The following is a 243,793-nucleotide window of genomic DNA, read 5'->3' on the forward strand; positions in this document are numbered from 1 at the left end:
AGCCCCCAGGACCCCAACAGAGCCCCCAGCACAACAACAGAGTCCCCAGGACCACAACAGAGCCCCTAGGACCCGAACAGAGACCCCAGGACCCGAACAGAGCCCCCAGGAACACAACAGAGTCCCTAGGACAACAACAGAGACCCCAGAACAACAACAGAGCCCCCATTACCCGAACTGAGCCCCCAGGACAACAACAGAGCCCCCAAGACAACAACAGAGCCCCCAGGACACGAACAGAGCCCCCAGGACTCCAACAGAGCCCCCGGACCCCAACAGAGCCCCCGGGACAACAACAGAGCTTTTAGGACCCGAACATAGCCCCCAGGACAACAACAGAGTCTCCAGGAACACAACAGAGCCCCTGGGACCCGAACAGAGCCCCCCGGACCACAATAGAGCACCCAGGACAACAACAGAGACCCCAGGACCCGAACAGAGCCCCCAGGCCCCGAAAATAGCACCCAGGACCACAACAGAGCCCCCAGGACCCGAACAGAGCCCCCAGGAACACTACAGAGCCCCCAGGACCACAACAGAGCCCCCAGAACCACAGCAGAGGCCTTAGGACCCGAATAGAGGCCCCAGGACTCGAACAGAGCCCCCAGGACACGGACAGAGCCCCCAGGACCCCAACAGAGCCTCCAGGATACGAACAGAGCCCACACTACAATAACAGATCACCCAGGACCACAACAGAGCCCCCAGGGACACAAGAAAGCCCCCAGGACACGAATAGAGCCCCCAGGACCCCAACAGAGCCCCCAGGAGCACAACGTAGCCCCCAGGACCCGTACAGTGCCCCCAGAAGCGGAACAGAGTCCCCAGGACCAGAAGAGAGCCCAAAGGACCACAACAGAGCCCTTAGGAGCCAAACAGAGCCCCCAGGACATCCACAGAGCCCCCAGGAAATGGACGGAGCCCCCAGGACCCGGCCAGAGCAACCAGCACCCGAACAGAAACCCCAGGACCTCAACAGAGCCCCCGGAACACGAACAGAGCTTACAGGACCACAACAGAGCCCCGAGGACCACAACAGAGCCCCCAGGACCCCAAAAGAGCCCCCAGGACAACAACATAGACCTTAGGACCCAAACAGAGCCTTAAGGACATCCACAGAGTCCCCAGGACACGGGCAGAGCCCCCAGGACACCAACAGAGCCCCCAGGACCCGAACAGAGCACCCAGGACCCTAACAGAGCCCCCAGGACACGAACAGAGCCCCCACTACAATAACAGAGCCCCCAGGAACACAACATAGCCCCCAGAACCACAACAGAGCCCCCAGGACCCGAATAGAGGCCCCAGGACCCCAACAGAGCCCCCAGGACCACAAGAGAGACGCCAGAACCCGAACAGTGCCCCCAGGACCTGAACAGAGTCCCCAGGACCCGAACAGAGCCCCCAGGACAATAACAGAGCCTTCAAGACCACAACAGAGCCCCCAGGACCACAACAGAGCCCCCAGGACACGAACAGAGTGCCCAGGACCCCAACAGAGCCCCAGGGCCACAACAAAGCCCCCAGGACCCGAACAGAGCCCAGAGGTCATCCACAGAGCCCCCAGGATACAGACAGATCTACCAGGACCCAGACAGTGCCACTAGGACACGAACAGAGCCCCCAGGACACGAACAGAGCCCCCAGGACCCAAACAGAGCCTCCAGGAGCACAACAAAGACCCCAGGAGCCAAACAGAGCCCCCAGGACAACAACAGAGACCCCAGGACCTGAACAGTGCCCCCAGGACATCCACAGAGCCCCCAGGACCCGGACAGAGCCCCCAGGACCCGAACAGAGCCCACAAGACCCCAACAGAGCCCCCAGGACACTAACAGAGCCCCTAAAACAACAGCAAAGCACGCAGGAACCCAACAGAGCCCCCAGGACCCCAACAGAGTCCCCAGGACACCAACAGAGCTCCCAGGGCCACAACAAAGCCCCCAGGACACGAATAGAGTCACCAGGACCACAACAGAGCCCTCAGGACCACAACAGAGCCCCAGGACGCGAACAAAGTCCCCAGGACCACAACAGAGCCCCCAGGAAAACAACAGAGCCCCCAGGACCACAACAGAGCCCCCAGAACCCGAACATAGTCCCCCAGCACCACAACAGAGCCCCCAGGACACGAACAGAGCCCCCAAGACCCCAACAGAGCCCCCAGGACACTAACAGAGCCCCTAAAACAACAACAGAGCCCTCAAGAATCCAACAGAGCCCACAGGACACTAACAGAGCCCCTAAAACAACAGCAAAGCACCCAGGAAAACAACAGAGGCCCCAATACATCTACAGAGCCCCCAGGACCACAACAGAGCCCCCAGGACAACAACAGAGCACTCAGGACCCCAACAGAGCCCCCAGGACAACAACAGATCCCCCAGGAACCGAACGGAGCACCCAGGACCCCAACAGAGACCCCAGGCCACCAAGAAAGCCTCCAGGACAATAACAGAGCCCCCAGGACCCGAACATAGCCCCCCAGGACAACAACAGAGTCCCCAGGACCACAACAGAGCCCCTAGGACCCGAACAGAGCCCCCAGGACCCGAACAGAGCCCCCAGGACAACAACAGAGTCCCCAGGACAACAACAGAGACTCCAGAACAACAACAGAGCCTGCAGGACCACAACAGAGCCCCCAGGACCACAACACAGCCCCCAGAAACCCAACAGAGCCCCCAAAACAACAACAGAGCCCCCAGGACCCCAACGGAGCCCTCAAGAAAACAACAGAGCCCCCAGGACCCGAACAGATTTCCCAGGACCACAACAGAGCCCCCAGGACCACAACAGAGCCTCCAGGACCACAACAACACAGCACTCAGGACCCCAACAGAGCCCCCAGGACAACACCAGAGCCCCCATGATCCGAACAGTGCCTCCAGGACATCCACAGAGCCCCCAGGACCCGGACAGAGCCCCAGGACCCGAACAGAGCCCCTAAAACAACAACAGATCCCCCAGGACCCGAACAGTGCCCCGAGGACATCCACAGAGCCCCCAGGACCCGGACAGAGCCCCCAGGAACCGAACAGAGCCCCCAAGAAACCAACAAAGCCCCCAGGACACTATCAGAGCCCCTAAAACAACAACAGAGCCCCCAAGAATCCAACAGAGCCCCCAGGACACTAACAGAGACCCTAAAACAACAACAGAGCACCCAGGAACCTAACAGAGCCCCCAGGACATCTACAGAGCCCCCAGGACCACAACAGAGCGCCCACGACAACAACAGAGCCCCCAGGACCCCAACAGAGCCCCCAGCACAACAACAGAGTCCCCAGGACCACAACAGAGCCCCTAGGACCCGAACAGAGACCCCAGGACCCGAACAGAGCCCCCAGGAACACAACAGAGTCCCTAGGACAACAACAGAGACCCCAGAACAACAACAGAGCCCCCATTACCCGAACTGAGCCCCCAGGACAACAACAGAGCCCCCAAGACAACAACAGAGCCCCCAGGACACGAACAGAGCCCCCAGGACTCCAACAGAGCCCCCGGACCCCAACAGAGCCCCCGGGACAACAACAGAGCTTTTAGGACCCGAACATAGCCCCCAGGACAACAACAGAGTCTCCAGGAACACAACAGAGCCCCTGGGACCCGAACAGAGCCCCCCGGACCACAATAGAGCACCCAGGACAACAACAGAGACCCCAGGACCCGAACAGAGCCCCCAGGCCCCGAAAATAGCACCCAGGACCACAACAGAGCCCCCAGGACCCGAACAGAGCCCCCAGGAACACTACAGAGCCCCCAGGACCACAACAGAGCCCCCAGAACCACAGCAGAGGCCTTAGGACCCGAATAGAGGCCCCAGGACTCGAACAGAGCCCCCAGGACACGGACAGAGCCCCCAGGACCCCAACAGAGCCTCCAGGATACGAACAGAGCCCACACTACAATAACAGATCCCCCAGGACCACAACAGAGCCCCCAGGGACACAAGAAAGCCCCCAGGACACGAATAGAGCCCCCAGGACCCCAACAGAGCCCCCAGGAGCACAACGTAGCCCCCAGGACCCGTACAGTGCCCCCAGAAGCGGAACAGAGTCCCCAGGACCAGAAGAGAGCCCAAAGGACCACAACAGAGCCCTTAGGAGCCAAACAGAGCCCCCAGGACATCCACAGAGCCCCCAGGAAATGGACGGAGCCCCCAGGACCCGGCCAGAGCAACCAGCACCCGAACAGAAACCCCAGGACCTCAACAGAGCCCCCGGAACACGAACAGAGCTTACAGGACCACAACAGAGCCCCGAGGACAACAACAGAGCCCCCAGGACCCCAAAAGAGCCCCCAGGACAACAACATAGACCTTAGGACCCAAACAGAGCCTTAAGGACATCCACAGAGTCCCCAGGACACGGGCAGAGCCCCCAGGACACCAACAGAGCCCCCAGGACCCGAACAGAGCACCCAGGACCCTAACAGAGCCCCCAGGACACGAACAGAGCCCCCACTACAATAACAGAGCCCCCAGGAACACAACATAGCCCCCAGAACCACAACAGAGCCCCCAGGACCCGAATAGAGGCCCCAGAACCACAACAGAGCCCCCAGGACCACAAGAGAGACGCCAGAACCCGAACAGTGCCCCCAGGACCTGAACAGAGTCCCCAGGACCCGAACAGAGCCCCCAGGACAATAACAGAGCCTTCAAGACCACAACAGAGCCCCCAGGACCACAACAGAGCCCCCAGGACACGAACAGAGTGCCCAGGACCCCAACAGAGCCCCAGGGCCACAACAAAGCCCCCAGGACCCGAACAGAGCCCAGAGGTCATCCACAGAGCCCCCAGGATACAGACAGATCTACCAGGACCCGGACAGTGCCACTAGGACACGAACAGAGCCCCCAGGACACGAACAGAGCCCCCAGGACCCAAACAGAGCCTCCAGGAGCACAACAAAGACCCCAGGAGCCAAACAGAGCCCCCAGGACAACAACAGAGACCCCAGGACCTGAACAGTGCCCCCAGGACATCCACAGAGCCCCCAGGACCCGGACAGAGCCCCCAGGACCCGAACAGAGCCCACAAGACCCCAACAGAGCCCCCAGGACACTAACAGAGCCCCTAAAACAACAGCAAAGCACGCAGGAACCCAACAGAGCCCCCAGGACCCCAACAGAGTCCCCAGGACACCAACAGAGCTCCCAGGGCCACAACAAAGCCCCCAGGACACGAATAGAGTCACCAGGACCACAACAGAGCCCTCAGGACCACAACAGAGCCCCAGGACGCGAACAAAGTCCCCAGGACCACAACAGAGCCCCCAGGAACACAACAGAGCCCCCAGGACCACAACAGAGCCCCCAGAACCCGAACAGAGCCCCCAGCACCACAACAGAGCCCCCAGGACACGAACAGAGCCCCCAAGACCCCAACAGAGCCCCCAGGACACTAACAGAGCCCCTAAAACAACAACAGAGCCCTCAAGAATCCAACAGAGCCCACAGGACACTAACAGAGCCCCTAAAACAACAGCAAAGCACCCAGGAAAACAACAGAGGCCCCAATACATCTACAGAGACCCCAGGACCACAACAGAGCCCCCAGGACAACAACAGAGCACTCAGGACCCCAACAGAGCCCCCAGGACAACAACAGATCCCCCAGGAACCGAACGGAGCACCCAGGACCCCAACAGAGACCCCAGGCCACCAAGAAAGCCTCCAGGACAATAACAGAGCCCCCAGGACCCGAACATAGCCCCCCAGGACAACAACAGAGTCCCCAGGACCACAACAGAGCCCCTAGGACCCGAACAGAGCCCCCAGGACCCGAACAGAGCCCCCAGGACAACAACAGAGCCCCCAGGACAACAACAGAGACTCCAGAACAACAACAGAGCCTGCAGGACCACAACAGAGCCCCCAGGACCACAACACAGCCCCCAGGAACACAACAGAGCCGCCAGGACCACAAGAGAGCCCCCAGGACCCCAACAGAACCCCAAATACACCAACAGAGCCCCCAGGACAAAAACAGAGCTTTTAGGACCCGAACATAGCCCCCAGGACAACAACAGAGTCCCCAGGAATACAACAGAGCCCATGGGACCCTAACAGACCCCCCAGGACTCGAACAGAGCCCCGAGGACCTGAACAGAGCCCCCAGGACCACAACACAGCGCCCAGGACAACAACAGAGACCCCAGAACAACAACAGAGCCCCCAGGCCTTGAACATAGCACCCAGGACCACAACAGAGCCCCCAGGACCCGAACAGAGCCCCCAGGAACACAACAGAGCCCCCAGGACCGCAACAGAGCCGCCAGGACCTGAACAGAGCCCCCAGGACAACAGCAGAGCCCTTAGGACCCGAACAGAGACCCTAGGACAACCACAGTGCCCCCAGGACACCAACAAAGTCCCCAGGACACCAATCGAGCCCCCAGGACCACAACAGAGACCCCAGGACCCGAACAGAGCCCCCAGGACAATAACAGAGCCTCCAAAACCACAACAGAGCTCCCAGGACCACAACAGAGCCCCCAGGAAACCAACAGAGACCCCAGGGTCACAACAAAGACCCCAGGAACCGAACAGAGCCCCCAGGAACACAACAGAGCCCTCAGGACCACAACAGAGCCCCCAGGACGCGAACAGAGCCCCCAGGAGCACAACAGAGCCCCCAGGAACCCAACAGAGCCCACAGGACAACAACAGAGCCCCCAGGACCCCAACGGAGCCCTCAAGAAAACAACAGAGCCCCCAGGACCCGAACAGAGTTCCCAGGACCAGAACAGAGCCCCCAGGACCCACAACAGAGCCTCCAGGACCACAACAGAGCCCCCAGGACCCAAACAGAGCCCCTAAAACAACAACAGATCCCCCAGGACCCGAACAGTGCCCCGAGGACATCCACAGAGCCCCCAGGACCCGGACAGAGCCCCCAGGAACCGAACAGAGCCCCCAAGAAACCAACAAAGCCCCCAGGACACTATCAGAGCCCCTAAAACAACAACAGAGCACCCAGGAACCTAACAGAGCCCCCAGGACACTAACAGAGACCCTAAAACAACAACAGAGCACCCAGGAACCTAACAGAGCCCCCAGGACATCTACAGAGCCCCCAGGACCACAACAGAGTGCCCACGACAACAACAGAGCCCCCAGGACTCCAACAGAGCCCCCAGCACAACAACAGATTCCCCAGGACCACAGCAGAGCCCCTAGGACCCGAACAGAGACCCCAGGACCCGAACAGAGCCCCCAGGAACACAACAGAGCCCCCAGGACAACAACAGAGACCCCAGAACAACAACAGAGCCCCCAGGACACGAACAGAGCCCCCAGGACTCCAACAGAGCCCCCGGACCCCAACAGAGCCCCCGGGACAACAACAGAGCTTTTAGGACCCAAACATAGCCCCCAGGACAACAACAGAGTCTCCAGGAACACAACAGAGCCCCCGGGACCCGAACAGAGTCCCCCGGACCACAATAGAGCACCCAGAACAACAACAGAGACCCCAGGACCCGAACAGAGCCCCCAGGCCCCGAAAATAGCACCCAGGACCACAACAGAGCCCCCAGGACCCGAACAGAGCCCCCAGGAACACAACAGAGCCCCCAGGAACACAACAGAGCCCCCAGGACCACAGCAGAGGCCTTAGGACCCGAATAGAGGCCCCAGGACTCGAACAGAGCCCCCAGGACACGGACAGAGCCCCCAGGACCCCAACAGAGCCTCCAGGATACGAACAGAGCCCACACTACAATAACAGATCCCCCAGGACCACAACAGAGCCCCCAGGGACACAAGAAAGCCCCCAGGACACGAATAGAGCCCCCAGGACCCCAACAGAGCCCCCAGGAGCACAACATAGCCCCCAGGACCCGTACAGTGCCCCCAGAAGCGGAACAGAGTCCCCAGGACCAGAAGAGAGCCCAAAGGACCACAACAGAGCCCTTAGGAGCCAAACAGAGCCCCCAGGACATCCACAGAGCCCCCAGGAAATGGACGGAGCCCCCAGGACCCGGCCAGAGCAACCAGCACCCGAACAGAAACCCCAGAACCTCAACAGAGCCCCCGGAACACGAACAGAGCTTACAGAACCACAACAGAGCCCCGAGGACCACAACAGAGCCCCCAGGACCCCAAAAGAGCCCCCAGGACAACAACATAGCCCTTAGGACCCAAACAGAGCCTTAAGGACATCCACAGAGCCCCCAGGACACCAACAGAGCCCCCAGGACACCAACAGAGCCCCCAGGACCCGAACAGAGCACCCAGGACCACAACAGAGCCCCCAGGACACGAACAGAGCCCCCACTACAATAACAGAGCCCCCAGGAACACAACATAGCCCCCAGAACCACAACAGAGCCCCCAGGACCCGAATAGAGGCCCCAGGACCCCAACAGAGCCCCCAGGACCACAAGAGAGCCGCCAGGACCCGAACAGTGCCCCCAGGACCTGAACAGAGTCCCCAGGACCCGAACAGAGCCCAAAGGACAACAACAGAGCCCTTAGGACCCGAACAGAGCCACAAGGACATTCACAGAGACCCCAGGAAACGGACAGAGCCCCCAGGACCCAGCCAGAGCCCTTAGGACCCGAACGGAGCCCCCAGGACCTCTACAGAGCCCCCGGGACACAAACAGAGCCCACAGGAACAAAACAGAGCCCCCAGGACCACAACAGAGCCCTTAGGACACGAATAGAGGCCCCAGGACTCGAACAGAGCCCCCAGGACCCGAACAGAGCCCCCAGGACCCCAACAGAGTCTCCAGGACACGAACAGAGTCCCCACTACAATAACCAAGCCCCCAGGAACACAACAGAGCCAAAAGAAACACAACAGAGCCTCCAGGACCCAGACAGAGCCCCCAGGACACGAACAGAGCCCCCAAAACAACAACAGAGCCCCCAGGACCACAACAGAGCCCCCAGGACCCGAACTGATGCCCCAGGACGCCAACAGAGCCCCCAGGACACAAACAGAGCCCCAAGGAACACAACAGAGCCCCCAGGACCACAACAGATACTCCGGAACAACAACACAGGACTCCAACAGAGCCCCAAGGACATCAACAGAGCACCCAGAAACCCAGCGAAGCTTCCAGGACACCAAGAGAGCCCCCAAGACACCAGCGAAGCCCCTAGGACCCCAGCGAAACCCCCAGGACACCAACAGGTCCCCCAGGACCACAACAGAGCCCCCAGGAACCCAACAGAGCCCCCAGGACCCCAACAGGTCCCCCAGGACCCCAACAGAGTCCCCAGGAACCCAACAGAGCCCCCAGGACCCCAACGAAGACCCCAGGACCCCAACAGAGCATCCAGGACCACAGCAAATCCCCCAGGAACCCAAGAGAGCCCCAGGACCACAACAGAGCCCACAGGACCACAGAGAAGCCCCCAAGGAACCCAATACAGCCCCTAGGATCCCAGCGAAGACCCCAGGACCCTAACAGTGCACCAGGACACCAACAGAGCCCCCAGGACACCAGCACAGCCCCCAGGCCTCCAAAGAAGCCCCCAGGACCCCAACAGAGCCGCCAGAACACCAACAGAGCCCACAAGACTCCAGCGAATCCCCCAGGACCCCAACAGAGCCCCCAGGACACCAAAGGAGTCTTCATAATCTCAGCAAAGCCCCCATGACCCGAACAGAACCTTAAGGACCCCAGCGGATCCCCCAGGACCCCAACAGAGAACACAGGACTCCAACAGAGCCCCGGGGACACCAACAGAGCACCCAGAAACCCAGCAAAGTTTCCAGGACCCCAAAAGAGCCCCCAAGACACCAGCGAAGCCTCCTAGACCCCAGCGAAACCCCCAGGACCCCAACAGGTCTCCCAGGACACCAACAGAACCCCCAGGACCCCAATAAATCTCCCAGGACCCCAACGAATATCCCAGGACCCCAACAGAGCCCCCAGGACTCCAACAAATTTCCAAGGACCCCAACGAAGACCCCCGGACCCCATCAGAGCCCCCAGGACCACAGAGAAGCCCCCAGGGAAGCCAATAGAGCCCTCAGGACCCCAGCGAAGACCTCAGGACACCAGCAGAGCCCCAGGACCCCAAAAGAGTCCCCAGCACACCAACGGAGCCCCCAGGCCTCCAAGGAAGCCCCCAGGACGCCAACAGAGCCCCCAGGACACCAATACAGCCCACAAGACTCCAGCAAATCCCCCAGGACCCCAATAGAGCCCCCAGGACACCACCAGAGCCCCCAGGACCCCAGTGAATTAACCAGGAACCCAACAGAGCCCCCAGGACCCCAACGGAGCCCCCAAGACCCCAGCAAAACCCCCAAAACCCCAGCGGAGCCCCCAGGACCTCAGCACAAATCCCAGGACCCCAACAGAGCCCCCAGAACCCCAGCAAAGCCCCCAAGACACCAACAGAGCTCCCAGGCCACCAGCGAAGCCCCCAGTACACCAAAACAACCCCCAGGACCCCAGCGAAGACCCCAGGACACCAACAGAACCCCCAAAACCCCAACGGAGCCCTAGGACCCCAGCGAAGCCCCCAGGACACCAACAGAGCCCCCAGGACACCAATGGAGCCCTCAGGACACGAGCGAAGACCCCAGGAGAACATCAGAGCCCCCGAGACCCCAAAGGAGCCCCCAGGACCCCAGCAAAGTCCCCAGGACCCGAACAGAGCCCCCAGGACTCCAGCGGAACCCCCAGGAACCCAGCGAAGCCTGCAGGGCTCAACAGAGTCCCCACGACACCAGCGAAGACCCCAGGACCCCACCAGAGAACCCAGGACGCCAACAAAGCCACCAGGACACCAGCAGAGCCCCGAAGAGCCCAGCAAAATCCCCAGGACCCCACCAGAGAACCCAGGACACCAACGGAGCCCCCAGGATCCCAGCGAAGACCCCAGGACCCCAACAGAATCCCCAAGACACAACGAAGCCCCCAGGACTCCAGCGGAACCACCAGGACCACAGCGAAGGAACCAGGAAGCCAACAGAGCCCCCAGGACTGCAACAGAGCCCCCAGGACCCCAGAAAAAACCCAGGACCCCAACAGAGCCTCCAGGACCCCAACAAATCTCCCAGGACCCCAACGAAGCCCTCAGGACCCCATCAGAGCCCCCAGGACCACAGAGAAGCCCCCAGGGACGCCAATAGAGCCCCCAGGACCCCAGCAAAGACGCCAGGACCCCAACAGAGTCCCAGGACCCCAAAAGAGCCCCCAGCACACCAATGGAGCCCCCACACCTCCAATGAAGCCCCCACGACCCCAACAGAGCGCCCAGGACATCAACAGAGCCCACAAGACTCCAGCAAATCCCCCAGGACCCAAATAGAGCCCCCAGGACCCCAACAGAGCCCCAGGACCCCAGAAAAGGCCCCAGGAACCCAACAGAGCGCTGAGGACACCAACAGAGCCCCCAGGACCCCCACAGTGTCCCCAGGACCCCAGCGAAACCCCCAGAACACCAACAGAGCCCCCAGGACCCCAACAGAACCCCCAGGACCCCAGCGATGCCCCCAAGACCCCAGCGAAGCCCCCAGGACCACAACAGAGCCCCCAGTACCCCAGTAAATCCCCCCGGACCCCAACAGAGCCCCCAGGACTCCAGCGATGCCCCCAGGACCCCAACAGAGCCCCTAGGACCCCAACAGAGCCCCCAGGACCCCGGCGAAGCCCGCAGGACCCCAACAAACCTTAGAAAATCACCCAGCATGTCGCTTACTCCGGGGAAAGCAGCGCTTTAACCCGCGAGAGCTTTGTGCAGCACCCTCCAAACCCGCCCGGCGGGCACGGATCGCCACGCGTGGGGTTTCGGTCATGATCGGATTCGCCCACTGCAGCCGGACAGGACCCACAGGGAGAGGTGAGGCTCCAGCAGATCTCCCCAGCCTTCCCGCCAACAAATTCCTGTTCTCAAGGCGTTCTGGCTGCCAGGAGTAACAATTTTTCTTTCCAGTTCTCCGAAGGGTTCCCGGAGTGGCGCGGGCACAAGCTGTGCTGCTGCGCAGTGGCAACGTGCAGGAGGGTTTCTCCCGCCACGCTTCGCCGCGGAGTTTCAGCTGCCTTCGAGGCAAGGAGAGGCTTTTTTAAAGCAGATTCATTTATTTACTACTCATATTACTAATATTTACATGCTTATTACAGGTCCTAAAACGCCATTGTGTATTTCTGATATAGAAACAAATATTTCTATTGATATATTTGTATTTATAAATGTATTTTTTGATGTTTACGTGCTGTTTGCGTGTTTATATTCGCCTCTTTATGCCGGGGATGCAGCGCCCACCGCGCACAGCCCTGCAGCTCCGCTGCCCACCAGCATCACCTCCCCGGCCACGCCCCCCGACGTGGCCACGCCCCCACATGTTTCGCCACGCCCCTCGCTTGCAGCCACGCCTCCTCCCACCCGTAGCCACGCCTCCCCACGCGTGGCCACGCCCCCGAGGGGGAATCCCTTCCCAGCCCACCACCGCACGCCGCGCTGCTGCGTGTGTGCGCGCGCGCGTCACGTCCGGCGGCGGGACCCGGAAGTCGCGCGGTGGCCGGTTGCTACGCGGCGGACCGGCGGCGGTGCGGGAGGTGAGCGCGGCGCCGGCTGCCCGGGCCCCGGCTGAGGGAGCGGGGCCGGGAGCGGAGGGGGGAGCGCCTCCGGGCTGCCGGGACGGGCCTTGGCCTCCGGGGGTGCCGCCGCGGTTCTGGGGAGCGGGGCGGGGGGATGAGACCGGGCCGGGCCCCGAGGCCTGCCCGGTGCTGCCGGGGCCTGCGCCACTGCCCGCTGCCCTCCCCGCCTCCGCCAGGTGCGAGTTGATGAGTTATGAGGAGAGGCTGAGGGAGCTGGGAATGTTCAGCCTGGAGCAGAGAAGGCTGAGAGGGGACCTTAGAAATGCCCATAAGTATCTGCAGGGTGGGGGTCAGGAGGACGGGGCCAGACTCTTTCCAGTGGTGCGCAGCGACAGGACGAGGGGCAATGGGCACAAACTGGAGCAGAGGAAGCTCCAGCTGAACCCGAGGAAGAACTTCTTCCCTCTGAGGGTGATGGAGCCCTGGCCCAGGCTGCCCAGGGAGGTTGTGGAGTCTCCTTCTCTGGAGATATTCCAGCCCCGCCTGGACGCGGTGCTGTGCAGCCTGCTCTGGGTGACCCTGCTTGGGCAGGGGGTTGGGCTGGGTGACCCACAGAGGTCCCTTCCAACCCCTGCCATGCTGGGATTCTGGGATTCTGTGAATGGGCAGGAAGCTTTCGACGTACCAGTGACTGCTCTGCAGTGTATGAGGCCTCTGGGGTTTTTTTTTGCCTTCGACTCTTTTCTCCTCCAGGTTGTTAGCAGTATTGTCCGGCTTTTTCTAGTGGTTTAGGTCAGGATGGGCAGAATAAAGATGACCCAATACGCAATTTCCTCCTGTAATGGTAAAAAGCCTGCTCTAGGTGACCCTGCTTTGGCAGGGCGTTGGACTGAGTGACCCACAGAGGGCCCTTCCAACCCCTGCCATGCTGTGATTCTGCAGGGCACGTACTGTCATGAGGCTGGGCCGTGTGTGGAGGGGCTGCGAGATCAGCTGGGGGTGGGTGGAGAGCCGTGGTCCAGACCTGCACTGAGGTGTCAGCAGGTTGTTTTTTTTAAAAAACATACCTTGCTGATGTTTTATGGTGTCTGGAGACTGGCTTTGGAGGTGGCAGCAGAGCTGCGGAGGCTCTGTTTGTGAAGAACTTGTGGAGCAGATGTGCTGCTGTCTACGCCCACCTTCTTTCTGTCTCCCTGATCAGGGCTGTGCTCCAGGCAGGGAGGGACTGTGTCCGGTCAGGCTTTGAATGTCTCTGAGGATGGAGACGGCGCGGTCTCTCCGAGCAGCCTGCTCAGTGTCCCACCACCCTCACGTTTTTTTTCCTGTGTTCAGATGGAATTTCCTGTATTTTGGTGTGTGCCTGTTGCCTCTTGTCCCATCACTGGGCACCACGAGAAGAGTCTGCTTCCTTCTTTACATTCTGTAGTCAGATAGTTCTGTGCGTTGATGAGAGCCATCTCCTCTCCAGTCAAAACAGGCCCAGCATTCTCAGTCTCTCATCAAGTGAGAGATGCTTCAGTACCTTCATCATCTTTGTGGCCCTACACTCAACTTGCTCTTTGTATTTGTTTGCCCCAAACTTGATCCAGTGCTCCAAACGTGGCCTCACCAGTGCCGAGTAGAGGGGAGGGATCACCTCCCTCAACCTGCTGGCAGAGCTCTTCGTAAGGCTGCCCGGAAGGTCATCTGTGTTTTCTTTTTAATTCAGGAAGAGCGATGGCTTTGAGAACGGTTGGTGTGCCTTGTCAGTCTGAGGTGACCGGCTGATGTTTGAACACCAGCTGGTCTTTCTCTCTGCTGGTCGTATCCCAAAATGGGGAGGTAAGAATCCCAAAGGAACTGTCAAATAAATTGTGATGCCTTTTGAGTGAAGGACAGGGATCTTAATCATTAATTCATAGTTGATCATGAATTCAGCGGTGGGAGTAGTGTCTTGACTATGCTTGAGCCAGAGCATGAGCAAAGCAAAGTGAAAAGTTTCATGAAGAATCTGTTTGTCCTTAGCTTGTTTCAGAATGTGTTGGGCTTCTTTTTGGTAATAAAAAGCCAATTATCCTCTTTGAATTTCAGAATCAGCATCTCATGTTTGCTTCCTGCATCTTGGCACTTCAGCATCTCTCCGGTGGGGTGTCCGCGTATCCTCAACACCACTTTGCGCCAGATCGTTGTGATAGGAATACTCGCTGCTGCTGTCTCTCTGCTTTACTACTCTCTGGTGGTCATCCGCAATAAGTATGGGCGTGCGTACAGGGACAAAAGACTCCACAGGTGAGAGCTGAAAAGACTTGTGTGGAAAGGAATGAAATGTAGTGTTGGTGTGAAAGAGAAAACACTGGCAGGCTGTGTCTGTAAAATACATGAATACTTTTGGTATTTATTCTGGGAATTTGATTCTTATGGGCAGCGCTTTGCTTTTTTCTTCAACAACAGTACAATAGTGAAAACGGTGTCATTCCTACCGTGGAAACTGTTGTGCTGTCTTGAGTCTGGTGTTGAGAAAAACTTCCATGTGGAACTTAAATGCCGTGTAGTAATGCCTGGTTTTCTTCTAGATATCTTGCCCGAGTAACTGACACTGAAGCTACAGATACAAACAACCCCAATCTGAACTACGGAATCGTTGTGGACTGTGGCAGCAGTGGCTCGAGGATTTTTGTGTATTGTTGGCCAAGGCACAATGGTAATCCGCATGATCTGTTGGACATCAAACAGATGAGGGACAAAAACAGAAAGCCAGTGGTTATGAAAATTAAACCAGGTACTGGAAAGAAATTAAATTTAGATGTGATTTTCTAGATAGTTCCCTATTCTAACTGTGCTTTTTCAAACCCCGTATTTAAAATGTCTGGGCAAAGGACACTTGCAAGTTGTCAGCATGGCGCTCCTCCAGATTTCATTTGGTTTGGTGTGCAGAGCATTGTTCAGCTTTAAAGCTTGAAACGTGACACTGACGGGCAGGAGGAAGAGGTTTGACAAAGACAGTTGCTGGTTCAGTTGTCAGTTAACTTGGTTCTGTTTATTTAGTGAATAAATAATTGGCTTTCTGTAAAGCTATTTGAACCAAATTGTATGAATAGGTAATAGATCCAATAGAGGTTTCCCTTTAATGTTTGAAGGATGAAGTGTTAGATTCATTCTTACTTTCTTATTGCTGTAGTTGACTTCCTGGGTTTGGCTTTGGGTTGTTTGTTTCTCCTTTGTGTGTTGGGTATTTCCTGCGAAATCTTGATAACCAAAGCTGGAGTTGCTTCACGTTCGTATTTATTTGTTTCTCTAGGCATTTCAGAGTTTGCCAGCTCTCCCGAGAAGGTCAGTGATTATATTTCTCCACTTCTGAGCTTTGCTGCTGAACATGTGCCACGGGCAAAACACAAAGAGACTCCTCTTTATATTCTGTGTACTGCAGGAATGAGGATTCTGCCAGAAAGGTTGTTGGCTGTCTTATTTTTAGCGTTTAGAATAGCGATCCTGGTGTGCCTGACTATTTTTAACTGTTCAAAATGTAATTTTGCAGCCAGCAGAAGGCAATACTTGAAGATCTGCTCACCGATATTCCTGTGCATTTTGATTTTCTGTTTTCGGACTCGCATGCAGAGGTGATTTCAGGGAAACAGGAAGGTAGGTGAACATTGGGAAAATAGTATTTCAAATGTCCATTACTTTCATGGTGTGACTTGGATAATTGGGTTTTGTTGCTTTTTAAAATTCTGGTTTGATTGAGAGACCATATTCCTCAGTGGCAACATATGGAGTGTGGAGATGATCATCTGCTGTGATCTTCTAACTTGTCTAAATGTTTTCTGATTAGCAGTGAAAATAACTGATCTGTGTTTAGCGGGAATTTTAGTCCATTTTCTCTGGCTTTGGGAAGGGAGGGGTAAGGGTAAGGCACAACCTTCTTGATGGAAGAAACTTTGTAGGGAAAAATGGTTTCTGAAGGAGGGACGTTTTGATGTGGTTAGCTCACGAGAGGCTTCAAATCATCTTAAAAGCGAACGTGCTTACTTTTTCTGAAGTCTACGCATCAGACTGTCTTTAATACATTGAATTAGGATTATTTTCACAGGCTTGACTTGGGAGTAGTGAAAATAACTTGTCAGGAATGTTTAACTTCTAAGTATTTTATGTGATAAAATATGAGCAGTGATATATCTTAACTCATATGCAAAAACTCCCTCTTTATTTTTAAGAGGATACGTGCCAGATATGCCTGAAATATGTTTTCTTATGTGTGTAGGAGTGTATGCATGGATTGGCATCAATTTTGTGCTCGGAAGATTTGAACATACAGATGACGGTAAGTGTCTTAACTGTGAGTTGCGTTTTAGGAAGGACTTCAAGTACATTCCTGTGCTTTGACTGTTGATCGTACGTTTTTAGACAGAGATGTTAGTGAATAGTGCATGTGCAGATGCTGATGTTGGTTTAATTTGTGTGTGAAATTTCAACGATCTGCATTGCTACAAAAAAATAAGTCAACTAGAAGTAGTGTAATGCCGCTTTAGGCCCACCCTAGTTGTATTTCTCAATGCCTTTTCGTTGTTTTATCCAGAGGATGAAGCAATTGTGGAGGTTCATGTCCCAGGCAGTGAAAACAAAGAGGCCATCTTTCGTAAGAGGACAGTGGGTATTCTTGACATGGGCGGAGTGTCGACTCAGATAGCATACGAAGTCCCTAAAACTGTAAGCTTTGCCTCTTCGCAGCAGGTTATTATCTGTGCAATTTTCTTCTTTTCCTTTTGGTTTATTTTAATGCATATTTGTTGGTTTTGTTTTCTTTGTTCTGAGTCCTATTGTTCGTTATATCACATTCCAAAACCAAGGCATGAGCAGATGGCAAATGAAAGTCCTTCATCAGCTAAGCAGTTCATTTGTATTTTGTTCATTCAAACGTTTATTTCAATTAGTATAATTTGCCACTAATTTTTAAGTGTAAGTGGACATGCGGACGTGCATTCTTGGAGTGTGTGTATGTATGTATATACAATTTTTAAATTTGTTATACTTAAGAGACTATGCTGCAGTTTAGAAACCAAAAGTTGTGTGGTGATTCTTATGTAAGAACTGACGCAAGATATGGTTTTTTCCTTTGAGCTGGGTTGCTAGAAACTGAACTAATAGGACATGGGAGTAACAGTACAGTTTGTTTAAATATCACCTATGTCTTCAGCACAGTTCATCTGTGGTAGGAAGCAAATTTCTTTGTTACAAGTCTTAAATGGAACATAAATTGCTCTTGACTTGAACCCACTGAGTTCTAGAGTAATTCTTTAATTTTTGAGGTTGGGTAACCTCCCATTAACTTCATTGAGAAATTATCTCAAGTAAGAATAGCATAAAAGCCCTATGTTTTGACTCTGGATGCTCTGTTACAATGTATGTATTTATTTTTGAAATCTTCCTGTCAAAGGATGTCAAAGGATGGGCTGTCATTATTACAGGTTTTAGTAACTACGCTGCCTTTCAGACAGATGGTGCAACAAATAGTTTGGGCTCTTCAACAAAAGCATGAGTGTTTAGATTCAGAGCCGATTACCCCAGTCGGATATGAGTTGGAAGAGTAGCAGACAATTGATGATGGCTGTTGCATGGCTCTATTTGAACATAAGCTGATCTAAAACAGGTATTCGGGTTGTGGAACCTGTCCTGATTCCCAGACAGAGAATGACAAGACAGTCAAACAACTGACTGTGATGCTTACAGTGCTGTGTTTCATTTACAACATCAGCCATGTAACATGCTGCATTTCTGAGCACATTCAACGTGAAGTGCTGCCGCTACACATCCCTTAAATATCTGAAAAGCTACTGCAAGTGGCTGATGTGTGGTATGTGAGGAGAGCCGAGTGACTGACAGATCTCCTGAAGAGCCTGAGAACTCCAGATGGGAACGTGAAGAACAGCTCTGCTGGACAGACCATAAATCTACCCAGCCTAGTAGTCAGTAGTAGGGGCACTCGCTCGCAGTGGTAGCACGGAGACGAATAGCCACAGCACATAGTTTTTAACAGGAGAAGATACTTCAGGATCCGTAGTCGCAGTTCCTGGCCTTGACAGTTCATTGAGTATCAGTAGTGATAATGCAGTTCTCTGCAGTCGATATGCTTTGTTCTCCCTATGAAGTAGAAGGCAACGTGGACCTGTGAAAAGCGAAACAGATGGGTAAAGAGTGAAGTTTAAAGATGGCAAGGGTGCCCTGTTGTCCAAAGAACTCGCCTTTAGGTTCTGGTTCATATTGTTTATACCTGGTCTTGGTGCTTGTGTTCCTACAGGAGGAAGTAGCGAAAAATTTACTTGCAGAATTCAACTTGGGCTGTGATGCTCATCAGACTGAGCACGTGTATAGAGTCTATGTTGCAACGTTCCTTGGCTTTGGAGGAAATGCAGCACGCCAGAGATATGAAGACAGCCTGTTTACCAGTACAGTGCTTAAAAACAGGTAGCTGGCTGCAGTTGCTTGGGGACACGGGTCCTGTGCATCGCTAGGCTCAGTAACCCCTTAACTTGACTATAATAATATATAATAGTAATATATAATAAAGTATCCTGACATAAAACTTTACTAGAGCGTGCTGCATGCAATGCTGAAGTTGCTTTAAATGAGGATGCTTTGTTTTGATGTTGTATTTCAGAGCTTGATGTTTCTGACGGGCAGCTGTTACTGTGCTTGCTCTCTTACACAGGCTGCTGGGCAAGCAGACTGGCGTAACTTCTGATTCGCCCTACCTGGATCCTTGCCTGCCCCTGGATGCTCAAGATGAGATCCAGCAGAAGGGACAGATCATGTATTTGCGGGGAACAGGAGATTTTAATCTGTGTCGTGAAATGATTCAGCCGTTCATGAATAAGACTAATGAAACGCAGACATCTCTTAATGGTGTCTATCAGCCTGCTGTGCACTTTCAGAACAGTGAATTCTATGGTTTCTCAGAGTTCTACTACTGCACCGAGGATGTCTTACGCATGGGAGGGGATTACAATGCTGCTAAATTTACTAAAGCTGCAAAGGTAAAGTGTGCTCAAGAAACTACTTCTAATTCAGACCAGCTTCTCTCAAGAAGCATTTTGTTCTGAAAGTCTTGCAACAAAACTCTTCCTTTTAAAGATCCAAAATCCTTTTACCCTGCAATCAACTTTTACAGGACATCTCTTTTCCTCATTGGGTTTTCTTTTAGAATACTTGTTTTAAGGCACAATAGTAAAAAGGAGTCTAGAGGGAACAGGACTCCTGGTAAAGTAAGGCTACAGCATAAAGTAGAGGAATGTGACCTGCTTTGTCAATGCCCTAAAAATGGGTTGTCTAGTTTTCATCTCCAAGTACATGACTAAAGAGTTTAAGTGCTACCGAATACTAATTTAACCACAAATGCCAAGTGTGGATCAAAATGTTATTGAAAATACCATGAAATTTATGGTCTGACTTAATAGCAGTGTAAGGGAAGCCATTATTTTTGTTTTCTAGCTTTCAGTATTTACAGAACATCTTATCTGGTGGCATTTTTTTTTCTTCTCAAGGCAGAAGCAATGTTGAAGTCTTTCCCTTTTTTTTAATTTTTTTTCTTGAAGGATTATTGTGCCACTAAGTGGTCTGTCCTGCGGGAACGTTTTGACCGTGGTCTTTATGCATCACATGCTGATCTCCACAGACTGAAGTAAGTATTTGTGTTTGTACAGCAAACTCGTTCATGCAGAGTTGCCAGGGAGAGGTCATGTCCAAATGATCCATTTAATGAAGTCGTTGAAAGTGTGAATATAACCTTAAATATTGCATCAGCCATAAAAAAGTACTGATAATTATGTGTCTAAGTGTGCTCCCCAATCCTCTGGGACTCTGTGACTGCTGTCCTGACCTTATGCCACTCTTTCTTACAGGTACCAGTGTTTTAAGTCTGCCTGGATGTATGAAGTGTTTCACAGTGGCTTCTCTTTTCCTGTGAGTTACAGCAGTTTGAAAACAGCTCTGCAGGTTTATGATAAAGAGGTGCAATGGACCTTGGGAGCCATTCTTTACCGAACACGGTTTTTACCTTTAAGGTACCAGTTGTTTTCTCAGATATCCGCAAAGAGGGTTTGGGTGGAAGGTGGGGGGATTTTTGTGAAGGGGAGAAGTAGGTGATAGCAAAGCAGCGACAGGCAGGGGGAGACAAGGTGGTGTTTCTAGTGCATTGTATATAACCTCAGTGTGTATTTCGGGTAGCTCAAGTGACGCTTTACAAAGACTATTCTACTAAAATGGGCTCTGTTTCCTGTGGTAGAGAGAGTTTGGCAGCAAAGTTTGATTTGCAGCTGATGTCTGTTATCCCTTTGATCCTTTTCAGAGACATCCAGCAAGAAAACTTCCGTGGAAGTCACTCCCACTGGAGGAGCTTCTCCTTTGTTTACAATCACTATTTGTTTTTTGTCTGTTTTCTGATTGTGCTGCTCTCCATCCTGCTTTACCTTCTGAGGCTCCGACGGATCCACAGGCGAATGTTGCGTAACAGCTCATCTACTTCCCTATGGATTGAGGAAGGCCTCCCGCCACAGAAGATCGCAGGACCCTTATGAGATGCTGCGATGGAGAGCTTTTCTTGGACTTGCTACACAAAAAGCCATTTTTGCCTCAGGGTTCCTCCTTTTTGTCCCTTTAAACCATTGAAGAAGCAGATTGCCTAGAGTGTGTAATGCAGCTGGGCTTTGGAAACATGGGAAAATGGGGTCGACTTGGCTTAGTCTCATTAGACAATATTTGCCAAAAATTACTTTTTTTTAATATTGCACTTTTGTGTGTAATGGGACGAGCAAAGACTCGCCAGTAAATGAGTAGCAGCAGCTGAAGCTGTGTATGGTAAGAGAATGAGTGTGGATTCTCATCCTGTGGGTGAGTGTCAAATACTGTGAGCTAGGATCAATGAGGACCGGTTTTCTTTTCTTTTCCAGATTCCAGGATGGATATCGTTTGACTTGTTAATTCTGAGTCTCCTCAGTCAAATAAAAGGAAGTGCAGATTTTTCAAAAGCAGTAAGGAAACAACCTTTTAGAACAGCTTATCTGATTTTTATGTTCTGGAATAAGTACTGTGACGGAGAAGAAAAGTCTGTTGCACCCAATGTTGTGCTTCCACAAAACTGCTTCAATCGGTTTTGTTTATTTGTGACAGTTTCCCCTTTTGACTCGGAAGCGATGTCCTCACAGTGGCAAAAGCTGCTACTTTTTAATCCTTTATTTCGCAGAGATCTCCCTGAAACTCCGTTGAGGGGAAGAGAACTGGAATATGCCTAGGCTTTAGTTTCTGCTAGAGTAGACATGCACAGTGTCTCTTGTTTGGTTTTCAGTACTCTGATTTGTTAATTTATATTTTATTTAAAACTGTTAATTTTACTTGAAAGTAAATTTGTCAATGATTAAAAGTGGGATTTGTATGAACTTTTGGTGTACGGATGTTTTATTGCAGTGTATCACTCGTTCTCACCGTTTGCATCCAACTGGCAAAACTTTCTTCTCTTCTGCTAGGTGTGAAGGTGCTGGCAGATTGGATGCTGGATTCAGGGCTGGAGAACGAGACGGGTTGACACCGTTTCTGTCAGGCTTAAGGTGCAGTTTATTCATCTGAAAAATCAAGTTACTAGGACCTGTTTTACTGTCTCCTTTCAACATACTTGCTCTTGCCTTTGACTGTAGAGGGAACTTAGGCTCAAGCTGCTGAACCGCAGCTAAATCTGTGTGCTAAAGGTCCTGCTCCTTCCACCCCGCGCCTGGTGGAGGGCTGGGTTGCAGTCATAAGAACTGACTGGATGGGTGGTGGAATATTGAAAGGATGACAGAATCTTTAACTGAATGTTCAGAGATAACAAATTGAGTCTTCCTACTTACAGAGGACTTCTTTTGTACGTGATGACTCTGAGCACTTCACCGGCAGAGGGTCTGGCTTCCGTTTTGCTATTTCGTGAGCACCATGTGAGTGAATGCTCAGATAATATAATACATCTCTCGCTTCTGGTGGCTGGAACCGTGGCACAGCTTCTTGCACTGGGAGGGGGATAACAATTAATGGTAGACTGACACAGTTGTTTGGATCAGTGGTGGGGTAGAGGCCAGAAAAAAAAAGGCCGGAGAGGGGTGGGAGGCTGTCGAGGGGTGGGAGGCCGTCGAGCGGTGGGAGGCCAGAGGGTGGGTACAGGCCAGGAAAAAGGCCGGAGAGGGGTGGGAGGCTGGAAGGAGGGTAGAGACCAGAAAAAAGGAGGCCGGAGAGGGGTGGGAGGCTGTCGAGGGGTGGGAGGCTGGAAGGCGGGTAGAGACCAGAAAAAAGGAGGCCGGAGAGGGGTGGGAGGCTGTCGAGGAGTGGGAGGCCGGAGGGCGGGTAGAGGCCAGAAAAAAGGAGGCCGTCGAGGGGTGGGAGGCCAGAGGGCGGGTAGAGGCCAGGAAAAAGGAGGCCGGGGAGGGGTGGGAGGCTGTCGAGGGGTGGGAGGCCGGAGGGTGGGTATAGGCCAGGAAAAAGCAGGCCGGAAAGGGGTGGGAGGCCAGAAGGAGGGTAGAGGCCAGAAAAAAGGAGGATCGGGAGGAGTGGGAGGCTGTCGAGTGGTGGGACGCCAGAGGGCGGGTAGAGGCCAGAAAAAAGGGGACCGGAGAGGTGTGGGAGACTGGAACGAGGATAGAGGCCAGAAAAACTGAGGCCAGAGAGGGGTGGGAGGCTGTCGAGGGGTGGGAGGCCAGAAAAAAGGAGGCCGGAGAGGGGTGGTAGGCTGTCGAGGGGTTGGAGGCCGGAAGGAGGGTAGAGGCCAGAAAAAAGGAGGCCGTCGAGGGGTGGGAGGCTGTCGACGGGTGGGAGGCCGGAAGGAGGGTAGAGGCCAGGAAAAAGGAGGCCGTCGAGGGGTGGGAGGCTGGAAGGAGGGTAGAGGCCAGAAAAATTGAGGCCAGAGAGGGGTGGGAGGCTGTCGAGGGGTGGGAGGCTGGAAGGAGGGTAGAGGCCAGGAAAAAGGAGGCCGGAGAGGAGTGGGAGGCTGTCGAGGGGTGGGAGGCCGGAGGGTGGGTAGAGGCCAGAAAAAAAGAGGCCGGAGAGGGGTGGGAGGCTGTCGAGGGGTGGGAGGCCAGAGGGTGGGTAGAGGCCAGAAAAAAGGAGGCCGGAGAGGGGTGGGAGGCTGTCGAGGGGTGGGAGGCCGGAGGGTGGGTAGAGGCCAGAAAAAAGGAGGCCGGAGAGGGGTGGGAGGCTGTCGAGGGGTGGGAGGCCGGAAGGAGGGTAGAGGCAGAAAAAAGGAGGCCGGAGAGGGGTGGGAGGCTGTCGAGGGGTGGGAGGCCAGAAAAAAGGAGGCCGGAGAGGGGTGGTAGGCTGTCGAGGGGTTGGAGGCCGGAAGGAGGGTAGAGGCCAGAAAAAAGGAGGCCGTCGAGGGGTGGGAGGCTGTCGACGGGTGGGAGGCCGGAAGGAGGGTAGAGGCCAGGAAAAAGGAGGCCGTCGAGGGGTGGGAGGCTGGAAGGAGGGTAGAGGCCAGAAAAATTGAGGCCAGAGAGGGGTGGGAGGCTGTCGAGGGGTGGGAGGCTGGAAGGAGGGTAGAGGCCAGGAAAAAGGAGGCCGGAGAGGAGTGGGAGGCTGTCGAGGGGTGGGAGGCCGGAGGGTGGGTAGAGGCCAGAAAAAAAGAGGCCGGAGAGGGGTGGGAGGCTGTCGAGGGGTGGGAGGCCGGAAGAAGGGTAGAGGCTAGGAAAAAGGAGGCCGGAGAGGGGTGGGAGGCTGTCGAGGGGTGGGAGGCCAGAGGGTGGGTAGAGGCCAGAAAAAAGGAGGCCGGAGAGGGGTGGGAGGCTGTCGAGGGGTGGGAGGCCGGAGGGTGGGTAGAGGCCAGAAAAAAGGAGGCCGGAGAGGGGTGGGAGGCTGTCGAGGGGTGGGAGGCCGGAAGGAGGGTAGAGGCAGAAAAAAGGAGGCCGGAGAGGGGTGGGAGGCTGTCGAGGGGTGGGAGGACGGAAGGAGGGTAGAGGCCAGAAAAAAGGAGGCCGTAGAGGGGTGGGAGGCTGTCGAGGGGTGGGAGGCCGGAAGGTGGGTAGAGGCCAGAAAAAAGGAGGCCGTCGAGGGGTGGGAGGCTGGAAGGAGGGTAGAGGACAGAAAAATTGAGGCCGGAGAGGGGTGGGAGGCTGTCGAGGGGTGGGAGGCCGGAGGGTGGGTAGAGGCCAGAAAAAAAGAGACCGGAGAGGGGTGGGAGGCTGTCAAGGGGTGGGAGGCCGGAAAAAGGGTAGAGGCCAGGAAAAAGGAGGCCGGAGAGGGGTGGGAGGCTGTCGAGGGGTGGGAGGCCAGAAGGAGGGCAGAGGCCAGAAAAAAGGAGGCCAGAGAGGAGTGGGAGGCTGTCGAGGGGTGGGAGGCCGGAGGGTGGGTAGAGGCCAGAAAAAAGGAGGCCGGAGAGGGGTGGGAGGCTGTCGAGGGGTGGGAGGCCGGAGGGTGGGTAGAGGCCAGAAAAAAGGAGGCCGGAGAGGGGTGGGAGGCTGTCGAGGGGTGGGAGGCCGGAAAAAGGGTAGAGGCAGAAAAAAGGAGGCCGGAGAGGGGTGGGAGGCTGTCGAGGGGTGGGAGGCCAGAAGGAGGGTAGAGGCCAGAAAAAAGGAGGCCGTCGAGGGGTGGGAGGCTGTCGAGGGGTGGGAGGCCGGAGGGCGGGTAGAGGCCAGAAAAAAGGAGGCCGGAGAGGGGTGGGAGGCTGTCGAGGGGTGGGAGGCCGGAAGGAGGGTAGAGGCCAGAAAAAGGAGGCCGTCGAGGGGTGGGAGGCTGTCGAGGGGTGGGAGGCCGGAAGGAGGGTAGAGGCCAGAAAAAAGGAGGCCGGAGAGGGGTGGGAGGCCGGAAGGAGGGTAGAGACCAGAAAAAAGGAGGCCGTCGAGGGGTGGGAGGCTGTCGAGGGGTGGGAGGCCGGAAGGTGGGTAGAGGCCAGAAAAAAGGAGGCCGTCGAGGGGTGGGAGGCTGTCGACGGGTGGGAGGCCGTCGAGGGGTGGGAGGCCAGAGGGCAGGTAGAGGCCACGAAAAACGAGGCCGTCGAGGGGTGGGAGGCTGTCGAGGGGTGGGAGGCCGGAAGGAGGGTAGAGGCCAGGAAAAAGGAGGCCGGAGAGGGGTGGGAGGCTGTGGAGGGGTGGGAGGCCGGAGGGTGGGTAGAGGCCAGAAAAAAAGAGGCCGGAGAGGGGTGGGAGGATGTCGAGGGGTGGGAGGCCGGAAGAAGGGTAGAGGCCGAAAAAAGGAGGCCGGAGAGGGGTGGGAGGCTGTCGAGGGGTGGGAGGCCAGAGGGTGGGTAGAGACCAGAAAAAAGGAGGCCGGAGAGGGGTGGGAGGCTGTCGAGGGGTGGGAGGCCAGAGGGTGGGTAGAGGCCAGAAAAAAGGAGGCCAGAGAGGGGTGGGAGGCTGTCGAGGGGTGGGAGGCTGGAGGGCCGGTAGAGGCCAGGAAAAAGGAGGCCGGAGAGGAGTGGGAGGCTGTCGAGGGGTGGGAGGCCGGAAGGAGGGTAGAGGCAGAAAAAAGGAGGCCGGAGAGGGGTGGGAGGCTGTCGAGGGGTGGGAGGCCGGAAGGAGGGTAGAGGCCAGTAAAAAGGAGGCCGGAGAGGGGTGGGAGGCTGTCGAGGGGTGGGAGACCGTCGAGGGGTGGGAGGCTGGAGGGTGGGTAGAGGCCAGAAAAAAGGAGGCCGTCGAGGGGTGGGAGGCTGTCGAGGGGTGGGCGGCCGGAAGGAGGGTAGAGGCCAGGAAAAAGGAGGCCGGGGAGGGGTGGGAGGCTGTCGAGGGGTGGGAGACTGTCGAGGGGTGGGAGGCCGGAGGGTGGGTAGAGGCCAGAAAAAAGGAGGCCGGAGAGGGGTGGGAGGCTGTCGAGGGGTGGGAGGCCGGAAGGAGGGTAGAGGCCAGGAAAAAGGAGGCCGGAGAGGGGTGGGAGGCTGTCGAGGGGTGGGAGGCCAGAGGGTGGGTACAGGCCAGAAAAAAGGAGGCCGGAGAGGGGTGGGAGGCTGTCGAGGGGTGGGAGGCCGGAGGGTGGGTAGAGGCCAGAAAAAAGGAGGCCGGAGAGGGGTGGGAGGCTGTCGAGGGGTGGGAGGCCGGAGGGTGGGTAGAGGCCAGAAAAAAGGAGGCCGGAGAGGGGTGGGAGGCCGGAAAAAGGGTAGAGGCAGAAAAAAGGAGGCCGGAGAGGGGTGGGAGGCTGTCGAGGGGTGGGAGGCCAGAAGGAGGGTAGAGGCCAGAAAAAAGGAGGCTGTCGAGGGGTGGGAGGCTGTCGAGGGGTGGGAGGCCGGAGGGCGGGTAGAGGCCAGAAAAAAGGAGGCCGGAGAGGGGTGGGAGGCTGTCGAGGGGTGGGAGGCCGGAAGGAGGGTAGAGGCCAGAAAAAGGAGGCCGTCGAGGGGTGGGAGGCTGTCGAGGGGTGGGAGGCCGGAAGGAGGGTAGAGGCCAGAAAAAAGGAGGCCGGAGAGGGGTGGGAGGCCGGAAGGAGGGTAGAGACCAGAAAAAAGGAGGCCGTCGAGGGGTGGGAGGCTGTCGAGGGGTGGGAGGCCGGAAGGTGGGTAGAGGCCAGAAAAAAGGAGGCCGTCGAGGGGTGGGAGGCCGTCGACGGGTGGGAGGCCGTCGAGGGGTGGGAGGCCAGAGGGCAGGTAGAGGCCACGAAAAACGAGGCCGTCGAGGGGTGGGAGGCTGTCGAGGGGTGGGAGGCCGGAAGGAGGGTAGAGGCCAGGAAAAAGGAGGCCGGAGAGGGGTGGGAGGCTGTGGAGGGGTGGGAGGCCGGAGGGTGGGTAGAGGCCAGAAAAAAAGAGGCCGGAGAGGGGTGGGAGGCTGTCGAGGGGTGGGAGGCCGGAGGGTGGGTAGAGGCCAGAAAAAAGGAGGCCGGAGAGGGGTGGGAGGCTGTCGAGGGGTGGGAGGCCGGAGGGTGGGTAGAGGCCAGAAAAAAGGAGGCCGGAGAGGGGTGGGAGGCCGGAAAAAGGGTAGAGGCAGAAAAAAGGAGGCCGGAGAGGGGTGGGAGGCTGTCGAGGGGTGGGAGGCCAGAAGGAGGGTAGAGGCCAGAAAAAAGGAGGCTGTCGAGGGGTGGGAGGCTGTCGAGGGGTGGGAGGCCGGAGGGCGGGTAGAGGCCAGAAAAAAGGAGGCCGGAGAGGGGTGGGAGGCTGTCGAGGGGTGGGAGGCCGGAAGGAGGGTAGAGGCCAGAAAAAGGAGGCCGTCGAGGGGTGGGAGGCTGTCGAGGGGTGGGAGGCCGGAAGGAGGGTAGAGGCCAGAAAAAAGGAGGCCGGAGAGGGGTGGGAGGCCGGAAGGAGGGTAGAGACCAGAAAAAAGGAGGCCGTCGAGGGGTGGGAGGCTGTCGAGGGGTGGGAGGCCGGAAGGTGGGTAGAGGCCAGAAAAAAGGAGGCCGTCGAGGGGTGGGAGGCCGTCGACGGGTGGGAGGCCGTCGAGGGGTGGGAGGCCAGAGGGCAGGTAGAGGCCACGAAAAACGAGGCCGTCGAGGGGTGGGAGGCTGTCGAGGGGTGGGAGGCCGGAAGGAGGGTAGAGGCCAGGAAAAAGGAGGCCGGAGAGGGGTGGGAGGCTGTGGAGGGGTGGGAGGCCGGAGGGTGGGTAGAGGCCAGAAAAAAAGAGGCCGGAGAGGGGTGGGAGGATGTCGAGGGGTGGGAGGCCGGAAGAAGGGTAGAGGCCGAAAAAAGGAGGCCGGAGAGGGGTGGGAGGCTGTCGAGGGGTGGGAGGCCAGAGGGTGGGTAGAGACCAGAAAAAAGGAGGCCGGAGAGGGGTGGGAGGCTGTCGAGGGGTGGGAGGCCGGTGGGTGGGTAGAGGCCAGAAAAAAGGAGGCCAGAGAGGGGTGGGAGGCTGTCGAGGGGTGGGAGGCTGGAGGGCCGGTAGAGGCCAGGAAAAAGGAGGCCGGAGAGGAGTGGGAGGCTGTCGAGGGGTGGGAGGCCGGAAGGAGGGTAGAGGCAGAAAAAAGGAGGCCGTCGAGGGGTGGGAGGCTGTCGAGGGGTGGGAGGCCGGAAGGAGGGTAGAGGCCAGTAAAAAGGAGGCCGGAGAGGGGTGGGAGGCTGTCGAGGGGTGGGAGACCGTCGAGGGGTGGGAGGCTGGAGGGTGGGTAGAGGCCAGAAAAAAGGAGGCCGTCGAGGGGTGGGAGGCTGTCGAGGGGTGGGAGGCCGGAAGGAGGGTAGAGGCCAGGAAAAAGGAGGCCGGGGAGGGGTGGGAGGCTGTCGAGGGGTGGGAGGCCGGAGGGTGGGTAGAGGCCAGAAAAAAGGAGGCCGGAGAGGAGTGGGAGGCTGTCGAGGGGTGGGAGGCCGGGGGAGGGTAGAGGCCAGAAAAAGGAGGCCGGAGAGGGGTGGGAGGCTGTCGAGGGGTGGGAGGCCGGAAGGAGGGTAGAGGCCAGAAATAGGAGGCCGGAGTGGGGTGGGAGGCCAGAAGGAAGGTAGAGGCCAGAAAAAAGGAGGCCGTCGAGGGGTGGGAGGCTGTCGAGGGGTGGGAGGCCGGAAGGAGGGTAGAGGCCAGGAAAAAGGAGGCCGGAGAGGGGTGGGAGGCTGTCGACGGGTGGGAGGCTGGAAGGAGGGTAGAGGCCAGAAAAAAGGAGGCCGGAGAGGGGTGGGAGGCTGTCGAGGGGTGGGAGGCCTGACGGAAGGTAGAGGCCAGAAAAAAGGAGGCTGGAGAGGGGTGGGAGGCTGTCAAGGGGTGGGAGGCCGAAAGGAGGGTAGAGGCCAGAAAAAAGGAGGCCGGAGAGGGGTGGGAGGCTGTCGAGGGGTGGGAGGCCGGAAGGAGGGTAGAGGCCAGAAAAAGGAGGCCGTCGAGGGGTGGGAGGCTGTCGAGGGGTGGGAGGCCGGAAGGAGGGTAGAGGCCAGAAAAAAGGAGGCCGGAGAGGGGTGGGAGGCCGGAAGGAGGGTAGAGGCCGAAAAAAGGAGGCCGGAGAGGGGTGGGAGGCTGTCGAGGGGTGGGAGGCCAGAGGGTGGGTAGAGACCAGAAAAAAGGAGGCCGGAGAGGGGTGGGAGGCTGTCGAGGGGTGGGAGGCCGGTGGGTGGGTAGAGGCCAGAAAAAAGGAGGCCGGAGAGGGGTGGGAGGCTGTCGAGGGGTGGGAGGCTGGAGGGCCGGTAGAGGCCAGGAAAAAGGAGGCCGGAGAGGAGTGGGAGGCTGTCGAGGGTGGGAGGCCGGAAGGAGGGTAGAGGCCAGTAAAAAGGAGGCCGGAGAGGGGTGGGAGGCTGTCGAGGGGTGGGAGACCGTCGAGGGGTGGGAGGCTGGAGGGTGGGTAGAGGCCAGAAAAAAGGAGGCCGTCGAGGGGTGGGAGGCTGTCGAGGGGTGGGAGGCCGGAAGGAGGGTAGAGGCCAGGAAAAAGGAGGCCGGGGAGGGGTGGGAGGCTGTCGAGGGGTGGGAGGCCAGAGGGTGGGTAGAGGCCAGAAAAAAGGAGGCCGGAGAGGAGTGGGAGGCTGTCGAGGGGTGGGAGGCCGGGGGAGGGTAGAGGCCAGAAAAAGGAGGCCGGAGAGGGGTGGGAGGCTGTCGAGGGGTGGGAGGCCGGAAGGAGGGTAGAGGCCAGAAAATAGGAGGCCGGAGTGGGGTGGGAGGCCAGAAGGAAGGTAGAGGCCAGAAAAAAGGAGGCCGTCGAGGGGTGGGAGGCTGTCGAGGGGTGGGAGGCCGGAAGGAGGGTAGAGGCCAGGAAAAAGGAGGCCATCGAGGGGTGGGAGGCTGTCGACGGGTGGGAGGCTGGAAGGAGGGTAGAGGCCAGAAAAAAGGAGGCCGGAGAGGGGTGGGAGGCTGTCGAGGGGTGGGAGGCCGGAAGGAGGGTAGAGGCAGAAAAAAGGAGGCCGGAGAGGGGTGGGAGGCTGTCGAGGGGTGGGAGGCCAGAAGGAGGGTAGAGGCCAGAAAAAAGGAGGCCGGAGAGGGGTGGGAGGCTGTCGAGGGGTGGGAGGCCGGAAGGCGGGTAGAGGCCAGGAAAAAGGAGGCCGGAGAGGAGTGGGAGGCTGTCGAGGGGTGGGAGGCCTGACGGAAGGTAGAGGCCAGAAAAAAGGAGGCTGGAGAGGGGTGGGAGGCTGTCAAGGGGTGGGAGGCCGAAAGGAGGGTAGAGGCCAGAAAAAAGGAGGCCGGAGAGGGGTGGGAGGCTGTCGAGGGGTGGGAGGCCGGAAGGAGGGTAGAGGCCAGAAAAAGGAGGCCGTCGAGGGGTGGGAGGCTGTCGAGGGGTGGGAGGCCGGAAGGAGGGTAGAGGCCAGAAAAAAGGAGGCCGGAGAGGGGTGGGAGGCCGGAAGGAGGGTAGAGGCCAGGAAAAAGGAGGCCGTCGAGGGGTGGGAGGCTGTCGAGGGGTGGGAGGCCGGAAGGTGGGTAGAGGCCAGAAAAAAGGAGGCCGTCGAGGGGTGGGAGGCTGTCGACGGGTGGGAGGCCGTCGAGGGGTGGGAGGCCAGAGGGCGTGTAGAGGCCAGGAAAAAGAAGGCCGGAGAGGGGTGGGAGGCTGTCGAGGGGTGGGAGGCTGGAAGGATGGTAGAGGCCAGAAAAAAGGAGGCCAGAGAGGGGTGGGAGGCTGTCGAGGGGTGGGAGGCCGGAGGGTGGGTAGAGGCCAGAAAAAAAGAGGCCGGAGAGGGGTGGGAGGCTGTCGAGGGGTGGGAGGCCGGAAGAAGGGTAGAGGCTAGGAAAAAGGAGGCCGGGGAGGGGTGGGAGGCTGTCGAGGGGTGGGAGGCCAGAGGGTGGGTAGAGGCCAGAAAAAAGGAGGCCGGAGAGGGGTGGGAGGCTGTCGAGGGGTGGGAGGCCGGAGGGTGGGTAGAGGCCAGAAAAAAGGAGGCCGGAGAGGGGTGGGAGGCTGTCGAGGGGTGGGAGGCCTGACGGACGGTAGAGGCCAGAAAAAAGGAGGCCGGAGAGGGGTGGGAGGCTGTCAAGGGGTGGGAGGCCGGAAGGAGGGTAGAGGCCAGAAAAAAGGAGGCCGGAGAGGGGTGGGAGGCTGTCGAGGTGTGGGAGGCCGGAAGGAGGGTAGAGGCCAGAAAAAGGAGGCCGTCGAGGGGTGGGAGGCTGTTGAGGGGTAGAGGCCGGAAGGAGGGTAGAGGCCAGAAAAAAGGAGGCCGGAGAGGGGTGGGAGGCCGGAAGGAGGGTAGAGACCAGAAAAAAGGAGGCCGGAGAGGGGTGGGAGGCTGTTGAGGGGTGGGAGGCCGGAAGGAGGGTAGAGGCCAGGAAAAAGGAGGCCGTCGAGGGGTGGGAGGCTGTCAAGGGGTGGGAGGCCGGAAGGACGGTAGAGGCCAGAAAAAAGGAGGCCGGAGAGGGGTGGGAGGCTGTCGAGGGGTGGGAGGCCGGAAGGAGGGTAGAGGCCAGAAAAAAGGAGGCCGGAGAGGGGTGGGAGGCTGTCGAGGGGTGGGAGACTGTCGAGGGGTGGGAGGCCGGAGGGTGGGTAGAGGCCAGAAAAAAGGAGGCCGGAGAGGGGTGGGAGGCTGTCGAGGGGTGGGAGGCCGGAAGGAGGGTAGAGGCCAGGAAAAAGGAGGCCGGGGAGGGGTGGGAGGCTGTCGAGGGGTGGGAGGCCGGAGGGTGGGTAGAGGCCAGAAAAAAGGAGGCCGGACAGGGGTGGGAGGCTGTCGAGGGGTGGGAGGCCGGAGGGCGTGTAGAGGCCAGGAAAAAGAAGGCCGGAGAGGGGTGGGAGGCTGTCGAGGGGTGGGAGGCTGGAAGGAGGGTAGAGGCCAGGAAAAAGGAGGCCGGAGAGGGGTGGGAGGCTGTCGAGGGGTGGGAGGCCGGAAGAAGGGTAGAGGCCGGAAAAAGGAGGCCGGAGAGGGGTGGGAGGCTGTCGAGGGGTGGGAGGTTAGAGGGTGGGTAGAGGCCAGGAAAAAGGAGGCCAGAGAGGGGTGGGAGGCTGTCGAGGGGGGGGAGGCCGGAGCGTGGGTAGAGGCCAGAAAAAAGGAGTCCGGAAAGGGGTGGGAGGCTGTCGAGGGGTGGGAGGCCGGAAGGAGGGTAGAGGCCAGGAAAAAGGAGGCCGTCGACGGGTGGGAGGCTGTCGGCGGGTGGGAGGCCGGAAGGAGGGTAGAGGCCAGGAAAAAGGAGGCCGTCGAGGGGTGGGAGGCTGTCGAGGGGTGGGAGGCCGGAAGGAGGGTAGAGGCCAGAAAAAGGAGGCCGGAGAGGGGTGGGAGGCTGTCGAGGGGTGGGAGGCCGGAGGGTGGGTCTATAGGCCAGAAAAAAGGAGGCCGTCGAGGGGTGGGAGGCTGTCGAGGGGTGGGAGGCCGGAAGGAGGGTAGAGGCCAGAAAAAAGGAGGCCGGGGAGTGGTGGGAGGCTGTCGAGGGGTGGGAGACCGGAGGGTGGGTAGAGGCCAGAGAGGGGTGTGAGGCTGTCGAGGGGTGGGAGGCCGGAGGGTGGGTAGAGGCCAGAGAGGGGTGTGAGGCTGTCGAGGGGTGGGAGGCCGGAGGGTGGGTAGAGGCCAGGAAAAAGGAGGCCGGAGAGGGGTGGGAGGCTGTCGAGGGGTGGGAGGCCGGAAGGAGGGTAGAGGCCAGGAAAAAGGAGGCCGGAGAGGGGTGGGAGGCTGTCGAGGGGGGGGAGGCCGGAAGGAGGGTAGAGGCCAGGAAAAAGGATGCCGGAGAGGTTTGGGAGGCTGTCGAGGGGTGGGAGGCCGGAGGGTGGGTAGAGGCCAGAAAAAAGGAGGCCAGAGAGGGGTGGGAGGCTGTCGAGGGGTGGGAGGCCGGAGGGTGGGTATAGGCCAGAAAAAAGGAGGCCGTCAAGTGGTGGGAGGCTGTCGAGGGGTGGGAGGCCGGAAGGAGGGTAGAGGCCAGGAAAAAGGAGGCCGGAGAGGGCTGGGAGGCTGTCGAGGGGTGGGAGGCCGGAGGGTGGGTAGAGGCCAGAAAAAAGGAGGCCAGAGAGGGGTGGGAGGCTGTCGAGGGGTGGGAGGCCGGAAGGAGGGTAGAGGCCAGGAAAAAGGAGGCCGGAGAGGGGTGGGAGGCTGTCGAGGGGTGGGAGGCCGGAAGGAGGGTAGAGGCCAGAAAAAAGGAGGCCGGAGAGGGGTGGGAGGCTGTCGAGGGGTGGGAGGCCGGAAGGAGGGTAGAGGCCAGAAAAAAGGAGGCCGGAAAGGGGTGGGAGGCTGTCGAGGGGTGGGAGGCCGGAGGGCGGGTAGAGGCCAGAAAAAAGGAGGCCGGAGAGGGGTGGGAGGCTGTTGAGGGGTGGGAGGCCGGAAGGAGGGTAGAGGCCAGAAAAAAGGAGGCCGGAAAGGGGTGGGAGTTTTGAGGCCCCAGGCTGCCTGCAGAGCCTCTCAGCAGCGGCTCAGCTAACGCCACCTGTGCGTACAAGGGCTGATATTCATGGTAAAGTGGAGAGTAAGTGTCCGTGTGTGACTTCGCAAACTCCAGGCAGATGCCCAGCACCTCTTGGCAGAATAGATCGTGTCTCAAATGTAGTAAGGAAAAAAAACCCCACCAGAACACCAAACCACCCCAAAAAGGGCAATGAGCAACTTACGACAATCACAGAAACATGAAAAGGTTGAAGGAAGAATGTTTCGGACTTAAAATAGCATTTCCTTTTAGATGCTGCAGGATTTTCTTTTCAGTGATGTTCTTAACACTTAAGAGAACACAAGAAAAAAAGATCAAATCATCTTAATGTATAACTTTAAAATTGTTTCTGTAATAGAATCGGGAGCTGATTTTTATTAAATAATGAACAGTCATGGGGGAAAAAAAACTACTCTGGCCTTTACTAAGGCAGTATAAAAGGAAAACCAATTGTCTAAAGTTACGTAGTGTGTCATGGTTGAATCAAGTGCAGGATTTCGACCTTGCTTTCTTATCTTGTAGGGTGGACACACCGTGGCTCTGCAGAATGAAATGTTTTTGAGATTTTGGTAGAGCAAGCTGCAGCTGGCAAGCTTGGTGGACGCAGTCGGGACAGGTACAGCATCGGGATAAGGGAGACAGATTGGTCTTGGGCTCACACAAAGCGTCCTGTGCCCACTTTAGGGTTTCCACACTTGTTTTTGAAAGCACCGCACTGGGGAAGGAAGATGGGAAGCAGGAGTTTTGGGAACACGAAGAGAGATGCGGCCTGAAGAAGAGAAGGCTGAGAGGGGGCCTTATAAATGCCCATAAATATCTGCAGGGTGGGTGTCAGGATGATGGGGCCAGACTCTTTCCAGCGGTGCCCAGCGACAGGACAAGGGGCAACGGGCACAAACTGGAGCAGAGGAAGCTCCAGCTGAACATGAGGAAGAACTTCTTCCCTCTGAGGGTGCCGGAGCCCTGGCCCAGGCTGCCCAGGGAGGTTGTGGAGTCTCCTTCTCTGGAGACATTCCAGCCCCACCTGGACGCGGTGCTGTGCAGCCTGCTCTGGGTGACCCTGCTTGGGCAGGGGGTTGGGCTGGGTGACCCACAGAGGTCCCTGCCAACCCCTGCCATGCTGGGATTCTGGGATTCTGTGAATGGGCAGGAAGCTTTTGACATACCAGTGACTGCTCTGCAGTGTATGAGGTCTCTTTTTTTTTTTGCCTTTGACTCTTTTCTCCTCCAGGATGCTAGCAGTATTGTCCGGCTTTTTCTAGTTATTTAGGTCAGGAAGGGCAGAATAAAGATGACCCAATACGCAGTTTCCTCCTGTGATGGTAAAAAGATACTGTCAGAAGAGGTTGGTTGTAGGAGAAGCTACTGTTCACTTAAAACCGAAGCACTGCATGAAAAAACAGATTTGCACAAGTGTAAGGCCTGGAAACTTCAACAAGCTTTCTTCATTCATGCAAGGCAGCACGCAGAGCCCTGTTCTCTCTCTGTGTTTTCCCCCTCATTCAGTTATCAGGTGGAAAACTGCTGGATAAGGTGAGCAGGTGTCAAGGCGCTTCCCAGCGAGGTGGGGGTGAGCAAGCTTCAAAACTAAAACCAGCTGGCTCTTACCTGCTTGGGGACTTGCTGTCTGAAATTCCTAATTAAGAAATCTCATTAGATGCTCAACTGCCCCTCCCTGTGCATGGGAAGGGTCAGTTTGTCACGGTGCTACTAGTCAGTGATCCTCACTTTCGCTATTCTTTTTTTTTTCTTCTTCTTCTTCCAATAAACTCTGCTTCCTTCAGTTGCTTCTTGGATTTGTTGTCCTTTGTGGAGTTATCTACTGCCCTGTGTCTCTACTGTTGTAATGCTGGCTGAAAGATTAGAGGGGAATGGGCTGAGTTTCTTTAAAGCCTGACTGTCAGCCGCTGCACCCATGACCACGCAGCCTCACACCCTAACAGGAGCCCAGTGAGTTTCGGGGGGTGTTGGGTACACTGGGAAAGCAGCACTGGGACCCTATTTCCTGCTGGCAAGCTGGGAGTTATGCCCTTCGTCTCCCACAGGGATGGGGGGCACAGGGAGAGGCAGCTGAGTTAATTAAGTTTCCTAAAGGTGCACAGGAGAAAGCCATTATACTCATTAGAAGCAAGAGCCTATAAGGGCTGGGAGAAGGTAGGGCTGAGGCAGAATGGATGGTGCTGTGCTCTGGTCTGGTCCTGCTTGGATGCATTGCTGCTTTTCTGAGGTATTTTACTTTCAAAGTGAAGGTTTCTAGCCCTGCTGGGGAAGGGCTGGGATTGTGTTTTCGTGGCTGGGATTGCCTTTTCATTGCTGTGGAGCTGTGGGGAAGGTGTAGTAGAAGCGTGGCGGGAGCAAAGTGTTGCTGCGTGGAACTGAAGTGGAAAACCAAGCCTAAAACTGACTGGTGGCTTTGGATTGATTTAGCAGCAGCCCTGGGGTAGATTGCTGTGGCTTGGATAGGAGTGAGTGTGTTGAGAGGATTTTCAGCAGATTTAGGCTGTGAATGTAAAAATGCTTGTTGTGCTTGGTCTGTACCTGTGGAAAGAGCAGAGTCCCAATGACTTGGAGCCTCTATCTTTTGCTTCTTTCAGGAGGTAGTTTTAATGCTGTAACTATAAAGTGATTGGATTTTAGGTAGGAAGAGAGTAGGGCTTTGTCCTGGAAGAGCGTATCTTAAGAGAAAGAGCATAAGAAACCAGCTTTGAATACCAGCTTGACTATCAGGGCAGTGCAGGGCAACAAAATGGTGCTGTGTTGGCCTGATTATAGACATGTACACGGGTTGGTAGTGGGCTCGGAGAGTGTGTCTGTGCCAGGAAGTGGCTGGAGCACCCTGCACCCCTCCCTGCTCCCATAGCCTTGCTGCTGGTGTGTCTGGAGGCTGAGGGGATGGTCTGTGGGCTAGGGCTGGGGAACGGTCAGCCCCTCATGGGCACCTCCTCTGGGGTGTTCCAAGTGCTGCTGATTAATGGCTAATGAGGCTTTGGCTGTCCAGCCCCCTGGGCATGGCATCCTTCTGTGGAAGGCAGCGCAAGGTCTCGGCGCAGGGACTGCGTGAGGCCCTTCCTATGAGGGCTTTGAGGGAGTTCATGGCACGATGGTTTTAGCTATATCAAGGCTGACAGATGTGCGGGTGCCTTTAATTGCTTTAAGAGCTTAAAGCCCACGAGGCGTGGGGAGGAGGCACAGATTTTCAACAGCAATCAGCCAAGTGCCAAACCTAAATACCTGGACTTACAAGACAGCTGTGCATTTTAGTGCTTGAACTATCCTGTGGCAAAAATTTGCAGATCCAGCTCTTAGCTTCCTCAAAAATCTGGCTGTAATGTCTTAATAATTAGTGTTACAGCATGTGTATGGTATGATTTTGTTTAATTTTTTTTCTTTCCCTTTCCCCTCCGGGGTTTGCAGGATGGGGTAGGGGCTCTGGAAGAGGAGGAAGATACTAAAACCATAATATTCTTGCAGCTCTTTTTGCAGCTCCAGATGAAGGAGGGGAAAAAAAAGAAGCCTTTCCATCCCACCCCTGGACAAGCCTGCTCCAAAGAGACTACATTAAGCAACAACACCAAGGAAATGTGATTCTGTTGAAAGACTTGGCAATACCTGTTTTCACTCAGCGCCTGTTCCTGGGCTCGGATTCCCAAGTCACAATGGTAATGTTTATCTGTTTGTGTCTGTTTCTGCATTAACATGCTTCATTTTCTTTCTTCTGCTTCTCCTGTTCACTTTGTCCTTTCTCCAGGTCCATTAAGGACAGGTAAGGCGTGCAGAAAAGCACAGAGGCACTGCAAGGGCACTGCTCTTTGACCTGTCCCAGCGACCTGGAACGGACAGGCGAATGATACAGAAGCTTTTGGCTTCATGGCCTCTTGAACATATCACTCTTCTTTTTGTTGTTTTGTTTTTGTATGTGTAAAATCTCCAAAGCAAGCAATGCCAAATGTGGCCCCTAATGGGAGAAGTGTTTGGGAGACAAAGGTCTGCCCATGAGAAAGGTGGGCTGTGATGGAGAGGGTGGGGAAGGGAGGAAGCACAGGGCTCCTCCAGGAACACCAGCCCTATCGAGGCAGCCCTGCAGAAACCGAAGGGTTTTCTGACTCTGCAGCGCTGGGCGAGGGGGACAGTCAACAGCAGTGACTTGATGGTCTGCCTGATCGGGGCACCTTGTTCTTTCTTGTCCCATTGTTTCTGCCATTGTTGCTACTAAATAACGCATGAAGCTCATTGAAAGCCCAAATGAGCCTCGTGAAGGCTTGCTGTGTCCCTATCCCTGGGCACCAGCCTCTGTGCGTGTAGTGTTCAAGGGACCTGGTCCTGGCAGTTGTTTTTCAGGTCACCCTCCCTGTGTTTAAAGAACAGGAGGATGACAATGACTTTCTCACCTGCTTGTGCTCGAAGGTCTTTGGGCTGGTAGGAACTGGTGCTGGGAAATTGCTTGGGACTGAGTTAGCGGTGTCTTCCTAGATAATGAGTGGTTTGTGTTGCTGAAGATACTTTTTAGAGCCCTGATCTTCAAAAGCCAGCAACATACAAATGCTCTGAAGACACAAATGGGATGTCCAGGTTTCCCTGAACTTCACATGCTTTCCAGAGTCCTGGAAGTTACCTGTTCTGCATTCCCTGCTACAAAAATGGGCAGGACAGGATTTGAACCTACGTATGGCAGATGTTTTCTGTTCCTAGGTCTCCTGTGTATGACACTTCACTAGCACTTCTCTTCTGCTGCTAACTTCAGTGCTGACTTGCAAACAAGATTGCACCAGTGCTGGGCTTTATCCCCGTTAGGTGGGCTCTCTAGATTGCCATGGCCAAGTTTTGGCAGATGGTAACCTTGGGTAACTCATAGGGCATGGCCTGCCATGAAAGCTGAGAATCCTTAGCTCTGAGCTGATTGCGTAGAGATGAAGGGCCTTAATGTAACGGTGGGATCAGATGCGAGGGTGCGTAATGCATCTCCTACATAGCTGTTCCCTTCTGCCTCCCGTGTCCTGGCCTTGCAGTGAGCCCTCTTGCAAATTCAGCAACTGGCGTCTCTGTCCTTGAGCTAATTGTTCAAGTCTGTGCACAAGAACAGAAGCGCTAGCAGAGACTGTCCTTGTTAGGACATGTTCTTTGGCCTGTCACAGTGAATCAGCACAAAAGGCATTCAGACAGATGCTTCCATAATGCCTTTTAAGGATGAGGAGGGATTTGCTGAGTTTGCCTGGGAGTAATGGAGACTGGTATGCTGTCTTCTTGAGCATCCTCCCCCTTTTACAAGCAAATGGCCTTACACTGTTCAGTTCCTCCCCTCTTCTCCTTTCTCCTGGACGTAGCCTTCCAATCACAGCAAAATAAATCCTGACAGACTGAACTGGAGGCCAGTTCTGTCTGCTCAGCTCTCTCCAGGGTCAGAAGTCCCAGAGCTCTTGACCCCTGGACACAAATGCTGTGCGTGTGGAGGCTCTGCTGTTTGGAGGGGGACTCTTGCCATCTAGTGGGAGGGGACGGGAAGCCTCCAGGACCTCTGCCATCCCTCGGGATAAGGAGACAAAAAGCAGTCCTCCTTCCTGGACATCCAGTGTGCGAGTCATCTCACTGCACATGTGGGATTAGCTCCCACTGCTTTCCCACAGCGTTGCCACTGCCTCGAATTGGTGACGCTGGATTTCTCAAACTCTCTTCCTTTCTAGAAATCTCACACTTTTCACGTTTTTTAGGAGCAAAACTTTATTTACACCCTTCTGCACTTATCTCCTGGATGGTGGAGTTGCACAGAGGTAATCTGTCAGGAACCTGTATGCATGGGGAAGGATGTTGGTGTGTGCTGGTCGGATACCGTGAGCCTCCTGCATTTTGTCAGGAGATTGCTTGGGGGAAGCTGCCTTTCAACAGCTGACTCCTTGAATTGGTGCTCAAGGACAGTTAGGAGCTCTGAGTAATTGCTCTTGCAGATAGAGAATGAAAAGTACTTGCAAAGTGCCTGGCACTCGAGTCTTCCTTGGCCTAGGAAAACCAGAAGCTCACATTTCAGTTGGGAGATTTCGGTACTAACAGGCATCTCCCCTTCTCCTTTCTTCAAAGGTTAAGATCAGAAATGGAAGGAAGATGGATGTGCTGGTCTATTGTTCAAGTTGCCAGGGACTGAGCAAGACCAGCTGCTGTCCTGCCCAAGAACAGACATCACCTCTGAGCCCCTGTGCCTGCTACAGAAATGTCTGCTGTGAGCATTTGCTGGGGTTTCAGGTTTTCACCCACCTTGGTGCGTGAGCCTTTCATTCGCTCGGAGACAGGTGTAGTTAAAGGATCTGCTGTCTAGACGGTGCATCGAACTGAGAGCCGGAAGACATCAGTCTACCACAGATCTCATTTGAGGCTGATCCTGCACTTCTGTTCAGACGGATCATGTGCTAAGAGTCTGGACTTGGGCAGAGATGTTGTTTTGAAATGGTTTTTGCAGAGTGTTGAGGTTAGCGATGCCTTAGTGAGCTACTATGCATAGCAAGACAGAGAAGTTATAAGGCCTGCAGATTTGAGGGGGTGGCTCGGCAAAGCATGGAAAAATCAAGTGGGTGATGGAAAGTAAGCACGGTGTGGTCACTGTCTGTGTTGCATTGACTGTTCAACTAGAACACATGCAGAAGAGGAGATGGATCTCAAAGGATCGAAGGTATTTCTTATAGAAAATTAATCTCATTTTCCCAGCTTTTCCTGCAAAAGAGCTGTGTTATGCATGGGTCCCTCCCTGAACAGAAGCAAGGCAGGTTTGCAGTCCTTTCAACATTAACGAGCAGTAACCAAAGAGCAGGGGACAGGAGTTTGGGAAGTCAGTTCAGTCACTACTAAGGTCCTGACGTGGAAACTGTAGAAATTCCTGTAGGGATTAAACATAGTATATAAATTGATTGATGCCTTTTGTGAGGGATGCATAGACCTATGTCTTCAGAGTCCCTGGTGATTGTTAGCCATCCTATGAGCTCAAAAGCAGGGATCTAGCTCTCTAATTACATGTTGCAGGAACTTTTCACTAGGGCCAATTGGTGTTGAAAATTGCCACGTGTCGTTAACACTCTTATAGAGCAGTCAGGTCCTTCAGTTCTTTAGGTATCGCCTAGATCATCTCTGTGCAGGGCAATCTTTTATGGAGCTTCGTGTATCTGCTCTGTAAATTTGAAAGGTCAGGTCGACCTGCGGCTCCAGAGAGTCTACAGTGTGAAAACACAAGATTTGGGGAGGCAATGAGCCTTCCCTTTTAAAAAGAACTGAAAATTGGAGAAGAGAAATTATAGAACCTAATAGTGTGTACCTAATTTGTGGGAGCACGGACCATGACTGTGACTACTTGGTCAAAACCAGTCTTGGCCATATGGCAAGATGTTTCCTTCAGGCAGATGCAGAAGAAACATGAAGGCTAGGGATGTGGACCCGAAATAGTGGCTGTGTGCATGGTGGGAGAGAGATTTGGCTGTAGCTGGTACTTGTGCAAGTATTTTGTGTGAAAATATCCATTCTGCGTGGAGTCACAGAATGCAGAATATCGGTGCCTGCTGTTAGCTATGGTATTGCTGCCCACAAGGGTGCATCTCTGCCCCTTTGTTGGAAAAAGCTGACAAGTTACTGCTGGGGAGAGGGTAAGATATGGGGTGGTAGAGCTGTGCTTTTCTCCTGGGGAAGGGCAGCAAACTTCACAGAGCCCAAAGAGCGATGAGGTGACAGTTAAACAGGTTGAGAGGTGCTAGGATGGCTGGTGGGCATGGCAAGTGGCTTCCCTGTTCTCCTGTTCGCATGATCAGATGATGCAAATCCAGTTTGAGCACCATTTATTTCTGTAGACAATATGACTTTGAGAGTTGTTTTTTTTTTCCTCCGTGCGTTTCTTCTGGTCGTAACCAGCTGCAATACGAAGGGGGCAGCAAACTCCCTGAATCCAGCAGGTTACCTTGAAGAGCTTTGCTGAATTCCTGCTGAATGTTTCATTTTATGCAACCAGCCAGCTCCTCCATCAGCTGGAAGCCTGCATGGCATTTGCTTCTTGTATCCTTACCCGACCTGGGCATTCGGCAAACATTCCTCCGGCAGGCTGTCATGTTTCTCCATGCCCTGATCAGCAGACGCTCACACATTCCTTCCTCTGGCCAAACTGCCTTCAGCTTCCTGCCAGTCTGAAATAGCTCTGCTCTGTGGAGCTGCTGCTGTGACACGTTGTTCTCCTGATGTCCCTGAGACGGGGCGAGGTGAGTCTGGCCAGGCTTGACCCACCAGGCAGTGCTCTGCCCATAGCTGGGATGCTAATTGCAGTTTGCAGCATTTCACTTCTTTCAGGAGCGTTCCCGGTCCAGGGGAATTAGGACGCGGTGGACCAGCACACAAAACCTGCTGCTGCTGCCCACTCCTGCTGGCTTTCCTGAGAGGAGCAGCCAAGCTCCATTTCAGTGGCATCCTGGGTTGAAGTCCTGACATCTTGATACTCTCTGTATCACACCAAGAAACAATTGTCAGCTGTAAATTTTTTTTTCTCCTTTAACAACACGATTGGCACTGGGGGACAGCCCTGCAGGAGGCTTTGCCAGCTCACAGGAATGTGGTTGTCATCGCTCTCCCGATATTGTCAGCTGGTAGAGTCCACTCTGGGTGGGTGTCCTCTCGGAAGCCTGCTGTGCCAGTAAGTGACGGTGCCGTTCTCATGTTGGGCCTCGACAACAAGAACTCCTCAGCTCTGGACCAGACCACTTCACGTAAAGAGTCTGTGAAATATAGAGCAAGAGAGACTTTGTGCTAAACCCCTTGCAGCCTCTTGTGAGTGAGGTTGAGCTGCTCTGCTATTGTCAGTTCATTCAGCGAAGAGCTATGGCCTTGCTGAAATTATTCAGGGCTGCGTTACACTTGCAGACTGGCTTCCTTGAGGCTTCCAGCGTGTTAGCGGTTTCTTCTCGTGTTGGTGCCCAGTTCAGCGCAATATCCCTTACCAATAAAAGGTGGCATCAGAGCGTGGGGAAGCTCTGCACATCAGTGCCAGAGCAGCTGGGGCTGAGAACAAATGCTGCTTTTCCTGTGGTCGGGGTTGAGAAGATGGAGTTGTGCTCCGAGCAGGAAGCAGGCACGCTTGGTGTGGGTAAACTGTGTTTAGGAAGTGATGAGAAGCCTGGGAAAAGGGAGAAGTCCGATGACAGACATGTTCTTGTAGGGTTTGGCACTACATTGCTGGAAATGTATGCAGAGCTGTGCATTAAGCACTTGAACTTTTCAGAATAATTAGTAGAATTTATTTGAGAATTCATGTGAAACCAGGTGGGACTAACCTGGAAGAGTAGTGCTAGAGGCAGCAGTCCTGTGCTAGGGAAGGGCTTGCTAGAAAGTCCTTTACAAATATGAACACACTGAAATAAATGGGGGTATTCCTTCGCAAGTTCACCTTTGGGAATACCTGCTGGTGTTTCTGTGCCCATCAACTTTCTGCTGACTTGTTTGAAAAACCCATTGAACATATTTAAATACCCGAGGTCGAAGCTGGTGCGAAAATAAATTTCCATTCTTTGGAAAGTGCTGACACTTCAGAATGTGTTGCTGTCTAAAATTGGGTCAGAAGGCAAAATTTCAAGGTCTTCTCTGCAATAGAGATTTGAAAGCCACTGTTTTCTTCTTGTTTTCATGGCTATGGAAAATAGAAGTGAATAGAATTGTTATGATGCATTAAAAGCCTAAATGGGGGGGGGGGGGGAAAGGATGGTTTTAAAAATGCTGTTGAAAAGATTGCAGAAGTTTATAGTTGCTGCAGAATAATGTCTAATTGATTTAGCTGCTACTGGTTGATGGAAGAACTGTTTCAACTCCCTCAGACCAGTGGTACTATTGACAGATGCTCTGAGTTTCCTGATGCAGCAGAGGTGAGGATTTTTGACTGGTCTGTTGTTTTTTTAGGAAGAGTTGGGTTTAGTATCTGGTTAGTCCTCGGGATGTCAAGGAGCACGGAGTAATTCTTGCTGCAGATCTAGATGGTTTCTAAGTATGTGCCTTGGTCTGAGCTGCTGTGGTTTCGAGCTTTAAGAAGGTTGAGCAGCTGGAAAAGCAGTTGCTGGCTGCTGAAGGGTTAAGGTGGGCGATACCTGAGCAGCCGGGGTGCTGCAAACTCTCCATGCTGTAGAGAGGGGTGTAAGCTGGAAGATGCCGCGCTGTAAGACCCTGCGCTCCTCTGTGCGTGTAGAGTGCTGGGTGCTGTGAGGCTCGGAATCGAATTGGGGTGCTGAAAAACTGCCGTGACCGCGCTGCATTATCTAGCACCGGTACCAATATGGTTCTCGGTATTTGTTCTCTAGGAACGTCGAGAGAAAGCATTTGCATTCCTAATCCACCTTCTTCCTTACAGCTCTGGCTAGGTTTCCCCCCATTTCTTTTCTGTTCGCAGCACTTCTGCTCGGGTTACAAGACAAGCCCATGATCTCACCCGCTAGGAGCCGAGGCCGAAGGGGCTGGCTCTGGGGAGGGGTTTGCTTGCCTAAATTTGCCAGGAAGCAGCAGCCTCTTGCAGCAGATTTCTCTGCCTGCAGGATATTTTCCAGCGCAGAGGGGACCACTCGGACGGCGCGCTCAGCCCAGAAGAAAGAACTTCATGAAGCGCGACGAGACGGAGGTGACCCCCGGCACAGCCCACCACTAACTCCCAGGTAAACCAGTCCCGCCGAGGCTGCATGCCAAGCGGTGGCATTGCTGCCAGCCATCAAGGAGCTGAGGGATTAATTTAAACACTTCTAACCTTCTCTTGCTTCGGGGCTGAAAGTTTGATTTCACTTCTTCCTTTTTCTCTTTGAACGTATTTTCTTCCTCTCCCATCAGTTTGTTGATACAGTAGATGTTTAGTCATAACAGGCTGGGAAGAAGATAGATGTTTCTTCTAATGCTTGTCCCCTGAGACTTCATTTGGCAGGGGAGGGACAACACAGATATTCAGTGACACTTTGCAAAGATATTGCAACAAAGTTTACAGATTTTCTCTCCTTGCTTGCTGGCGGGCACGCACAGATGAAATAAAGACATGCTGCAAACTGTCTACAAGTTCAGGCAACGCATATTCTGTGATATTATTAAAATATGTTTGATTTAGACTAGAAAGCTACAGTACATGCCATCAACATTGTGTAAATGTTACCAGATAAACTTCAGAAGCTGTTTAAATTTTCCTCTCTCAGTAACTGTGCTCTTTAAGAGGAAAAGGCTTCAGTGCAGATGTTTCCCATCAGCAGAAGGTGCAAACAGTTCTGTCCCCAGTTAAGAAACTTTTCTGCTGTCATTGCTTGGGATTCGCAGCCCCTTGGAAAGCAGCCCTCAGCTTACCAGCAGCTTTCTCCAGGCTGTTGTATCACGCAGCGATCGCAGAAGTTTTCGGGATGACTCCAGGGTATGGTGTGGTATCCACCTGAAAGGTTGCGGCACAGAAACATGGGATGTTTCTGTCTGGAATTAGCACAGCCCAGGCTGAGCTCCGATTCTTCAGCATGCACACAAACAGCTCTGCCTTCTTTTAAATTATTTTTGTTGTTTATTTTAAACAGCTGTTCCTGTGTATGGGTAAGAAAAGATGTAAAGACCAAAATAGTTTAGAAGACTATAGAGAAAGATCCTAGTTTGGCTACTGGGAGCTTAGTAGGAAAACTAGCATCTCTATTATCAACTTGTAAAGAAGACATTGCAGTGCTTTTAGATTTGTTCTGAATAAGGGCTGAAAACCATTGCTTTAGGGTTCCTACCTGCCAGTTTCATTTCATCTGTATTGAACCACCCACAGTGGTGGAATTTCCTTGGTTGGAAGCTAGAGAGCAGTTAGCAAACATAAAATGAAATATTGGCGTGAACTACTGTAATAGCAAAGCTTATAGGGAGCAACCACATCTTCAATGTAGTGTGCTGGGTGCCTGTTCCTGCAGGAATGAGTTCAAGTGGTCTTAGTTCAAAGTGCAGGATGAGGTTGGAAAGCACCCTCAAAAATGTGTTACTAATATGAAGATGAACACCTCAGTCGGGTGGTGATGAGCTCAAGATAAGCTGAATGTTGTCTGCTCTCCAGTCAAATCCGGTGCGGTGCTTTGTGAGTGCCGAGATGAGGTCTTTACAAAAACCTTCAGGAAAGCTTTAGCAGCTTGGAAAAGCATCGAGACTCTCTTGGGTCTTGGTGGATGTAGTAGAGGACCATGCCTTTGTCTTCAGCAGGGTGATTTGCTAGAGAAGCCATGCGTTCCGCTGAAAGCGCTATCCTTTGGCAAGTTATGCGGAGACCCCAAAATGCATTCCTAGTAACGTTCTCTGGGCTTTTCCCAATAGTTTGACTCTCAAGTTCATTGTCTTCACCTTACTTTACCGCTAACTTCCCTTCTGTTTTTTCTGTTTCTTGCTTTTGTTTGTTTTAATCTTTTATTCTTTTTCCTCCTGAACTGTTTCATACTGTTCTTGGTGCTGTTTAAAATCAGAGTGAGGGCTTTTCTTGGAGACCACAGCTCCAGTGGATGGAATGATTCAGCAGACCAACCAGTGAGTGGGCTTGCAAAGTGCTTTCTGTGAAATGCTCTGGGAGCGTGCACGCAGATAGATATTCACTGTGAATGTCTGCAAATATACACACTGATGAGGAAGGGTCCTGCTCCTAGTCTGTTGTAATGCTGAGGGAAGCTTGTTATTTCAAGGAATATTTCATAGAAAAAACAACGTGCTGTTCTGAAGTCAACCTGTCCTGCATCTGCACTGCTGATGGGTTACACTGCGTTAATTAAGACAGCATTACCCAGCGGTATGAGGGGTACCTCCTTCTCTGAGGATACCTACTATTTGCTAATGCTCTCCACACTTAGGTCATGCACATATGTGTTTGGGTTCTGCGAGTGTGTGCGTCAGCTGTGGGTTTGAATGCGGTACCCTTTTGTAGGGTCTGTCTTCATGAACTACTGTTATACGTCATGAACTAACTGTGTAGGTTTCATGAGGAGTATCCTATAGCTCTAGCTGCCACTGCTGCTTTTGCTAAGTACAAACAGATTTCTTCATCATTGTGATCCATTCTACTAGTTGCAAATTAAAGAATTTATACTACTAGGCTCAAAAAAAATCACTTTTTCTGTTTAATCATCTTGGAAATAGATTTGGGAAGAAGCTCTCTTTCCTATTAAGAGTACGGCAGAAGGTCTGTGGAGCTGGCTAGGAGCCTGAGAGTTGTCATGATTCACATCTCTATGCGTCTTCATTCTCTGACACCAGGCAAAGGGAAGAGAGAAGGAAAATCAAGAACTTCCCAAAATGAAGCCTGTTTGAATAGCAGCTGTGACATGGAGAGAAGATGCTGCGTGTGTCCACGTGATCCTCAGCAAAGGTTTTTTTTTTGCCTTCTAGGGTAAATAAATGCATCAAGGGGCTAAAACTGAAAGCAAATGTGAATTGCTTCAGCTGAAGAAGCAGGCCTGAGAAGAGAGTGCAGCCTGGAACTGGAAGCTGTAAGAAGTGTTCGGCTGAGCCCTCTCACAAACGTGACAACCAAGGACCTGGGTGTTTGGCCCTGCAAAAGTTGCTGTGTCCGTGCAACTTTGGAGTGCAGCACACTTCTAAACATGAGGGTCTCCTACATCTAATCAAATAATGATGCAAAGGGCTTTGGTCAGGGAACTTCCACAAACACTGATTTTTCTGTTAGACTCATAGCTGTCTTTAAAGAAAACATGAGTACAAGTGCCTTTTCTTTCCTGCCCTCCCAACTAGTGTGTTTGTCTGTCAGAGCTTCTCTTCTTGTGTCTAGCTCCAGTGGCAAGTGATGGCAAGCAACACACATTCCTGGGCTATCTGCATCTTTTTTTGCTGTCTGTTCTAGTTTCTCCTTGTCAGCTGGCAAGCACTCCAAACTGTTTTCTGTTCCAGGTAGCACACACTTGAGTTAAGCTTTTTAGGAGGGGAAAAAACAAGTGGGCATGTATGTAGGTATGTTTGAATAGGAAGCAGAGGCCAGAAGATTCCTTATTAATCATTAAATAATATTGTTTCTCTCCTGAGTGAGAGCTTGTGGGTCTAAAGTCGTGGCATGTCTATAGCTTTGGATGGTGGGAGCTTTACCTCTGGTGTGAGAGGGCCTACTGGGACTTTACCCTCTCTTCCCCTGCAGCATCCCAACAGACTGCAAGCAGGAAATTGCATTTGGTAGCTTCCCTGACGTAGACAACTGCTGAATTTGCTACTGGTTGCCCTTGGCCAGGTTGCAATAATGTGCGATTCTGTGATTCTTAAGGTAGCTCTTAGCTCCCTGGTAGCAGGTTTCAGTTTCTGAGCAGTGACAGCTCTCTCAAATGATTTATGAAAGCCCTACGCTAATCGGAGAGCCTCAGGGAGCCCGAGTGAAAGGGCTGAGCAAATGGCAACGGCTCAGTGGTATTGGCTAACGGGCATCGGTTCTTTTCTCTGCAACTGCGAAGAGAATTCCAGAGGAAATGTCTTCCTCGGAGTGATCACTAGCAGATGACGTTGCCATCCTTCTGGCTTGTGGAGTCTCTGGATTTATAACATAACAAAAGGTTGTCTTGAAATTATTTCTGCTGCCCTGCTTGTTCTGGGCTCTGCTTTGAATTCCATACAGCATTGTACTGAAAAAAAAACGCTTTAGTTTTTGGTTCGGATGTCTCCAGCAGCATTTCAGCTTTCTTCAGTCATTCAGCTTCCCCCTTCTGTACGCTCTTTGGATTGCCTTAGCCGCCTCTCCCGAGAGCGGCTGTGTGCTGGCCACAGCAGGGGCTGGCCTGGCCCGCTGGGTGTAGCAGGATGGTATCTCATCCCCGAGGAAGCTGTCCCGGTGACAGAGCACTCTACGCAAGTTTTGTTGTCGAGTCCATGCCATTCTTCTGTGCTCCAAGGCAGGTTCAGTGACGCTGCAGTCAGTCTGAAGGATGCCTGGGGGTTTCTAGGAAGAGGGTTAGGAGTGGTGGTGGCTTTTCTGATCACCACTGTCAGTCTATCTGCTTAACTGTGTCCGCTCCTTAACCACTCGGTAAGTGCTGGTCTTGCATTGCTCCTCTAGCTGATGGGTCTTTTCTGTAGGTTTGGGTTTATTGCCATTGCTTGGTATATCTGGCACTGCCAGTGACTTCTGTGTCTTAGTGTGACACTTCACTTTGTCAGAGTGTGGATGAGAGGGCTCTCATTCGCAGCTTTCAACGGGAATTTAATCTACAAAAGCGTTAGCCCTAGTGCCTGCGGCAGGGCTGAGTCTCTTGGAACAGAGGGAGAATGTATCTGAGCTCTCGCCCAAGCGAGCGGTAGCGTTTGTATTCCCTTTAATAGTGCTGGAGAGGGGCCCAATGCCAGCTGCCCTTGCGTTGGCTGGAGAGCTGCTTCTGTGGTAGTGGGAAGCCCTGTCCCTGCCCCATGGCTGTGCCTGCTGCGGGGCGTGTGAGCACGCCCGAGGAATGCACTGTGGGCAACGGGGCGCGGAATTGGCAACACAGGGCGTGCGATTCATGCAGGACTGTTTCAAGTGGCTGGATACCAATTGTTTGGTGCTCCTGGCCAAGACCCAGGCGTGCCAGCGGTGGTCAGAGCACTAATTGTCGCTTCCTCCTGATGGATGCCAAGCCAAACAGAGCATTGCTGGATCTCCGGTCACAAAGGACTCCAGTCAACCACTCAAGACTTTCCTTTTGCTGTCTGGATAAGGATGGGAGCAGGAAAGCTGGTGCTTCTGGTTTTCTCTGAGCTGATCTACTGTCTGGATGACTTGGTGAAATTATAAAAGGGGTCCTTGCTGGCAGGAGCAAGCTTTTGATTTGGGAGATGAATAGCTGATTAGTTTCACCTGACGAATTCTCTGAAGAAGTAAAAGCTCAGTATTACTTTGAAATGAAACTATACGGCCTCAAGTAGTGTCAGAGGAGGTTTAGATTGGATATTGGGAAAGATTTCTTTACTGAAAGAGTTGTGAAGCCTTGGACCAGGCTGCCCAGGGCGGTGGTGGAGTCCCCATCCATGGAGGGGTTCAAAAAACGTGTAGATATTGCACTTCGGGACATGGTTTAGCAGGCATGGGGGTGATGGGTTGATGGTTGGACTTTATGATCTTAGAGGTCTTTTCCAATCTTAATGATTCTGTGATTCTATTGCACGTTTCCCTGTAGGCCTGTGTCCATCTGTTCCCTTCAAGACTTTAGGCTGGAGTCCTGAAAAGGGCTGAGTCAGCAGGTAGCGGGAGCATGCCTTAAAGCCTTAAATTACATGTTAATGTGCTGATGGAGAATCATCTTATGGCCTGAAGTACAGGATGGGGAGCCAGGAGACCTGGAGTATTTTCCTGGCTTCTCCACTGACTTTCTTCAATAGTTTTTTAATGCTTTGTCTTGGATTCTTTTGAATGGGGAGACCAGAATATATACTTTTAGGATTACGTCATTAATGAATCTGGAGGCTGTTAAAGAGAGGGTGTAAGGGGAGGAATGAGCCCTACAATAAAGGGAATAGCCAGCACAAACCAAACATCCTGCAAATGCAAGCCCAGATTTGTTGTTAGGCAACTGTTGTTGCAGTTTTCTTTGAGACTTGGGGAAAAAATGTGTCCAAATCTTGGTCACAGCAGCAGAGGAGTGGGTTTACTTTAAACTTTTCCGTATTAAATTTTTTTGTGGCTTGTAATGATGCTGCAATAAATCTGTGTGTGTGTGTGTGCATTTGGCTCCTATCTGATACTGTGTTTTCTTCTTTAAATGCTCTCGAGTGAGCCTGTTGCTGAACCATCAGTGCTGTCATTGGAGAGCAGTGATAGTTTTCTTGGATACTGATACAGTAAAACTAAAGTCTTGGAGCTAAGGAGAGAGATTTCAGGAGAAGCCAGGAAAGAATAAATGAGGGACTCGTGTGGCTGTTGTGCTGTGGCATGAAAGAGGGGGTGTAAAACTTTCTGTGCTGCTTTATCAGTCCTCTAGACCAGTCCAGTGCTACTGCTTGTCTGGTCTCACAAGAACTGACCCACGTGGTGTGGACGGATGCCTCTGCCAGATGATGCCCAAACCTCTCTGGTGCTGTAGCTCCCTGTTGTCCCCCCTGACCCATCTCGATAGGAGACAGAAAGCTGAGAGCCCTTTTCTGTACTGGGTGGCTTCCTGGGACACTGCTGGGCACACTGGGCTCCTGAAGTTTCCCCATCGTACCTGGGCTGCTGCTTCTTGTGGAAGTACTAAAATATGCCGGTGTTCAAATTCCACTGGCTTCTGCTTTTCCTGACATCGTGACTTCGTCTGAATAGTTTCTCTTAAGGACCTCAATAAACAAGACCTCTGGGTATGGAAGGTTTTATTTCTGGGGCGATGCAAACACTGTGAAAGCTTTGCTGTCTGAATGTGTAACTATTTTGCCGTGGGTGGTAATATGACCTGCAGGAAAAGTGGACTGTGGTTGCTAGTACACACTGCAGCGTTGTCTCCTGAAGCCCGTAGGATTGCTGCTGTTCTGATCTTATGGAGAATTCCTCCAGGATTTGCTTCCACAGGTGGAATGAGACTAGCAGGAGATTTCTGAATGAAATTTCTATGCCCTGAGCACAAAAACGTGCGCGCCCTGAGTCGTTTTCCTTGGCAAAAGTGTGGGGTTGTGTTCGTACAGGCTTGTTAAAATGCCTTTTTGCTAGTCAAACCTGCCTCTGCGGAGCAAGGGGCTCTTAGGCGACCTTATCCTCCCTCACCAAGTTTTCTTTGGTTCTGTAGTGAATGGTGGGCTGGTTTCTGTGGTTTTTTCATTAGTTTTGCCTGACTCCAAAAGTCTCTAAGCTTTTGGGGAACGAAAGCAAACCTGCTTGCAGTTGCCTGTTGGAGTCTTGGGGCTCCTGGGTAGTCTGACTCAGCAAGGCTTTGCCAAGAGTGAAAGTTACGCCTAGTGTATTTACTACAACCTAAATTAGTACCTCCCTGACTAATCTTGGTATCAGTTAAGGTAACCTGGAAGTCTGTTGTGAACCACCTCCTCCTCCCCTACAGCTGCTCACGAACCAGGAGGTCTCCCAGTGCTGTGACTCTCTGAAAGGCTCTGGCATCTTGCGGTGCTCCATCTGCTTTATTAATTAACACCTCGGGGAGCACCGCTCTTGGCTGGTAACTATTACATCCTGCCTGTGAATGGCTTCCCAAACTGTTGTGTCTTTTGGCTGAAGTCCTTCAGTAAAATGACTTGAGAGCTTTGGTTTGAATAGAAAGCAGCCCTGGAAACGGGCGTTGCACAGCTTTTAGCTATTCCTTGGCCTCTGGTCATGAAAGACCCCTCTTCACCCGAGCGCAGAGCTGACCGCTGGCCGTTGTTTGCTTTGGCACAAGAGGGATGAGCGAAACATGCTGACCTGCTGGTTACGCGCTCTTTGTTGATCCTTTGCTCTTGTAAAACATTCTTATTTAGTTTACTGTTGAGCTTTCTGGAGTATCGTAAGCCAAAACTGTAACCTAGAGGGGAATTTGGCGTATTCTGTTAATCACACTGACATGTGCTCTGAGCTCTTGAGAGCTCGAGATCTTTCAGCCGTGACTGTAAGGCTACTCACTGCACGTTATCTGCCTTTGCCTTCTCGGATCTCCTTCCTGTGGCTGTGTGCCGCGCAGCAAGACCATCCCGACGCTTCAGGCGGTCCCAGCAGCGTGTGAACAGAGCACTGCGTTCTTGCGCGCCATGGGAAAGCTGCAGTGACTTCTTTTGAAACCTGACTGTGTAGCTTTCAGCTAAGTCAGGGCCCTGCTACCCCTCATCGTAGTTTTTGGAGAGAGATTGTTTCAGTCCAGCTTAGTTTTTGATGAATATTTGCTGAGGCTTTTAAAGTCCAATTTATGCAGTAGCAAGAAATAATAGCTGTGTAAAATGAAGTAGGTCAAAACGGGTGCTTAAAGATGATTAAAACTGAAAAAGCAGTTTTTTTCTGAAAACTACTAGGCATGTGGTTCTGCTAGACTTGAAGTCTGACACCCCTCCTCTGGTATTCTTGCTGATAACTAACACATGTTATTCTCCTCTGTTATGATCTGACTAAGGGGGATACTCTCATTTTTGCATACTGTTCGTGGCAATTGCTCTGCCCGTGTGTTTATACTCTGGGCTAAAAACCATCTTGTATCCATGAAAAACGTTGTGAGAGGTTTCTTTTGAAATCAGCGCTGGTAGGTATTGAAGTCAGGCATGTCAGACTAGTATGAATGTGTCTTGACTCGGGCAGCTTTTATTTTTAAAGAACCCATGTGTCCTGCCCCGTTGACTGCATTTGCTTTGGGAAATCCCCTTTGTTTGCTGCGAGGGGAGCAGCCTTGTGACAGCAGTGGTACTTCCTTCCTTCCTCCCTTCCCCTCCGACTCTCTCTGACGTGGGGCAGGACTTTATTTCTTTCTCAGCCTCACCTCCTGACCTGCGAAGAATTGAAAAATACGTTATTTCCATAGCAGTATTTCTCCGAATGCCTGATGAAAATTTACAGATCTCAGTCTTGTGAAACCAATCTGAAAGTACGTGGCTTCTTGAAACCAAATGTTTCTTTTCCAAGAATTTTTTGCCATATATTCCCACCCCACAGTCCGATTTAGTTGGACCTGTTGTAAAGACTCCCCTTACTTTTCCCATTTCCTCCCCTGATGTCCAATGCTAGACTTTTAATCCCTATGCTTTCTATTTCATTTGTCTATTCCTTAGGCAAATGCCTTTCATCCCCAGGTCTCAAAGCGCTTCAGCAGGAAGCTCTTGATCACCAGCCCTGTTTAACACAAGGGGAAACTGAGGTACAGCCCTGGAAGTGACCTGCCTAAGGTCACACAGGAGGTCAGTGTCAGAGCTGAGGTTTTAACCGATGTCTCTTGAATTTCAGGCTCATTGCCTGGGATTTCTGATACATTTCCTCATGAAGCAGCTTGAAAGGCTGGTTAATGTGTTTTTGCTCTGTCTGCATACGAGTATGTGATCTTCTGGTCGTTTTTTAGGGATAGCCAAGACCTAGCAAAAATACTGGAGGATTTTAGCTTCTGGATATCTGGATTTGGAGCCAAGTCCTTCCCCCTTCTCCCTCGCCTTTGGTGGTTGCCAGGAAATGATGGAGCTTTAAAGGGCTGGGGAGCTTTTTCCCACTGCGCTTTGGCATTGCTTCATTTGGAAACTATTGAACCCTCAACCCCCACGTGTGCTGCTGGACCACTCCGTGTGCCGGGTGCCTGAGTGAAGGCTGGGGAGTACGTGAGCGGGAAGTGGGCAGAAAAGGGCTGGGATTTAACCTCTGCACAGCATCTGGATGAGTCAAAAAGTTGCTGGCTCATACCTTATATGAGTTGTTTTTTTAAGGATGTAGCACTTGTATGACAAGTCAGTCCCTATGCAGACTTGGCAACCAAAAACTGGAGACTATTAGCCACTACCCCATTGAACAGCCAAGGTTGGCCAAGACTACTTCTGCAAAGTGTCTGTGTACAGTGACATGTTGATGCTCTACAGATGAAACCAGATGCGCAGTGACAGAAAGAAGTCTTCTGCCATCATATTGGGAAAACAGACTTCAATATAAATACCTCACTTCTGATCCTACTGTCATACATTTCATTACCTTTCTGGTTTTTCACTGTTTAAGTGATGGGTTTGGCTCCTTTATGGAAGGAGGTAAGGGAGAAAAATGGTTCACTTCTGTCCTGGTAGGATTTGAACCAAGGTTTGCTGGAGCTTGCTGGAGCCACTGAACTACTGGATATGCGAAGAAATAGGGAAATCAATTGCTAGCACTTGTAACCAGTATAATTTTGTCCTGGAAAAAAGTATTTTCTAGATGAAACTATTCAGCAAGTTAACCTAAACTTACAAATTATTTTAATGGTTTGGGGTTTTTTCAGTTCATCCACCCCACAAGAAATAATTTACTTGACTTTGGTTTTTACAGGCGGCATTGGACATAGTCTCTTCCATAGCTTTATTCCCTGCTGAAGCAAGAGATATAAAGACTGTGTCGTTACTAAGCTTTATTCAAACTTTTCTTTCATTTCAGGACAGCCACACGGTACCTACCTGCACTGGCTGGCAGCTGCTAGCAGAGGACTTGGCTCTGAGAACTGTGAGCACTGAAAATGGAAAGATTCCTGGGTTTTACCCATAACCACTGTTTCATCATGCTGTTCTTCATCTCCCTGAGCCCGCTGGGCTTTGCTCAGTATGAACACTGGCCCTACGTCCCTGGTTACCCTGAGCCACCCCCACAAGTGTACCAGCCCCCCCAGAGACCGGCAAACGTTCCCAAGATCCAGCTGCGGCTTGCAGGGCAGAAGAGAAAACACAACGAAGGCAGAGTGGAGGTGTTTTACAGCGGCGAGTGGGGCACGGTGTGCGACGATGACTTCTCCATCCATGCTGCGCACGTGGTCTGCAGGGAGCTGGGCTACGTGGAGGCAGTGTCTTGGCTACCGAGCTCAAAGTATGGAAAAGGAGAAGGTAAGGTAACTCCAGAGCAGTGGTGTTGTGCTAGCTGTCTCTCCGACCCCCAGTAATTCTTGATCTGTCAGTCAAATTTAAGATGTAGTGATATTTAGTACAATGTAACTGAAATAACTTTCAGGTGAAGCAGTGTCTCTTTAAATCAGGGTCCCATTAGATTAAACAGTTTGAGATGTTTGCTTGTTTTGACTGAAATAAGTTAAGGAATGACAAGATGAAGAGCTGAAGGACAAGATCATGGTGTGTGAGCTCTGGCAAGGGATGCTTGGGAGCAGCTGGTGGTGGATGAGAGCAGGAGGCTCTTCAGCAGCCAGTGCAGTGAGTCGAAAGGGCAGCTGTGCCCACAAGTGTAAGGTGTAGGTGGTCCATTTCCCTGTTCAAGCTTTCATTGCCTTGCGGCGAGTCAGATAGGACCTCTGAACCCTCCTTCCCCCGTTCTTTTTTTTTCCTCTGAGTTCTAAACAGACTGCCTATGCGATGCTACACAAATCTATCTTTGCCCTGTTAGCGTCTCTAGAAACACGTCTCATGTTCTGCAATGCAGACTAGCCTATGAAACCCCAAAGCAGTGTGCACGCTTCGTGTCCTATATAGGACTATATTTATAACAATCCTTTTGGACACTCAGGCTGTTTCTGGTGGGGAAAAACCATTCACCCCAAACTGTACATCCTTTCTGCTCTTTGAAATTGTACGTGATGGATGCGTGGCCAACGGCAGATTGCACCTCGTGCCCGAATACGTGCTGAACCAAGACTTTGAAAGGTGAATGTTCGTGTTATAGCAATGAATTCTTAGAATCGTAATGCTTGAGAGAGAATAGCTCTGTAATAGTATATAACTCAACAATAGTATATAACTCAACAGCTTTACTTGTTGTCTTTTGATAGGCTGTTAGTTAAATGTTGACCTACAGAGAATTTTTTATGCAAACATCGAAGCCTGGCACGCTGTTGCTGTAACCCGCAGACAGATTATTTCCCCTGCAGCAGGGATAAACGTGCTGTGTGTCTCTGACTTAGCACCACTCGTTAGTGCTCACACCTATAAACTTCCCCAGAAAAGAGCAAGCAGGCCTGAACAGTGACTTGACTGAAACGCGAAACCTTGAATGTTGTCCCAAGCTGTGGATTTTGGCTCTTGGGGCAGAGTAGGAGATTTCCGCGTGAGAAAGAGGCCGTGACATTTGAAAACAAACCAGAGCGATTGCCACGTGGTTTCACAGTAGTGAGCGTTCTCTGGATGCCAGAGTAGAGCTGGGTAAATCCTGACGCGGAGAGCCCGTGCAGGACGCGTTGTGCTTTCCTCAAGCCATGGAGCCAGGCTTTGCAGGAGCTCTTTCACTCTTTTTGCTCTCCTGTTTGGGGAGCATGGCAAGGGCTGGCAGATCCATCGTCTGGTGATGAACCAACTGAACTCGCTGGGGCTGCTGGAACAAAGCTGGGACAGCCGAGGGAAATGGCTACAGGATCTCCTAGGGGCTCTGAAGGTCGGACAGTCCTTTCTGCCCAAAGGATGTGTTATCCTTCAGACAAGCAAAGTGTCTGGGATCCTAAAATATGCAAATTGCTTGTTGGCCCTTGTTCCCTGCAATTTAGGGGGCAAATCACAGGCAGCAGTGTGTGCCCAGCACGTTTCCAAAGGGCAAATGGGCACTTCGTAAAGGTGAATCTCTGAGATGCTGTTGGGTCCTTTGCTCTCAGCTGCTGCTAGGAAAACATGACCTCAAGTTTGGAGGTGACACCTATTGATTTTTGTTGTCTTGTCATCTTAAAAGTGAGCTGTGAGGGACCTGAATTGTTAAAATATAATATGTATATATGCATGTACATGCTCATGTGCATATGCACACATGGTTTGCTGGAGGGACAGCAGTAATTACAGTCTGGAAACTGGATCTGGCAACTGGTTTTCAAAGAGCACCCAAATAACAGGAGGTTCCAATCAACAGTGGTTTGTTAAAGCTTTTGAGAAAGCCTGCTTTTGAAAAACTTAGGGCATGTAATCAAAACTTGGAGCTGTCTCCTACAAAAGAGTTAATGAGGATTCGATAAAGGAGAAATTATGTAAAGAGAAACCTTAAATACAGAAGGGATGATTTGGTGAGTATGATTAGAGGGCAAGGTCTAATCAGCCAAAGCGGGGGCACCCGGTGACACCGCTGCTCTGAAGTGGCTGTCATCAGAGGAGGTCAGTTATCACTGAGCGGGGCTGCAGTGGAGATCTGCCTCAGGCTGGTGGTATTATTTTATTACCATGCAGAGAAGGGAAAGGGAAAGCTGTGGGGCGGACCTGTTTGCAGTTGGATCGTTGATGTTCCTTAGCTTTTGATTCCAGCTTGTTTTAGTGGTAATCTCTTCCCCTAACATAGTAAGAGCACAGCAGCCTTACTTGCTTTCCTATCAGCACAATCTAGATTTACCCTCTTCGTGAGTCTCAGTTCTATTTTCTTTCCCCTTCAGGGAAAATTTGGATGGACAATGTCCACTGTAATGGCAAGGAGACCACCCTGGCAGCATGCACTTCAAATGGCTGGGGAGTAACTGACTGCAAACACACCGAAGACGTGGGAGTGGTCTGCAGTGAAAAGAGAATCCCTGGCTTCAAGTTTGACAACTCATTGCTTAACCAAATAGAGGTAAATGTGCTTAAAACTACCAGCTGCTGATCACAAGAGCCTTCTGCAGACAGGGGTGCCTGCTACTACATGTTGTAGGTTATCCCAGCTGCACACTATGGTTAAAGCAAACTCCTGACAGTGCTTCTAGATGCTGGCTAAAGATACAACTTTCAGATTTGAATTTCAGCTGTTCAGAGCATTGTATGTATAATAAGGAGAAAATATGCAATCAATTTTCAGGATTGAAAGCTGGTGTATTGTATTTCTAAAAATGTATTAGAGACACAGGATATGTGCTGTACTCATAGATCTTACACTTGGGTGACTTTGTTCTAGTACTAAATTACTGAGTTTGCTTTCCCCTGGTGCCTCCCTTTTGGTACTGGGAGCAATCTGGAGGTCTCTGGTGTAGCAGTGGGGGTCATCTGGTAGGGCTGGATTTGGAGGCGAATAGAGCTTACAACCATGGCTTGAAATGGGTTGATTTATAAGGAAAGATATAGCGAGATTTTTGCATAGTTTGACTAAGCAATGATGAGGCAACCACGATAACTGTATGGAGATGTTTGCGGGAATGCGGGATTAGTACTGGAAGTGATGAAAGGAATTGAAGAGCGGAAAACATGGGCTGGTCGCTGGGGGAAAGGCTCTGGGCTGAGAATAGGTTAGGCTGCTAGGCTGAGGCTGAGACTCCTGGGGAAATAAGCAAAATGCTTGAATCGCCTTCCAGGGAACTTCTTCGATTTCTGCAGAATAAAGAGCTGGGGGAATGCTGGGCTGGAAAGAAGCGGAGCTGAGCTCTTCAAAGAGAAAAGAATATGGCCTTTTTTCCTTCAGCTTTTCAGGTTGGCAAGTGCTTGTGGTGACTCGGCTAACAGCCCCTTTGTTTCAGATGCTCTGATGTTTCAGTATGTGAATTCAGTGGTTGCCCTCGGTAAAAATTCATCAAAAGAGCCTATCCAGTAACCACAGTCAAATCATAGATTAAGCAAACGGGGAATCCAGGATGTATCGCATACCACAGTGCAGTTTCCATGGCTGAATCTTGGCTTTGTTCATGATCTGCAGCCTTCTTTATCACTTTAAAACAAAATTATTCTAGCAGTTACTTCACAGGCCCTGAGTTAGAAAGGGTCTCCCAGCATTTTCTTCTACCAGATTTTTCCATTGGAGGTTCACGCGGTGCAGCCTATTTGGTAGGGGAAGACGACGCTCGGTCCAACCTTTTGTTGCCCCGCTGAGGCTTTCGGAAGCACGTGGCATGGGGGGGCAGGCAGCATTCGGCTCCCGCGCAAGGGTGCAGGTACGGGATACGAGAGCTGAAATTCTCTCCCTTGCCCTGACCTTGCTTCGCTTGGCTAAGGAGGGAAAGCAGGCATTCCGGAGGGATCCCGAGCTGCCTCCATCAGTGGCACTGTTGTTGCTCGGGGAATGAGGCGAGATCATGGAACATCAGTGCTGGCTTTGGCAGACGTGTGCTGCCACAAAGTGAATCCTCAAAACGGAGGCCTGGAAGAAAAGATGCTTTAGTCTAGACGGAGGTCACTTCACTCTGAGATGCTTCAGATATTAATCATAAAAGCTTGGGAGGGCTCTGCTTTTCCATTAGCTAAGCACTGGAGTTTGACTAATGAGATGAACACACTGGGTAGTTGAGGGCTAGCTTGTGCTGATGCTGTGTGGGTGTTTAAGCTTCACGCAGGATAAGTAAAATGAATCATGAGACTGAAGCAGTTCATGTAGCAGAAGCCTAACACATCAACAGGATCACTCGGGAGAAATAGGTGTAAGAGAGGTCGTATTCCCCATGTTCTGGCAGCTCTTGGGAGCTGTGTATGGATGAAGGCGTCCACTGATGTGACAAGTAACAGCATTCACAGCAATTGCTAACAGGCACTGGTGACTAGGGACACTGAACTGGGGGGGGGAGGGAGTGGGGGTGTTTAGTAAAATAGAAAAATAGCTTTGTTTTGAAGTACCTGCACTAAGCTGGGAGCTGTCAGCCTGGTTGTCCTTGCGATTTGTCCTGGTGGTAGAAAATAGTGTTGCGTTTTCTGGGCAGTGGCTGCTGTCAGACCCGTGTCCGTGTGTGCGTGCTGCTCCCCTCCCTATTGCTGCCTGTATTTTTTGAACAACTTAGTACTGTACTGTTGCTTCTACTCTGGAAAACCAAGCTGATTTTTCTTATGGTTCCTAGAAGATCACTGGCAGCTGAAGGGTTCTTTTTCTGCTGGTTTCATTGCAGCAGGATTAAGGCTAAAGATGATGTGCTATAAATTGTTAAGATGCCATTGTGGAAGTACTTTTAAGTCACAGCTAGCTGTCAAATGTTTAAACTCTCTCCCCCTCTCTCAGCTTTCCTACTCTTCTTAATCTTTGCTTTATCTCATGAGCAGCTGCTGTGACATAGTTTGAGTCAAAGATGATGAGCAGGGTTACTCATAGGGTCATAAACCCCAAAACAGGGAGGTCAAAAGGCTTGTGTGAGAGCAAGTTGAAAGTCTTTGCCCTCTCTAACGTGCCTGGGAATTCTGCACATCATACCTCGCATTCATCAGAGGAAACATCATTGTTTGGTAAGCTGCTGGGTGCTTTAGTCTGTAGCCCAAAGCTTCCCCAAGTGATGTTTTCTCTTTGGAATGAGATCAGGGCTTGAGGGGCTGGGAATTTTCTGCTGAGCAGCAATGCTGTGGTCAAGTCTCTCTGCCAGTCCTGCTGGCTTTGGCTATTACACTGACGGAGCTCAACCAGTACTTGTTTCCCACTGAGATGTCTGGTGGAAGATATTTCAGTTTACCCTTAAGCTGCTCTTAAAACCAAGCTTGACTCCAAATAGGCCTGGTGTAAGAAGATGCACAGAGCTGAAGTATTCAACGGCACCTTCCAGTGCTGCTTTCCCACACTAGCTAGCAACGACCATAATGATCCCCACGTGGATCTGACCGTTTGCAAACCGATGTTCTTACAGCCAGCAGATGAACAGGAGCCGGCGCTGATGTCGGTGGACGTTCATCTGTCGGGGTGTGAGCTGCGGCAGGCAGGAGCAGCAGTTTTATTCTGCTTTCCTGATGCAAGCATTGGGGGGGAAAGATGTGCTTTGTGCAGCCTGGTTAACCCATGGCCAAACGTGTGCCATCACACTTGGATTTCCTTTGCCTGTAACAGGGAGCTCTGTGTGTGCACTGCCAGGGACAGACAAGACCATCTTAAATTCATCATTTAGAAAGCGTCTTAAAGCCCCTGTAGTGCTAAGCTCTCTGGGTCTGCCAAGTGCTGTGAAGGTTTAGTGTGGAAAGCCAGCAGGTATAAGACAACATCTGACTTCATTCTGACAGGGCTCCAGCTCGGAGGGGCTGTGCAAACTGACGTTTGCTCAGATCTGGCCTTCCTTCCTCAAATCCGACAGGCAGAGAGTTCACACTCTTTTAAAAGCAACGTGATAGCCCTTGAGCTGAGTTTATTTTCATTGGACAACATACATACCTCTATTTCCCAGTTTGGAAATGCTGCAGATAAGTAGCATAGGATGAATTTTTCCATCACCATAAACCACTTGGCTTATAGACATACGCTCAGACAGGCCTTTTCCCGTCACAGCTCATGCTTGGAGGGTGATGTCATATCTCTTCCTGTCCCCGAGCCTTTCCATTCCCTGCCTCTTGGGAAGGGGCAGTCCCTGACCCTCACTTCTTTAAGACGAGTTGTCTGTCACAGGCCAGAGTGAAACGCTTCAGTCTAGGGTGAGTGATGGAAGATCTGTGATAAGAAGGTGGGAGACAGGCGGGAAGAGGTTAATTCCTCCAACAAGACCAAGGCAGGTCTGAAATCTATCAGTCTCTTGCTAAAGGGCAGAGGAACAGCCATCATTCTTGCTCGCTATTTTCCGCTGCCGCTGCAGCTTTTAGCCTTGGGATTTGTTCAAAGGATTATTTCTTGGAGGGTGATGAATGTGCAGAGCAAGACAGCCCTTCCGTGGGCTGCTGGCTGGTCAGAATTAGCCCGATACCCCTTTAGCTCAGCGGCTGCGTGAACACTGGAAGCTGCTCACCTTTTCAAAGCCAGGAGAGCAGCGTTTGTTCAATGCTGGCATGAGTGCAACGACATCGAGTGCATCTTACAGAGGTGCTTTTTCTCCCTCCTCTTTAAAGTCTGCAGGCTAAATAGACAGTTTCTCATTAATGGAGAGAGCAGGGCTTGTGGTTTGACTTAGTTATTGGCTCTTTGCCTCTGGGAGAATTAGTAGGGGAAAAGCAGGTATATATTCTGCTGGTCTTGCATCTTCTCTCTATTCCTACAGACCCGAGCTCTGGGAGAGTAAGCCACACAGCTTGAAAGGGTTAAAAAAGAACCCCAGCAGCTGTGCTTGGAAGTGCTGCAAGTGTGTGGCTGAGCATGGCTGAGCCCAGTAATTGTATGTGGATGTAAAGGCTGCCCACAGCGGCGTGGATGGTTGGGAAATCGAAATTGCTGCTGGATTTGCTTCGTCGCTCCTCTATGGAGGCGGCTGCGCATCCAGCACGATGGGGCCAAAGCTGCTGTTAAAGTAACACCATCGTTTAACTTGGAGTTTGATTTTTTTGCTTGTATTCCTTCCGTTTTAGCCACAGCCTGGAGTAAAAGCTCTGTTTTGTGTACTCTAATTCACATTGGTGGCTTGGTGTACAACTTGGGTCTAACCATGATGGCAGAGCACAATACCCTTATGCTTTATTCACAATGATGACTCTGGTAGGCATTACAGCGTGGCAGGCACATTGTGGGCGGTGTCTTGGGAGCTCCAAGGAAAAGAAAAGATTAATCATGTTGGCTTCAAGTGCTCAAAGCATATCCGAGAACACAGAAACAGCTCGTGGACTCTCCAATGGAGTTTGGGAGGGACAGACAGTAAGTGCTATAAATACATACGCTGAACCGCAACACTTCAAGCTTTGTAAAATATAACGAGTGGACTCTGCTGCTTTACCCAAAGCCCTCCGAGCGCGCGGGGCCGTGTGTTGTCTCTCTGCCCCAGGTAAGCAGTATATCTGTTGTGCAGATGGGGCAGGGGGAGCCCGGAAGGGCCAGCTCCAGGAGCGCAGCAACTCGCCTGAAAGCACAGTTAAGCAGAGGGAAAGAGCTGGGAGCTGACTCTGTGCATCTGGGCTGCCCCGAGCTGCCCTCCTCCTTCTGCTCAGCTGTCATGGCAAAAGGTACAAAGATCAGGGTGAAATCGATGTAGAAGTGTGTGGTACAACTGTTGTTTCTTGTCTTGCAGTTTGCAAGTGTCTGAAAGTGGTCGGGTGGGTAGCATGGACCTGCTTTAAGGTTCCTTTATACGGTGCCAAAACCCGCAGTTTAAATGTGTGCACAGTCTCAAATGTTTTCCTAAGTCTTTACAGGATGCCAGAAGCTCTGAAATCAAAATGATTTAATGTGTGTTCACGAAACCATGAGCAGGGAATGCTGTCCCTGCTTTTTTGAACAGTACCTGTAGCCACTTCATGTTGTCCAAACACAGCACAGGCTCACCTGCAACTGCCTGACTGGGTTGACCAGCAATTTTAAGACCACAGTAACTAACTCCTACCCTTAATATATTTTCTTAAATAAATGCAGGATAGGTATATTTTTTCAACCTATCCCTCAAAACATTCTTAACAAAATATTTGTTGTCCACCTTCTTCCTCTGCGTGCACGCACACGGGCTTCAAACAGGACATACTCTAAATATAAATTGCCGCAGCCGTTACAAGTTCACAAATAGACCTGGTACCTGAGACTAGCTCGTAGCTTTGGCCAGACGGTGGGCAGACGAGGTCTAGCTAAACATACCAGGCTGTGCTGCTATTTCTATCCTCCTTTTCCCTTCTGCGTGTATGTGAGGTATAAAAATCTCACTTCAGAGCCCTGTGGCTCCAAGGCTTTGGTTATAAGTGGGTTGAACAGTATTGTCCGAGTTTCTTAACCAATGGGAAAGTGCTTTGCTATGTCCTGCTTGGGAGCTTTCAGTCGAATTGGGCTCTGTGGATGAGGCCATATAAAATGCTCCTGTATGCTGAGCTGCTGCTGACTGGAAGGTGTAAGGAGGGGAGGAGGACAGGGACACTGTTTGTGGCTTGCCACACAGGTAAATCTTCCTCTTACCGAGCTTTCTGCTGTGCAAATCAGTGGAGACTCTCTCAGTACCGTGGGGAGTTGCAAATTAGCTCACCACCATCCGAGACTTCAGCTGTCCGTCTCGACCATCCAGCTCTCAAGAATGTTTGTCAATGAAAGGTTTATTTCCCTGTTTGTTATGACAACACTGTTTTACCTTCTTTCCCCTTGGTGTAAATGTTTACTTCTCTAAACATAAGCCCATGTGTAACATAAACGCTGCTGCTTTGTGGATCTCAGCATCTCTCCTGGAGCTAACTCCAGACAAATATTAAGCTGCTGTTGGGGTAAGCTATTGCGTTTCTTTAGTGCTATAATTTTAAAGTGTGTGTGGTAGTTTGTAGCCGTTGCCTCAATGGTTTCTTTCTGATGGCTTGTGGCATGTCAGGGTGCTGGCTTGGCTGGGCAGAGAGCTGGCGCTTGCTGGCGAGCTGTGGGGCTGGGAAAGCAGCAAGGCTGGCGCTGGCTTGCTGCAGCTCCTCAGGGGCCAGAGCTGACCTGTTCGGCTCCTTGCACTGCCTGTACCCAGGGCCTGAGTAGCTGACGGCTGTTGTGCTGGATGCAGTACCACTTCTCTGTTACCCAAGACAATAAACTATCTAACCAGCCCTGAGAACAGACTCTGAGCTTGTTCTGTTTTGCAGTGTGGAGGTCAGGTAATAAATTTGGCTAGCTTGCAGCATCTGATCCAGATTTTCTTTCTACCAAGCTACTTCAAAGCAGACAGACTGAAAGCTTTGCTTGCCATGAGACCCTTGGACCATGATGCACACAGAACAGCGCAGCTTCCTACTCTAAGCTAAGCCTCCCCCCATGCCAAAGTATCTCCAGGGTTCAGTGCTCCTGCCTTCTCTCACTCGCTTTGGTCACCAGCGTTTCTTTTCCCCCGTGCTTTTCATTAGCCTGCTTTGCATTGGCAATCATGAGGCTGCTGCTGGAGCGTTTCATGGCTTAGCAAAGGCCTCGGCTTTTGTGATTTATAATCTGCACTGCATTTGCCCCTGGACCCTAATCCCGAGTTGCCCTCTCATCCCTTACCCTTTTGTACTGCACAAACCCAGGACAAAAAGTGCTTGCTGTCCAATACTGCATGATGTTCCCAGGGGACGGCTGTGCCCCATAGGCAACCCCTCTTTGTCTTGCAGCATCTATTTTGCTGTGTTTATTTAACAGCTGGGACCTTGTTAGTGACTCAGAGGCACAGCTCCAGATGTTTAAATCAAAACAGATTCCACCCATTCCTATGTATGTGAAGAGATGGCTTTCTAAAAAGTCGTCTTCAGGGAGAAGACTTGGTAGCTGAGACTTCAGTGGAAGTGAGTGAAGGGTTTAAATGCAGGAGAGAAGATGCCTCTGGGATGAACAAAGTCTACGTGGAAAGATTTTGTGTTGTGTTCTTAAATGAACTGATTATTTTCAATTCTTGTCCAAATTGCAGCCTTAATGTCTTGGTGTTTGGGAAGGCAAGAAATCCTGGAGCTCTGTTGTAAATGAAAAATGATATGGATAGGTTTCTGCATCTCATGAGCAGTGGGATAGGAAAGGAAAGAGTTTGAGTGGATCACGGGAATCTTACAGCAGAAGAGCAATGAATATGGACTAGCCAGTGACAGAGCACACAGGCTCCTTACGTTTGTTAAATTAAGGATCTGTGGTAAGAAGTGCAGCTTGGCTGAAGCCGTGTGTTTGTACAATCACCTGGCGACCAGCTAGCTGCCAGAGCCCCTACTGAATACCTCCGCTCTCCTGCCCCACCATCCTTAGCATCAGTCATGGCGATGGCTTTTAAGGAAAATAACGAAGTAAAACACACAGAAGCAAAATTCCATTCCGGTTCCCTTTCTGCCCGCATCCGAGTGGTTTCTGCGGCGGCAGGGGAGCGACGCGCAGCCCTAGCCGTGCAGAGCCGCGGGCCCCGCGCAGTTCTCTAGCTGGTTTCCCAGCCTCGTCGCTCAGCGCGTGGGCGTGCGTTTAAAGTGAGTGGTGAGATGCTCTTCCTAAGGAGCCCCTCTGAAAGCCCAGCTGCTGCGGTTTGCTTTCGGCCAGGAGCCGGTGATTCAGAGCCAGGGTAGCGTCGGCAGGCTGCGGAGTAGCAGCCGGGTTTCTAGGAACAGGATCTCCTCCCCGTATTGATTACTGTGCATCCTCGGGGCTGTCGCAAGAGGAAGGGGTACTGCTGAGCATGGGCGGTGGAGGAGGACAGAAGCGTGCTGTCCTGGGCACAATTGTTCTGCCAACGCAAAACAGATGGCAGAAGGGGAAAGAAAACGTTGTGAAAGTTGTGTCAGTTTTTGCAATCAGATTTGAAGCCATGGGGAAGCATTTGGTTCAGAGAGTGGAAACAAAAGCGGCCGAGGCTCATGTGAAAACTTTCCAAGCCAGGAATTCTTTTGTGAAAGCTCAAAAACCAAACCCCTTTCTTTTCACTGTCTCCGGGCAGGCCCTGGCTTTCTGAAGCTGAGATTCACTGGTGTTGTAATGGAGCGCGGCGCGTTGGCTGGTGGTGGGCTTTTGTGTGCAGGACTGAGGAGCAGCAGCAGCGCGGGTCTTGGACATGGCTCTTGGCGAAGAAAGGAGTGGGGCGGAGGGGAATACGGCCCAACCCAGAATAGTTTGATGGGGTTTTTTTCCCCCATCATTTTTATACTGATTTGTATTGTAGTAATGTTGGATGTCCCAGCCAAAATCACATTTTTGCTTTGGGCAAATACAGATGCGAAGCCCTTGCTGTGGCGGCTTTGTGATTCCGGGCAGGGGAGGTGGGCTTAGCTTTGTCCTCCCTTTCCAGAAGGGGTGAGGAAGCGTGAGCGAGAGGCCGTAGGTAGCAGCAAGGAGGTGGGGAAGTGAGTTTGTGTGACTGAAATCACACAGGAGATCTGTGGCAGGGCTGAGCAGCATCTCTTCAGCCCTAGACCACGGAGTTATTTTAGCTTCAGTCTAATTTTTATATCACTAGACGCAGTCGAGTGGCTGCAGTGAAGAGCAGGTTGATGTGGAAGCCAGTGTTGAATCTAGGAATAGATGTTCTACGCTTCCTTCCCCTGCCCTCCACACCTAGCTTTATCTGGCTTTGTTTCTCACACCTTTCAAGGCTAAAGAAGCTTAACAGAAGCAGGAGTAAAATGCCTTAGGATTTCTTATTGCTGGTGTTCTTACTCCCTTACTGGAGTTTGCCTGTGCCAGAATGGATGTCTGATGAAAGCAAAGCTTCAGCTTGATGAATGAGGCCAGGAGCGATGGAGCAGACCCGCAAACTCCCTGCACGGGGTCAGCAATGCAAGATGCGTCCTCTGAATGAGCAGCCTTCTGGAGAGCAGAAAGCAAAGGCAAGGGCTGATTCACCCTCAAGTATGTGGGTGGGATTTTCATAAGTGAAGGAGAGGTTGGAGATCCGGGTCTGAATGTTGCTAGTAGTAGCTGAATTGCAAGAGTCAGAGTTTAGGGGGGAAGGAGAAGGGCTGGCAGATACATCTCCACAGCTGTTGGCCTAAATAGGTGGAAATTGCGCAAGGCTAGCTGAGAAGGGGAGGACCATCATGTATGTTAACTCCTCCTGAGTTTGGTCTCTTGTGGGTAGAAAACCCCAGCAGCCTTTTCCCCTTGTATCAAGGGAGCTGAGCTGTGGGTTTGTGCGTGGTTTTCTCCCTGCTTTGTGCTCCTCAACCTCAGACTGAGCAAAACCATGTCCTGAGGGCTTTGGGGCTTGGGCCTCTATTTCCCTACCTGTGATCTGGGGTGCAGTCAACCCAGCTGTGTTTCCTAGAGGTAGTATTGCTCTGGTGAATGGCTGCCTGGCTCCTGAAATATTGGTGAATGCTCTGCTTTATGGTTGATACCGGAGGGTGGGAGCTTGGCAGACGTGCGTTTGCTTTCCAAATCGGTTGCAGATACTTGCTCTGTGATCCTCAGATGTCCTTCAGAGGGTTTCCCAGGTCTACCCTGCAGCTTCAGTGTATGGCCACAACCTGAGCACAAGCAAAGCTTTCAGAGACGAGGCTTCCCTGTTGATATGACAGCGTGTTGTAGGCGTTTGTCTCCATGTGTACATAAAGTAAGCAGAGGATTATATTAAAAAAGTCTGTTCTAGTTATTAAGTATTGTTTGCTTCTGATTTTTGTGGAGTCTGTTTTTGCCATTAGCCCAGCTGCTCTACACGTTGCTGTTGGAAGATAAAATAGAAGTTTGCCTGTATTTGCGTTGTTGGATACTCCCCGTGTAACAAAAACGCTGCACTGAAAGGAAACCATTTAAATCTGCAGAGTTATGAGGAGAAAGCTCTCCACAGTCCTTTCTCCTAGAGAAAACTACAGTATGCTTATTTTGATCCTTTGTTCTTTAATCTTCCGATATAAAGCTGAGCTCTGCAGGATGTGGAATTGTTCTCAGACGTTTTGCTGTTTGTTCAGACTCAGTGCAAACCCTTGAGCTGCTGTCTCAAGAATTCTCTGCTCTAGACCTACTCTCTGTGAGCAGAAAGGGGACTGGATGGGGATTGGTTTTGCTCTCAGACAGATCATGAAAATGTCACTGCCTGCCGGTCTGCTACAGCTATCTGAGGATTGAAATACCCTCGAGGGAATTAAATGATGGCTTATTCCTTCCTAGTTTGCTCCCTTTTTTTCCCTTTTCTTGGCAAATACAGGCAAAAACACGTGACAAAAGAGTTGGCTTCAGTAAAACACAATCCCAAGTCAGAGCAGGATATCTTTTTGTGTGTATGTCAGCATCTCTGAGGGAGGTGGGATGCCAGGATCCTTCACAGGGACCCCAGCCCTCCCACCCCTGCACTGGTCAGAGCTCTGCTGGAAACAGCTGTAGCAACTTGTTTTTATTTGCTAAGGTGCTGAACTAATTGCAAAAATAACAGGCAAATCATAAGGTACCTAACAGCAGCCACAGGCTTTCCTTTTTTCAAGAGGTGGGGTGGTTGTTTTTTTTTTTTGTAGCTTTGTGACTTCTCTCTCCCCTTCCCTCACTCGGTGAACTGGTTTGTTTCTGTCTTTGGCTGTTGCTTTGATGTCATAAATCCTGGTAAGGGCTTCTCAAATCCACCCAGGCTTTTTGAACATTAAAATATACCCCCTGCCTTGGAAAGTCTGTGACATACAGATGCTCAGAAGCTGCGGGGAATACGGCAGGGAAGAGCTGCCACACGTTGCCCTGCGCGGATGCCCTTCGCACTCTCTGCACCTTGTTTCTCCATCCGCGAAAGGAGGCTGCGGATTGCTGCTTCCTCTGCTCACCTCGGAGGCTTCGCAGGTTTGTCACCACCCTCCATCGCTGGGCAGACCTCGGATGGTGCAGCGGTGAGAACAGCGATGTACGAACAATGACTAACCGGTGCAACGTGGGAATGGTGGTTCCGCTGCTTTGCGGTGGAAGCATCAGGCAGATGTTGAACATCTGGAGCGGCACTCTGCATGATTCCAGTGGGGCTAGCAGCTGCTGTCATGCAGCTTCCTCACAAAACACAGGCGTCTTCAACACCATTCCCGAATGTGAAATCACGCTTGGTTCCGAGCGCTGCTCCTCTCCGTCGCACCGAGGACCGGCTGCGCCCTCCGGCTGATCTAGATTCAAGCAGAATGGAAGCGGCTGTCAAGTGAAAACCACGGGTGGATTTAACACGTTGCTGATGTCAGGTCTAGTCAGGGAAAATGTTCCATTTCAGTTATTTTAATATGCAGTAGGGCTGACACTGACGTAACTGCATGTAGCAAACATACTTAGGGCTTTATATAGGGTGGATATATCCCGCAGTCACAGATGGAAAAACTCACTTAGGCTGTCTCACCCGCTTTCTCAGCTGTCAATGCAAATTTCTTCCTTAGTTGCTATCTTTTCTTTTGCTTTTCCAGTGCAATTTTAAGCTTTGCCTCTGTCCTTTGGGTTAATGCTTTTAACAGGCTTTTATTAAAAACACTTTTAGATCTTCAGCAGTCAAAGCTATTTCCATATGGAGTTAAGGCTTTGATTACCTCTTGTTTCCCGGTGAAGGAACTCGGCAAGGTAGAGGGAGCAGAGAAACCAGGTGCTCTCTTGGGCAGCAGCGTGCTGTAGCTCCAGGTAAACATGCTTTGTCGGTGAAGTGAAGAGCTGGAAAAATTTCATAAACTGCGCCAGGGGAAGTGTGAGTTACAGGCTTTGGAAACCAGCCTGGGGCGGCCTTCAGCGCGCAGAGGCTCTGCTCCCGACAGCACGTAGTCAAAAGCTGTGCGATATTTCGAGAGCAACTCTTTGTACTGCAAATAGACTTCCCTGACTGCATAGTAGGTGTACAAGTCTGCTCTTGCATTGGACCCTTTGACCCTGAAAGTGTCTCAGATGTAATAAACGTGGATAGTGTTGTGGTTATTTTTTCTTCTTGAGGGCTACAAGAGCTTTTAAAACCGAAGTCCAAACTCTGACCCCTGTATGAGCAGCACTGTCCTACCGGGTAAATCACCAGGTCCTGTTTTCCAGGGTCACTGGGGGTGTCCCGTGGATGCTCCAGCCAAGATGCTGGAGCACCTGCAGCTGAAGGTGAGAGGAGGAATCGGTGATCTGCTTTGCTGTGAAACCGGGTGGTAACTGTAGACAATGAAAAACAAATTGGGGAGGGGGAAAGAAGAAAAGAGGGGAACATAAAAAAACCCCAGCCCTTAAGTGACTTGCCTCAGGTGGTTGCGGCAGGGCAGAGCCGTGGATGAGGAGGGGATGCGTGCCCCTCTGCCCACCCCAGCGGCTGCTCCTCCGCGGCTGGGTCCCGCTTGCCTGCGGTCTGTGGGTCGCATCGGTGCTGGGGAAGCAGCCGGAGAGTGGATGTGCCAGATGTGTGGTTCGCAGGACTCTGCACGTCCTGCTGCGATCTCCCCGGTGTCGATACGTGTGTGCCGCTGCGTGGTGAGCAGAGGCCCGTGTCTCTTTAAAGCTCTGGGCATTTTTCTTTTGCAAGTGATTGAATTTGAGCAAGGGGAGGGGAGGATTCCTCAGTTCTGATGTAACCGCTAGCAGAACCATGTGGGTTTACACGTTTTTGACAAGAATAGGTCTCCTGGAAGCAAGTCATAAAATTTTCAGTAGCTCTTTTGTAATTGTTTGCCACAGTGGATATTTTCCAGTCAGCCTTTGCTTTGGGTCCCTGCAAGGTTTGTTTGCAAAGTGTCCTCACGTAGGCTCCAAATGTGAAATCCATTCAACCTTCGTGACTCATTTGCTGTCCCACGTAACGCTTCCATTGGAGGAGAAGCCCGGCTTGGGGAAGCAGTGAAATGCCAGTGTCAGCACATCGGCATCCCAGCTTTCACCGTGCCTGCCCAGGCGGGGTGGGAAGGGATGAGATGGGGCTGGATGAGCCCCAGCGTCCCTCCCTGCACCCTGCCAGCACTCAGGTGGCCCTAGCAAAGCTGAGCTCGGTTCACTTCCGCAGTGGCCAAGAAAAAATTAAGATTACTCTGCTTCTGAAACAAGTACTTCAATGAATTTAGGTAACAAAGGAGATTTATTACATAGCCATTTGTAAAATAACGCCTTTTTATTTATTTTTTAATGAGAAAAAGCATCCTCTTTGGTAGGGCAGAGGATGGATTTGCACAAGGTGGAAAGGTTTGTTTGCTTCCCTGTTGTGTCTTTTCCTAAACAGCTCTTCCCTTCCGCCTCCCTCTGTTCAGCCGTAGCCCTGAGCAGGACTGGGTTTTGCTCCCCACCTTGAAGCTACGCAACCAGTTTCCTTGCAAGCCAGCATCACTTGAGTTTCTTTTATGCTTACAGAACATGAACATCCAGGTGGAAGATATCAGGATCCGTGCCATCCTCGCCACCTACCGCAAGCGGGTGCCTGTCACGGAGGGTTACGTGGAGGTGAAAGATGAGGGGACTTGGAAGCAGATCTGCGACAAGCACTGGACCATGAAAAATTCCCGAGTTGTCTGTGGCATGTTTGGATTTCCGAGCGAGAGGAAATACAACACCAACGTCTACAAGTAAGAGCAGAGCTTTCTATGAGACACAAGCGTGTTTCTTTGAACACTTGGGGCCTTGTTCGAAAATGCAAATTGTCAAATGACACTGGAGACCTTGAGGTAGAAAAACCTCCAACTGCTTCATTCCTTCAGATCAGATTTTCCTTCTGTGTAAATATTTGAAATGTTAAGCATTTCCTCGCGCAGACAGGGGAGTCGTTTGATCCTCGCCGTTCCGGCTGAAGACCGAGTGCAGTATCAGTTGTAGTCTTTGATAGGTCCTACAGTAGGAGAGGTGGACATTCAGCCCAAGAAATCTTTTTTTATTTCCCTATAACATAGTCATTTCCTTACCGGTGATGGGTTTAGGTTCTGTGTAGTGTGCAGGGGATGGTTGTGAGCAAACTGACCACGCTCTCCCAGTAAGCCTACCAGCTGCAAGTGAATCTAACCACCTACCCCATCCCTCTGCAGAAAACTGGCTGAAGGATCAGATCTGGTATGCGCCAAAAGCTCCGACCAAGTAATCCGGGAATAAAACAGGCCTTTGTTGTGCTTCATTGCCCAGGTTCCTCCTTCCTGCTACTGCATGCGATTCCTGGTCTCACACCTCTCGTGAGGTGTTTACCAGCCGCTGCGGCTCTCGCGGAGGCTCACCGTCCACGGGTGTCCAGCTGCCAAATCACCCACAGAGAAGCAATCTGCCCAGGGGAATATTTCCCAGTAAATCTCCCGCTGTTGCTAACCCCAGTTCAGCTCCTTTGGCACTGGCAATTCCTCAGGGTCCCAGGCTGGAAGAGCTGCCGGCCGTCTCCAGCTGTGTGACTTGTTCTGTCCATTAAAGCCTGGCCTGCTCTGAGCTGAGTGCTGAGCTAAAAATGTCCGTCGTTCGTCCACGCTGCTCCTCCCAACCTCGCTCCTGCCTGCGCGTCTGAGGTGGTGCTTGTAGAAGGATGCAGCTTGGGGCAGTTGTGATTTCAGTGCTGCTTTTTTCTTCCTATAATTGTGGATTGCTTTAAAACGAGGGAAGAAAATAGTGATCCAGAGGGAGCGTTGGGTCTTTTGGAGCCACAGGCTGAGCGGTTCAGGCTGTGTTTCCCGTTTCCTGAAAGCCAGGAGCTCTGGTCTTTGTTGTTGTCATCCCTTCAGCTTGCATTTTGTCACCAGCCTTCATCACAGACATCATTCTTCCTACGCTGTTCCCTAGAAATAACGCACGAAAGCAGATGCAAAATAGTTTAAGTGAAATTCTGTCTCATTTCTTCCCTACACTGTGACCTATGGGGCCAGGAGAGCATCAGCTGGTTGGTTAGGGGGACAACTGAATTCTTCAGGCAGGAGTTGTGGTTTTCCTGCCTGCTCCTCTTGGCCTGTGCAACTGCCATTTCTAAAAGCTCCCTCTGGAACCGGCTGGCCACGTTTCATTTCTTTCATTAGCGAGATCGCGATCAATTGAAGAGGTCCTTGGGTTGGAATAGCGTAAAGCCACATAGCAGCTCAAAGAATATAAGATAAGTAACTCAAGTGGAATTCTGTTTTCAGGCTTCCCAGGAAGGTGAGCAGTGAATTAGTAATTGCTGTCAGGCGGTCTCATGTTTTGCCCTGGACACCAATTCGAGGAGCTTATGCTCCCATCAGTGCAGCATGTCTCCCTCTAACTCGGCTCCAAGATTCCCATCCCCTGCATCAGAGCAGGAGGGCAGAATAAATTACCTCTAGTAAGACAAAGTAGGTTTTTCCTGCTTCTCAGTTGTGGTGTTTCCAAGAAAAGCATTAACTTTAGCAGCCGAAGCCATCTGCCTTAAATAAAAGGGTGCTTGGTAATCGTCCTGTCTCTTGCAACAGTACACGTAGAGATGGAAAAACTGAGGCACGGTTGTTCAGCGTGACATTCAGCAATGCTGAAAATCCCATTCGCTGGAGCTGGAGTTAGGAATACGCAGTGCCTACAAACACCAGGCTTGGAGATCTCTGCTACCGACCCAGACGCTGCTGAGACAGCCTCGGTGCCCCAATACCTGCCTCACCTTTCCCTGGTTTTGGCAAGCAGTAACGGCTTGCCGGGCTCCCACACCCACAGAAGGGTGTTTTGGAAAATATGCTGCACGTTATCCTGGGTTCCAAGAAGATGAGATGTCATTTTATTGGAAGGAAGAGTCTTGTAAAACTTTGTCAGGTAGATGGTTTTGTTTGGTTAGCATAGTTTGAAAAGCTGCGTTCTTTCTTGGGATATTTGCCTTTGAGCTTTGTGTTACTGGCAGATGCGTCACGTACAACCAGCGTTGCTGGTGAGGGAAACCTCCCAGTTCTGGGCTGGGAACTTCAGAAGTAATTTTTGCTTCGTGACTGAGGTACTGCAACGATCACCACTGCAACTGGCTCACCTGGGCCACGGGAGCTCTGCTCTCAGCTTTGCCGGTGCTCTCTGGTCGCGTCCTGTCCTGGGGAGGGAAGAGCTCATCTCTGGATGGGCACTTGAACTAAACCCTCTCTCTACGTGTGTCTGAAGCCTCAGAAACGTTCTGCTCATTTCTCGGGCTTTGCTCTCCCTGATTTGTAAATACCCTTCTCCCAAGAGTGGATCCTTTCCTGCTCGTGCTCCGCAGCGGGGAGACGGGCTGGAGTCGGGTTTCTGCTGGCCGCGCTGCGAGTGCCCCCTTCCCACGTCCCCGGCAGTCCCACTCCCCGCAAACTGCAGCTTTGCTTGCTGAGCTAGCTGATGCTCTGCTCCGCTGCTGCACAACGGTGGGAGGTGAAATGATTTGCAGATGGGTCTTGCTTGAAAGAAAACAACTTAGTTCATTGTTGTTCTGGTGCCAGGGTTTTATTCCTGAATGTAACTTAGACTCTGCAGTTGACAGCACAATTTATGGTAGGAAATGAAACAAGCCTCTGTGTTGTTTCCATGTTCTTGTTCATTCTTCAAAGTGATTTTATATAGGCACCGCTTGTTAACTCCTCCTTCCAGTTCCTGCTCTGGTTGAGAAAGCAGAGTGGAATTAAATGCGTTTTACTGATGGAGAGAGAGAAGTTTGTGACCAGAGATACCTAAGGCGGAGAGATGGACCTGATGCTTTCTCGAGGTCTTACAGCTTTGTGATTTGTCAAAGAATGGGATGGAGGAGCTCAGCAGTTCCAGGATATCGAGACCAGCCCTGAGGAGAAGGATGGGGGTGCTGAGGGATTAAAAGCTGGCCGTGACCCGGCAGCGTGTGCTGGCAGCCCCGAAGGCCAACCGTGCCCTGGGCTGCATCCCCAGCAGCGTGGGCACAGGGCGAGGGGGGGGATTCCACCCCTCTGCCCCGCTCTGGTGAGACCCCCCGGGAGTCCTGCGTCCAGCTCTGGAGCCCTCAGCACAGAACAGAGCTGGAGCTGTTGGAGCGGGGCCAGAGGAGGCCCCAGCAATGATGCGAGGGCTGGAACCCCTCTGCTGGGAGGAGAGGCTGGGAGAGCTGGGGCTGCTCAGCCTGGGGAAGAGAAGTCACCAGGGAGACCTGAGAGCAGCTGGCAGTGCCTGGAGGTGCTGCGAGAGAGCTGGAGGGGGACTTGTGACAGGACAAGGGGGGATGGCTTTAGGCTGAAAGAGGGGAGATTTAGATTAGATATAAGGAAGAAATTCTGCACTATGAGGGTGCTGAGGCCCTGGCCCAGATTGCCCAGAGAAGCTGTGGCTGCCCCCTCCCTGGAAGCGTTTAAGGCCCGGTTGGATGGGACTTGGAGCACCCTGGGCTGGTGGAAGGGGTCCCTGCCTGTGGCAGGGGGGGTTGGCACTGGGTGGTCTTTAAGGTCCCTTCCAACCCAAACCATTCCATGACTCTATGATACTTCATTCAATGTCAGTCCAAACAGCATCTCCCAGTTTAACCAGTCTGCTCACAGCATTATAAACCTGGTCAGATGTGTAGGGCAGTTAGTCACTTTACGCTTGTAGTGGAAATCACCGTGGTTTGGGCTTTCCCTAGCAAAGCCAGGATCTTAAGGGCTTTGGTAGTAGGCGGCAGGTCTGGCTTCTCCCTGAGGCTGAAGACAGCAAACTTGTTAACTTCAGTAAATGCTTCAAGAATTGGTCGAGCGTAGAAACTGCTCTCAGCACCAGAAATGTATGCTCACACCTCTGAGGAGTCCAGCAGCTTCTGTTTGCTGTGTTATAGGTGAGTTTTCCTGGGATGCATGTGTGTAACGGTTTGTTTTCTGCTTTCCTCGAGTCCCCTCTGACACACTCTTACGTAGCAAGGTTGCTTTAGCTAAACCCTTAGCCACTTCCCACAGCCCTTGGCCTTAACCTGTGCCTTTGTTTAAAGCTTAAGTGATGAAGGTCCATCTCTCCTGACCAGCCAAAACAGTTTGGGCTCCAGCTTGACCTGGAGTTGGCTAAACTCTCACAGCATGAGTGTTCACTCGCGCCTCTGCTGTAAGCAGCATTGCCTGTGGCTTATACCAAGGCCAGTGAGAGGTGGGTTGCACCCTTTCTGTGTCAAACAGTCAATACCAAGAATGCCCTGAGTTTCTATCTGTAAAGATCATCTGCATTCTACTTCTTTTTTCTATATATTTGGTCTGGGGAAACGAGGTGGGGCTTTCTCTGGCTATTCCTCCCCAGCCTAGCAAGGGCTGTTAATGCCAACCAGATGTTAATGCCTCATGAAATTTCCAGGATGAGGTCATTGTTTGCTATTATAAGGCATCCCCGTAATTACTGCTCTAAGACAGGCTGTGTTTCTTGTCTGCTTTGGAGTTCGTGGAGCTCTCATCTGCGGAGGGCCCTCGGTGAAAACGCTCCTCCGGGTTCTCACTTCCATGCTGAGCGCACAGAGTGAAAGGGTGGTGGAGCCGAGCTGGCTCGTGCTCGGAGGGTATGGAGTGGGGTCACTGAACGCGGGCGCCTCGAGATGCTTCCCAGCGTGGAACGGATGCCGGAACCTGCCCCGCTGCTCTGCAGCCCAAGACAGCACTTAGCGTTCAACTGGGGCCTCGGTGCTGAGCTCCAGCAGTCCAAGGGCAGGTGCTTTCATGGATTTTTGGTAGACTTGTAGTATCCAGCGTCGTTTAATTAGAAGGAAGAAAAATCTTCAAGGTTTGGTCCAAATCGAACCAGATATTCTAGCTGAGAAGCGGCTGGCACTTTCTTTCTGCCTGCATCCTCTATGTTTTTACCTTTTTCTTTTAAAATTTTTAATTTCCCCTTCCTATTTCCCATTCATTCCCTGGCAGCTCTGGTGTGACAAACGTGGGGTTTGACAGCCAGTGTCTTACCCACAGGACAGGCAGGTTGCTTATCACCGCTCCGTGGGACAGAGCTCAGCCCTGCCCTGCTCTCCAGCACTGCTGGCGCAGCGTTTACCCCCGTCCAGTTATGCAATAACATCTCTGTCTCCTGCCCGACTGCGTTTGGCCCTGACCTCAACCCGGAGACGTTTGGTTCCAGAAAGGATCAGTCGGTGGCTGCGAGCCATCTGAGCCTAGGCAACTGCTGAGCTTGTCAGCGAAGCTGAGCAAGTGGAGGGGCAGAGGATAGTCCTCTCGAGCATCTGAGACGGGGCAAATCAGCCCACGCAGGACCACCGAAGGGCATCAGCTAAGAAAACCTCGGCCTGTCCAGTTTAGCTTCAAACCAACAACCTGTAACAGGTGCTTTGTCCCTTTACCAGATCCCGTTCGGGCTCTCTGTCCTGCAGGGACGTGCTACGGTTAATCGGAGTCTAAGTTCCACCCACCTCGCTGTGCCATTTCTCACAGCTCATCCTTGCGTCGCCGGGGCTGCGTGGCAGCCGGTCCTGGAATGAGGAGCCGCACAGGGACCTCGCAAAGCCACGTCAAGATCACAGCCGGGCGTCGGCTCCTCTGCGCCTCGACTTCTTTTTTAACTTCTCACATCTTCCTTTTGATAATGTTCTGACCTATATTTTTGTTTTCTTGACTATTTTAGCTCCAATGCAGTCATCTGACAGCCTTGCAATGCAGTTAGGACAAAGCTGGATTACTTTCTTTTCTCATTTATCACACGTGCCCCTTCCCCCTTAGGAGTCCCTGGAGCCGCTCCAGGCAAGCGCTGCAGTTTGGGAGCAAGGAGCAGAAACTGCTGCCAATCTCCTCTGCTGTGAACTTGTCATCAAGGGAATTGCTCTTGTTCTCGGAAATTGCTTTTAGGCTCACAGTTGTTAACACCGCAGCTTTGAGAGAAGCTGGAGAGCCGTGGGCTGCTTCCCAGTCTGCCATCTTCTCACAGCTGACAGGTGATGGCCAGCGAAGCGAGCAGCTCGTTACGGGAGAGGTCTTTTGGGGGCCTCTCCTGTCGCAGCTCGCCAGCGTTATTTGCACAGGCCCTGTTTGTACACTGCCTCTTGAATGAACTGATCCCTGACCCCTGCGTAGCGGAGGGATCTCTCTTGCGTGTCTCCTTCGGGTGTGTAATTGCTGGTTCGTACTCTGGTCTTTACCTTGAGCAGATGACCTGCTTGCTCCCAGGTGACACCTCAACAGAGAGCCACTCTGTGTGTGAATGGAGCAGCCTTCAAATAACGCCGTTCAATCCGCATTTTATTTCAAGGCGGTTTTTTTCCCAAATGTAGCTACATCAGTGCGGTTCTTACGGATTGCTAACTTCTCGTTTCCTTTCATTCCTCCAAGGATGTTTGCCAGCAGGAGGAAGCAGCATTACTGGCCTTACTCGATGGACTGCAGCGGTAACGAGGCGCACGTCTCCAGCTGCAAACTGGGCAATCACCTCAACGTGGACACGGAGAAGAACGCGACGTGCGAGAACGGGATGCCTGCGGTAGTCAGCTGCGTCCCCGGACGCGCCTTTGCCCCCAGCAGCCACAGTGGCTTCCGAAAAGCCTTCAGGCAGGAGGTGAGCAGGGAGCAAACGCAGCCCGTCGAGTAGGAAAAGCCTGGGGCCGTAACTATTCCCCATCAGCTACTGGGGGCTGAACGTGTGTGTGCCCGTAGCCACAAACCAGCCGGTCGTCCAAATGTCCCCTCTTTGTATCCCTTTCCCGCTGCAATCCCAGCAGAGTTTCTGTCCTCGCAGATACGTGGTACCTCGCGCTCAGGGGGTGGGAGACCGGCTCGCCGCTCAGCTGGCAAGGCTGCGAGCTAGTAGTAAGAAAATACGTTGGTCACGTTTCTGTTGGAGCTGTTGTGTTCGTGCCAACTGAACGCGTGCCCAGCTGCTGCCGGGCTCTGCTGTTCCGCAGGCACTCAGCTCTGCTGGCTTGTTCCTCCCGTGGAGGCACGAGGGAAACGAGCTGCTGTTTCCGCTACCCCTCTATCTTCTGCAAAGAAACGCCCTGAGAGACTGGGAAAACAGGGCCTGTGGAAAAGCTGAAAAAGCTGTGCGTGTTTAGTCTAGCAAGGAGAGGGCTGAGCATAGCGTAAAAATTCCAAGATATGCAAAAGGCTGTTATGAAATGACCCCGGAGTCGGTTAGTGTCAGTGGGGCAGCTGAACGCGGCTCAGCCTAACGCGCGGCAAACGTGGTTTAGGTTGCTGCCGAGGGAAATTTTCCAGCCGTAAGGTCTGTGCAGCCTTAGGACACAGGGGTGACCTCGGGGTCTGGAGGTTCTTTGTGCTGGGCAGAGGGTTTTTTTGCAGGGTGCATCGTAGCCTGCACCCTCCAGCCCTGTGCCTCTGTGGCTTTAGGAGAGGGCTTTCCCTTGGCCCCCAACAACACCTCCAGGCACTGCTGGAGTGGGAATAGTACAGACCTGTCCCTGGTTTGCTTGCCTGGAGTCTGGGCGCTTCTCTGCGCGAGAGCTTGCGGGATCTAGGCCTCAAAGGCGGAAGGTCTTGTAAATCATTGCTCCTCTTCTGAGCCACGCGTACTGCCAAGTAATTCCTTAAGCCTTTGTGTAGGCTTCGGGTGTCCTTCATGTGACCCCAGCCTGGAGAGCTGTATACGCTTCCAGTTTGGAAAAGTCAAGGTTTCTTTTGCTCTCTGACTGCTCAGATCTCATGGTGTTCCCACGCCTGCGGCTCCCACCTCAGCAGCGCATCTCCCGGGTGCAGCGGCCGGCTGCTCCGCACCAGGGAAAGGTGCAAGCCGTGCGCAGTAGGTGCCTGAGAGAAATGTAAGAAGGACAGAAATGAACGGAAGTGGCCCTGCCACTCGGCTGTGTGTTTCTGACCGCCATCTGCCAGATCGCTTGTTCCAGAGACAGTTTTCACGTGGCTTGCGCTGCGCGTTGGTCTCCTCGGCTAACCCGCGGCCCCTCTCTGGAGGTGCGTGCAGCAGATGCGTCCATCCAGCAGCTGAACCGCAGGCAGCAAGCGGGTGAGAGCGGTGCGACGGCTGGCTCGGCGCGGTTCCCCAGCCTCCTGCAAGGCTCCCGAGGGACGGGGTGTGAGAAGTCCGGCCTCTCCTGTGCGTGGCAGCACGCTGCTGCCGCAGAACTGCGGGTGTGAAGAAGGCTCCTAAAGCAAAGCGCTAAAACTGCAGAGAACTACAGTGGCTCTCTTTATTTTCTGCCCACGTACAGGGACATGAGAAATGTATGTCTGTGGTACCGTAAGTCTCAGCAGATGTAGATCTCCTCTCATCCTGAAGCAGAGGAAGTTCCACCTGAACCCGAGGAAGAACTTCTTCCCCCTGAGGGTGACGGAGCCCTGGCCCAGGCTGCCCAGGGAGGCTGTGGAGTCTCCTTCTCTGGAGATATTCCAGCCCCGCCTGGACACGGTGCTGTGCAGCCTGCTCTGGGTGACCCTGCTTGGGCAGGGGGTTGGGCTGGGTGACCCACAGAGGTCCCTACCAACCCCGAACATTCTGTGTGATTCATCCCACACTTTTACCCTTTTGTATTATGTGCTGGTTGTTTTAAGGTGCCTCAGGGTAACACGTTTTGGGCCGCAGCTTACCTGCCGCCACATGAGCTCTAAAGCAGGGATGTTGCTTTGTTCCTGGGCAGGGGTAACACCACTTCTTGTCTGTGCCTTCCAGCAGCCACTGGTGAGGCTGAAAGGGGGAGCCAACACTGGCGAAGGACGCGTCGAAGTGCTGAAAAACGGGGAGTGGGGAACGGTTTGCGATGACAACTGGAACCTGGTGTCCGCCAGCGTGGTGTGCCGAGAGCTGGGCTTCGGGAGTGCCAAGGAGGCAATCACAGGCGCCAGGCTCGGGCAAGGTAAGGGCAGCGACTGCTCCCGGGACCGGTCGTGCCTTGTCCACCTCCAAGAACCCTTTCATGATTCACGGCAGTGTATTTTTGCTGGGATGTTTGTTTTGGGGACTAGGAATTTATTCCCTACCCTTAGGAAGTCTCTTGGGTCCAGGAGGTTGAGGCTGAACTGGAATATGTCACTTAGAAAAATCTTGAGATTCCTTGAAAGAAGTCTAGTAGCGATGAGTTTAACCTTTCTCTCAGACAGCTGTTCCAGTAATTACTACCTCATTATCATGTCTACTGGTCTCAAATTCTCTTTCGGAGTTCTTTAGATCCGCATCATGGTGTAATGCATTGCTAGAAGGTTTCTGGCAAAAACGGTTCCTGGATCTAGGCTTCAAACACTCTCCAATTTAAGACCAGAACGTTAATTTAGCAAATTATAAATAGAAGGGCATTTGAACAGTTGAGAGCCAGGTTTGGGTTTGGATTTCCTGTATTTGGGAGTTGGTTCAGATCCCAAACTGTGGTAAAGGGTAACTCAAAGCCTAACGTACGCCTTCTCAAACCACCTTCTGATTCACATGCCTTGATCTCATGGTGTAAACCCCAGAGAAAACGACACCAAACCCTTTATGGTGAGACTAAATGAATGGGTGAAATTTCTTCAGCCCGCCATGGCTTGGAGAAGGGGAGGGAAAGGAACAACACGTGCAAAGCGCAGTGGTGGCGTCCACAATCTGGAAAGCTTTAGAATGCGACCTGTCCGTTGGATTTGCCAAAAGAAACCTTGCGGTGGGATGCAGGGAGCTGCTGATGTGCTTAGCTGCATCTAGGAAACGGCATCATCGTCACGGGGGGGAAGCGGCTGCCACGTGAGGGAGCAGAACACGCCGTTCCCTGCCAGCTCCCGCAGCCTGGAAACTCTGAGCAGCGGCTGCCGGTTCCCACACGTTGGCCTTGCTTTTAACGTTAAACGCTGGCAATCAATCAGTGCCCCCGGCCGAAACTGTCCTCCGGGACGATGAGCTCTCGGTAGCTCCCTGCAGCAGCCGGCTCGTCACACTGCGGTAGGAAAAGGAGCTCTTTTGGCCCCAATTCACCTTCGTGCTCCCCTTGCACAGGGGAGTCTCCCAGCCGTTGAACTCTGTGTCCACCTGCGTGTTTACCCTGCTGTGTCCTGGTGAATTTGTGTGTTCAAAGACTAATTCGAAGGAGCAGTCTCATCATTGCTGTGTCGCGGATTCAGTTTTACAGGGTAAAATACATAAGGATGGACTACGTGTTAAATCAGTCTAGCAGTCTCAGCTAAGACAAAGTGACCTGTAGGAGATGAGTGCCTACCGTAGAGTTCAGGGTACGGAGAGGATGATTTATTACCCCTTTTATAAATTGGTAACTGAGACCCAGATTAAACAATTTACGCTTATTCACACCAGAAACTGTTGAAAAGAAGACACTGAGCGCAGATCTCCTAGATACGTTCTTCACTGCGACGTCCTTGGAGGGAGAACATAGAAAAAAACTTGAAGCAGTAGATGAACATATACGTTGGTTATACAGTCCTAATCCTGTTCTTCTGTTAAAGGGAATGGCATGGGAGGAAATATAATTTTTACCACCATATCTCAGCACGTGCAGCAATGCAGTCTGGCTACAGTTCAGTGCCCAGGACGGCAGCGCTTACTGCCTCCGTGTGCCGTAAAAATTTTCCCCGAGAAGAGCAAACGTGCCAGGGTTACGTGGATCAGCGCTGTGGCCCGGCCCTCTCGCTTTGTCATTTCGTTGGTATGACTTTGTCAGGCTGTTTCAGTGGAGAATGTTGGACCGGATCCATCCCACCTTCTTGGTGCATCACCCTCCAATTCTGGTCAGCATCAAGGCATTTCTCCTACTCGAAATGTTGGGCGGCTTGCAGAATGACTAGGTCAGTGTCACCGTTTCCAGATGTAGACCACAAACAGGGTTTTAATAAGAGAAGCAAAAAAGGCTAGATGCACATTCCCCAGCAGCCTCAGCCTAGGAGCCTGCTCTCACGTTGCACAGATCTCGTGTGATGGGTGGCTACAGGGCTGGCCGAGGTGCAAAAGGTGGCCAGAGCCAAATTAATTCTGTGGACGAGATTGATCTCAACACATTTACATCTCTGCCTTTGTTGTTCTCGCTGCCGTTGTCGGAAGGCAGCTCCAGGGTACATCCTGACTCGTTCCACCACACAGTTGTGGAAATATGCTAGAGAGCGGGGTTGTTTTTTTTTTTTCCGTTTTCTCTGTGCTCAGCAGAAGTCTGGGGAGGTGAGGGGTTCACCAGACGGATCATTAAACTGTCACCCAGGGTTAGGTCTCCGAGTCCCAGGTGTGCTGGCTGCCGCACAGAGTTAGCAACGCTCCAGATGGCGGTGGGAAGAGGCTTTTCAGCAGAAGGATCCCACCTACTATTAATAAATCCATTACCTTCTCCTGCCTTCCAGTGTCAGCCCTTTCCTTTGAACTAAAAGGAGCAGGCTTGAAGTCGGGTAAACTTTTCCTTTCCGACGGGTTCGTGGTGAGGGAGGCTGCTGGTCAGAGTCCAGTTGGCCATTCTGCCTCTAACTTTGGGCAGTTTGTGCCTTCTCTGGGCACAGAAGAAGAAGCGGAGCCCGCAGCCAGGGTGTCATCTCCGTGGTCTGTTCTCTGCCAGTTTGAAGGCTTTGAGACAGGTACAGCTCTAGCTCTGCGGAGCCCTCGTCGCTCGTGCTAGGATGAGAATAGCGTCGCAGGAATGAAAAATCAACAGTCGCTGTCAGAAATGGCAAGAAAAGAGTTGCTTTCCTACCTCCGCCCCACGGGTGGGTCAGCCTGGCCTCCGGCAGCCTGCCGCTGTGCGTTCCGACAAGGAGAACCCCAGACCAAACACCTATACCTGGTGTTGGTCGACCTCTTCCAGCTGCTGGGAACGGTATCGGTGGGTGGACGCTGCTTTCTTGGAAACATCTTCCATGGCTTTTGCCTTGCATCACCGCCATTGCCGTGCTGCTTCGGGCACTGCTGCGGCTCAGACAGAAGCGTCTGGCCGAGGGCCGCAGCGAAGCAAGCCACTCGCAGGTCGGAGCACGGCGGCTGCCAGCATCTTGGTTACGCCACGTCGGGAGAGAGCACGTCGACAGCAAAGGTCAGAAGCATTTTTATTCTCAGCTCTTCCATCTCTGAAAGCTTCCTGAAAACTGCTGGAGACCAGAGGTTCTACATCTGCTGCTTGCGAGGATCTCCTGTCAGAACTATCCGGTGTGTTTCCATCAGCAATTCCTCACGGATTACATGGGCTCCAAGAAAGACTCTGGTTGTTCTTCTGTGATGAAGATTATCTGCTGGAACCTCTGACTCATCCCCCCCATAATTCTACCTAACCAGCGTTGGGATCAGTTTGGAAACACAACCCGAGAGCGTTGCAGGCAGGGTTATTGCTGCTTTATCTGTGTCTCTTCTCTTGCTGTGTCTCTGGTGGAAAGGACGCTTGTCCGCAGCCCCTCACCCAGGGAGGCCCCAGGTTATTCAGTCTGGCTCCCGACGCCTGGACACCGATCTCTGCAGCTCGAGATGGCGTTCGCGGTCTTGTTTCCACCAGCGTTGTTGGGGTCTGTAAGACAACCTGCCCAAGGCGTTGCACCGACTGCTTGCCCATCCCCGTGGCGGGTATGTGTTGTTGTCCCAGCAAACGTGTCTGTGTCCCACTTAAATGTCAGGGCTTGACTGGGAGCAGGTTCCAGCACACGGACCCAGCCAAAAGGCCATAATCGGTGAATTCCTCCAGCTGAAGTTTGTAAATTATGTAACAATGGAAATTTGGCATTTTCTGTGGTTTCTGCGTGCTTGAGTCCCAGAGACTTCTGGAAAGAATTTCATGGTAAAATTATTAATAATAATCTTGCAGCTTTTTGTTTTATTTTTACAAGAAATCACTGGATTTTTTTCAGGATTACCATGTTTTGAATGCTGGAGGCCAGTGTGATGTCTGCAACGTATTAATAAACTGTTATTGGATATTTCTGCACCACAGAGCAGCATGGGCAGAAGGCAAGGACCCCTTTCTCTTTTCTGCTTCTCTTCCCCAAGGCATGGGTCCAATTCATCTAAACGAAATTGACTGTACGGGCTTCGAAAAATCGGTCACGGACTGCAAGTTCAACACGGAGTCGCAGGGCTGTAACCATGAAGAAGACGCTGCTGTGAGGTGCAACGTTCCAGCGATGGGCTTCCAGAATCAGGTGAGGGGCCAAGTGAGCGTGGGGAGGTGTCTTCCTCCTGGAGCATCGTCTGCCCTCCCTCACTGCACAGTGCAGGGCGTCGGGGTGGGAATCGTTTTGCCTAAGCCGTGCCTGTCCAATTTAGATTTTAACATCTCCATTGTGTTGGACAGGAGGGCAAATAAGGATGATGCTCCCTTTTTGTACGGAGTTTTGAGATCCTCCCAGTATGTGACGGGGGTTGTGAATGAGTGAAGGGGCCCCTTCAGCTGCAACCTGTGCACTCCAGTGGCCCTGTAAAGCTGGTGCATGTCCCTGTCATGGTGGGATCTTGGCTGGGTCTGATGACTGTAGTACCTGGGTGGCTGCTGGCATGGGTGCTGCTCTCATCTGTGCCAGGTGGGGCTTAAAAACCAACTGCACGAAGCAGACACAGGTTCCTCTGAGTAAATGCTCCTGCCCAGGGTCCACAGGGAGTGTGTTATTCTCTTTCAGCTGCTGGGCTGCTTCCCGCCCATGGTGGGAGGTGAAGAACCAGACTGTATCACCCGGTCTGCTGGCAGATGAACCGAGGTTTCTGGGCTCAGCGACTTTAACCCTGAGCTTTGAGAAGACCCCGAGTGTTGCTCACCCATCCGTTGCATTTGCCCTGTAAAGTTTGCTAAGACATTTATTGAGTTTTTGTGCCCTGTAGCTGCGTCTGAGCGGTGGTCGTAACCCTTACGAGGGCCGGGTGGAGGTCCTGGCAGAGCGCAACGGCACTCTGAAGTGGGGCACGGTCTGCAGCGAGAACTGGAGCACCGTGGAGGCCATGGTGGTCTGCCGGCAGCTGGGCCTGGGCTTCGCCAGCCATGCCTTCCAGGTGAGGCCCCGGGCCCGTGTTTCAGCCGTGGTGGCACACGTGTGGTTGGGTAGGGGCTACTGGAGGAGGAGGAGGAAGGCTTCTTAAACAAAAAATCAACCCACAAACCACAGTATTCAGCTTCAAAACATGAGCTGGAGAGACCCTGAAGGCTAAACCTCGTTGCACAACAGCTATTGGAGGAAATTCGGAGCAGGAGGAGCTGTTGCAGCTCTGGGCAAAGCCGCTGTTTTTGTATGGCTCAGCACTCGGGTTTCCTGGGGACCCTGACTGCCTTAGCACTGGTTGGTACACGCAGTTTCTTGTCCCTCCCTCCTCAGGCTGACTGAAGTGTGGAAGCCAAGTTTAACCTGGTGTCAAAACACTTGAATACAATTTGATTTTGCTCCTGTGGTTACTTCTCCGTGCGGTGTGTACACCGCTGCGCAGTGGATGCTCGCTCCCCAAGCTCTTTGTGTTTCTTTCTCCTCTAATGGCAAACACCCTAAACCCTCCCTGCCTGCACACAGCTAAGAAGGGCGCTTAGTAAAGGGATAAAAGCTGCCAACCAACAAGCTTGGGGTAACCACAAAGGAATAAAGCGTTCTTTCCCAGCGCAGCTCTCTGGCGCAGTGAACGGCAGCCTGCTGTGCTGGCTGGAGGAAAGCAAGCAGCAGCCCTAAGAGCTGGGAGCAGGGAGGGCAACAGCGTCCCACCCAGCTCCCCGATGGGTGACTGGCACCAGGTGTAAGTGGCTGTGCTGGCCAATAACCCTGGCGCAAGATAATCTTCCGTACTGATGCATCCCTCAAAGATCACAAGGGGAAAGAGGGGCAGGCAGACCTAGGTGTAATGGTAGATTTTGAAAGGAAATATATAACCTCTGGGCCTTTATTGCAGCTCCCAGACACTGGGAAAACGGGGATTTGGGCTCCTAAAATAAACTGGTTTCTCCCTAGGACAAAGTAATCCCCTGCCAGAGCTTGTCATTTCGCTGTGCTCTGGGATTGCAGCCGCTTTGAGGCATTTCAGCTGAGAATCGGCAATCGCCAGCAGCTTTGGGGAAACTTAGGCTGAAATGGCCACTGAATAAACAAACTTCATGTGTGTTTATATAGATGGAAGCCCGCACACAGAAAACAGTCTTAGATCAGTTCTGGAAAGACAATGATTTTCCCCAAAGTATTCCTGGAAATTGAAAACTTGAGCAAACGAGTAAAATGTCGTTGCAGGGAGCGGAGGCTGTCGCCGTTCCCCAGGCCTGGGCTCCGGTTGGCTCTGCTGTGTTTTTGTGCTGTGTCTGGCCCGCTCAGCATCTAGATGCTGCTGCGACAAACCCAGGGAGAAATGGCATCTGTGCTGAGTGCCTGCTGGCTCTGGGCAGCGAGGAGCAGCGAGGCCGGGGGATGACCGATGGCCTCGGCGTCCCCGGGGCCGGTGCCTGCCTGCAGAGAAAGTGGGAGAGACCGTCGGCAGGAACAGACAGGTCAAGCTCTGCATGGCCAGCGCAGTCCGGCAGCGCGGCTGTCTTTAAGGAATGACCAAACTGGGACGCAGGAGGACACGCTGGGCTCGTGGGCAGGCAGATTCCGACCAATTTAACTGGTATCTGTGGCCAGAGCGGGGACCTGCAGCTCCCCGAGGGGACACGCTGGGGTCAGATACCCAGCAGGTAGAAGGCTGGAGTTGCCCGTGCCGCTGTCGTAGCGATCCCCCCGTGCGAGCTGGTTCCTGCAGCTGATTTGCCTGCGTGGCTGCCAAGCAGAGCGCGAGAGCTGCGGGTAGCCATGTCCCTCAAACGCTGGCCTTTCCAACTGCCTGGCTCTGTTGACACAGCCCTGAGAGTCCAGCAAGAAACAAGACATTTTTTCCCTTAGCTGAGACTGCCGGTATTTAGAACAGAAAAGGCCCTTCTGTGTATCCCGGCTGCACCATCTATGTGAGCATAAAGCTACACTGTGTAGAACAGGGCAGCCCTGTGTGCGGGTGTGCAAAGAGCGTTGCTAACAGGGTTAACAAACAGCCTGTTGCAATGGAAGCAACGGTACAGATGGGTTTTCTTTTCCTGGAAACGTGCTCCCAGTTTTGAGGCTAACATATCTTGTGGGGTTTTTTTTTTCATTCTTTCTCCCTTCCCCTTCTCCCAAGCTTTGCATTTGCAGCTTTGTCAGGTTTTAGTGTGCTAAGTTTTGTGCGTGGTGTTAGGTTGCGAGTTAATTTTCTGTCATTCCCACAAGTTTTGTAAAACTGGGTGATGAAGATGAGTAGCGAGCAGGGTTTGAAATTCCGCGCATTCCCCCCTCAGAACCAAGAGACGCACACCCCATCGGCCCAGGTACTCCTCAAATGCCTTGTTCCCATCGGCATTTCCAGCCTGGCTGTCCATTCTGCCTCCCCCCTTGCGCAGGCAGGCACTTGAGCATTATTTCAGTATTTGTGGCCCTCCCGAGTGCACAGATGTCACAAGACAGTTTAGCTGCTGGGCATCTCTCCCAAAGGCACAGCCTAGATGACTTAGAACAGCCTGAGGATGAATTCGTCAGCTGGATGGGCAGAGCAGGGTGGAAAAGTGAGTTTACAGCTGGATTAAAAACAAGCAAGAGATTTAAACCAGCTCACAGACAAGGAGGGAGATTTGCTTAACACTGGTCAGATGTGCAGGGCAGGGAACATGGTCAGCCTGGGTTCTGATCCCAGTCCCAGCATTCTGCCTACCAGATTAATCAAACAGGCTCCGGCTTGTTCCCGAGTTACTCTGCTCCAGCATCCTTCGGCAACATCTGTCTCCTCGACAGCGTTGGGTTCTTGCGTTGATCTTCCACGGAGGGAGAATGCAAGGTGCTGGGGGTTGAGTATTCCTCCAGCAGTCCTCTGAACGCTGAGGAGTGTGTGAAATGCCTTCTTCTGCCCTTCCGCCCAGGAAACCTGGTACTGGCACGGAGACGTCAGCGCTGACAACGTAGTCATGAGCGGCGTCAAGTGTTCGGGGACAGAGATGTCCTTGGCCCACTGTCGTCACGATGGAGCCGATGTCTCCTGTCCCAGAGGAGGTGGTCGTTTTGGTGCTGGTGTGTCCTGCTCGGAGAGTGAGTAACTCGGGTTTTACTTCATTTTGGTGTATGCGTTTGCCCTGAGATATGCAGGTGATTACCCGGAAATGTAAAATTTCCACTTACTAGAGTGATTGTAATTAAATTAAAGTAGATCCTTGCTGGTTTGAGCAGACAGGAAAGCTCTAAGACAAAGAGGCTCCTAAATAACGCTATTTAGAGAAACTTGACTTGCTGTTTTGGGGGGGACAGGAAAGCTCTAAGATAGAGAGACTCCTAAATATTGAGTCTTCAACTCCAGCTTTTCACGGCATCACAGGAGAAATGGGGTGGCTCACGCCATGCCTTGGACATGTCAAAACAGCGGCTAATTGCTGCTGATGGGGCAGCGAAGGGGCTGGCCCCCATCTCCGACAGACGCTTGTGGGGGTTTTTTTAGTAGCCCCTCAGTTAATTTCAAAGCTTTCCTCCCTCCTGGCAGCTGCCCCTGACCTGGTGCTCAACGCCGAGCTGGTGGAGCAGACAGCCTACCTGGAGGACCGCCCGATGTTCATGCTGCAGTGTGCGCTGGAGGAGAACTGCCTGGCCAGCTCGGCCGTCAACACCTCCGTCACGTCCGGGTACCGGCGCCTGCTGCGCTTCTCCTCCCAGATCCACAACAACGGGCAGTCCGACTTCCGCCCCAAGAACGGCCGCCACGCCTGGGTCTGGCACGACTGCCACCGGTGAGTGCCGCGACGGCGGCTCTGCACCGTCGGTGCCTTCCTCCGTCCCTTTCTGCTGCCCTGGTTTGCTACGGGAGCACGGGGCTGGAACGCCGGAGCCGCGGCTGCGGAGCTGCGTGACGCATGGTAGGGCAGCTGCGACCCGCTGGCAGCAGAGAAACCAGCTTGTTAGGGTGGAAATTGTGGCTGGGAACTGGTATGTGAAGAAGAGAGGTGTGGAGCTCTCGTTGGGGGAGATGTACGTGCGAGGGCAGCGTATCCATCAGCGTCTGCACACGCACGGACAGAGGGGAGCGTGAGCCCACGTCCCCACTGCGCGTAGAAAGACGCAGCCGTCTCAGCTGTTCCCTCACCTGGGAAAGGACTCAAGAACACGCTGTAATTCCACTTTTGTTTTTTTAAATGCATCTCCACTCCGCTCAAACTGTGTGGAGCTGGGAGATTGCTTTGTGCTTATTAGTAACAAACAGTAAATTCACCCCCAAAACCGCATCATTTTTCAGGGGGAAGCTGATGGTTTCTGCCAAAGTAAACCACGGGAGGAAAGAGAATTGGAACGAAGCCATCCAGATCCTTTGCTGCTGAAACGATGGCTCGTTACAAGGTTGATTTTCTCTAATTAGGGGTAAAAGGGAGCTGAGTAACTCAGTGCACAGCTCTTGAACTGCCCCTGCTGTAAGAATTTGCTTTGTGAAAACATTAGAGCAGCAAATCCTCAAATCTAACCGCCCCTTTCAGCCTCAGATCGCGGCGTGGGGCAGACGCTGGCCCCTTCCCCTGCAGCCAGGTTGGTTTGTAAGGTTCACAGGCACAAGCAGAGCTAAAACCTCGGCAGCACAGAGCCGAAGGCCAAGAGGCAATGGTGTGTTCAGGGGAGGAGGAAGCCCGGGCCAGGGCAGTGTGTGTCTGCCCTGCTGGGAAGGGGCTGGGGGATACATGGGTACCGCGAGGCTCCGAGCGCGTCGCGGGCTGGTTAAGGAGGAGGGTGCTTGGAGCTCCTTGGGAGAGATGGCGCGAGGTGAGGCTGGGAAGGGATCGGGAAGAGGCCGAGAGCCATCTGCGTGCTTTAAACTGGATTCTGTTTATACGGAGGAGGATGAACTCAATTCCTCTTCAATCTTTCCAGTCTGTAAACACCAGAGTGTAAACACCTCTCTGAATGATTCAGACATATTTCAGAAACTGAGTCAGACTTGAGAACCTCAAGCTTTTCTCAGAGGCAGCCAAACTAGACAGCCTCAAAGTCAACAGCTCAGCCACTGCAGAATGCCTCTTCTTGCCTAGCTGCCCAGCTCCATCACTGGGAGCTTCTGTTTCCTTGGCTTTTGATGTGGAAGTAGAATGAAAATGGGAAAGGCCTGGAGCAGGGAGTGAAAAGTGATTAACTTCTGGCAGGTGGCGATTTTTTTTTGGTTAGGGGAAAGGCAGGAGCAGGTAAGAAGAAACCCACTCTAGAGGAAAAATTTCCTCCCCTTCCTCCTTGCCCCTCCTTGATCTGTAACTACGTGTGCAGAGTGACGCTGCAGTAATGGTGGTTGGAAGCTTTTAAGCCACGATTATTTTTACAGCTGGAAGGAGAGGATTTCTGCACTTTTTTTTTAATTTTGTTAAACTCCTAAGGGATGGCTTTTGAATCAGGGCCTGTCTGTGCAGCTGCCTCGCTCCTCAGAGTTGAGCTATGCAGACGGGCTCTGGTGGCTTCTCTGCGCAGTGCTCCCACATGTGGGGGCACCCGCTCCGCTCTCCTGTTCCCCACAACGTGCTCACGCTGCGGGTTTGCTCCCGATTCCAAGGCTGGGATCAAATTCAATGCCTTGCATCAGCGTGACAACATTTACGTGCCCAGCCTGACCGCGGGGAGCACGCAACTGTGTTTTAATCGGGTCCTTCCATCTGCTTCCCGCTCTGTGAGTCCCACGGACTTCAACGAGACCAAAGCACAGGCTTAATTTTTTGCTGAGCCAACAGCGTGGCATAGAAAAAAGTCAACACTCCCGAGCCCAACATCACCCAGACCCTGCCGCGGCCTAACTGTGCTGGTTTGGGGGGTACCACGCAGCCCGCGTGCTCGCTCCCGACTGCTGCTGCGCCCAGCAGCGTTCCGACCGCAGCCCAGCCCAGGCTGAGTTGACACTAACACCTCCCCGTTTATCATTATGAAACGCAGCATGTGTGAACCCAGCTGTTGGGTTGCTTAGATCTGAGCGGAGCGAGCGCCGAGAGAAGCTGGTTCCATCTGTTGGGAGTTTTCTGCCAATAAATTTACAGTCTGCCTCTTAAAAAATAAATAAAAATAGCCAGGTTGCTGCTCTGGGTACTCCAGCTCTGTTCGCAGCCTGCTGTTAAGGAGCAGGCGAAATATTTCTTGTTCTGGTGCATGACGTGGCCTCTAGAAGCGATGACCTGGCTGATGACATTTTTCCCTTCCTTGCTGTTATAAAAGACGGTGTGATCCTACCACGGCTGGGGCAAGGCTCTCCCCTGGAACAGCTTTAGCGCTTGGTGTGTCAACAGATACCCGGGCCAGGAGCCAGTGTGAAGGCGGCATGGGCGAGGGTGCCACACGGGGTCATGCCCAGGGGAATATTTCCCGGCTGTGGTTTCTCTCGCTCTTCCTCCCGCGGCACCGCCTGGCCCGCAGCACTTCGCGCGGTGTCGTGTGTTTATCCCCGTGGCTGCGGGGAGGTGAAACGCCCGGCCCGAGGGATGCAGCAGCACAAAGACTCGAGCCTGGGCTGAGTCGCATCCGAGTTGTCGTGCCCTCGCCGCTGGGACACGCTGCGCAGCCCTGCTAATTCAAGGGGTGGCTGCTCTCCCTAAAGAGGACTCTCCCTGTCCGTACCTTGCAGGCACTACCACAGTATGGAGGTTTTCACCCACTACGATCTCCTGAACCTCAATGGAACCAAGGTGGCTGAAGGACACAAAGCCAGCTTCTGTTTGGAAGACACTGAATGCGAAGCAGGTAGATTTGCTGGGAACTTGTTGCTGTCCCCATACGGATGACTGGCCTCCAAGGTGCCATCCAAGTCCTGAGCAGGGCTAGAATGGGGCCTGACAGGAACCAGAAACCCGTCCCGAGGGTTATGTGTGTACGGAGTGGTCTTTGCAGGGATAAGAGAATCCCCAAAGGCCCCACATGCTGTGGTTTTCAGCCCTCGGCTCCTTACATCCTTACTCTGAGCTGCTCTGGTTCCTGCAGAGCGAGAAACTCCAAACCGTGCCTCCGAGCGACGAGGCGGGGAAGGTGGCAGCTCCTCCCGTGCAGCGAAGCAGCACGTGTATTGCAATACAAGATGCTGAGCAAGACGCTGTTTTATTTAATCCCAGCCAAAACACCGCGCCTGCCGCTTTTCGCTGTGGGAGCTGGCGAACGACTCGCCCTTCCTCCGCCGCGTCCGGGGGGGGGGAACTCCCAGCCCAGCTTGCTGTGGCTCTATCACTCTGTGCCTTTAACTCTTCTCCTTCAGACGTGCAAAAACAGTACGAATGTGCCAATTTTGGTGAACAAGGGATCACAGTTGGATGCTGGGATGTGTACCGTCACGACATCGACTGCCAGTGGATCGATATTACTGACGTCCCACCAGGCGATTACCTCTTCCAGGTATGGGGAGAGAGGGTGTGAGACAGTGCCAGTGCTTTTATCTTACCCACTGGGGTGTCAGGAATGTGACTAACTGGTTTATTGTATGTATCCTACAGTACTATAAACTTCCAATTACAGAGATTATATTCCTAGAGTACCTAAAAGATAAAGAATTAGCTAACAGGACAACAGCGTTACCAGATCACATAGGTCCCAAGTGAAAAATCAGGGCAAATAATCCGAGCTCAGAGAGGACAATCTTGAGGAATCGGCATCCGGCTCACAGCCGACAGCCCTGCCCCATCCCCCTGCGGCTCACGTCGTTCACGGGCCGCAGGACACGGCACAGCACGTGCAACGCGCCGCGTCCCGCTGCCGTCTTGCGCTGAGCTTCTGGGCGGGCTGCAAGCAACGCTCGCTTCGCTTGGGGGTTCAACAGAGCTGTGGTGTCGGCAGGAGGAGGCAAGACTGTGCCTGCAGTTGGTTTTGTGCAAGTGGGCCGAGTTCTCTGGTCCTAAAAACAGCCACTGCGACTGGAGAGGAGCGAAAGGAAGAGGAATTATTTTTGTCTGCGCTGCTAGCGTGTGAAATGGAGAGAAGGTGTCTGAGGGTGTATCTTGGTGCATGGGGGAAGGTGTGATCTTGATCTGGCTTTAATGAAGTAGTTTCTGTCTCCTTGCAAAATGAGTTAGGATTTTCTGTTAAAAAAATGTATTATGGTGTAACAAACAAGCTGATTCTGCCTCAATGTGACTAGTCAGTGACCAGTGACCAGTCTACCATTAAATAACTTTATGCTGTGTTGCTCCATAGGTTGTCATCAACCCAAACTACGAAGTCGCTGAATCCGACTACTCCAATAACGTGATGAAATGCAGGAGCCGGTACGACGGGCAGCGCATCTGGATGTACAACTGCCACATAGGTGAGAGCGACGTCGCCCAACGGCTGCGTCTCTGACCCTTCGCTAGCAGTGCCCCCCGCTGCCGTCGCCAAGCGCTCGGGTGCCACTTATCGCTTTGTGTAGGTGCTTGGAGAGATGAGATCCTGAGCCAGGCTGCACCCTGGTGCTGTTTGCCGTAGGCTGCTCAACAGCAGACACCAAAGTGTCTCTGTTACAGGGTCGGGTTGCAAAGAGTACGATGGGGGGATGGTTCCTCATGCCACCTCGTAGGTGTTGCTGGAGCAGCAGGCACAACGCTGGTACAACAGCTCTGCGAGACCTGAACAAAACCCCTCGGGCGGGGTAGAACGGGGACAATGGACGTCCCAGCTGTGTCTCCTATGAGGAGATGGGCAGTTTTCCCTCCCCAGACTGTCAGTGCACAAGCTCTCGTGCAATCTGAGGACTTGTTCAGAGCGCCTGAGTAGGCCCAGGCAACCAACTCCACCTTCTTCCCAGCCTCAAATTATTACCAGCCTGGGACAGACCTCCTCAGACCCCACAGCTTCTCTTTTCTTGAGAGGCAAACCAGAAGGGTGATGTGTGGAGAAGAGCCCTCTGCTCGAGCCAGAAATGCTCTCCTGGCCTCTTGAATGTGAGGGGAAAACTCTGCATTTGCTTGACTACGTGTAAAACATTATCATTTGGAATTTTTTTTGGTCTTGGAAATACCAAAGCCAAACCGGTTTAAAGTTGCTTTAATGGTAAAGCGTCAAGACCATTTAAAAATGGAATTAAGTTGGAGGCCCTGTAAGATAATTTATTTTCTTTGTTAAAAACAGTTTAACAGCAACTGCCTGCCAACCTCCAAATAAAACCAGCGGTGCAGACAATTTCCAGAGCTGGCTCAAGTTCTTCAAGGAGTGTTTTTCCTGAAAAAAGTCCATGTAACCACTGCTTTTTCTCATTGATTTGTTGGAGTTTTTTGAAGAAAATACTTGCGTGTCACGCTTCAGACTGTGACCTAGTTCAGAAAAGCCAAACCCACTTCAGTTGGATGAACAGGCACTTAAGTGTTGGATGGGCTCTCCAGCCGAGCTTGAAAATATTTCTACTTAAAAATAAACGTATTTAGCTTTCAACTGTCTCTCAACTAGCAAAACACAAGGGCATGGTCCTGTTTCAGAAGGGTAAACAGAACCCACTCACCGCCAGCCTCAAGGAGGAGGCCAGGTCCTGCTGGTCAGCCCACGCTGTCTTTTGAAGCAACACAGGTTAGCAGTGAAATAGGGGGTAGCGTGTGGTCTGATCTTCCAAATACACAAGAGACTAGATCCAGTACTCCTGGGAATTCCTGACTGTTCCAGTTATGGTAAGACTTAATTAATGCTTAAGTTAATTAGCCCAGGAAAATCTCTGCTCTTCTAGTCCTTGCTTTGAGCCCTTCGTTTTCACAGCATCTTTTGCAGCTCACACAAACCCCCAGCGTGTTGTCGGCCTCGCGTCGCACGCTGCCTTTGCTCCCTCCTGCTCAACCCTGTGCTCTCTCTGTGAACTCCCCAGGTGGCTCCTTCAGTGAGGAAACGGAACAGAAGTTTGATCACTTCAGCGGACTCACAAATAACAAGGTGTCCACCAGATAGAAGAGCATCGCCTCCCACCCCACTATTTAAAGAAGCAAGGTTTCCTGCTTCAGTGATTTCCCTAACCACTGCACAAAAAAGAGAATCAAGCAAACAATCAAACTCTAAATTAGCAAGGTAAATTATTTCCCAAAGATGCCTTCCTTCCCCTTGCAGGTGCTCAGAGCACCATGTGTCTCTTGTAACTCCAGCCCTTACTACTGCGGTAGTTAGAGGCAGGCTCTTCAACTCTACTTGGCTCTGTATCTTCACCATTCCAACCTTCTCCGTAAAGATTTCTCCCTCCACTTTGCAGTGCCATCTTTGTTCACAGATGTAGGTCCAGGCTGCAGCAAGCACAATCATCTGCCTTTGTCTGGGTACCAACAACCTAAACGTGTCTTTGCCATCCCGTTTCTTCAAGGCATTAATCTCAGTATCTCTAAGCTCTTTGACTCAAGCTCGAACGCACCATTTGTGACGCTGCTTCTCGAACACAGCTAATTCTCAGTCCTGCCGTGTCATTACTCCATTTTAGCAAAGAAACACAGGAAAGGAAAAAAAAAAATTGGAGCAGCTATTTCTGAGCAGAACAGTACAAAGCATAATTTAATACCGCAGTGAAACTCTTGTATTCAACAATCAACTCCCAACACAATCTCCGCAGCGGAGCAGCTAATGCCGAACTGCTTTCTACACGTGCATCGGGGCTCCACGAGCTACACCTCCCTTCTACCATCCAGAAGACTGCGCAGATCTCCTGGTGATGAGTCCACGGGACTGTGAATTTCCATTACGCAGTAAGCTATTCACCCAGTAGATTCTATGTACATCTAAACATTACCTTCTAAGCTGGATATTCACTCTGTCTTTTCTTGAAAGGATTAACTTAGTTAAGGCATTGTATCATCGCTGTACCTTACAGAGGTGACTTCATGGCTTTCATCATCAGGGATCTGGACCTGTGCTGTTGCAGACCCACCTGTGTAAGTCGTCTTTAAAAGGAGTTTTACACTTGGTAAATTCATAATGGTGCTAAGTGTGTTCCTCTGTTTGTTTGAGGACGCACGTTGCTACAGATTTTCAGACACAGCTACTTGAATAAAAACATTTTACCCAGACAAATGTTTTATATGCCATCTGTGTATTTCTACTCCATGAAAGTTTAGGGCCTTGTTCACAATTCCTGGTACGGAAGTTTTTTCTCCCTCTGTGTGTGTACGGAAGACTTCTACAAGCAGCTAAAGGTAACTGCGTACTTAGAGCTGGCTGTGTCCAGCGTGTGCTCTCCATAACCTACCTCACAGGGGTGTTGTGAGGCTTAAAGAATGCGGAAGTCTTTTGCTAATGCCTGTCAGAGTATTTCTATTGTTTATCCAGTGGTCCAGATGGTGGCATCTAGCAAAGGTTTTTAGCCTACTGTAAGGTGGAAAACTCCCTCGTGTTCTCAGGATGCCGGACTGTGTAGTAAAAGCAGGGTCTGAGATGTGCTGGGTGCTCTGCAGCTGCTGCCACAACAAGGGGCCCGCGGCAGCTCTCGACACCAGGCTCTGGGCAAGCCAGAACTGGCAAGTTCTGGTTTTCTTTTCCAATCGGTGTATGACAACTTTCCTTGCCAGCAGTGCAACAAAGCAAGTCAGGATCTTTAAATGCTATGTAAATAAGGAAAAACCCTGAAAGCCACTTGCATTCAATGCTTGTCAGTTTTGTGGGATATTTTAACAATAACATTACAACAAAGCAACTGTTAAACAGATTTTTTTTTTTTTTTTTTTTTTTTTTGGTCTCCTGCAGATGCTCTGCTCTTGCTTACAGCTGAATTTTGGCCAACAAGATACAATTCCCTTACTGTAATGCATTTTTTTTAAATTACACAGCAGGCTTTTCTGTAAGCAGCCTTACTTTCTGCAGGTGCCCCAGTGAGTAACAGACACTTTGAAACAAGGTAGGGCAAGATGCTCTCCGTACTGAAGAGCGAACAGCAGCCCTCACAGGCCCTGGCTCTTGAGCTCAAGATTTCATTAATAGTCAACTTTTTTCCTTTCCAACTTTAGAAACAAAAGACGGTGCTAATCCATAAGAGACCATCCCCGTGGCAACTCACTGTTCTGCATGCGGTTTAATAGCACAGCCACGCTCATCTAGACATCTTTTTTTAGCCATGATGGTTATTCCTCCTGGTCCAAGCTCTCAGGCAGGAGCAGTTCGGCGCCCGAGACGTCCTGCTGCTTGTGCTTCAAACCCAAAGCCCGCGTCACCAGCCTCTTCGCCACGGCGGTGTCGGTCTGGGGTCTTTCTTTCGCGAGGTGAAGGAGCTCTAGGTAAAAACGGGTGAAAAACATGAAGTCAGTGCTCGTTCCGGAAAGAGCCTTGTGGCTAAACCACAGGGCTGGCAGACAGAAGGGCTGGTTTCTATTTTCTTAGTTCCTTTGCATGAGTAAATCATTCTGTCCCTATCCAGTAAATTGCTGTTTCTTTTAGAAAGATGTGCCTCCAGCTTTGCACTTCAAGATCTCTCAGTGACAGTTCAAAAGCTATTTGGCTATGATTAAGCTTCAGGCCTCTTCTGCAGTGGTAGAGAGAATTATTCCCTGTTCGCTTTGAGGAACGGCTTCCTAACCGTTCCTGGCAAAATTCAGCAAGTCCCATCTCTGAGAACAAAATGAAGGCACACAGTTCCAACCAATTTATCCATGCATAGGGAAGTCTGATCTCAGTTTAGACTAATCAAAACCAGCAGTTTAAATCCTTAGAAAGCAGCAAGGAAAAAAAATCTGCATTTTTTTTAAAAAACAGCTAAATCTATCGGATGCTTTGGGAAAGCCCTTTGGCCAGTAACCGCCGTTTTCTGGTAGACACCTGGCTTGCTACAGTTTCATCTTACACCAAAACTTTACCAAGTCCACAGTAGTCTGGATTTGGCAATCACCTAATCATTTATCAGCAACTGTTTGCAAATTTATTATCCAGTTAGCAATGGGGGCTTTGCTTGCTTTTTCAGAAGTTTTATTAATAAAGGCGGCCCATCAGCAGCTTAAAAGAAAAAGGGGCAGACTCAAACTGCCACTTTCTTAACAAAGCTCAAAAAGATAAAAAAAAAAAGAGACACTGTCAGCTAATTAGGATCCAAATTTGTATTTGGAAAAAAAATTGCTACTTAAACTGAATACAACAGATTTTATATATAATGTTCCCCAGAAGGAGCTTATAACCTGATTCAGGAGTGTGCCGACAGGCCACAGCCCCAAGAATCGGGAACCAGGAATGAAAACGGATGAAGGGGAGAGCGCAAACTCAAATCCCATTCTTCGACGTTTCATTTAAAATCCAGCAGTCTGAAGAACTCAGGAACTTCTACCTGTGACAGTGTCCCTTTAAAGCATTAATACTGAAATTTGTTTCCACTGCAATGTACTGTCGCAATAACAGTACAGTTGTAGGTTCAGCAAAGTCTCTACTGCTACACCATTCATGGCATTTCTTTACTGTGGCAAGTATAACTGATTACAATATGATTTTAAAAGGCAATAAAATAAATAAAACAATGTTAATGGCTAAGCTTAATAATTTCTTCCTTCACCTGATACTGAATATAAAATTATGCCAACCACAAACTGTAACTGCTCTCGGGTTTGTCTCGCCTGTCACCTTTGCCCGTGCAGAGAACCCTTCCGGGCAGGCGCACGGCATTCGCTGCGCTTTGCCTTCCTGCAGCCACTGCTACACCCAACACCACAACTCTTCACTTAGAGCTTCACACAGGCGAAGCAAACTGCACAAGAAAGACCAAGCCTGAATTTCAGCAAACCACTTAGCCGGAGAGTAAACAAAAAGCAGCAGGATTTGATGCTTTTTTAATTCAGTCCTCATAGGGAAAGGAGAAAGAGAGACTGAAAACTGAAGCGCAGGTACCAGCTGCAGTTATCTTTCCTGTAAGCAGTCTGCAATGTAGTCTTGCTCTGCAAATTTGGTTTTGTGTTTACATTCACCCGTGCCAACCACACATGCCTGCTGCAAACAGGCAGAAGCCAGCATTACTGCTGCAGTAAGCTTGAACATAACTATAAAACAGGTTGGTTGAAAACATTGTTAAAAAAAAGCCCACGCATCTGCAGGCTTGCGCTGAAAACTCTGTGCAACAGCTCGCTGGCCTGCAATCCCAATAAAGCTATAAAAATTTAAAAAAACACCTGGTCCTTAATATATATTTCCCCATTTAATTTGTCCTTGTGACCACTAAGGATACAGAAGACTGGTAAACCAAGAAATAACATTAGTAATAATTAAGAAAAGAGATTGTCTTACTTGGTCGCTGCAGTGCCTTGGTCTTCGACTGCTTTGTTGCGTGGATCAAGGGTCGGATCTTTAAACAAGGGTAACGTCGCCCCAGGGCTTGAGATGCTGCAAAGAACAAAGATGGCTGAAATTAGCAGGCTGAATTTTGATGGCTTTAATAAAAATCAGTACATGGTGTAACAACAATGAATAATTTGAGCTTTGGCAGCTGATTCATTATCTCAAAAGTTGTACTAAAACAGCTAAACTCATTCCGGTCGCCTCAGGCTTACCTCACCCATTCCTCGCGCAGGAAGAGTCCCAAGAAAATATAAACACATTTTAAAAGACAACTCTGTCCTTATTAGACTAAATCGCAAGCAAAAAGCATAAGCTTTTGGACTATGTACGCTGCTGGATGTGGAAACCTCTCTAGGGCTGGCGCTGACCTGGGCTTGGTGCCTGACCCGCGTGCCAGCGCACGCCCAAGGGCCCCAGGAATTTTGTCGGGTTACAAGAGAGAAAAAAACTGAAGTAGCAAAGCAGATTAATTTCGAGAAATGCAGCGCGAGTTGCTCACCAAAGAAAAGGTGCCCTGGTTGTTATCCAGGCCAATTAAAAACCTGCTGTTCTTGCAAAGCAGAGTTTCCACACACCACCACAGCAACTCCAGCTTCTCCAGCCTTAAAAGCCTTTCAAGTCTGAAGCGTGCAGGAGGGAAGACGTGATGAACCATAACTGCCCTTGGCAAGAGCTCGGCCCAAGTGCGCGACTCGGCAGCCGCACGTTGCAAACCCCCGCGTCAGCACAGGGCCAGGCTGCAAGAGCCGAGAAACCTTCCATCACAGCCACGGAGCCAGCCACAAAACCCTCTGTCACAGCCACGGAGCCAGCCACGCTACCCTCCGCCACAGCCACGGAGCCAGCCACAAAACCCTCCGCCACAGCCACGGAGCCAGCCACAAAACCCTCCGTCACAGCCACGGAGCCAGCCACGCTACCTGCAGACAGGCTGGAGAAGATTCCCAGGGCGTGCGTGTCATCGACCCACTGGATTTTGAAGCCACTCTCACTAAAATGAAAAGACAGTAGAGTAATATTAATTAGTAAGAAAGAAGAAAAAAAACCCACACACAATAAAACTCATCAGCCACCTTCAGTTATCAAGAGTACGTAGTATTTTTACGTAGCCAGCTGGTGCTTTTCAAGGCATTCTACCTGTTTATACATGAGGGCAAAGAGAAGGAAGAAACAGAACACCAGATGTGCCCCTTTCAAGGCCACCATCTACGATTCCCCCATCAGCTCTCCTTTGCCTCTGAAAAAACCCTTGGCCAAAGTCAACCTCAGTTTCAGGGGCTGTCTTGGAACACAAAAATATTATTTGTCACTTATGTATTACTTTACAACCACCACCCGACTGCTCAGGCATCTACAATAGAAAGCAAGGGATTTAGAAGAGTGGGTTCCAAGGCGTAGGGTGAAGAGACCGATGTGAAAATGTAATACAGTGTCAGTGGAAAAGGTGAGCTGGGGAGCAGGGAGCTGAAAGCTCTTCCTGCAGCACACACCACACAAACACGATCGACTGCTCAGACCAGGTCCGTCAATGTTCAGCTCAGATTCACTCTCACAGCGAGGGGAAAAACTACGTTAGAGGAAACACGCACGATGACCAGCAGCTGCTTTAAAATGTAGATCTTGTTCTTTAATGTAAGGGACGCGCTGAGGTGAAGTGTTCACGTCCAATCTGCCAGGAATATCAAGAGAGGAGGAGGGTGGCGGGAGGAAGGCAGGGAGAGGTGCCTACAGACCCCGTGTCTGCGTGCTCTGGCAGAGCGAGACCGACTCCGAGCTGCACCACGCGCCGTTTACCACTACGGCACGGCTGGATTTTGTTCTGGTCCTGCTACAAACCCCATGTCGCTCCCGTAGGTAGGCACAACGCCCTGCTCCCCGTATTTACATAATAAACCTTATCTCCAGCAGCAGAATTGAGCCCTTTTTCTTGCAAAGACTTACGTAGGCATGTGATTCCACTCAGGTACCAGAACACAGTAACAAAGCAGCTCTTAGAAAGCACCCCACAGCTCTCACTGAAGCCAGAGCAGAAGGAGTAAGGCTGCACGTAGATAACTGTGTGCATGGCAGAGCCCTGAAGAACCAGTCATGTTTTAAATCATGCATAAACTGCAGGAAAGTGTCCTTTAAGGCACAGAAAGCGTGCTAGATGTAAGGGCACGAAGGTAAAACTAGAATTCAACGTTTGTCAGGTTGCACATTCCAGCCTGACCACTGCTCCCTCCACGCCCCTGGTGCGCTCCGGCTCCCGGAGAGGTACTCACTGGAAATCCGAGAACACTTCCAACAGATTCTCCGTTTTCAGCGACGGTGGGAAGTCATAGATTTCAGTTACGTGGCCAAAATCCCCCTCGCTGAGCTGTGCGTCTCCGTAGCTGGAATAATCAAAGCTGATCTTCTCGATGCTGATGTCCTTCACGGTGAGATAACCCACAATCTGAGAACAGTAACAAAAAAACCCATAAATCAGACAAGGTTTCACTTCAAAAGGCAACCCTCCAGGGCCCCACTTTGGTCCCCGCAAACCACTCCTGCAGCCACGCTCCCGCCAACAGGTTCGGCAGCCGCCCGGGGCAGCCCGGCACAGGGACTCTCCTCCCACGGACAAACGCTTTCCCCTCGGGCCGGCTCCTTGCCACCCTTTCCCCCCCAAAATCGCTCCCCACGGCAATACCCACGGCACAGCCCTACCTCCGCAAAGAGCTCCGCGGTGCAGTCGTCCTCGAGGCCGCTCTGCCCGCGGACGGCTGCGCTCTCCTCTTTATCGCCCGCAGACAAACGCAGCTCGCGCCACAGCGCGCCAGCCAAGCCTGAACGCTCCCCGTCCTCCTCCTCCTCCTCTGCCACGGGCACCTTCCCGCCGCGGTTCTGCACGGGAGCATCCACCCGGTGCTCGTTCTGGTCCTCGGGAGCCAATGGGGCACCACGGACCAGCTCAGGAGTGGCCAGAGGCTCATCTGGGGCTTCTGGGGGGTTCTGGCTTTGGGTATGCTCGTCCCGGGCGACGCTCGGGCACTCTTGATCTTGGCTTTCCAGTTCGGAGAAACTCTGGCCCCGCTCCGCCGGGCCGGTGTGCACAAAGTCCTCGCCCGGTTCTTCAGGCGGCGACACATTTCCGCCGCTCTCCGGGCTCTTGGCAGCAGCACAGCTCTTATCCGGGTTTTCCAGCACCGGCGACGCTGCGCTCGGCTCTGCTGCAGCCGGGTCCGTACAGCAGCTACCGCTGCGACTTTCTGACAGGGAGGAGTTTTCGCTGCACTCCGCTGCACCGGCATCCCGGCTGGTTTGGTCTTCAGCTCGCTGTCGGCACAGGCTTTCGCTGCCTTCCGGTACAACAGCGTTGTCACAGCTCTGATCTTGCTCTTCTGCTTCGGTTGGGTTTTTATTGTGTACAGAAGAAAGGGAATCTGAACAGTCTTTCTCCTGACTTGCCTGCCCAGAGAAATCGTTGCTGTTCTCTAACGACAGGACATCCACACAGCGCACAGGACGTTCATCGTTTCTGTCGCTGTTACTTTTTGCCGAAACACACCCTTCGCCAGGCTCCTGCTGCTTGCCAGGGACCAAGGAGTCACCCCCTGGGCTGCCTCCAGACCCGCCCAGCTCCTCCCGGGTGGCTCTGACTGAAGCTTTGGGGCAGATCTCTCCTTCCTGGGCCACAACCCCACCTGACTCGGTGCCAGCCGCCACCGGGCTCTCCCGCTCCCCCCATTCTGCCCTCTTGCGCATCGCCTTGGGGACGTACAGGGCTTTATCTGGTTTCTTCCAGGGCGGCCTCTTGATCCTGCCGGAGCCCACGCAGGCTCGGGAGCTGTCACCGTGTGCCTCCCCGCCGTGCCGCGGCCTGCCGCCTCGGCCCCCCCGGCCCCACGGCTGCGGAGCTCGCTGCGGTCTCGTTGGGTTGCTGCTGGGTTTTTGGTCGCTCGTCTCGCTGCCGGGCAGCCTGGGATCGAGAGAACGGCAAGGCGTGAGCAGAGGAACCCCAGGAACGTGACATTTGCAAAAGAGAGCGAGAGGAGGAAAAGCATCAAATCCACATAGAAACCAGCAGACAGAAAACACGACTGGAAGATGCTGTCAATAACAGACACGCTCCTCCTTGCGGAGAAGCACCACGCAAACTTCACTCTCCTAAGCCTGAACAAAAACCCGACGGCCATGGAAAGAGAACCCCCGTTCCATCTACCGCACCGTACCTCACGGCCGAGTGACAGATGACCGTCCTCCTCCTCCATCCTTCTCCCACGGAGAAGCTGCTCAGCAAATCCACGTTGTCCACGGTCCGATGGATCAGGTACCTGAGGCGACTGGACAGGGGGGGGAACAGCAGCACTCTGAAATGAGAGAGGGGTCGGGGGCATCAGCAGCTTGCAGGAAGGGAAAGGACAGGAGCGTAGCAAGAAGTTATTAACCTCTTCCCCAGAGCAGGATTTAAATGCAAGCCCCAAAGCCAAGCAGGACTTTCTAGCACTGCAGAGCCCAAACCCCTTCTCCACCCTGGAGGTCTGGACAGACGCGCTCGCTCTGCACGTAGCACGGGGAGCGCAGGGTGGCTGGCACTGCCTGGTCCCTGGACCTTTGGCTGGGACTCTTGCTCCTGCCCAGATCCCTGCTGGGAACGGCCGGAAAGCGCCAGCAGAAGGGTGTTACTGGTCCCCTTCCTCCCAGTCTGAGTGCGCTCCAGAAACCAGCAATTAAAAGAATGTGAATGGATGTATAAACGCCACATTCAGTTTCACTGCATTTAAACATGTTTTTGTAATTCTGGCTTTGTTCCTGAGCTTTTCACAATTGCATAGATACTTTCTCTGCCAAACTTTTTTTTAAAAAAAGCAACGAAACAAGTATTTAAGGTCATCACAAGCTGGCAGGAAGCTGAACTAAGCAACCCCACTCCTGCTCCTGTCTAACACCTTCTTTTCGGCCATCTCAAGGGCTTCAAAGGCCACTGGATGAGGGACTAGGCCCAGGTAAACCCAGCCCGGCCAAAGAAAAACAACGCAGCAATCCAAGGCAACGGAGTTTGCTGCTGTGGAAGCGGATCTGGTGCACAGGAAGCCCTCAGCAGAGAGGAGAAACAAAACAGTTTGATTACGAAATTATTCACAGTAACTCATAGGCTGACGAGCGAGCTAGGCCAGGCTGGGGCTGGAGCAAAAGCCACCGGCATCCAAAGCAACTCTGCGTTGAGGAGCGTGAATGGAGCAGAGCGCGCGGCAGAACCCCCCCGGGGTGCTCCGAGCGGGGCTGGAGCTCTGCAGCCAGGCTCCAAACGCCGCCGCTTTCAGCCCGCAGAACCGCTGCGAAGCAGAGACACGAGCGACAGCGTGCCGCTGCGCGCGCCGCCGGGGAGCGCGTCACCCAGGCAGGGACCCCGCGCCCCGGGGACCCACCTGCGGTGCTGCCCCTGCAGCATGAACTGCTCCAGCTCCTCCGCGATCCTGCCCACGAACTCATCCTCGTCGGGCGAGAGGAAAACGCCGTCCATGCAGCGCAGCGCCAGGGTGGCAGCGGATGGAGGCCTGCGGAGGGACAGGGACACGTGGAGAGCTGGCCGCCAGCCTGCTGCACCCCATCCCTTACCCTGGGCACCCCAGCACCATGCATGTCTCTGTGCACCCCCTCAACTCCCCTGTACACCCCCCAGCATCCTATACTGCTCTGTGCACCCTACTGCACCCCATCCCTTTCCCTGGGCACCCCGTGCTGCCCTATGCACCCTGCTGCACCCCATCCCTTTCCCCAGGCACCCCAGCACCATGCATGTCTCTGTGCACCCCCTCAACTCCCCTGTACACCCCCCAGCATCCCACACTGCTCTGTGCACCCTACTGTACCCCATCCCTTTCCCTGTGTACCCTGCTGCACCCCATCCCTTGCCCTGGGCACCCCGTGCTGCCCTATGCACCCTGCTGCACCCCATCCCTTTCCCCAGGCACCCCAGCACCATGCATGTCTCTGTGCACCCCCTCAACTCCCCTGTACACCCCCCAGCATCCCATACTGCTCTGTGCACCCTACTGCACCCCATCCCTTTCCCTGGGCACCCCGTGCTGCCCTATGCACCCTGCTGCACCCCATCCCTTGCCCTGTGCACCCCCTCAACTCCCCTGTACACCCCCCAGCATCCCACACTGCTCTGTGCACCCTACTGTACCCCATCCCTTTCCCTGTGTACCCTGCTGCACCCCATCCCTTGCCCCGGGCACCCCGTGCTGCCCTATGCATCCTGCTGCACCCCATCCATTTCCCCAGGCACCCCAGCACCATGCACGTCTCTGTGCACCCCCTGAACTCCCCAGTACACCCCCAAGCATCCCACACTGCTCTGTGCACCCTACTGCACCCCATCCCTTTGCCTGTGTACCCTGCTGCACCCCATCCCCTTCTCTGGACGCCCCAGCATCGTCTATGGCTCTGTGCACCCCCTCAACTCCTCTACACACCCTCCAGCACCCCATGCTGCCTGGTGCACCCTGCTGCACCCCATCCCTTTCCCCAGGCACCCTAACACCCCGTGCTGCCTGGTGCACCCTACTGCACCCCATCCCTTTCTCCGGGTACCCCAGCACCCCACATGGCTCTGTACATCCCCTCAACACCCCTGTACACCCCCCAGCACCCTCTGCTGCACCCCATCCCTTTCACTGGGTAACCCAGCATCACCTCTGGCTCCGTGCACCCCCTCAACACCCCTGTACACCCCCCAGCACCCTCTGCTGCACCCCATCCCTTTCACTGGGCACCCCAACACCATATATGGCTCCGTGCACCCCCTCAACACCCCTGTACACCCCCCAGCACCCTCTGCTGCACCCCATCCCTTTCACTGGGCACCCCAACACCATATATGGCTCTGTGCACCCCCTCAACACCCCTGTACACCCCCCAGCACCCTCTGCTGCACCCCATCCCTTTCACTGGGTAACCCAGCATCACCTCTGGCTCCGTGCACCCCCTCAACACCCCTGTACACCCCCCAGCACCCCCCGCAGCGCCCCATCCCTTTCACTGGGCAACCCAGCACCACGTATGGCTCTGTGCACCCCCTCAACACCCCCATACACCCCCCAGCACCTCGTGCTGCCCGGTGCACCCCTCAACTCCCCCGCGCACCCCGCTACCACCCTCCCCATGCACCCCCCGCACCCCGTACGGCTTTTTTGAACCGTTACCCCCTTCCCCGCGCACCCCCCGACCCCCCCAGCACCCCGGGACCCCCCCCGCACCGCAGGCCGCTGCGGGCCCAGGCCCAGCCCCCCCCCCCTTACCCCCAGCACCACGTGCAGCTTTCCGCACCCCGCTGCCCCCCCAACTGCCGCGCTGGGCTCTGCACCCCGTTTACCCCCCTCCTTCCCGACACCCCCGGCACCCCCCAACCCCCTCGGGGGGCCCTGCGCGGCCCCCCCTCCCCCCCCGGCGCTCACCGCCAGGCCCGGCCGAGCAGCTCCCGGGAGCGCCTGCGCCCGGTTCCGGCCCCTCCCGCCAGGCAGCGCCGCCCCGCCCCCCCCGGGGGGGCTGCGGGCTCGCGAGGGGGGGGGGAGGATCTCGCGGGGGGGGGGGGGGGGGGTAGGCCGCGAAGTGGGGGGGAGCGCGGGGGGCCTACGGTTGGGCCCAGGCAGGCGGCGCGGCCCTGGCCCCCGCAGCAGGCCCGGGGGTGGGGGTGTCACGTGGGTGAGCCCACGCGCGGAGCGGCCCCGCTCCAACCCTGCAGCCCCCCCGCGAGGGGGGGGGGGGGGGGGCAGCTCCCAGGAGCAGCCCCCCCCCCCCCCCCCCAAGAGCTTTAAAATTCTCGTTTTCCCTCCATTTCCCCAGCCCCGTTTCCCTAGGAATAAATAGAGGTTTTCGGTACCGGCCCAGGTCCCGCCAGCCCCAAAATCCCCGAGTTTTCACCCATTTCGGCCCCTGCTTCAGGGCGACCGCAGGCAGACGCAGCCTCTGCCGCTGCGAGCCAGAGTTTGGGGGTCACTCAGGGGAGACTGGGGTCTGGTTGAGGAGCACCAGGTGAAGGCAGCAAGGCAGGGGCTCGGCCTTTCTCCACCTGCTGACTTCCCCTTAATGAGTTAATGAGTTCAGCCTCGATCCTGGGGGACAACGTGCCCCGGGGGACGGTTTCTGGACGAGTCAGGGGCTCAAGAAATGGGAAAAATCTTGCCCAGAAGAGAACTGCGGGGGGCAGCGCATGGAGCGATGGCGTTCGGGGCATCCCCCCACGCTCCGCAGCGGAGCTGCTCCCGGCGGAGAAGTCGCCGCCGCTCAGGGAGCGAGGTGGATGAAAACGAATCACGGGGTTCGTTAGCGACGTGGTCAAACGTGACTAAGGACCTTCGTTGTTTCTCTTGGAGGAGCAGAAGGGGACCATGTCCGGGCTCCTTCCTGCACCCACGCACGGCCGAGCCCCAGGCAGCATGGCTGGTACCTGGGAACCTCAGGAGATCCTCCTCAGCAGGATTAATCAGCAGACTGATTGCTCCAAATTACCGTGGGGATGGAGAAAGCCAGGCCTGTGGTTTCACAAGAGCTTCTGCCAGGCTCCTCCAAGCACCCTGAGACCCTCCTCCAGCCCTTCAGCTGTGCCCAGAGCCGCCCTGGAGCCCAGCCCTGAGAAGAGCAGCTGATGTTTCCAATCCTCCCCTTCCTCTGCTAAGTCCAGTCCTCCTAAACCTTAAAAAATCACCTCAAGGGCAGCAGCCACCCCCTGTCCCACGCTGTCCCCCCGGTCACGCTGCTCCTGCAGCCCAGCCGGGGCAGGAGCGCTGGGCATGGCCTCTGCACCAGCCACCCGCACGCAGTTGATTCCCGGAGTCTTCTGCCTGCCCCAGGCCGACACAGCAAAACGGGCATGGATTTCATGACTGTGAGACAGGCCCTCTGCCCAGCCTTAGAATCATCAAGGTTGGAAGAGACCGCCAAGATCATCAAGTCCAACTGTCTACCCATCACTACCATGCCTGCCAAACCATGTCCCCAGGTGCCACATCTGCACATTTTTTGAGCCCCTCCAGGGATGGGGACTCCACCACCTCCCTGGGCAGCCTGGTCCAATGCCTGACCACTCTTTCAGTAAAGAAATTTTTCCTAATGTCCAATCTAAACCTCCCCTGACGCAACTTGAGGCCGTTTCCGCTCACCCGATCGCTGGTTACTTGGAATAACCCCCACCTCACTACAACCTCCTTTCACGTAGTTGTAGAGAGCGAGAAGGTCTCCCCTCAGCCTCCTCTTCTCCAGACTGAACAGCCCCAGCTCCCTCAGCCACTCCTCGTAAGACTTGTTCTCCAGACCCTTCACCAGCTTGACTGCTCTTCTCTGGACACGCTATGGCCTTGCAGCACCCTTCCCAACCTATGTGGTTAGAAGCAGGGTGGCAATTTCCACCCTCGATGTAAGACACGAAAGCCCCGCTCCCCTTTTTCCTCTAGAGCCAGGCTGAGATGAACGGGAGCGACCTCCACCACAAACCACTATCAGGGCATGTGGTGCCACCATCCTGTGTCTGCAAACCACGGCAGAGGTGGCAGCGGGTGCTGGCACAGCTCGGGGTGGCCGCGGAGCCCCGTTACGTCACCGCTGGCACTCACCCCCAAGCAGAGATGAACCACGGGCCTTCCTCTCCCTGGCAAACTCCAGCAATCTGCCGTGTCTCGTGGTAATCGCTCTAAACGTCTCCGGGGCGCTTGCTGCTCGTCATTGCAGCAGGAACTACATGGGGAAAAAAGAAAAGAGGAAAAACCCTGCCGAGGTTGAAGGAGCCTCCGTGTCCCCCGTGGAGGATGGGACCACGCGTGCTGCGACTTGAGAGAAACGGGATTTTTATCTGCACAGGGCTGGGAATGGAGGGGGAGAGCAGGCAAAGCACAGCAGTGCCCGGTGAGGGCCCCTGTCCAGAGCAGGGGCCAGGGGCAGCTCGGAGCCCCCGTACCCGGGCAGGCACCTCTGTCCCCAGCCAGGTGCCGTTCAGGTCCCCGCTCCCCAAACTCACACATCCTCAGGTTGGGAGCCGAGTCCCAGCCATCCCGACTGCTCACCTCCGAGTGACAGCAGGGTCCCATCAGCCCTGCCCCTTGTCTGAGCTCTCAGCCAGCTGCTGCCCCTTCCCTCTCAGGAGCAGCCTCCAAGTTCCACGTAAATTGAGATTTTAGTGCTCCTTTTCCCCTAGTCCCCGTGTAGCCAGGCTTAGTGAGAGCCTTTGGACACTCGAGTTGTGGCTGATGGGTCCTGGACGCCTCTCCCCAGTTAATGATCTCTCCCTTCGTGTAGCCAAGCACCTAATGAGACAATGTCAGGCCCTGGTACCTCCACAGCAGCTGAGGGACACTCAGAGCATTAAAGATGCCAGCTGGTTACCTTACTCCGCAGTCCAGCTGACACAGAATTGGATTTGAGCTCCTATTTACTCATTTCATTCTCATCTGGACTGCTCAGCGCTGACAGCCCAAAAACCCACCCGTCTTCACAGCCTGTCTGCGGGGCGAGCCAGTGCTGCTGCCCTCGGATCACCCACGGCAAGACCAGAGCTCCAGAAAGTGAACTGGCTTGCCCGGGATGACAGGGCAGAGGCAGAGCCAGCAACGGCACGCACGGGGCCTGACTCACGGGAGCAGCCCCAGGGAGGAACGAATTTCGCTCACCTCAAACACGGGCAGGGATGCAGCTCTACGCCGAACGGCTTTCGGACGGGAGGAGGAGGAGGACGCTTCCCGGTGGAACTGCAGAGGAGACCTGTGCAGGAAACCCACAGCAGGACAAAAAGCACCCCATTCCGAAGCCAGACGAAGAAGGTGTATTTTTGCCAAAGCAAGCCCGAGTTACACTGTTTTGGAGCTGTTTCTCCATTTCCCAGAGACCACAGAAATGTCTGTCACGTGCAGAGGCCCGTTCCATGACCTGGAAGTTTTTGGTTTAGCTCATTGTCAGCACCTCACCTCTTCTGATGCCAGGAAGGTCTCAGTCCCCCAGGCCACGAGCCACAGCAAGGGGTCCGGCCGGAGGGAGCTGGTGCACTGCACCGCTGGTCGGGGAGAGCCCCAGCGCTTTGGAGCTGGGGACTGTCGCATGTTCCCCAACACAAGTCAAATCCAGACAATAACTGGACAAAAGGAAAAAAAAAAAAGGATCACATCATCTTCTCTGTCGTCTTTCTTTTGCAGGTTTACCCTGCAACCCATCCCAGGTAACAGCCACACGCTGAGCTACTTGTTTTTCTCCAATCTTTTTACAAACAGTCACGGATGAAGCCCCAGAACCTCGCCACAAGATAAGTATCAGTAAACTCTTCGAAACCACAGAGACCAGGACAGGACTGCTTCCAGAAAAGCTGGGTATTCTGACTGCCTCCAGGCCAGGAGTCCCGAAGGGAAGCGCAACCATACCACACGTGCTGCAACACCCTGCTCTTAGTGTGGGGAATTATTACACAGACTGCAGCAAGGTTCACACAAAAGCAGGCGCGTTGGGCCTCCTAGAAACACGCCAGATGATCGTCCCCATCTCAGAACACCACCTCCTTCTCTGAGTTTGGCTGTACCATCCTCCCAGAGCCGAAAAGCCCCGGGACTGCCTCGGTTTTGACAGCTAGCCACCACCGCCACCACCACGGGGAGATGGTTACACATGAAGTTGAGTCTTCTCAGCGCTTCCCCAGAAAAATCCAAGCATCGACCTTGGAGATACAGCGAGCTCTGCTCCCCTCCCACGCTGATTATGCTGTAACTTGACTATAATTGGGCTCTATTTAATAATTACCGTCACTCTGTAATTATCGCTTTCTGATTTTTCTCTTTGTTAACATTTGCTGGGGAGGGGGAGAGGCTTTTCTGCTGCGCCAGAGAGCTAAAGATGTCTCGGATTCAAGACGACGTGGATGTGCCGCTTGCTGCGGCAGTGTTTAACCAGGCACCGATCAAAACACCTTTCTGAAGTCACTCGTGTCACAGCCGGCAGTGAAATGCTGGGGGCTGTTCACTCGCTGCTTCTACCCCCAGCTACCCAGACACAAGCTCCCATACGCAGAGCAGAGGCTAATTAAAGAGTAGAGGTGAGCAAGGAGTGCTTCTTCAGCAGGCATTATTATTGAAATGAGACAGCAAGGGAGGCAGTGTGGAAGGATCCTTAATGAAATGGGGGAGGAAGGGAATTAGAGGGAGAACAAAGTAAAAGGGGGAAGAAACAGCCTTGGAAAAGGAGGGGGACCTGACTGATGGAAGATGCAGCGGAGGCGCAGAAACCAAAACAGCAATGTTCTTGCTTTAACATCTGATTTTCTCCTCCACCCTCAGAGTCTGCAGGGCTCAGACACCCTCATTCCCAAAGGCTCCAAGCAAAGCCAGCGTCCTGGGGCTAAAGCACAGTTTGTGTTCGTCCTAGCTGCGCACCTCCCGGCTCAGGGAGGCCAGCTCTTGCTCCAGCCTCCAGCAAGCCAAATCCTTCCCTGCAACACCTCCAGACAAGCTGCCACCAAGCACAGCCCCAGGGCTCCAGGAAAGGTGGCTGCATACCTGCCCAGACCTGCAGGATGATTTGCCTGAGCAACAGAGACAGAGGTGAGCACAAGAGAGCTGTCCTAGCCAGGCCATCACCTCCACCCTGCACAGCCCGCCAGAAACAGGGGGTTTTTCTCGCTAAAGGCTGCTACGCAGCACAGCACCGTCCCACCGAGCACCAGGCAGCATTACCCAGTTCTTATCACCAAGCAAGCAGCTGAATTTGGCTCCTGCCCATTTGGCAGCCTCAGGCTGATGGCCTTCTGGACAGGGGCAGTGGCAAAACCAGCCTCTCCCCCCACGAGCACAGCTGCGTTTTCACTTCACGGACTATGGAGGAGAGGCCCAGCAGACCACACAAGTCCACACAAGTCTGTGCTTTCTCAGCTGAAGTCACAAGAAAAGTGGAAATTTGAGCCCTTGCGTTTGTCTTTTGCAGAAAGTATTTTTCCATGGGTCAACGAGAGAGAGCGGTGACACAGATCTCTGCTGCCCACCTGCGCTGGATCCGAAACTGCGAGGTACAGAAAACACATATCTGAACCCCTTGAGCCATCTGGAAAATCACTCCGGCTATTCCACATTTATCAATGCAAACTCCTGCCCAGACAGAGTACAATATCCATGTTATCCCCAAACTCCTCAGAAAATACACAACTGCAATAGTGTCCCTGCTTCCATCTCTCCCCGAGACCATCCCACCACCCCTTTTCCCAACGCCGTCTCAATCGAACGCTTTGCTGGGGAAAGGTGTAATCTTCTCCAGCGAGACAGCCATTTCACACTCCACGTGCATCACTGCAGGCAAGGCACCCGCAGGGCAGGTGTTGCAAGAGGGCTCGGAGACCTGAGAAACCTTGTCAGAGGACACCTCGTTGCCTTCTGTCTGCAGAGCAGCATGGGGGAGAAGGTGGGGGTAGCTGAGGGTCACCAACTCCTTCTGGTACGTGGTGTCGTGGTGGTAGGAGACCAGCTCATTGCTGAAGTTCACTGTCTCCACTGCATTGCTGGGGCAAAGGTAGCCACAGCCCAAGATGGTTGCAAAAGCTCTGCGGAAGTCTGCGTTGAAGGCATAGATGATGGGATTGAGGGAAGAGTTGGCCCACCCAAACCAGACGAAGATGTTGAAGACAGTCTCGCTGACACAAGGAAGCTCTCCTGGCTCCTGTACGTCAAGATCACAAAAGGGCACCATGCAGTTGAGCACAAAGAAGGGCAGCCAGCAGAAGACAAAGACACCCATGATGATGGAGAGGGTCTTAAGGACCTTGGTCTCCTTCTTGAAGGAGTTCTTCAGGGAGGCCTCGTGAGGGCAGTCGCTGCTGTGGCAGCTTTGGGCATGTTCCACCGCCTTCTCCAGGGAGGAGATCCTGCGGATTTGCTGCTGGGCGATGCGGAAGATGCGGGTGTACGTCACGATCATGATGGCCACAGGGATGTAGAAGCTAATGAGAGAAGACGAGATGGCATAAGTCCTGTTGAGGCTGGAATCACAGTTTTCCTCCTCCCCGGTGATGTTAAAACCCGGCTCCTGTTGGCTAAGGAGGTCACGATCCTTGTGCCACTTCAGCTGCACAGGGATGAAGGAAATCAAGAGGGACAGTAGCCAAGCCACTCCGATCATGATGAAAGCCACACGCTGCGTCATCTTCCTCTCATAGCAGAAGGGGCTGGAAATGGCCCAGTAACGGTCCATGCTGATGATGCACAAATTGAGGATAGAGGCTGTGGAGCACATGATATCAAAAGCCACCCAAACATCACAGAAAGCCCCAAAGGGCCAGAACCCCACCACCTCAGCGACAGCCTTCCAGGGCATCACCAGTACAGCCACGAAGAGGTCGGAGACTGCCAAGGAGATAACGAAGAAATTGGTGACCTTAGAGCGCAAGTGTCTGAACTTCACCACAGCTGCGCACACCAAAGTGTTGCCCAGGAGCGTGGAGAGGATGAGAAGGAAGAGTAAGGCAGCCATCACCACACGGAAGGACAACTCAGGGTTGCCTTCTTCTGCCCAGCTCTTCCCAGTGCTGGTGTCATTGATCACATCCTGCCCATCTCCTTCTGCAGAGGAGTAAAAGCCATCCATGGGTTCCTCTTTATTCCAGTCCCTCGAGAGGTTTCACAGCTGTTCAAGTCTCCATCAGCATCCAAAACCCCTTTTTACTGCTCCACTGACATCTCAGAAGCACCAGCTACAATCCTCCCAGCTCTCACACCCAGGTAGACGATCCTGCACAAGGAAAAGGGCTTGAAGCTCTCGCTCCTCTCCAGATCTCCTGCTGACAGTGCGGCGTTTGGGTGTTTTCCCCTCTTTTGCCTCCCACCCCACTTTTCTTTCTTTGCAGCCTGCTGCTCACAAAAAGCCAGCGCTCACCTCCGGCACTTGAGCGAGCTGGGAGGGCTTTGCTGCAAGCCTTCCTCCCTCTCCTCTCGGGAGCTCTTCACCCCTTATTGATCTGGTGCCTGCTACGGAATCCCAGTCGATCCCTTCTGCACTGGCCAGGCTGGGACTTGCTGCCAGACGCAAGAGGGAATCTGAGCTCTCTCTGCTCTTGCAGACGGACCTTCCCTGCTCACGAAACGGACTGCTCTGCTGCCTGCTCTTCCCTCTGTTGCCACTTGCCTCTGGATTTCACTTGGGTGAGATCTCTCTCTGCTTGCACACCAGGTCCCTGACTCTCCAGGTCGGTCCTCTGTGAGCTAAGAAGAGCTTGGCATTGGGAATCTGCAGCTGACAGGGTAAGTTACTTGGGAATTAGGTGACAGGATTGAAGGGGTAAAATCACAAACATTCAAGTGGGATTTGAGGGTCTTCAATGCAAATCATGATGGAAATTCATTATGCCTGACCTCCGAATAAGAGACGCCTAACTCACTGCACAGGCACCGAGTCACGGCTCAGACATGACCCTAAGCCAGTCACTCCCCCCTGTCCCCAGCCGCAAGTGGTGCAAAACTGGCATTTACTTTCTACTGCAAAACACCTCCAAGTCCACAGGAGAAAAAAAATTGAAAATAAAAAAATAACACACACACACACAAAACCCCCTTGTACCAATCTGACAGTTTTTTCTTTCTGAAAGTATCAGACAAAGCACAGTTTTCAGTGTTTCTTTCAGCAGAGGTTACCTGTAGGACCAAAGATGCTGAACATCACTAAGTTTTTTATCCTGAACAAACACAGGTATTTTCAGTAAAGTGATATAAAGGTAGCTTCTCTTCCACGTTCATCATTCTTTCTTTAAATTTAATTCCTAAGTAGTTCCACGTTAGCTATCACCTCAGCAATCAACTGACAGCTGAAAACATTAACCAGAAAAATCAAGATGTCTTTCCAGCACAGTACCAGCCCTGTCAGCAAAGTGGTCACCCCCACATCACGCTGTAACTAAAGCCACTCCATAAGCAAAAAGGCTCCTCTGATCAAAGAAACGTCAGAAAAATCCTTCAGGAGGCAAGATTCCTCGAAAGCCAGCTCTGCAACAAGCTGCTTAAATGGGGACGTGCTTTTGAGAAAGCCTTGCTGGTAAACTGGCCAAGGTGGGAAAGGGCAGCAAAAGCTTTCCAAATCAAACCAAAAAACCCCAGGCAGCTCAGCTTTAATTTGCTCCTTACACTGACAGTTGCTGTAGTGTATCACGATGACCTCTGCCTTTGCCTGTCACATACACCACTTCTAAAGAAAGCAGCAGCCAATCTATACAGTGTCAGCTCAGCTGCACTGAGATTTAATTAACTTGACCCCACAACCCAGGCTTTGCATAAGCCCAGATAGAGCAGGAGCTGCCCAAGAACAACTTTCAAACAAGCACACAATTATTCTCTGCAAGATACAGCACCAAGAAGCTTACTCGAAAGCAAACAGCACACTTGCTTTCTGACAGGTTAAAGAAACTTGTTGCCAGCATTTATTTCTGAAGGCTTTGTTTAATTAAGCCTCATTAGTTCCACCATCTGCAGCCTGCTCCTGCCAAGTGCCTATGCCAGGAAGGGCGGCTAGATGGCACCAACCACCGGCTGATGGGCCAGCACTTCCACTCGGGTCCTTCGGGCCCCCTTTCCTCCTCACCAGGACTTCATGGGAGGAAAACGAGGGCCATCTACTCACCCAGACACCTCACGACCTTGGCAGTGCACTGACCCATGCCAGGACGCATGCAGATGCCCTCTGGGGCACAGAGGACAGTGCATTTTTCTCATACTCCCTAAATCGGGCAAAAGATTTTTGAGATTGGAAGTTGCAAGACCCAAAAACCAGATCTCAGTTGCAAGACCCAAAAAGCAGGATGCTTTCACTGCTCTTCAACACAGCAGCCACGGCAGGTGATCTGTCATCCAGCATTAAATCATGGCAGAGGCTCGGAGTGGGAGCTCACAGCACACTTCGGCTGAGCACGCTAAGCCAGAAGGCATTCCAGGAGACCATTCCTCGGGATACAAGGAAGCCTTCCTCCTCCTCAGGAGCTTAAAAACATCTGAGCAAGGATCTCACTCTTGCATGCTGCTTATGCTGAAGCAGACATTCAAAGCAGGGTTAGCAGAGGGAAAATGGGATGGGAAGGGATCTGATAGATTACCCGGTTTTGGTGCATCTCAGAATACACCTAATGAAGAAATGACCGTTAACTCTGCTGTCAATAGGCAAACAAAATACAGTCACTCAAATAAAACACAGGCAGTTACTCACGTTCACAGATTAATTCCTCCTGCCTGCTAGATGCAATGTTCTCTACTGAGAAAACTGTTCTGCTGCATTATATTACTAAACAGTTGCTACATTTCCTCACATAAGCAGCTGCTATTTTTTCTGAGAATCAAGTTAAGTACTATTTTAAACAGCACTCGAATATGATAAGATTCCAGTCTGGTGGCAATTCAGCTCTAGGTTTTTATATTTAATTTCCTCACCCAGCAAGAAGCTGCCCTCTATTTCCCTTCCCTGCTGTCTCACCAAAATATACTTAAAATTCTCCATTCAGCCATCTTGATTACATTCCCCACTTTGCATCAAAGGAAGAAAATTACAAGCCACTTCAAATAAAGCAGCAGCTGCTTGGGTTTAACTCTTCAATGCCTCTTCCCGAATGGCTGCCTCAGTCAGCTGCATTACAGAATTACAGGAGTGTTTATTCCTATGGGCATCGCTTTGCACTTTATTTCCAAAGATACAAGTTCTAATAGCAGGGGAGAAATGAGGGGTAATCAGATCCTTTAAAAAGGGATCCAGCGATACTGGCTGCAGGTAAGACCTGAGCCTGTAGACAGCGTCAGATAAGCCCAGGAACAAGAAGCTTCCTCCTCCCTGCCTGGCCCTGCAAAAACTCCCTGTACCTCTCCAGGGATCAGCATGCCAGCTCAGATCAGAACTCTTGCCAGAGGAAACAGGCTTGACTGCCTGCAAATTCAAAGCTTACTTCAGGCATCTTCGTATCAGAGGGAAGCAGGAGCAATTTGTTTGGAGTAGCTTGCGCACCAGGTTACTCCATTTAGATCCATTGTCTTCAGACAGAGGGGAAAAAACAGTACCAGTCTTCTTGGCTGCACTGCTTAATTACAACCATAACAAGGAGCTGGACAAAAACCATCTCGGAATAAGGCTTACGTATTGTTTAGCACAAAACCAAGGGGTCAATGAGGAGAACTGACTTCCTGGCACAGCAGTTTACTCCATGGCCACAGCAAGGTGGTGTAGGCAAAGGACTGTGTTCTGTGTGAGCCCTGAAATTGCACTACTTTGAGATGCACGATGATGAAAAAGTGGAAAGATAAGACAAGCTGAAGCAAAGCAAAAGAAGCAAGCCTTTCCAAAATGATACTCATAAAATTCAGGTGTCACAACCAACAGCAGTACAGGCTACTTGGTAAAAACAGACAACTTTTTGAACGTAAACATAATATAACTGTTGGGCTTTTTTAAGCTCAGGGAAATCAAAGTCTGGTACAGCAGTTATCCAGTTTGGGTTTTGACAAAGCAGCCCAGGAATCTGCCCATTTACTTTCAGCAGACAAGTTTTATAGATGCAGAAGCACAGCTGGAACATCACTAACACGGCAGCAATCTGTGGCACAGAGAAAAGAAAAGGAGGCACCACAAGCGACTCTGGTTCCTCCCCTCCCCTTTATTACACGTAGGCAGAAAACACAGTGGTTTTTCTCCCATTTACTTACAAAGGAAAGGAATACAGAGCTTCAAGTCATTTCACATAACTCCATGTGCAGCCTGGGTAAACTGCTAGCTGGCTACGGCACACCTTCTCTGGCAAGAGTCTGCACTCTTGAACAAAGCGACAAAGAAGCCAGAGCCAACACAGCACCCTAGTGACACCTCTGACTTTTCACCTGGTCCTCTGGGGCTAAAGCTGGGTCACCAATAATTAACAGGAGACAGAAACTCCAGCCCTAGTCTATCGTCCACCCAAGCTGCCATCCACATGGCTCGAGCAACCGAGCTTGGTCCAGGAGGCAGCGTGGAAGTGGTGATGGGAATACATTCCGAGGCAGGGAGAAGTGCAGTGAGGAGGACTGGTTACACACCAACACGCAGCTCGTCACTCCCCTGCCACACACAGGCTCTGTGTGCAGAAAGCCCAGTTAACAGCACATTCCCCTCCTGAAAGAATTCATTTATTCATGTTAGGTGTCAGGCTTTCTGCTCCTCCATGTGCACACGCATAGTAAAAAAGTGACCTGCAAAAGATGACAAATTTGCTTCTGATGGGTGAAGACAGCCTCTAAAAAACATCTTCACTTACTGTGCTTAGGGTTTTTTGCATTAGAAACATTTGCAGGGTTTTGTTTTGGGGCTTTCCGGTAACCCATAATCTCGTGGAATTGCAACATCAAGACTGAAGGCAAAGCCATGGCTGTTAGATGAAACCGTCCTCTCGAAGGGAAAGCGATGCATCCCTTCTGCTCCCACCCCAAATCACCCCGTACGAGAGCTCAAAGCAGACCACCCTGCAGCTCCCACGAAGTTTTGCAAACAGGGCAGACACAAAAATAGCAAGCAGCTCCAACTTCAAGTAAAAGCAAGCAGAAAATTGTATTACAGTGACTGCAAGCCTTCATCACGACAGGCAGCATAAGAAACTCCTTCATTTAAAAATCTTTTGCAGGTCTCCCTTTTTAAGGCCTTTGTGTCATTACAGAAAGAGGAATTATTTTTGTCTTGTGCTTGCAATTGCTGCCCCCTAGAGCAGCACCAAAATCTCCTACAATTGAACAGTTACAGTGCCTAGTTGTCCACGACCGTGCAAAATACAGACAGGGAGGGACAGAACCATCCACAGGTGTTTAAGCTCGTTGCAGATAAATACCGTCCTTGACATAAGTTATGTGCCAAGTGTTTTAAACAACCACACAAACAGCCAAATGTTGAGCAACTGCAACACCGCTGCAACTCAGATTCTCAACATCAGCCACAGCAAAGAAAGAAAACCAAAAAACCGAGCACTGTTATGGACACAGAAGAGTTCATCTCCGCTGGGCAGAACAGTGAATTGCATTCCCAGAAGGGAAGACTGGATGTCGCAGAGCGACTTGGGATCGCAAGTCAAATTGAGACCAGTGCAGATGTTGGCACAGAGATGACAGACACCAGCTGGGGCCAGTTCCAGAGTGGATTGTCGTGGCAGGAGATCCTGCTGCTGAGCAAAGTGATATCCGTGAAGAACAGGGGAGCGTTACCCCTCTCCCCAGAAGTTCTAGTCACTAGTTAAGGAATCTTAAGACAACTTCTCAACCTGTAGCAACAGGACACTGTTGGGTCTTTAAAGATTCAGTCCCAGAGCTGTTTTGGGTTCAGAGGAAGCAGAGGGAGTCTTTTGTGCCAAATCTATAAAGAAAATCGCAACAGAAAGACATCAGTTTTCATCACTAAGAGGGACTAGGTCAACCACGTCCATAACTATAAAACACAATTTCAGAGCACCTCAGTGCTTCGATATTCAGTTTCATTCTCTTGGAAACCCATGTTTCATGTTTGATACAGGATGCTGAGCATTCTTCTGCTCTGAAACCTGAGAATGTCAGCTGTCCAAATACGAAGAGGATTATATGGACAGTCCTGTGTAATTGTTCATTAACAGATTCCTGAAAGGAAAATTAAAACTTGTTTACCCCTGTCCAAGACAAGTCTATGGAAAACTCAGCACGCAGTTCAAGCCCATAAGCTCTGATCACTCACTGTTGCTAAATAAAGACTAGTTCAGTACTAGTTTAAGCAGATGTCATACCTAAAACACATAAGACATAGTAAGCATTCTAGGACAGAGAAGATGCTGTGTGCTTGGCAGCAACAGGCATGAAAACGCTGGCCTGCTGTATCACTGCTAGCAGAACATACAAAAAACACTGCCTGGTTTTGTTAAACGATGACAAAGAAAATGATCTGTCCAAGCACTAGCCCACTCATAGGGCTTTCAACTTTCCCTACAACCCATTGCAAAAAGTCCAGGCAGAATTTCTAGCAAAGAGGGCAGTTCTCTCAAGACTGAGCCTGGTAGTGAAAGACAATGCCCCTGAGCACCTGGCAGGGATACCAGGAGAGCTTGCTTTCAACTGTGTAACTGGCAGTGGGAAAGATTCTGGCTCGGACTTCAGTCCTGCCAGACATCTTTCACGTCGCAAGGCTGTCACAGATCCTACCAGCAGCTAGCTAACACGACTTGCTGACATCCATACCTCCATCACAGACAGTGAGCTTTTCCAGTTCAGCTTCCAGCTCAGCGTCAGAAATGGGTGGATTCGGCACCTTCTGGCTAACAGGAGGCAGATCCACAGGCTCCTTAGTTGAGTCCTGGAGGAGACTGTCCAGCTCCTTCTCCAGTTCCTCCGTGTCCATCTCTGCCGATTAAAGAAAACCTTCAATTCCAAGCAGGAATAAGTAGTATCTCCGCAGCACAGACCGAAGCCCAAGTTTAACAGGGGTATTATTACTCCCATCCATCATTAGTAATAACAAGGAACTCCCCGTGCTGCTTCTAAAGGTGAAAATTCAGTCCTGATCTCAGGGAGAAGCTATTCCTTTAGCAGCCTTCGCTCTGAGGCATCTAAGGGTAAGAAAACATTTCAGCAGAGACAAACAAGCTGCAGCAACACGGAGGCCAGAGGAAAAAGATCATCACTTAAAAAACAAAGCAGCAGCCACTCCAAAAATAGATTTAAATCAACATTACACAACTCCGCACTGAAATCCACCAGCACTTAGGGACTGCAAGGACTTGGAGATGCACAAGTATTCCCCTGCAGCCTGCTGTCAGAGAAAACTCAGTCCTCATTCCCTCTCAAGGCACCAGTAGCAACATCCTTGGTATTTCACTAAGTGCTTATCCTCCCAGGAGGGACGAGTAGACATACGTGGGGAGGGAGCAGGGAAGGGATGGAAGCACAAGGAGCAGCGGCAAGAGAAGACGAGTAAAGGATGAGAACCCCAAAACATACCTAGACCATTGACCCCCACTCCAGCCAGCGTCTGCGCTACTTCATCTTGAGTATCACAAAGCTGAGGAAAGACACACAGTGTTTGATATAGAACAGAAGCTAATCTTACATCTTACTGTAGCTACCTATGTCAAAAGTAAAAATAACAAAAAAAAAAAAAAAATCAGAAGCTGACTTAAAGGCAGCAGGTACTAGTGCAAAAGAGCCTTAAACACAACTGGTTTTTCAGTACCAAAAAGCAGTAACATGGAATATCATTCAGTAAGTGCTACAAGACCAAGTAGCATGTTGGAGGATCAAACCTGAAACAGAATTTCACAGACAAAAAAAAAAAAAAAAAAAGAAGAATCTCCCCAGTTTTAGCTTTTACACATAAGTAACAAGCCTAAAATCTCCCTAATTTTAGCTTTTTCACATCAGTAGCGAGCCCATATTGCAGCTTAGGCTAACAAAATAAGGAAGCTGAAGACCAATACATCTCAGCTATGAAATTTTACAGACAGCTCCTCAGCTCAGTAGTTGAAGTCACCATTTAAGTACATGGAGCTGAAGTTACTAAAAAGTAATCCTTTCCTGTTTGTTTTTTTTGTGTTTGTTTTTTTTTTTTTTACCATCATATGCAGACAAATTACTCTCTTCATGTCAATTCATTCAGAATAAACTCCCCTCCCTTCCCTTACTGAACTGCAGAAGGCTACAGGTTAGGCAGTTTTAAGGTCCTCTTTTTATGCATGTAGTTGCATTCCAGCTTCCAAGATATGACTTCTACTTGTTTTTAATACATCTCACTAAACATTTTCTAGGAGAGTTGCGTGCTTGCACAATATTGCTCACCAAAAGAACACCTGAAATCAATTTAATGCAAATTGTGATTACTAGCCAGCAATAAATTCAAACACATAAACCCAAAGACAGCCAGTTCTTTGAAGACCTCTGCTGGCTGATCTAAAAAGACCAAAACTAAGCCAGTTTGCTCTGGTGACACATGGAATAGAAATCAGTGCCAAAAGCCTCAGCATTAACAGCTGGGCAAGCTTGCTGTGTACATCTACACACTACTTGCTTGCTTATTTAGACATGCTGTTCTTTCAGTACCTCTTGTATCTGATCCACCAGATTCTCTGCCTTCTCCACAGTAACATCCTTCATAGACAGTTTCAGAGCTCCCACACCAGCCTGATAGGCATTAAACACCTTAAAAAAGTGAAAGATGCACAATGCTAACTAAGAACAAACAACAGGCAACGAAAGCTTCTCTCCAGACCTGTTATACAAGCAGAGAAACATCAGCAGAGAAACATCAGCACACAAGAAGAAAATAAAGCCACAAGCAGGTTTATTCAGAGCAATAACCCAACATCAGAGCAGAGAATAAAGGCTCACCAGCCAGCTTACACCCCTTGGACACGAGCTCTGACAAGCAGGTTAAGCAACACAAATGGGAAGAGCGGGGCTAAAGTGAGAAGAGCAAGGCAGAATTAACACACTACCATCTGGTCAGTCTGGGAGGCGTATATACGATCCAAGATCCCCTGCACTGCATCCAGCTTGGAGTGAAGCTCTTCAATGCGCCTCTCTGTCCTTCGTTTGGATTTCAAACATCTCAGCGCCTGGAGACATCAGATACGCAGGCGTGGGTCACAAACCAGGCAGCAGCCAAAGGAAGTGTAAAAAAAATGATAATAGCAACCCCTGGACAGCAAGGGACACACGCAACAGCTGGTTTTAAGGGCTAGACATTTCCATTTCTCTTCACCACATCACCCTGGACAAATATATTCTTATCTCCACCTAAAGGAGACCTTTAGCCTCAGAAACACCCCTTCAACACATCTAAGTTCGAGTACCCAATGCCTAACCCCAGTCGTTATCTGCAGTGATGGACCAGCTCCAAGACACTTCACTTGTAGTTCCAAGCAGAACAGCACTTACCAATTGCTTCTTCCCAGCTCTACAAGCACTCCGGGCATCCTCTTTACACCTGTACAGATGCAACAGGGAAAAGCAGCTTACTCCTTTGCAAGCAGTAGTTACTTTGCAAATTAGCAACCACCCTCACTGCCTGGCTCTAATCCAGAGGTGACAGAGGAAGAACACGTTTTGGACACGACCACCCTGAAGCCAGTGTTACTTCTCAGAAGTAGTTCTTGAACGCACGCCAGATGTTTACAAACACTTCTGACATCCACTCACTGCATGTTGTTTTCATGGGGATAGGGAACAAAGACTGGAAAACCTGCCCCACCGCATGGCTGTGGCTACTATGTTTACTAAACAGGAAAGAATGACTTGCACTTCCAGAAAGCAGCTCCGTTCTAACTATGTCACAGGCATGCAAAGTTCTACAGCACACAGACGTTCTTCCCACCACCCTTCCCCAAATTACTTCTCTGCTTCCTGGGAAAGGGACTCCACCTTCTGTGACAGCAGCTGTTCGCTTTGCATCAGCTGATAGACTCCAATGTCCACATCATTCATCGGAGAGACTTTGGCGTGAAGACCTCGGGCAAACTTCACTATCTAAGGAAAGAGAATCACATGCTCGAGTCGCTTGTCTCCAGAATCTGTGCCTGCACTAGGAATACTTTCACTCTGATGGAAGGCAAACAAGCTTTCACACCCCCAGTTTAAGCCCTGTAACAGAGTTATGAGGACATGCCACCACATAATCTAATATTAAACTAGACAGGACCGAGTGACATCAGTGTGAAAACAGAAAGCCTTAACGGAACACCCTGAAGATTTCAAGCCGTCCTGGGGCTCTGACCAGCGTATGGCAACGTCACGCTTCTCAGCACTTCAGCGCTGAACTGCACAGTGCAGAGCACCACAGGCAAACGCCATCGCAGAGGCGAGAGCGCCTGCGCCTCTGCAGTTACTGACAGACAGCAAAGCCTTTTCACAGGAAGTGGAACGCTGATTCCAGTAGCGTGGAACGGTTTTAATTTGGGTAGCTGGGAACAGTCAACCTGCGAGTAGACAACTAGAGCATCTGCCACTTTTCTAGCTGTTAAACTACATGGGTAATATTACAGATGTTTGATGCAGGAAAATAAGAAGCTGTCATGCAAGACAGAGGGTTTAATCTCATCTATAACCAGGTTGCAATGTCAGAGTACATAGAGTTTACTTTTCCAAGCAAAGAACACCCATAGTTAACTCAAAGTATTCTTTCCAACCAGATAAAATGCAGGACAGGGATTATACCACCCAAAAGCAGTCACCTTTACCCTGTACCTTCTCTCCGTTCTGTTCCAGGATCGTGACCCTCTTTTCCTTTTGCAGCTGGAGCAGCAACAAGTAGAACGTCCTTTCATCTGGACAAACGCTGGCACAGAGCGAACGCAGCTCTGAGAGGGCAACAACAGGGTGAGAAGAAAGCGCAGAGTTCTGATACAGGCGATAAACTTCCTCTGCCTTCTCCTGAAAGGAAGCAACAGAGCTGCCTATTAGTTTACACAGCACTCTTCCTTCTCTCTCAACAGCTGCCAAGCCCACACCTGCTTCCTCCCACACACTGAAGGTGAAGACGCATCATATTTCGGGCCAGACACCACTTTCAGAATGAGTTGTATGTTCACATTCAAACCCAATTACAATGCTTTAAAAATATCCCCCGTAATGGAATGACAAATAGCACAGTCTTCCACGAGAACCAAAGCTACGCTATTCGCACTCCCTGGGCAGATGCTACAGAGTAACAGAAGGACTGCACAGACAGCAGGTCGGCCTCCTCTGCACTTCAAGTTCTTTTCTCTCCCCAAGCTTAAACCCAACAAAACCTTTTCTTTAATCCACACCATAACTGTACTCACCAAGCCATTTTGCATCATTTGTCTGTCGGCAGAGAAAAAAAAGCAAAGTTTTCCCCATTTCAAGTGAGAGTTCTGGTCCACTTGAGACTACAGAAACAACTCTTCCCATCCACCCTCAGATTCCACACCAAGGCTTGTGGTTTCCCAGACACCTTTTCAGAAGGTTTCTCTTCTTTCCCAGGCACACACCCTTCCGAGAGGGCTGTGGAATACCCACTGCAGAGGGCAGACACCGCCTGCTAGCAGAGTAACCACAAACAAAGGAATGCATCGAAACAGCTCTTGCGTTTCTGCTAGTCCCAGACATTCAGATGCCACTGGCACGTAACAGCAGCAAGTCTCGGTGCCGATTTTAACAGCCACCGAGCAACACAGAGAGGGACCCGAGGTCTCGACTGTCAGCACCGCACCATCCGAGTCAGGATGAGCAACAACAAGTTACATGAATTCACAGTGCAGCCCCCAGGTCTGCCACTAACAATGCGCCAAAGAGAAGGGTCTCTGACCAGACCCAAGGGCAGCTCTAATCACGTCTGAAAAGGCAGGCTGGAAGCGCACGCTCTGAAGCGAGAGCGGCCTCTAATAACGCACACACGAGTTCAGCTCGATGACACACCGGACTGACAGCCAGCGACTTCTACGCCACCCGTTCCTCCCTGCAACGGACGGTGCTCAGTCTGTAAGTTTCCCTCCCGTACTACACTCGCACGGACTCAAACCTGAGATTTACAGCAGCCTCACAGCATACTCCTTGGCTTCCTAGGCAAGCCTGCTCTTCCCATTTCTTCCAAGTCAGTGAAAAGTCATTACATTAATTTCAAGAAACATCTGTAGATATAATCTTATCCCCAAGTTACTCCATCCATCCCTCTACAGGCTTTTAAACATCCAAGGAGCACAAATGAAGGTCTAGTCAACCTTGATCCCTCCTTGCTAGCACATAAAAGGACTCACAGTTTTGCTGGAGATGCATAACCCTGAGAAAGCTCTCAACAAGACTCACCTGAAGCAGCTCCACATAAATCAGAACTTCCTCTTCCTCAGGTATTTTACTGTCACCCAGCACGCTGGAAAGAGTCCACTTCAGGGGCTTCAGAATGAAGACTCCCACACCCCAGGAGATCCAGCTGCTGCCTACACTGGCCATGAAGTCTGACTCCCTCTGCAGCTTGCCACGTCTAGAGAAAAGACACGCATGCAGAACAGAATACGATCAGTCCCAAACCCTTCCACAGGCAGCAAGCAAGAGTGCCAGCATGGAGAATTATTAATTGAAACATTGCTGTACGCTTGGTACACCCAGTGTCTTCGTGGCATTTGCTAACACCAGTTTGTAGCTAAAGTCTGATGTGTTACTACTGGGTACAAAAGTGCACAGAGGTCTTCAGTCCTCCCGGGGTTCCTCTGGACACAAGGGTCTTCTGTTACTATTTTTCCAGTTTTGCAAGTTTCTCCAGGTTTTCTGACTTGAAACGGATGATCCATTGAACCAGAACATCAATGAGGAGGGCCTGTTTTCAGAGGGGGCAGCTGCACGTTTCAGGAAGCTCCATTCACGCATGAAATTGCAAACATAGCTCTCCTCAGACCTAGAGATTCCATTTTTTTTTATGTTGCAGACTCAGCTAGCTCCCGCCGTTCCTGAAATCTCCTCGGGGTTATCAGTCCCCGGCTCTGGTTTCACAACACGAAACACCTGGTGGCAAATACCCGCGCCCCGCATGCCCCTACACCACCGCACACCACCCGCAGCTGCGTCATCACAGCACGGAAACACAACCCAGCCTAACACAAAGCTCCCCCAGCGCCTACGAGCTCTCCTGGCACATCATTCCCTTGGGATTCCCCGCACTCCCCAGGGCACGCCGCCCTCCCACACCTCCTGTGAGCCCCGGGGTGAGCTCCCCAGGCTCCCTGCCCACACTCTCCCTCGCCCAGGGCTCCCAAACTGCCCCCGCACAACACAACCCCATGTTCCCCTGGGCCTCTCTGCGCTCTCCTCTCCTTTTCCAGCCCTGCCACAGCAACAGAGCCCGCTCCCGCTCTCCCACACTCCCAGGGCTGCAGACACAACCACCCTCCTCCCCTCACGTCCCCCCCCCACACTCCTTCAGCGCTCCCTCCGCCTCGCAGGCAGCGGGCATCGCCCAGGCTGGCCCGACACGGAGCTCCCTCACACCTCGGCAGCCAGCCCTCCCCTCAGAGCCCCCCCCCCCCCCAGCGCGGCCTACCCCGCCCTCCGGCCCCGCAGCGGGAGTGAGCCCAGGCCCGGGCCCGCCGGCGCTACCTGAGGAGCTCCCGGAGGACGGTGCCCAGGCCGAGCGGGACGCTGCCGCGCCTCTCGAAGCCGTGCTGCAGGTCCCTCAGGCAGGTCCGCACGGCTCCCCGCCGGCGGCCGCGGGCCAGCACCAGCCCGACCCAGAAGGCCATCTTGCTGTCCCACTCGGTGCTGTTCACCTCGCGGCTCTGCTTGAATGCCGAGAAGAGGAAAGCCATGCGCTCGTCGTCCGTCTCCCACTCGGGCGGCAGGTCCCCCGCCGGGGCCGGCCCAGGCGGCGCCCGCCCCGGGCTGCACATCTACGCGAGCCCCCGGCTCCGCCGCGGCCTCCGCCCGCCCGGGACGCGCCTGGCTGCCGGCGAGGCGCACAAAGCGCATGCGCGCCGCTCCCTCTTCCCCCCCCGCCTCAGCCTTTGTGTGGGCCGCGCCGCGTCGCCCCCCACCGCCCGCCGTGGTACGGCCCTGCGCCTGCGCACTGCGTGGGGTCGGCGAGTCCTGCGCGGGCCTGGGGCGCGCCGCTCTGCCTCCCCTCCCCCTCCCCGCGCACCCCAAAACACCCCCCGCCGCGTGCCACGGGCGTGACGTCACGTGGTGATGTCATCGGGGGTGATGTCATTCAGCCGGACGGAGCCTGCGTTTCAGGCCCGGCGTCTGAGGCCGCTGCGGGCCTGCCGTGGGGGCCGCGGCCTTGGGCCCCGCTCCGGGCCTTGGGCCCCGCTCCAGGCCTTGGCAGCCGCGGCCCCTGTGCCCTCCCAGCAGGAGCGGACGCCAAAGGGAGCGGCCTTTGTGCGTTGACCCACACGAGATTGGCTGGCGAGGGGCTGCTTTGCCTCCGGGGTCTGACACAAGACTGGGAGGAGTGGTGGATACACCAGCAGGCTGTGCTGGATCCAGCGAGACCTGGACAGGCTGGAGAGTCGGGCCGAGAGGAACCTGATGAGGTTCAACAAGGGCAAGGGCAGGGTCCTGCACCTGGGGAGGAACAACCCCAGGCACCAGTACAGGCTGGGGGGGACCTGCTGGAGAGCAGCTCTGCGGAGAGGGACTGGGAGTGCTGGGGGACGACAGGGTGACCAGGGGCCAGCAGCGTGCCCTGGGTGCCGAGAAGGCCGATGGGATCCTGGGGTGCATCAAGAAGAGTGTGGGCAGCAGGGCGAGGGAGGTTCTCCTCCCCCTCTGCTCTGCCCTGGTGAGGCCCCATCTGCAGTGCTGTGTCTAGTGCTGGGCTCCCCAGTTCAAGAAAGGTGAGGAGCTACTGGAGAGAGTCCAGTGGAGGGCTACGAGGATGAGGAGGGGACTGGAGCATCTCTCCTCCGAGGAGAGGCTGAGGGAGCTGGGCTTGTTCAGCCTGAAGAAGAGAAGGCTGAGAGGGGTCCTTAGAAATGCCTCTAAATATCTGCAGGGTGGGGGTCAGGAGGACGGGGCCAGACTCTTTCCAGTGGTGCCCAGCGACAGGACAAGGGGCAACGGGCACAAACTGGAGCAGAGGAAGCTCCAGCTGAACCCGAGGAAGAACTTCTTCCCTCTGAGGGTGCCGGAGCCCTGGCCCAGGCTGCCCAGGGAGGCTGTGGAGTCTCCTTCTCTGGAGATATTCCAGCCCCGCCTGGACGCGGTGCTGTGCAGCCTGCTCTGTGTGACCCTGCTTGGGCAGGGGGTTGGGCTGGGTGACCCACAGAGGGCCCTGCCAACCCCTGCCATGCTGGGATTCTGTGATCTGCCTGTGCTTCGAATGCGGAGGGACTGAGCTAACACTGAGCTGTGGCATCTTTCTTTGCGTTCCATCCCTTCATTTGTGTTGATGCTGTGGCCCAGCGAGGCGCGGAGCCCCGCACGGGGCTGTCGGCGGGCGCGCAGCACCCAGACAGGCACCGAAGCGATGGCTCAGCCGGATCCGCCGTGGCTGCAAACATCCAAGGCTGGAGATCCCCCATCCTCCGGGGGCCCTGCGGCCCTGCACCACACCCTTCTCAGGAAAAATGCCCCCAGTGACAGCGCACAACCGTTTGCACGCGCAGGGTTGCGCAACCGTTGATGGCACAGCACGCGCCGTGCCCACGCGTGCCCCGCTGAACCCATGGGGCTGAGCCAGCAGCGTGGCGGCGGGGAGCGGCATCGTCCCGGCACCCGGCTCCTCCAACCGCTGCAGGCAGCTGGTGCTTGCTGCTTTGGAGAAGATCCAAAGAGGGAGAAGCTACGTAGCTAAAGCGCCTGCCTGGCGTCCCACGGCTGAGAACGCACTGAGGACAGCCCCAGCAGACACCGGGTCTGCCCCAGCCTGGCCTCGCCAGGGCGGCTGAGGGCTGAGGCAGCAGCGCTGCTCGGCAGGGACTCGTGTCTCAGCTAACATCCCCAGATGTTGGCTTTCCTGTCCTTTCGCAGCTGCTTTTTCTTTTCTTCCTTCCTGTGGCAGCACGATTGCCGTCCTCCCCCATTTCCCAAGGGCAACAGCCTGCATCATGTGAATGCCAGGATGCAGGAGAGAGAGGAGTTTTTTCATGCAAACCCTGACGTTTTCAGAGAAAAGCTCAACACTACCAAGAAAAAGGGAGGCAAACGCTGCCACTTTAGCAGAGCTGCCAAGTTCTGGGTATTTCTGTATCACTGCATTCTCCACATGTGATATTTTTGTTACTTGCAGAGCAGGGGGGAATCGAGCCGTATCTGGGACCTTGGCGCTGGGGTGCCCCGTCCCTCCTGGGCACACTCAGGGGTTAATCGGCCCTCGCACGATGGAGACAGAACCGTTGACACCTCCAACACGTGTGCTTGGACTTTCCAGGTTTCGCAGACGGTGTTTGGCTTCGCTGAGAGGCACTGAGGGAAGGATTGCTTGGGTCGGTCGGAGTGTGCTGCTGCCGTTCCTCTGGCAGGCTCTGAGTCAGACCGGTGGTGTGCAGTCATCAGCTTAACCCCGTCGTCGCTGGGACGCAGGAGCCACCCTGTGCCCGCTGCGTTTCTCCAGGCGTCAGGGAGAAACCAGCTAAGCTGTGCCCTCAGAGACACAGGACGGGGAGCTGGTTTTACCCTGTATTTTTATTGTGAGGGTTTCGTGAGGCTGCCGAGCTCTGCCGGAGCGCGGTCGGGCTGCGGTGCGCTCATGCAAGGCTGCTCGCAACCACGAGTGGCTGCTGGTTTCGTTTTCGCATTCATCGTCAGTCGGTCCTGAACGCAGCCCCGCTGACTCACCGTGTCTTGGCGAGCAAAGGGCACTGACCTTGGTAACCGAAAGCCAGCGATGGTCTCTTCGGAGGGTTTGGGGACGCTGCCTTGGCTCTCTTCCCCTGGCCAGACCTAGGTGCTGCGGGGAAGGCAGCGGGTCTCAGAGCAGCCTTAAAACGCGCCCCGATCCATGTTTTAAATCGGGAGATGACTCAGCAGAGGCAAGAGCCTATTTTTATCTGTTTCCATGCTTTCTGTGTCAAGCTGAATTTTTGTATCAATCCTTTCAGTGCTAGCCCCAAAATAACGTCACCTTCTAACTGCGAAGCCATTCATACCCGAGGACGTGCGACCTCCGGGAACCCTGCTGCCACAAACCAGCCCGGCTCCTCCCCGCAGAGGAGGGCACGGTTTGGCCGCAGCCAGCCAAGCAAACAGTGAGTCCAGGAAACCGAGCAGCGGCATCTGACCACGAGTCTCGTTCAAAGGAACCGCGCGGGGCTGTGTTTATACACCTGAGAAAATTGGCCTTGAACCTGTGGCGCCGGCGGCTGTTAGACCGGGGCGTCACATGCCTGGCAGTGAAAAGAGCCAAGAGATGGTCTGATCCCGCAGGAACCTGCCACATGAGAAACTCCCTCCTGGAAATTCAGCTGTGGAAAAAACTGTGATACGAAATAGAAATCAAAATCTATACTGGCTGAAGAACACATCCACGTGCTTTGAGAAATTTGGGGAAGAGATTCAGGGCATCCTCAGTGTGTAACCCCCAAAGCCAATACTCAATTTGCCTTTGTGGCTGTGCGAGGAGATGTAACAGCAGCAGCTCGGTCCCTGCGTGGAGTCTCAGGGCTTGTGCGTGGCAGGGGATGAGGCTGGTCCCGGTCCCGCTGGGCAGCGGTTTGGCAGGAGGTGGCTCTGCTGCTGCCAGAGCTGTTGGGCTGCGAGGGTATGAGCAGGGCGGCCGCAGGCGTTTCTGCGAGTTTGTAACACCCTAGCTTCACCCCAAGGAGACTTAACCTGGGGTGAGACTCTCCAAGGTTGAGAAGAAAGCTGGATTTTATGCAATATCCATCATCTCAAACCGCAGAGCTGCCGAGCCAGAGGTTTCTGCTCCAGTTTCGAAGTTGGCAGGTGCCTTGGTTTGGATACGGAGCCTGGGCTGCAGCTCACAGCCTGCAACACCCTCACCCCTCGCCATCATCCCAGAGCTCCTTTTCAGTCCTGGTTCAAGGGGAGGAAAGGGAGGAGAGAAGGGAAAGCAGCAGAGCTTAGTTCAGACTCTACATCTGCTGTTTAAAGTTTCCCCTTAGCTTTTAGGAGCCATGTGGGTTGGCAGGGGAAGGAGAAGCGTTTAACCCTTTCTCCTGCCCAGCGGCTGCGTGCTCGGAGGCACAGGAACGGAGAAAGGATGAAGAAATCCACCCACTCGCTCTGAGCATCTCCCGAAGCCCAAAGATGAGGCAGGCAAAGGGAAAGAAGACGGAAGCCTGAGCATCTCCCTGCCACAGAGAGGAAACTGAGGCACCGAGAGGCACTGTGGCTTGCCCAGGCTTGCGCAGGGCAGGGGCTGCGGTGCGGTGGGGAATTGAGCTCCGTTCTCATGAAGTTCACAGCCTGGACTCCCTGCAGACCTTTTGCTCCCTCTTTTAAAGAGGAACCTGGCATTTATGAGACAAATCATCTGTTTATCTGGGAGGGGGGAAGGTAAAAATTATCGAGCAGCTTCAGATCCCTCCCAGGCACAAAAACAGATGAGAGGCAACAAACGGCTGAGGGTAAAACTGAATGCTGATGTTCAAAAACAATATACATCTAGGCACGTACCCCATCGCCTCCCCGGGGTGTGCTGAGGACCACGGTTAAAAGCAAGGTGCCCTGGAAGGGGAGATTAGAGCCTCCTTCACCCTCCCCCCCTCCATCTCTTTTAAAGAAAGACGACGAGCAAACGAATGACACGGTAGGTAGGACGCAAATATTTCACGGGTCTGAACGACCGAGCGAGCGCTGCAGGGGCAGCCAGCTCGCATGAGGTTAACCACTAACCGTGGCCGATAAGACGGGCGTTTGTTGGGGCTGTGCTCTGTGGGCAGGTTGGGCTCCACTCTCCCTCCTCCCCGCGGCGAGGGAGCGGGAGGCGACCCACCGTCCTCACACTCATTTTATTTTCCACTTGTGATGGAGCTGAGGAAGCAGGGGGGGAATTTGGTATCCCGAAACCGCGGTGGGTCCCCTTTTCTTCTCGATGTGCTTAATTTACCCCCGATGCTTCAGTTATGTGCAGCCTCCCCAGCTCCCGGGGGGCTCCTGGTTCAGGGGGAACCGCGGGGACGAGCAGGTTGCGGCGATAAGGACTGGGTGCCTGCCTGTCCCCGGGTGATAAACACACACCCTTCTCACCCGTGACCAGAGCCTGCCCTGCAAATCAGCCTTAAATGGAAGCGGTCGTCATGCCAGCACGGGCCAGGGTGGAAAATCTCGCTTGGCGGGTGGATGACGTATCTGCTGGGGCGTCCCACCCCTCGGGACGGCTGGGGAGTGGGAGAGGGTGAGCATCACCATCCTCGTTCGGCAGCTCGAATACCCGCGGGCCGGACAGAAAGCCGTCTTTGTCTGGAGCTGTGTAAAAATATGGCCTCTGCGGTTTGTCAGCGCAGACAGCTCTGTTAGTCCGATTTTATGAACGGGGAGACTGAGACGGGCAGAGAAGGCACCGCGGCTTCGTAACAAGCGTGTGGCAGGAGGAGGAGGAGGGCTCGGGGTCCGGGTGATGAGGGTTGGCTGAGGTGTAGCTGAGGGCCCAGTATAAACTATGGGGAAAACTGGGAAGCTCTACCTCGGTGTCCGCCTTGCCCCACATCCAGCCTCCTCCCGTCGGAGTTTCTGCGTGGCGGTTCCCCAAAGGACACCAGGTTGGTTTTGGGGAGAGTGGACGGTCCGGGTCCTTCCCCATCCCACCAAAGATGCACAGAATATGCAAATGCACCGGACTGGCATTTATTCTGACCTAACTGAAAAATTAACTATTCTCTAAGGACCCAAATGACTTCAGCTGAAGTCAGTGGTATCTAGAGCACAGAACACATGGTTTTGGTTAAACAAAAGGCCCTGCATACTTTTGGGGCTTGTAATAGAAGTACCCACCCAGGAAACAAGCAGAAATTCTTCTTCTCCTTTAAATCACATTTCAGCTCAATTATTTTCGGCGTAGACAGGCCCTAACTTCTGGAAGGAGAAAGCCAGATTTCCCTTGCTCAGCGTGGCTGGGCACACATGGACCTGCCATGAGTGCGGTCACCGAAGGGAAGATGCTTCAAAACGTCCCCATCTTGGGTGGGTTAGCTACTCCTCCGCCGAGCCCGAGCAGCCTCCTGCCTTCCCCCAGCTCCCGGCGCTGATGACGGCACCAGCGAGCCGCTCCGCAGCCCTGTTTGCACCCAGATTTACCTGGCACTGAGCCCTTTCCTCCCTGGCAAACAGCTTTTTTGGTGGCCAGCAGCCTTTTTTTTCCAGCAGCTCCACTTGAGCCCTGCCACCCGCTTTCAGGCTCTCACCTTCGCTTTCCTCCGCCCTGGGCAGCGTTAGGAAGGGAGCGGTTACTCACGAGTTATTCATCCGCAGCCTCCGGTGAGTCACGGAATTCGGGGAGGGAGGGAGGCTGCTCGAAGCCTTGGGCTGTTAAATCCTGAGCACACACACACACACACACAGACACACACACGGGTTATTTAGCTCGGAGTTCAGGGGTAGGAAAAGATTAACAGGTCACCACATCTCTGTCTCTCGGCTTTGTGTTGTTGGAGTAATTTTTCTTACACACTGGCCAGACAACCTGACTGCAGAAGAGCTGGTTGGGTAACAGCAGAGAGTCCAAAGGTTTAACTTTTTAAATTTTTTCCCGTTCCGTTCAATCTTCCCCCCCCCAAAAAAAAAAAACAACCAACCCGTGGTGGAATTTCCCTACTTTCCCGCTCAGAGGCAAAAAGATGACAGTTTTGCAAGACCGGCGAGCGTTTCGGCAGAGCCGTGCCGTGCCTTTGCACCTTGCACCGCCGCCGAGCCCTGGCAGAGGCTGGGGCTTCTCGGAGGGCGTATTTGTGTAACCCCCTTTTCCCTGGAGAACAAACCCCGCCACGGCTTTGCCCTCGCTTGAGGCGGCTGCTGCGCGATGGGGATAAGATGCAAGGCGGAGAAGCGAGAGCACCCTGGGAGAAGCATTCCTGATGGCTCGTATCTGAGCTGAGAGCTTCAAAACCAATTTTGGCATGGACAAAAAAAAAAACAAGAACAGGAAAATAATAAAAAAACAGGAAAATAATAAAAAAGGAAAATAATAATAAAGGAAAATTTTATGCCTGGCATCTTTTATCCCTGGTCCTTAAGGAAAATAAGGAGTAAGGAAAAGAAGGAAAAAGGAAAAGAAGGAAAAAGGAAAAGAAGGAAAAAGGAAAAGAAGGAAACAAGGAAAAAAGGGAAACAAGGAAAAAAGGGAAACAAGGAAAAAAGGGAAACAAGGAAAAAAGGGAAACAAGGAAAAATAGGAAAATAATTTAAAAAATGAAAATAAAAAATAAAAAAGGAAAATAATTTTTAAATTAATATAAAAAAGGAAAATCATTTTTAAAATGGAAAATAATTTAAAAATGAAAACAAAAAAAAGGAAAATCATTTTAAAAACGGAAAATAATAAAAAAGTGTGTCGTGAAAGGTGAGTTCAGCTGCGAACCGGGCTGTTACCAAACCCCACGCTGAAACCCTGTGGTTTTACGCTGGTGGCAAGGAGCACGAGGAGGTTTGGCGGAGGAGCCTGCCCTGGCCTGGCCTGGCCTGGCCCAGCCCTCCTCCTCCTCCTCCTCCTCCTCTTCCTCCCCCGCCCCGCGGGTGCGGTATATAAGCGGGGTCCAGCCGGCAGCTCCATGCATTCCCCCGTTGACTGCGCTCGGAGCTGCTCGTCCCGTCGTGGCAAAGCCGTGCCCGGTGCCGTGACCCCCCCCCACCCCTTCCAGCCGTGCCCGGTGCCGTGATACCACCCCCCCACCCCACCCCCCCCGAGCCGTGCCCGGTGCCGCTCCGCTTCCCCCCCGCCCCGCGCAAGATGCGCCCGGCGCTGCGCGCTTCGCCCCGACGGCGCTGCCTCCCGCTGCTGCTGCTGGTGGTCGTCACGGTGCGTGGGGTCGGGGGCCGGGCGTGGGGGGGTCGGAGGGGGTCGGGGACCCCCGTGGGCGCTGCCCGCTGCTGCCGCGGCATGCCCGGGCTTGCCGCGCCGTCGAGGGGCATGGTGCGCCGGGCGGGGAAAGGGGCCTGCGGGCGGGGGGGGGGGAAGGTGGGGAGGGGGCTGCAGGCGAGTTTCGGGGGGTGTCCTGGGCTGGGGGTGCGGGTTCAGCAATATGGGAGGTGGTGTGTGAGTGGGGGGCGCCGCTGGGTGTAGGGGAGCAGGGGGCTCGCTTGGGGAGAGCAGAGATGGGGAGGGGGTCCCCTTTACAGGCGATTGTGGGGAGAGGATTGGGGGGTAGGGGCTCATATGGGTCAGAGGTTTTGGGGGGGGGGGGAGCTGGGTCTATAGCGGGGCTCACCTGATCTGGGGGTCATGGTTGGAGTGGGGATTAGGGGGACCTCACCTGGTCTGGGGGTTACGGGGAGAGCAGGGGCTGAGGGGCTCACCTGGCCCAGGGGATTGGGGGGGGGGGCGAGGCTATAGGGTGGCTCCCACATCGCAGGGGCTGTGGGGGGAGCTGAGGCTATCGGGGAGCCTCACCTGGGCAGGTGGGGGCTGGGGGGCTTCACCCCAGCAGGGCCCGTGAGAGGGGAGCGGGGCTGCGGGGGCTCACCCGGCAGGTTTTTGGGGCACGGCGGGGTGAGGGGCTGAGGCCGTGGGGCAGGGTGGAAGCGGCAGCATGGCGGTGGGACGGGAAGGGTGAGCTCAGCCCTCCTGGGTGTGGGGCAGCGGGCGGGAGGGCTTGGTTGGGTGGCCCGGCGCATGGCGTGAGGCCGTGGGGCTCGGAGGTGACGTGGGGCTGGAGGTTTGCCCTGTGGCACTGCCTGCGCCGGAGGGGATTTCCGCTCCCTTCGCTTCCAAGCCGCGTTTGCCATTCGGTGTCGGGATCTCGCGGCGATGCCAGGGCTGCGCGGGATGTTTGAAGGCGTCGGGGTCAGACGCGGGCGGCTCTGGGCTGCCTGGCGCAGGAATGCTGCCTCCCCAGCTCGCCCGAAGGACGTCCAAACCCACCGCACCGCTGGCTTCTAGGGCAGAAAATCCCACCTGCGCCTGTCGGCTTTCCCCGCGGATTGGGCGTTGCTGTAGAGTTTGGAAATAGCTAAAGGCTCGTCTCGGCTGAAGTCGGTGGGCTCCTGCCCTGGGCTCCGTCCTGGGGCCGCCCTGCGGTCCCTGGGGCCGCGAGGCAGCCCAGTGCAGCCGTGGCCCCGGGACACGTGCGTGCTGTTCCCGCGCTGGGATCGCTGTCGCTGAACTCAGCGCTGCCCGTCAGAGGTTTAAAGAGAGCCGGCTTCTCGTTCCGTTCCTTCCCGATATTGTTTATGACTTTATTTAGACTTGCCTGAGAAAGTCAAGCCTTCCTAAACCCAGGGGCACGCTCTTAACGGCCTCCTTTTACCTTTTTTTTCCTTTTTTAATAAGAAAAAAGGGGAGGGGGAACCGATCGGGACTGATGGTGCCCCACGTGATAATCGTACGATACTGGGGCTACGGTTCCTTCCTCTGCTCGCCAAGGCTTGTTGCATCATGCCTGGACCTGGGCCATGGGCTCCCGAGGAGGAATGTCACCGGACCTCTGTGTTTGCAGGAGCTCAAATTCCATCCTCGGAAAGTCTTGGGGAGGGGGAAACCCCCGCGTTGGTCAGGCCTGTGCCCGCGGAGCAGAGGCACGTCGGGTGTCTGCCTGGCATCTCTTTGATCCCTGGTCCTTAAGGCTGCTGGCGAAGAGCCTCTCTTGCCGCAACCAAGGGCTGTGTGCGAATGCTGCATGGATGTTCGCTGACGGTCAGGAGCTCAGCGAGGCGTCTGCCTTCACAGAATCACAGAATGGTCGGGGTTGGCAGGGCCCTCTGAGGGTCATCGAGCCCAACCCCCTGCCCAAGCAGGGTCACCCAGAGCAGGGGGCACAGCACCGCGGCCAGGCGGGGCTGGAATATCTCCAGAGAAGGAGACTCCACAGCCTCCCTGGGCAGCCTGGGCCAGGGCTCCGGCACCCTCAGAGGGAAGAAGTTCTTCCTCGGGTTCAGCTGGAGCTTCCTCTGCTTCAGTTTGTGCCCGTTGCCCCTTGTCCTGTCCTGGGCACCACTGGAAAGAGTCTGGCCGCGTCCTCCTGACCCCCACCCTGCAGATATTTAGAGGTATTTCTAAGGTCCCCTCTCAGCCTTCTCTTCTCCAGGCTGAACAAGCCCAGCTCCCTCAGCCTTTCCTCGTAGGAGAGATGCTCCAGTCCCCTCCTCATCCTCGTAGCCCTGCGCTGGGCTCTCTCCAGTAGCTCCTCATCTTTCTGGAACTTCTGCTGTCGGGTCCGGCTCCTGCCTTGGGATCAATTCAGGGGAAGAACCAACTGGGGATGGGAGAGGGGAAAGTTTGAAGCTCAATGCTTCCCGGAGCTTTTTTCCCAGACCTGATCTTCCGGCAGGAAGAGGCTTTTAGCTGATGAGGGTTCTGGTGATTCCTGTGCCTGGTAATTCCTCAGCCTTGAGGCAACGGTGCTTTCTTGGGCTGTTGGCTGTGGGTGAAAACTGCTCTTGAACACCACTGCGTCTCGCCCGTGGCTCCCAGCCTGGTTTCTCCCTGTGCTTTGCAAGACTGATGGGTTAGTCGGGGATGGGAGCCCTCGCCTGCCGAGGGCTCTGTGCTGGGCTGATCCGCTTGAACTGCACTTGCTGGGGAAGGTGGTGGGGGCCGATAACCTTATCGTGCCCCTGTGCCAGCTCTGCCGAGTGGCTGTTTCATGAAAAGCAGTGAAATCCTGCGCCTAAGGGGCCTTTCCAAACGGCGGAGAAAGCTGTGTGGTTGCTGCGATCACCTTTGCGGCCAGGCAGAGTCTGAAGGGGGAAGCAAGGCTTTTTTTGTCCCCCCCAGGGGACAGGGACACGGTGGGACGGGTTGCCCAGTCTCAGTCCCTGAAGACTTTCAAGACCAGAGCGGGTAAAGCCCTAAGAGCTGCTTGTGGCTGGGAGGTAACAGCAAGACTTCTCTCCGAAGCGGGGTAGAAAAGTACTTTATAAAAGTGCAAACCCTCCCGGCTGGAGAGAGCGGCAGCGGGAGATGCGGAGCCAGAAACCACTGGAGTGATGTGGCTGTGATCCTTCCACGTCAGGGCCTGGAGACGGTCGCTGGCTGGGGCTCAGGGGGTCTGTCCCGCTCTGTGTCCGTGTGTCCAGCGAGGCAAAGCTGCGTGCTAGGGCATGGCGGGGGGGGGATCACCCTCTCCGTGGCCTGGCTGGTCTCCGCGGTGTTGTTTGTGGATCTGCGTCACCCTCTGCAGCCCCGTGACCGTCGGACCTGCTGCCGCCGGATTCGGCACTCACACCCTTCCTTGCATGAGCGCGGGAAGTGTCCGGGGAGGAGGAGGGGGGCATCGGCGCTGTAGATGGCCAGGCTGGCCCAGGGGACCTCGGGACAGCTTGCGTCTCTATTGTTTCAGCCTTTCAAGGCAGCTTCTGACTCACAGAAGAAATATTTGCTTTAAGGTTTCACGCCAGGGTTATGGGAGGGAAAGGGGAAAGTGCCTCTGCCAGACTCACTGCCGCGCGGGTTTATATCCATTTATATCCATGGAGCGGCTGTGCCCGGTGCTGGCTGAGATGCCAAAGGTGCTGTATCGGGGACGTGGGGTGCCCAAAGGCCCCCCAGACCCCAATGGGGTGAGCGACTGTTCCTGTTGAGCGTCGTCCCCCACAGCTGGGGCGACCCACCAGGGACAGAAAGAGCTGAGCCAGCAGAAAGGTGCACCGTGAGCTGGCGGAAACGGGGCCGTTGGCTTCCTGACTGGCAGCAAGATAGCAGGGATAATGCGGAAATGCCGGAGGCCGTGCTGTCCCCTGGGAGCCCGAAGCAGCCCGGGTGTCTTTGTGGGCACAGGAGCCATGTACCAGCCTTGACACGGGGCTGGTTTCCTCCCACAAACTCGCCCGCTCTGTTCCTCCTCCCTACCCTTCCATTTTCTTCGATGCTGTTGGTTCACGCGCTCAGAAATTGGGGAAGGAAAGGGGGCCTGAGGTTATCCCAAGGAAGCATTAGGGAGCCTTTGCCTTGCTGATAACCTGGCACACGGCAGTCCCTCTGCAAACCTCCTCCTTGTGCTTTGCCAAGGCAAAATCCACGCTGGTACAGGGAAAGTGCCCCTCACCAGCACCGAGGGGAGGTTTGGCTGCCAGGTCCGGCAGCTCTGAGCCATCCCAGAGCTGCTCTTCCACTCTGCCTGAGCACACGGGGCAGAGCAGCTCTTGCCCTTCTCTCTTTGCCCGTGCCCTGTGGACTTAGTGGGTTTTAACCCATTTTTTTCCGTATTTTTTTTAACAGGAGGTTGTTTTGGGAGCATCACTGGACAGAAGGGACAAGCTGGATTCCTTGGACCCAAACAGGGGAGGGGAAGATCTTCAAGTCCCAGACACCAGTCGCAGTGGCAAGAAGTGCCCCGCGGGTAAGAAGGTCTCAAACATCGGTCGCCCTGTGTGCAGCCTCACCGCGTTTCTGCCTGCAGAGCCGCCGTGTCCTTGCTCCTGAGCAGGCAGTGGCAGCTCCAGCTCTCCCCTGCTTTGCTGTCATGAGATCTAAGGACTCGTTATGGGAATATTTTCCTTTTGATGGTTCCTAATTTGCCTCTTAACTTTGCTGGCAAGGGAACCAACTCCCTTTCTGCAAAGATACCTCCATCCTGCGCTCTGTGGTCACCCTTCTTTTCTCTTCTCCAACTCCTCCTTCTCACAGGCACTTACGTTGCAGAGCACAGCAAAGAGCCAAACGGCTCCAGCGAGTGTTTGCCGTGTAAAGAAGACGAATACATCGAATACCCAAACGACTTCCCCAGGTGCCTCGGCTGCCGGAAGTGTAGGGAAGGTACGAGCTGGCGTCCCAGGGCGATGCTGCCTGGTGGCATGGGCAGGGTTCAGCTGACCGGAGACCTCTCCGTTTAAGAGCACGGTCACCTGCGGTGTCCTCAAAGAGTGGCTCAGGCTGTGGGGAGCCGGCTGGGTCTGGAACTGGCGTAGCAGCTTGTGCCAGACCTACGTCTCCGTTCAATGCAGCATCCCCTGTGCAAAGCTTGGACCCGAGACCTCCACCCAGCACGGACCGGGAGGACGGGGCTCACGGCAGCGTTGTAGGCTGCTGGTGGAGCTTCGATGTGAGCACTGCTTTTCTCTTGGGCACGGTGAGGTGCGGGGCAGGAAAGGGTCAGGCTGAAATTCAACAGCTGAGAGAGACTTGGTCTTCTCCAGGCTTGCAGATCAGCTCGGGTCGTTAGCTGCATTAATGAGGGAGGCGAGTGGAGGAGCGTGGCGCGGAGGGGCTGGGGTAGAGCCGTCTCTCCTCTCACCCACAGATGAGGTGGAGCTGAGTCCCTGCCGAGCCGTCAGCAACACGCAGTGCGCCTGCAAGAACGGCACCTTCTGCTCCCCGGACCACCCCTGCGAGATGTGCCAGAAGTGCCGGCCCCGGTGAGCTGCATGACGTGGTGGGTCCCCCTGGGATCTGCGCTGGGACCCCCAGCCGCTGAGCCTGCCCCATCTTCCCCCTCCCCAGGTGTCCCAAGGATGAGGTGGAGCTGGCTCCCTGCACGCCGCACAGCGACCGCCGGTGTGGACCTCCCACCAGCACCACCTCGGACTCCTCTGGTAAGTGGGGGGATGCTGGAGGAGGGGAGATGAGCTGAGGGATGGAGGTGTGAGCTGCTGCCCAGGAGGCCAGGAGCAGCTCCCCACACACTCTGGTTTATCTGCTTTAGGCACCTTGATCGTGACCAGCGTGGTGGTGGTGGTGGTGGCAGCTGCGGTGCTGCTTGCGCTCTCCTTTTTCACCTGGAAGTCACGGTGCTGCCGTTCCCCAGGTGAGCACCGGGTGCGGGGGACCCCCGGAGCGGGGGCTCTGTGTTGGTGTGGGCTGGCTGGGAAGAGCAATCACAGCACAGTTTTCATCTTCCAGGAGACAGGAGAGACCTGAGCGGGAAGTCCTGCAGCGTGGTGGTGAGTTACTGGGATGGCGGTTCCATTTGCAGGGTTGGGGTGAGGTCCCCCCTCTGCTCCCCACTTTCCCTGCAGCTCCTGGGAAGGCTGGAGGAGCAGGGGGATGAGCTTCATCCCTGCAGGGATGTGGTAGAGCTGGGCCAAGCAGAGGAGGGTCTCTGGCAGTGCCCTGCCATGTGTGGGGTGCTTGCAGCCCCCTCCCCAGTGCTGTTATTTCCCCGTCTGAGGTGCCAGCACATCCTGGGACCCTGGGTGAAAGGGGGGGGCTGTGCTGTACCGGGGACCCTTCAAGCTCAAGATGAGCAAGCAAGCCATGCATTGAACTTGTGGCAGGGCGGATGGCACTACCGGAGATGGCACCCCTGAGGGACCGGTGTGAGCCCTGCCCTGCCAGGACCACCCGCCGTGGCTGGTTTCAGCTTCTCTCCCACCGCAGGACTACCTGGTGCGGCAGCTGACGAGGTACCGGAGGGGGGGCCAGGGGACGCAGGACAACAGGCACAACGAGCAGCTCTCCCGGGATCAGCTGCTCCCCAGGGGGCCGGGTTCGGGGACTCACAACACCCCAGGGTCAGAGGTACGTCAGCGTGTCCCTCTGCTCCATCGTGCTCCGCCGAGGTCTGACGCTTTCCTCTGCCTTCAGCAAGCCAAACAGCTTGGGGGGCCTTCCAGGCTTGGACCACGGTTTCTGCGTGGAGATGGCGAGGGCTCTCTTGCCCTTGTTCTGGGTTCAGGACTGCAAAATTTGCTACTTTCTGTCAGCTGCCAGAGTCCTCTGCGGATTTAACGCTGATGCTGAGCAGACAGCTCTGCTCTCCCCTGCTCGTGGCCTGCTCTCATCCGAAAGCTGGGAAACGATGGGTGTCCTGGGGAGGTGGTGGTGACCTGCTGCCCCAACAGCCCCCAGAGAGAGGGAGACGGTCTCCAACCCCCCCATTAACAGGGCCTGGGGACGGTGTTTGTGCTGGGGCTTGGTGGGTGCTATAGGACACTGTCTTTCCAGGTGACGAGGCCAAGGACCTCGTATCCCAGTGTGAAACCCAGGAGGAATCTGGTTCCAGTGCAAGGAGAAGACCCCATTATGGGTAAGTGTAAGGGCCCAAGGGATGTGCTGGGGAGCGGGAGGGGGGTGAGCCTGCCGGATGAGCTTTCTGGGCAAAACCCTGTCTGACCCAGCTGTCCCTGCTCTACCCTGTTCTCTGAACTCTTCCCTTCCCCTCTAGTTTTGCGGCGCTCTTTTGACATCTTTGCCCGAGATGTGCCCTACAAGGACTGGAAGAGATACGGCCGAGCCCTTGATCTGCTGGAGAACGACATTGCTCTGGCGGAGATGAACGACAGGTATTCGCTGGAGCCCTTCTTCCAGATGCTCAACATGTGGCAGAACAGACAAGGGATGAAGGCGTCCGTGAACATGCTGCTGGAGGCCCTGCACCAGATCAACCTCGGAGGGATTGCAGAGGACATCTCCTCCAAGCTGGTCCAGCAGGGATCTTTCCAATACGAAGTGAGCTGAGGAGCAGGGCAGGCCCTGCATCTCCCTCTTTCAAACTGAAGCTGTGAATACCTCTTAAGAAAACTTGAGTTTTAGATTTTTGTAGCTCTCCTGTGGCTCTTCTCTTTTTGAAGCCATTGTACAGTTCAGCAGAGCCCGGAGGAGTTGATCCTCTCGTGAAGTGCAAACCTCATGGTCCTCTCTGCCGACGCTACAGGCTCAATGTCGGTGCTTCCTTACGGAATCCAGGCTGGTGCCTTGATTTCACTGGGTCAATGCAAAGAGCCAAAGAACTATTGCAAGCTGCCTCTGGGACTGTCTGGCTTGGAAGCACTGGTACTGCACAGACGTCTTCAGGATCAGAGTAGGGAAGGACCTTTGCAGGATGTAGGCATCCCTGCGGCTTTTAACTGGATCATCTTTTTATGGGGGGGGGGGGTTCCTGGCATCGTGCAATGGCTTCTGCTTGTAGAACATCTCTAAGCTGTCCAGCAAGCTTCGTACTGTATGCTCGGTGGGCAGGCATTAGCTGGGTTCTGGGGTTACTTTCTCAAAGCTGTTGACTGAGATCCGTTTTAGCTGATAGTTGTTCTGCTTGCTGTTGGGAATCAGTTTGAAACTGGACTTTGAGGGGAGGGTGGGAGTCATTTACTCACTCTGTGATCGCTGGGGTTGCTGCAGAAAAGAGTCAGTGCAGGGAGCGAGTGAGCTCCTCCACGGAGCAGGACGGGGAACGTGGGCAGCAAGCTATCAGTGTGCCAGAAACCTCCTTCTCCATGACTGTGGTCAGGGTGGCGAGTTGCCGTTCCCTCGGCCATGAGTGGCTTTGCTGTCCCTGGCTGGCTGCAGGCAGCGTGGAGAGGTGAAAGCACTGAGGTCCGAGCGGGGCTGTGGGCACCCACCACCCGTCCTCCAGCTGAACGGGGTGCTTCTCGACCGCTGTGCCCACTGCTCAGGCTCTCACACATAGCTCAGGGACAACTTGGCTGGAAAAACTACTGCATTACTTGAGTTGGCTACACGTGCTGCTGCCCCAGTACGGCCCGGCCCACCAGGACCTTCCCTGGCACGGTGGGAGAGGGCGAGGGGCATCGCCAGCCCCTCGCTGCAGCCAGGGCTGCCCTGTGCTGTGAAGCGCCTGTCCCTCCCGCTGCCGCCCCTTCTTCCCCCTCCTCACCAAAGCTGAAAAGAAATCCGGTCTACAAACCACAAGCAGAAAGTTTGTATTTATGTATTTATTTAGTAATTGTAAACATGTACATATTTTAACTTAAAAGCTATTATAAAAATAGTAGTTTTTATACTATGCATGGTTGTGTGTTTTTGTACAGAGCTCTGGCCCAGCCAGTTTGCTGTTTCCTGTTTTTACATGTCTCTTCAGCAAGAGATGAATAAACTTTTTAAAAAAATCCTCCTGATTTCTCATCTTCTTTTTCTTCCCCCCCACCCCACCCCTCGCTCTGCTGGCGAGGGTCTGTTCTAGGTTTTAGTGGGGACCCGAGGAGCTGGATCAGATGCTCAGCAGCAGCTCCATGGGACCCTGAGGACCCAGCCCAGGGTGTTGGTGCTGTGCCACACTGGGAACGGTCCCCTGCTAGGGAGAATCCTCAGCAGCAAACCTGGGCTCTGCCTTTACACCTACGCCGTGAGTCCTGTGCCTGCAGAAGTAGGAGGCTGAAATCTCAGTCCCTGGAGCGTGCAGGGCTGGGAGCCCGGGGCCCGGCGATGCTGCTGACCCCCAGGATGGAGCTGCTGCTGCTGCCGGGCGCTGTGGTTTTCCCTGCTCCGGCTGCACCGAGCCAGGGCTCTGTGTGTTGCAATAGCTGCGTTGTGAATCCATGCAGTGCTCGGTGAGAAAGGGGCTCTGCTCGCCCCAGAAAGCCCCCTCGAGCTGCCCGCCAGCCTTCGCGCCGCAGTCGGGTTTTATCAACAGCGCAGGTCTGGGGCAAGAACTAGAAGCAGGAGCTCTCGGTGACGTGGTGGGAGGCTTCGTGGCCCAGGTCCCATCCCGGGCAGCCCCGTGTGCCCCCCGAGCATGCAGACCTGGGCAGGGAGCTCCTGCAGAGCCAGGCACATGCAGGATTTAGTGCTGGGACGCAGGAGCTTGGGTCCTGGCCTGGGGAAGGCAAACAGGACTTGGAAATGGCATCAAGCGCCCGGATTCAAAAGGGAAAGAAACTCGTCCTACCTGCTCGTTGGTGCTGGGAAGGGTGAACACACCGAGTGTGAGCTGGCTGGAGCCGCAGCCTTGCTCCTGCATCCGTGGCCGAGGCTGAGCAGGCGAAAGGAGTGACTCGGAGGGCTCTGCGGAGGCCGGCCGGGCACAGGAGCGGGAGCATCCCTACGTGCTTGCTCCAGCAGCAGCCTTTCTGCCAGGGCTGGGCTCAAAGGAGCTTCCCCCTTCCCAGCTGGGGAGGGAGAGCGGAGGTTTGGGTCCCTCCTGCCCTGCCTGGCAGCCCCGCAAAGCCCCGGGGCCACGCTGCCTTCTCCTGCCGGTGTCTGCGCAGCTACAAGGACGCAGGCAGGTGGGACGCACGGTGAGTCCGACGGGAAAGCCACCTCTCCTCGTACAAGGGTTTTTTTTTGATGGCTGTAACGCTTCTCCGCTGTCCCTGTCCATCCCGGGAGCGCTGGGGGGGGTGCTGGTGTCACCCCAAGCAGGGCACAAGGGTGCCCCGTGTCCAGCTGCTTCCTCCCAAACACACAGGGACCACGCCGGGCTTTTAAAATACCATTTATTACAATGGAGCCTTCCAGGCTAAAATCCCAAGCCGAGGGCCTGGGGTTGGTTTCTGGTGTGGCAGGCTGGGGGTGGGGGAGTTTGGGAGTGGGGCTTGTTTGGTTCTTTTTTTTTTTTTTTGCTTTAAGTTTTCTCGTTGATGAAAAATGAAAAGTGAAGAGGCAGGGAGGAGAGGGCTCTGTCCCCTCCCGCGCCCTGAATTAGGACAGACCCCGCTTGCGAGTAGAAGAGGGATGCTGCAGTGCCCGGAGGCGTTTGGGGACCGGGGTCCCCTGCACCATGCCTGTCCCCCCTGCGGGTCGAAGGGGCCGGCAGGACCCCCGCAGCTGGCGAGATGCCGTCAGACAAACCACCCAGGACCCGCAGCGTCTGGTTACAAATCAAAGTGGAAGCGGGATGGGTTTCTTCTTCTTCCTCATGCTGCTGACGGTCAAAAAAGAATAACAATAAAAAAAAGAAAAAAAAATCCAAAATGAAACCACAACACAGCCCTCGTGCTCCTGTAAACGTGAGTTTCTCCTGCTGCTCGGCCTCCTGGCAGCCGCGGCGCGGGGCGAGCAGGGCTCCAGGAGCGCCGGGGGCTGGCGCCGGGCCCCCAGCCCCTCCGCAGGGACGGGTCCCTGCTGCCATCATCTCCTCTGGGGCTTCGGCCGGCGGCGTCTGCTCCGCGCCTGGTGCTGGGGCAGGTCATCCCACCCTTCCTCCTCCTCCTCCTCCTCCCCGTCTCCTCCCAGGGATGCTGGAGCCAGGGTAAGGACGGGCTTTCAAACCACAGCCGAGGAGGAGGAGGAGGAGGAGGAAGAGGAGGCTGTGGCTGCCGACGATGAAGGAGAGGAGGAAGGGGAGGAGGAGGCATTCCAGAAGAGCCATCGCCTCTTGGGCTGCCGTTTGAGGTGGAGGTAGTCTTCCTTCTCCCGCTCCTTCTTCGCCCGCTGGTAGTGATCCTCCTCCTTCAGGTACCACACCGGCGGCCAGCGGTGCTTCTCGAAGTACTCCTGGTTCTCTGCGGGGAGAGGGGGGGTGAGGACAGCCCCGGGACCACCAGGACCCCCTTCGGCCCCCCTTCCGGCCCCGACTCACCTCCCGACATGGCCTTCATGTCCCGGGGGAACTTGCGGCAGACGTTGTTGTAGTTGGTGCAGATGTGGTGGAGGCACCAGTCAGCGAGTTGGTAGGCGCAGTGGAACTGGAAGAGATGGAGCCCGTGTCAGAGCCACCATGGCACGGACCATCGGGGAAGCAGGAGGGATGCGCCCTGTTCCTCCATGGACATCCAAGACCAGACCTGGTCGTCCTCTCTGCCAGGACAGCATCACCCTCTGCACGGCATCACCCAGCACCTTGTGCGTCCCCAGCCCTGCCAGCACAGGGTCCTGTCCCACTGTGTCCTACCTGAGCCAGCTCCAGGAACACGAGCACGTCCCCATCGATGTCCACCATCATCTGTGCCGCCTCCATCAAGCCGGTGACGGTGTACTGCTCTGTGGGGACACACGGGGTTACAGGGTGGCTGGGATGGGGTGACCACCGAGCTTGGGGATGGGTGGGGGGGGACACTGTCCTGCTGTAGCCACCCCAACTCACCGGTGAGAGCCACCAGATGCGGCAGGCAGAGGCGGTTGGCGAGGATGATGAGCTTCATGTCATCGAGGTCGGGGCTGGAGCTGAACTGCCCGGTGTAGAGGTACTCCAGCACCGCCCGCATGCAGCTCTTGCTGGTGTAAGGAAGTGCCACCTGCGAGACACATGCCGGCTGTGACCCCACAGCTGTCCCCAGCTGTCCCATCCTCCCAGGACGAATCCCAGAGCTGCTCCTCACCTCGTTGGTGGAGCTCTCCACGAAGGGGCCACCGAACATCGCGGCCATCCAGTCGCAGCTGGAGATGAGCAGGGGCTTGTGGGCACTGATAGCACCGTCATCCAGCACGAAGGTGACATCTGGGGACAAGCAGAGGGATGCTACTGGGACCGTCCCCATCACCTGGGAATGAGCCACCCCCTCCCACAGAATGTCTTGCACCGGGGACAGTGGAGGGAGGCAGATAGAGCCTGGCATATCCCATAATTTTTCTTAAAGATCTCTATTTTCTTTCCCCAGCATCCCCCGCCGGCTCGGAGGAGCTCAGGGAAGGGCTCCGGCTCTTCCGAGGGATTTTCCCAAGGCGTACCATGACACATTCGAAAGCAAAGGGGAAAACCCAGAAAACGAATGTCTCGCCCAAGCTTGAGTCCTTCGGAGAGCTGGGAAGGACAACAGGGATCTGGGAAGGACAACAGGGATCTGGGAAGGACAACAGGGATCTCCCGCCCCCCTACTCTGCTCTCCACCCCAGACCACAGCTTCTCCAGCAAACATCTGTCCCCTGACAGTGACAGCTTGACCACATCTAGGTCCGTCCTCATGAAACAAATCCAGCTGGAGGGAGGCTGGGACATTCCCTTCCCCCCGGGACGTCACCCCACAAGCCGGTGGCACGTGGTGCTCGGTGGAAAGCTGGGGAAGTCCTACCAAGGGCACATCGCTCCTCGTAAATCAGATGACCCTGTGAAAATCTGGGCCCCGGGGGGGGAAAGAAGTCGCCTTTGCTGCTCTCCCGTAAATAAACGGAGCTGTTTGACGGGCTGGGGAGCAGGAAACCCTGGGGAAGGGCCATTACACTCACACTTTCTGGGGAAAAAAAACCCTGTAAAAATCCCAGAAATGCGAAGCGTCACCAAAAACCCCAGGGAAGGCAAGCGCCTGGTGGCTCACGGCACGGCTGCCCTGCTCTCTCCTGGGGTAAAGCCAGGAGCGCCGAGCCCCCCGACCACCCAGCAGAGCCCCCCAAAAGGGAGAGGGGGTGCTGTGGATGGTGCTCCCCCTCGGCCCAGAGTCGTACCCGAGAAAGTCCCCTTGGCCAGGCATTCCTTCACCCGGTTGGTCCTCCGGACGTGGAAGGCTTTGGTGATCTCCTGGTTCATGAACGCCTCGTTGTTGAGGATGTTGGCCACCATCATCCGGAGGTCGAAGACCTCCAGCAGCTCAGCGATGTGAGCGATGTGCATGAGGTCCCGCTCCTTCTCATCCAGCTCCCCCGTGTACAGGTACTTCAACACGGCCCGGAAAGGACCCGGCTGGATGGAAGCGTCCATCTTCACCACCACCATGAGCTTGGACTTGTAGGTCAGCGGGTCTTCTGCCATCTCCTCCTGGATGCTGGTGAAAGCCCGGCTCCAAGAGGAGAGGTCCCTTCCCCGCCGCAGCCCACGCTCCCCGTTCTCGTAGCGGTTGCCCCGCAGGATCCCATCACTGGTGGAGGGTCTAAGGCACGGTTTTCGCTGGCCGGATCCGGCCTCCTCGGTGCTCTCACAGATATCAAAGCTAGCGGCTCGGAGGAGGAAATCCCGCCCGTGGTGCCTCTCCTCTTGGTGCAGCATCCGCTCGGCAGCCGCAGTAACGGCCACCCCGAAGCCGTGCCCCGTGGTGCTCTGCTGGTCCTCCTCGCTCAGGTCCATGAGGAACAGGTCGTAAAATTTGGAGGAGGAGGTGGAGAGGTAGATCTTGTGTGCGTAGATTTTGATCTTCTCTTGCAGCACCAGGATGACATCCGCGCACAGGGGGTCCTCCAAGAGGTGGGCTGGGCGCTCCTCGTTGTTGGAAGGGGGGTCCGGGACGATGATGATGGGCGGAGGGGGCTTGGGGGGCAGGAAGGGGGCTTGGAGAAGAGGCCGTTGCACGTTGCGGAGGTGGGACTTCCAGAACTGCAGGTGACGGCGGGAGATGAGGGCGGCACGGATGGCATTGTCAAAGACGTCCTTGATGCCAAACTGGGCCACCACGCTCGTCTCATAATAGGGGATCCCCAGCTCCTTGGCTACCTCCCTCCCCTTCTCCGGGGGAAGGATCTCGTTAGGTTTTATCGGCCTGAAAAAGAGATGAGATGATGAAGAGACCTCTTCAGATGCGTGGTAAGGAGAAAGCATGGGCAGGCATGGACATCTCTAGGGCATGAGAGTCCCACCTGGCCAAGGGACGCCGTGCCCGATTGACAGCCTCCAGGTCGGCGTAGCGCAGGTCGAGCTGGCAGCCCACCAGGATGACGGGCGCGCGGGGACAGAAGTGCTTGATCTCTGGGTACCACATGGTCTTCACATGGTGCAGGGAGTTGGGGTTAGCGATGGAGAAGCACAAAACCACGACGTCGGACCTGCGAGGAGAGGGAGGGTCAAGGTCCATCTTGGCGATGGAGCCAGCCCCGCCATTGCCCTCCCTCCCTGCCCCGGGGCAGCGTGAGGCTCTGCCTCTCCCCTACCTGCCATAGGCGAAGCGCCTGTCTTTGTGGTGGTCACCAAAGGTGTCCCAGAGCCTCAAGGATACGCTAACATCATCTACCACATCCCGGGAGCGCTCCAGCACCTGCGGGAACAGAAACACCATCCAGCTCCCGAGTCCTTGAGCCCTGCAAGAGCGGGGCTGTCCCCACCACGCCCAGGGTCCCGAGGAGTAAGTCACAATTTGGGGAGGATGTGACTCCATCTCCTCAGGCTTCCCATGGGGCATCCATGAGATGAGCCCCCGCCCCAGCACCCCTGCCCCGCGCCCCGGCAGCCCTCACCTCCTGGCAGACGCGGTACTGGTCGATGGCCCACACCGTGGGCACGTGGGTGGCGAGGAGCTGGTACTGGGTCAGCGTGGCGTTGCAGGCGCGGGCACAGATGAGCCGGGTCTTGCCCACCGCGTTGTCCCCGACCACGACGCACTTGATAGTTTCTACGTTTGGCCTCTCATAATCCATGTCAGAATCCATTAATTGGGACCTGCAGGGGGAAGGGGGGGGGTCAGCAAATACGGCGGGGACGAACTCGGGGAGGGGGCTGTCTCCGGACGGGGCGGGAGGCCGAGAGGGACGAAGCAACAAGACGATGCCGACGCTCGGAGCCACCGGCCCCTCGCAGCACGGGGGAAGCGAAGGCAGCGAGCGAAGGCAGCGAGTGAAGGCAGCGAGCGAAGGCAGCGAGCGAAGGCAGCTGCCCACCCCTCCCCGGCTCGCTCTCCCCGCCAGTCCCCTTTAAAATTTAATGTTCTCCAGGCAGCGTGCGTTGCTCTGCCGCGCGTCAGACACATGCCCTGCGTTTGATTCGATCCTCCTCCCTCCCCGTCTCTCCGGCCCTGGCTCATGCTTGTTCATGTGAGATGAGGCTTTTTTTTTTTTCTTCCCCTCCCCTCCTCCTTTTCCTTTTCTCCCTCTCCAACGTTCGCAAACGAAGCTTCCAGATCCGCCCGACCGAGCGCGCACCCGGGCACTGCCAGCCTCTCCGCTGCCCGTCTCGGAGGAGCACCAGGTCTGGCCCTCGACACGACCTGTCCCCCTCTTCCCACCCCCTTCCCAGAGGGGATATTTGCCCCCAGCGAAGAGCAGCAATGGAGAAGAAACTCGTGATGTTTGCAGGAGGCTCAGCAGCCGTCGGGTTTGGGGAGGCTCCCAGCATCACCGGCCTCCCAGGACCAGGCTGAACCCTCCAGAATCGGTGCTGTGGGTGCTGCGAAGGCGGTGCGAGGCGCCCGTAACCCGCGAGCAGGCATGCCCTGTGTCTCACCCTTTGCCTGCTCAGAGCCCTAGGGTCTAAATCAGCCAGAATTCACTCGTCCCAGAATTAAACCAGGGATCTAAACCAGGGGGGAAGAGCAGGGGGGAGAAGGAAAAGACAAAAAACCCCACCCCACATTGCAATTTCTCTGAACTTCTCAAAGCCGCAGATCTCTGCCCCCTTATCACCCGCTCCTGGCACCGGCCTCCCGAGCTGCTATAATAAACCACCAGCGCCAGGGCTCGGTGAGCTAAAATACCCGGTAACGATGGCAACCGAGCCCTGCACGCGGGCACCGCGGACGCAGCTCCCGTAACTCCCAGCCCGGCAAGGACTTTCCAATGTTAGCACCTCCCTCCCGCGCGCAAGCTCTCCGAGCGCACCTGGCTACGCCAGCCCGGAGGAGACGGCGTGGGAGAGGGCTCCGCGCCACGCGGGGCCACCAGCCTCGTGGGCAAGAGCAGGCAGAGGGGGGTGGCACGAATCCAGGTGGCTTTAGGTGCCAGCGCTCAGACGTCGGCTGGTCCCGGGGCAAAACTTCTCCGCGTAGCTGTCGCCGCATCCTTTGGGATGCGGGGATGCTGTCGGCTGAGGGCATCGCAAACGGGGAATAGCAACCTCCTCGGGCTCCGCAGGGTGAAAAGGAGTCGGGGCAGGTTGTCTCCTTCCCCGCTGACCCCTGGAAATGTGCTTCCACCTCACACATCTCCCTGTGCCACCATCCCTGCTGCCCCCGGGGCTCAGCTTTGCCAGGAGATGTCTGGGGGGGGGGTTGTTAGTGCTCAGGGAGCTTCGCTGCGGTTATTTTTAGGGCCAGCCGTGCTCCCAAGCCGGCCGAGCTCATTCAGCCGGCGAGGGGGGAAGGCACACGGAGATGACAATTGCGGTCGGCAGCTTGGATGCTCGCCCTGCGTGAGGAGCTCGGCCCGCACCCAGCCAAGCACGGGGGACTCGGGAGCCTGCTCGGAAAGTCCGGTGCCCCCGAGGAACGAAGCGCTAAATCCTACGGGATCAAGAGAGGAAGAGGGGGACGGCAGCCAGCACAAAATGCAGCCTCCGAATAAAGCAGAAGTGCATTGGGGAACTCCAGCAGCCCCCCACCCTCAGCCCATCACCCTGGGAGGGGGCTGAGCCCCTTCGCAGGGATGATTTCAGCAGCACCAAGCCACCACCGCCGCAGCCCCGCTCCTCGCCTTCCCCACCACCGCTTCTCTGCCAGGGACGGCTCCAAAACCCCCCGGAGAGCGCGAAATAACCCGAGATGCCGAGCCACTGGCGCTCCCCCCGCAGCAAAAGCCCTTCCCTGGGGAGCAGGGCTGCTCGGGCCAGCAGCCCCCCCAGCCCCGCTCTCCCTGCCCGCCGCAGCCCCCCACCCAAACCACAGGCACCCAACTCACACACTCCCACCCCCAACGAGGAGAACCCCAAAATTGCTCCTTCCAGGCTGCCGTTTCCAAGGCAACCGCACCATCACCCCGGGAGCTGTCGCCTAGCAACCCCCAGGCTAAAAATCCTCCATCCCGCACCTCTCGAGGGGAGGAGAACCCCCAAACTCGGGGGGGGGGGGATGGCTGCTTCGGGCTGGGGGCGAGATGGGGCACAGGCGGCACCGCGGCGGGGAGACGGTGCGGGAGCGGGGCCCCGAGCGGGGCTGCGGCACAGCTGGGCCCGGTACCGGGGGACACGGCGGGCCCGGGGGCACCGGGAGAGGGGCATCGCAGTGGGGCCGGGGGTGCTGGGAGCACCCGCATCCGGGGTGCAGGGCATCGCTATGGGGTTGAGGAGCACCGGCAGCAAGTTGTGGGGCATCACAAGGGGACTGGGGGTGCTGGGAGCACCCAGATTGGGGGTGCTGGGCATCGTATGGGGGCTGGGAGTGCTGGGAGCACCCAGACTGGGGGTGCTGGGCATTGTAAGGGGGCTGGGGGTGCTGGGAGCACCCAGATTGGGGGTGCTGGGCATTGTAAGGGGGCTGGGGGTGCTGGGAGCACCCAGATTGGGGGTGCTGGGCATTGTAAGGGGGCTGGGGGTGCTGGGAGCAACCGCATCGGGGGTGCAGGGCATTGCAAAGGGGCTTAGGAGCACCGGCACTAAGGTGGGGGTCTTTGCAAAGGGGCCAGGGGTGCTCCGAGCACCCGGTTTAGGGGTGCAGGACATCGCAAGGGGACCGGGGATGCTCGGAGCCCCCGCATCGGGGGTGCGGGGCGTTGCAGGGGGGTTGAGGAGGACCTTAGGCCCGGGGTGCGGGGGGTTGCAGGGGGGCTCGGGGGTGCTGGGAGCACCCAGTCCGGCGGTGCGGGGCACGGCGGGGGGCATCGCGAAGGAACCGGGCCCTCGCTGTCCACCCGGGGGGGTGCGGGGCAGGGTGCGGAGGGGGGGTTGGGGGGAGTCGGGGAGGGGGATCCCCGGTACTTACACCAACACAGACGAAGCGGCGGCTCCCAGGGGCCGGGTCCGGGCTCTCCCCTCCGGACATGGCCACGGCGCAAGTTGCGCGGCTTTGGTCTGCGCTGCCGGGAGCCGCGCTGCGCGGCTCAGGGCCTGGGGGGCTGGGGCCCATGCCGGCACCTCGGCAGCCCCGCTCTCCTCATCCGCGGCCCGCTGCGCTGCGCTGCGCGGAGCCCTGCGCGGAGCAGCCCTGCGCGGAGGAGCCCTGCGCGGAATCCTGCGCGCTGCAGTCGCGGCCGCCCCGCCTTTCATTCACAAAAAACAAGCGGCCTCGACGAGGCCCCGCCCCCACCCCCCCCCCACCCCTGATGCAACCCATTGGCTGAGAGCGACCGGGGGGGGGTGTACCCCGGGGGGGGGGGGGGCCTCGGAGGGGGACCCCATCCTGCGGCGCATCCCGCCCCTCACTCTCCCTCGCAGGGGTCTGCCCCCTCCCTCCAACCTGCCCTTCATGGGGGACCCCCACCCAGCCCCCCATCTGGCCCCCCATCCTGCTCCTCAGGCCTCCCCTACATGGGACCCCCACCCTGCACAGGACCCCCCCACACCTCCTCTCCATCATCTGCTGCATCCAACCCTCATCCTCCTCCCGAACCTCGCCTCCGTCCGCGACCCCCCCCCCGCCCCCGGGAAGGGGTGCACCCTCTGCCTGCCCCCTCCTCGGAGCACCTCTTCCCCCTCCCCTTGTCCCCCTCTCTTGTCTCAGGGGGGGCTGCACAGGGCTGCCAGCCCCCGGGGTCCCAGCCGGGCTCTGCGCAGTGCTGGGGGGGCTGCCAGGCTGCCCAGCCAAGGATGGGGCTCCACCGGGGGGCACCCCTCATGTGGCTGCTCACAAGCCCCAGGCCCCCCCCAAAGCACCCCCAACCCCTCGCAGGGCTGGATCTCCTGGGGGGGGGGCAGATCTGACCCCCCCAACCCGTGCTCTCCGAGCACAGGCCGCCCGCTGCGGTTCTGCCCTTGAACCCCAGCCCGCTGCGCTCCTCGCAGCCCCCTCCTCCCCCCCCCACAGCCCCCCAGCCCTGCCACCCCAAGGGCATAAAAAAATTCAGAGTCATCTTTGCAGCGTGGCTGCCGGGAAGGCGTCCGGCGCGCTGACCCCGCTGCTCTGACCCCGTACGTCCGCATCATGTGATGCTTCGCCATCCTCTCCCGAGGCTTTCGGCTGCCTTTCCCCCCCCCCCATCGCCCCCCCCCGAGCCACGCTAAGCTCGGCCCCCCGCTCCCTTCTCCGCTCGGATCAGGCCGGCCGGCAGCCCGCAGCGAACGCCGGCACTGATGCAACGCCGCATCAGCCGGCGTCAAAACCTCAGCCTCACCTCGCGCCTTTCCATCCCAACCCCCCCATCCCGGCCCCCCCCCCCCGGCATCGCCCCCCGCCTCACCTAACTCGCAGGACGGGGATCTCTCTCTCCATAGCAGAAGGAGATGGAGTCGCTTATTTGGGGAGGGGGGAAGCCCTTTGGCTTTCGAGCCGGGCATAGGCAGCTCCCGGCGCTGCCTCGGTGCCCACACCGGGACCGCGAGCCGGCGGCGAGGCGATCGGCTCCACGGCGAAGCGATTTATTCCCCTGCAACGGGAGCCGCAAAGCAGCCGAGCTGCAGCTCTGAGCTTTCTTCTTCTTGGAGCGGGTCACGGGGAAGGAACACGTAAAGCTTGTTTGCCAGCCGCATGATTTGGCTTATTTGCTCTCTCGTAGCAGGTGCTTAATTGTGGCAGAAAGAGTTCCTGGCAGCTTTCTGGGCAGCCGAATTCCCGCCTGCCCCCCTCCCCGCTCGGCAAAACAAAAGCTCGATTGTCGCTCGCAGCCGAAACGCCCGGGCCGCGGTGCTCGCGTGGGTCCCGTGCGCCGCAACCGGCTTTACCGGGAGGAGAGAGCCGGGGGTGGGGGGCACCGGGCAGGGAAGGGGGCTCGGGAGCTTCTACAGAGCACATGGCCGCTGCCTGCAGCCCCTCTGTTCCTTGGGAGGAGAAACCCAAGCCTTGTCTGACTCGCTGCATCCCATTCGGCAATCCCACGCCGCGGCATGGCACGGCATGGCACGGCTGCCCGCGGCACGGCACGGCTTCCCGCGGCACAGCACGGCTGCCAGGCGGTAGCTCCCCTCCCTCAGCACCACCGCTGCCGGCGGGGCTGTAATTAAAAGGCCGTTTGCTCCCTGCTCCCACATCTCTCTCCGATTTAAGCCTCTTGATCTTCTCCCAAAGAACTCCCATCTGCCCGGCTCCGTAATCACCCTCGCTCCCAGGCCAAGAGCTCCTGGGCGCTGGGGAGCTTGCACCGCTGGGACAAGCACCCACATCCACCCCGCAGCACCCTCCCCCTCCATCTCCCCGTCCCCAGCAAGGAACGAAGGAGCTCTGCAGATATCAGAGGCAAGAGCAGACATGGCGCCGGCCGTGCCCTCCCCTGTAAACTTGACGACTCTCTAGGGTTCAACGCCAGGAGCCTTTCCACCCCTCCCAGGGTCTCCCCGCGCCCCTGCCCAGCCTCGCTGGGGCCTGGCACGCCGGGTTGCGCCGCTGCTCACCCGAGTTGCGGCGGGACGGGTGGGTGAACGCAAAACTCATTGTCCTCTCGCTCCTCGGAGCAGCCGGCAGACGCCCCGCAACCGCCGCAGCCTTCGCAGCTCTGCCCCCGCCGGTGCCCCCCGCCCTGATCCCCAAATACAGCAGAGCTCAGTGCCGGTCACCTCGCAGCGGGCTGAAGGGCTGCGACCGACCGAGGCAATGCGTCCCACGCCGGCAGCGCCCCGGGAAAAGCGGATTCACAGCGGGGAGACACTGGGACGCCCTCCGGCAGCCCCCGGCCGCGCGTTCCCGCAGCCCCCGCCGCCTTTTGCCTTGCTCTGCCCTAAGCCCCGCCGCGAGTTTTCCACTTTGTCCGTGGGCGAGCGGACGTGTCCCGACGGCGTGTGTCGGAGGAGAGCAAAGGGCAAAGTCCCCTGGAGAAAGCGTGCCTGACCCGGGAGGCTGGAGGAGCTGGCGCCGCGGCGGGAGGGTACTTACAGGCTGTGAGCCATGGCAGTCATCTTCGCGGCGGGGCTGCCTTTCCCTTGGCTTTCCATCTCTTTCTCCTGGCGGGTTCTAAAAGCAGAGGGCAGAAGGGCTCTGTGAACACACCCCAAACGCAGACTCGGGTCCTGAAGCCACCCCTCCCTCCTGCACGCTGTCACCCCACTGCCCTGGGGACAGAAAGCCTTTGGGAAGGCGAGCGCTGCGTGGCTGCCCGGGCTGGCCAAGAAATGTCCTTTTGCAGGGACAAGGCTGTCCCTCATCGACGGAGCGGCTCTGCCCGCCGTCCCTACGTCTCGCTGTGGGTCTGCTCTCCCCGTGCCACCACCTTCGTGTACAAGGCAGCTGGAGGGGGGATATATAGATAGAGGGGTGGAGTTGTGGAGTCTCCTTCTCTGGAGATATTCAAGACCCGCCTGGACAAGGTCCTCTACAACCTACTGTAGGTGACCCTGCTCCAGCAGGAGGGTTGGGCTAGATGACCCACAGAGGTCCCTTCCAACCCCTACCATTCTGTGATTCTGTGATTCTGTGGGTGCACAGATCCCGCCCTCTCACTGCAGCCCTGTGCTGGGTTTCACAGCCACAGCCTGTCCTTGGCCCCAGGGGCTGGCCAGGGCGGTCGAGGGGTCCCCCAGTACCACTGCCCTGCTCCGAGCACCTTACCCGTGGGCTAAGAGCCTTCCCTGTGGGCACGTGCACCCCGAGCAGTGCCTGGCTGCCGGGGTGGCCAGCAGACCACCGAGCCCTCCAGCATGTTTGCTTTGGCCAGCGCTCCCCTCCTGCGAGCTCTGGGCAAGGCAGGGTGGCAGGGCCCTCCCCTCCTTCTCCCGTCATGGGTCAACGGTGCCTGCGCACGTCAGGCTGGAGCAGAGTCCAACCCGGGCTTCGCTCCCGGCAAAGCCGGCAGACGCCTGGCTCCTGCCGGGGAGCTGGTTTTGGAGACCCGCCGCAGCGCTGGGTCCTTCCCTGGATTCACCCAGGAAGAGGAATTCGAGTCACCCCTCAGTTTCACTGCTCTGAAAACCCCAAATCCTGCAGCTTTTCTTCCTGGGTGGTGCTACAAGGGGTCTCCTCGCCCAGGGCGGCTGCCCCGGGCACCCACGTGGGCTCCCCAGCCCCGTCAGCAGGACTGGGGAGCTCAGCCCTTGCTTGCTGGGCAGCCAGGGACACAGCAGCTCAGAGAAATGGCTTTTAGGAGCTCAATATCCGTTTGGACACAGCAGTCAGAAGTCTCCAAGGAGCACTTTGCAAAAATGGCAAAACCCTACCCGACTGCGATGGGGGAACAGCGGGGGCAAAGGGACCCTGTGCTGCTGGAGATGGCATGACGGGACGTGCTACCATGCTGGTAGGGAGCAGGCTGGGAAGGAGAGTCCAGGAAACAGCTGATACCAGAGTGAAAGGTCTAAAACAAGCAAAAAGAGCATTTCTGCCCCTTCCATCCCCTGTCCTGCCAGCGCAACAGGGTCCATCTCCGAGCAGGGAGGTTGGGGTGCTCTGGGAATCCACTGCACACATGTACAGTGACCCAGCTGCATGCCTGGATCGCGTCTCCCAGCCCTGAAATACAGCCACCCGATACGCCAGGGGAGATCACTCATCCTGCCATCGACACCGCCGCAGAATTTCAGGGATTCATCACTCCGTTTATAAATATTTAAACCCAGAAGGAGCCATGTACTCCCATAAAATGCAACTAATTCTACAGGCAAAGCATCCCTCCCTGTACCCCAGAGCAGAGCTAAGGAACATCTGGGGCTCTCCAGCCAGATCTTTCGCAGACTGAAACTGGGTCAGGGCAAAATTCAAGGTCTCGGTCCACGCGTGCAGGATTTCTGCACCCTCCAGCTGCGAGACATCAGATTTACCGCCCTGCTCGGTGCGGAAAGTGCTGCAGAGATGAAATGGCAGCTAAAGCCGCTCTCCCAGCTGCTTCCCCCTGCCACCCCAGCCAGGCTTTGGGCACGCACGGCCGGCCCCGCACTCTGCAGCCGCAGCCCGAGACATTTTCAGGCTCCCCGCCGGCCGGCTGCTTCATGCAGCATTCACAGCTTCGTACAGCATTAAGAGCTGCTGACGCCTCGTGAAAAAACTGTGAAAAGCTGCTATTTGGGGAAAGTTCCTCTTATAACGGTGCATCCTGTGGCTTCTGTTTCCCTTTTCTCCTGGTTCTCTTGCTGGGGAGAGCAGGGCAGAAATAGGCTGATAGTGTTGCCAACGAGCCCGGGCTCTTCATCAGAGGAGGAAAACAACCCCCCCGAGCAAACAACCCAAGGAATGAATTCTCACATCGCACCCAGGGAGCTGTTATGGGTGCGGGGTGGGTTTCTGCCTGGCGTGCCGCAGCTTGGGGACCAATGCCGAGCGAGAAGGGGGAAAGCGGGACCTTCCCGGGTCTTGTCCCCGGGTCTGGCTGCAGCCAGCCCCCAGCATGGAGAATGGCACAGGGGCTGGGGGGGCTTTGGGGAGGGGGCTGCATATCTCTGCATTAAAAAAAAAAAATAATTAAAAATATCAAAGAACGAGGAGTCTGTTTCTAAGCAACTGTCTCCAGTAGGGATGGAGAGCAGGGGAAGGGGAGGAAGCAATGCTGGGTAGGGAGAAAACTTCTGGGGTCCCAGCAGGACCCAGGGCGGGCGGTGAGGGAGGGAGCGGAGGAGCTGCCGGGGCTCTCTCAGCAGCGATGGCTGTTTGAAAGGCAGGAAAAGAGGGGACACAGGGGTGTCAGCCCCCCAGCAGTGGCACTGGGGGCAGGCCAGGAGACCCTTGGGCAGCGGCTCGTGGGTGGGTGAGCAGGACCAGCACCCCTTTCCCCGCTGCAGATCCCGGCTGCGAGTTGTGGCTCACGGGAGGGCGGCTGTGCCTCGTGCCCTCGCTTGTGAAACAGCACCCAAACCCCCAAAACCACTTCCTCCACCAACGGCTCCCGGCCCAGGCGGGCTGCAGGCAGCAGGACACAGCCAGCAAGGCAGGTAGCCAGCCGGGCGGGGAGGGGACGGCAGCGTTTGGTGGCTGCGTGGACGTCCCGGCTGCCTGCCACGAGGCATCAACACCCCCGGTTGAAGCAGCAAATAGCAGCCATGGAGAGTCACCGGTTTTATCCGCTCTGTCCCCGTGGGAAAGCAGGGTGGCATCCGTCCCACGCTGGAAGATTTTTCACCCCACAACTTGGTGCCTTCTCGCACGTGGCTCTGCCCGAGCGCCCTCTTCTCTGCCCGCACCGGCCGTGGGCTACTCGTTAAGCCCCGATGGCCACCAACATGCCCTGCAGAGCCCCGTCAGGGTCTGGCAGCCGGTCATCGACAGCTCAAAGGGGGGCTAAGGGGGAACGAGGGAACGAGGAGCTGAGAGCATCACCCGCTCCGGAGGGTCTGCACCAGCCCACGGCCCACAGGGCTGCAAACAGCCTGTGACAGCACCTAAAGCTGCTCCTGTGGCATGAGCCACCTCCCCCCCAGTGCAGCCCACCACCCCGTGCCCAAACGCTCAACCCTCGCACCCTTTTGCATCCCCCCCGCAGCTCTCTGGCATGGGGGAAAAGCCCTCAGCCTCGCCGTACCCCATGGCTGCTACTGGGGCCAACCCTGCCAAAGCCCTGGGGAATAAAAGGGGGGAAGATCTCCTCCGGGCAGCCGGCGCGGTTACCTGCGTGCACCGGCTCTGCACCGTCCCGCGGCTCTCCCCTCCGGTCCAGCAGCTGCCCTCGCTATCCCGAGGTGCTAACTGGTCTGGGCAGGTAGGACCCATTTTTATACGCTCGCCCATGTGATCCAAACAAATGCCCTAGGGATGAGTTTTTGCACTGACACAAATAAAGGGGCCGGGACTAAAACCTGTTGAACCACAATCCTGCGCAACGGACAGGAATTTTCCACTCGGAGCCCTTCAGCCAGGCTCTGGGCGCGCTGGCAGCACGGCACGCGCCGGGGCCTGCGTCTCCCTGCTCCCAAAAATCCCGTTTCCCTACAATTTCAAAGTCTTTCAGACTCATTCCCAAATGCTTCCTGCACTGGAGCTGGAGGAAACGAACCTGGATGGAGGGATGGATGGGAAACGTGAAGGAATATGTTAGAGCCATTGATTACATCTGAATCCTGCAAATCAGTTGCTATTTCTCCCATGGTCCTTGGAAGGAAACGCAGCAGAAGATGCCAGTCAGGGTGAGAAATGGGGGGGTGGGGAATCCTTTGCCCCCCGAAAAGCAAACACTCCCTGCACCCTGGGGGCTTGGCAATGGCACTTTTGCACAAGGCGGAGGGTGCCTTTGGGAGCCACGAGCTGCGGGTCCCTCGCCGGGACGCTCCTCGCAGCCCATCAGGGATGCTGATGGTGTGGTGCTGGTGAGGATGAACACAGGTACCAGGGCAGGGGGGAGTCACAGTGACCAGCAGGGACCAGGACGGGGATGGAAAGGGGAGGGCGAGCTTCGGATGAGCGGCGGTGAGTCAATGGGAACCAAGGGCTGGAGGAAACGGCCACGGAATGGAGAGGTGGTTGGGAGGGGTGACTCAGTGGGACCAGCTGGTGAGTCAATGGGAAAGGAGGGAGCCGACGGGCTGATGGGCAGCAGGTGTCTGTCAGGCTTAAAAGGAGGCAGGAGGAGCCCCTAGGACTGGGCCAGGCTGCTCTTCTTGGAGAGGCTGGAGCACTGCTGGAGTATGCTGTCTGCAGGTATGGCTTTAGCTGATAGCAGGCAAGGAATGTGCTGCCTGGCACGTGTGTGGTGTTTTGTGCTGGTCTTGCCTCACCTTCTAATTGAGATGCTGTTGTGCCCTGGGCAGCTCTGCTGCTGCGTGTGCCTGGCACCTGGGGCTTACTCACGTGAGCGGTATGTTCTCACGGGAGCCACTTCCTCTGGCCCAAGTGGAGCTAAGCTGGAAAGTGAAGCCTGGGGGATTTTATGCCTGGTTTTGTGCTGGGTACTAAAAAGGCTCCTGTTTTGCTGGGTTATGGAGCAAGGAAGGTGTTCCCTGCCCAGAGCACTGCCTGGTTTGCAGCTGCTTGCTCTGTGCAGCTCGGAGCATCCTGCAAATGGCCCTGATGCCTGTGAACTGCAGTGCTAGCTTGTGTCCCAGCTGTGAGGGTGACTCTGGGGGGGTGCCAGCCCTTGGCTCTGCAAAATGCCCCCTGTTCAGCCTCTGAGCCAGCTCTGGGGCTCAGCCCTGCCAAGGAGCTGGCTGGGGGTCTGCCAGAGCTGGCTGAGCACGGGCTCCCCTGTGCCGCCAGCTCCTCTGCTGCTGTGGGACTGGGGATACTGGTGGCATAAAGAGGGGTAGGTGGAAAAGCAGGGGGTGGGCTGGGTTGCTGTGTGCTGGGGGGTGCTGAGCTGTTTTCCCTCTTCTTTTGCAGCTATTTGATTTGTTGGGGTGTAAGGGCAGGGTTACTGTTGGCCCTGCCAGTATGTGGGGAGCAGTAACTAGGGGTGACCTTGGGCTCCCCTTCAGAGCCAGGATGCCAAGGGTCTGGAATTGAATGTTTGGTGAGGGGGAGCTGGCAAAACCTTTTGAAAAATGTGCCCATGCTCAAGGGTTCCCCCTCAACTATGGGTACCTGTAGGAAGTACTCCCACCTCCTTCCAGCCTGTGAACCAGCTTTGGGGGGCACTGGGGCTGCCTTCTGCGTGGAGCTGTGGTGGGGGCTCAGGGCTTCCCAGAAAGTCACCATAGCTGAGCTCATTAAGCATGTCGGGTCCTCTGTGGCAGACCAGTGAAACCCATTTAAGGAAGGGTTAAGCCAGTTTAGTGTGATTTGGTAGTCTATTGATATGAGGGTTAATCTGGTGTAAGTGCATTGATGTTGGGGATTTGGAGTAGTTTAACTAGCCTGTCTCCCTGTTTTGTCTGTGCAACTTAACGAAGGGTCAAGCCTCTGCTCCCCCTTGTCTTGGGCTGCAGAGAGCTGCTGAGAGGGAGCAAATAAGCTGGGGACTGAAGGGAAAAGCCACTTGCAGACTGAATCTGAAACGCTGCTATTTATAGCCATCCCTGCTCAGCCAGCCCGAATTCCATGTAGGTCCCCATGCCTGGCTGGCAGGGTGGGCAGCGGGTGGGTGAAGCAGCTGGGTCCTGCCAGCCCGTTGTACCCTGATGAGGTGACTCGTTGGGCCAGGCTTAGCCTGACCTGAGTCAGAGCAGAGGATGCTTCTTCCTCATCCCCAGCTCCTCATTAACCTGCTGCCCCAGGGCTTTCCCACGAGTGTCACCCAGCCTGGCCTGTCACATCAAAGACTGGGAATAGGTGTCTGTTTATTTTTTACTGTCATCTGTAAAGGGCTGTAATCATAATTAACATACCCACGAGGCATGGGGCAGAGATGCACCTTCTTGCCAGGTTGCAGTGTCCAGGGGAGGGGGAAGAGGGAAGCATGGTGAAAGTGCCTGGGTGACCCCTCCATAACCCAGTCCCTGTGCTGTACCCTGCCCACGCAGTGTCCCTGGGCAGTGCAGGTGGTAGGCTGAGCAGAGGCCACACCTGAGGGTTTCTCAATGCTTTACCTCCATGCTGCTGTCGCATGTTGGTGTTTGCAGCAATGCTTAGTGGCTGCTGCTGTCTTTGGGAGCAAGGGAGGGTCTGTAATGCTGAGCAAGGAATTTAAAAGGAGCTGAGCAGCTCCCCGATGGGTTGCAGCAGCCTTTTGGCAAGGGTGTGAATGGAGGGGTGCAAATGGGAGCTGACTGCATTAGGCAGCATCCTGGGGAGCGGTGGGCTCGGCTGCGTGCGTGCCAGCACCGCTGGGCTCTGCCAGGCTGCAGAGCTGCAGGCGCTGAAGGGAAGGAGGCTCCTGCACAGCTCTGCGCCTGCCTTGTGACTGCGAAATGTATGCGCTTAATATAGGCCGAATGAAAACATTCTTCCCAAAATAGAAGACCTTCCCCGGGAAGAGCTGCAGCTCTGTCAGGAGCCGTCACAAGGTGCTGGCCGCGGTGGGGTGGGCTCTGGCAGGTGTGGTTGTGCAACGCTGCACATCCAGCCTGCAAGTGTGCAGCCGGCCGGCTCACAGCAACGCCTGCCACCAAGGTCACCCCCCCAGGGCTCTGCTCCGAGCCCGCCATGCACACTGCAGCTCCTGGTGACCCTCTGCAGAACATGCCAGCTGGCTCTGGGGGGTGGGATGGGGCAGGCACCCACAGGGTTTGGATGGGGTGCAGAGGTTGATGGCCCCGTCCCTGAGCCATGCAACACCATGGGTGAAGGTGCTGCTGTCTCGTGCAGGTGTGCCAGGGTGAGTGCTTGGGCTCAGGGTGGTGTTAGGTGCTGCAGGAGATGAAATGAGTCCCTGCTTGCAGCGCTGCTGGAGCTGGGATTTGGGACAGGGCTGGGCTGGCAGGAGAAGGGGCCATCCCAGTGTGCTGCAGTGCAGGGGTGGCTCTGCAGGCTGCTGCGATGTCTGGGGGGCTGCACCCAGCTGTGTGCTTATTTCCTGGCAAACACTGAGTATTCCTCCTCTCCTGAGCCCCCCTGTGATGCCCAGCTAAGGCAGAGGGAGAGGGGCTGGTGCTTGGGGGGCTCTGCTGCCGGGGAAGGCTTTGGGGCTCACAGCAGCGCTGGCTCTGCTCTGGCGCCCAGTTTGTGCTGCTCTGTATCTTCTTCTGCTGGGATGTGAGTGCAGGAGCCTGCAAGGTGCGAGCAACTTCACAGGGCAGAAAGGATTGTGCACCCCCTCCCTGATCCCAGAGAGATTCCTGCTCGGTGGATGCTGCAGGTCCAAACCCCCTTTGGGGGCCCTGACCCTTCCCCCTTGGTCACTCAGGGTTTTCTCCACTGCTGCTGGTGGCAGTGGTTAATCCAGCTTGATGGGACACAGCTGTCTGCTAGGAAAATGGGGCAGGCTGGGGTGCAGTTCAGACCTGGGGCTTTGGCAGGTAAAAAGAGAAAAGCCAAAAATCCTTCTCAGTTAATCTCTCAGGCTGCACTGTGTATCTACACATGATGTTTAGCAAACTGCAAAGCTCTGCTGTTTCAGCCTGCAGGCTCACAGGGGTCTGCTTTGGGGGGCTCGGAGGGGTGAATGCCACCACATTGCTCTGTGTTTTTCCCCAGCATCTTATTAGTGCTGCTGAGACCCAGAAATCTAGGCTCTGCTGTTGAACTCTTGCACTCGTATGATCCAGCTAGTGATATAATCTGTCTGCCCCGAGCAGTGCAGATTCATCTTCTTCCAGTAACACAGGCAGGGCTGGCACTGCTGCTGGGCAGTGAGCTGAGGGCAGCTTTGCAGTGACAGCCTGGGTCTTTGGCTCCTCATCCTTACGTGGCTCTAGACAGACCCAGGAAAGCTGGAGCCCTCCTGAGCCAAATAAATCTGTCACATCCCCTAAATACTCTTAACTCTTCCCAGAGCCTTAAGATCACCTGAGAGGGAGAGCTGGCCCCACAAATCAGTGCAGCTGCAAATTTATGGCCCATTCTGGGACAAGAACTTTTTTAAATTGGCGAGCTCTCGCCCTGTGGGTGGGCTGAGGCAAGGTGAGGATGACCTTGTGGTCATTCAGTTGAAGCTGGGAGTGAAATTGTTGGCCATGCAATGAGGGAAATGTGAGGACAGCCTATGAAGAGGTGAGATAAGCAGCACAGCATGGCCAGGGCATGGCTGGAGGTGTAGCAGGTTATGAATGGGGAGAGAGGATGTGGTTTTCTGTTTCCTTTGCTGATTGCTATGGAAAAAAATATCTGAAAAATGGGCTTCCTGCAAGACAAAGATTGAGGGAATTTCCCTGGCTGCTGAGGTTCTGCCAAGTCTCTTGCTTCCTACAGTCTCGCTGGTGGGTATCAATGGTGTAAATACTTTTTTCAGCTGTTGTTTAGACTGTAGGGATTTGTTTCTATCCAAATTTCTCGAGCACCTTGCTCACAGGACCCTCTGACACCACCATGGGGAAACTGAGGCAGAGGGGAGCCCAAATCAGAGGAAAATGCTGGACCTTGACAGAAGAGCTGAGCTGTTTTTGCAGCAGTTGGGCTGGACTAGTGCTTGGGGGTCTTGGGTGGGAGTGTAAGGAGCATATTTATTGCCCAGAAATGCCTTTGCTCGTGCAATGTAAAATAAATCTGATTTTGTGAGCATTAGGGCAAAGCAACAGTCTTGGTTCTGTGGCAAGAAAGGGATAGAGTTTCTGCTGGACTTCAGTAGTGAGCTCTGACTCCACTGCAGCCTGGAACAAACTGGGAGGGAAGAACACGGTGCCAGACTTTCGGGGAAACTCAAGCCCAGCAACACCTCCCTGTTCTGCCCCTGCAGGCAATTCATGTCTGGGGAGAGACGAGGTTGCTTAATGAAGTGGGATGGAGGTAATATTGGATTCCAAGAAATATAAAACAGCTTTTTATGGTGCTGGGTGAAGTCAGAAGAAATGCTGAAGTGGATTGTAAATGGCACTGGTTAATCTCAAACTAACATCAACAGGAAGCCAGCAGCTCGGGTGGGAAGTTCCAAAGCTTGCAAACAATGTGTTTTTGGCCCATGTCAGAATAAAAAGCTGATTTTTTATGAACATTTATGGGGAAAATCTGACCAGGAAACACTTGTTTTGCATTAAAGCCCAGCATGAAGTAAACAGGCAGCACCAGAGCTGGAGGTTTTGCATGCATGTGAAAGCTTTGAGAGCCTCTCAGGTTCAGCTGCTGGCCATGGGGTTCCTTGAGCTGCTTTGATTTTTGGCTGGGCTTTGTCCTAGTGCTCCTGACACTCCCTGGCACACAGTTTGGGACCTGGGTAGCAGCTTCTGGGGCTTTAGGAGAGCAAGAAGTGGGCTGCAGAGGTGTGGTGTGCTGCGGGGCTCAGCAGCACCCAAGATGGCCTGCTGCCTCCTCTGCAGCAATTCACCTGCTGCCTTCCTCTGCAAGCACCGGTTTTGTGGCCTCGTGGCTCAGCTGATGTGTGTAACTTGGCTCCCAACACAGGTGCTTTTGCTGTGCTTTGTTGCTGCTGTTAAAGCAAGCCCCAGACTTCTCCCTTCCTTCCCTGCCTGAAGGTAGTTTCCTTTTATTAAGAGCCTTTTCATATCATTATTAATAGTAAATGATGTTTTCCTTACATATGTCTTGGCTTTGCCAACTGTGAAAGGATTTTTAGTAGCTTTTGGACCTGACTTGGTTTGCTGGAAATGTGTTTGTATCCTCTCCCAATGAGCTGAAGCGACAGCGGGACTGGAGCAAGTGTAGGCAGCACTTTGCTTCCTTGGGCTTTGCATCATTGCTGCTCTCCTCTGATCAGCTAAATGAACCTATTCAAAAGTTACTGGTTGGACCTGATACATTTGAAAGCTTTATTTCTCTTCTCAAATATAGGTTTCTGCTGCAGGTCAGGAGTCTCCTGGCCCTGTGCCTCAGGGCTCTGTGAGGATGGGGCAAGGTGGTGAGCACAGCCCGTGTGGCTCTGCCAGAGCTGTTTCAAGCCATCCTCCAAACTAACAGTGGCTTAAAGCGATTCCTTCCTCTCCTTCTGCTGGGATTTGGAGGAAAGGGAGAGAGGCCAGGGTGAACTGAGGGGTTACATCTGCAGAGAGGCAGTGCATGGTTCAGTCCCTGGGGTCACATTTATGCCCAGCGAGACAGACCTGTGCCTGGCCCGCACAGAAATGATAAAACTAAGCAGCAGGAGGGGGGTTACAGTAGAGGTTTTTTTTCAATAATGGCTTTGCAAAAAAGTGCCAAGCATCTGTTTGTAAGTGGAGGGCAGCATCTCATTCTGGAGTGTGGGGGGAATTCCCAGGTGACAGCATTTTCCCCGGCTCTGAGCTGCGTAGCCGCAGCACTGCGCCGGAGGCTTCCCAGCGGCTGGAAAGACGAGATTCCTGCAGCCCTGCACTGCTGAGTCAGGAGAGGGGACATGAAAACATGCCTAGGTTGCTGGGCGAGGAGGCTGGCTCCTGCTCCCTACCTGCCTTGACACCACCAGGTATGGGTTCTCCCACAGGAGGATCCTTCTCCAGAGCGGAGGCGGCTGGGTGCAGGCTCTCGGGCACGTGGTTTATGGACTCCCGGTCTGCGAGAGCTCCTGGGGCAGGCAGACCGCAGGAGACGGGTGCTGGTGGAAATCACCCATCCCCTGTGTGGGTTTGCCAGGCCTGGAGTATTTGGACAGGCAGGGTTGTGTCAGGGACAGCCTGGCAGCAGAGCCAGCAGCGCTGCTGTGTCTGGAGTCACCCCATCCTGTGCATGTGTCTAAAAAGTGAATAGTCAGGGGGCTTTGTGCCCCTTGGAAGCCTGTCTGATCTTACAGGAGCTGCTGTCTGGCTCCAGCAGCACAAATTTCCCATCCATTTTACCCCCTAGCTGCTGCACGGGCTTCTTGCTGCATTCTCAACTCTGTCTCCTAAGCAGGAGAAATAAGATCTTTATAATTACTCTGCAAATAGCTTTTAGAAAGGAAACCGTAGTTCATCTTACATGGGATGCTGCAACAGAGATTGTTGCTCCCGTGGGTTTTTCCTTCCAGAGCGTCCCTGGGGATCCCTCTGCACCTTGCCTGTCAGCAAACTGTTTTGTGCTGACCCTGTTTTGTGATGATCCTCTCTGGATGGAAGTGGCTGACACTGTCCCTGAATGAAGGGCTGGTCTCTGCCTCTAGGCTTAAAATACAATAAAATACCTGTTTGGTCTGTTCAGAGTTCAGCCTGGCTCTGGCTTTTGCTGTTATTTAGGTAACCTCTGCAAAGTTACTGCAGACACCAACTGGAGCTGGTTTCTGTGAAGTCCTGGTGCTCCTCTGCTACCCTGGGACAGACCTGGGGGTCTGAGCTGCCAGGGCTGCAGCAGTGCAAGCCTTGTGCCAGCTTCACTGCTCTCATGCTTAAATAAACAGCAAAACCAGGTGGATTTACCATGGTGAGAGTTGCTTTGGCAGGAAGGCTGAGGAGCTGGGCTTGTTCAGCCTGAAGAAAAAGCTGCGAGGGGACCTTAGAAATGCTTATAAATATCTCAAGGATGGGTGTCAAGAGGATGGGGCCAGACTCTTCTCAGTGGTGCCCAGTGACAGGACAAGGGGCAATGGGCACAAACTGGAGCAGAGGAAGCTCCAGCTGAAGGTGAGGAAGAACTTCTTCCCTCTGAGGGTGCCGGAGCCCTGGCCCAGGCTGCCCAGGGAGGCTGTGGAGTCTCCTTCTCTGGAGATATTCCAGCCCCGCCTGGACACGGTGCTGTGCAGCCTGCTCTGGGTGACCCTGCTTGGGCAGGGGGTTGGGCTGGGTGACCCACAGAGGGCCCTTCCAACCCCTGCCATGCTGGGGTTCTGTGAAGTGTCCCTTGTCTGCGCCTGTAGCTCTCCTGGTGTCTGTCCTGGTCAAAGCCATTGTGCCTTTGCCTGCCACCCTCTTGCCAAGCTTTCAGCTGAGCTGTCAGCTTCCCATGGGATGTCCTGATCTTAAGGAATCCACCTTTCTCTGGTGGAGAGCCTCTGAGCAGGTGTGATGATTAACGCTCCTGGGGCTGCTGTCCCCTGGTGTGGCTCCCCTGGGTTACCAACCCCCAGCTCGCGACAGCGTGCGAGGATGTGAAGCCCGTTTTGGTGACCCTGACTCATGCAACCCAGCGCTCCTGACTCCGATGGGAAAAGCCTCGCTCACGTGAGCCTGTTTGCAGGATCAGGGCTCTAATTACAGCCTTTGCCCATCTCGTAGCGTGGGAACCGGAGCCATTAGCCCCTAAATCTCCAGACCATTCCAATACATTAATGTTTCTAATTAGTTAAGCCTGATGCCTTTTTCTCTCTGTAATGACAGTGGCGCTTGTACTTACTCGTGTTTGCTCTGCGTGCTGGTACTTATATAATGACACAGTAAGTGTTGTAATACCTATTCCCAACTGACAGTGGGGTTTTTGCATATGCCTCATCCAGAACTGATGAGGCAATGGAGAAGACAGGCTAGTGCAGATAAATGTTTGGGTCGCATCCTTGCTAATTAGCTGGGAAGATGCTGGTGCAGGGGGCAATTAGGGCCAGCTGAGGACCCAGAGCAGGTGGGTCAGGTGGAGAAGGGTTTTGTGGGATGGGTGAATGGAAACCCATTGCCTGATTTGGTGCTCCTTTAGGGGTCGAGCTGCACCTTCCCCAGGCTGTGTTTTCATTCCCAGTTCCTTCCCTTCCTTCCAGGGAAACCATCTCCATGGCAACCTCAAACATCCAGGCTCTGCCTTGGAGCTGCTTGCTGTCCCCGGGACCTGGTGGGTAAGTGCCTTGGCAGGGCTGGCTGTGGTGGCCCTGGCCACTGGGTCCATCAGGCTGCTGCAGGCACCTTAGTGTGGCCCAGGGAGGTGAGGGCTGGCATTGGGCTTGGCAGGGGTCTGGGTATAGAAGCCTCATACCCTGGCTGCCCTCATCCTCAGGGCTTGGCTTGTGCTTTGTACAGACATAAAAACGGGTGGCCAAGGCCATCCTTGTGCAGGAGAAGCTCTGCCCTGACTCTGGAGGGGGTGGCTGGGTTCAAGGTGAACCCTTGTGCTGCTCCCCCCGCAGAGGCTCTGTGTGGGGTTGGGGCATGTTGATCAGTTTGGTTGCTGGTTGTACATCTGTCTATAATGGTCTTGGTTAGACTGTGACCAAGCCTGGTACGGATTTTTTCATCTTTTCCATCATGTTATAGCCATAGAGAGAGCAGCAGGGCCAGCACCTGGAGACAGGGACTCTGTCCCCTCTTGGTGCTACCTAGGCTTGGATTGTGGTGCCTCGGTGATCGTTGTGGTGGTGCTGGTCATTGCTGGGCTGCCCAGCTTGTGACTCTGTATGTGCACATCCCCAGTACCATGCAGGAGGGCAGTGATGTGTCTTCATCGTAGGTGGGCAGAAATGGGTCCTCTAAGATGAGGAGTCCTGCTGGGGACTTGGTGTTTCCCGGCATGAGGCAGCACCAGGAAACACAGTTCACTTCTGGCATAATTTGGATTAATGACATGGAACTGGTTGAAGTGTGTGTGGGGGGGAAATGATGTGTAAGGATGTGTGTGCTTTGCCTGGAGCTGGTTTCTGGGGGTGCTGAACTGGAGCATGGTGGGTGGGGGTGTTGTGACTGCTAGCAGGCACTGGGTGAGAAGCTCTGGGTCACAGCTCTGCCCGTGGGACTGACCCTCTCCATCCCTTGGTCCCCGCAGGGCAGGATGAAGCTGCTGGGTGCTGTGTTGCTGGCTGCTGGCCTGCTTGGCACCACTGCCTGGGGAGAGCAACACCCCTGGCCAGACGAGCCTTCACAGACCTGCTTCTTTGAGACGCTCAGCAGCGCAGACAGCAAGTTCTGCAGGTGAGTGACTCCTGGTTGTCTCCTTCTGAGCTGCACCGGCCCTGGGCATCCAGTCATGCGCTGCCCTTGTGTGTCCGGCATGTCACCTCCTGGGACAGTTAATTCCAGCATCCCTTTTGCCAGGGCTATAAATATTGGCTGCTTACTTCCTTTTGCCAGGAATCTGGGCCAGAGTGAAGCAGAGCAGTGCCCACTGCACGGTGCAGCTCGTTTTTTATGCAAGCTGAGATCTTCTGTCTGCTCACCCCGAGCTGTTCCCTGGTCCGCTCTGCAGAGGCTTTGAAAGCGACCTACAGAACTGGAGATGACAAATGCTTTCTGCAGAAAGTTTCCGAGGAAGGAGGCTGCTTCTGGGGAAGGGTGGTCCTAGAACAGGCCATCCCACAGACCTCAAAGCCCATCCCACAAATATTCATGCTTGAAGCTTGGGCCTCGGAAGAGGAGGAAGCCTGGGAGCTTCTCCTGGAGCTGCAAACAGGCAGTTTGCTGCTGTACCTGCTGGGCCCCCACTAAACAGCTACTGAATGCACCCATTTATTGGGTTTTTTGATAATGAAGGTGCTTGGCTTAAATTCTCATTACCTGTGAGTTGCTGGAGGTGGGAGGCAGAGCTGGGCGAGCAGCCGTACGCGTGTGCCCCTTGCCTTGGGGTGTTCTTAGCATCCCACGTGACTGGGAGCTGCTGCATCAAGCCCACCCTTTCTGCTACTTGGTTAACCAAGGTGCTGGCTACTGGTGAGCAGTTTAAGCTTCTAGATTAAGGCAAGAAGAGACTTCCCTTGGCCCCAGCTACCTCCTGCAAACCATGAGTAGAAAGCACCTTGCTTTGAACTCTTGACCTCCTTGGTGCCAGCCCAGTGCTGCCGCAGATGTTTGCTCAGCACCCTCGGGGGCTGCAAGGGTCACATCGGTGGCAGCTAATCTTCAGGGTGGCCTGGAGACGTGCTACCCACACACTGCAGTGACCCGACCGCTTGCTCCAGCGGCCCCTTCCTCTGTTAGATAGCGCAGAAGGGGAAAGCACTTGGTGTAGAAGTTGGAGCTGGGGACATCCAACCTGTTCTTGCACTATCAGTACTCGAAATGCAGAGGAGGACGCTTGTCCCCGCTTTCATACCGCTAGCGGGAGAAGGGAGGTCAGAGTTCAGACAGTTTGAGGCCAAGGGGGAGTGAGGGCAGCTTTGCCCTCCTGCTCGCCAGCTTCCAGCCTTCAATTAAGCCATATGGGCCGTTGTTTTTAAAGACTGAAAAAAAAGCTGGGGACAATTTAAGGGATGCTGAGCCATAATGGATGTTTAAAGTCTTGCTGCTGCTTGGGAGAGGGAAGAGGTTATGTTACAGACAGGGAGAGTGCTTTATCCCAGTGCACAAGGCTGGATCCTGTGTCTCCCACCCAGCCCTGCATGCACAGCTGAAGCCTGGCTGGGAAGCAGCACCAATTCCCATCCCTGTTTTTCTCCCCAGAGGGGATCTGGAAGTTATCTACCCGGAGCTGGGCGATGTGGGCTGCACATACATCCCCAAGTGCCACCAGTACCGGCGGCGGATCAGCAGGGAGTGGGGCAGCCCCCGTGTTCAGTACCCATGGGCTGAGGAGGTGAGTCCCGAGCCGTGTCCCGTGCGGGCAGCTGCGCTTGCTCTATGCTTCTCTGTGTTAATTAAAGGTGTAGCCTGATTAGGGGGAGGAATTCGCTGGGAAAGGATTGCTTACACACTTGTGCGCTTGTACTTTGAGCCTGACTGTGACTCCCTGGCTGGGAGCTGGGCCTGGCAAGGACACTCAGGGCTTTGGGTGCTGGGGACGGCCCAGGAGCGTGTCACCCTGTGCTGTCCCGTGGCTGAAAGCCATCGTCTGCTCTGGCTGTGCCTGAAATCGGGGTGACTTTAAGCTTTGTCCTGTTGCTGCCGGGTTTTGGGTTGAGGTTGAGCTGCGGGCGAACTCAGATGCTATAAATTTAGGCTCCATTTGTAGCATTTTCGTTCCTTTCCCTTTTCTTTGGTGCTACTTTTTTGCTACAACGTACCCTTCACCTTCCCTGGTAACTTCTTTGGCTGCATTGCAGCCTTTTTTTTGCCACAACAGCCCATTTTCCTGGCCATTGTAACTTATTTGGCTACATAGTAGTCGGATTTTTGCTACACTGTAACTTTCCTTCTCTTAATGACTTTCGTGCAACATTGTGTTCCTTTTTTGCTACTATGAGCCTGCTTTTTGCAACATTGTATTCCTCTTTTGTGACTATGAGCCTGTTTTTTGCAACATTGTGTTTCTTTTTTCGATACGATGAAACCTAAATCTTTTTGCCGCAGTATCGCTTTCTTTCCTACCTTGTAGCCTTTTTTGCCACGTTGTAGAGGAAAAAAAAATCCCCTGGTAGACTGTTTTTCGCAATTTCCTGTAAACTTCCCCAAGCAGGGGTCTGCAGTGCCTGCCCACGCGTGGCCGGTGTCGGATTAATCTGATTACCCGTCTGATTAATCTGATGGGGCCGGGCTAATTAATCTGAGGAGCCCCGTGCCTTGGGGGGTTAGCATGCGGGGGGGAACCCCCCGTTCCTTCTCGGAGCCCCCCTGGGCTGCTGTTCCCGCCCGCCCCCGCCAGGTGGCAGCATTGAACTTCTCGAGCCGCCGGGTGCTGGGAGCACTGGGAGCGCTGGGCCCCCTCCTGGGCGCTGCCCCCGGTGCTGGGAGGGGGGATCCAGGGCTAAGGGGGGGATGGAGGCCAAGCGCGGCGTTGTGCGGGTCTTGGGGTGTCAGCCGGCGTGGGGACCACGGCCCGTGGGAGGGTGTATCGGCATGTGTAGGAGACCTTGTCCCCACCCGTGATCCCCCCCAAGTATGATGTCCCCATCCTTAGCTCTGAGCCCGGTGGCTGCAGGTGCTCCAGTTGCTGATAAGGGAGAAACTGGGCTCTTGTTTCCCTTGGCTTTACCTCGAAGCGTTAAGAATCCGTATTTCTGGCTGCTTCGTCGCCGTCTGGAAAGTCTCTTCCCCCTCGTGATCACATGGCTCGAAGTACAACTTTCCCTTAAAGATGTCTGATTCTTCCAAAAAAACAACCCTCCCTGGCAGAGGATGCTGTATGTAAAATCACCCATCACTTGCGCACCGCTTTCCAGGAGTTTGAAGCTTCCCAGGCTTGTAGGCAGTTGTTTTTCTTTTTTATTTTTGTCCTGGAAAGCAAAGGACAGGGAGAAGGGAAGGGACGTGGCTGTGATGCGGGGGGATGCTGCTCTGCCCAGGAAATGATGGTTCAGGGGCAAACAGAGCCGGACCCTTGCCTGGCTGTGCCGGGGGGATGCAGGCTTTGCGTTTGCGAACATGAAAACAAGAGCAGGTGCATGAACCTGTCCCAGCTGGGCTTGGGAGCCAGCTGCATGGGTCACTTGTGCCAGTTAATTATGGGATGGCAGCGGTGGCACGGGGTGGTGGGCAGGTCCCCGGGGAGCCTGTCACAGAGGGTCTGTGGCTCCCGCTGGCGTCGGGGCTGGCTGGTGGCTCGTCTCCGCTGGCGGGTTTGGCACCGTTTCCTTCCAAGACAACTCGGCACATCTTGCGCTGAGGCGGCATCTGAGGACACGGGCCCCGCTGCTTCCCTCGGTTTGCGTTTCTTCTCTCCTTCGGCCTGCGCCAGCGACACATCCCCAGCTCCACGCGGCCGGGAGCATTCCAGCTCTTGCAGGGTACAAACTGGGGGTTTAATTTTGGGTGAGGGGCTGGATGGCCTTAAATTGGTTGTAGAGATCTACTCAGAATTGCTTCAGGCTTTCTCTGTAGGAATATATTTTTTTTTCTTACGCCTGAACCTGTAAGGATGCTTTGGGATAACCTTTTTCTCCCCCAAACACAGTCACCCTAAAGTGGGTGGGAAGAGCAGTTGCCTCACCCAGTGCCAGGGCTGTGATGTGCACAGGCAACGGGGTTGCTTTTTATGGTTTACAATGGGATTTCTAGGGTCAGGAAACTTAACTTTAGCAAAGTGAGGTTTCCCTTTCTCACTTGGGAATTGAAAAAAATCATCTTCATCTATAGATGCTGCTCCTCAGCAAGGCAGGGTGCTATGGCCCTGCCGGGGCTCGGCGATCTCACGGATGGCGCGGTGAGCGATGGGCTGCGTGAAGGGCTGGCTATGCCTTTTCCGTCAAAACCGGTGGCAGAAAAATTCGGGGTTTGAGTATGAAAACTTGTGTAGGAAGTGTCTGCTTTCTGTGGAACACTTTGTCTCTTCAAGAAAAACAACCACCAAAAAAGCCAAATGCGGAGTGTTTGTTTTTATCTCCGGAAATATTTACCAGTTTTCCAAGGGGGGACGAGATGTTTCCCATCCTTGTTCCAGATACCGGTACTGGGTCTGGGGGGGCTGTGTGTCCCCCTCCCTGTGCCTGAGGTCTCTGCTCGCAGCTGTGATGCTCCCTGGTGAAGGCAGTGCTGGTGTGTTTGGGGGTGAAGGACCTTTGGGTGAGGTGGCATCTTGCAGAGCTGAGCTTTGGGCGTCTGCCACCCCTTGGCCTGGGTGACTGACTTTTTTAGGTATGTTTATAGGGGTTTTTAAGACCTGTTGATGCTTATCTGGTTTATACACTGGGGCACTGCAGCCCAGTGTATAAACCCCGGCAGCCAGCTTTATCAAACTTTGCTTTTACTCCCCAAAGGACCTGTCTCTGACTCCTTTGGTGCAGCGAAGGCAGCTGTCACATCTGGTTGCTGCTCGGGGCTGTGCAGGGGAACAACAGACGCATTGCCAGGCACAGGGGGAGTGGCGACGGTGGTTTGGGTGCCCTGGAAATCCTTTAACTGGGTACAGAAATACAAACCTGCCATGTGCATGGCTTGGGCGTGGGGGAAGCACCTATTCCCCAGCCAGCTGGTCCGTCCTGGTGTCACAGAGGTCTGGGTGGGTGCAAGGTGTAGCCCAGCGATGCCAAGGATGCTCAGTCCTAGCTGGGAGACCCCTCAGAGCATCGGATAACCCACTCTGCGGGCACCCCACGCAGCCTTTGGGTAGTGCTGTGAAGATATGACATGGAGTGAACACTAAACGCAGCCATCAAGGTATCTGATGGCATCTTCCCAAAAACCCTGGCAGAGGAGCTGCTGCCAGCTGCCCAAGGAGGAAGCAGGAGCAGCGCGGAACATCTGGACAGACGGGAAATCCGCCCTCCTTGTCCTGCCTCAATATTGCTTTGCTCAACCAAAAATAAATTGGAAAAGAAAATTGGACATTGCATCAATTTGGGGCAAGTTTATAAATTCTGCAGCTAAGCAATCCCAATAGAAAATGATAGATCGCCGGCGAGCACGCGGCCCCGCTGTGATGTATAGTCGCATTAGCCCAAACGCCGGCTTACATGATTCTGTTTTATTACCACTGTTAGTGGCAGACAGAAAAACAGATTACACTTGAGATCAAATCGATAGGAACTTTATTTACTGGCCTTTTAAAAACATATTTCTGCACTTTATAAAAACATACGGTAGATGCTATTGATAGAACTTGTCTGCCTGTTAAAAAGCAATTTACCCGCCGCGATGTTCTCGAGCTGCAGTTTATGGCACTACCTTTTACCTGCTCTTCCAGATCTGTTTTCACCACAGGTTTGACAACTTCCTTAGAGGTTTCTCTTGGGTTTGCCTTCGCTTGTTTAGGGTGCAGGGAAGGGGTAGGACTTGATCTGAGGGACCAGGTTTCTCAGAAATAAAGTGCTTTTCACAGGGTTCCTACCCCAAACTGAACTTCTTTAAACTTAAATTGTTCTTGCAAAAACCTTCTCTGGTCCAAACCAGTCTGAGCAGACAACTTGTACAACTATGAGCTAGAAGTTCTTTCTGCAGCCGTACAGATCACTGCGTCTTCTCTGCTCTTTCAAGAATTGTATGTTTTTATAGTTACCTACTTAAAACTATTTCCGTGGTGGGAATGAGCTGGAGCTGAAAAGGCAGCTGGAAAAGCCCCCCCAGCTCTGCAAACTGTGGGGTGATGCCCTTATGGGTTGCTTTGGACTTAATGTTCTTTGTGCGTAAACCTGTAACCAGCACCCCAGGGTGCTGCTGTGGGGTTGGAGAGCCACGGCCATGTCCTGCCATGGCACAGGGGACTGTGGCCTTGCCCAGAGTGAAGGGTAGGAAAATGAGCCTCTCCCAGGAGCTTGGGCTGTGCCCGGAGTCCGTGGCAAAGTCCACTTGCTGGTTGTACCCCAGCCTTGGCCCCGATCCTCCTCCTTTTGTGAACGCTTGGTGGTCGGGCTGGGGACAGTCCTGATTTATAAAGGTTTCTGTGCTCTAGGGTCTGGGGCCCATTATGTGGAAAATTACTTGTATGAGGGAATTCATTAGCTTTTAACAAAGGGAGGAGAAGGTCTGCTTAGTCTCCTAATTGGGATGTGCTCTAGTTGTGTCAGGCAGCGATTTGCAGCTGGCTGGAAGAGGGGGCTTTGGAGTGGTGCTCAGGTTAAATTCAAGTCTCATTAAAGAAGATGGTTTCAAGCAGAAGATTCCTGACAGTTTGTGTATCCTTGTTGGCTGGTGGAACCGTCTGGGGTTAAGGAGCCACCAGCATGTTTTTCTCTCCATCATGTCTGGGCTACTTTAAAAAAAAAAAAAAAAAACCACAATGGCCCAACATTCCTTCCCCATGCTGTCAGCCAGATATTGTGGGGCTTAGCCCAAGCCCCTGGTGATGAACCCCTCCCTCTGGCCCTGCTGGTGTGGGTTCCCATGCCCTGGGACCTCACCATGGCATCCCAGCATCCCTGACTTCAGAGGGCTGCCAGCCTCGCAGCTCCCTGGCGCCGGGGACCATCCCGGTTTTGCAGCAACTTCTGAGTGGAGTGGTCGGTGCGAGGCCTGCGAGCTACCAAAGAGGCTCTTTGAGGGCTTGAGTGTGGGGTGCTAAAGCAAAAGATCTGCGTGTGCTGGAGGCTCTTCTGCACTGTCAGCCCTGTCCTCTGCTGACCCATGCCCAGGCAGGGCCACGCAGGGTCTGGCACGCTGCGAACGCCTCTGCTTCGGCGGAGGTTCGCATGGCTGCGCTGGTTTGGGGTGCAATCCCCCTGTGCCCCTCTGAGCAAAGCACTGCTGCACTCTCTGCATCTCTTGAGGAGTAGAAGCGCTTCCTGGGAGAGCATCCTTGATGGAAAGCGCTGGAGAAGTGTGGGGTGCTGTTCCACTGTGGGCCCTTGCCCGACCGGAGGGGACCGATGGCACAGCTGGTGCCACATGCGCTGAGAGCCTCTTTCCGTGAGCAATCCTGGCAGAAATGTCACTTTGCATCTGTCTCATCACCTACACTTTTGCTGGACACTTAACCATCCTGGACAAACACTGCTCCCCTTCAGGCAGAAGGATGGGCTTTGGAGATGGCAAGAACCCACAGGTTGTCAGGCTGGCTCTCCTTGCTTCTGTGTCGGCATCCGCACGCGTGCGGGCCAGACACTTGTGCCTATTTCCACAGCAAAATGTTTGAAGCAGCTGATGATTTTACTTTGATCCCTGTAAACACTATACAGTAATCAAAGTTTAAGCTGCTTTGGATGAAATAATTGCTTAACAATCATATAAGACAAAGTGATTCAACAAATGACAATTAGGACTTGTGATATACAGAACAGATGCATTCAGTGTACCATATTATAATGTGCTAATACAAGATTGACAGCACAATAATAGGAGAGAACAGCCACTCAGCCTATAATTCGAAACCAAATGTGAGGCTGTCCACAGAGCTCAAATCCTAACAGGCTGTAAAATTAGAGGTAAGAAGGCACAAGGTTCACAAAGACTCATTAGCAGGTTGGCTGTGAATTTCTGAAGTGGGGGGGGAAAATATCCTGCCGGAGAATTGCTCGTAGGCTGCGATGCAAAGGGTGGGTGGGAACCTCAGCCTCCTTCCGTCTATACGTTGGAAGCGAGTAACCTACATCTCCGCGGTCTCCAACTGGCGGTGGCTGCTGCCGTTCCCCGTTACCAGCCGGGTTTTGGAGCGGAGCGTTGCTCCCGTGCCGTGGCAGCGCCCGCGTCCCGGTGCCGGGGGACGGGGCGCATCAGGCCGCGTTACCGTACGGCGCGGGCGCGTGAGCCAGACAGGGGTGTGAAGGACCAAATGAAATTCAGACTGATATGAGCACCGAGGTCTGATGGGCGCTCCCCGTGGGAGTTGGGCACTTCCCAAGCCCTAAATGATACTGATGGGTGACAGGGGCACCCTTTAGCCCTGTCCATGGCGATTAAGGCAGCTGGCTTGTGCTTGCTCTTCTCTTTGGGTAAATCAAGAGATGGGGACGTGTGCGGGAGTGGAGGCTGTCAATCTCCGATGCCCTGCGTGAGCGGGGAGCGTGCTGGCATGGGCAGAGGCAGGAGCTGGGGTCCCCCCTCCCCGAACCCTGCCACGGGCTGGAGGCACCACAATTGTGTTGCTGTCTCTTTCCAGAGCTGCTTTGGAGCTAAAGAGATCAAAGGAGCTAATATTTTCAGCGCTGGTGACAAAACAGACTTCAAATCATCTTGTACTTTACACACACCATGCACTTATTCCACTAACATATAATTTTATCATATTTTATTATTAAATAAACATGCCAGAAAATATACTTTTTGTGTGTGGGGGAGGATGAAAAGGTTTGGTAATTAAAACTTCTATCCATCAACGCTTAACTCCGAGAGATAATTGTGTTGCTTCTGCAGATACATACTTCGTGTTGAATCACTCCGTTTCGTGTTCGAATTGAGCTGGAGCTGGGTGCATGCGGAGCCGGGACGTGCTGTGGGCTGTGCGGGATCCCAGCGGGCACGTCCCGGGGAGCGAGTGATCGTGCGGTGGCCGAGGGGTCGGGAATTCAGCTTTTTGCCTCGGTGATGCCGGTTTGTTGTATGGGCAAGTCCCTGCCGTCACAGGGCACCTTTGTAACCACTTTGATTTTAACCTGCTTGTCCAAAAGCTGCAGTGCTGCACCCGTCGGGTGGGTCTGTTATAAAGCCATAGAGATTTTTAATTTATTTTTTTTAATTGTAAACCAAATCTGCCTTGTAGAAGTAGATGAATCTATTGAAAATAGCCTAATATTTCTTTTCCCCACACCATGTTTGGGATTTTCCTGGGATGCTCTGGGTGCTGGCCGCAGCCTGTGCTGTCCCGTGATGTGTGCTGGTGTGGGCGTCGGGTGCTCGGGCTTGAAGAGCCTTAGCTGGGGTGACACTAGGCAAGAGCCTGCAAAGCTTGACCCTCCCCTCTTTTAAACTCCCTACCCATTTTATTTTCGAGGAGACCCTAAGGAAGCGCTGCCTCCGCAAAATGTGGAGCCGGATGCCAAAACCCGTCTGAGGTTTCAAAGTCAGACTCAAGACCGCGGTCGATGGCAGATCAATGAGCCCCAAAGCGAGGTGTCACACTTAGTGTGTCTCCTGCCATCCCCAGGACCTGCCTTGATTTTTTTTCAAAAGAAATTAGTGGCGTTTTAGGTGGGCAGGAGGGTTTATAGCAGGAGGCAGGCTCCTCTGGACGCTCCTGGCACTTGTGCCTTGAAAACTGAATTTGTGGGGTCTGAAATCATGTTTAATCAGGAGGGTGAGCTGGGCATGGCTCCCCTGCACTCTCCTCATCTCCCCTCCATCCTCCCCAGCTCCTCTGCATGCTGCTGGCCCTGACTCTGTGGTGGGTTGGTACCCAGAGGGGAAAGCATCCCTCTTGCTGCCGCACCGCGAGGAGTGAGCCCGGCTGGTAGGGACATTGAGCGAAGCCAGGTGTGCTCCTGCTCCTTGGACCTTGGTGGGGCTGGGAAAGGCTCTGGGCCCAGATACAGTCTGGGTCGGGTGTACTGGGGTGTCTCTGCTCCGTCACCCTGCCACTGCAGGCAGGTATTGCCCTTTCTGTTCTTCACAGAGCAGCCTGGGTGCAGTCGGGCTCTCCTGGGTCTCGCTGGGATGTGCTGAGTTGCTGAGCACCTGGATGAAAAAGCTGTGAATTGCTGGGTGATGGTGGCTTGGATCTAGGAGCAGAGGGAGAAACGGGAGGGAAGTGCTGTGCTGGAGAGGTGTTTACACGTAAAACACACCCTGACCCTGCTAGAGCCTTCCCATGGGACTATCCGAGCATCTCCAGTCTCCTCTTTGGCATCTGGGAGGGCTCGAGCCTGCTCTGGGTTCAGTTTGGGCAGCGGAGGTTACCGATGCCCTTCACCAGGTCAAGGTGCAGCCCATGCCAGGTCCCTTTTCCACAGGGAAACCTGCTCTGTCCTGCTTTCCCACTCCAGCTGCGCTTCCCGAGCATCACCTCCCGCTCGGGGCGACATCCCGGGGAGCGCAGCCTCGCCGCCGGGCTCTGAGCTGGAGCACCCGGAGCCGCCATCCCCAGGAGCCTTCCTCCCCTGCAGCATCTTCCCCGGTGCCTCCCCGCCAGCACAGGAGCCTTTTCCACGGATGAGTAATTCTTCCCTATTTGGGGGTTCCTTCCTGCGCTGTAACAACCCCCAGCTCGCCTGCCTCTTCCCAGCTGCCAATCTACAGCAGAAATTTCCCCCTTTCCCCGGCGGAGGGGAGGGGACGGGGGATCTCGGTTATACAAGCTGGGGTTGGGGCGACTATTTTGGATCCCTCCCTCCCTGCCTCCAAATTGCAGCTTCGAATGTGACAAGTTACAAAACACTTGAGTCATTTCTCTCTCTCTAGCGCGCTGCCTTATCCCCCACAAGGAGAAGCTCGTTTGGGTTGTTTTATAGGGGGGAAAAAGAAAAAATAAATGGGCCTGGGGGGGTGTGGGGGGGGAGCCTTCCCCCCTCACTGCGTGCAGCCCCCACTCGGGGTAACTCTGAGGGCTGTTTATGTAAGCTGCTCATGTTCTGCTGAGCCGCAGCGAGAGCTGTTGTCAGTTCGGAGGAAAGCCCACGTCTGCCCACGTAGGATCTCCTCGCAGGGTTGTGTAACGGGGAACCAGGCAGCCGCGCTGCGTTTGGGGGCTGTCGCGAGATGCTGGGGGGGGGCTCGGGAGATCCTGCTTGCGGGGGGTGTGCTTGGATATCTGGGGGGGGGAAAGGAGGAGAAAAATTCTCGTGGAAAAAGTCCACCCGCTTTGATGTGCTGCGGGGAGAGGAGGCAGCTCTGTGCTTGCCGCTGCCTCTCCCGAGGGGCTTGGGGATGCTCGGGAGGTCCCGTTGGTGTCGGCACGCGTGCGGGGTGCGTTAAACCGATCGAGTCAGCGGGTGACTGCCAGCATCTCTGCTGCTTGGGGTCTTGGAAGCAAAGCGACTTCTCTGGCAGATGAGATTCGGTGCTGGACTCGGGGAAAATAATTGCGAGATCTCCAGAGCGCGGTGATGGAGCGGGTGGCCTGATCCCGAGCGCGCCCGGAGCTCATGGGACCCGCACGCTGCCCTCCCCGGGAGGCGAGCAAAGCCCTGGTTTGCCACTGTCACCCGTGGGTTTGTACTGACGGTTTCAATATCTGGGATGAGGGGGGAAAGGATTGGATCCATCGATAGGAGAAGACTCTGCATGCCCCTGTACAGGGAGGGGGCCGCACATTATCATTTCAATGGTTCTTTACATAAATACTGAAGAATAAGAAGAGCTGGTGGCTGGTGTTGCTCCCAGCCTCTGCGAAACTCTGTCTCGGTTATCGGATTGGAGCTCTTCGCGGCGTTACATTTTTATACATATTTATTCATGCAGAACAGAGGCGCCGAGCGAGTCGCCCTGCCACGGGGCTGCTGGGTGCGCTGCTGTACATAAGAATGCACCTTCATTTACATCCGCGCTGCCTCCCCACAATCGAACTCTGGGGGTTATTTTTATTCCTCGTGTGTGTTTTTTTTTTAAAGGTGGGGGAAGGGGAAGAGGAAAAAAAAAAACACCACCCTCTAAATTCGTCTCTTTTACTTCTATTAAAATTTCCCCTCCTGAATTTTTATAAGCCACAGAAATGAGGCGCAGCAGTGAGCTCCACCGGAGGGGAGCGACGAGGCCCGGGGATGAGGGGGAGGAATGCGTTTTGGGGCAAAGAGTAAGTTTATAACTGTTTTTCTCTTAACTGGAGCAGTTAGCTGCACTGCAAGCCATTTATCTTCTGATTTAATAACTCATTCTCCCTGCACGGACATGGGGTATTATATTCCTGGATATTGCTTTTCTTGGTATCAAGCATCAAAGACGAATCCACGTTTTTCTAATAAAACACATTTTCGTTGTAATTGAAATAATCCTTTTCAGCTCTTTGCTTTTCCCCTTTATTTTGGGTGCCAGAGCTTTCCTTCCCCCAAGTCCCTCTTTCTGGCCTGGAATTTATTTATTTCCCTTCCCAAATGATGGTTTTGGCGCTGGCAATACAAACTCCTTCGTTTTCCCCTGTGCTGGAGGGGCTGGTGTGATGGGAGAAGTGCCACCATTTCCCTTTGGCTGGCTCTAGCCAAATAATAAATCAGGTATTATATGATCTCTATATATGTCTTATATCCACGGGGTCTCCCCTGCTGCAGGGGCTGAGGCACAGGGGGGTCCCAGCCAGCTCAGGGGCTTTTTGTGACCGTTTCCACCCTCATTTGATGCTTTATTAGCAACAACTCGTCCTCCGGAGCAAACATTTCCCTGCGCAGCGGCTTGTGACCGAGGTCCCATCTCCCTCTGGGGTGTGATGAGCTGGCAGGGCCTCAGGGCAGGCAGGTCCCGCTGTGGTGGGTGCGTTTGTGGTCGTGGAGGGTTTTCTGGGAGCAGAGGGAGCTCTCTGCTCGCAGCTCTGCTGCTTCCCGCGCCGCCTCGCCGGGGTTAATATCCTTAAACAAAACTTCTCGCTTTCATGTTCTCCTCGCCTGGGTGTCTCTTAACTAATCATTTGATCTCAGCATCTCGGCGAGAGGGTTCAGAGCCTGATCAGAAATTAACGGGAAGGAGGAATTAAGCAGCGGATCAAAGCGGCCGTGTCGCGGGCTGCGGTTCGGGGCTGAAAGCAGGGGTGGCCGACGGGGTGACGCGTGTCGTGACAGCGGGGGGGACATGGGGGACACTTGGGGACTCTTCGTGCTCTCGGTCGGGCATGGCCCCGGTGCCACAACCTCCATGCAAAGGGTCTTTGCACTGCTGCAAGCGGCCATCACCCTCGCGTCAGGCCTGGGGTCGGTGCTCCGAGGGGCTCGCAGCCGGCTCCGGAGGTTTGCCCACGCGTTTGGGGGTGCGGCAGGCAGCCGCGCTCTCCGCAGCGGCAGAGCCCATGCACGTGCGGTGGGAATTCCCTCATTAAGCAAATATTTGGTGAGTGGGAGGAGGAGGCGAGGCGGCAGAGCTGCCGAGCCCCCCGCGATGCCGCAGCCCCCCGCGATGTCGCAGCCCCCCGCGATGCCGCCCAGCCCCTTCCCTGGCACACAGCAGCCCAGCGGGAGGGCGATGGCAGAGAAAAATGAATCTGGGGCTGGGGGCACGGCGTTGCACCCACTGGATTTACGAAAGCAGAGTTTTTCTCCACAAAAGCTCTTGTAATTCCCGCTCTGCTGCATGGACCCGGCTGCTTTCTGGGGGGCAATGAGCCAGGATGGGAGCGGGGGGCACGTGCCAGCCCTGGGGGTCGGGATTTGATTGCTGCTGGGGGCTTTGTGCCCAGCTTGTTCTGCTGCTGCTGGGCTTCGTCCCGTCCCTCCGGGAACCACCACTCCCGGGAGATTTCCCTCTTCGTGGGGGCAGGTCGCATGCGGTCGATGGATTTGCCAGATTTCTTGCAGCTGGAGTGAAAAGCCTGGGAATTTGGGTGGAAATCCATCCGTGAGGGAGAAGCAGGGATCTTGGCGTTTGGGGAGCAGATCGATTTGGCTGGTGTCGCTGGCTGCTCCCAGCCAGCTCTGGGCTTGCTGGGCTGATGCTCCGAGTGCAGCCTCTCCTGGGCCATCCGTGAGATGAGCCAGCCCGGGCTCAGCTGCCGGCGGAGGGGGAGACTGGAGCTGCCCCAAGTTCCGGGAGCTGGGGCCCTGCCAGCCTGGCACCTTTTCTTGTTGAAAAAGGAAAGAAGGCTTGGAAAATAGTATTTGTGCCACCTTTTGGTCTTCTCTTGCTGGAACGTCACCGCAGGTGCCACTCGCTGCTGTTTGGTGGCAGGGACCTGCTGGAGTCGAAGGCGAGATGCTCCCAAAGCTCATCATGTGCAAAGCCGCTCCTTCCCCTGCACGAACCGCAGCTTTCACACGCTTGGTTTTCCCAGCAAAGATCCCATAATCGGGAGAGGATCCCCGCAGGCAGAGGAGTGCGGGGGATTCCTGCAGGACCCCTGCCCCAGCGATGCGACCCATGTCTGCCCCGGGCAGCCAGCAGCGGCCACGCTCAGGGCCCGAGCCCCGACGGGTGCTGCCTTTCCAGGAAAACGCTTTATCAAACCTCAGCCTTGAGTCCTTTCGTTGTCTGCATCCATGGTATAAATGGCACAAGCACTTCAGGGCTGCTCCCAACCGGGGCCTGAGGCCAGGAGGCAGGGCTGTGGCCAGGGCATGGGGCACCCTGCCTGCAGCCACCGTGCCCCTCTCCTTTGCACACCCAGCTGCCTTTCAGCACGCACACGCTGGTGTGTAAAAAACAAATCTCCAGGAGGGAAACGTGCAATTAAAACACCACCACCACACACACACAAAAAAAACCCACCCCATGGCAGTCTCGAAACAGTGAATTAAATAAGGATGAAAGGCAAATGCTAGCTCTGGCAAAACCCTAGGAAAGGAGCCATCAGCTCTCCGCATCGTCCTGGGATTTCAAACCACGCCAATGAAATTTGGCCGCTTCATTTCATTCACTGTCAATCAGCGCCGCTGCTACTGATGCTTCCTCCTCTTTTTATATCCCCCGTTTCTTTTGGCGATGCCCAGAGCTCAGTTGTATCCCAGCCAGGCAGCCCTCATCACCAAGCGATTAAATCATCGCAAAAAAAAAAAAAGGAGAGACGTTGCTTCTCAGACATAATAGTAAAAAGGGGGCGGCGGAGGGGACGACGGCTCCGGGTCTATTTCTGCTCTGATGTGTCCTGGCACTGGCGGTGTGCGTTCCCCAGCCGCCGCGCGACGCCGAGCCGTGCCGGAGCTTCACCTGCTGCAGATGGCAAAACGCGATGTGCAGAGAGGGACCGCGCTGGGTTTCTGTGGGATCCCAAAGCCCCCAGCGCCAGGGACCGGTCCTGCTGTGGTGCAGGACCCTGCCCTGCAACACCCTCGCTGGGTTCCCAGGAGCTTTGTCCCTGTGTGGAGCATTTGGGACATTGGTGGACATCGCCTGTCCAGCCTGGTCCCCAAGCATGCCTTCCTCTGCGCATCCTGGTCCCTGAGCATCCCAACCCCCGAGCATCCCGACCCCTGAGCATCCTTGCCCCTTGCCTTTCACGAGGGCAACTGCCTTCCAGCCTCTAAAATCTAGTGCTTTAATAACCGAGCGCTCGGGCTGTAAAGGGACCTTGGAGAGAGGGGGGGACGTAATTGTGCGACTGGGGGTTATTGGTTTTCTGAGTGTTTCTTGCTCTGGGTTTGCCCGTTTCCAGAGTAAAGCTGAGGGATGAGGGCAGGACTGCCTTAATGAAAATGTGCCTAATGGCCTGTCCCTGGGGACCTCACCCCAGTGGGCTGTGCCCATTCCAGTCCCCCCGGCCGAGGGTCCCTGAACCCCCTTTTTCATTCAGATTTGTGTAGCAACAGCGTGGCCCTGGTTTTGCACCGAGCCATGGCTTGTGCTGCTGCGTGTACCGCGCTCTGGCAGAGGTTTCCTCGAAGTTCTGCGCTGTCAGAAATACCCAACAGGTTGCTTTTATTTATTTTCAGGGTTTTGCACTTGAATGTGGTGGTCTAAGAAATCCCGCCCGGCTTGTGACATCTCTGGGACTGCTCCTGCCACCTCGGTGCAGCCGGACACGACACCCAGCTCTGCGCCGGGGGAGCAGCCCGGGCAGCAAATTTGGGCTCAGATCCCAGCTTTTCCCACATGGAAAAAAACCCAGACCTTAGGGTGTGAAGGCAAAACCTGCTGTCCCAGGGGACTGTCCCTGAGTGGTTGCACAGCCAGGGTGGGGGGCGATGGGTCTGGGGGGTTGTTTGTCCGGGAAATGGCATTAAAAAGAAGTTGTGTAGCGCTGGGGCAGATGCCGAGCGGGGCAGCAAAGGGCTGGGCCAGCGACTGCTTTTTAATTTCAGAAATGTCACTGAGTCACGAATGACTCATAATTATAATGGGAGACATTTTCAACTGGGTGCATGACTCGGAGACGTCTTCCAGGGATATTAGAGCTGTTTGTAAAAGCCAGGCCTTGCCCTGGTTCTTTCCCCCGCTCCCCGGGTGTTTGGTGTCCCCCCTCCCTCGCCGAGGTGACAGCCCGTCTTGCGGTGGCATCAGGGCCGCTGTCGGCTGGGGATGCTCGCCCGTGTCCGGTGGGAGCAGGGGGACGCATTAACGCTCCCCATCAGGTGGCAGGTGTCTATTAAAGTGACTCCCATCACCGCTGCGTCTGGCCTGCCCTTGACCCGCGGCTGCTCCGGCAGACAGCTCCGTGCCGGCGGCGTAACCCCAGCGCCGGGGCAGCCGCGGCTGCCGGGGGATCGGCAGGCAGAGGGGCAGCGGCGTGTCCCCCCCAGGATGCGCTTGGGGACAGGCATTTTGTCCCCTTTCCCTTCATTTTGGGTGCAAAGGAGGCTTTGTGGATTTTTTCGGGTCGGGGCTCTGTGCCACGCGGGACGGCAGCGTTGCCGCCTGCACGGGGCAGCACGGGGGGTGCTTCTGTAGCTGAGCGTCGTCTGGGTTATCCCTCGCTCTGCCGCTCTTTCCTCCTCTTCCCAACCAGGGATATTGTCCTTCCCCTTCCTGGTGTGCTGGGAAGGGGACAGGTCTGCGGCCGGGTCCTGCGTCCTCAAGCACTGGCTGGTGGGTGCTGCAGGGGCACCCAGGGGCGATGCTCCAGCTCAGAGACGCTTCAGCACCCGGCTCTTCCCACGGCTCACCTTAGCAGACAGCCCAGCGCTATGCCTCCAGACCCAATTAATTAAGCGAGATTGGTATGAACTAAATTAGGAAGGCATTTGATCCAGTCGGACCAGTTCCGAACTCCCAGGGTGACTGGTGTGGGTCCGTGCCAGCATCGTCCCCATTCCGATGCCCAGGAGCCAGGCTCGGGGAACCGTGCGGTTCCCTCCTTGCTGGAAATACTTCCTCACCAAATAGCATTAAATATTCCTGAGCTGTGAACGTCTTGGACTGATTTTATTTTCCATAAATAAACTTGTTGGGAGATATTTGGAGATGGGCCTAAGCTGCAGAGCTTGGACTGGGTCCCAAATCTCGCTGCTGTTTGGGCTCGAGGGGTTGGTTCAGGATTGTTTTCAGCTTGCTTTCGGTTTTAAGGGTTTAAGACTAAATAGCTGCCCTCAAACAGGACTCTCGGTGCTTAGCCAAGCTCCCCAAGGGCTGCTGAGGGATGGAGAGGGGCTAATAGGCATCCCCTCCCGTGGGGCATGGTCTGTAGGGTTATATCTGTATCGGCTGCTATAGGGGCTGGGGTTTTCAGGAGTGGCTGCTGCTTCTGGGTGTTTCCAGCGTGACCAGCTGGACGCTGTACGTGCCTTCGAGAGGTACCGAGTCCCCGATGCTTGGGCTGGGACCGCAGACGCTCGATATTTTAGGCATCTGCGTTTGCAGGGTGCAAACCCTTCCTCGTCGCAGGTGCGAGGTGCCCCTGGCCCAGCCGCTCCCAGCCGGCGACGGCTCGGCGTCTCGCTGGAAGTGGATTGCTTTCCAGCTTGGGCAAAGGAAGGGGAGGGGGGGGGGGAAAAAAAAAAGAGTCAGTTCTGTTTGTTTATTTTTAAATGGGGAAATTAAGTAGGAGAGCTGTAAGGATGTGTTTGCAAACCCTCTCCCTGCACGGCGCATCCCCGGGCGGCCGCATCCGTGGGGCGAGGTGGTGAGGGTTTAATTCCCTTCCCTTACCGGCGGGGCCGAGCGCTTTCTGCTTGTCTAACGTGTGCCTGATTAATTATGACAAGTACAGGATTGCTCTTTTGGTGACTGCACATGCTCCCCGAACCCCTCGCGGTCCCTCACCCTCGGCTTCCCTTCTTTTCACTCAATTTTCGGGTCTGTGCTGAGCGCAGCCATGGGAAGAGGAGTCTAATCTGACCCGTAAACTCTGTCACATCCTCATTAATTTGGCCATGTCTCCCCTGGTAGCCTAAGGGAACCGTCACATTTTTAACGAGGCTCCGAGGAGGCCGTCACGGCGACAGCTTCATTTTGACAGCTGCGGTGGCAAAGGTGCAGCGTCAGGTTTTGCGGCGACTGCCGGGGCTCCCGGTGCCCTTGCCGGCTGCTCCGTGGGCAGGATTTGGCCCTCGCCGTGAGATCGTTTGCAGCTCCGTGCAGGGTGTTCCGTTTCAGCTTCGTTTCACCTGGGATGCGGTCGCCGCTCCTGGATTTGCTGGTGGTTGAAAGCTGAGCCGGGCACGGACCCGGAGCGAAGGGATGGTGCCAGTCTTCCATCGATGGCCGTTGCTGCGGGGACGGTGCCGGCATCCCGGCATGGGGCACGTTTGAGCCCTTGGGAGAGCTCCGGGGCTTGGCACCGTGGCTCAGCACAAGCTGCCGTGGTGAATTCCCGGCAATTCTGTGTTTTTCCTCTGTTATTCCTAAATTTAAATATTTTGTAATGAAATCCCGTGGCAGGGTCCCCTTCCCAAGGAATATTCCCCGCTGGGGGGGCCGAGGCCGCACCCATGAGCAGTTCTGTGTTCAGGGTGAGGGTCTGTCGCTGTTCCGGTGCCAGGGCAGCGGCTGGTCTGAGGGATCTTGCTCCATCCCGGGAGCTCTCCTAGCCTGTTCTCATGCAAATGCGCGTCAGCAGATAATCTGAGTGTTGAATGGATTATTTCACCCCCAGACGAGCTGCTGTAAGGCAATTTTTTTTTTGCTTTCAGCACTTTGAACCAAAAAAAACCCAACCCACCACAGAAAAATCCACCTTGGCATTCTGTTCCGTCGCCAGAAATCCGCACAGGAAGCACGCTTCTCTCTTTCCCTCGCACACCCTAAAATAAATGAAGAAATACGACCTAATGACACCCTCGAACGGCTTTATCGCATATGCACGATAATTGCATCGGCAAACATTTGTATTGCAATTAAAGCGAGGAGGCAATAAACCACGAGAAATCAATTAAAGGAGGATCCTGGCTGCGGGAGCAGCATCCCATCCTCCCGCCTGTCCTGCTAAGACGCCAGAAGACGCAACCATCCTGCCTACCCTATTTCCCTCTCCCAAAACCACAGCAGGGGGACCCCCACCCCCAGAGCTGGGCTGAGCAGGGTGTTGCTTTTTTCTCCCTCCCTCCAAATTCCCCAAACGCTGGAGCGTCGCTGCCGGGGTTGGTGTCACCGCGCCGGCGCGTCGCTGCCCGGCAGCGTCGCGTTTTCGCCGCCCGGCGCTGGAGCCGGTGGTTGTTGGGAGCTGAGTGTTTGCCCTGGGTGCTGGCAGGTCAGGGAGTGGAGGCAGCCCCCCCCTGCGCCCACACGATGGGGGGATTCGGTTTGGTTTTGGGGCTGGGACTGGCAGCGGGTCGGGACACGCTCGGGTGTTGATGGGTTGCTTCAAGCCGCTGGGCTCAGCTCCTTCAACAAGTGGAAAGGTGCAGGAAAAGTGCGTTATTTAAAGCACATTTTGGCCCATTGGGTGTAAGCAAGCAAGGGAGCTCCTGCTGCAGAATCCCAGCCCAGAGCAAAAGCCGCTGCCGGCAGCTGGGGCTTTGCTTCGTGGTGCTGCCGCCGCTGCGGGCTCCTCCAGCCCCTGGGCATCTGCCCGCTGCGCCCTCCCGAGAGCCTCCCTCACTCCAGGACCAGATTTTTGCTCAGTCCATCGCCCCAGATAACGGATTTGGCTGCAAGATGCCAACCCTCCCCGGGCCCCGCTCCGGCCAGTACGCCAAGGGCACTTTGCCCAGGGAGGTGCGTTTCCCCCCTGCCCGCCACCCTTTGAAAAAGAGATAAACCCACCAAAACAAACCCTTCCCCTGCACGTGCGGCTCCTTCCCCCGGGAGAGGCTGAAAGAGAGACTGAACCGCACGTGACAGATGTTAATCGCATCATTTAATGCGCTCCTGGAAGGCACTTGGATACGGGGCTGGGTAGGAATCCGTAGCGAGGAGGAGAGAACGTTGCCTCCTGCTTCTGCCGGCACCCACGGAGGAACAGAGCACCCCGCGATACACAAGTCCCCTGGGGGTTTTATATGAAGGTGCAAGTCGCAGCTCTTAAATTGGGGAGTTTTCTAATCTATGCACGGTGAATACGCCCATTTCAATACAAATAAATCTTAAAAAAACCCATAAACCCACTTTTATTTTGTCCTCAGCTCCCCAAAGGGCTGTTTGGTCTCGGGGGGGATACAGGAGAGGGGAAAAGAGTGATGGAGGGATCACGTCGGCTTCGCACCCGAGCATCCCTGCACCACCCACCTTCCTCAGGGCCTGGGGAATCATGAAAAACCCTCAGACCTCCGTTGGAGGTTGGAGCAGGGCTATTTGCTGCGCGGGGCTGCCGGCGGCAGGGGATTGAGTTTCGGAGGCAGAAGCAGCATCCCGCGGGCCGGCTGCCTGATTGAATTCCCCCTCGGTGACCCGGGAACGTAATTGCAGCGCAGGGGAGCCGGGGCAGATCGCACCCGCCGTGGAAATCAGCATCTCCATCCATCACCCGACCTGGGAAGAAATTGAGGCAAGACGACTAAAGGTCCAGAGGAGTAGCAAACTTATTGACTAATAGATTTCTTAGTCATGAAGTCCCCGCGTTCCATATGTACCGAAATCAAAGCAATTAGGGATTTAAATGAAACTGGAATCCGCGGCGCAGAAAATGCTTGTTTTAGCGTAAGATTGGCCAGAGGTGAATGACCTGTAAAACCCCCGGTAATGAAAGCTCTTCACAGCTTGCAGTGTTTCACGGGATGGTAATTGCTGCAGTCTGCGATACGGATCTGGCTGCGCTAATGATGCACTGTTCCTTTTCATAGGACTCATTTCAGCTTCCCATTTTTCAGGGATTTCAGAACAACAAGGCACTGTGGAAATTAACACATGAACATGGACTTTTTCTCACCTGGAGTATTTAAAACATTATTGAAAGCTTTCAACCGGTATCAATTAACAAAGCGGTGGGGCCGGGAGCCTTGGGAGAGGGTGGCCGGTGCGTCTGGGTGCCGGAGACAAATGGAGAGCGACACGGGCGCTCAGCACTCCCGGCTGGGCTACGTCGACACAATTTGTATTTTATTTAGCATGACAAGATGGATATATTAGAACAAAACATACATTAGGAAAAAAAAAAAGGTATTTTGGATGGGAATAAAAATCCTATCAATTTCCAAATGAAAACCACATCCAAGGGAGACAGTTGGCTTCTCTTCTTAGTTTATTATTAAATATTTTACTAGGGAGGGAAGTTCTGAGCTGAGCATCTTTTCCCTCCTGTTCCTGGCAAGAGTGGTAGTGGGGAGGGTTATTTCTTGGTCGTTTTGCCAGAGCGGTTTCTGGGTGTAGATCTACAGGTGCTGACGGTGCGTTGGGGTGGGGGAAAGGCCCCGGCTCCACTTTTGGGTACTTGTGACTTGGGAGCAGCAAACTCCAAATGCTGGGGGTGAATCACTGCAGGTAAATGGATGCGGTGGGTGGGCTGGCATTGCATCCCCGGGGATGGAGACGGGCAGAGCAGCTCCTGCCACTCCTGAAACGCTTTGATTTCTCCCCGAACGGGGAGGAGGGCTCATCTTCCCTCCCAGCCCTTGCAATCTCCGCGGCCGAGGCGCCAGCCCAGCTCCCAAGGGGCTCCGGGATTAATTTCTTTCGGTGACCCTGGGGGCCGCAGCAGCCTGACCCCGATGCCGGAGGGGAGGCGAGGTCGGAGCGAGGGAGCAGAGGGGACCGGCAGCAAATGATAAGAAGCTCGAGGCACTTAAGAGTTTGAACAATACGGAAATGGCATTTCCAGTTAACTTAATCACCGCGCCGGCTCCAGCTGAACATAAGCGCCGAGATTCAATTACGGTCCCCGCCAGCGCGGTCCCCGGGGAGCAGCGTGCCACCGTCCCCCCGCAGCCGCCGGCTGCCAGCGCCGCCGGCCCACGCTGCCGCCCCCCGGGACCCCCGTCCTCCCGCACGGCCTCGGGGGTGGCCGGGGGTCCCGGCGGGCATGCCTGCGGCCGGCGAGCGGGGCCATGCCTGCAGCGAGGGGTCAAGGCGTATTCCGGAATGATAAATGAGGAGGCTGCGGAGCGCTGGGCGCTTGTAGGAAAATGAACTTGTGCTGCCGTTATTCCTGTGCGGTATCAGGCCGGTGATTTCCCGTTTGGAGCCGGGGAAGCGGAGGCAGCAGCGTGATTTGGTGACTGTAGAGAGTTCATTGTAGCCACTCAGCATCATCCTGCGTCTTCTTCTCTGTTAGGGGTGAGCATCATCCGAAACAAGGGCTTGGGGCAGAGCGGGGCAGCTCCCCACGCCCGGTGCTGAGCTGCTTTACTGGGTGCCAGCACCGTGCGCAGCCCCATCCAGTTCCCAAAGGCTTTTAAGGCTGGTGGAGGCAGAGGAGGGGATGGGAGAGGTGATGGCGAGGACCCGAGGAGGCACCTCCCATCCCCACGTGCCGCAGGGCGAGGTGAACCCCAACACCTCCCTGCAAAGACCGTGGGGACGTTTGCTGTGACAACGGCCACTTTGCGGAAGAGGGGGAATTGTCAGGTCAGCTGGCTTTCCTGCAGCCAGGGTCTGGCCTTGTCCCCACATCCTCCTGCCTCTTACCCCTTTCTCCGTGACCGGTGTGCCTGTGGGACGCACGTGCCGGGTGCTTGGGATCAGCCGCAGCCCCGAGCCCAGGCAGAGAGCTGTGAGTGTAATCGTGGGATAATCCACTGCTGCTGAAGCTGCCCATGAAACTGTTCTGTGTTTTTATAGAGAAATTCTAATCCAGATAATAAGAAAACACTCGTTTAATTTTCCCCAGTATTTTGTGCTCTTGGGATTTTAATAATATTAATTATTATTTAATTTGAACTTTGGCAATTCATTCGTGCTGAGCTATTATTTTATCAGGGAGGCAGCAACACTCAGTCCACTTTCACATTGTTATCTGTCCTGCCAGCCTCCAGCCTTTCTTCCCGACACCCATCCATCTCCCCGTCCCATCCAAAGCAGCCTGACTTCTCCTCGTTGTCCTCCTCCTCCTTTATTTTATCTTATTTTTTAATCTCTGGCTACCAGACCCGAAAGATCAATCTGTCGCACGTGTTGCTGGATGCTATTTGCTTGTACGGGTGGGAACAGCAGAGCAAAGGGCTGCCAGGATCGCCAGCTCGGAGTCACAGGGGGAGGGAGCTGACCCCTCTCGGCTGTCCCTGGCCCTGGAGCGTCTGTGTGCCCTCTCCCCACCTGAGCACCCCTTCATCCCCTCCCAAGCATCCCTCCATCCCCACCTGAGCATCCCTCCATGCCTACCTGAGCATCCCTGCATCTCCACCCGAGCACTCCTCCATCCTCATCCAGCACCCCTCCATCCCTTCCCAAGCATCCCTCCATCCCCACCCAAGCACCCCTCCATCCTATCCCGAGCACCCCTCCATCCGCACCCAAGCATCCCTCCATCCCCATCCAGCACCCCTCCATCCCCATCCAGCATCCCTCCATCCCCACCCAAGCATCCCTCCATCCCATCCCGAGCATCCCTCCATCCCCATCCAGCATCCCTCCATCCCCACCCAAGCATCCCTCCATCCCCTCCCGAGCATCCCTCCATCCCCCCCATCCCCGCCAGCTGCAGCCCCACTTCCCCAGATAATGAGAGCGAGTGTAAAAAACTTAAAGCCTCTTCCTGCACGCTGCTGACTGACACAAATGGAGTTCATATTTAATCATCTGTTAACTCGTTGTCTATTATAGCTCTTTAATAGCACCATAGATATTCTTAATGAAGCATGATTTAAGGTATTTACAGCTCTAGGACCGACAGACATCACTCACAGTGTGCAGGTAATGAGGCGTAAAACAGCTCTGGAAACCGTAAAAATGGGAGAGAGAGAGCAAGGAGGGAGAGAAAGCAGGCGAGGAGTTAGGAGCTGAATTGTTCCAGGGTTTGTTTTAAAATGTTTAGGCATTTAAAGTCATTTCAGCTTTCCCGAGGTGTCTGGTAGCACAGAGTTCGGCAGTTCCCAGCGCCGGTAACCCCTGCCTTGCCGGGGAGGGCTCTGGCCCCGCCACGCTCCCGGGCCGGGGCAGCAGCCGCAGCGGCTCCGTCCCTTGCATGGATGGGAGGGAAGGGGAGAAAAAAGCCCTCTGAGGGTCCCCGAGGGCCTCGCAGGGACACGGCGATGTCCTAGAGCAAAGCCTGGATTTTTTTGGTGCATTTGCCCCCGCTGGTGCTGTTTGCTTTGCCCACCCGGTGGCACGGCCACCGTGACCCCTTTGCTTATGGTGGGGAAACGATGACCCTTTCCTTTGCTCGCTTGCAAATGTCACCCTGTGCAAGCCTTTTTTTTGTTTTTCCCCCAGCAAAAAAAAACAACCACCACAACCTGAAAAAAACCCACCCAAACCCAAGCCAAGACTGGGAAAATAATTTGTGACGGAGGTGCCATTTTGCATCAAAATATTTTGTAGAAAATGTCAAATGTCACCAATCCATGTGTCCCCCCGTGTGATAGTAATTGGGCTGGAAGGCTGCGCTCTGCCACCGCGGCCGCTCGCCGCCGCCTCCTCCTCCTCCTCCTCCTCGCAGACCGCTCGGGAGACGCGTCGCTTCCCCGAGCTCGTCCCGGCTCCCCTGCCTGCGGAGCGGGCAGCGCTGCCGGCCTCGGCGTCCCCGGCCCAGGGACGAGCGCGCGGTGCTCGTTAGCTCGCCGCTGAAGCCGGGCTGCCTAAATGGCAATAAATAGCTCCTGGGAAAGGGGGGGGACAGAGCAAGAGTAGCTGGACTGGGGGGTTCTTGGGGTGTTAATTCCCTTTTTGCTGGTGTTTCACAGAATCACAGAATGGTAGGGCTTGGAAGGGACCTCTGTGGGTCTTCTGGCTGGAAGATGGGCAGCGGTGGGGCTGAAACACGCCACCCCATTCCTCTGGGGTTCAGTGTCTGGCGGTCAGCTTGCAGGTGATGATGATGATGATGATTTAGAGAAGCCTTGATTGTGGGGCAACCCAGAGCGTGATCCGCAGCGGGGTCTCTGAACGGGGAGGCACCGCCTTCTCCATGGCCCCCTCTTCCAAACCTGTACTTAGAGCATCGTAGATCCCTTGGAAGATTTATTCCACTTTCTGCTCAGTTCTGTAGCGGGTGTAACACACCCGTTGCAGTGTTACCGTGAGGAGCCCGTTCATTCTGCCACGGGGAAAACCAAACCGTCCCCCTTTCACAGCAAATAACCCCTTCCTTAAAGCATCCCAAGACCTCCGTCTGGGAATCGACCTTTAACACGCTTGCTTTAACGATCCTGGATTAATCAATTCTTATTAGAACATTAAACTGCATAAACATTTGGCCGGCTGCGCGGCGGCGAGCCCCGGGGGAGAGCGAAGGGACGGGGAGAGCTGCAGAGTGTTAGAAAGTCGATGCGGTTCCCTTCGGCAGCGCGGGGCCGGGGGGAGCAGGGACCTGCGGCTGGGGGAGCTGGGTCAGGCGTTCAGCTTGTCCCCTTGGGCAAGTCCTGCGGAGCAGGGTTAATATCGCTGACCTATTTTCGCAAGGAGAAAAGAGCATGGAAGCAGCGAGGTGCTGGTTTCGAATAAGAAGGTAAAATCCTGCCGCGCTCGGCGGCTCTTTCCCAAAGCCACCACAACAGACTCGGCTGCAAACAGTTTTTTGCCTGCCTCACCCCCCCATGCTGTTAGCCGCTGAAGAAGGAGCTAGAATTTCTCTTTGGCGAAGCATCAGCAGCAGAATTGCTAACTATGTGCCCGTTATAGAAACTTTTTTAGTACTGGGGACGAGCCAAGAAAAAAGCCCAGATTGACTCTCAGCTCTCAGCTGGTGCTCGAGGCGCTCCCACCTCGCCCGAGGAGCCGCGCCGCTTTGACTCTCACACCAGCGGGATGAGGGCTGGAGCCCTCGAGCCGTCACCCAGAGAGCCGGGACGATGTTTCCCGGGATGCTGGGTACCCTGCCCACCTCCCTGCCCATCCAGCAACTCCTACCCCGCTCTGGCAAGTCACTTTGGGTGTATTTAGCTTTTCTGGTTTGCAGTGGCGGAAACCGAGCTCTCCCCTGGCTGTCAGGTGGGGGTGCAAGCTCCTGCCCGGGTGCTGTATGCTCGGGATGCATCGCCACGTCCCGTCTCTGCACGGGAGGGACTGCCCAGCCTTGGTCTGCGTCATCTCGTGCCATCAACTACCCCGAATCCTTTGCAGCGAGATAAGATGGGCTGTTGCAAGGGCGAGCTTCAGCTCTCGGGGAGGCGGAGGGGCTTTTGGCTCAGATACCGTCTTTATCGGTGTCCTGGTTCACTCCTTACCTTGGTACCTTCGTTAGCAGCTGTAAAGAGGCACGGGGTGGCAATAGGGCAGCTGGAAATCTCTGCCATGTCCTTGCGCGGTGAGGGGTTGGGTGCTACCGGCAGCCTTCGCCGTGAGCAGCGGGACAGCCCTTGCTCCGGGCAGGCGCGAAGCAGGAGCAGCTCCAAGGGACGGAGGAGCCAGGGAGGATCCAGGTGGACTTTTCAAAATCAACTAAAGCCACTGATACCTTGTGCTGGGAAGCGGGTGCTGGGCTGGGGGCCTGGCGGGGGCTTTCCCATCACAGTTCCTTAGTTTGGGGTTGAATTTTTAAGATGAGAGGGACCAGCAGAGCTGGGCACCGTCGGGTTTCCCTTCACAGCCAGGAGAAAGCGATTTTGTGCCGTTTTTCTCCGTGCCCTGCAGCAGGCACGCCGGCGGGACCGGGCTTTGCTCCGGCTCCATCCCCAGCCAAGCGCAGGCACCCCCAGCAGGGCAGAGCCCCACGGCCGCCCCGGCGCTGCCAAAAAATGCCGGGGCGCTGCATGTGTGCCGCTTCCATGTGCGCCGGTTTCCAAGGAAACCGCTCGCTCTACATGTGTGTCGCTTAACACCCTATTTGCTTTCATTCGGATAAGTCTTTAATTCCTGTGCAGCCCCGGCTCCGCGGGATCTGTTGAGCTGTGCGTGTATCCTCAGCACACAAATCCCTCTCCCGCCTTCGAAAGTCCCTGCCAGCTCGGAGCAAGTTTCCTAAACCTGTGGCTAATCGGAGTAGCTGCTGCTTGCTACGGTGGGAACTGGATATATCGCCGCTGCTTCCCGCTAGAAACAATTCGCAGGGAAAGCACGACACGCAGCGCTGCTGCCACCCGCCGCTTCGGCTCCGTGGCGGGGGTCCAGGCAGGGCAGGACCCCTGCACCCAGGGTGCTGGGGTGCAGAGCTGGGGGGTACAGCGCCGGCTCCGGCTGCGCCGCCGAGCCCGCGGGGAAGGCAGCGGCTCGTCGCAGTGGTTGAATGGTAATTGCAAAGCATCCCAGGGAGAGGAATGGCTGGGGGGCGGGGAAGGGAGACTCTTGGATGGGTGATCCTTGGAAGGGCGACCCTTGGATGGGAGACCTTTGGAAGGGCGACCCTTGGAAGAGAGACCCTTGGAAGGGCGACCCTTGGAAGGGAGATCCTTGGAAGAGGGACGCTTGGAAGGGCGACCCTTGGAAGGGAGACCCTTGGAAGGGCGACCCTTGGATGGGAGACCCTTGGAAGGGAGACCCTTGGAAGGGAGACCCTTGGAAGAGAGACCCTTGGAAGGGCAACCCTTGGAAGGGAGACCCTTTGAAGGATGATCCTTGGAAGGGCGACCCTTGGAAGGGCAATCCTTGGAAGGGAGACCCTTTGAAGGATGATCCTTGGAAGGGTGATCCTTGGAATGGACACCCTTGGAAGGGACACCCTTGGAAGGGTGATCCTTGGAAGGGAGACCCTCGGAAGGCAGACCCTCGGAAGGGAGACTCTTGGAAGGGAGACTCTTGGAAGGGAGACTCTTGGAAGGGAGACCCTTGGAAGGGAGACTCTTGGAAGGGAGACCCTTGGAAGGGAGACCCTTGGAAGGGAGACTCTTGGAAGGGAGACCCTTGGAAGGGAGACCCTTGGAAGGGAGACTCTTGGAAAGGAGACTCTTGGAAGGGAGACCTATATGGGAGCCTGGCAGTGTCCCCTTTGGGGTGACACTGGTGGGATGCACCGTGTCCCCGCTGGGTCCCACACACCAGCAGCTCCTCCATGCCCCGGGCTGGGTGACAAAGGGTGACAAGGTGTCGGGAGAGCGTTGTTACCCCAAAGTGTGGGTAACCCAAAATGGTGTTTTCTTCCCTCTCCCCCTGCCTCCCTTCCCTCTGCAAAGCAAGACACCACCCGCTCTTCTGCACTGGAGGAATTTTCTGCTCTAAACCCACTTTCCTCCTCTCCAGACCTCCCCGGGGCTGGTTCACACTCGTGGAGCTGAGCGGCTCCCGCGTCACCGCGGGCTGGCTCCTGTCTGGAGCCCTGGCAGTGGCTAATGCTGTTAGCCTGTGTCGAGGAGGGATTTCAGCATTAAAAAAGAAAACCCGAAAATCACCAGCACTCGGGCTGCTCTGTCGCTTGCGAGCAGAGCCGGTAAATAAACCACCTACCCCACGTCTGGGGTAGGCAGCTCCGCTCGGGGACACGGCCGGAGGGTTTGCCCAGCTCTCAGGGTGATTTTTGGGGGGCTCGTGCCACCCCAGGAGCAGCCCCCGGCTGCTGGCGCGGGATGCGACGGCACCTAAGCGCCGGGAGATTAACTCGGGTCGCGGAGGGCTTTGCTATCTTTAGGTGGAAGGTGAGGGATTGTGCCTCTTAGGGTGGCCTGCAGGTAACCAGGGAGAAAAATCCCTCGGTCCCAGCCCGGCTCGGGGCCGCTGACCCCGGCTCCCGTCCCCGCGGGGGTCTGGCCTCGCCGGCCCCCGGCCGCGGGCGCTGCCACCTTTCTAGGCCACAATCTGTACCGAATTGCGAGCCTGCTGTTAACTTCGCTTGCACTCTATTCTCGTGTTTGCTGTTATTTTTTAACACTTTTTTTTTTAAACTTTTTTTTCTTTTTTTTTTTTTTTTTTTTTGCATAAAAGCACTATCCTCTCCCCAGAGCCTGCCTGTAGCGAAGGCATGGTCTGTACAACTGCAATTATTTCGAAGAACAGATGGAGTGAGGAGCAGAAAGTCTGTTAATAGTAATAGAAATGCTACATGTTAACCTGGACAGCACACGATGACAGTCCCATGACTACACGTTCTGTTCCCACCAGCTGGGCTCCCGCGCGGAGACGAGAGATTCAGAAACGCCGTGCTCGGCTCCGCTCCCTCCCCAAAGTTAGAGCTCAAATTCCTTCACACTTGCAGCGTCGGGTTTTTGGGTTGTCGGGCTGCTTCTCCCCCCCCTCCCCTCCTCCTTCCCATTAAACACCGATTTTAGCTCCGGCGAGGAATATTGCTGATTTTTTCCAGGATGCTCTCGGCGATGCAGCCGGCTGCAGCTGCGAGCGCTGCGGGGAGGGAGGTGGCAGCTCCGCTCCGAGGTCCTGAGCTTCAGCCTCGCCCGGTGTCACCGTCACAGCCCCTTCTCCACGCTCACATCTGCAGCGCTGCTGTAACCCCCCCACGATGCAAACGCATGGAGCAGGGCTGGGATTCATGCACCGGGGCGGCAGCACCTCGCCGGCCACGCGCCCAGCCAGGTTACGTGAGCTTGGGATTTTATCCCCAACTGTTGCAAGCTGTTTGGTAAATGGATTGAAATCCACATTTTCTGGTTAAACCCGTGCTCATCGTGGAGGTGTTGCCTGCAAGGGGGCCAGAGCGATACATGGCTGCGAAGCGAAGGGGCGACGGGGGATCTTCGGGCACGGCAATACCCCAGGGCTTGCTTGCTCCATTTGCCCAAACCAGGGGTTGGGAAATCGAGCAAAAACGTTACCTCTGCCCCAACAATCTCGCCATGAAAATCCCTGCCTGGTTTCACAAGTGACCGAGGGATTTAGCCGTAGAGCTCCAGCTAATTTCGGTGGGAATTGTGCGGCTAAATCCCCCGGCCATTTACGAAACCTCAGCCCTCGGGCGGGCTGGAGCGGCGAGCAGCACCGCTGGCAAGCTGGCAGATGCACCTGGGGGTTTTCTTAGGATCTAGATCCCTTAATCTGGGTGCTTGCAGGATAATCTGGCGCCTGAGGTCCTGCCAAATCCCCCGAGATCAGCAGGTTTGCTACCCACAGCCTCCAGAGGTCACTTCAACCCCAGCTCCATCCCCGCGGGACCAAAATACCCACGCACCGGTGGCACCCTTGGGTGCTGGACACCCTCGGTGGGGACCCGGCGTGGGCTGGCGGGATGCTGGGGGGCTGAGGCAGCATCCTCCGTGAGTCCCTGCTCTCTTTGCCCAGCTGCCATTGCCCAGGAGAGGTACCCAAACCCCTGGGTGCGTGGTAAGGCAGTGGCTTTGCCTTCTTGCTGCACCCCCAGCCCGTTTTTCGGTTAGTCTGGGGTTGGTTAGGCAGAGCTTGGCACCTTGCAGCCCCCCTCATGGAGGCTGGGACACCCAGTCTGTCCCCGGCCACTGTCCCGGGGATGGAGCTGCATTAGAACCCCAAAAATATCCCGTCTCCTCCTCCCAGGGACTGCAACCCTCGGCAGAAAGTCCCCCGCGCTGCGGTGCGTCGCTCAGCCGTGCGCCGCTGTAGGATGCGGTCAGAGAACGGCTGGCTCCGGGGGAAACTCTCTTTGGTGCCTTTTATTTTGGCGGTGGTAGAAAACCCCCGTTCTTCCTCTCCTTGAAGAGATTTAGATCGTGAGGAGCAAATCGTCCTGAGCCGGGTTTGTGGCCTTCACGTTCCCCCAGTGCGTGTTCATCGCTCGCCTCCTCCGCGCGTGCTGCATGAACGCAACCGTCAGAGTGTGCGTGCGTGGGAAAGCGGGGAAAAAAAATGTGTTCTGGGGGCTGCTAAAACTCCTGGAGGGCTCCTAAAACTCCTGGAGGGCTGCTCCTTGCTGCCGTGCTGCCGGTGCAAGACCCCTGTCCCATGCTCCGTGCCCACAGCGTTCTCCTCTCTTGCAGAGCAAGAAGTACGTGCTGGTGCTGGTGGACCCCGACGCTCCCAGCAGGGCCAACCCCAGGAACCGTTTCTGGAGACACTGGCTGGTCACCGACATCCCAGTGAGTCCCCCCCGCCGCGGGGTCCATCGGTTGGGGTCTCGGCGGCTCGGGGCTTCCCCGAGCGCTGGGGTGCGTTGGGCGTTCCTGCCCCGGAGGGTTGGATTGCGGCGGGACGTGCGTCTCGCGTGGCGGCGTCTCGGAATCCCGAAGGATGAGCGTTTGCGAGAGCGCCGCGAGCGCTGCTGGGCGTGTAGGTAGGGAGCGCTTCCGCCGGCTATATAGAGCGAAGCTGGTCCAAAAATATTGCTGCCTTTTTTTTCTTCTTCTTCTTTGGAAATGCTGAAAAAAAACCCCACTTTGAAAGCTCCCCACCACCAGTTTTCTCGGCAGAGGCAGCCGGTCGGTTCAAACACCTCTTGCTGACTTCGTATTTTGGTTAAAAAAGCGGTTTTGGTGAAAATCTCGCCGGTACCAAATTTTCCCTTTCATTTTCTTTTTGCGAGAAAAATATTTCCAGCCTGGGTAAGCAAACAGGGGGAAAACAGGGTTTGGGCTGAATTCCTGCTGCTTCCCAGCTCCGTGGCCGCGGGCCGGCCGAGCCCTTACCCGGCAGCGGGGCATCGCTCCCCACCCCTCCCAGCGCGTCACTGGTTTGCTTGCAGAAAGGTTTTGGGAAACCAGTTTGTTCCTCTCCTGCTTGCTTTTATCTTTTAGAAGATTCGGTGTTTCAGCCCTGAATCAATCTAACTAATAATCTTAGCACTAAAGTCTAATTAAGATATCAATTAATTTGCAGCGTGCATTTAACAAGAAATATCTCGTCACTCTCCTCTATTATTCTCTGAAATTACTGCTAAGGGCTTTTTGTACAGATACCTTAATTAGACTTTTTATTGTTAATGGGAATATTGAGCAAATTAAAATTGGATATTAATACTTTCCATGAATTTCATAATTGGCTGAAAAATATAAAGCATTCAGAATAATTGCAGAGATTTGTGTACAGGGCTTTTTTTTTTTTTCAATCCTTCACAGAAACCCTTCTGCATTTCTAACAACAGGGTCCTGAAAGTCTCTCATTAATTTTAATATTTACTAAATGTAAAGAAGCCCAAGCTCTTGTTTTCCCTTCTGTACACAGATCCTTCTGAGGCATTCGCGATTGCTAATTATTGTGGTTTTCTTTTCTTTTTTTTTCGAGTATAAGATCATTTAAGCAAAGAAGGGAAAAGTGGGCTTAAAACCAGTTCTCCAGTGCAAGTGGAAGGTGGTTTTTCTCTGGCATCTGGGCGATTCAGTTTGCAGTGTAAAAGGTCAGAAAGCTCCTTGCCAGGCTGTGCAGGAGAGGGAAAAAGGGGATTTTGGGGAAGGAGAATGGCTTTCCCACCTTCAGGTGCTGCGTCCCTGCCGGGGATGGGGGTGACCCCAACCCCACCTGTTCCTTAAGTATTCTCATTGTGAGAGAAATATATATATATATATTTATATCTGCATATACGAGCATGGAGCTGGACTCAGCGATGCTAATGGGTCCCTTCCAACTTGAGGTATTCTGTGATTAGATGATATAGATAAAATATGTATATTGAAATAATACGTGATATATAAATATAGATACTGATGTGATATATATCTCCCATGTATATATCTGGTGTAGGCCTGCACATACATCGCGCTCTCCTGTACACACACACCTACACGCGTAGAAATCTCCGTCGCACGGTGAGACACCACCAAACCCATCATCATCCCCGCAGGGCGCCGGGACGAAACCGCCTTGCCCCAGCCCCGAGGCCGCTCCCCACTGCCGGGGGGTGCAGGCAGGGGGTGGGGGGGTCCCAGCATCCCCCCGCCGGGGCCGCAGCCGGAGCTTTCCCGAAGCCCCAGCCCCAAATGGCTGCTGCGAAGCCGGCGGCTCCCCGGCCGCAGACACATGGCGTCTCGTTGAAATGCAGATCGTTGGGGGGTATATGGAAGTCTTGGCTCCGAGGAGCTTCAGCTGACAGGCTTATTTGCACACTGGCTCTAAAATAACCGTGTAGGCTTTACACGACACCTTCTGTTGCTTTGGTGCAGAGAGGGGCTTTCAAGCGCCTTTCTCCGGGAGAGACGGGGCGGCCGGCGCGATGGCTGGGGGCTGCGAAAGCCCCCGCGTCCCGGCATCGCCCCGGCGTCGCTTTGCCATCGCCGGGTTTGGAGGGGAGCGGCTCTGGCAGCACGAAATGCCATGGTAGGGGCTGCGACTCCTTGGCAGGCCACCACGTTGGGGATTCGGCTGGGAATTTGCTTTCCCAGGTGGGTTTCGGGATGGAGCATCCCGTCCCCGGCGGTGCCGCTCACCGTTCCTTATCAGCCGCTGCTCCGCCGCTCCTCTGATTGTCAAACAGAGAGATGCTTTCACTCCCATTCAAAATAATTTAAATAAAAATGTTGCTACAAAGTGGAATAATATCTTTTGATGAATGTTTTTAAAGCCCTTTAGGTTTTCATGGTAATTTGCAGTGTAAAATTATTTAGAGATAAGAGCCAAATTAGCTCTTATAGGCGGAGGTCGATATGTCCCGTTATCCATGCAAGCAGTGTTTAAATATAATCAGCCTTTACTCTAATGCAGCATAATTGTTCATTTGAAATAGCTTTTTTTTTTTTTTTTACTCCATTCAATGAGTCATTAAAATATTCAAAGGATAATGCGGTGAATTGGAAATGAATTTATCACATTATCCTGTATATACTGTAGAGCATCAGGTAACTAGGCAGAGTCGGAACCAGTTTACAGAGAAATCCAGTAAACAAGGCTTTCCATTTTGTATTCAGCGGGGGAAAGAAAAAGAAGGGAGAAAATACTGCCCTTCAAATAGAAAGCTTTCCGTCTTTATTCCCCCTCCTTGGGGAGGAGGAAGGGGGAGGGAGAGAGCAGCAAATTTGTACTCCACTAAAGCCTCGCTGTTTTAACTTTATTTTTATCAAAATATGTTTGTAACAGAAAGTCGTTATGGAAACCAGTTCTGCCAGCTGGGAGAAATCCTGCGCCAGGCTGGAGCGGAACGGGACCCACCGGGTGCTGCTGCCGCCCGGCTCGGCTTGCTCCGCCGACCCCTTCCCTGGGCAGCAGCTTGGGGAAACTGAGGCACATAGCTGGTCAGAGACCACTCCGGGGTCGGATAGGGGAAATATCTCCAACGTATTTCAAGCAGAGCCGCTCCCACCCCTTCACCCGTCACGTTCGACGTCTTTCCTCCCCACGGTGGGTGCGCTGGCGAGCAGCCCCCCAGGGCTGAGGTCACTCCCATGGCTTTGTGGAGCGTGGTGGGGAACCCATGGGTGCGTGGCCGGCAGGTTTGGCTGCTGGGGGACCTCAGCATCCCTGCCCGGTCCCCGAGGGCCCAGCACCACCGGTGGTCCTCGCCCGTGGCCTCTGCTCCGGCGGTTGCGTTTGTCAGAGCGTTTCTCCTCGCCAGCTGATAAACAGGCTCCGGGTTGCAAGTGTCACCATAGAAACAGGTGCTATCTTAAGCAAACAAGGGCTTTATTAACCTTAAAAGTTACACGATTTTCGCACGATTAGCGGCTGGGAAGGGAGCGGCGCGGGGCCGGCTGCTCGCCCCGCGCACGTGGTCCTGCGCCCTGCCCCAGCGAGCGTCCCCATCCCAAAGGGACATCGATGCGCGTGCTCCAGAGCAGACTTTTCCCCTGTCGTGTGTTTATACAGCACGTGCTGTGGGGGTCAAGCTTAGCCAAAATGCTTGGATTTATCAAAAATAACAGAGAACAGCTGTTAATTGCCGGCTGCTGTTATTTCTGCGCTCGGCGAAGCGCTGTACGGAGACGCTGGGGATCCGGGTGCCTTCAGCATCCGGGCAGTGCCAGCTCTGGCCAGCGAGGAGGAAAGTCTTGCAAGGGCAGGGAACGCTCTTCAGTAGGTTAATTTATGCTAGCGGGGAAAAAAAATCAGCTTTTGGGTATCCTGAGGGTGTGAGGGATCCCTGCTTGGGGAGATGCTGGCGTGCTGGGGCAGGTTTCCCATCCCATCAGCATCCAGCGCCCTGGTCCTGCCGGCTGGCTCTGCGACGCCGAACCATCGCCGATCCCCGCCGCCTCGCAGGGGGGACGGGGCAGACGTGAGAGTCGGTGCCGCGGAATTGTTCCTCCTCGCTGGAGCCCGTTCTACTCCACTTTTTGGTGATTAAACCGAGGGCTTGAAAGGGAGAGAACAGAGAGAAATGTTTTAATTGATGACTTGACTCCTTGGAATTGTCAGTTCCCCGGTGTGAGTTTCTGTCGCTGCTTGTTAATGAAGCCTTTATTAACAAAAGAGAAAAAAAACTAAGGAAAAACAAAATCAGCAGAAGAGGTTGCTGCTCAGGTGTAGTTTTCTTTGCGCTTCAAGCTTCTCTGGTCCTCCATAGGCACGTGGCAAGGTCGAGTCCCTCCGGAATGCCGGTGGGAGCCTCGGCGCTGCCGCATCTGCCGGGACGCGGTGCCAGCCTGCGGGGCACGTGTTTCCCTGACGAGGTTTTCGTCGAGCAGGCTTCCCGTGAGCGATATCCCAAAGTGAGGGTCAACCGCTCTTATTTCATGCTCTGCAAACAGATGGGGTTGAATTGCTGCTACTGTCAGGCTCTCTGCAAATATCACACGAACAGGGCTTTTTGGCTAATTGTTTTAAAGTAAAAGTTCAGAAATTACTTATAGAAATGCTAGATCAAGTGCATTTTCAGAGCAAACTGTTTGTATTACCTTTAAACATAGTCTTTAGTCAATAGTGGTAGGGTCAGCGAGGGAGCGTGCGATGCAATCCCGCCCCAGGGTCTGCAACGCCGGAACGCTACGAGAGCGGCAGCTTCTTGCTGCGGGAGAGCGGAGCTGCTCGGCTGGGGAACTTCTGCCTGCCCCGCGCTGCAGCCGCGGGACGGAGGGACGGGAGCTCGGGGAGGGCTGGAGAACCCCGGGGCGAGCGGGAGTTGTGGGAAGGCCTCGTTGCACAGGGACGTGTGTTTGCCCCAGCGTGCGTCTTTGCGCGAGGACGTGTTTGCACAAGGCTGTCCCAGGCGTGAACCACGGCCCCGAGTTGGCCGTTGCGCTGCGCCTCCTCGCAGCCCGTGCTAACCCGCTACGCTGCGGGGAAAAACCCTCCCTGCGCTGATTTTCCCGACGCCACGGCTCCAGCAAGCTGCGGTGCCTGCTCTGCTGCGGGGGCTTGGGCCAGGAGCAGCCCAGCCCGTCCTCGCGCTGCCCTTTGCCGCCGTGGTCCGTCCGTCCCGGCGTGCTCCGTCCCTTCCCGTGCTCTGCCCAGGGGAAATTCGGTCTCCCAACCCTGGGTGTGCAAGGGGGCTAAACCCACCGCCACCTCCCTCCAAACCTCGGCTTGCTCGCCCCACGCGAGCTGCTGCTGGGCTCTCGTGGAGCTGCTGCTTGGGCTTATGCTCGCTTGCCTTGTAATTAATGCTCGGAGGTAATTGCGCTCCCAAACCCGCAGAGAAGCTGCCACTAAGCAGTTCCTCCTGGGACACGGCAATCGCTAAAAGCACATGGGGGGACGTGCAGTGGCTCTGAGGTGTCTTGGGAAACGACCACCCCATAGCCCGGCTGGGGCTCCGTCACGAGGACTGAGCACACCTCTGCTTGCTGCAGCCCATTTTGGGGCTGGGAGGAGAGGGGGAAAGCGCCGAGTACCCCAACTTGTCTGGTTCCCAGCCTGACCCCCATGCCCAGCTCAGCCCCCGGCGATGCAGCACCTTCCTCTTCTGCACACGCGGTGCCGAGCAAAGCACTCGGGGCTGCACGCGGGATGACAGGCTCTGCGCAGACACATATTATGTGATTATTATCATTATACTGCCAAAGATCTACGATGAGCGAGATGATTATGACGGCTACAAAGAGGTTGTTGTAAGCAGGGGCTGCCGGCAGCGAGCTGCTCGCAGTTTTTTCCGCGCAGCCCAGTCCCATCCCATGGATGCTCTTGGCTTGGCTCGGGCCCTGCCATTGCATGGGGATGAATGTGGGATGAAGCTGCGGTGCTGAAGCGTTTGGCATCCAGAAGCCTGGTTTTCTGGGGTTATTTGGGATGTTTTTGTGTCCAAGACACGAGTTTGTTGCGGTGCCAGGGCTGCCCCGTGAATCAGTCCCTCTGCCTTCGTCTCCACAGCAGGTACTGTCGTTATGCAGATGGGAATTAAGGTTTTTTCCTCGATGCTTCTATTTCATTTAACATGCAAAGGCTAATAATTTGTCACAATTCAATAAAGCGGAGGTTACAAACACTCTCACTGCTGTTTATTTAAACGATGGTTTGTTAATTAGCTCCTCTTAACGAGGAGAGAATAAATCAGATAAAACATACCCAAACGGTATGGAGGATTTTTTGCAGCTTAATTTTATTTTCCAGCTGACATGCTCCCAGCAGCTGGGTGCTGGCTCCCGGCTCCATCCCAACCCGCTCCCCGAGCCACGGTGCAGGTATCGGTGTGCAGGGTGCACAGTGGCACCGCTTGCCCTGAACTGAAGCTCTGCCTCATTGCATCTCGCTCGCCTCGGGTCCAAACAGGACTTTTCTGCCTCTTTTCTCTTGCTGCTGGGCTCTGTCCCTCTGGCCTGGCCCCGGCAGTGTCTGGCCCAGCAGCACGCCGGGTTTCCCTCTGGTTCCGCTCACTGCTTGTTGAGTTTAAAGCAGTTGGGGGGGGGAAATAAAAATTAGGTCAAGAATAAAGTTGTGCTGATGCAGCTGGAAGTTCGGGGCAGGTTTGCCCATCACCACCAGCCAGAGCTGAGCTCCGATTTCATCGCCAGCCCCGCGGAGAGCACTTAGCTCTGGTCCACATCCCCGCCACCCCGGGGACGTTTCATACATCGTCTACAAAGTGTGTCCAGGGATGGGATTTCTGGCAAACTCTTGTCTGCGTCCCGTGTGAGCATCCGGGGGTCCCGGCGGCGCTGGCCGGGGGAGAGCGGTGGGACGGTGGGCTCGCCCGGTCTACCTTGCGGAAGAGACGCTAATCAGTGATTAATCGGGCATGTGTGGCTGTGTGGGAGCGATTTGTGTTGGAGGAGGGAACTCCTACAGCACCCCGGTCATGAATCATTTGAAAGGCAAATTTGTGCAGTTACCAAGGGAACGGAAGAAAGGAAGGGACTTCCCTTGCCGAAATGACTCGCGCTCTGATGCGGCTGAGAAAATCGCTCCAAAAAAAAAATAAATAAAATAGGGGAAAAAAAAAAAAAAAAAAAGAGAGTCGAAGCTGTGACTAAGCAGCAGAAGTTATGTAAAGCGCTCGCTGGGAAGTGCAGGGGAGGGACAGCACATCCTGCCGCTGCCCACGGCGGTGGCGGGGGGCGGCTGCCGGCCCCCTCCTCGCCTCCCCGGGGAGCGGGGGCGAAGCCGCGCCGGCTGGCCTCCTCCTCGCCTCTTGGCCTTGCTCATGCAGGTGCTGAGAAAGGCCGGGTACTCTGCCTGGGTGCTCAGCTGGAGCGGGGCATCGTCACCGCGCTGGGACCAGGCGCCCGCGTCCCCTGCGTCGCCCTCGGCTGCGGCCCCCCAGGGACGGGGTGCCAGTGTCGCGCCAGGAAAATGTCCTTGCTCTGGGCAGGGGGGCAGCTCTCGGTTTTGGGGTGGTCTAGGGGATGTTGGTCAGCCAGATGGGCGCGTTGAGCTGGGCTGTTTCCGTAGGGAATGGGAGGATGCGGGAGACGATGCTGCAAACTTCGCAGTCGCGCTCGTGGTGATGCTCTCGCCAGCGGCCGATTCGGCACGTCTCTGCCAGGGCTCGGGGCCGAGGGTGGGATCCTCTGCTCTGCTCCCCGCAGGAGCTCAGGCAAGGGCCAGGTACTCGGTTTGGGGCTTGGCAGCCGAGTTTAATGGTGCAAGCCCAAATTTAGGGATGCTCATCCAAACAGCGTAAAGGCACGTGCACGGTGAAGGGCACCGGCCGCTGCTCCGTGGCAAGGGGACGCGTGAGGCACAAACACGCACCTTAAAAACCCAGAAATCTGATTTCCCTCTGAAAACGCGACCCCGGGGCTGTGCAAGGGAGAACAGCAAAGACCTGCGGCCGCGACAGCGAGATCCGCAGCAGCATCTCGGCAGAGCCCCAGCCGCGCCGCCGGGAAGATGCTTGGGATCTTTCCAGCTTCCGCCTGGGAGCCCCCGAGCCCGGCGGGGAGCCGCAATATCTCCCGAAAAGGGAATGCAGAGGCAGCTGCACGGTGAAGGAAAACCCTCTCCCTGCCCTCCCCTGGTGCCACAGACAACCGGTGTCTGAGCGATTAGTCACCGCGATCGCGCCGAGGCTTCCCTCCTCCACAGCAGAGCCTGTCCCCCCACACAGGCAAGCCAGCTGAATGCTTAATTGGAGTTCCTCACACCTACCGGGGTGTAGCCTTAAACGAAGTGACAGCGCGATCAAAGCGCTGGAGTCAGACCCTGGGAGCTGTGGGTTGCTATGGAGTTTCTGGCTTCTGATTTTAAAAGAAAGGGAAGGAAAAAGAAAAGAAATATATATGTATATATAGCAATCGCAACACCAAACCTGTGGATGCTGCCAGTGGAGCAGCGCGGTCTGGGCAGGGAGGCTGTGGGGCTGCTCCCTTGAGGGGTCAGCTCCTCGGTGGGGATGCTCAGCCCCAAAATGCTGCTTTTGGCCCCAAAAAGGTGCTTTCTGCCCCGTAAAGCTGACAGCAGAGCCAAATGAGGTTTGGTAGTGGTTAAGACCCCATGAGGCTCCTGCATGCTGTGTGTGGGGGGGGGTAGGAAAGCCCTTCCCTGCATCCCATGCACAGGGAGGGGATAGGAGAGCTCGGCAGGGCAGGGAGCATCCCGCGGGATCCAGCCAAGGCTTTTGCTCTGCTCCCTGATTGCTTTTGGAGCCATCGCGGATGCGTCAGGAAAGTCACCAGCGAACCTGTCCCTGGGGTGGGAAGGCTGTCCCCACGCCGGGCCCCACGGCTGGGTTAGCTCGCCCGGAGGCAGCAGGGCTGGAGTTTGACCAAAGGATTAATTTTTCTGCCTGAAATTTACAGCGAGGATTTCAAGCCGATAAAGCCGGTTTCTCATCCCGGTGAGGCCATGCGCCGCGGTCTGGTTTGATCAGCCAGGAGCCGGTGCAGCTTCGGGACCCCTGTAGATGGGGATGCCCGTGGCTCCCCGCCCAGTAGCACCCTATCAGCCATCATCTACAGCCTCATCTTCCTCTGAAAGATGCTTGGGCTCAATTTTCAGAAGTCTTCAATTGCAGTGAGGGGATACTGGGACCAGAGTCCCCAGTACTGCCCAACTCCTGGGGAGCCAGGGGGTTGACTTTTGCTCAGGAGAGGGAAATTATGGCTTCACTCCCATCAGGAACAGGTTCCCTCCCCCAAAACAGAGGCACCGTGCAGGAGGGAAACAGGATATCGTTTGTGGTTTCAGGAAAAAGAAGTCGTCTTTTTTTTTTTTATTCTTGTCGCTTTGGGTTCTATTTAAAATTTGGGTATTTTGAGACGGAAAGTTATTTTAAAAGGGCAAAAATGCGTTAAGTTCCAGAAAATGCTGAAGTCAGTTCAATGTCAGCTTTTTTTTTTTTGGGGGGAACACAGTTCTCTCCCAAATTCTCCCAGATCAGCGCTGTGGCCAGCGCAGAATCCGACCCCATCCCTCTCCTGCCTGCCCTCCCTCCAGTGCGGTGCAGAGGAGCATCCCCAGTACCAAAATGCCATTTTTTCACCCCAACCTCTCCGCCAGCCAGTGGCATGGGTGCACCTGGAGGATTTGCAACCCACCGCTGCCTTGGGCCCGACCCCAGATCCCCACGCGTGGGCAGGGACGATCATTGAAGCCCCATCGATCCCGTCTGCCACCGCCCAGCGCTGCCCCAGCGAAAGGGCCCCGCGTCGATGGCGCATCAGCTCTCACGGGGTGCTACCGGTGGGCTTCAAAAGATCATCTCGACGCCAGGGCTCTCGGTTCTTGTCGATTAATTAGTGCATTTTAAATGACTTGGAAAGAAGGTGGCCAGTAAATGCGAGAGCAATTAAATCTGCGGCGCCCGTGCCCCTCCGACCCCGCTCCCGAGGCATCGATCTCGCTCGGCAGCCTCTGGGGAAGCGACGGGGTGGGCTGAGCTGGGAGTGCATCCCCCTGGCATTGGGAAAAAAGGCTTTTCCCGCGCTGGGATCCGCTCCTGCCTCTGCGGGCCGGCGCAGCTGGCTGGCTCGCCTCTCCTCGGCAAAACGCAGTGGTTTTATTCCCCGCCGCTTCTGAACGAGGGCCGGAACAAGGTAGGAGAGCGAGGAAAGCCCTCCGTTGGCTTCCCTTGATGAACTGAGCTAATTTCTCTCTTAATGGTTAGCTACTGAGCTGAATGTGAGGCTTTCCTCCTGCACAGCAAACCCTCTCCCACACACAGACAAATAGGCTGAATATTTAATTGGAATTCCTCACACCTACAGGGTAAAGCCTTGTCAGTAGAAATATAGCCCATCGCCAGCTGGCATCCCCGCACGCCACCCACCTTATCTCTTAAAAAGCAATCCCTCCCCGTCCTCCCCCCTTCGCCGCACACCCACGGGCCCCCCCGGCTGCGGGAGGGTGCTGCCCTCCAGGTGCTGCCCCCCGCTCTCCGGGGTGCCCTCTCGGGGACGGGGATGCTGCGGGAGGGTGTCCGGGCAGAGCGTGTCCCGGTGGCTGCCATGCCAGGGGAGATGCCCGTTGCCCACCACAGCCCTCACTGGGCCAGCCCGGAGGGAGCTGCTGGATTGAGCTCCCCCGGGGACAGTGGGGACCCCGCTGCGGTCTGGGGCTGGTGGCAGGGGACCGAGAGCAGCAGAGGGCACTGATGGTCCATCCGCCCGCACCTTGCCCTGCCAGTGCCCGAGGGATGAAATGCTGGGCAAAGCATTGCCCGGCACCCCAGGAGGGCAGGCAACGTGCCGGGGTGGTTGCTGGCAGGGGGTGTGCAAGCCCCCCCATTTGCAAGCCCTGGAGCATCCCAGGTGGGAAGGCCACCATGTCCGCTCCCAAAAATCCCTCTCCCACCCTTCCCCAGGCTGTCCTGGCCGGCGTGGGACGTAACGCCGTGGCATCGAGTGCTGCCACTGAGTTGGTGGGTGCCTCCGTCCCGGTGGGCAGCAGATGGGCTGCAGCCCTGGGCTCTCCCTCGTGGCAGCAGATGCCAAGAAGCCAGCCCAGAGGAATCCTCCAGTTCAGATTTTCCAGGGATGGCTGAAGGTGGGGGCTGACATGGGGTGGGAGGGAGGCACCCCGTGCCCTCCCCATGCAGCAGCCGAAGCCCAGGGAGCACCCGGCTGCAAAGGCAGAGCTCGGTGCCGGCCCCGCAGCAGCACGGCACGGCTGAAACCCTGCCAGACCAGCCAGACCCTTGCCTTTTTTCCTGGGAAGAGAAGGGATGGGGCTGTGTGTTCCCAGCCAGAGCATGACACACAGCGGGTGGTCGAGGGTTTTGGGAGCCCGACGCTGGCTGGGTGGGATAGCAGGGCAGAGAGGGGTGCTGGGCTGCTGGTGAGGGGATGCTCAATCCCGTTTTGGGATGCTCCTGCCTGACCATCCCGACTCGGGATCACCACGGGGATCGCCAGGTTGGTGCTCGGGGACGATGGCAGCCGTCGTCAATGCTTCTGCCTCCGCCGCTGCAGTGCCTGCCCTGCCCCTGCCTCGTCCCACCTCTGGAGCAGGTCCTGGGGCACAGACAGAGCCGGACTGGGAGCATCCCCGGGCAGGGAGCTGGGGAGGGGGCAGCTGGGCTCAGCCCCCAGCGAAAGGGCTCTTCCCTGGGGATGCAGAGCCTCCAGTGCCCATGGAGGAGGAGGAGGGCGGTGGGTCGTGACCCCTGGGAGCAGGTGAAGACGAAAGCGCCATGCTGCCGGGCTCTGCCGATGCGGGCGATGTTTGTATTCACCCTCGTTCTCCCAATATCTCCTTTGGTTTCTGATGGAATTGCTCTTTTCTCATCCCTCATCTTTCCCTTTCCCTCGCCCCTTCTCCTCGTACCTCTCTCATCCCAGGTTTCAGAGACCCCCATTCCATCCCCTGCAGGGACCTGCCACCATCTGTGATCTTCTTTCCCTTTCTTGGTTTTTTTTTTTTTAAAGTTTCCCCATGTCTTTGTCTTAACGAGCCAGGTTAAATATTCTGTAATCAGTGTAATAATACACCTGGACTTGTTCGCGAGATATCTGCCTTTTGTACTGCGACAGGACATTAATAGTAATTATTCTGCTTTGTAATTGGAGCTTTAAATACTAATTCAAACAGCCAGAGGAAAACCAATTAGTGCTAATTTATCTCTATGTGTTTTGGAGAGCCTGTGTCTGTCATACTGTGAAGAAATAGGTTGGTAATTAGTACAGTTGGGTGGTAGATAGAAGTAATTATCAGATTCTTTCATGTTCTTTAAAGCAAGAAAAAAAAAAAATAATCTAAAGGCTGCGTGACTCTTCCTTTCCGAGGAAGTTTGCACCTCGAAGGGAGGCGGTGCACGGTCCCAGCCAGCTCCGGGCTCGCCCGCTCCGCATGAGGCTCCTGGCCAGAACCTGCGGGCACCCTGTGCCGTACGGGGTGACAGCTGGTCCCGGGGCCAGGAGGATTTGGGCACGGCCGGAGCATCCCAGGCCTCGAGCGCTGGGTTTAGCTGGGGCAGGGGTGGCACTGGGGTGTCCTCGGAGGCAGCGAGCAGGACGGGTGCTGCGGGCGAGCAGGGAACGCTGGTGACAGAGATGTCAATCGGCAGGAGGAGCTGCACCGATGCACACGGCTGGAGGAACGCGCCCCGGGCACTGCCCTGGGTACCGGAGCCCTGTGCAGCGTGCTTGAGCCAGACCTGGCTTGGCTCAGCTCTACCATGGGTGTTCGAGCCATACCCTGTGAGTTTGAGCCAAAACCTACCTATTCAGGTCCTACTCCGTGCCTTGGAGCCGTACCCTCTGCGTGTGAATCCTGCCCCGTGCCTTGGAGCCGTACCCTCTGCGTGTGAATCCTGCCCCGTGCCTTGGAGCCGTACCCTCTGCGTGTGAATCCTGCCCCGTGCCTTGGAGCCGTACCCTCTGTGTACAAACACCACCCTTTGCGTTTGAGCCATGCCCTGTGTGTGTCAGTCGTACTTTGTGCATCTGAGCCTTACTTTGTGCGTTGGACCCCGACTCTACGCATTTGAACGGCACCCTGGATGTATGAGCCATATTTCGTGTGGTTTGAGCTATACCCTGTGAGTTGGAGCCAAAACCTATGCACTCAGGTCCTACCCCGCGCCTTGGAGCCGTACCCTCTGCGTACGAACACCACCCTTTGCATTTGAGCCATGCCCTGTGTGTGTCAGTCGTGCTTTGTGCATCTGAGCCTTACTTTGTGCGTTGGACCCCGACTCTACGCATTTGAACGGCACCCTGGATGTATGAGCCATATTTCGTGTGTTTTGAGCTATACCCTCTGAGTTTGAGCCAAAACTTCTGCATTCAATTCCCATTCCATGCGTATGGATCCTCCCCTGCGTGTCTGAAACGTACCCCATGCATTCGAGCTGTGCCCCATGCTGCTGGATCCTTCCCGATGCGTTTGAGCCGTGCTTCGTGTGTTTGAGCCATACCCTGTGTGTCAGAAGCAAAACTTCAGCGTTTGAGTCCTACCCTACGCCTACGAATCCTACCCTATGCGCTGGAGCCGTGGTCCATGTTTGTGGAACCTATCTTGTGCATTTATGGCATAGTCTACGTGTCTGAGCCGGACCTTCTGGGTTTGAGCCAGGCTCGAAGTCTTTGTGCCAGACCTTGTGCATTTAAGCGGTACCCTCTGCATCTGGGGGGACAGTGGTGGTGGCAAAGCAGCCGCTGTCCCCATCGCCCCTGTCCCCACCGCCTCCTCCCGGCGCTTGGCTGCCCAGGAGGAAGCAGCGGGTTCCTCGAGGACGCTGGGCCCTTGCCACATGCTGCGCTTTTTTTTTTTCCCCCCTCTTATTGGATAAGCGGATCGCGAGGCTTTCTGTGCAGGGAGGATTTGGTCTGCGGTTACTTCGATCTCCCCCTCCACGTCGCGCTATTAAAAAAATAAATCTTGCATGGAGGAGTTGTTCACCCCACCGGGATGGCGGGCCAAGCCAGACCAGGAGTGCAGCAGGGTCTGCGGGAATTCATTAATGGCCCATTCTGTATTTCCTTTTCTCTTCAAAAACCCAGTGGAGTTACCTTGGTAATAATAAAGTGCACGATTCCAGGAGGGAGGGAACAGATTCTTATTTTGATTAAACGGATTTCTCCTCCTCCCCTCCTTGCCCCTTTTATTCCTGCCAATTTAAAATTTTTGTTTAGGAAAAAAAAAATTATAAGCAGATGCTAATGATGGAAAAAAGCACAGTTTTTGAAGGGAGGGGAGAAAATGCCATTGGGAGTCTTCTATGTGAAGGGATGCCGGGGGGCACAATATATCAAAGAAAATATAATACACCCAGGTTAAAACTAATGATTGCCATATAATTAGATGTGAACCATTGTGCTATAAATGTGTATTCTTCAGTGTGCTGTGATTTTACTGTAAAAGAGAGAGAGAGAGTGAACGCGAGAGAGAGCGCACAAGAGAAAGAAAGACAGAAAAACACAGAACCCAGCAACATACTATAAAAAGCACTCTGTTGACTTTTCTGCTGTTTAGTATTCCTTGCCCGTACTCCCCCGGGAGTATGTAATTAGTGCTTTATGAAGAGTGCATTTAAAGCAGTTTAATATTCACCTCATTCAGTCTGAAACAATGTGATCACTGCTTAGACAAATCACTGCTCCTTACTGACATCCTCTGTCAGTACATTACCTCTGAAAAGACCTTTCAAGAGGCTTGGATGTTAATTAGTTGTCTATCATGTATAAACAGAGCAGTGAGCAGAAGGGCTGCACCAGGCCAAAGACACAGAGGGAAATACTGGAAATATTTTTTTTTTTTTTTTTTTTCTCTTTCCCTCTCCCTCCCGCTCTAATGAAAATTCCTGGCTTTCTCAGCCCCCGCTCGCCGGTTTGCTGGCGCTTTGCAGAGTTTTGCGTGGCCTGGAGTGGAGCCTGGGTTTCCCTGCCGCTGGGTGCCCTCCCCGGGATGCTGAGCCAGCCTGGCCCAGGGCTCTCCGCTGCCTTGGCTCTGCGGGCGAGGGGCTGCTGGACCCCGGCCAGCTCGTGGAGTACCCTCTGCTCTGGCCGGGCACCTGCTGAGCTGCCCTCGGTGAGAGCATCCCAGGAAACATCCCAGCCCGTGTCCAAACCCCACATCTGACATCCCAGCCCTGCATTCCAACCCTGTATCCTGGTCCTTGCATCCCAGTGCTATACCCCAACCCTGCATCCTGGCCCTGCATTCCAGTGTTACAGCCCAACCCTGCATCCCAGTGTTATATCCCAACCCTGCATCCCAGCGTTACATCCTAACCCTGCATCCAAGTGTTACATCCCAACCCTGCATCCCAGTGTTACATCCGAACCCTGCATCCCAGTGTTATATCCCAACCCTGCATCCCAGTGTTACAGCCCAACCCTGCATCCCAGTGTTACAGCCCAACCCTGCATCCCAGTGTTACTTCTCAACTCTACATCCCTATTCTACATCCCAGCCCCACATCCCAACCCTGCACCCCCGTGTTACATCCCAGCCCTGTATCCCGCTCCTGTATCCCATCCCGCATCCCGCAGGTGCCCTCCCAAGCAGACAGGGATACGCAGCTGAATTCCCCTCGGCTGCTGAGCCCTGCGTTGCGGCTCCCTTTGGAAGTGCAAAACTGCCACACTTTGGGAGCACCCCTCCCTAACGAGCTGGCCGACCCACTCAGCAGGACAGGGCAGGGGGACCCCAAACTCTCACAGCAGCACCCTGCCACGGTTAGGGATATTCCCACTGGGACACGGGCACGGTGATGTTGCGGGATCCTGGCCCTGCAGCTGGGGATGGGACCGGGCGCCTGCCAGCACGGGAAGGTGCCTTGATCCCAGCGCTGACACCAGTTTGGTGACTGAACGTGCTGAACTAGCGCTTCTGCACCTATAAAATGTGGTTACTGACACCCACCCACATTTATAACGTGCTTGGAAATGAATGGGTGGAAAATACTATAGGAAAAGGAAGTATTGCTGTTTAAAATGGAGTTCAGCTTAGCACAGTGGCGTTACCCGGTGCAAAGCCCCGTCGGTTTGCCGCGGCGCTCGCTTTACAGATAAAGCTCTCGCTGGAAGGGACGCGTTGGCCGTCTCAGCCCTCCTCCATGGCACCAGCTTGAGGGGACGAGGGATGGGAGAGCGGGTGGGGGACCCGGCATGGACACCCTTATCACACCCTGAAGTGGCTCTTTAACCTTTCATAGAGAATCTTTCCATTTTCCTTCGCTGCGCCCGGGTAAAACGCCCGGCAGATGACGGCAGCAGCCTCACCCTGCCTGCCCCCGGCTTGATCTTCTCAGGGAAATCCAGCAGATCGGGGGCAGCGCCGGGGCCCGCTGTGCACCGCTCGTGCCCCATCCAGCCGCGCGCCCGCAGGATGCTCCCCACGCTGCCCGTGGGCTGCCAGCCCCGAGCCCTCCTTCCCTGGGACAGCTTGTCCCCTGTGCTTACTCCTGCATCCCCGCCGAGTCCCCCTGCACATCCCCGGGGTCCCCCCGGTGCCGGGTGCAAGGTGGGTGCGAGGCACCGTCCCGGGAGCTGGTCCCAGCTCCGCTCATGGCTCCCCAAGCCCGGCCTCCGCGACGGGGCCGGAGGACCGGGAGCCGCAGGAATCCTATTAGCAGGCTCCATCTGGCAGCCCCCATTTGCTTCCCCGGGCGCTGCAGAGCCAAATCCAGCAAATCCAACACTTCCCGGGGCCGGGGCAGCCGCTCGCTCCCCTGCGGAGGGGTTTAAGGGGCAGGCGAGGTCTGACGCTGCCCTTTCCCTTCGAGAAGCAGCAGGCAGGGACTGTCGCTCGCTCTGCTGTCGGGAGCAGCAGCCAAGGCTTGAAGCCACGGGTGGTTTTGGGTGAGAGCCCCCCGCACCCCACGGCTGGGCTCCCCGTGTGTGCGTCCCCGTGCACGGCCCCGTGCCACGGTGGGGACACGGCGAGCATCCCCTCGGGACGCGTTCCTGAGCCTCCCCGCCTGCCTGGCCACCGAGCGGCAGCTCCACACCCTCCGGCTTGGGGTTTTTCCCCCTTTCTCTCCCTTTTTCACCAGTTTGTTTCCCTGGCTCTCTTAGTCACGAAGGTGAGGCACTGACAGAGACACAGACATCAAAAACAAGAGGTGATGAAACGCCAGGAATAATTAAGTTGCACTAAATCACCGGGCCCTGGTGGCACCCTGCCAAAGTGCTGAGGAAACTGGAGCACGAAGGAGCTGAGTTATTATTAATAATCACCAGCGCCCTCGTGAACAACAACCTATTTTGCACCTCTCCGTACCAAAGCAGTGGGAAGGGAGCAGCCGTAGGGACCGGGGTGCGGAGGGGACCGTCAGCATGGGGGACGGAGCAGGGGACAAGAGTCTCTGTCCCGCTGGCTCTGCCGGCGCACGGTGCTGCACGTCCCGCCGTGCACGGGCATATTCGGAACCGGCTCCATCCCGCGGCCATCGGCACCGGCCGGGCTGGGCTGGCCGTGCTGCAGGCAGCCCAGGGCCAGAGCAAGTCTGCTCCCGCCGTGCATCCTCCACGCAACCCCGAGCCTTACGTAAGGGCAGCCTTATCCGCCTGCCATCAGGGCTCATCCTCGCGCCGGGCTGCGAGCGAGAGCTCCCGTTCCCAGCGTGTGGGTGAGCCTGCTAGCCCCGGGCTGGGCGTTGCACAGCTCCTGCACCTCTGCCTGCTGCAGGTTGTTCGCACGACGCGGGCAACAGGCTGCGCTTGCCTGCCGTGCGATGCCCGATCGGCAGCTGAGAGCGGGCCGGCGCGCAGCCGGCGGGGCCTCGGCTTTGCAGGGCGTTTTGGGATGCGTTTCCCCTGCGTCGTGCCGTGCTTTCACCCTGCAAAGCTCTCAGGAAGGTGCTGCTGGGTGTGCAGGACCTGCTGCCTTTGCTACTCTGCAGCCCTCGCCGGGTCTCGCCTCCATCACGTGCTTTAAGGACTGGGGGAAGCCCCCCAGCACCCATTGCTGGGGGAGGTGCTGGTGAAAGGGATGCTCCAGCTCCCACAAGCCTGGGTACCACTGTGCTTTCTGCGGAAAGAAAAGAGACCTTAGTGCGACAACTCCATCTCCACCGAACGTTGAATTGACGGCTTCAGGGTGCATGGCAGGGCAGGGCTCGTTTTAGGGTCTGATCACGCTTGGCTCCAGCTCGGCGAGAGCCCGGGCAGACTCTTTGCAAGTTTGGGGGTTAATTTCGGATGGCTCGCGGCCGTGGGCAAAGCCTGGGCCCCAGCTCTCGCTGCTGTTCCCACCGGCACACGTTTCATCAGGGGAACCGTCCCGACTTGGTCAAAATCCTCCCTGGCGGGGTAAACCCAACGGTGTCGAAATTTCGGAGCGCTGTAAATCTACTGCGTTTGTAAAACTTTTAAGCCTCTATCTGCAACGTGCAGGTAAACCTTTAATTCCCTGACAACACCGAGCTGACTCCCAGCTAAATCCTTAATTCCTGCGCACCGTAACCCTGTGAATTTGGCTCTCTGCAGCCCGGGTCTCGCCTGCAGTGAGCAGCGTCGGCTGCCCGCTGCAGCATCCGCGCTCTTCGGATGCGGTTTGAGTGCTCCTGGTGGAAAAGTCCCCTAAAATAGCTGTGCCCCAGGTTCTGGTGCTGTTACTCCATTGATCAAAATCTTTGAAACGCCTTTTGCGTGTCTTTAACATAGGAATAGCGACAGCTCCCGCATCCCTGCGGTGCTCTGCGCCCGCCCTGAGGTTGCAGCGTGCAGGGGGACGGGGAGGCAGGGAAGGAGCCACCCAAAGCCGGTGTCCCGGCTCCGGGCCAGCCCTCCCTTCCTCCAAAACAGCTGAAACCTTTCCAGCCAATGTGACATGTCGGAATGAGCCCGCTGCCTGCTCTGGCGGGTGCTGTGAGGCTCATGAAGCATCGCCAGCATCCGCTGAAAGACTTTCCCCCCCCAGAGCCTGACGGAGCCGATCCCCGCGCGATAGCGAGAGGGTGCAGCTGTGGGAGACCCAGCCGGCACGGAGCAGGCAGTGGGGACGAGGGAGCCCGACGGGTTTGGGAGCTCCTCAGCATGATGATGACAGAGCTGGGGATTGCTCCACGCGGGTCCCAGCCGCTGGGAGAACGTTTCCCAACCTGGCGAAACCTGTACGAACGACCACCCTTTCTTAAGCAATTTTCCTGACTCAAGATCCCACCCCGAGTCAGCGGGAGACGGCTCTCTGCTGCCTCTTACAAAACATCTCCATCCAAACAGGTTTCCCCATTAATCCCTTTTCCAGGGATTATTTTTCCCTCTTTTTTTTCTGGGTGACCATGGGTGCTGTTGGCTCTTCTGGAGGCCTGGTGTCGGGGCACGGCGCTGCGATGACTTGGCTTGGCTTTGCTCGGCTGGGGGGGCTGAGGCCACCTGTGGCATTAAGCACGGATTAACCGAAATCATGTCCTTTACAGCAAAGATTTTCCGAGGGTGGGAGGGAAGGAAATGGGTGCTGTGGGAACTGGGGAAATCCAGGTGAGACACGGGGAGAGATTGTCCAGCAGTGCCGGGGGATGCTTGGCGTTTTTTAATATTAGTGGCCCTAATATCGACCTGGAGTAAATCCAGAAGACGACACCGTGTTCACCTCCCGTGCTTTTACAGCACATTTCCAAGGGGTGAATATTTTTATAGGTGAAAGAAAAATTGCTGATTTATTTCAGTGAATAGTCCTGGAGGGCTAAAACCCATCGGTAACATATCCTGAACGTGCGTATGGAAACATCTGCAGTGGCTTCTAGCCTGTTCAAGACACTGATAAATCCATTTCTCCCTCTTGGGGAGGACCCGCCGCCACCTCGCGCGTGTCCCGCCGGGCCCTGCGACCGGGCTCTGCCGGCAGGCGAAGGGTTACGCCGCCCCATCTGCTCGGCTCCCCATTTCACAAGGGCGGGTTTGGAGTTTTACTACAAGTTTCAGACAACGAAGGTGTGTCTGCGCTCGGTGCCTGCTTTGCCCGCTGCGTAGGCGTCGGGTTCAGCGCCGTCTTGTCAACACTTGAATATGTTGAGCATCACTCACGGGGCATTCTGTAAGAAACCTATTAAGTTAATTACCGAGGCTCGGTGTGTGTGTGAGAGCGAGTGTGTGTGCCTCTCCTGTAAAAATTTGGCTTTCTTCATTGCAAGACACTTCTGATGCAAGCCCCAGCCTCTTGGTATGATGACATCTTGTCTGCTGCTGTAACTGATACGGGGTTCGCATCCTGCTGCCTGCGAGCCACAGAGGCCGGGAGCTGGCTGTGGGCTCCGGGTGGGACCCCCACCCCCACCCAGGGACCTGCTGTGGCTCCCCGGTGGCCCTGGTGAGGGGTTAGGGTGTAGATCGGTCCTAAATCTGCGGGGTTTGGACTCAAACCAGGCTGTGCTGCCTGCGTGGGGCCAGCCTGAGCATCCCTGTAGGTAACAGCAGCTCTCGCTCTTGGCTTGTGTCGTCATTCCTGCTCCGTCCGTGTACCTGGGAAAAGGCACTTTGGACCCCTTGGTTTGGGAAGAGGGCTGGGAAGGGACCTCTTGGTCTCTATATTTGCACTGCCACCCACAAGCGGCCCAAAATAATCAGGGCTGGAGGGCTGAGCTATTCCAGTCGGGGCTGGGGGGGGCTGTCCCGTTCCCAGTGGCAGGAAAGCGTGGTTAGTGCAGGGACATGGCGCAGAAACAGCCTCCAGCAGCACCGATGGGCATCCCGGGGGGGAAACCCTCTCTGCTCCTCCTCCACAAGCCTCTCCGCCACCTCTGCATCCCCCCAGAGAAGGAACCGTGGGTCCGAACCCCAGCCTGGCCGTGAGTGGGGCAGTTTGAGCGACGATGAAACGCTGCGAGCAGCAGCGCGTGTCTGCGCTGCCCGGCCCCCGTCTCGCCATCGCCTCCCGGCTTTCCCCACGTCCTCGCCCAGCTGGGCTGAAACGGGGCCGCCGTGCGCCTCGCCACCCCCAAAATACATAAAAAAAATGAGTTTTCCCTTGCTGGAGCCCAAGCTGGGGTAGGGAGCAGGGCGAGCGCTGGCTCCTGGCTCCCAAGGTGGATTTTTTGGGAGGCGCACGGGGGCATTGCACAAACAGCCCCCGGCGCTTGCACGCGCCCCAGGTAGGGCGGCTCGGCCCCCTCCTTCCCACGCCCAGAGCATCCCACGGGAGCCCGGATCCGGTGGACTTTTATGGAAGAAAGGGAAGTCCATGGCACCGGCGGAGCAGCCTTGGCAGCCGCAGCGCTGAGCGCCCGCCAGCCGTGCAGCAGCGGCACGGCCGCTGTTAACCCCTCAGCCCCGGGAAGGGGGATGCGAGACCCCCGCCTGCACGGCCCCTGCCCGCAGGCAGCTGCTGCCTGCTGGGGTGAGGGTCTGCGGGGGGGGTCAACAGCCCCGGTGGGGGTCTGCCTTGAGCGGGGGGTCGTAGGATGCTCAGCAGCAAAAAGCGCTGGCGAGAAGGCTTGTCTGGCTCTTTCTCATTGTCTAAATCAATGCAAAGGGCTCGCGGGGGTCCCAAAGCTCTCATCCTTCAAGAACCACCCCCCCCCGAAAGAAATAACAAGCAGGAGGGAAGCGGGGGGGAGAACTTGCTCTGCTCCAGCGAAGGATGTTTCCTGTTGGAGTTTCTCCCGTCCCAGGGGCAGCTCTGGACTCTCCCTCCGCCCGCTGCCAAGTCAGGAAGCGGCTTTTGGAGGGGGGGGACGGTGAGGTCGAGCCCACGGCAGCCCGGATGCGCTGGCGGGGGCCAGACACTTTCCCCTCCCGGCGAGTCCCAACCGGGGCTGTCGTCATCAGATGCAAAGGGGAGACTTCTTGGCCAACGGAAGGAGAGGCAAAAAAAAATGTTTTAAATTAAAGAAAAAAGGAAAATCAACACCACCACCACCCCCCCCAACCCCACGCTCCTTCCCCCAGCGCTCCCATCAGATTAGCGAAGCCGAAATAGCCGAGTTGGCCCAGAGCGGCAGCAGGGCTGGCACGCGCGGGCTTTGATCCACCCCCGCGCCCAGGAAGGTGCCTGGGCCAGGGATCAGACACCCCAGGGAGGAGGAATTTGCAGGGGAGGTTTGCGGCGTGCGCGGGCACCCAGGGCCTCCCTCCAGCCCCGAGGTGCCCCCCCTTTACGTGGCTGCCGGGGTGGGATGCAGCATCCCCATGGCAGCTGGGGGAGCGACGAGCATCCCACCTCCCAACACACCGGGCCCTGTCGGCTCTCGTCGCTGGGTACCACCCCCCAAAATCTGGGTTCGTGCCCCAGTTTCATGCCCTGGGCTTTCAACCCCGGTTGTCGCCGGTGAATCGGCGCGGACCCGGCCTTTGCATCACCTCAGCAGTGCGAAAACCCGCTCTGAAACGCAGGACCACCCCGGAGAGGTGGGAGGGGGTGCTGCTTTTGGGAAGGCTGGCTGGAAACCATCCTTTTTTTCTGTGGTCCTAAAGCCTCCCGGCAGAGTACGAGGTGACAGGGCTGTGTTTTCATCCCAAAGAGCTTCCCATCGTGTCTGAGAGCAACCACAACCCATCCTGCACCCCGAGCATCTCCGCCTCCAGCACCCACCAGGCTCCTCCGCTCCCCACCACCCTTTCCCATGGGACCAGACCGAAGCTGAGAGCATCTCCACCAGCCTGGTTATGCCTGGTGGAGGGATGTACGGTTCACGGGTGAGATGCTCAGGCCCACGTGCCCTACAGACATATTTATTACTGTTTATTAATTCTTGGACAGTGGCAGGGCTGGGAACGTGCTGGCGCTTTGCAGATCTCTTCCCGTCCCCGAAGGCGAAGCAGCCGGCAGAGTGGCCCCGGGGTGCGTCCCGACGGCTCGCCCGCGCCTGGCCCCACGGGATGGTTTCAGTGCAGGCTTCGCTCTCATCCGCACGGAATCGGGCTACAGGCCTTTAAATGTCTGAATTAGGCAAAATTTGGTGTTTCTCCAAGAATCCTCCGGAAATCTGCTGCTGGAAAAGCAAGCTCATCTTAAAGCTGCAAGCACGCAGAGCAGACCAGTTTTCCACTCTCAAGAACTGTAGAGGCTTGGGACAGAAAAGACCTTTTCAGCCCTGCCCAGCCCTTTTTCTGGCCAGTTCAAGCTTGTTCCTCACGTTGAAATCTCAGGGGCTTTGCTCACAGCTTGGAAACCTCTCCCAATGCACCTTTCTCTGGAGTTCTTACAGAGTTTTGCAGATTCCCCATCAGAACTGGGGGTGATGGGGTGGCCCCAGCAAGCACTGGGGCATTGAGGGGCTCCTGCCCCCCGGTTCCATGGGGTGAACAGGGGGAGATCCTGGTGGAGCTCCTGGAGAAGGACCAGGCTTGTGCCAAAGCCCAGCGCAGCAAAGCAGCCGCGCGGAGCGGTGCAGGTGTGGTCCGGCGGCTGCCGGGAAAGTCGATGTCGCAAGCGGCGTGTTTGAGCCCTGCCACGGCGAGCAAAAACACAGCGAGGCGCAAAAACTGCCCTTCCCCTTCTGCCCCCCTGCACCTGAGCCATCCTCAGGCCTTCCTCCTCCTCCTCCTCCAAACCCAGCGCCACTTCCCACCCCAGCAATGCAGCATCGGTCGTTATCCCACCAGCACCAAGGAGGCAGGGGATGCTCACGGGGGGTCCGGGCTGGATGGTTTGTGGGACGAAGCCCACCCTAGCCCTCCCCTCGGCCGGGCAGCACCGGGCCAGTGGGTCAGGGTGACTCATCTGGCAGCCGGCTCCGCCGCGAGCTCGCCCGCAATTGCAACACCACGGGGATATTAAACCCAGCCAGCCGCGGAGCCCGGCATCCACGCAGCTTCCTAACACGCCCCTGGGGTTGCTATCAACATCCCTGTTGTTCCTTAGCAATCTCATCCATCATTTATCATCCCGGTTTACAACAGAGGCCCAGGGGCTGGGAGACGGGCTGCGACGGCGCGGGACGCGATTGCGACGCTCTCCGAAAGGGTCTTCTGGGTGCGGCGGGCTGCGGCCGTCCCACCGCGGGCTGCCACCTGCTCGCTGCCGCTCCGGCTTTCGGCCGCTGCGAGCGAACGCAAGGCAGAGCCAGGGTGGGCAGCAAGCAGAGCACGCACAGCCCTTTCCATAAGCTGGTTTGCATCGTGCTTTTATTCAACCGGCGCAATTTTCTCGCTTAAACGAACCCTTAAGCTTCTCTGCCAGGGAACCAGGAGAGAAGGGGTAGCAGGAAAACTCTTGCACGCCGTTTCTTGGCAAGCCGGCCGAGCCCAGCTCCCGAATCCATCACTTGTACCCACGCTGAGATTGTCCTGGCAAAGCCACATCTGGCTTGGCTGCACATCTGGGGCCAGAGCGCGGCATCCTGCGTCCTGTTCCCCCCTTCCCAGAGCTACCCTCCGCCTCTGCAATATCACGGGCTTTTTGAAAATAAAAAAGACACCACACCTCCTTTTTTCAACAGAAGTATTTTGGTTTCAAAACCACCCGAGTGTCATCACGGCCTCCGCCCGGCCGGCTTGGACCCCTCGCCCAGATCGTTAGGGCAAGGTGAGGATAGGCAGAGCGCGGGTGCCAGCAACGCCGAAGCCAGGCAGGTGTCTGTCGCTCACTGGCAATCCACCCGGCAGAGCCTCCCTCTTTTGAAACGGGACGTTCTGGCACTGGAAACGCCGTCCTTGGGCTGCTGGGAGGGAGGCAGGAGCCCGGCGAAGGTCTCTGCAGCGTGCGGACCCGGAATGGTTTGGGTTATTAAGTGCAGCATTTTGTCTCTGCTGCTTTCAGGCTCTTAGATTAAAAAATCTTGCAAAGAGCAAACACCGAGGAGATTTATGATTATTTTGCTTACTTAATAACCCTATAGCATGTCCCCGGGGCATTAGGGTGTATCAGACAAGCATTAATTTCAATTACAACCATGCCTGATATTTATTTTTTAATATATTTTTATGGTAGACTTCCCCATTTATAGCGATCTAGAAGAAAATCCGGGCCGCCCCAAGAAGCTGCAATCACCACCTAATAATCCTAAAAGCAACCGGGGTAAATTATTCGCGACGCTGACCCCGGAAAGCCGGAGGAGAGGCTCTTTGGAGCCGTGTCGGAGCGGTGACAGCACAGCGTGGCCACCCGGTCCTGCTCCGACCCGGGCAGAGCAGTGCTTCCCTCAGGGACCTGGGGGTGGCAAAGGGACCCTTCGAGCTGCTTCTGCTCCTTGGGTACCCTTGGGGACTCGCAGCGAGCTGTCCCAGGGGCTCTGACGAGCCTCAGATCGTTTTTATTGGACAAGGCTGTGCAGTGCATCGGTGCAGATCCATGCAGCACCTTCTCTGGTCACTGCCAGGTGAGAAATGGTGTCCTGGCACAGCGCTGATGCTAAAAACACCCGGTTTCGGTGCTTCTAGCAGCGTCAGTCCACAAGGAGCAGCTCCACCGGCAGCGGGGTGCCAGTCCGCCCGGGTTCAGCTCACTGAGGTCCGGGATCTGCCCTAAAGAGAAGTTCCCCACAGAAAGAAACGTGCCTTTTCCTCTCTTTCCATACCTGTCCATGGCTTGGGTGTAGTTTATCGAACTTTCACGTGCAGACTGACAGCAAACAGGCCAAATATCACCCGGAATGGCGAAATTCCATGGAAGTTAAAGGAAATCAAAATAATGGACTTGGGCTATGGGTGATGGGGGAATCCTTGGCTGGGGCAGTTGCATGTGTCCAGCCCCGTGTAGCTCGGCTGGTCCCTGGGGCACGGTGCTGGAGCGCACAGCACCGGAGCCTGCCGAGAGGAGCAGGAGGCTCTTCCGCAGCGGGTTGATCTCCTGTCATTTGCACGCATGAAAAGCGAAGCAGCTGGGCAATTAAGAGCCGGGCGGAAAGTTAGGCTGGAGGCGTGGGGTACCCGCGTTTCGGTGGCGGTGAGATGCTGGGGATCGTTTCTGCCTCGGGTCTGAGGTCGCCTGTGCCACGTCTCCGGCTGTGCCAGGGGAGCAAAACTGGCTCCGAGCAAAAGCCGAGGGCCCTGAGTCATCCCGAGGATCCGGGAACTGCGGCTGCGGGGAAGCACCGGCGAGCAGGAGGCTGAGGATAACATCTGGGGTTGGGAAAGCCGGTCTGGTTCCAGCGAGAAGGGGAGGTTTTTCTGGGCTTGGGCCGCGATGGGATCTGGGACCGGCTCGGGGTGCTCTGCCGGGCTTTGGCATGGGTGTATCTGCGGCCTCAGGAATGCAGCCCTCGGTGTCCGCTCTGCAGCCAGGTGACCGTGGTTCTCCTGGCTCAGGGCTGAGCACGTGGAGATAGAGCAGGACAGGGCACAGCATCCCCGGGGCGTGCCAGGGAGCAGGAGGGGTGCAGGGAGCTGCGTCCTCAGGGCTGGGCAGCCAAATGTGAGTGTGGGGGTGCCAGGACCTTCATAATCCTTCCTTTCCCGGCTTCCCTCCTGATGGACCTGGTCACCAGCCAGCAGGCAGAGCAGCGTGGTCGCAGCCGGGGTGTGCGCGCACCCAGCTGGGGCTGCTGCACTGCCAAAAATTGCAGCCTTGTTAAAGCCAAACTGCGGCGTTTCTAGTGCAGAAAGGTGGGGAGGGGGCTCTGGTTTCCTCTGGAAAATGGAGGATTCGGGTGTATAGGGCCGAGCACGGTGCACAGCATGGGGGTGCCGGAGAGCATCCTTGCTCGTTGTGCGCACAGGCTCCCCACAAACCTCCGTTGCCATGAGCACGCGAGGGCTCTTCTCACCATCGCCTGTGCTAAATCATTCCCTGCCCTGGAAATCTGCCCTTAAAACCTTTTTCTGAGTAATACAGTAGCTGGGAGAGACCCTTCCCCACCACGCTCTTCTCCTCCTGGCAGCACAGGGACCTCCCTGGCTGGAGGTGACATCCTCACCTTGGTGGGCTTTTCTTCCATGAAACCCTTCCAAGCCTTCTTCTGTATTTTTTGGTGTCTACTAATTCCTTTCCTGATGGAGAGAACACGGTGTGGACGTGCCAAGCTTCAATTCAGTGGCATAACGACATTGGCATAACGGGATGTGACATATATGATAAAAAAATGATTTGCATGGTAGGGGCTGACAGTCTCCTTCAGGCACAAAACCCCAGCTTGATGGTGATCGGAGAAGCAGGGGTGGTCTGGGGCAGCTCCTGGGCTGGTAGCCGTGCCGGCGGGGAGAGGGTCGGCGTGGAGTGGGCGAGCCGGGGCAGCTCAGGACCATCCCACGCCCCGGCGCGGGGATCGGCGCGGGAGCCAGCTGAAACGCAAACGGGGAGCCGAGCTGGGAAACGCCGGAGCCTGGGAGCGCTGGGAGCTCGCCGGGCCCTGCCCTGCTCTCGCACGGCCTCCGTCCATGCCGGGATAAGTGGAGGGAGAGTTGCTCTTGGACCGGGTTTTTCCCCACATGCTTTTTGTCGGAAAGCAGGGTGCGCCTGAATGTTTCTGGGAGCTGGGGTAGGAGCAATCGTCTCCACTGGTGCTGGCGTTGGAGGAGAGGTGGAAAACCTGAAGCGTGCACCTTCCCCTGCGAGGACACGGTCGAACAGATCCGTATCCAGCTGCAATTAGCATCTTACTCCTTCACTCCGTGTTCGAGCCTCCGCTCTGCTCGCAGGAGGCTGGATTGCCGCCTCGGCAGCTCTGCCCTTCCCGGGATGCTCCCCTGCGCTCCCGAGAGCCAATTCATAAATCCTGACCTCATTATAAAGATCACAGAAAGAGAGAATAACAAATCTGGGCTCCTGGCTGTGCCAGCTTTCAAGCCGCCTTCCCCCCGTCAAGCTAGCGTGCCGTAAGCGAGCAGCGCAGGAGGAGCCCTGTTTGTTTGGGGATTAACTTCCCCGCTTGGCTAATTGTTGATTAACCATATCGACGCGCTGCCGGGCCGGCACCTCGGCTGCCGCCCCGCGGGACGCAGCCCCCAGCACCTGGGTGAGTCCCGGGGGGTCCCAGGGGTCCCTGGGGCCGGGATGAGGCACGCTCCCGGCAAGGCGGCAGCAGCCCAGCCCCGCTCTGCCGCACAGCCTTGGGTCCCATCCGTCATCTGTTTGTCCTGGTCCCCTGCCAGCGATTGTGCCGATTCCCACACCCACTTTCCATAACCCTCTGTCCTCGCCCGGGCGAATCGCTGGCGCGCTCGCCACCCATCCCTTTCTCCTCCTCTCCGATGGGATCAGACACGTTGTGGAGAGGGGGAAGAAAGGGAGGGGAAAAAAAAAAAAGATCAAGAGGAAAACAAAATGTGACTCACTGCCTTCTTAATTTATTTGTATTTATTTATTCCCCCCCGCCCTACGCTGCGACGTGCAGCCGGCAACACCGCGGGCTGGCTGCGATCTACCGGAGAGCCTCGGCACGGCTGGCGTCCAGCTTGGCAAAGGGGCGTCAGGAATGGGGGGAAATCATCTTCCTCACTCTTTTGGCCAAGGAAAAGAGCACGGAGAGGAGTTTCTGGCACAGAAATTGTGTGGCACGGATTTTTAACTCTGTCCAGGTCTCTGCACAAGCATCCCATCAGCATCCCGTGCCCCACCAGCACTCGACACCACACAGCAGTGGAAACATCCGATTCCACCTCCTACACTGCGTCCTCGGCAGGGGAAAGAGAGACAGAGAAGATAAAAAGCTGGGAAGCTCAAATGGTGTCATTAGGAACTATTAATGCTCTCATAAAAGGGCATTAATAAACGCGGCAGCTCATCAGCGTCCATTAGCTCCGCTCGTGGCAGGGATCTTTGGGGGCCACCGGCGAGCGATGCTCCCCTCGCAGGCATTTCAGCGAAGGGGCAACAGGCTGGAGAGGGGGGTTATTCCCCACTGCAAACCATTGCCCCCATGCTAACAAAACCCCGCTTCCCAGCTGCGGGTCCCCCGAGCCCCGGGGAGGCAGCGGGACCCCGGGAGGGAAAGGTCGCACGAGCAAGCGGGGCTTCGCACCGAGCCCGCCGGCCTCTCCTCCAGCCCAGCAGCCCCTCGCAAGCAGAGTTTGCTCCCTTGCTTCCAGAATAGCTATTTACTATTAAAACAAAAATAAAAGGCAGGGTTTACAGTGCTCACCCCTACTTTCTCCCTCCCGCCCTCTTCCTGCTCTCGCCTCTTAAAAGGAGTTTTATGCTTTGACTCTCCCCTCCCCGGGGCTAGCAAGAACCCACTGGGGCGAGCAGGCAACCCACATCAGCAGGCAGGAAAACAGGGAGGAGGCCCGGCCTCTCCCGATAAGCCCATGGCAAAGCCAGGAATAGCACCCAGGTCCCGGCACGGGAGCAGCCCTACGCGGAGCAGAAGAAAGCCTCGGTCCCTGCCTTTGAAGAGCAGGGGCTGGCAGCCGGCCCGGCCGCGCGGCGAGCTCGGGGTTTGCTGCGAGCTTCCTCTGCCAAGCCAGCCCCGCAGCCGAGCCCGGCACATCTGGGGGAGAAGGCACAGCTGGAAGGGCTGGGCACGCGCGGCTGGGCAGAGCAGATGTGCACATCTGGGTGGAGGAGGCACACGTGTGGGGCTGGGCTGGCAACGCACATCTGGACGGAGCGGGCGCGCACAGCTGGGCGGGTTGTGCTCGCACAGCTGGGCAGGTTGTGCTCGCACAGCTGGGCAGGTTGTGGTCACACATCTGGGTGGGTTGTGCTCACACATCTGGGCAGGTTGTGCTCAGATCTGGGCGGGTTGTGCTCGCACAGCTGGGCGGGTTGTGCTCAGATCTGGGCAGGTTGTGCTCACACATCTGGGCGGGTTGTGCTCACACATCTGGGCGGGTTGTGCTTGCACAGCTGGGCAGGTTGTGCTCACACATCTGGGCAGGTTGCGCTCGCACAGCTGGGCGGGTTGTACTCGCACATCTGGGCGGGTTGAGCTCACACATCTGGGCAGGTTGTGCTCGCACATCTGGGCAGGGCAGGCAGGGAGAGAGCAGCCACAGCTTCGTGTCCCCCCCCCCCCCAGCAGCCTGCACGCTGCCTTCCCCTCCCGCTGCGCACCAAGGCAGCCAGACCTGCAGGTCGCTGCCCAAACTCTTAGTCATCCCCTCTCCGTCGTCGGGATATTTTTCAGCTCCGGCTGCCAAGGCGGCGAGCCAGCGTTGGGGAGCCAGTGGCCGGGGACCCAAGCGGGTGCTTGGCTTCCCGGTGACCTTCGCCGGGCCACAGGCAGCTCGCAGGAGGCTGTCGCCCGCCCGTGACTGGGTGCGAGGCAGGTTTCTTTTTGGAGAAAGCAAAGCTTTGATCCCAAAGAGCCAGGGAACCGACCATGTTCCACCCGTGCGCTTTTGTTTGCAGTTATCTGATGCATCTTTTTTTGGGGGGGTAATAACTCCCAGGGCAGGTTAGGACGGAGGAGCCCTGGCAGCGGTGCGTGCGTGGGCAGGACTGGAATAACGGGTGCCGTAGGAGAGGATTTACGAGCGCTGGCGGCGGCATTGGTGGGAGGTGGGGGCTGGCAGGGAATAGCACAGCAGGTCAGGGGTGAGGTGGCTTGTGCGGGGCCGGGATGCGGCCGAAGCCACCACCGCTGCCATCTTGCCATTAATCCAGTCCTGGCAGGATGCTCGGGGGCCTCGGCAAAGCCTCCCTCCTCCAGGGAAGCGTCCCAGGCCAGGGATGGAGAGCCGAGCCCTCTGGGCAGTGGGGCTTGCTCGCCAGGCAGGAGTTTCGGTTGAGAGCAAAACCGCCGCGGTGGAGGGAAGCTTTGCCACGGGAACGCCGGTGCGAATTGCTGCGGTCCTCCGCTGCCGGCCCCTTCCCAGCCGGCGTGGTTCACCCTTCCCAAAACCCTGCATGTCGAGCCACACCAAGGTTTTTAACTGGGTTACTGTGGCTTTCCCAGTGTGCCACAGCCTGGATCACCGACCGGGATCTCCGGATCGCTGACAGTCCCCATGTGCGGTGACAGCACTGCCTGTGTGCCAGGGCACCATGCATCGAGACTTTAAAGCCCAAATAGCCCAAGCAAGCCCCCAGCATGCTCCCTCCCCCCTCAAACCACTCAAAATGTTGGAAAATTAATCCCTGGGGAGAAGCGGGTGCCGCTGGAGGGGTCTGTCCCCCCGTGACTTTCTCCTGGGGGTCTCGGTAGGACCTCACCCCCTTCTTTTTGTCCTTTCAGGGTGCGGATCTGAAGAGTGGGGACATCAAAGGGCACGTGCTGACAGGTGAGCGCAGACCCTGGCGCGGGACAGGGTCTCCTGCAGCCGGGCTGGGAGCTGCGGCGAGGCGGTGGCAGAGCTGGCTGTGTCCCGATGGGGATGAGCACCCCAGGGAGGGACACGAGGGGTTCCCCAGGGTGCAGCTGGGCACTGTCTGAAACAGGAGCCAAGTTTTCTCTTCTTTTTCTTGAGGCAAAAGTGGTTAAAAAAACTCCCCAGCGGTTGGAAGAGCTCCAAACCAGCACAAAAATGGGGTGGGGAGGGGGGGGAAATACAATCGAAAAGAAAAACACAAGATAAAAGCGGGTGAATCCCGACAACTTCTGTGATGTTGCACGAACAAAGACTTTCAGTTCAAAACAGGCCAGACGCAGCTCAGGGAGTTTGCACCCCGAGTTTGCATCGCCTGGCTGCCGATGACCGAGTCCTGGAGGAGCTTCAGCCTCTAGTCCCTTGGCCTCCTCCTCCTCCTGTCCCTTCAGCCTCCTCCCATCCCTGACAGAGGGCGAGGGGCGGCTGCTGGCATCATGCATCGGGGTTCTGTCCCCAGGGATGTCCCTCTCTGCCCTCGCCGGCTGGTGATGATGCCCCGAGCCAGCTGCAGGCCCCACATCTGGGCAGCTGTGAGCTGCTCACTCCTGTTTTGGATGGGTTGAGGGCAGGCATGCGGCACCTTCTGCAGCCGGGGACGTGTCCGCCTGCGCGCTGAACATCTGCAGCTGGGCAAGGAGACAGCCCCGGACTTCCAGCACCTGAGAACCCATCAACCACAAGAGCAACCTCCCCCAGCAAAGCTGGGCGCGGGAGGACTTCAAAAGCCCGGCAGCTGGAGACCCAGCACCGTGCCGGGCACCCCGGACCCCCACGGGGCAGCGGGAGGGCGAGGGGTTCTGGCCACACACTGGCAGGGTGCTGGGGGTCTCAGACATGGCCCTACCGAGGGGAGGCTGCGCCCAGTATGGGGGGACGGGGAGGGGGCATGGCGGGGATGCTGCAGGGATGGGAAGGGTGATGGAGGAGGGGTCGAGGTGCTCGGCACGGAGGCGAGGAGCACCCCAGGGCTCTGAAGTTGAAAGAGGAGGAGAAGGAGAGGGCGGTGGCTGGCACAGCCGGAGGTTGGGGGCAGGTTATTTCAGGTGAGGGAGAACAGGAGCTGGCCCCTGGGCAGATGCAGGGGGGGGTGAAGGGAGGGGGCAGGTTTGGGGGGGCACAGCGACTGCTCTTGCCCACGAAGACCCAAGCCACTGAGCACTTTCTCCCTCCAGCCCCACCCGTGGCAAGGGGCCTTGGTGCAGAGCTCTGGGTGGGAGAGCTGATCCCAGCCCGGACGGGGATGGTGAGTGCGCGGCTGGGGTGGGAAGCGGGTCCTTCTCGGCGGGATGCTCAGCCGTTCTCTTTTGCACCCTCAGATTACACCCGGCCCACGCCGCCGCCCCGCAGCGGGTACCACCGCTACCAGCTCCGCCTGTACGAGCAGCCACCCCACGAGGCCATCACCCTGAGCCCCGAGGAGCGGGTCTCGCTGGGTAAGGAGCAGCCGTGCCCTCGCTCCCAGCCCCACGCCGTGCTCCGCGGGGCTTTCCCAGGGGTACGGATAACGCCGTGTATTCGGGCAAGCCAGAAGTGCCAGGCTGGGGATGCTCCTTGGGTGCGAAGGGACTTCAACTCCTTACCCGGGACGTGGCTGGGGTGTTAAGTCCTAGCGAGGCAGCAGAAATTCTTGGTAAAATGGCTGGTAACGGCCTGGCTAGCGGGATCGGAAGCAGGGAGAGATCTCGGTGGCTGTGGATTCGGGCTGAGTCCTCGCTGGCACGGCCGCCCGAGCCGCGGGCGTTGCGTCACCACCACCTCGGATAAGGATCGGACGGGGAGATGGTTTAGCAAGGGGGTTGCTCAAACCGGGCTGACACAACACCCAGCTCCCCTCCGCCCCGTGCAGAGCGGGGACAGGGCTGCCGCCTCCCAAAACGCTGCACGGCAAGCAGCCGAGACCCCTCAAGCCGCGATGGGACCGTCCCCACTGCTTCATCCCCGACGGGTGCACCCTGGGGTGCGGGGTCGCCTGTGGGACCCCCAGCACAGGCAAGGAGCCGTCTTGCAAAACGCGCAGCATCGGTTCCTTCCCCGGACGGTGCTGGGCTGGAGCACGGGGCACTGCGGCTCACACGGCCTCTGCAAGGGAAATTTCAAAACTTTCCCAGCCGGGACGGCGTGAGCGCGGCTCGAAAGGCAGGTCAGGTCGGTGCGTCTCGTCTGCGCCCGCCTGACTCAGCCCTGCGCCGTGTTAACCAGCGCTGCACGTCCCGGGGGGAAGGCGAGCAGCAGCGGGGTGCCGACGGGGAGCTCGCTGTCCCCGGACCCCTGTACCGGAGAGACCCCTGAACCCCCCCGGTGTGGAGCTGCGGTGCTTGTCCCGCGGCCGGAGCAGGCGGCTGCTGCTGCGAGTCTCTCTGCGGGTGGTTTCTGCCCTTCGGTTTGCTTTCTGGCTCATTAGCTTTGCTTCTTAATGACATGTACTGAAAGCCACCCCCCTGCCAGCGGAGTGGGGAACTTCCCCGGCCCCTCGTCCCCAGCGCGGTCGGACGAGAGGGCTCGACTGCCGTCACCCGGGGCCGGGCACCCGCATCCCCGTCACAGCATCCCGGGGCTGGGAAGGGAGGCTGGGGCACCCCACCAAAGAGCTATTTCCAGATAAATCCCCTTATTAGCAGAACGTGCGGCTCCAGCTCCCAAATTTCTCACCGAAAGGGGTTCAGCCCCCAGACCCATGTGCCCTGCAGAAGATCCCCCCCTCCGTCCCCCCGTCCCCCGAGGCGCAGGGTGCCTGGGCGCTCCCCGCATCGTCTCCATCCCATCCCCGCGTTTCCCAGCCCTTCCCAGCTCCCTGGGAAAGACCCACTAAAACGGCAGCGGATATTTTCCCCGCAACATCCGCCGCCTGAGCATCGCCGCTTGTCACACAGCTGCTGTTATTTAAGTAGTTGCTTCAAGGTTGTTTTTAACCATTTCACTGCCGCATCGCAGCTCAGCTTGTCCAGCGGCCGCTGCTGGAATGAGCCACCACCCACCGCAGCCCTTCTCTTTAATTCCCAGCACAGCCAGCCAGCGGGGTGTGAGCCCTAAAAGCAACCAAAGGATGAGATTTTGGTGTCTCGAGGGTTTTGAATAAATCCATCCGCAGGGACCGCAGTGGGACGAACACCAATCGAACCACTAATGCATCCGGCCCGGCGTGGCTGGGTGCTGGGGTCTGGCCCCGTGGTGTGAAGGCAGCGCACGGGGCAGAGGAGCAAACGCCTTTGGTGGCACGTGGAAACAAGGAGGGCCTGACCTTGACCTCAGCAGACCATGGGCGAGGAGCTCAGCCAGCTCCTCCATGGCGCTGGCTTGGTCCCCTCCTCCTGTGGTACCGGCGATTGGAGTTCGCCCGGCGATGCTGCAGGCACAGCTTGCAGCTTTGCTCAGGGTTCTCCATCTCGCTTGGTCTTAAACCAGCCCCTTCTTGTTGTTTTTATTTTGTCCTGTGTCTGGTGGCACTGACACCTCCGTCTCGCCAAAGGCAGTGGCACCCATGCTACGCCCGGAGAGGGAGCGATGTCCTGGCCAGAGCAGCACGGGCTGCGCTTTGGAGGCCGAAGAGGGCAAGGTCCTCGGCCAAGTGGGGCCGAAGCGGGGAGGGTGGTGTGTGCCCGGTGGGATGGCAGGAGCTCGGTTGGAGCCTCCAGAAGAGGGCACTAAACCGGGCCCTGCCCGTGCCACCAGGTCCCTGCTCCTCGGAAAGAGCCGCTCCTGGGCTCGTCACCGGTAGATGAGAAAGCGAGGGGCAACGGCGAGCACGGAAAACAAATCCTTGCTGCTTCTCCCCGCCCCGACCTGGCTTTGCGATGCCGGCAGCTCGAAGGGAGCGAGGACGGCTCCGCGGTGGCCGGTGGCTCCGGTGCCCACCCTGCCGCGGCGATGTCCCAGGTCGGGTGCCATGCCCAAGGGCGCGCGGGCCGGCAGTGGCAGAGCGGGAGGAGGGCTGCAGCACCCCGCTCGGGTCCCACCACCACCGCTCCCTGCAGCCGGCCCGGCGCTGGTGGCAATGGTGAAAGCAGCTGTTTGCAGGAGAGGTGTTTCTCCAGGGCAGCTCTTGAGCAAAAGGACTTGTTTCATCAGGAAAAAAAAATCCCTGCTCCTCTGAGGGTGACGGAGCACTGGAACAGGCTGCCCGGGGAGGTTGTGGAGTCTCCTTCTCTGGAGATATTCAAGACCCATCTGGACAAGGTCCTGTGCAGCTGCTGTAGGTGACCCTGCTTCGGCAGGAGGGTTGGACTAGATGACCCACAGAGGTCCCTTCCAACCCCTACTATTCTGTGCTTCTGTGATTCTCCCCGCGCGTTTCTGATCCATCCCCGCACCAGCCGGCTCTCTCGCTGGGTGACCTCAGGCGCACACCTCTCTCGGACCTTCGGTTTCTCCGCTGGAGTCTGATTCACTCCACTTTCCGGCTGTGCTGCAGGTTTGCAACTAAATTGTCCCTGGGCACCAGCTCTGTCCCAGCGTGGGACCGAAGGTGGAGACCCTCGGGGTGTCCCCGCGGCTGTACGGGCGCCGTCAGGCAGCGCGCAGCCCTTCCTCCCCGCTCGCCCGCTTCCCTCCCGGGCCAGGAGGGTTAGAAGCCGCGTCTGCGCTCTGCTGAGATGCGAGATAACAGCTTGTGGTCTGCAAAATGTCAGAGCCGCCCGTCGCATCCCGAGGCGTCGGCACTCGCTGCGAGCTCTCGGTCCGGCGGTCGGGGAAACTCCCTCGGCCGGGGGAATTCAGGCAGCGTCCGGTGAGCCCTGGCCGTGGAGGGGAGGCACGGCGACACCGGGGACCTTTCTGCCCATCTACAGCCCACAGGAGGATGGAGACTGTTTGTTTTCCACCTCCTTCCCTTCCTTTGTGGGGGAACTTTAATTAGCACAAGATCTCGAGGTTTAATTGCACCTGCCGGGCGCTGCGGTATCTCCCTCGGCTTCCAGCCTGCCGTGCCCCAGTGCCAGCTGCCCACCAGCTCCGGCGAGCGCGGGGAGATGCTCCCCAGCATCCCCAAACCTCCTCCTGCCCCGGAGAGACATTTCGCAACTGGGAGTGGACTTTTGCCTCCCAGAAATGTTGCCTCCGGGAAGCAGCGAGTCCTCTGGGGACGGAGGGCCAGGGATGAGCCCGGCCAGCCCTCCCCACGGCTCCATCCCTCCCCAGCTTCGCATCGGGGCCGCAGCATTGACTCATGAGCCGACCTCGTGCGTCTCCGATCCACCCAGCCGGAAAATCGGGTCGGACCGGGCCCCGGCGGGGAGGGAAAGGCTGCGGCTGGGACGGGAAGCAGCGAAGGGCTGCGGGGAGCACGCGGTCCCGGCCAAAGTCCCCGGGTGTCGGTTAATGGTGACCAACGCAGCCGGCAGCTTCCCGCCTACCTCCGCCGGGACATCATTAATCTTGGCAGAAAAGCATCAGGGCTCCTATCAGGGAGAACGGCCCCGCTGATGAGGCTGATAAATTACAACCGGCAACGTGCCCCCGGCACTGCGGGGCTGGGGGGAGGCGAGGACCGGTCGTTTGGGGGGGGCAGAGTGCTGGGAAACAGCCCCGTGCACCCACCGGCTGCGGGGCTGGAGGGTCCCTGAGCTCCCCGAGCCCAGCAGCTGCCTTGTGCCTCAGTTTCCCCATCTGGTGCGCAGGGATCGGGTGTCATCGTGCACATGTGGGTGTCTTCGGGCTCTCCTCTTCCTCCGGCGAGCGCTCAGGCAAGGGCCAGGCGCAATGATATAATCCTCCGGGAAACGAGCTTGAAAACGGACCAAGCCGCAGATGAAACGCCGTATTGTTTCGGCATCGAGAGGGGACAGCAGCACCGTGACCTCGGCTCCCCAGCTTCCCTCCCGGCTCCGTGGTCCCGGTGACTCAGCCCGCGGCGCTGGGAGCCGGCCAGTGCGATGGCGTGATTCGGGATGGTGTGCGGAGGGATGTCACCCTGGGTGCAGGCGGTCACGCCGGGATGGGGATGCACACAAGGGGTTGGATTTGGGGCGGGAGGTGGGGACCCCCAGTTCCAGTGCATCACCCCCTTTGCCAGGGGGTTTCCCCGCTGCCGGTCCCGGCTCCCCCCGAGGGACGGGCAGCACCGGTGCGATGGCAGGTAGGAAAGTAGGTCAGGAAAAACCCCGGCCCTACGCACGGCAGCGAGAGCCTGGGCCGGCTCCTGCAGCCCTGCAGCAGCTCTGCCTGCTCCCAGCTCCTTTCATCCGCCCCTCTCCAGAGGCTTCACCAACATCAATGCCAGCTCCCTGCACCCCCGGGAGCCGGGGGGCTGCTGCATCTCCCTCTCTCCCAGGTCCCATGGGGCACCGGCCGCTCTCCCCAAGGCTTTCTGATGGCTTTGAAACCCGGCGGATGAAAGGCACCCGCCGAAGGGCTGGGGTGCCATGGGACCATCCCCCCCTGAGACCCCTTCCCCCAGCACCACGCTCGCCGGGACCCCTAGAGCTGGAGGGGGAGGGTGGAGACCCCAAAGCGAGCAGCTGTCCCTCCCTGCCAGGGGTGTTATTAGGGGATGGAGGTGTTTGTGGCACGCACCGGGGCCCGATGGCCATGCAGAGCACGCCGGGGCTGGCAGCCATTGCCTGGCTTGGCAGCGGTGCTGGCAAACCCTAAGACCCTCAGGCTCCTGTGTTGGGGGGCATCTCCCCCCTCGTGATGAACCAGAGCAGCTTGCAGTGACTCCTGGGCAGCACAGCGGGACCATCCCTACCCTCGGCTTCCTTCTAGTCCTCAGGGGTGGCGGTGACAATGTGGGGACACCCAGGCCCCCCCGGGTGATGCGTTTCCACATCTCCTCCCAGCCAGGGTGGGGGGGTCCAGCCCCAGCATCCTGGGACCTTCCCAAGCACCGGAGCATCCCCCCGGCCGTGGCCAGGGTGCAGTGCCGGCACCGGGAGAATCTGCAGAGCTTGTCGGGGGGCTTTTCGGCCATGGGCTGACCCAGACCCCGAGGCGGGGGGCAGGCGGGGGGGACCTGTGCTTCGCCGGCCCCCCGAGCCATCGCCGCCCCGCGCGGGTGATGCAGCAGCTCGGGTTTTGCTCAGCACTTTTGCAAGAGCAAAGAGGACGGTTTGCTCCAGCCGGGGCCGAGATGCGAAGGCAGATAGGGGCTGCCAGTCTGCAGCGTGACATTAAAAAGCCGCGCCAGGAAGAGGAGAGGAGCGGAGGACGGGTTTCAGATAAACAACGGGCCCCTTTCCTCCTCTGCGATACCACGGCCGTGTCCCACCCCACATCCCGCCGAGCAGGGACGGAGGTGGCAGCGTGAGCTGCTCGGGTCCCTGCATCCCGGGGAAAGCCCCTCGGCCGGGAGGAGGAGGAGGAGGAGGATGCTCCACCAGCCGCCAGCCAGGGCGACGTTCAACACGCTTTGGGGATTTCTGGCCCGTGGGGCCGGGCGCAAGGGAATCCCTCCCGCTCCCCGTCCCGGAGAGGGTTTCCCTGCCACCTCCAGCGTGGGAAAAACTGAGGCCAGCTCCAGGCAGGAGCTGCCCCCAGAGCTCCAGCATCCTCGGGTCAGGGCAGGCAGCAGAGGAGGGGGGCTCAGGGGTGAAGACCCCCGCCTCGGCTCCAACGATTCGTGGAGGAGCAGCAGTGCGTGAAGATGTGCAACGCGAGCGAGGGGGCCGGGGGATCTCCTGCCGTCTCCCCCACGTGCTGCCGGGGGATTTCCAGGCACCCCGAGGTGGGCTCGGAGGAAGCCGTGGGAAGGTCTGCTTCAAAGGTCGGCAGGGACGCGGGGGGGGCATGAGAGGAGCCAAAGCCATTTTCCCCCTCTGAGGACGCTCAGGGCTGGGGTCCCCACGGCCCCCTGCCCTCTGGCCCCGTGGGCAGAGCCCGGTGCCCCCCCGCCTGCCGCTGCGCGCAGGATGTGGTCTGCAGCCGGCGCATGGCATGAAGTGCGCAGCCCCAGCCCGGATCCAGCCCCGGAGCATCCCCCCCCCCAGCCCCGCTCACCCCCTCTCCCTCTCCCCCCAGGTGCCTGGGCGATGGAGAGCTTCGTGGAGCAGTTTCGACTCGGCTCCCCGGTGGCCTCGACCCAGTTCCTCACCAAATACTACGAGGATTAGCACCCGCCGTGGTACCCATCCCCTGCGCAGCTGCACCCCCGTCCTCGCACCGCAGACCCACCTCCACCTGGACCTGGAGGAGACCCCAGGACCCACCGAGGATGCACCCACCCTTCCACCAGCCCAGATTCACGGCAGAAACCCCAGCCCCTCCACCTCCACAACCTGGGGTAGGGGGTTCTCTGTCCCTCTGAGTGTGACGTCCCCAGCAGTGTCCCGGCTCGCCCTGGGTGCCCGGGGAAGGATGGCATCACCCTCTCCAGCTCCCCTCACCCTGTTTCTGCCCTGACCCCCAGCATGTCCCGCCTGCCCCTCGGGGGTCTTCGAGCCTCTATGCCTGCAGCTTTCAGAATAAAACACGGATGGAGCGCGCGGGGCTGCGTGGGCTCCTTGCTGGCAGCGAGCGCGGGGCGATGCTGGGGCAGCACCGGGCAGATCTGGTGGCTTTGGGGTCAGCACCGGCTGCATGGGACGGAGCAGACCCCTGCAGCTGGGGTGGGGGGGTGCCAGCAAGACCCCTGTGCGATGCCGGGCATGGCCCAATGTCACCAAGGGGCTCTGGCGCGGGAGCAGGAGCGGGGGTCCGGCCGGGGGGTCCCTCGGCAGCACGGCGGCAGCGTGGGAACCGGGCACTGCCCCGGCCTGACTCCGGCTCTGCCCTGCCTTTGCCCTCGCTCGCTGCCTCAGCCCGCTTCTCTTGGAAAGCAAAACCGAAATTAAAGCCATAAATCAGCAGAGCTCTGCCTACTGGCCACTCAGCCAGACCTCCCCTTTAATTAGCTCTTTAATTAGGCTTTCATCTAAGACTCGGTTTTCTCCGAGGCTGGGATTCACCCGCCCGCGAGTGCTCCTTGCAGCGGGTCCTCGGTGGCTCTGCTGTGACAGAGCTGGTTTCATCCCACCGATGGCTGGGGCTGCGCCCAGGAGCACCAAACCGTGGAGAGCGAGACCCCGGGGGACGCTTTGCAGGCAGGGGAAACTGAGGCATGAGGGAAAGACTTGCTCAAAGCCCTGCAGGGAGATCTAGCAGCGTTCAGAGGGGATGGCGATGCTCCTGCTGCTGCATCCCACCCCTGCATCGGTCCCTGGGTCTGTCCCCAACCTGCTCCCAGTGCAAGAGAGAAAACAGGTCTGTGCCGTCCCCTTCCCGCTCCCTGCGCCCGGCTCGCCGCCCTCCCCGGCTCCTCTGCAGCGAGAGCGGCTTTCACTCCGTGCCGGGGGGATGTTCAGCACGGCTGGGACTTTCCCCCCGGCAGGAAAGGGCTGTTTACCTCGCAGGGGCTGAATCACGCGGGCTGCACGCAGCCGCGTCGTCGCCCGGGTCCCGCCAAGCGCTGCCGGCCTGGCGTCCCCCGCCGGGAAGGGTCGGGGCGACCGGCTGCAAGGTGCGAAGGAGGAGGCGGGAGCCGGGGGTCGCGGCTCGCCCCG

General features: G+C 55.4%; 9 protein-coding genes across 18 annotated transcripts; 4 read left to right on the forward strand and 5 right to left on the reverse strand.

Annotated features, from left to right (window-relative positions):
- Positions 1-12,466: 12,466 nt before the first annotated feature.
- ENTPD4 (ectonucleoside triphosphate diphosphohydrolase 4) lies at positions 12,467-21,920 on the forward strand. Of its 2 annotated transcripts, none has more exons than XM_075444779.1 (13): positions 12,467-12,534; positions 14,225-14,337; positions 14,587-14,784; positions 15,069-15,274; positions 15,794-15,944; positions 16,031-16,134; positions 16,754-16,813; positions 17,069-17,223; positions 18,788-18,954; positions 19,199-19,523; positions 20,082-20,167; positions 20,388-20,549; positions 20,834-21,920. In XM_075444779.1, the coding sequence occupies exons 2-13, from the start codon at positions 14,330-14,332 to the stop codon at positions 21,060-21,062; spliced, it is 1,851 nt and encodes a 616-aa protein (XP_075300894.1). In that variant the 5' UTR covers positions 12,467-12,534; positions 14,225-14,329; the 3' UTR covers positions 21,063-21,920. The 2 variants fall into 2 exon arrangements, with proteins under 2 accessions (XP_075300894.1, XP_075300895.1); XM_075444780.1 differs by having other exon boundaries at positions 17,069-17,199.
- Positions 21,921-44,166: 22,246 nt separating this feature from the next.
- LOXL2 (lysyl oxidase like 2) lies at positions 44,167-96,350 on the forward strand. Its single transcript, XM_075444590.1, has 14 exons — positions 44,167-44,278; positions 54,610-55,049; positions 57,515-57,690; positions 71,557-71,768; positions 78,375-78,597; positions 80,683-80,866; positions 84,937-85,088; positions 85,762-85,929; positions 88,829-88,994; positions 89,440-89,683; positions 92,533-92,648; positions 93,154-93,290; positions 94,086-94,197; positions 95,719-96,350. The coding sequence occupies exons 2-14, from the start codon at positions 54,689-54,691 to the stop codon at positions 95,796-95,798; spliced, it is 2,331 nt and encodes a 776-aa protein (XP_075300705.1). The 5' UTR covers positions 44,167-44,278; positions 54,610-54,688; the 3' UTR covers positions 95,799-96,350.
- A 54-nt stretch (positions 96,351-96,404) lies between these two features.
- On the reverse strand, positions 96,405-107,655 carry R3HCC1 (R3H domain and coiled-coil containing 1). 2 transcript variants are annotated; one of them, XM_075444592.1, is made up of 8 exons: positions 107,561-107,655; positions 105,527-105,655; positions 104,330-104,467; positions 102,825-104,076; positions 102,398-102,570; positions 101,054-101,124; positions 100,083-100,178; positions 96,405-98,094 (listed from the first exon to the last, which is right to left on the reverse strand). In XM_075444592.1, exons 2-8 carry the CDS (start codon positions 105,619-105,621, stop codon positions 97,946-97,948), a joined length of 1,974 nt encoding a protein of 657 aa, XP_075300707.1. In that variant the 5' UTR covers positions 105,622-105,655; positions 107,561-107,655; the 3' UTR covers positions 96,405-97,945. The 2 variants fall into 2 exon arrangements, with proteins under 2 accessions (XP_075300707.1, XP_075300706.1); XM_075444591.1 differs by lacking the exon at positions 107,561-107,655 and adding an exon at positions 107,405-107,441.
- Positions 107,656-109,720: 2,065 nt separating this feature from the next.
- On the reverse strand, positions 109,721-118,623 carry LOC104338556 (D(1) dopamine receptor). 2 transcript variants are annotated; one of them, XM_075444594.1, is made up of 3 exons: positions 111,059-118,623; positions 110,765-110,855; positions 109,721-109,835 (listed from the first exon to the last, which is right to left on the reverse strand). In XM_075444594.1, the coding sequence occupies exon 1, from the start codon at positions 114,702-114,704 to the stop codon at positions 113,340-113,342; it is 1,365 nt and encodes a 454-aa protein (XP_075300709.1). In that variant the 5' UTR covers positions 114,705-118,623; the 3' UTR covers positions 109,721-109,835; positions 110,765-110,855; positions 111,059-113,339. The 2 variants fall into 2 exon arrangements, with proteins under 2 accessions (XP_075300709.1, XP_075300708.1); XM_075444593.1 differs by having other exon boundaries at positions 110,765-118,623.
- Positions 118,624-119,990: 1,367 nt separating this feature from the next.
- Positions 119,991-128,508, reverse strand: CHMP7 (charged multivesicular body protein 7). Its single transcript, XM_075444595.1, has 10 exons — positions 128,162-128,508; positions 126,878-127,052; positions 125,297-125,482; positions 124,446-124,579; positions 123,992-124,040; positions 123,550-123,669; positions 123,155-123,253; positions 122,060-122,120; positions 121,301-121,462; positions 119,991-120,452 (listed from the first exon to the last, which is right to left on the reverse strand). The coding sequence occupies exons 1-10, from the start codon at positions 128,449-128,451 to the stop codon at positions 120,388-120,390; spliced, it is 1,341 nt and encodes a 446-aa protein (XP_075300710.1). The 5' UTR covers positions 128,452-128,508; the 3' UTR covers positions 119,991-120,387.
- Positions 128,509-136,268: 7,760 nt separating this feature from the next.
- On the forward strand, positions 136,269-145,220 carry TNFRSF10B (TNF receptor superfamily member 10b). The gene is made up of 10 exons (XM_075444588.1): positions 136,269-136,475; positions 140,832-140,952; positions 141,240-141,368; positions 141,853-141,967; positions 142,053-142,144; positions 142,255-142,356; positions 142,452-142,492; positions 142,929-143,069; positions 143,496-143,577; positions 143,716-145,220. The coding sequence occupies exons 1-10, from the start codon at positions 136,407-136,409 to the stop codon at positions 144,006-144,008; spliced, it is 1,185 nt and encodes a 394-aa protein (XP_075300703.1). The 5' UTR covers positions 136,269-136,406; the 3' UTR covers positions 144,009-145,220.
- Positions 145,221-145,895: 675 nt separating this feature from the next.
- On the reverse strand, positions 145,896-157,908 carry RHOBTB2 (Rho related BTB domain containing 2). 5 transcript variants are annotated; one of them, XM_075444585.1, is made up of 10 exons: positions 157,751-157,908; positions 151,323-151,524; positions 151,020-151,123; positions 150,729-150,914; positions 149,607-150,631; positions 148,547-148,665; positions 148,312-148,462; positions 148,120-148,208; positions 147,808-147,913; positions 145,896-147,730 (listed from the first exon to the last, which is right to left on the reverse strand). In XM_075444585.1, the coding sequence occupies exons 1-10, from the start codon at positions 157,807-157,809 to the stop codon at positions 147,492-147,494; spliced, it is 2,280 nt and encodes a 759-aa protein (XP_075300700.1). In that variant the 5' UTR covers positions 157,810-157,908; the 3' UTR covers positions 145,896-147,491. The 5 variants fall into 5 exon arrangements, with proteins under 5 accessions (XP_075300700.1, XP_075300702.1, XP_075300701.1 ...); XM_075444587.1 differs by lacking the exon at positions 157,751-157,908 and adding an exon at positions 157,273-157,291; XM_075444586.1 differs by lacking the exon at positions 157,751-157,908 and adding an exon at positions 156,126-156,449.
- On the reverse strand, positions 145,914-147,008 carry LOC142364683 (uncharacterized). Its single transcript, XM_075444696.1, has 3 exons — positions 147,004-147,008; positions 146,176-146,922; positions 145,914-146,103 (listed from the first exon to the last, which is right to left on the reverse strand). Exons 1-3 carry the CDS (start codon positions 147,006-147,008, stop codon positions 145,914-145,916), a joined length of 942 nt encoding a protein of 313 aa, XP_075300811.1.
- A 5,015-nt stretch (positions 157,909-162,923) lies between the features above and the next one.
- On the forward strand, positions 162,924-242,737 carry PEBP4 (phosphatidylethanolamine binding protein 4). 3 transcript variants are annotated; one of them, XM_075444620.1, is made up of 7 exons: positions 162,924-163,031; positions 171,845-171,990; positions 173,455-173,587; positions 203,055-203,153; positions 234,191-234,236; positions 235,640-235,756; positions 242,274-242,737. In XM_075444620.1, exons 2-7 carry the CDS (start codon positions 171,851-171,853, stop codon positions 242,363-242,365), a joined length of 627 nt encoding a protein of 208 aa, XP_075300735.1. In that variant the 5' UTR covers positions 162,924-163,031; positions 171,845-171,850; the 3' UTR covers positions 242,366-242,737. The 3 variants fall into 3 exon arrangements, with proteins under 3 accessions (XP_075300735.1, XP_075300734.1, XP_075300736.1); XM_075444621.1 differs by lacking the exon at positions 162,924-163,031 and adding an exon at positions 170,863-170,924; XM_075444619.1 differs by lacking the exons at positions 162,924-163,031; positions 203,055-203,153 and adding an exon at positions 170,739-170,924.
- Positions 242,738-243,793: the final 1,056 nt, after the last annotated feature.

The sequence above is a fragment of the Opisthocomus hoazin genome, chromosome 28 (assembly GCF_030867145.1).
Source record: "Opisthocomus hoazin isolate bOpiHoa1 chromosome 28, bOpiHoa1.hap1, whole genome shotgun sequence".
NCBI classification, from domain to species: domain Eukaryota; kingdom Metazoa; phylum Chordata; class Aves; order Opisthocomiformes; family Opisthocomidae; genus Opisthocomus; species Opisthocomus hoazin.

Excerpts from the sequence above, each read along its gene's own strand:
- ENTPD4 (XM_075444779.1), top strand. Across the intron at positions 16,814-17,068 it reads ATTTGAACATACAGATGACG|AGGATGAAGCAATTGTGGAG; the intron begins GTAAGTGTCTTA and ends TGTTTTATCCAG. Across the intron at positions 20,168-20,387 it reads GCTGATCTCCACAGACTGAA|GTACCAGTGTTTTAAGTCTG; the intron begins GTAAGTATTTGT and ends TCTTTCTTACAG.
- LOXL2 (XM_075444590.1), top strand. The coding sequence starts at position 54,689 with ATGGAAAGATTCCTGGGTTTTACCCATAACCACTGTTTCATCATGCTG. Across the intron at positions 55,050-57,514 it reads AAAGTATGGAAAAGGAGAAG|GGAAAATTTGGATGGACAAT; the intron begins GTAAGGTAACTC and ends TTTCCCCTTCAG. Across the intron at positions 93,291-94,085 it reads CAGGCGATTACCTCTTCCAG|GTTGTCATCAACCCAAACTA; the intron begins GTATGGGGAGAG and ends GTTGCTCCATAG.
- R3HCC1 (XM_075444592.1), bottom strand. The coding sequence starts at position 105,621 with ATGGACGGCGTTTTCCTCTCGCCCGACGAGGATGAGTTCGTGGGCAGG. Across the intron at positions 102,571-102,824 it reads CCGCGGAGCTCTTTGCGGAG|ATTGTGGGTTATCTCACCGT; the intron begins GTAGGGCTGTGC and ends TACTGTTCTCAG. Across the intron at positions 98,095-100,082 it reads CAAGGCACTGCAGCGACCAA|AGCTCCTTCACCTCGCGAAA; the intron begins GTAAGACAATCT and ends GTTTTTACCTAG.
- LOC104338556 (XM_075444594.1), bottom strand. The coding sequence starts at position 114,704 with ATGGATGGCTTTTACTCCTCTGCAGAAGGAGATGGGCAGGATGTGATC.
- CHMP7 (XM_075444595.1), bottom strand. The coding sequence starts at position 128,451 with ATGTGCAGCCCGGGGCGGGCGCCGCCTGGGCCGGCCCCGGCGGGGGAC. Across the intron at positions 124,580-125,296 it reads TGGAACAGAACGGAGAGAAG|ATAGTGAAGTTTGCCCGAGG; the intron begins GTACAGGGTAAA and ends CTCTTTCCTTAG. Across the intron at positions 122,121-123,154 it reads TGGTGGATCAGATACAAGAG|CTTTGTGATACTCAAGATGA; the intron begins GTACTGAAAGAA and ends GTCTTTCCTCAG.
- TNFRSF10B (XM_075444588.1), top strand. The coding sequence starts at position 136,407 with ATGCGCCCGGCGCTGCGCGCTTCGCCCCGACGGCGCTGCCTCCCGCTG. Across the intron at positions 142,145-142,254 it reads CACCACCTCGGACTCCTCTG|GCACCTTGATCGTGACCAGC; the intron begins GTAAGTGGGGGG and ends TATCTGCTTTAG. Across the intron at positions 142,493-142,928 it reads GGAAGTCCTGCAGCGTGGTG|GACTACCTGGTGCGGCAGCT; the intron begins GTGAGTTACTGG and ends CTCCCACCGCAG.
- LOC142364683 (XM_075444696.1), bottom strand. Across the intron at positions 146,104-146,175 it reads TTCCCAGCACCAACGAGCAG|GCCAGGACCCAAGCTCCTGC; the intron begins GTAGGACGAGTT and ends TGCCTTCCCCAG.
- RHOBTB2 (XM_075444584.1), bottom strand. The coding sequence starts at position 154,995 with ATGAAAGGCGGGGCGGCCGCGACTGCAGCGCGCAGGATTCCGCGCAGG. Across the intron at positions 151,124-151,322 it reads AGTACCGCGTCTGCCAGGAG|GTGCTGGAGCGCTCCCGGGA; the intron begins GTGAGGGCTGCC and ends CTGTTCCCGCAG. Across the intron at positions 148,209-148,311 it reads GCATCTGGTGGCTCTCACCG|AGCAGTACACCGTCACCGGC; the intron begins GTGAGTTGGGGT and ends GTGTCCCCACAG.
- PEBP4 (XM_075444619.1), top strand. The coding sequence starts at position 170,754 with ATGGAAACCCATTGCCTGATTTGGTGCTCCTTTAGGGGTCGAGCTGCA. Across the intron at positions 170,925-171,844 it reads CTGTCCCCGGGACCTGGTGG|GGCAGGATGAAGCTGCTGGG; the intron begins GTAAGTGCCTTG and ends TGGTCCCCGCAG. Across the intron at positions 235,757-242,273 it reads CGAGGAGCGGGTCTCGCTGG|GTGCCTGGGCGATGGAGAGC; the intron begins GTAAGGAGCAGC and ends CTCTCCCCCCAG.